Source organism: Amblyomma mixtum, chromosome 2 (genome assembly GCF_055824585.1).
Source record: "Amblyomma mixtum isolate Tamu chromosome 2, ASM5582458v1, whole genome shotgun sequence".
Taxonomy (NCBI): Eukaryota; Metazoa; Arthropoda; class Arachnida; order Ixodida; family Ixodidae; genus Amblyomma; species Amblyomma mixtum.
Window position 1 is genome coordinate 203,586,952 of NC_143013.1, and position 283,059 is coordinate 203,870,010.

General features: G+C 46.4%; 6 protein-coding genes across 7 annotated transcripts; 2 read left to right on the plus strand and 4 right to left on the minus strand.

Annotated features, from left to right (window-relative positions):
• Positions 1-20,807: 20,807 nt before the first annotated feature.
• On the minus strand, positions 20,808-24,103 carry LOC149362286 (glutathione S-transferase 4-like). The gene is made up of 5 exons (XM_089569687.1): positions 23,910-24,103; positions 22,420-22,478; positions 21,800-21,941; positions 21,278-21,448; positions 20,808-20,949 (listed from the first exon to the last, which is right to left on the minus strand). The coding sequence occupies exons 1-5, from the start codon at positions 24,048-24,050 to the stop codon at positions 20,812-20,814; spliced, it is 651 nt and encodes a 216-aa protein (XP_089425813.1). The 5' UTR covers positions 24,051-24,103; the 3' UTR covers positions 20,808-20,811.
• Positions 24,104-41,932: 17,829 nt separating this feature from the next.
• LOC149362287 (glutathione S-transferase 4-like) lies at positions 41,933-45,302 on the minus strand. The gene is made up of 5 exons (XM_089569686.1): positions 45,072-45,302; positions 43,656-43,714; positions 43,010-43,151; positions 42,481-42,651; positions 41,933-42,147 (listed from the first exon to the last, which is right to left on the minus strand). Exons 1-5 carry the CDS (start codon positions 45,210-45,212, stop codon positions 42,010-42,012), a joined length of 651 nt encoding a protein of 216 aa, XP_089425812.1. The 5' UTR covers positions 45,213-45,302; the 3' UTR covers positions 41,933-42,009.
• Positions 45,303-97,064: 51,762 nt separating this feature from the next.
• LOC149362288 (glutathione S-transferase 1-1-like) lies at positions 97,065-107,326 on the minus strand. Its single transcript, XM_089572975.1, has 5 exons — positions 107,084-107,326; positions 104,717-104,775; positions 104,050-104,191; positions 101,040-101,207; positions 97,065-97,321 (listed from the first exon to the last, which is right to left on the minus strand). The coding sequence occupies exons 1-5, from the start codon at positions 107,222-107,224 to the stop codon at positions 97,151-97,153; spliced, it is 681 nt and encodes a 226-aa protein (XP_089429101.1). The 5' UTR covers positions 107,225-107,326; the 3' UTR covers positions 97,065-97,150.
• A 12,938-nt stretch (positions 107,327-120,264) lies between these two features.
• On the plus strand, positions 120,265-242,502 carry LOC149362289 (uncharacterized). Of its 2 annotated transcripts, XM_089572976.1 has the most exons (3): positions 120,265-121,233; positions 131,131-131,284; positions 241,309-242,502. In XM_089572976.1, exons 1-3 carry the CDS (start codon positions 121,211-121,213, stop codon positions 242,494-242,496), a joined length of 1,365 nt encoding a protein of 454 aa, XP_089429102.1. In that variant the 5' UTR covers positions 120,265-121,210; the 3' UTR covers positions 242,497-242,502. The 2 variants fall into 2 exon arrangements, with proteins under 2 accessions (XP_089429102.1, XP_089429103.1); XM_089572977.1 differs by lacking the exons at positions 120,265-121,233; positions 131,131-131,284 and adding an exon at positions 213,377-213,892.
• On the minus strand, positions 157,540-158,963 carry LOC149362290 (protein GVQW3-like). Its single transcript, XM_089567478.1, has 2 exons — positions 158,411-158,963; positions 157,540-157,559 (listed from the first exon to the last, which is right to left on the minus strand). The coding sequence occupies exons 1-2, from the start codon at positions 158,961-158,963 to the stop codon at positions 157,540-157,542; spliced, it is 573 nt and encodes a 190-aa protein (XP_089423604.1).
• Positions 242,503-266,808: 24,306 nt separating the features above from the next.
• On the plus strand, positions 266,809-268,401 carry LOC149362291 (uncharacterized). Its single transcript, XM_089569688.1, has one exon. The coding sequence runs from the start codon at positions 266,809-266,811 to the stop codon at positions 268,399-268,401; it is 1,593 nt and encodes a 530-aa protein (XP_089425814.1).
• The last annotated feature ends 14,658 nt before the right edge of the window (positions 268,402-283,059 follow it).

The window sequence follows — 283,059 nt, forward strand, 5'->3', positions numbered from 1 at the left end:
CTTTTTGATGGGCAGGCCGGAGGGGAAGGGAACTGCGCTCTCTCCCGCCAGCATCGTTGACCGCGACCCCTGGCGTCTCCAGATAGCAGCCGGCCGGCCCGAACCCAGAAAGAAACAAGCACTGCATAGCTGACAACAATGAAGAAAAGGGGAAGGGGAAGGTGAGTGAAAAAACTGCTTGCAACGTGAAACACGAGACGCCCCAACCGCATGATTCATTGTTCGTGTAAAGCTGATCTTGGTGCATGACTTCGCTGGGTAGTAGCAAGCAATTTTCTAGAGCGGTCCACACGTGCACGTAGTCTAGCAGCCTTAGAATTTCCATATATTCATCCAAATTTAAAAACTGAAGTGTTATACCGTTCAAGTGCTGCAGCAGCATATGAAAAATTAGAGATCACTGTTCCTACTTACAGTGGGAGAATGCGGAAACATTGACGCCTCCTCGGCCCTCGTCGCCTCTCTTTGCCTCTTTTTATCATTCTCTGTTTGTTAGCTAACTAATTTGAATACTGAATTAGTGCTATTACCTGATGCACTAATTAAAGATCGATAGATTTACGGTGATCATATCTTCGTTTATCTCAACCATTTTTGTTTTTTTTTAAATTTGGCGCCCTGATTTATTTCCTGTCCACTTACTATACCCCCTTCCAGCCTATTGAACCATCCAATCATTTTCACACGAAAACAGCGCAAACTACACGAAGGACGCAGAGTGCACTACTGGAGGAGTAACACGAGCGTGCTGAGCAGGTGCAGTGACCAAATCATGCGGGACATAATTGAAGCCAAAAAAAATCGCAAGCCTAAAAGACCGCTGTGTCAGCACCCCATCGATAGCCCTTCTGGATAAGCAATTTGGTTTCCTTGCGACAGCTCATCATTCATGATTTCCTGCTCGTTTCTTGCTGCGATTGTCTGTTTCATGTCTTATCCTTCTTGTTGTTTTTGATGCCTTGTATATATTTACCGATGTGTCAGAGCAATAAAATATCAGTTGTTAGCTAGCGCCTGTGTCTCGTCTCCCCTTTCTGCGTCCTTTGTGTAGTTTGCGCTGGTTTCGTGTGATGGAAAACCAACTAGCTCGTGATGTGTTCTTCAATCATTTTCGCTGATAAATATCTAACTTATTAATCTATGTCACGGAAACTTTTTCTTCACTTTATTATGACTCACCAAATAGATTTGAATTCATTTCAAACTTTATTTTCACTCTGCCTATTTTCCGCTGTTTTTCCATCCATGGTTGTTTTACCATCTACTCACTTTATTGACGTCCGCGCTAGTTCGACGTTTTTCGACATTTTTGGCTCAAATTACTTAACTGATCATCCTATCAACATTATTTTTCTTTTCGTGTAGCATCCTCACATCATCCTCTTTTGGTTACAACACCTCGTTTGATGCTACCTCTTCTGATCATGTCACAACTGCTGCGGTCACGACCCCGCCGACATAGCCTAGAAATTATTAATAAGCAATACCTCCTCTTTGGTGTAGACGCTTCGCACTGTTCGCGCGGGGATTCACAGTAGCCAGGCTCTGAAACGGCGCCTCGGGGAAGCGGTCTTATGGCCGGCCGCATGGCTGTAATGGCTTTGCGGGGCACCGGTGGATGGGAGCGTAGTACGACCTCGAAGCGTCCAGCAAAAATCGTCGATATTGTGGAGTACCGGTCGAGTAGGTCCGGGCCGTCTCACCCTTAGCCCCGTTCTTGGTTTGTGGCCCGGTCAACCGGCCTTGAACACTCCCTCCTCAGTAGGAGAAGAGCAAGCTAGGGGAGGAAATAAGTGCATGGTTGGTTGGTTGGAAGCACAGATGGCTCCCCGCGGAGGTCTTAAGTCATGACGCTGAGGGCCGGGGCCGTCAGGCCGAAGACCTAAGCCTCAACTGGCTGGATCACAGCACACATACTTCCGGTGTCTGAAAAACCGCGAAAAGCACTCGATGGTAAGTAGCTGGCTGGTCGGAAACACGCCCTAGGGTCGTGGAGGGGCCCCAGGTAGCTGACCCCGTGTTAGGTTTTCCTGTCTCCGGCGGTCGGAGCCCGCTGCGTATGGTGGGTGGTCGGGCATCCCGTGAGTGGGGCCGCACCTTTGGGCAACCTCGACGCTCTCCCTGCCCTGGCCAGGAAGGCCAGAAATGGAGTCGAGACAATCGAAGGATCAGAGTAAAAACCTCGCTGTCCCCGTTCCCATCCACACTTCTTAACCCATTCCTGATATCCTTTTAAGCCATCCTTTTACACATCCTTCCCGCTACTTCCCAGGCCAGATCAGGGGAGTCTCCCCGGGCCGGCTCCCCCGGCTGTGGGTCACTACAGTAGCTTTTCCCTTTTCTTTTAGAGCGCAGCTCTTTGGCATCCGTTCCTGGGTTTCGCGTCGTCGTCGGCGTTGTCGTCGGCCTCGTAACCAGCTCCGACCCCCTTTCATCCCCCCAGCGCTAGTAGCGACCGACTGATACCGCTGGATGCCGCTGACGCCGCTAGAGAGTCAAAAAAATTAGGAGTCACTTTGGCGACTAAAGTGGTGCAAGGCGAAAGCCTGAGTACAGCATTCTGCCACGAATGTGGTTGTGAATGATGATTCAAGTGCTACCAGCGAATGACACGTCCATTGGCTGTCTGCGTGTGTTACTGACGTGTGGTTAACATGTTAAGCTTCGCCTGTAAGAGTGGAACGCGACAGCGTCTTGCAACGCTGCCAGGGAGTCCACAGAACGCCATCGCCAATTCGGCTGTACGCCTTGCTGGACGGTAAATTTATTTTTTGAGGAAAGGAAATGTATCTCTCTCGCATATCTGGGTGGACACCTGCACCTCGCCGTAAGGGAAAGGGGGAAGATGGGAGTGAACGAAGACGCCGTATTAGCTAGACGCGCCTTTGTTCATTCCAAACCATTCAGCTGGCATTACGGAGTGGCTAGCGTGCTCGTATCGCACTCCGGAGACCCTGGTTCGATTCCCCAACTCCACCAATTTCGTTCTCGGTTTTATTGATTTATGCGGTCTAACTAGGAAGGTTAATTAGGCTATTTCATATTTATATCGTTGTATTTTTATCCATCGTGTTCTGTCATTCACCTGTCAAATTTTGGAACTATCTAGGATGTTCGACACAACGTATATGAAACGAGCTACGTCGAACTGAGTGGGGAAGTGCGTGGTGGTGGAGCGAACGCGGCTTCGTACTTATCTGTTGTTTCAGCAGCGTCTCCTTCCGCGGACGCTGTTGTCGCTGCGACGCGCGTCTTTCTTTCTTTTCTTTTCTTTTCCTCTGTCTTCTGACCTCTTCATTCTCCTCTATCTTAATTAGGCTAATTGATTAATTAACCAATTAACTAAACTCAATCCCACTTAGTTGGAGCATCACTATACGATCCCTTTGATTGGTTGCATGGTTACTAGCCAAAGTACAATTGGCCCCATTTGAAATTCGCGCACTATGACGTCACGAGCATTTCGACCAATTGAAAAGCGTGACATTTTCTGTCGACAACTCCTGCTTACAACGATGAGGCATTAAAGGCTTCCGCCTTAATAACGTGACTGCATAGAACACCGTCGCCGCCATGCAGAAAGAGGAGGAAAGGGTCCCCCCCCTGTTCTTGTGTGGCGGATAGGGTGCTCTTCAATTGCCGACGCGCCGGTTATTTCACGTAGGCCCCGGCACGTCGACGAAACAGCAATTTCCTAACACTTATGCGGGAGAACATCCCGTTCCTCTCGCTCGTAACGCGTCCCACGGCTGTGACAACCTCGCGAGGCACTTGTATAGATCTCGTCTTTGAGAATCAAGCATTGGTGTACCAAGTCGAACATATATCAGTCTATTTCTCCGACCACAAAGCTTCCTTCATGACTGTCAAGAACTGTTAGTGGAGTCTTTGTTAAAGGAATACGTGTGAAAAATAAAAAAAAAAAATTCTGTGATAGCGCATACATGTATTGCTCGATTTCTTTACCTCAATCTATCGAAAAGGTGAAACAGCTTATTTGCTGCGCTCAAATTTCGCATTAGGAAGTAACGTAATCATCGGTATTTTTTATTTTTCACCTGCGGGTGGTGGAATTACCATTTGCCCCCGAGCCTATTCTTTTATTTTCTAATTGGGTAAGCCTGTTGTACGTACGTGGTGCAGGCAAGGGGCTTATTATTTTTATTTCCTTTTTACTCGCCCCAACCTAATCATTGTTCGGGCATGGTGAAACGCTAGACAATGAAACAATTTCTGTTAATTTTGCCCAAAAATCCTTGCTTACAATAACAACTAAAATTGTTATCTTGCCTTTTGTTATTCACCTTTTGTGACTATCAAGTGTGTGTGCATTAATTTTGAATATTGTGCTTTCTGTGAGTTTTTATTTTGTTGTTGTTCTATCGCTGCCTGGTTTGTAGGGAGGCTACGGGCTTCAGTCAAGTCGCTTGTTGTCAAGCGGCTTTTATCCGCAGTCTCCCCCATCACCGATGGAAATAAACAAGTTATTAATATTAATATTATTAAATATAAGAACCAATTGCTTTCAGGCGGCAAGTACAGCTCAGTAGATAACGCACCGGAGTGAAGGAATTCAGAATCCTTGCGATTATCTTGTCGGAGTTCTTGAAACATTGTTTCCTTAACGCCGGTGTCGAGGAAAAGATAGAGCGGAACGAACAAAATTTCAGAGCTGGGTAGTTTTTGTGCTCATCCAATTTGATATATCAACCAATCTTTGCGGTCTAGTCGTTTTAATTTTTCTATACAGATATATTAAAGAGTGAGAGGGTAAAAACAGCTCGAAATATTTCTATTCTCTTCTGGATTACATTCCTCTCTTGCAGCATACTCTGCCTTACTGGTGTCGCCGCAGCTGGACGACAGAACCATCTCGGGGCTCAAAGGCATTGCTATTATTGCATGTTGATGCGCAACCATAATAAATTGCGTTTCGTTTACTCCCGCTATAACGATATGTAAGGGTTACGCCGGAAATCATGGCTTCGAATCGAGTGGCTTTCTTTAAAAGAGTGACAAAGTAGCAATAAATTTGTGATTGTTTTGCGCAGACGGCGGAAATAAGTTAGCTTTTATAATCCGCTAAGGAAAAAGTAAAATGAACACTGCAATATGTGTCGCTTCTTTATATGGATTCCCTCAGCATCTCGATGCAATGAGCTCTGCAAACAAACCTGGGGTCCTGAGGGAAATAACACTTCAAATTAAACTGCCCTTTCGGTTCCTCTAATGAGGTTCACTTCTACAGTAATGGCGTTTAATCTTAACATTTTTCCAGAACAACTTATTACGCCCTGAAAAATTAACGAAAACATTGGCGCTCTACGACAAAGGTGACTATGATGCCATGAATAACGACCTCACGGAATTCTGTAACTCTCTCCTCTCAAACTTTTTAAATCGCTCTGTCGAAACTAACTGGTCTCTGTTCACTGATAAAATGCGCGAGCTCATCCACACCAACATCCCTACTAAGACAGTCACCACACGGTCATAATCGCCATGGTTCAACTGAAATTTAAAAAGGCTACTTAACAAAGAGAAAAGGCTCTTTCGTTCTGCAAAGCATTCCAATGACGCCCGCGAATGGGAAAAGTGTCATGCTGCCGAAAAGAACTTTCTTTCTCACGCAGCACAAGCCAAAAAAACCTTCTTTTCATCCACATTAACTAATATGCTTCAAAACAACCCCAGGCAATTTTGGAAGGCTATAAACCCAAACGAAACACCGCCATTATCGCTTTGCGACGAACACGGTTCACCTATTCCAGACACTGACACGGCTGAAGCATTAAATTATACATTTTCATCCAATTTTACCAACGATCCTGTAGGCGACATGCCTGACTATCCTTATTTTGATTACCCTCCTATGCTTGACATACGTTTCGACACTAACGGAATAATCGCGTTGATCGATTCCATGAACATAAGCTCATCTGCTGGTATAGATGAATTTAACACAAAAGTTCTCAAGAATACTAAAACCGTTGTAGCTGTTCTTCTTTGTCGTATCTTCCAGCAATCACTCGAGTCCGGTATTCTACCCCACGACTGGAAAGTGGGGAAAATCATCCCAGTGCACAAAAACGGCCCCGATCGTCTAGTAAGAGCTACCGTCCATCTCCCTCACTAGCATTCCCTCTAAATTAATGGAGCATGTAATTTACTCTCACATCATGACCTTCTTCTAGTCTGTCAACTTTTTTGACCCTTCTCAACACGAATTCCTGAAAAACCTATCCTGCTCTACCCAACCTGCACTCTTTACTCATGACATCAGTTCTAGTATGGACACGAACACACCCGTGGACGCTCTTTTCTTAGAGCTTGAAAAATCTTTCGACAAAGTTTCCCATCAACGCCTCTTATTTGACCTTTCGCGCCTCTACCTCCACCACTAATATGATTGGCTCCGTAATTTTTTGATTAACGCCAACAGTTAGTATGGGCTAATAATCTTGCATCTTCCATCTCCCCTGTTACCTCCGGCGTACCTCAAGGCACTTTTTTACGACTTCTACTGTTTTTAGTTTACATCAACGACCTCCCAAGCAATCTATCTTCCACCGTTTGTTTGTTCGCCGACGACCGCGTCGTCTACCGGAGCATCACTTGTAACAGAGACACTAACCATCTGCAGTGTGACATACAACTTGTGGAAGAGTGGTGCGCAAACTTCCTCATGTGTTTAAACGTTAATAAAACAACGCTAGTATCATTTCATCGTCGTCAATCGTATCCTACTCCGAATTACACCCTTCGCGGTTCCATGATATTACACGCATCTTCATACAAATATTTAGGTATTAGCCTAACACAGGACTTCTCTTGAACCACCCACATAATGAACATAACCAACGAGGCAACCGTGTTCCCGGTTATCTAAAGCGTAACTTGGGTTTGGCACCAGCTTCCGTAAAACTGTCCGCCTATTTAACTCTTGTCCGTCCTAAACTTGAATATTCATGCTCAGTCTGGGACCCCGAACAAATTAACCTAGCCAAATCCCTTCAGAGCGTCCAGAGCCGCGCGATAAGATTCGTATATTCTGATTACTCATATCATACGAGCGTAACAGCATTGAAAACAAAAGGTAACCTCCCCAGCCTTGAATCCCGTCGAAAAATAGCCAAACTCTGCCTTTTCCACAAGTTTTATCATTCGCATTTGAGTCAATCCGTTATGACCCCGGCATACCGCCTTTCACTACGCATCAGTCATCCGAAAGCTGTACATACACCTCGAGAATCTACTTCTGCGCACCTAAAATCATTCTTCGCCCAGACCGCAAGAGACTGGAACGACCTCCCCGCTAAAGCTTTCATCCATCCTGGCCTGGAATACTTCAAATCATTAATCACAGATTTTTTTTTCTATTATATGTGCCCACCCCTCATGCAATGCCCCTAGTGGGCCTTTGAGGTACTGATAAATAAATAAATAAGTAGTTTCAAATGATAATTATTACCCGCACCTTGTGCGGCACTGCACAAAGATGAAATTCAAACGTTTCGTTTTCATATCTGGAATAATGTCGCGATTGCCGAAATAAAACAGGTTATTTGATACGTCTCTTCGATACCTTTGCTGGTTTGGTTTGAGTTAAAAGTCCCCTCTACGGCTGCGCCAGTTGAAATCCCCACTCTGGATCTCGTTGTGGGAAATTGGGTTGATGATAACGATTATTAAAAGTGCTTGACGTCTTGCAGATTCGAATTGCTCAATCACATTGCAAGAGGACACTTCTGGAGAGGTTAGCTTTTTATAACAATTAAAAACACAAAGGAAGATACAAGCAAGGAGAAACGTATTTACACTTGACTGACTCGACGTGACGAAACCAGCTATCGGTCCTGCCGAAACAGCGGGTTTTTAACCCTCTGTCCCCGCCCTCGGTGGGGAGAATAACCAATCAGGTACCTTACAAACATCCACCCAATAACTTATTAGGGAAAGGAAAGCACCACTAGTCAACAATTTGGAAATGATAACACAACCAATAAATGATTGGGGAAAGAAGGTAGCTCATCGAGACACCGTAGACATATGTACACTTTCTACCACCCCGATTTCGGATAATTGTGCTTTCCTGCTGGGAGCTTCCCGAACACTCACTTTCCCAACGTCCGGTTGACCCATGTTCCAGGAAAGCCAATTCAACCCATCTGTTAAGCATCGTCGCTCCTCATGCCTGCAGCTAGTGTGCCAATATCCTGTTGACCGCGCTTCAAAAGCACGCCGCTGCAGACATGGTACAAGAGCCACGCATTGTGACGCGGGTCCGCCTCGCCGTAAACACGTGCACACAGGATGCGACCTAACGACTCCATCCATGAGGGGAGTTTGACCTCTCCCGTAATCCCCCGCCATCCGGCGCCCCCCGTATCCCGCTGGGTTGAGCTCACCCCTTCTGTGCGGTTGTGCAGAGGGCCCAAGAGAAAAAACGTAATGGGCATTCTACTAACGCGACCGGATGCGGCAAACAAAATACAGCACCGCGAACTTCACTCCTCCCAGCCAAGAATGTCACACGGACACTTGTTGTCAGTGGGACATTAAAGTTCAGCCAAGGTGTCCAACAACAAAAGTACATAAGCACGCACGCACACGTACGCCGGCTGTCCAGTCAGTACACCAGCACGCACACATGCTCGCACACAGGGGTTATTTCAACTCGCACACACAAGGCTGGAAACCAATCTGCACATTCCAGAATCCACGATGTCAGATCGGTGATCCAAACTGTCAGAAATAACTTCTAGCCGCCTACATCTCGAAACAACACTTGTTTCTTTTGAGCCTTGTCCAGAATACTGGACCCAACTTCCGAATTATCCGGGAAAACACCGGTTCTAAAGGCTGCCGCCGCTCTCGGATCAATAGAGCACACTTGCTCCTCGCGGGCCACGAAGATTGCTACTGCCCTCGCGTCTGCATTCTCCCCTTTGAGTTTCACTGTAGGGTCAGGCCTCTCATCGGCTACTTCGCATACAGTCTCGCAACGAGTTTCAGGTAGCGCTAGCTCTTCATACAGCTGCCCACCAGCGTTCGCTTCAAAGAAAATCGTGCCGTCAATCCTTCTTTTCTGACAACTACCTTCGCCAGCTTCATTCCTGACCTCTGGCAATGAAACATACTGTCTCTTCTCCACGCTGATACCCACAGGGACAGATGCATTATCCAAATCCTCCAGTTCCCAACCTGCCACGAAACCCATTGCAGCGATCTCAATTAGCTGACGATCTGCTGGAGAAACTTTTGCAGCTTCCGGATCTGCCTGAAGCTCTACCGGCGTCTCGGATTTGTCTCGAACAGGTTCGTGGGGAATTTCGAAATGCTCTTCAAAATCAGCTCTCTCTGTTTCGTCATGTAGCCGCTCTCTTTCTGACTGCTCTAACAGCGCGAGCGTTTCAGGTGTTATCAACTTGCCTGCACCTTCGGCTACATCTGCTGTCACTGCGCATATTGTGAGCACCGGCTGGCTAACTTCCTCATCTTTGAGAGCGTGTTTACCATCGCCTGCAAAGAGTGTTCCCGCTATTGGCGCCTGCCCTCCCGCTTCGTTGAGCGTTGCTGCTGCCTCGGAGTTAACGCCAACCTGCTCTGGCACAATCCTTAACCCTTGTTCACGAGCAATACATTCATGTGCCTCCCGGGTACGCTCTATCTCAGTTTGCTGCGACAGGCAGTGCTTCACAGGCGTGACTAACGCCTATATGCCCTCTGCCATCTCTCCTGGCACGGCACACACGGTTGGGCCCTGCTGACTAATCGCTGCAGCTTTCAGAGCTATAGCCATTGGCACACACGTCATTCTCACCGCGGGAACATCCTGTTTTTGCTTCGAGTTCGGACACTCAGTCATTAAATGCCCAAATTTCATGCAGTGAAAACATTGAACTGCAGGAAATAACACCTCCCTATCAGCTTTCGTTCCCTGTCCTACTTTCAACTGCATCTGTGCAAGCTTTGTCTTTTCTAGCGCAATTAGAAGTTTCAACTTCTCAATTTCAAGCAGCTGCTCTGCCTCCTACCTCGCTGGTTGCTCTCCTCTGCCACGGTAATCTCGTCGCCCTGAGTGACGACAGCGGGCTCCTCGATGCGGATGAGTTGAGCCCCGGCTCTCACTGCAGCTCGCTGACTTGAACCTTCCTGATGATGTCGCCTTGCAGCTTGAACTTTCACGATGCGACAGCCCGGTTCACTCAGCAGCTTGCTGACCTGCCTCGTTTGACTCGCTGGTCGCCTGGTTCTTGTCTTGAACCTCAACGTGGATGATTGGTTCCTTCCGCAGCTCACGGACTTGGCACCTCCCCGACACGTCGGTCGCCCGGCTCCTTCAGCGCCTCGCTGCCTTGAGCCTCCTACGTCCCGTTGACAATGACCAGCAGTCTCTGAAGCTTCCAACGTCGCTCTATGACGCTGACTCACGTTCCTCCTTTGGGACGTACCGCTCTGCAGCTTGTCTACCGACTTGATCTTCCGACCCTCCGTCAGATACCCCGAGCAGAAAGACGTAGCAAATACCGTCTCGACGGCGCCAGTTAAGAGCCCGCTCTACGGCTGCGCCAGTTGAAATCCCCACTCTGGATCTCGTTGAGGGAAATTGGGTTGATGATTAGGATTACTGAAGGATGCTTGACGTCTTGCATATTCGAAATGCTCAATCACAATGCAAGAGGACACTTCGGGAGAGGTTAACTTATTATAACAAAGAAAAGCTCAAAGGAAGATACAAGCAAGGAGAAAACATATTTACACTTGACTGCCTCGACATGACGAAACCAGCTATCGGTCTTGCCGAAACAGCGGGTTTCTAACCCTCTGTCCCCGCCCTCGGTGGGGAGAATAACGAATCAGGCACTGTACAAACATCCACCCAATAACTTATTGGGGAAAGGAAAGCACCACTAGTCAACAATTTGGAAATGATAACACAACCAATAAATGATTGGGGAAGCAAGGTAGCTCATCGCGACACCGTACACATATGTACACTTTCTACCACCCCGATTTCGGATAATTGTGCTTTCCTGCTGCGAGCTTCCCGAACACTCACTTTCCCAACGTCCGGTTGACCCAAGTTACAGGAAAGACAATTCAACGCATCTGTTAAGCATCGTCGCTCCTCAAGCCTGCAGCTAGCGTGGCAGTATCCTGTTGACCGCGCTAAAAGCACGCCGCTGCAGACATGGTACAAAAGCCACGCACTGTGACGCGGGTCCGCCTCGCCGTAAACACGTGCACACAGGATGCCATCTAACGACTCCGTCCATGAGGGGAGTTTGACCTCTCCCGTAATCCCCCACCATCCGGCGCGCCCCGTATCCCGCTGTTTTGAGCTCACCCCTCCTGTGCGGTTGTGCAGAGGGCCCAAGAGAAAAAAACGTAATGGCCATTCTACAAACGCGACCGGATGCGGCAAACAAAATACAGCACCGCGAACTTCACTGTTTGGTTTATGGGGTTTAACGTCCCAAAGCGACTGAGGCTATGAGAGACGCCGTAGTGAAGGTTTCCGAAATTTCGACCACCTGGGGTTCTTTAACGTGCACTGACATCGCACAGTACACGGGCCTCTATAATTTCGCCTCCATATAAATTCGACCGCAGCGGCCGGGATCGAACCCGCGTCTTTCGGGACAGCAGCCGAGCACTATAACCACTGAGCAACCGCGGCGGACAAAATGTCTTCAAATTGCCAAATTATCTTCTAAAATGCAACGTCAACTTGATTCTCATGGATTCTTCAAGCATAAGCAGTGATTGCTCATTCTTACAAAAATCATATGATATTTAAAATTTAATCTCTGATCCAACACGAACTACAGCTACTTCAGCAACTATAAATGATAACGTATTATGAGCAGTAAAGATATTATCATAGCGACTGCGCATGACTCCACTATAGCAGATCACTCACCAATTCTCTGCCTGCTGCGTATGAATCGGAATACTCCTACGCGAATGAGCGCTGCACCAAAGGGAAGCGTTATGAAATCCTGAAAACTGAAACATGCAATTTCGATCTCAACAACATTTACTTTATTCACGCTCGTGATTCTGCTATATTAAAGTTAAATTGTACATCGTGCACTACCCGCAGGTGCGAACAATCTTTGTGGCCATGGATGAACAAGTATACACTTGCAGCTCTTAAAGACGAAGATAAATGTTCATACAAGATGAAAGAAAATGTTTATTATTTAAAGCAGTTTAGATCATCCAGAAATTACTTAATAGCTTTAATTCGTGGAAGAAAGAATACAACACTTTGGCAGTAAAACACAGCAAAGGAGCCTCCCGTAAAATCTGGGAACGGCTAAACGCCGGAATCGAAAAACCAAGCAAACAGAACGTAGTACCTGAAGTGATGAACTTCAGCAAAGCTGATTGATCCAACCATTACTTTACAAACACTGGCTCGGAACTAGCTGGCAGTATCGCTGATCTACTGTGCTTAATTAATTGTCACGTGTTCATGAGGCTTTCTTACTGCGGGTCCCTGCTGATTCTCAGATCACAGCAGTCGTAAATACTCTCGCCTAAAGCAAGGCAACAAAGAATGATGGGTTAAGTGTGAGAGTACTGAAGGAAAAAGTTTGCCATCTTGCACCAGTCCTGACCGCAATTATGGATGATGCTATTTAGGATGGTATTTATCCGGATATTTTGAACATCGCTAAAGTGATCCCAGTTCACAAACACGGTGACTCTGATAACCGAAGCAGTTACCGTCCAGTTTTGTTTTCGAGTATCATTATTACAGTACTCTAAAAACTTAAAAAGGAATAAACCATACCTGAATCAATCTGGTTTAAGGAACAACAGGTCAACATCTACAGCTGTAATGACACTGTCTCAAGAGCTATGTACTTACATGCTTGCTAAATAACCAAATAGCTGTAGCTTTGTCCTTAAACTTATAGAAAGATTTTGACACTGTCGTTCAATCTTAGCGCGAAGTCTAGATCACTATGGCAGTAGAAATTCCTCTAGAGTTCTTTAGAGCTACGTTACAAGCAAAAGACAATATGTTAACCTGAAACACTAAAAATCACCTCAGTAGACTGTTTGTGCTCGACTTTCGCAAGGATCAGTTTTAAGCCCTGGACTGTGCTATCTTTTCGTTAATTGATTCTCTGTGTGTTTGACGTATTGGCAAACGGTGATGTACGCTGGTAACAATGCAATAATTTTTTTTCAGGGAACACTCAAACTGATATTCAGGCAGCGATAAACTAGTTATCTCACATCTCCGCACGACTTCAGGCAGGCTAACAATTGAACAATAAATGCTGCTAAAAGTAAGCTGGTTCTGTTTAGGCCAAGGCACAAACGTACCATTGGTACTCAGTTGCACAGTTGCATTGATAACTTTTTGATTGACCAAGTAGACACAAATAAATACGTCGGTGTAATATTAGACACCCATATTAACTAGCAGAAACATATTGAAACGTTGTGTTTCAAGCTTGCTTGAGCTTCTTATATCCTGCTCAGAACAGGACGGTTCCTGGACATATCTATGCTGAAGATCATTTATTGTTCTCTCTGTTAATGTCGCCTGCATAAGCTGCGAGTCCTGGGCTAGTACATATGGGTCCCATACAGAACCTATTATTTCTCCACAGAAAAGGCCTATGGGTATGTTACCCTTCTCCAGCAGGTTCCAGCTAGTCCAGCGCCCCTTGCTTCAACGGGTTACAGATACTTCCACTCCCTTTCCTTTACGAAATAAGAATCAAAACGGTAATAAATAAGAGCGTACATAATGATTACCAGATTTCAATTAATGTACTTTTGTTATCTAGCAGGAATGCCAGAAATGCAAGCAATATTACCTTTAATTACTCTGTTACCCGAAACACCTGTGGATAGCGCCTGATTCAATATCACAGGGCCAAATATAATGTACGGGGCCACTGGAAATCAAAAAGGGTAGCAATTTCTTTTATTTATTAAGCTGTTCAACTTTCTGAAAATTGAGGGTTATGTTCGCTGTCCCTCAAGGCGGAAAGCTGGGCTAGTTGATTTGACATAGTTAATTAAAAGACTAGCGCATAAAACTAGGACAAAGACAGAGAAGGAGACAGGACGAGCGCTAAACATCAACTAAAGGTTTACTACACCAAACATGTACTTAAAACACTTCAGTGGCACATGCGCACACTGCGTTACAAAAAACTAATCAAGAAGTGGCATGCACCGGTATGCACCATAAAACACGTGTGCAAGTTCGTTCCGTGCACTGCTGGCATTGTATACCGCATACCCCTCTCATGCGGTAGATGCTACGTGGGACAGTCTGGACGCTGCCTAAATGAACGGCTACAAGAGCATCGCACGCTGGTGGATTCATTGGCGGGGGGCAGCCATTTGGCTATCATTGTAAGCGGTGCGGGTGCGTGCCGGCGTTTGATGCCACGTGTGTGCTTGGTAGGGGAGGCACAAGGTTAGGTCGCGAGATTTGTGAGGCTTATCACATTATGAGGGAAGGTGACAAGTGTGTAAGCACGACGTCACTTGCCCTGACCAGGAAAGAAACCATGTATCTGCGAAACAGTTTGCCACTTCTTGATTAGTTTTTTGTAACGCAGTGTGCGCATGTGCCACTGAAGTGTTTTAAGTACATGTTTGGTGTAGTAAACCTTTAGTTGATGCTTAGCGCTCGTCCTGTCTCCTTCTCTGTCTTTGTCCTAGTTTTATGCGCTAGTCTTTTAATTAACTAACTTCGCTATCCCTTTATGTGTAGTGTTATTCGTTTTCGGGTTTTATATTTTTTCAAATTCGGGGGGTAAAAATCGGGCGTTATTTTTCGGCTTGATAATGGGGAGAAATCGAGTTTTTTGTAGAAAATCTCCGAAATTCGGGTTTTATCAGGGTAAATTTGCAAACTAATAATTTATTCCATTTGCTCTAACCGGTGGGTAACACTTAGGGCTATATTTTCGGCTGCTTTCAAGAAAGTATTGCAAAATTTGGCATTTCTTTGGTAATTAATTATTACTCGCAGTGAAATGCAACGGTCAGGTTGGAGAAAAGAAACATTTTATTCACGAGGGCTGGTCATCGACGTTCTACACGTCCTTATTAACATACATAATCATCTGCATGCGCAACATCTCGGTTTCCATCCGAGATGTTGCACTGGTTTCTGCAGGTATACCTTAGCTGAGAGAACGTTCGCTCAACGTCACAGCTGACATTAGCTAGGCACAACAATGACAACGTTGCATTTGCTAGCCTGGGGTAACGCACAGTTGCGTCGTTCCAATAGTCCATCACTTCAACACATTCATTTGTGGGGCTTGCTTCCAGCAAGTAGTGGTTAAACTCCTCGCGAAGCTAGCCTACATCGGCCATAACGGATATAGAGAGAGGTCAGTATTCATCAAACGACTGACTCAGCAGCCGCTTCTGGAACAGATCGAGTACGGCTCCCAGTTTCCACAATGTCAACTGGTTTTCTTCTTTGTCTGAGACTGGAGGCGCGACAATTCCGGGGGCACGATTGTTTGAGAAATCTGAAAAAATCGGGTTTTACCCGATATTTTAGGAACACGATCGGTGTGCAAAAATCGGGTAAAATTAGGTTTTACCCGAAAACGAACAACCCTATTTATGTGTCGTATGCTGAGGTTCCACCGCCATTGTTTTGTTTACTGAGGATGTGTAACTGAGTCATATGCGAATTTGTTGCTGAAATAACGAGCGTGTATCACGGGCCTCTGCTTGCTTCGGCTACTTGCCAAGCAGATTTGGCAAATGTTCCCGTACTCCACTTGAAATAAAGAAGAAATAACGAAAGAAAGAAAGGTAGAAAGAAGGAAGGAAGAAGGAAATGTAAAGAAAGAAAAAAAGAGAAGGAAGAGAGCAAGAAGAAAAGAAAGAAAGATAGAAAGAAGGAAAGATAGAAAGAGAGAAACAGAGGAAGAAAGGAAGAAATAAAGAAATATAAAACGAAGAAAGAAAGGAAGAAATAAAGAGAGAAAGGAAGAAAGAAACGAAGAAAGAAAGGAAGAAAAAGAAATAAAGGAAGATAGAAAGAAAAGAAGAAAGAAACGAAGAAAGAAAGGAAGAAAAAAAGAAATAAAGGAAGATAGAAAGAGAGGAAGAAAGAAGCGAAGAAAGAAAGGAAGAAAGAGAGAAATAAAGGAAGATAGAAACAGAGGAGGAATGAAGGAAGGAAAGAAAGAAAGAAGGAAAGAAAGAAAAAAGAAAGAAGGAAAGAAAGGAAGAAGGAAAGGAAGGAAGAATTAAAGAAAGAAAGAGTGAAAGAAAGAAAGGAAGAATTAAAGAAAGAAAGAGAGAAAGAAGGAAAGATAGAAAGAGAGAAACAGAGGAAGAAAGGAAGAAAAAGAAATAAAAAACGAAGAAAGAAAGGAAGAAATAAAGAAAGAAAGGAAGAAAGAAACGAAGAAAGAAAAAGAAATAAAGGAAGATAGAAAGAAAGGAAGAAAAAAGAAATAAAGGAAGATAGAAAGAGAGGAAGAAAGAAGCGAAGAAAGAAAGGAAGAAAAAAAGAAATAAAGGAAGATAGAAACAGAGGAGGAATGAAGGAAGGAAAGAAAGAAAGAAAAAAGAAAGAAGGAAAGGAAGGAAGGATTAAAGAAAGAAAGAGTGAAAGAAAGAAAGGACGAATTAAAGAAAGAAAGAGAGAAAGAAGGAAAGAAAGAAACAAAGAAAGAAGGAAACAAAGAAAGAAAGAAAAAAGAAAGAAAAAGAAAGAAGGAAAGAAGGAAAGAAAGGAAGAAAGAGAGAAAGAAAGAGAGAAAGAAAGGAAGAAAGAAAGGAAGAAAGAAAGAAAGAGAGGAAGAAAGAAAGAAAGAAGGAAAGAAAGTAAGAAAGAAAGAAAGAAGGAAAGAAAGAAAGAATGAAAGAAAGAAAGAAAGAAAGAAAGGAAGAAAGAAAGAGAGAAAGGTGGGGTGCGTCCTTTTCATGGCCTTGGCATTACAGATTCAGCCGTTTCAAAAAGTTGCCTCAAAATTTGCTCTCCTCAAGAATCTCCTATCGATAATATTTTGGGGGGACAATGTAATGCGTCAAACACCGGCACCGTGCGGCATTAATCCGATAAGGTCTGCCCAGATTATTGAAGTGGGGCTGGCAGCTGGCAGACCAAAATATACACACATAAGTGGATGTTTATATATTGAATAGCGATCGCTTATTTGTAATTTATTCCTTTATGGGCATGTCCAATTTTTGTACACTCCAAAAGTATCGTGGAAGGTTAAGGGTTAATTAAAGTGCTTTTTCCCTGGATGTACAAAAAGTTACAGCAGGGCGTTTACAACAACATTTTAAAAATTGGTGCATGTTCTCCTTACGAAATGTGCGCTGTATTGTTTCAGTAGTGGTAGTTTTTGTTATGTTCGCTCAATTCTTCAGTTTGAATATAACCTCTTAATCGAAGAAAGCGCAAGAACAAATTTCAAATTAGGGCTTGTCGAATGCTCTTGGAGTCCAAATTCGCGATTTGTGAGAAACGTTTCTGTGAGGGGCAATGTCCCCCAAGCAGATTAGACCGTCCTCCAAGGTGGGGCCTTGGAGGATCCAGAAAACTGTCCCAGACCTAGCACGTCTATAGAAAGAACAAAAATGAATTTACTTGTCTCCATCTGATGCTCATACGATTTCTTCCGAGCTGACAAGAGAGCAGCACTCGAAATTGCCCTTTTCACGGTCTTTGAATGGCTTGACGAAAAAGGAAGAAACTGTTTCTTCGCCCTAGGCTCGTACCTCCAACATAGGTGTCCGGGTTGGAATTTAAGGCGTAAGTCCAGGAATTGCAGCGAATCTTTGGCTGGAAGCTCGTAGGTGAATTTCAACTCTGGTCAGGTATGGCGAAAGGTCTCCAGTACGCTATCTTTGAGTCGTTCAAAGTCTCAAAGTCGCTCAAAGTTTTAGGCGGCAGATTGATAAGCTAAAAAATGCGGACTACCCCGTTTCGATGCTCAGCAGCGTAGCTGAAGGCTTGCTGCGGAAAGTAAAGAAAAGGTGGACCTCAAGAAGGCAATGAAAGGGAAAAGTAGCAGTGGTTCCGTACGTTCATGGATTGACCTACAACCTCATGAAGATTGGCAAGAGGCACGGGGTCCGGGTTGTTTCCTCTGCACCGAACAAGGCAAGTAGCATGTGTGCTCGAGTCAACCGGCAAAAGAAGCAGCAATGCCAGATCGCACACCGAACAAGATTCAGCGTGTTAAAGGTGTGGTTTATAATATCCCTCTGGCCTGTGGCAAACAAAATGTAGGGCAGATGGGAAGGTGCCTCAATGATAGGATAAGAGAACATGCATCATCGCTATCAGGTGCCCCAAGGAGCAATCTAGCCCTGCACTGCAGAGATTGTAAAGGAAACAAAAAAGGCAAAAAAGCGCGCAAGTGTGAGCCCAAGTTGCATGAAGTTCAAGTCATGGAAAGGTATGCAGACTAAGTAACACGTGAGATCCTTAAAGCATTGACGATACGGGAAACAGGACAGCAGTGCGTTAGTACACCATCAATCTCTCTATCAAGAAAAGATATTTCCTTCTTGAATGAACCCCACGGGAGATCAAAGCAAGATCATTTTGACAAGGAAACAAAAACCGCGGGTTTTCCAATAATATTTTAGTTGACAGTCCGCTTCGTCTACGTTCTGTGTGTTCCTTTCTGTGTCCGCGTTTTGTTATTTCGGCTGTTCCCACCAAGAAGTATGAACCAACTAGCTCAGCTTTCTACTCTTTTAACCTGCCTGTGCCCAGCACGGCGCCCACTCTCCGAGTCAGCAAGAGGCAGGCGGGAGACAGGACACAGCAGGCCCTTGGTTGCGCTGAACTGGGTGAAGACGGCTTCCCAAGACCTGGTCACCCCGGTTCAGAGAAACCGTTCAGCAGTGACCTCGCCTGTTCGTTGCCCGTGCTTGTCTCCTCGCGCCATCCGGGCCGCCCGTCGTGTCTCTCTTCTTTTTTTCATCTCTTACCCAAGCGAGCGTCAGGCCGCCGCTAGTGCTGCAGGGCGCTGGTGGCATCATAGTTTCACATTCCTTTTTCCTGCATACTCAGAAAGGGAGCAGAACTCCAGAAAAAAGCTCCGGGAACACTTAATTGCAATATGTGTCGAGAATACACAATGTTAACGCCTTTTTTGTCCGTCCACGTATTTCCTCTCCCATTGTTTGGTTGGTGTGAGGTCAGAATTCCGCCGCGTCTAGCAACCGCTCGCTCGCCCACGTAAGACAAGCGCTTGTCCTACGTCGTTCTTCAGCTGTCTGTGTGTGTTTTCGGCGCTACTGTTTACCTTCGTCGAAACGTTATGCTCGCTGAAGAGCAGTGTTCAAACCCGCAAGCCGGTCGAGACTGCGACGAGGACGAAAAGAATGTTCGCAGCTGTTGGAGAGGGCAGCATGACGAACCTTTTGCTTGCGCCGAAACCGAGGGCCTTCAAGGGCCCGAAGAAAGGACGCCATCCCGAAGTGGAATCAGCTGTAGCAGAATTCGTGAAATCGCGGAGGTCAGCGGCACTTCCAACGACCACAGGAGTTCTACAAGTGGCGAGAGAGCTGGCAAGGGAGCGACGCATTCTACGGGACCAGTGAAACGCGGGAGTTTACTCCGACAGGTAGCATCGAGCGTGCGTCGCTAGGAGTTTAACTTGCTTGGTTGCGCGCTTGTGCTGAAAGTTCAGAATTACCAGTGCTCCCGATGGCATAGAGGATTGTGCACTATACGAAGAGGAGAGTGACAATTAGGTCAGCGATGAGGAGTGAGCGGGAGCAGGTTAGTGGAAATTAAAGCCGGCTGCGCGCTGTCATTCTGGATTGCTTCTTCGGCCGTCTTACATTCGAGGAACGTTTTTCTCCATTTGGTCTTCAAGCTTCGGGTGACGGCTTAGAATCATGGCTGGCCTACATTCGAGCATATGCGGCGCATATCCGGACCAAGTGAAACACTGTGCAAAATACTACACAGGATTTTGATCGCCTTAATACAACATAAATTAGCACTAGAACGAGATCCTGGCTCTAGCGCCGATAAAAGAAGCTGTGCTTGTGTTTACAAACGCACGATCATGCTATATTTTCAACGCACATGAAAGTAATGCGGACAAGCATCGCCAGAAGTTCATTCGCCGCCGAGTTCAGAGTAGAAAAGTACAACACTTTGTCCCCTTTCCATGGCATACTGATGTGCAAAGCCTAAAGTTGGGCAAGTTCGATAACGGCCATGAACAAATAGCGCAAAAGGAACACGAGGGACAGAAAGGAAACGACGCGAACAAGCGTGTGCGTCGCCATTTTGTCATCATACCGAAGTGAACAGCGGAATTTTGACCCGATTGAGATAGAGGGGGGGGACCCACTCGCACAAATTTCTCGTTTTCGCCAGCAGTTCGAGACTGCCGAAAAGTGAAAGCTGCAATACCTTACAATCTGCAGCCGAGGTTTGTGGTATAAAATGCGCGACAGTCTTAATTATGCGACCATGATACTGCAATGATTGAAAGTCTCTAGCGCTTTGTGGGAATTGAACATCATTATCTCAGCCGGTTCGGTTCGTGTTCCAAGCGTTCGGTGGCAGAAGGAGGGAAACGAAGCGACAACCGGTGTATGAATCGGTGTCCGAGAGACCGCGGCATCATACAGGCAAGTCTACGGGTAATAGATACTGGCAGGAGAGTCGCATTCGCCGTGATGAGATCAAAAAAACCGCTTTCGGGTGAACAGCGAAGAGACGAGGTAAGTGGTAAAAGGATAAAAGGGTAGTTTATTATATATTTTTGGCTTGCAAGAGTTTGTCAGCTAAGGCATTCGTTGCCAGCTTCACTTCAGCTCAGCCCAGCGCTGCTGAAGGTGGGTGATGGCTGGCCTGTAGATCTCCTCGAAGTAGGCGAGCTCGGGCTTAACGCGCTCGTAGTAGCTGGCCAGCTTGGGGAATTTGGCAGTGTCAACGGAGCAGTTCTGAAAAAGAGTGTGAGGACGTGAGAACAAGGAACGAACGGCTTCCATTGAGGGTGTAGCATGGGATGGCGATGCAGTGATGTTCAACAGTTCAACACGCGTAAGTGGCGAAACGTAAGTGGAAAGAAACGCTTGAACCCGACATTTGAGGCAGGGCACGATCTAAGATTATATTAAGAGAACCTGAGAGAAGCGGGAGTGGCAGTCAGGAATTCCTGTGTACGCTACATTAGATATAGGAAAGAGGTGATAGCCAACATGCGGCATCAGAAGGAGGCAAACTCATTTTAATTACCAATGTGGCGGGGAGGGGGGACAAATTGCTTACCTCAAGAGCGATGGTCAGGTTGGAGATAAGGCAGAGGTCAGCGAGGGTGAGCTGGTCACCGAGGGCGAACTTGCCGGCACCGATGAGGTGCTCGAAGCCCTTGAGGACATTGTGCTCGAAGGTGCTAACCTCCTCCTCAGTTGGCTTGGTGTTCTCCCAAAAGCGGGGACGCTGCAGGAAGTATGAAAAAGAAAGAAGCGTTGAGAAGAAGTTCGGCTGATGCAGCAACGCAAGAATCAAGGAGCCCTTATGCGAGCAGTGACGAGTGGTGACTAAGAAAGTGCGGAAGTGTTGAAATGCGGTGCTGCTGCTGTCGCTGCTAGTGTCCGAGACGGATACGCCAGGAAGGGAAGTGAAAAAAAAATGACGAGCGTGTAGCACTCCTGAGGACAGTGCAAATGCAGACGGTAAAATAAGGAGGCACCGACCCAAGTAGTAGCTGGTGCAAAGAAAACTCGCGAGTGGGATTCAGGCGACAGAGGAGCATGAATAGAAGCGATAGAAATCGGCTGAGATACTCACGAAGAATAGGAGCTGCTGGGGCTGGATCGTGCTGGCCACAGCGGCGAGGATCTGGTCGATGCGAGCGCGCTCCTTGTAGCAAGCCGGGTAGAGGTCAGACTCGGGTGCGTACTTGCGGAGGAGGTAGTAGGCGATGGCGTTGCTGGAGCATAAGGAAAAGAGGACATGGCTGAAGCTAGAGCAGACCAGAGGGCGCACTATGCCTTTAGAAGCAGCTTGTGAAATACCGCGCACGGGAGAGGAAAGACCGGAGTGACGACCAGAGATTTGAAGGAGCAACGTGTGAGGAAGTCTAGAACAGAGCCGGAGGGGCGAAATTTGCATCTAGATCTGGCTGTGCGAAGAATTAGAAAGTCTGGCGATGCAGTGTGCCATGCATGGTACGCAGTGGTGGGATCAAGACGAGCCGGAGTCTGCCCTTACCCGTGCATGGAACGTGATGTGTACAGAGTATTTTGGACCGGTGGTGCACAAACACTTCCACAGGGAACCAGCATTCAGCTCGACTAACAGGTGCGCAAGGGAGCATAGAGATGGAGGGCATGCGGAAACGCTGCTCTCCAGCAGTGATCGGCAAGGGCAGTGCAAATTAGCGAACCGCGAGAGAAATTGACCCATACCTCTCGTAGACCACAAAGCCATCGTCGTCAAGGGTGGGCACCTTGTGGAAGGGGTTCAGCTGTAAATTAACGAAATGAAAGCGGTCAACAGAGAAAAAGAAAAAGCGAGAAAATAAATGCCAAGGCTGGCGGCGCAACAAGGGTAGTAATCTTTAAATGAGACGGAAGATCTGCCATTGACAATAAGAGCAAATGAAACCAAAGTGTCCTGCTGGTACACTGATTGCGAAAAGTTGGTCCTACATGACAGCCTTGTAAGAAACTGTCCGCAAAAAGCCACTTAAGAATGCGCTGTGGACCGGACGCCGTGGGTCGCAATACAGGAGGACGCGGCGCGAGGGACAAGAAACAAAGGCAGAGGACGGCAGGGAGTGGCCGTGGGTGGCAGGAAAATGGAAGGCTGGTGGAGACACGAAACAAGTACAAATGCTGGGAAAGTGCAAGCATGGGACGGAAAACTCCGGAAGGATGGAGCGGACTGACAAGTAAATATTGCTGAGGAACTGCATGCAGAGAATACGAAATGGCAAAGACGAGAAAAACTGGCAAGGCGTGAAGCGGAGAGAAAAAAAATGCAGGAACATGGCGGCGTAACCGTTAAGCATTGCACAGAGGGACAGGTGAAGAATGGCGGCGGAGCAAAGTGACTGAAAGCGTAAACAAGCAGCACAGCAAGCGATAGGTGCAAGACTGCACTGGAATGTGTGGGGAGGACAGAGGAACCCTATGGAATGAAGACAAGTACAGAAGAAGGGTACGAGTGCCAGTATGAGTGCACTAATGGTGGGGAAGGCGAAGTAACTGGCAGAGAATGAAGCAGCGTTGCCAGAGCACGCTTCGACACGAATCCCGACCATACAAGCGGGAGAACAGGAAAGGAAACAACTCAACCGGAGAAGAGCTAGTAGCGACCAGATGGCAGAACAGAGGAGACACGAAAGTGAAGAAAAAAAAAAAAGACAGCAGGAACGGAATGTATGTATAGCTTGCGAAAAAGCATGGAATGTGACGAGTGCACGAAGAGGAGCTGCCGCCAGGCTGCCATGCAAATTAAGCACAATAAACGACAAAATGCGAAACAGATGGATAGGCGGGTCGCATATGAACAGGTGGCTATATAGGGGACGCAAGAGACTGGGAAACCAACAGGAGTACAGATACCGGAAGCGAATGCTGATGACAGGATTGTGTAATATCCACCCGTGTGTCAAGGATTAACCACGAGCAAAAAAAGCGACGTGCTAGACGAAATCAGAGCTGAACGATACGGCACATTGCTAATCCACAACACGATTACCGCAGCATGTGCTGTAAAGCACGGCAGTGCTGAAACTTGCTACGGACCAAAAAGCGAATAAACCCGCGTTCATCCCTGGCACTACCTAAGGGTACATCGAACTTAAAACTGGGATAGTACCTAACATCTAGCTCTCTACGAAGGCATAAAAGAACCCAGAGTGCTGAAAATAAAGCACGCCACACCCACGCACCTTGAGGTAATCCTCGGCGAGGTGCTCCTTCTTGGCAAAGTCCAGGTCCTTCACGGTCAGCTCCACGCCCAGGTGCTTGGCGAGCGAGCGCACAAAGCCGCAGGGCGGGCTTCCGGGCAGATTGTACAGGGTGACGGGCATTGCGGCGGCAGTTGTGGAGCCGCGGAGCTTCTTCGACCAAGAACCGAGGATGGACGAACGCGACTGGGCAGCGATTCCTCCGGCGAGCGCCCTTTTTGATGGGCAGGCCGGACGGAGAGGGAACTGCGCTCTCTCCCGCCAGCATCCTTGACCGCGACCCCTGGCGTCTCTAGATAGCGTCCGGCCGGCCCGGACCCAGAAAGAAGCAAGCACTGCAAAGCTGACGACAATGAAGGAAAGGGGAAGGTAAGTGAAAAAATTACCGACGATTACGTTACTTCCTAATGCGAAATTTGAGCGCAGCAAATAAGCTGTTTCACCTTTTCGATAGATTGAGGCAAAGAAATCGAGCAACACATGTATGCGCTATCACAGAATTTTTTTTATTTTTCACACGTATTCGCAATTTCGGCTCGGGCGGTGCACATATACAGATCCGCCGCCACCGATCTGGCTCTCTGATTGCCACCGCACAGGGGTTGCATTGGAAGAGGAGCGAAGAAAGGAATTAAGTTCGAGCCGGCGCTTTGACAACCGGAGACTCGCAGGAAGAGGGGGGAGGTGGGCGGCGTGTACACCCAGCGGCAAACGATGGGGGCAGAAGCGCGCGCAGCAAGCGCACAACACGATAAAGGGAGGAGGGAAGAGATAGCAGCGACTGACTCATGCCGCTGACGCCGATAGCGCTGGGGGGATGAAAGGGGGGCGGAGCTGGTTACGAGGCCGACGACGACGCGAAACCCAGGAACGGACGCCAAAGAGCTGCGCTCTAAAAAGTGCTTGCAACGTGGAACACGAGACGCCCCCAACCGCATGATTCATTGTTCGTGTAAAGCCAATCTTGCTGCATGACTTCTCTGGGTAGATTAACAAACAATTTTCTAAAGCGGTGCGCACGTGCACGTAGTCTGGCAGCGTCAGAATTCTCAAGTATTCGTCCAAATTTAAGAACTGAAGTGTTATACCGTTTAAGTGCTGCAGCAGCATATGAAAAATTAGAGATCACTGTTCCGACCTGCAGTGAGAGGATGCGAAAGCATTGACGCCTCCTCGGCCCTCGTCGCCTCTCTTTGCCTCTTTTTATCATTCTCTTTTTGTTAGCTAACTAATATGACTACTGAATTAGTGCAATTACCAGATGCATTAATTAAAGATCGATTGATTTACAGCGATCATACCTTCGTTTATCTCAACCATTTTTGTTTTTCAAACTTGACGGTCTGGTCTATTTCCTGTCCACTTACTATATCCCCGTCCACCCTATAGAACCATCCAATCATTTTCACACGAGCATAGTGGTGTTCTGAGCCAGTTGGTAAAGCATATTTACGGAAGGCGTAGCGCCAAAAAAGACAGGGACGAGAGAGACACAAGACACAGGACCAGCGCTGGACCTCTGTCTGGTGTCTCTCTCATCCCTGTCTTTTTTCGTTCTACGCCTTCCTTAAACATTTTCCTACGAAAACAGCACAAACTACTCAAACGACGCAGAATGGGGAGAGAGACATATGCGCTGACTAACATCTGAAATTTTATTGCTCTGACACATCGGTAAATAAACACAAGGCATCGGTACAAGACATTTTTAAATATACACAAGGAGTGCACTCCTCACTGGAGTGACACGAGCGTGCTGAGCAGGTGCAGTGACCAAATCACGGGAGAGATAATTGAAGCCAAAAAAATCGCAAGCCTAAAAGACCGCTGTGTCAGCACCCCATCGATAGCCCTTCTGGATAAGCAATTTGGTTTCCTTGCGACAGCTCATGATTCATGATTCCCTGCTCGTTTCGTGCTGCGATTGTCTGGTTCATGTCTTATCCTTCTTGTTGTTTTTGATGCCTTGTGTATATTTACCGATGTGTCAGAGCAATAAAATTTCAGCTGTTAGTCCAGCGCCTGTGTCTCGTCTCCCCTTTCTGCGTCCTTTGTGTAGTTAGCGCTGTTTTCGTGTGATGAAAAACCAACTAGCTCGTGATGTGTTCTTCAATCATTTTCGCTGATCAATATTTAACTTATTAATCTCTGTCACTGAAACTTTTTCTTCACTTGATTATGACTCACCAAATAGATTTGAATTCACTTAAAACTTTATTTTCACTCTGCCTATTTTCCGCTGTTTTTCCATCCATGGTTGTTTTACCATCTACTCACTTTATTGACGTCCGCGCTAGGTCGACGTTTTTCGACATTTTTGGCTCAAATTAATTAACTGATCATCCTATCACATTATTTTTCTTTTCGGGCAGCATCCTCACATCATCCTCTTTTAATTACAACACCTCTTTTGATGCTACCTCTTCTCATTATGTCACAACTGCTGCGGACACGACCCCGCCGACATAGCCTAGAAATGATTTCGCATTAATAAGGAATACCTCCTCTTTGGTGTAGACGCTTCGCACTGATCAGAGCAAAAACCTCGCTGTCCTCGTTCCCATCCACACTTCCTAACCCATTCTTGATAACCTTTCAACCAATCCTCTTATACATCCTTCCCGCTACTTCCCAGGGCAGATCAGGGGAGTCTCCCCGGGCCGGCTCCCCCGGCTGTGGCTCACTAGAGTAGCTTTTCCCTTTTATTTTTTATTTTTCACCTACGGGAGGTAAAATTACCACTTGCCCACGGCCCTATTGTTTTATTTTCTAATTGGGTTAAGCCTGTTGTACGTACGTGGTGCAGGCCAGTGGCTTGTTATTTTTATTCCCTTTTAGGTCGCCCCAACCTAATCATTGTTCGGGCATGGTGAAACGCTAGAAAATGAAACAATTTCTGTTAATTTTGCCCAAAAATATAAGGACCAATTGCTTTGAGGCGGCAAGTTCAGCTCAGTAGATAACGCACCGGAGTGAAGGAATTCAGAATCCTTGCGATTATCTTGTCGGAGTTCTTGAAACATTGTTTCCTTAACGCCGGTGTCGAGTGCGGAACGAACAAAATTTCAGAGCTGGGTAGTTTTTGTGCTCAACCAGTTTTATATATCAACCAATCTTTGCGGTCTAGTCGTTTTAATTTTTCTATACAGATATATAAAAGAGTGAGAGGGTAAAAACTGCTCGAAATATTTCTATTTTCCACTGGATTCCATTCCTCCCTTACAGCGTACCCTGCCTCACTGGTGTCGACGCAGCGGGACGACAGAACCATCTTGGGGCTCAAAGGCACTGCTATTGTTGCATGTTGATCCGCAACCATAATAAATTGCGTTTCGTTTACTCCCGCTATAACGGTATGTAAGGGTTGCGCCGGAAAGCATGGCTTCGAATGGAGTGGCATTTATTAAAAGAGTGACAAAGTAGCAATAAATTTATGTGATTGTATTGCGCAGACGGGGGAAATTAAGTTAGCTTTTATAATCCGCTAAGGAAAAAGTAAAATGAACACTGCAATAAGTGTCGCTTCTTTATATGGATTCCCGCAGCATCTCGATCCAATGAGCTCTGCAAACAAACCTGGGGCCCTAAGGGAAATAACACTTCAAATTAAACTGCCCTTTCGGTTACTCTAATGAGGTTCACTTCGACAGTAATGGCGTTTAATCTTAACATTTTTTGAGAACAACTTATTACGCCTTGAAAAATTAACGAAAACATTGACGCTCTACGACAAAGGTGACTATGATGCCATGAATAACGACCTCACGGAATTCTGTAACTCTCTCCTCTCAAACTTTTCAAATCGCTCTGTCGAAACTAACTGGTCTTTGTTCACTGATAAAATGCGCGAGCTCATCCACATCTAAATCCCTACTAAAAGAGTCACCACACGGTCATCATCGCCATGGTTCAACGGAAACTTAAAAAGGCTGCTTAACAAAAAGAAAATTCTCTTTCGTTCTGGAAAGCATTCCAATGACACACGCGCATGGGTAAAAGTATCATGCTGCCGAAAAGAACTTTCTCACGCAGCACAAGCCAAAAAAACCTTCTTCTCATCCACATTACCTTATATGCTTCACAAGTACCCCAAGCAATTTTGGAAGGCTATAAACCCAAAATCAACCCCGTCAATATCGCTTTGCGACGAACACGGTTCACCTATTCCACACACTTACACGGCTGAAGCATTAAATTATACATTTTCATTCAATTTTACCCACGATCCTGTAGGCGACATGCCTCACTATCCTTATATTGATTACCCTCCTATGCCTGACATACGTTTCGACCCTAGCGGAATAATCGCGTTGATCGCCAGGAAACTAACCTCAACTGCTGGTGTAGATGAAATTAACAGAAAAGTTCTCAAGAATACTAAAAACGTTGTTGTTGTTCTTCTTTGTTGTTTCTTCCAGCAATCACTCGAGTCCGGTATTGTACCGCACGACTGGAAAGTGGGGAAAATCATCCCAGTGCACAAAAAAGGCCCCCCATCGTCTAGTAAGAACTACCGTCCCATCTCCCTCACTAGCGTTCCCTCTAAATTAATGCAGCAGGTAATTTACTCACACATCATGACCTTCGTGCAGTCTGTCAACTTTTTTGACCCTTCCAAACACGGATTCCTGAAAAACGTTTCCTGCTCTACCCAACTGGCGCTCATTACTCATGACATCAGTTCTAGTATGGACACGAACACACCCGTGGACGCTCTTTTCTTAGACTTTGAAAAAGCTTTCGACACAGTTTCCCACCAACGCCTCTTATTTAAACTTTTGCGCCTAAACCTACACCAACTAGTATATGATTGCCTCTGAAATTTTTTGACTAGCCGCCAAGAGTTTGTATGGGCTAACAATCATGCATCTTCCATCTCCCCTGCTACGTCCGGCTTACCTCAAGGCACGGTTTTAGGACCTCTACTATTTTTAATTTACATCAACCACCTCCGAAGTAATCTATCTTCCACCGTTCGTTTGTTCGCCGACACTGCGTCATCTACCGGAGCATCACTTCTAACAGAGACACTTACCATCTGCACTGCAACATAAAATTTGTGGAAGAGTGGTGCGCAAGCTGGCTAATGTGTTAAGACGTTCATGAAACAACGCTTGTATCATTTCATCGTCGTCAATCGTATCCTACTCCCAATTACACCCTTCGCAGTTCCATGATATCACGCGCATCTTCATATATATATTTAGGTACTAGCCTAACACAGGATTTTTCTTGGACCACCCACATAGTGAACACAACCAACGAAGCTAACCGTGTTCTTGGTTATCTAAAGCGTAACTTGCGTTTGGCACCTGCTTCCGTAAACCTGTCCGCTTATTTAACTGTTGTCCGTCCTAAACTTGATTATTCATGCTCAATCTGGGACCCCCAACCATTTTCCCTAGCCAAAACACTTGAGTACGTCCCGAGCCGCGCGATAACATTCGTATATTCTGATTACTCATATCATACGAGCGTAACAGCATTGAAAACAAAAGCTAACCTCCCCAGCCTTGAATCCCGTTAAAAAATAGCCAGACTCTGCCTTTTCCACAAGTTTTATCATTCGCATTTCAGTCAATCCGTTATCACCCCGGCATACCGCCTTTCACTTCGCATCAGTCATCTGAAAGCTGTTCATACACCTCGAGCATATACTTCTGCGCACCTCAAAGCATTCTTCGCCCAGACCGCAAGAGAATGGAACGACCTCCCCGCTGAAGCTTTCATCCATCCTGGCCTGGAATACTTCAAATCATTCATCACTGATTTTTTTTCAATGATATGTATCCCCACCCCTCATGTAATGCCCCTAGTGGGCCTTTGAGGTACTAATAAATAAATAAGTCATTTCAAATGATAACTATTACTCGCACTTTGTGCGGCACTGCACAAAAATGAAATTCAAACGTTCGGTTTTCATATCTCGAATAATTTCGATTGCCGCAATAAAAAAGGTTATATTGATACGTCTCTTCGATACCTGTTTTGGTTTGGTTTGGTTTATGGGGTTTAACGTCCCAAAGCGACTCCGGCTATGAGAGACGCCGTAGTGAAGGGTTCCGGAAATTTCGACCACCTGGGGTTCCTTAACGTGCACTGAATTGCATAGTACACGGGCCTCGAGAACTTCGCCTCCGTAGAAATTCGACCGCCGCGGCCGGGATCGAACCCGCGTCTTTCGCGTCAGCAGCCGAGCACCATAAGCACTGAGCCACCGCGGCGGGCAAAATGTCTTCAAATTGCAAATTAGCTTAAAAAATGCATCTTCAAATTGATTCTCATGGATTCTTCAAGCATGAGCAGTGATTACTCGTTCTTACAAAACTCATATGATATTTAAAATTTAATCTCTGATCCAACACGAAATACAGCCACTTCAGAAACTATGAATGATCACGTATTACGACCAGTACGGATATAATCGTAGCGACTGCGCATCACTCCACTATAGCAGATCACTCGCCAATTTTTTGCCTGCTGCGTATGAATCAGCATACTCCTACGCGAATGAGCGCTGCACCAAAGGCAAGCGTTATGAACCCTGAAAACTGAATCATGCAATTTCAATCTCAATAACGTTTATGATACCAATGTCCATACTGAACTTGAAAATTTTATTCAGGCTCGCGAATCTGCTCTATTAAATTTAAATTGTACATCGTGCACTACCCGCAGATGCGAACAACCTTTTTGCCCATGGATTAACAAGTATACACCTGAAGCTATTAGAGAGGAAGATAAGTGTTCCCAGAAATTGACACTTCAAAAGAAAACGTTTATTATATAAAGCAGTTTAAATCATCCAGAAATTACTTAATGGCTTTAATTCTTGGAATAAAGAAAGAATACAACACTTTGACAGTAAAAAATCGCAAAGGAGACTCCTGTAAAATGTGGGAACGACGAAATGCCGGAATCAGAAAACCAAGAAAACAGCACGTAGTACCTGAAGTGATGGACTTCAACACAGCTGATTGATCCAACAATTACTTTACAAACCCTGGCTTTGAAGTAACACGCAGTATCGCTGATTTACCGTGCTTAATTATCTGTCGACGTGTTCAAGTGGCTTTCTTACTGCGGGTCGCTGCTGAATCTCCGATCACAACAGTCGTAAATACTCTCGCCAAAAGCAAGGCCACAAAGAATGATGGGATAAGTGTGAGAGCACTGAAGGAAAAAGTTTGCCATCTTGCACCAATCCTGAAAGCAATTATGAATGATGCTATTTAGGGAGGTAATTATCCGGATATTTTTAACATCGCTAGAGTGATCTCAGCTCACAAACACGGTGAGTGTAATAACCGAAGCAGTTACCATTAAATTTCGTTTCTGAGCATCATTAACACAGTATTCTAAAAACTTGGTCCAGAGCAACTAAGAGACCACTTAAAAAAGGAATAAAACCATTACTGAATCAACCTGGTTTCAGGAACAACAGGTCAACATCTACAGTTGTAATGACACTGTCTCAAGAGCTATGTACTTACATGCTTGCTGAATAACGAAATAGCTGTTGCTTTGTCCCTAAACTCATAGAAAGATTGTGACACTGTTTCTCGTTAAATCTTAGCACGAAATCTAGAACACTGTGGCTATATAAATTACCCTAGAGTTCATTAGAGCTATGTTACAAACAAAAGACAATATGTTATCCTGAAACACTAAAAATCTCCTAAGTAGATTGTGCTCGACTTTCGCTAGGATCAGTTTTAGACCCTGTACTGTGCTATCTTTTCGTTAATGGATTCTCTCTCTGTTTGACGTATTTCCAAACGGTGATTTACACTGGTAACAATGCTATAATTTTTTTTTTTTCAGGGAACACTCACACTGATCTTCAGGCTGCGATAAACTAGTTATCTCACAACTCCGCATGACTTCAGGCAGGCGAAAAATTCAACAATAAATGCTGCTAAAAGTAAGCCCGTTCTGTTTAGGCCAAGGCAGAAACGTACTATTGGTACTCAGTTACACAGTTGCATTGATAACATTTTGTTTGGATAAGTAGACACAAATAAATACCTCGGTGTAACATTGGACACCCATATTAACTGAAAGAAACATATTGCAACGTTGTGTTTCAAGCTTGCTTCAGCTTCCTACATCCTGCTCAGAACAGGGCGGTTCCTGGACTTATCTATGCTGAAGATCATTTATTGTTTTCTCTTTCAATATCGCCTACATATGCTGCGAGTCCTGGGCTAGTACATACAGGTCCCATATAGATCCAATTATTTCTCTGCAGAAAAGAGCTGTGGGTATGTTACCCTTCTCCAGCAGGTACCAGCTAGTCCACCGTCCCTTTCTTCAACGGGTTACAGATACGAGGTCTGTTAGAAAAGTATCCGACTTTATTTTTTTTTGCGAACACCTGATGGATATGAAACAAGCGCGCTTACAGCAGCCAACCTTGAACCCTCGTGCGCATGCACGAATTTTTTCCCGCCTGCCGATAGCGTCAGTCGCTGGGAAGCAGCGTTTGAGTGAGGCAGTGCGCAGTGCTCTCGTCGGTTTTTTGTTGCAAGGAAAACGGCGGAGCGACAGGAGCAGCGCTACTTTTATTTATTTATTTATTTATACAGAATACCCCTAAAGGCCCTCGAGAGGGTATTACATAGGGGGGGGGGGGGGCACAGGCAATTGAACAGAATAAAAGAAAAACCACAAATATAAAACAAACAACAAAAGCACAAATAAGACACACTGGATGAAATAAGTAAGCAAAAGAATCAATCAAAAGCACAAATAAGACACTTTGCATGACATATAAGCAAGCAAAAGAATCAAAAGAATGGCAGCGCGGCAAAGAACGAAGATTACTGCATTATTAAAATTATACAAATAGAACACTAATACAATGAATCTTTTTAGTCACAAACCCTGCAAAAAAGGAAGCCATGAACAAATAAAATAACAATGTATGCGAAGAGTTAAGCAGTAGTTATTGAAGATATAAGTTTAAAATATTTATCAGGATCAGTGGTGGTTGCGATATGTGAAGGCAGAGTGTTCCAGTCAGATATTGTGCGTGGTAAGAATGAATGCGCATAGATAAATGTTCTGCACGTGAAACGTCTAACTTTAAAGGGATGATCGCGGCGGTCAAAAATCGAAGTAGGCAAAGAAAAAAAGTCGTTATGAAGTGATGGATGATGATAAAGTTTATGAAAAAGTGACAGTCGTGCAATTTTACGGCGGAGACATAAATCCTGGAGACCTGCGCGTTTCTTTAAGGCTGTGACGCTGGTGTTACGTGAATAATCGGAGTAAATAAAACGGACGGCGCGGTTCTGCAATGATTCAATGTTATTTATTAGGTAAGATTGGTAAGGGTCCCAAATAGCCGAGGCATATTCAATTTTAGGTCGAATTAGAGTGGTATAGGCATGAGCACGGAGGTGAGGAGGAGCATGCTTTAGGTTATGTTTTAGGAGACCTAATGACCGATTAGCAGATGCAAGCATAAGGTTAATATGGTGGTTCCATGCTAAGTCTGAATGAAGGTGAAGTCCTAAGTACTTATACGTGGTGACTAGCTCGAGTGAGGTATTATTTAAGGAGTATGCTGTTTGAATTCGAGACATTCGGTTAGTAAAAGACATCAATTTAGTTTTTGAATGATTAAGTTGCATAAGCCAGGTTGAGCACCATGCTGTTACTGAATCCAGGTCAGATTGAAGGGATTGGCAATCGGTGTTAGAATAAATTTTGCGATAAATTACACAATCATCAGCAAAAAGTCTGATATGGGAAGAAATGGAATCCGGTAAATCGTTGATAAATATTAGGAAAAGTAAGGGGCCAAGCACACTTCCTTGTGGGACGCCAGAGTGTACTTGGCTGAAAGACGAATTGTGGTTATTGACAGTTGTAAATTGAGACCTGGAAAAGAGAAAATCTTTAACCCATGCAATGACAAGAGGGTTAATATTAAGCAGTGCTAGTTTCATTAATAACCGGTTGTGTGGTACTCTGTCGAAAGCTTTAGAAAAATCAAGAAATATGGAGTCTACTTGAATGCCAGCATCAATCGATGAATGTATGTCTTGAATGAATCCGGCAAGTTGCGTTTCGCAAGAGTAGCCTTTGCGGAACCCATGTTGATATTTAAAGATAATGTTATGTTCTTCAAGATAGTTAATTACCTGCGAGTGAATTACGTGTTCAAGAAGTTTGCAAACAGTGCTAGTTAATGAAATGGGTCGGTAATTTAGTGGTGAGGAACGATCGCCAGACTTGAAAATTGGCACAACTTTAGCTAGGCGCCAGTCCTGCGGAATCACGCCTGATGATAGAGATTGTGAAAAAATAGCGGACAAGATGCGATGAATACCATCAGATGAATTTTTGAGTATTTTGTTATTAAAGCCAAGGTGATCTGATGCTGATGTTGTTTTAAGCTTCCCTAGTAAGGATAAGATACCGGTCTCACTGATAAATATTTCGGACATTGATGTATTAGAAGTGCTGACAGAAATAGGAGGTAGAGGGAGATCTTCACGGGTAAAAACGGATGTGAATGCGTTATTGAAAAGTTCGGCGCATTCGGCCACTGGAACACTGCTGCCTTCCGCGTTAGTAAGAGTAATGTCAGGATGATTAGCGGGGTTTATTATCTGCCAGAACTTCCGTGGATTGTTTGTTAGCATTGCCGGTAGATCGTGTGTGAAGAAGTGCCTACGTGCAGATATCAACTCAGACTGATATTCCTTATCACATAGTTTGTACCGTTGCCAAGATTCGGAGTGTCTGTTCTTGTCGGCTTGTCTGTAAAGGCGCTTTTTCTTGTTATTAAGGCGACGTAGATGCCTACTAAACCAAGGCGCTGTGTTAGTGCAAGGGATACTGATGACGGGTATGAATCTGTCAATGAGAGTAGCCAGTTTCACGCTGAACAGGTTCCAGTTCGTTTCCACGGAGCGTGACGAAAAATCGTGAAGAAAATGATCAGCAAAGACTGACAACTGAGCGTTTATTTCGCCGAAGTTTGCTCGGTTGTAGCACCTTATTTGTTTAGTACGAGTTACCTTTTTATGGGGCACAAAATTCAGGTTACCCGTGATTATGGAATGGTCGGAAAGGCCTTCTAAGAGCGCAATGTTGGAGCAAAGGTAAGGATCACTTGTCAAGATAAGATCGAGAATATTGGCTGTAGTGGCGGAACGACGCGTAGGTTCAGAAATAAGTTGTTGCAAAGAGAAATCGAGACAGGACTGGAGGAAAGCCTGAGCTTCGGGATCATTGGCAGGAGCTGTTAAAGACGACCAGTTAATAGCCGGAAAGTTAAAGTCACCAAGTAAAAGTAAGCTTGAATTCGGGAAACGACAAGTAAGATCGCTTAGTAAATTAGAAAACTGAATTGCGAATGAAGAATTCATGTCCGGAGGGCGGTAAATGACGCCAATGATGGCGACCGTGGGACCACAACTCAACCGAACCCATACCGATTCTATGTACGACGTGACCTCGATAGGCACAGCAGTGAGCACTTTATTGACAGCCAGAAGAACACCGCCACCTCTACGGCCCGTGCGGTCACAACGAAATATGTTGAATTCGGAGTCACAGGCGAAAATGACATCATCAGGAACCATGTCATTTAACCAAGTCTCGGTAAGCGCGATGACCGAGGAGCAGCATGAATCAATTAAAGAAGAAAGAGCTACGTTTTTAGAAAGAACACTCCTTATGTTAGTGTACAGAAAACTGACATCGTAATTGGAGCAACGCTGCGCGTTTGGCCGCCCGGGTGGTTTGCCAGCCACTTTACGAGAACTGGAAGGGATGCGTCAGGCAAGGGACACGCGCACTGCGCTACTGGTTTGATCATCCCAGAAATACGAGACACCATTGATAAGCAGTTTATCAAAAGACAAACGGACCTTGTCACCTTCTTTTTTTACTGATTTGGCATACTTCCACAGTTGGCTGCGTTTCTCACGAACCGTTTTCGAGTAATCTCGCGAAATGCTGAAATTGGTATTTTTGAGTTTATAGCCCTTACTCATAAGCGTTTCGACTTCTTTTTCGTTGAACAGCTTTGCAATGATGGGTCTCTTTTTTTCCTGAGAAAAACGGCCTATGCGGTGAGCACGGGCTAAGGAAGACAACGTGATACCAAGTTTGCTAGAACAGAATTCGTTCACAAGACGCTCAGAGTCTTCCCAAGTTTCAGACTCATCAGCGTCCTGAACACCATAAAAAAGAATGTTAGACCGGCGGGAACGATTTTCCAGGTCGTCAAGTTTTACTTGAATGTTGGATACATCGTGTGTACAACTCGTGGCAGATACTGTGGTAGGCACTGACTGTTTTTTAAGTTCAAGTTCCTGCACACGGGTAGCTAAAGACTGTAAGTCACTTTGAAGAACTGGAATAGACTCGATTTTAAGTTCAAGTTCATGCACACGATCGTTTAAAGTCTTCATTTCATTTTGCAAGCCAATATGAATTGTAAGAATCTTGTTAACACTTTCGAGAATATTCGTGTGGTTCATCTCAAGCCTTTGAACAGTTTCATATACCAGTTCGAGCTTTTCCTCTTGGCCCTTCGTCATAGGGCCTGGGTTTGTTTCAACGTCCCCACCCAGGACCAAAATGCGCCAAATTTTGCCTCAAATTTTGCCAGAAACTTGGCGATAGCCAAGTTGAAACCATTCGAAATGTTCAGACGGCTTTCGGTGATGATGCTATGAGCAGCACACAGATTAAGCAGTGGTGCAACTGGTTTAAAGACAGCCGCACATCCGTGGAGAGAGAGTCACGCTCCGGCCGGCCATCAACATGCCGAAATGACCAGGTAATTGCCGAAGTGAACGCTGTGGTGATGCGGGACTATTGTGTGACTATCCGAGAAATTGCGGGAGAGGTGTGCATCAGCAATTTTTCTGCACATTCCATTATCACCGAAGATTTGGCCATGGAGGGAGTGGCAGTGAAATTCGTGCCGAAGCTGCTGACGGTGGAGAAAAAGCAGCTTCGTGTTGAAGTCTCACAGGAGATGCTTGATTCCACAAACAGTTACCCTGACTTCACCGACGCCGTAATCACTAGTGACGAGTCTTGGGTGTACGGGTACGACCTGGAAAGCAAATCCCAGTCGTCACAGAGGACGCATTCCACGTCACCAAGACCAAAGAAGGCCCGCCAAGTGCGCAGCAATGTCAAAGTGATGCTGACTGCTTTTTTGACTCCCTCTGTGTGGCACACCACGAGTACGCACCCCACAGGGTCAAAGAATGACTAAATAGTACTACAGGTATGTCCTCCATCGCCTACGTGGTGCCATGCGGCGCAAGAGACCGGAATTGAGGTCAACAAGAAATTGGCGCATCCCTCGCGGCTTTGCTCCTGCACATTCCTCTCATTTGATTTAGACTTTTCTGGCGAAAAACCAGACTCCTGTAGTTCAACAGGCTCCTTACTCTCCTGATATGTCCCCCTACGACTTCTGGCTGTTTCCTAAAATGAAGAGGCCATTGAAAGGAGCGCCATTTCAGAAAAGAAAGGACATTATGGCTGCAACGACAGCAGAGCTAAATTCCATCCCGAAAAGGGCCTTTTCGGAATACTTCCAACAATGGCAGCACCGCTGGGAGATGTATATGGAGCCCCAAGGAGACTACTTTGAAGGTTATTAGGTTTCTAACGCTCCAGTTATGCCAGTTTTTTTTCTTCGGCCAAAGGTCGGCGACTTTTCTAACAGACCTCGTACTTCCACTTCCTTTGCTCTACGAAATAAGAATCGCAATGGTAAAAAATAAGAGCTTACATAATAATTACCCGATTTCAATTAATGTACTTTTGTCGCCTAGCAGCAATACCAGAAATGCAAGCAATATTAGCTTTAATTACCCTTTTACCCGAAACACCTGTGGATAGCGCCTAATTCAATATGGCAGGGCCAAAGTATAAAGTACGGTGCCACTCGAAATCAAAAAGGGCAATTGTTTTATTTATTAAGCTGTTCTACTTTCTAAAAATTGAGGGGTATGTTCACTAACCTTTTATATGTCGTATGCTGAGGTTCGACAGCCATTGTTTTCTTGACAGAGCATGTGTAACCGAGTCATGTGCGCATTTATTGCTGAAACAATAAGCGTGTATCACGGGCCTCAGTTTGTTTCGGCTACTTACCAAGCAGACATTGCAAATGTTGTACTCCAATTGAAATAAAGAAGAAAGAATGAAAGAAAGAAAGAAGGAAAGAAAGGAAGACAGAAAGAAGGAAAGAAGGAAAGAAAGGAAGAAGGAAAGAACGAAAGGAAGAAAGAAGGAAAGAAAAAAAGAAAGAAAGAAATAAAGAAAGAAAAAAAGAAAGGAAAAAAGAAAGAAAGAAAGAAAGGAAGAGAGAGAGAGAAAGAAAGGAAGGAAGGAAGGAAGGAAGGAAGGAAGGAAGGAAGGAAGGAAGGAAGGAAGGAAGGAAGGAAGGAAGGAAGGAAGGAAGGAAGGAAGGAAGGAAGGAAGGAAGGAAGGAAGGAAGGAAGGTGGGTGCGTCCTGTTCATGGCCTTGGCATTACAGATTAAGCCATTCCAAAAAGTTGCCTCAAAATTTGCACCCCTCAAGGATCTCCTATCGATAATATTTTAGGGGGACAATGTAGTGCGTCAAACACCTGCACCGCGCGGCATTAATCCCATAAGGTCTGCCCATATTATTAAACTGGGGCTGACAGCTGGCAGACCAAAAAATACACACATAAGTGAATGTTTATATATTGAATAGCGATCGCTTATTTGTAATTTATTTCTTTATTGGCATGCCCAATTTTTGCACGCTCCAAAAGTATCGTGGAAAATTAAGGGTTAATTGCATAAGATATATGCTTTCAGCAGTGAAAGTGCTTTTTCCTTGGCCGTACAAAAAGTTACAGCAGGGCGTTTCAACAACAATTTAAAAATTGGCGCATATTCTCCTTATGAAATAAACGCTGTATTGTTTCACTAGTGATAGTTTCTGTTGTGTTCACCCAATTCTTCAGTTTGAATATAACCTCTTAATCGAAGAAAACGCAAGAACAAATTTCAAATTCGGGCTTGTCGAATGCTCTTGGAGTCGGAGTCTGCGAGGGGCAATGTCCCCCAAGCAGATTCGAACGTCCTCCGAGGTGGGTCCCCGGAGGATGCAGAAAACTGTCCCAGACCGAGCACGTCTGTAGAAAGAAAATGATTTTACTTAAAATCAAACAGTCACTGCTGGGTAAAGAACTGTGCGGCCGGGGCTCCACGAGTGGTTCCGGCGGGAGAATCCGCTGGCTCAAGCACCACCGCAGGCCTGTTCTCGCAGCGGCCGGAAACCGGGCGCGGGGCACTCGCAGTAGTTGCCTCGATGACGCACCAAAGAGATGAGACGGCCGCCCAGGTCTGGCCACCCGGGCACGGACAGGGGGGCACTTTCTCACAGCAGCAGGTCCCAACCACGGGACAGCAGGCACGAACCATCTGCAGGGCCGGCAGCATCCCCGGGCGGGCAGCACCTGCCTGTCCCCAGCACGGCAGGAAGAGGCAGGCGGGAGACAGGACACAGCAGGCCCCTGGTGGCGCTGAACTGGGTGAAGACGGCTTCCCAACTCCTGTTCAGCCGGGTTCAGAGAAACCGTTCAGCAGTGACCTCGCCTGTTCGTTGCCCGTGCTTGTCTCCTCGCGCCATCCGGGCCGCGCGTCGTGTCTCTCTTCTTTTTTTTCTTCTCTTTCCCGAGCGAGCGTCAGGACGCCGCTAGTGCTGCAGGGCGCTGGTGGCATCACAGTTTAACATTCCTTTTTCCTGTACACTGAGAAAGTGAGAACAACTCCACACAAAAGCTCCTGGAACACTTAATTACATTATGTGTCGAGAACGCACAATGTTAACGCCTTTTCTGTCCGTACACGTATTTTTCTCCCATTGTTTGGTTGATGTGAGGTCAGAATTCCGCCACGTCTAGCAACCGCTCGCTCACCCGCACTGCTCGCCGTCATTACGTCACATTCATGAAGTCCTAATCTGGCGACCAATCAGCACTTTTTCTGGCACGCGCCGCAGGACGTTGCGCTTATTTCGCCCATTGGCCTCTTAATGGTACCGCATTAAGACTCAGGAACATTCGGTAGCTGAGACGTAACTACATCGCCGCATGCTCATTTCAAGCAGCCCGGCAACGAGCACAGCTAGGCTCAGCAAAGGTAAAAGAAGTGCTCATGAGGTATTGTAATCTCATAAGCTTTCTTTCAGAGTGCAAACCTTTTTAAATAACACTTTTAGTTGAAAAATAACTGCTCTGGAATACTTTTTTTCTATCTCATTACGCTTCCTTAGGAAACCGCGGAAACCTTGGACCCAAGTTGACGCTGTCAATATAGTGCCGCCATCAAGCGAAAAGTTATTCATTTATAAGAACTTCTATTTGGGCTTGATGGTTCATTCTACTCGAGAAAGGAAAACAGCAGCGCCGAAAACACACGCACAGCTGAAGAACGACGTAGGACAAGCGCTTGTCCTACCTCGTTCTTCAGCTGTGTGTCTTTCTCAGCGCTACTGCTCTCCTTTCTCAAAAAGTTATGCTCGCTGCAGAGTAGTATTCAAACCCGCAAGCCGGCCGAGACTTCGACGTGGACGAAAAGATTGTTCCCAGTTGTTGGAGGGGGCAGCATGACGAAGTTTTTGCTGCGCCGCAACGGAGGGCTTTCACGGGCCCGAAGAAAGGACGCCATCCCGAAGTCGAATCAGCCCTAGAAGAGTTCGTGAAATCGCGGAGGTCAGCGGTACTTCCAATGACCACAGGAGTGCTACAGGTGGCGAGAGAGCTGGCAAGGGAGCGACGCATTCTACGGGACCATTGAAACGCGCTGGTTCACTCCAACAGGTAGCATCAAGCGCGCGTCGCTAGGAGTTGTAACTAGCTTGGCTGCGCGCTTGTGCTGAAAGTTCAGAATTTCCAGTACTCCTGATGGCACACAGGATTGCGCATTTTACGAAGAGAGTGACAAGGAGGCCAGCGATGAGGAGTGAGCGGGAGCAGGTTCGTGGATATTAATTCCGGCTGCATGCTGTCGTTCTGGATTGTTTCTTCGGCTTTCTTACATTCGAATAAAGTTCTCTATTTGGTCTTCAAGTTTCGGGTGCAGGCTTAGAATCATGGCCGGCCTATATTCGAGCAGATGAGGCACATATCCGGACCAAGTGAAACACTGCAAAAGCTATATATGATTTTGATCGCAGTAACACAATATAAATTATCACTGGAAGGAGATCCTGGCTCTAGCGCCGATAAAAGAAGTTATGCTTGTGTTTATAAACGAAATATCATGCTATATTTTCAACGCACATGAAAGTAATGTGGAGAAGCATCGCCAGAAGTTTATTCGCCGCCGAGTTCAGAGTAGAAAAGTACAACACTTTGTCCCCTGTCTATGGCATGCTGATGTGCAAAGCCACAAGTTGGGCAAGTTCGATAACGGTCATGAAGAAATAGCGCAAAAGGAACACGAAAGACAAAGGAAACTACGCAGACAAGCGTCTGCGTCGCCATTTTGTCATCATACCGATGTGCACAGCGGAATTTTGACCCGATTAGTTCCCTGTTAAGAAGATAATCAACGTACTTCCACGGTGCGAACGTTCACAGCGGTATTATAAATATGCGCCATAAAAAAATGAAAGAGGGGTTCAAGAGTGCCGAAAAGCGAAAGCTGCAACACCCTTCAATCTGCAGCTGAGTAATGTGGTATAAAATGCTCGGTGGCCTTAATTATGGTACCACGATACTGCAATGATGGAAAGGCTCTAGCGCTTTGTGCCAATTGAGCACAATTATCTCAGCCCGATCGGTTCGTGTTCCAGGCGTTCTGCGGCAGAACGAGGGAAACAAAGCTCCAACCGGTGTAAGAATCGGTGTCCGAAAGGCCACAGCATCATACAGGCAAGCCTGCCGGTAATAGAAACTGCAGGATAATCGCATCCGCCATGATGAGATGAAAAAAAACGGCGTTGGGGTGAACAGTGAAGAGACGAGGTAAGTGGGAAAGGTGTAAAGAACGGCAGTTTATTGTATATTTTTGGCTCGCAAGAGTTTTTCAGCTAAGGCATTCGTTGCCAACTTCACTTCAGCTCAGCCCAGCGCTGCTGAAGGTGGGTGATGGCTGGCCTGTAGATCTCCTCGAAGTAGGCGAGCTCAGGCTTAACACGCTCGTAGTAGCTGGCCAGCTTGGGGAATTTCCCAGTGTCAACTGAGCCGTTCTGAAAAAGAGGGATCAAGTGAGAACAAGGAATGAACGGCTTCCACTGAGGGTGCAGCATGGGATGTCGATGCAGCGATGTTGAGTGGTTCTCCACGTGTAAGTGGTGTGAAGAAAGCGGAAAGAAAGGCTTGAACATGACGTTGAAAGCAGGGGACGATCTAAGATGACGGATTAAGAGAAGTTCAGAGAAGCGGGAGGGGCAGTGAGGAATTCCTGGGTACGCTACATTAGACATAGGAAAGTGATGATTGCCAACATGCGTCAGCAGAAGGAGGCAAACTGATTCTAATTAACAGTGTGGCGGCGGGGGGGGGGGGGACAAAATGCTTACCTCAAGAGCGATGGTCAGGTTGGAGATAAGGCTGAGGTCAGCGAGGGTGAGCTGGTCACCGATGGCGAACTTGCCGTCACCAATGAGGTGTTCGAAGCCCTTGAGGACAGTGTGCTCGAAGGTGCTCACCTCCTCCTCAGTTGGCTTGGTGTTCTCCCAAAAGCGGGGACGCTGCACGAATTACGAAGAAAAGGAAGCGGCGAAATGGAATGAGAAGGCTGATGCAGCAAGGCAAGGAGCAAGGAACCCTGATGCGATCAGTGACGAGTGCCGACTAACAGAAAGTGAGGAAGTGCTGAAATGCGGTGCTGTTGCTGCTGCCGTTGCGAGTGTTCGAGACCGGTAGGCCAAGAAGGCCGGTAAAAAAAAATGGACGAGATTGTAGCACTCGTGAAGACAGTGCGAATGCAGACTAAAATAAGGAGTCACTGACACCGCTATTAGCTGGTACGAATACAAGTCACGGGTGGGATGCAGGCGACAGAGGCCAGTATGAATAGAAGGGATGGAAATCGGCATAGATACTCACGAAGAAAACCAGCTGCTGGGGCTGGATCGTGCTGGCCACAGCGGCGAGGACCTGGTCGATGCGAGCGCGCTCCTTGTAGCAAGCCGGGTAGAGGTCAGACTCGGGTGCGTACTTGCGGAGGAGGTAGTAGGCGATGGCGTTGCTGGAGTATAAGAAAAAGAGGATATGGGTGAAGCTAGAGTGGTGCAGTTGGCGCACTATCGCGTTGAGAAGCAGTGTGGGAAATACCGCGCACGCGAGAAGACCGGAGTGACGACGAGAGATGGGAATCAGGGGCGAGTGCATAAGACTAGAGCTGGTGCTTCGCAGTGGAGGAGCAGAACGGTGGGTGGGGGGGGGGGGGGACGTGTTACTAGACCTGGCTGTGCGGAGAATAAGGAAGGCTGGCGGGGTAGTGTACCATACATGGTACGCACGGGTGGGATCAAGACGAGCCCTGGTCTTGTCTAACCCGTGCAGGTAGCGCAGTGTGTACGGAGGCTATTTTGGACCGGTCGGTCACAAAGACTAGGACAGGAAGTTTTAATCTGGGTTAACAGGTGTACAAGGGAGCATCGAGATGGAGGGCATGCGGAGACGCTGCGGTCCAGCAGTGATGGGCAAGGTGAGTGCAAAGCAGTGAAGCGCGAGAGCAATTGACACATACCTCTCGTAAACCACGAAGCCGTCATCGTCAAGGGTGGGCACCTTGTGGAATGGGTTCAGCTGTGAAAGGAACGAAATGAAAGCGGGCAACATAGAAAAAGAAAAATCACAAATATTTTATAAAACTGTAGGCACAAGTGCAGGAGTCTTTTGAATGAGACAGATTGTCCGCCATCTACAATAATAGGAAATGAAATCAGTGCCGTGGCGATACGCCGATTGCGAACAGTTGGACCTATATAAGAGCCTGGTAAGAAACCGTCCTGAGAACGCCACTGAAGAAAAATGCGCTGTGGACCGTACGCCATGGGTCGTAAAACAGGAGGACGGGGTGGGAGGGATAACAAACAAAGGTAGAGGATGGCAGGTAGTGGCTGGGGTGGTAGTAAAATGAAGGGCTTTTGAAGTGCAAGTATATGGCGGAAACTTGCGGAAGTAAGGAGGAGGCTGGCAAGGAACTGCAGGAGAACTGCTGTGCAAAATTTTGAAGGGGCGCAGAGGAGAAAACCTTGCAAGGAACGAAGGGGAGATGGAAAAGAAAGAAAATGAAAGGAATTCGGTGGTGTAACCGTAAAGTATTGCACGGACGGACTGGAGATGAACGGCTGTAGAGAAAATGGACAAAACGCGGTTCCAAACAGCACAGCAAGCGATAGGTGGAATACTGCAGTGGAACGTGTGGGGAGGAAAGAGGAACGCTATAGAATAAAGGCGAGTCGAGGAGAATTGTACGAGTGCCAGGAGGAGTGCACTGATGGGGAGCATTACGAAGGAGCCGGCGAAGAATGCAGCAGCGCTGCCAGGCTATGCTCCTACAGGAAAATGGACCTTATAAGCGGGAGAAGAGCAAAGGAAACAAGGCAGCAGGAGAAGAGCTGGTACCAACCAGATGTCAGAACAGAGGAGACAGCAAAGTGAAGAAAAACGATAGCAGTAACGGAGTGTTCATATAGCTTGCAAAAATCAAGAAATGCGACGAGCGCACGAAGAAGAGCTATCGCTAGGCAGCCATGTAAATTAAGCACAATTAACAGGTGGCTATATAGGGGACGGAAGACAAAAGACTGGGAAACCAGGAGTACATACACCGGAAGGGAGTGCTGAGGTAGGGTTTTGCAATATCCACCCATGAATCAAGCATTAACCACGGAAAAAAACGCGACGTGCTTGACAAAATAGGAGCTGAACGATGAGACGCATTGCTAACGCGTAACACAATTACCACAGCATGTGCTATGAAGCACAGGAGTGTGGAAAATTTCTACGCACCAAAAAGCGAATAAGGCCAAGCTCATCCCTGGCACTACCTAACGGTATATCGAACTTGAAACTGGAATAGTATCCCACATCTGGCTCTCTACGAAGGAATAAAAGAGTCCAGAGTGCTGACAATAAAGCACGCCACACCCACACACACCTTGAGGTAATCCTCGGCGAGGTGCTCCTTCTTGGCAAAGTCCAGGTCCTTGACGGTCAGCTCCACGCCCAGGTGCTTGGCGAGCGAGCGCACAAAGCCGCAGGGCGGGCTTCCGGGCAGGTTGTACAGGGTGACGGGCATGGCGGCGGCAGTTCTGGAGCGGCGGAGCGGTGGAGCTTCTTCGACCACGAACCGAGGACGGATGAGCGCGACTGAGCAGCGATTCCTCCGGCGAGCGCCCTTTTTGATGGGCAGGCCGGAGGGAGAGGGCACTGCGCTCTCGCCCGCCAGCATCGTTACCCGCGACCCCTGGCGTCTCTAGATAGCGTCCGGCCGGCCCGGACCCAGAAAGAAGCAAGCACTGCATAGCTGACAACAATGAAGAAAAGGGGGAGGGGAAGGTGAGTGAAAAAACTGCTTCCAACGTGAAACACGAGACGCCCCTAACCGCATGATTCATTGTTCGAGTATAGCTGATCTTGCTGCATGACTTCTCTGGGTAGATTAGCAAGCCATTTGCTAGAGCAGCGCCAACGTGCATGTAATCTAACAGCCGCTGAATTCTCATATGTGCATCGAAATTTAGGAACTGAAGCATTTCCGTTTGTTTAAGTGCTACAGCACCATACAATTACACCTGTTCAATTGAGAAAGACGTCCACACTGCTTTAGACGGTTTGCGCTGGTTAGACATGGTGAAACGCCTGAAAACGAGATATCTTCTGACAATTTTGTCTAAGGAAAGTAAGAACGCAGTGCTTTGAGGCGCCGAGCGCAGGTCGGTAGAGAAAGCGACGGAGCAAAGGGATTCAAAAGCCTTGCGATTATCTGGTGGGCGTCCTCGAAGCGTTGTTTCCTAGGCGCTTTGTCGAACAAAGGAATACTTGGCGGGAACCAAATTTCACAGCTGTGTAGTGTCTGTTCTCGACCGATCTGATGCAGTGGACTAGTCGTTTGATGCAGTTTTGTAGCAGTCGTAGTGACGAGCTAGTCGTTGGAATGTTTTGTGTACAGCGATATTAAAGGGTCAGAGGGCAAAACCGCTGGAAATTTTTGTAATCCACCATTGGATTTCATTCGTCTCCTGCACCGAACTTTGCCTCGCTGGCGTAGACGCAACGGAATAACCAATTAGCCTCGGAGCTTTCGGCCTTTGCTATTGTAGCGGCTGTGTACGCGACCCTAATAAAGTGCGTTCTGTTTCTTGCCGCAATGGCGACATATTATGGTTGTGAAGGAAACCAGGGCGTCCAATAGAAGGCGATTAATTAAAATGTTGAGCAAGTACCCATAACCTTATGTGGTTCTACACTTTGTTTTCTGCAAGCGGGTCAAATTACGCAATGGTGTGGCACTTTTAGGTTCAGTTCTTGAGGAATGCGCACTGCTATAATATGGTAAGTAGAACGTGGGCACTCATAGGTACTGAGGACGTTATTTCAAGAGTGTTTTCTCTTCGCTTGGTTCGTGATTCACACATTGTTTCCGGTCGTCTTCATGAACAAATTTCTTCTCATAAGTTCACTCACAGAATTTTTCGAAAGCCCGCCCAGAAAACACCCTGTGGGCAGATCAATAGCGTCGCCGATCCACGCCTACAAACAGGCCCAACCATGAGCCCCAAGATGACTCCGTCAAAAAAAAAGAGGTGGGCGGTGCTACATCATTCTTCATTTTCTTGCGCGTCACGTGTTAACCCTGGCAGTACGGAAAATTTTCACGAAAGTAAAACATGAACTTAATGTTAAAAAATTTTGCAGGAATTTCAAAGAGGAAATCGTGCATACCGACTACCATGAGCGGTTTCAAAGGAGATTAAAATGCGAGCGCAGGGTAAACACTATTCGTTTATTTGTTTTCATAAAACGCAATTTGTACTGGAAAATGTGCTAACGATAGAGCTCGGTCATTTGGCTTTTCCCCACGCTGTATCCACGTAACTTAGTTAATTTCATTTCCTACCGGCTGTATTTGCGAAGGGGAATTCCAAGATCTCTGCAGTTTTCGAGTGCAGTGAAATTTGGTTAATGGATTCGGTTAAGAATAAACAAGTGCACACTGAAATGTGCAAAGCTTCTTTCTATAAAGCGCCTTAGCAGCTTGATGCTATACGCTCTGCAAATGTACCTGAGCTGCCCTTTCCCTGACTGGGGCTCAAAACCCCGGCACTGATGTTTAGTGTTACCGTTTTCCAAAAGAAGAGTCTTAATTCAAAGGTAGGATAGTTTATTGATAAGTCCGCAATTCAGATGTTCTTAAATGCTTTCTTGAGAAACACTTTGCAATGCGCGCGTTGGAGCCGAAGTTTTTACTATTTGGCGTTCTTTTCTACGTAAAGAGCAGCCCAAAAAAATCACACGGCTGGCGGTCAAGATTCATGACGGCTGCACGCAAGTTTCACATCCAATGAAGATAGAATTACGCGGCGCCAATTAGTTTTTGCATCAGCGGGCACTGACTCCACTGCGTCTCTGTTTCAAAACGCGGCTAACACCAGTATTTCTGCATGCTGTACTTAGTATCACTGTGCGCACAGCTGAGGCCGTGATAAAATATGCCTCTTCCGAAAGTTTTTGTTCGCTGTAGATGCACCGTACGAATGAGCCGTCCGATGTCGCTATGCCAAGGTCAGTGACGTAGGTAGCGAGGACGAAGCTCCAATTCGGTCTAGAACCAGATGTCGACATCAGTGCAGCAACGGAGTCTCTCCGGCAAAATTAGGGAAGTGGAGAAATATAATGAAACAAATATTTGAGCATACATTTGGTTTTGGTTTATTTGGTTTCTTGGGGTTTAACGTCCCAAAGCGACTGAGGTTCTGAGTGAAGCCGTAGCGAAGGGCTCCGCAAATTTTGACCACCTGGGGTTCTTTAACGTGCACTGACATCGCACAGTACACCGGCCTCTAGAATTTCACCTTCATCGAAATTCAGTCGCCGCAGCCGGGATCGAACCCGCGTCTTTCGGGTCAGCAGCCGAGTGCCGTAACTACTGAGCCCCCACGGCGGGGCGTATACATTTGGGATCCGTACTCTAAAATACTATAGAAGTGGCTCATATTTGAGAACCGTTTATTCGAGTGCACTTCCTTGAAAGAACTAAGCTTTTCTAGTCGTCAAAGGCTGTTTTTTTTTTATTTCGATGCCACCTTCTTATAGCGACGGTTGTTATGCCGCTAGCTGGCAACCTTGGGAAACGTGTATATGTCTACTCTTCTAGTGACTTCGCTCGGTGCGGCTGCATGCCTTTCTTTGATCAGCGTTTATTTGAAGCGCTTCGTTACTTTTAGCCCTCGAGCGCTTTTCTCCGTCGCTACGTGTGCGCACTTTCTTTTTGCCATATCAGCCTTAGTTCCAGTCGTAGGTTTTCGCACTGCTGTCCTCGGAAGGACGAAGAACGCATAGCACGCAAAGAACTGATGCCGCGTCAGAAAATGGCAGAGATGTTGTGGGGAACTACAGACACTTTGCTACTATGCCGTGGTCAGAGTATGCATAAAGCATTCGGAAAGGTCTCTAATATTGCCTATATGGGAGGTGTCAGACATTACTTTCGGTGATCGCTAGATAGCTTGTACGAAAGAGCCTGCACCATGTGATTTGTATTCATTTCCCTGTATTTGCAATAGGGCTCAATGACCATGCCCTGCGATGACTGTATAGGGTGAAATAATTCAGGAAAATTATTTGTGCTCACGCTACACAGGTGTTTAGTCGACTGTGATTTCGGCAATTTTCAATGTACAAATCACTTATATCTCCCTAAATGTCGGGGAAAGCTTTAGAGAAATCTATAGTACGATCTCTTGGAAAGTCATCGATGTCCATGCGAAAGCTGCCTTGAAAATTTTCGCCTCGTATGCGAGAGGTGCGAGGTTATGTACCCACTGCCGCCGGTTATCCAGCGGCTGCCAATTGGTACAAGCTCTCCTTGCCCTGCTCCTCGGCTCCACTGGAATGACGGGATTTAAAAATGGGTCTTTGGAGCCCACCTTACGTAAAGGAAAATACACTGAGCCATGGTAAGCTTAAGCCAAAGCCTGCACCATGAAATTTCATAATTATAATCACGCTACCTGCCCTTTTGTAGGCCCTTCTTATTCTACACAGATAAAAAAGTGTGTTTTATCTCAGGTGTCATTGTCTGCCACCTTTGGCGAATGTAGGTGGTGCTTAGATGCCGTTTTTATTTTTTTGTGTTAGGCACAAAGCAATCTTTATCTACTCTAGTTGGTTCCTTGAAATCTTCTTGGCTGATCTCATGGACGGAGTGCCTGCTTGCACGTTTCCTATGATTGCAAGCGCACTACTTGTATTTGCTCATTCTCCCGCACGTTCTCTTGCGTCCTCTTCGTATGATCGCTTCGCTGTATGTTTCGTTTGGTCTCGTTAGCTTTTTAAAGTATCACTGAAAATGCTTGTTCGCGCATGTTGGAATAGGCGGACATAATTGGAATTTGATAGTAGCGCGCTATCTACGGTACTCTTACGCAATTATTCAGACGAGAAAATTAGCTTATCACACTCTGCACCTGTATATTTTAAGACGCGTCTTAGAAGCAACTTCAGCAACCCCTTGTTCCGGCACTATTCTAGGTCTTATTTGTGTGTTGGGGTTCTCAAGTAATAAATTAATGGCTTGCAAAGAAATCTGTATCGTTGGTTCCTTTTATGTGAGCACAAATTCAACAACACAATGATGTCACAGCTCATTCCTCTCGGGTGCCAGAAAATAGCGATTCAGGCCTCTAGAATTGTGCAGTCAATAGTATAGAATAAATACATTTAAACAGAACCTCAACGAAGATGTCTAAATAAAGCTTATTTATTTCTTGCGATGGTTAAGCAATGCAAGGAAACTCCGCGCGAAGAATACCCTACCTTAAATGTGGCAAAGTTGCACAATGGAAGGTAATCTGACCTCCTCTATGCTCCAGCCTTCGAGTGTACCATTCAGGAGTATCTCTTCGACACTTTTGTTGTATCAAGCCGCTTTGTTCGAAGTAGCCTTCCGAAAAAGGCGGCCTCCCAACCGTGCAGTTCTGCGGAAGCTCGGACAGCGTGATCCTACCGCGGAAAAAGAAGCATTACAAAGCATGCGCAACACGAGATCACTCAGTTCGTATTACGGCTCAGCGTTTACTACAGCCTGCCTCGTATACTGCCGACCTCGTTTAAACTGGCGAAAAAACGGCTCGGCGCCTGTCGTCCCATTCATTCGCTCGGGCTGGCACGATGCCCGCCCGCGTGGCCTCCACGTTACCGCTGTTGTGGCCGAGCTGCATCATGACCGCCGCCGCCAGCGGCCGCTCTGACCCCACCGCTTGTCCCGGTCGGCCGTAGGCGGGAGTTAATAGTTCAGTGCACTGCGGAACGTCCTGCGGGGGCCGAAAGTCTAGACCGTATTGTAAGTTTCTCCTCAGGCACATCGCAAGACAGGCTGCAGCGATCAGCATGACTTGCAGCAGGCAGAAGGTGTGATCGGAGCTTGCTATACGAAACAGTAGGAGCCCTGTTGTGGTGTAAATGTATGCACTTATTTATTGATTGTAATAAAAAGGGAGTTGGGAGGGAGCGGGAGAGGGCGGCTTTTTTGGCTCGTTCTCAGGGCCCACACCTTTGAATTGTGCGCGAACCACGGTCATAGCTGGTGTTTTGGAGGGGTGTTCGGAGCAGGACATAGGGCTGTTCTGATCAGTCTTCCCGTGATTGTGTCGCATATATTCTTGAAGGACAGAGTACTTCTGCTAACAGAATGCTAGAGAACAGAAGCCGCGGAATTCCACATTCTCTGTGTGGTCTTCAGTGCACGCAAGTTTCGGCCGGGCGGTGCGCACAGGCAGCAGAGGCAGACGCCTCAGACGGCTTTCGCGGTCAAGCCGTCTGGCACCCCAGGCGCCCGGCGGCCAGTCCTCTAGGGTTCCTTCTCCTTTGCCCACGCTCAATTGCGTGTGCCGTCGCCGAATAGCGGCCGCTTGAGTCAGCGGGGAAGAAAAGACGGCGCCCAAACAGGCAGGCACCGCTTCCTAGACGAGCCGCCGCCTCCTTGTCTGGCAGTGAAAGACCTTCCTTGAAGGGGTTTTCTTTGCGCCTGCGTGCGTATGTGTGCGTTTGTGCGGTGTGTTTCTTCTTTGCTTCGAAGGCGAGAGGCCTGCCCAGAGCATCAGCCATCCCCGCCGCGTTGCCCGTTTTCAAGGTATACGCTTCTCTGCCATTGTGCGTGGCTTTGGGCTCGCACTCTGGGACCAGTGCAATTCTTCATCGCATTGTTACGACTCGAAAAGGGCCGTGAATGTACGCTCCCGTCCGTCGCACGTTTCTCGCACCTTGCGATCTGCCTGCGTGCCAGGGAATTTCTTTTTCTGTACACAGCTGCCCGCCACATACATACATACCGTTGCTAATCTCACCAGTGCTGAGTAACGAGCTGTGGTAGTCTCGAGCGCTTAGCCGAACTGCGCCGCGCGCCTATTTTACGCACGGCGTGACCAGATAAACACCGCCGATGGGGACGTTGAAACCCTCCCTTTTGTCGTACCTTGAGAACATTACCGAATCCGCGCGACCCGCGGTTATACACGTTATTGCAGGCGACATCGAAAATCTCACAAGCGACGGCTTTTAGAAATAACGCATTCCTAATTCGGTATAGATACCAGTGAGCACTGCCATGAACGAAGAAGCTCTCGCCGAAAATGTCCCGCCCAAACCCCGGTTGCTACGCCTTACAAGTGGAACTCGATTCCTATATGAGCACGTTTCACTCGATATGAAAGCCATTGCCAGCTATTGCTAGTAGTGCAGGAGAGCAGATAACATGTAGTTACCTTCATGTAGGTAAGAGTTACCTACATGTTATCTACCACATGAGTAGTAGATAACATGTTGTAATATGATGTTTATCCCCAGTCTAAAGTACTTTCTGCGGCAGGCCGAAGGGCGGAACTCCGCCGACGTGCTAGGCCTGATAGTACGCCTGCCGTGAAAGCGATGTTTATTTGTTTATTGGTTTATTGTAATACCCACAGCGCCACAAGTGGCATTACAGTGGGAGGTAATAACACATCATACAAACGAAAAAAAGGTAACAAAGTGCAGCACATACAATGCAACCATGATGCAATATTAATACAGCCTAAAAAACAGCATTCACAGAGATGAAGAGAATAAATCACCTGACGTAATTAATACCACCTCTTCAGAGAGCCGGTTCCAATCTCTTATAGACCTAGGGAAGAAAGCATATTTGTACATCTCTGATTTACAGATAATTTCCTTAACGTTTAACCGATGGTCACGGCGTAGCGAAATATAGTTTGGTGAATGGATGTACAGGTCACGGCTTATGCCAGTATTGGAATAGTAAATACTATGAAAAAATTTTAACCTAAAACAATATCTACGTTTTTCAAGCGTCTTCCATCCCAGCGAGTTTTGTGCACGCGAAACGCTTAAGTTCCTGGTATAGTTGTTAAAGACATATCGGATACCCAAGTTTTGTACCCTCCCAAGTTTACCTATATCCGTTTTATGCCAAGGGTCCCATACAGCGCAGGCATATTCGAGAACCGGCATATTCGAGAGGAGTTGCAAGTTAGGTGCATTCGCCAAAGCAGCGAAAGCAGCTTCGGCGCGCCTATGTCGATCGCACGCTGTAGGGACGCGGGCCTCGCGCAGAAAGGTGCGGGCCGCGTTTTGTTCTCTCGCTATTGTACACGGACGACCGCCCACTGGAACAGCGGATGCAGCTCGTTGCGCGCGTCCCTGAATGACTGGCGGGTGCCGACGAAGCCCGGCGCCTGCCCGCTTCGCAAAGTGCAGGCATGCCTCCACTTCACGGATCGTTGCGGCATCGGTTTTCACGCTGTCCGCGCTTCGCTGCTTGTCGGTTCAGCACGAGATCGATGTTTGTAACAGCCACTTGAATTCCTCTCGGTGCGAACATCCGGAAACGGAAACGGCTCCAGCCGTTTTGACCTCATCTGAGGAGAGGGATAGACTACGGTGCACTTAGCTTACGTAACCCGGCTTGGAGCCATATCAGAGGCATTCTGAACCCTGTTCAGCTAAAAAAAATTCGGATTTTCGAAAAGGTTGCGGTGAATTTCATGACATATTGCGGCGCACTTTCTTCTGATGAAAATCACGCACATTTACAGCGAGCAGATATAAGTGACTTCAAAGCGGAATAACGAAGCTTGTGAGCCGAGGTTTCTCCAAACTTGTGAAGAGGCGTACTTTAGGAAGTGATGATGTTGGTGTATATTTGTTTCTTTGAAAATTGAAGATTTCAGCGAACTGGACGTCACACACAAAGAACAGGGGACACGCTCAACTCACAACGAATTTTTTTTTTTTAAGCGGTCATCATCAAACATGAAATGATCTTTAGTGCCAGTATTCATATCTTGCACAAGCACGCGCAGGCTCCTCATGGGAATCAATTAAGCTGCGGCCGACATGTGCAGGTACTGCAATGCAGTGGCAAATGTTTGTCTTTGATCTTTGTCACCTCGGTCACCCGTGCGAAGCGACAATTTGCGAGGAACCCTTGTTCGGCCAATAAAAATACCTCCACAGATCGGTTACTGGGATTTTGAAGCGACCCTGGTAGCTTTAAATTTACTAAAATCTTTGGAAGCACCAGAGGTCGTGCACACTACTTCTGGGTGCATACATCACGGCCTGGGTTGGGAGGCAACGTCGCAATACTATTTGTATGTTCACCCACACCCCGCAATATTCTGCACTGACTGTACTCTCAACACCCGTTAAAAAAAAAGAGGTGAAGGGGAGCGGGCGGACATGTTTGTCTTTGTATTAAATTGTGATAACATTCGTGGAAAACGCTTTTGTGATTCCCAATTAATTATACGTAGAAGCGTGCTCCCGTATTAGTTCATGCCGCAACGGCAAAAAGTAAAGGAAATGAGAAGATCTTCGCTATATATATCGTAACATTACTGCGCTCGAGTATAGCCTTTTAACGCTTCCAGATCTAGCACACCTCCTAGGCATTCGTGCGACGCCGCCACAGAAAAGGAAGCGATATGCTAAAACGTTAAGAAGGCTCCACAATGCAATTAGGAATCAAATGCCGCTTTTAGTGCCGCCGCAGTGACTCAGTTATGGAACTCGCCTGCGGGCCCGAAAGACGAGGGTTCGATCCCGGCCGCGGTGGTCGAATTTCGATGGAGGCGAAACTCTAGAGAGCCGTGCTCTGTGCAGTGTCAGTGCGCTTTAAAGAACCCCAGGTGGCCGAAATTTCCAGAGCCCCTCACTAGGCGTCCCTCATAGCCTGAGTCGCTTTGGGACGTTAAACCCTCAGAAACCACACCACTTTTAATCATTTGTGTCTCCTGTTTTCATGTTTGAACTGCCAACTTTCTAAACAAATAGCATTAAGTAGTATACCAAGCCATTTCTAGTTGATACTTCAACCTATCAGGCATTCCTACAAGATGACTAGACTTCGGGCGCAGCTACTGAGATTGATTTCTCAAGTAGCAAAGCCGAGCCACATGACACTCGGGTATCTCTACAACGCTATGTTTGCACGCCTCAACGAAAACTCTCTGGCCCTAGCCTCTTAGTTTTAGATTTGCGTAATAAAACAACATAATGCCGCTCACTAAGCAATATGGAAAGCGAGTTCACTATCGCTGCTGTAGTTTATTTATTTATTTTGTTTCAGAATTACTGCCAGCCTTCATAGAAGGCAGTAGGCAAGAGTGCGATGCGCATTTATCGTGTAAAAATACAAAGCAAAAGAGAATAATTAGCTTAACAAGGCAAATAAGCTAAGAAATCAAACATGATCATCCCGCTTGGGGGCCTGCGACCGTAAAAGGGGGTCGAAACACCTACTCATCAACACGCTGTTGGTACTGTAAAAGTGGCGACCAGGAGAAAGCAATATAGTGTGGTATTTCTCGGCCGTTCCGGAAACGAAAGCACTGTAATAGCTGAGTAACGGCCACCGCTCTGCCCACAGTATACTGCTGCCGCGGGTAGGTGCCACTTGGGTTCAATGTCAGGAACAAAGGAGAAACAATGTCAGCCTCTGGTGCGCGCGTGCGCGGCGTGGCGTCGTCAGCGGCGCTTTTTCCGTGCAACTCTCGGCCTCTACTCGAGAACAATAGGAACCTTGGCTACTCTGGGGGGGGGGGGGGGGGGGGGGCGTGTGGAGCACGCGCCGCTGCCTGGAGTGACACACGCCCACTATTGCGCGCCGCTTTCTTTAGTCCGCCCTCTGCGTACGCCGACCTCTCGGCCTATCTTCAGCGCCTCATTACACGCGCATCTCGGACGACATAGGGCGTTCAAGGGATGCTGAAGGGTTCCGTGGCTCCTGGCTTTATTACTGCGACCTGCATTGCACCCACAGCTATCTTAGTCTTGCAGAACCTGAACCACCTTAAATACTGCGCTGTGTGCTCGTCTGAGCTTTATCATTTGTCCACGACGGTGCATGACCCGTTCGTACTCTTTAAACTCCGGCCGCCGCGGTGGCTCAGTGGCTATGGTGCTCGGCTGCTGACCCAAAAGACGCGGGTTCGATCCCGGCCGCGACGGCTAGAATTTCTTTGGTGGAGAACTTCTTGGGGCCCGTGTACTGTGCGATGTCAGTGCACGTTAAAGAACCCCAGGTGGTCGAAATTTCCGGAGCCCTCCACTACGGTGTCTCTCATAGCCTTAGTCGCTTTGGGACGTTAAACCCCATAAACCAACCAACCAATCTTTAAACTCCTTAGCTAGGCCCGGCCAATAAAGTTTCTTTTGTGCGCTCTTTCTTCTTCTTCTTCTTTCTAAACTTTTTTTTGTCCGTCACAGCTACGTGAGGGTATTAAGCACTCCCTTAAGGTTTAACTTATTCTGATACCGCGTCATACCGTAGTGAATATTTTGCATAATTTGCCGCCGCTGTGTCTCAGTGGTTATGGCGCTCGGCTGCTGACCCGAAAGACGGGGGCTCGATCCCGGTCGCAGCAGTCGAATTTTGGTGGAGGCGAAATTCTAGAGGTCTGTGTACTGTGCGATGTTAGTGCACATAAAAAGCCCCGGGTGGTCGAAATTTCTGGAGCCCTTCACTACGGCGTCCCTCATAGCCGGAGACATTTTGGGACGTTAAAGCCCCCTAAACAGTAAACATAATTTTGCATAATTTAGAACAATATACACGAGCGTTGCTGGCCCGCCTGTTGCTCTGTCTTTCAGCGTAACTTTGTCAGTCGAAGAGTGATAATTGTCACACACTTCGCATACAAAATATTAATAGTCGTGCTCGGCCGGCGCCAATCTGATCCCTTTCGAATTAATTTCGGCTGTAAGTGCGCTGATGACAAGAGCCCAATACCAGAGAAACTACTTTGCGATACGTAAGCGATTACGACGCTGAGCGCATTGATAAAAGCGATCCACGACGGCGGTCGCTCGCTGTTCGAAGGCGACAGTCGTGTAGCGAGAGTTCACAGGGAGGGAGGACGCAGGGGAGATAATCCGGGGCATTGCCGTCGCGCGTGCAGGCGCCGGACGGAGGGGGCGGATGCTGGGTGTCTGGGTCGACGCGTTTATCGGCCAGTGCGGATGTCACTCGCACTCGGCCTCTGCTAGCTTGACATCGCTCGTGCAGCGGCCCAGGGGAGAAGGACGGGGAGAGCACATGCTGAGCGAAGCACACCTGTAGCTGAGTGGCAGTCAAAACCCTCACTAATAGGCACGTGCGGGCAAGTTAGGTTCGATGGGACTTGGCCACTGAAAAGTTCTTTAGAGCATATCTTCCCTCTTCTACTAACCACCGGATTTTGAAGGACTATAGCTGGCGCTACGTAACCTTTCCAGCATATATCAATAAACTTGTCGTTGCTCTATGCATCTGCTTTCACAACGTGCTTATTTTCTTTTCTTCAACCGCTGTGTTGAATGGGCGCAAAAGAAAATGCATTTTGGAAGTATCCAATGTGTTTTTGTTGCTCTTGTCACTGTTCCCGTTGGCTCTGTACATCAACTTTGTTGTTGATGTTGTTGATGATTAAATTTGTTGTTTGTTTTTGTATAGGAGGGCAGGCCTTAGTCAGGTGTTGTTTAACGCCTTTTGCCTACTCGTCCTTGGTTTACGTATGCATTGTAAACCAAAAATAAACCAATAAAAAAAACTCAGAGAGGCCTCAGAAAGACTGAGACGTCTAGCACATGCACAGAAACCAGAGGTTTTCCAGTAACGTGGCTCATGTCTGGAACCGTTTTCTTCATGTTGACCTTCTTTGGGCACCGCTCTGTTGGCCCCACTTTGACTCATAAAGAATATCCAAGGCAGCAAAAAAAAAAAAAATAAAAGCCGTAGAAGGTAACTTTTGGTTAGAGCTCTGTGTTGTGCTTCTATAGCATGCATCTCAACAGAGGGGTATTACAGTTAGTTTGTATGCAGTGACAGATGCTACAGTATAATATCATGACCCCAAAATATTATTGCTTCTAAATTCGCGTGGTGCTGTTCAGCTCCATCGCAAGACAGCGTTAGGAAATTAATTCTCTTCATGAGCATATTAGAAGAATGAAGACGCTTAGTTATATAGAATTCAGCGCAAAAAAACAGACAAGGGACAAAGTAAGGGACACAACAACGTTCACGAGCGCTAACTACCAACTGTTTATTCATGCTGAAGTACAGGGGATATGGGTTTATGGGGTTTGCTACATGTGCATTTTTTAAAGTACCTCATCCTAGCCTTTTTTTTCCTTTCTCTTATTAGCTTGTACCTGCCTTCTTAACTTGTTTACTTCTGTTTTCAACGGTTTGTATTCTTTGTTGTATATCTGTTGTTTTCATCGATGAATTCCCCCCTATGTAATGCCCGCATTGGGTCTTTAGGGTATTGAAATAAATAAATAAATATATAGGAAGGGAATGGAGAGCATGCGCGTACAGAGGAACAGATAATGCACATCCGTCAAGCAAACAAGTTAATCAAAAAATTCAGGGGGCACTTTGACTGTCTAAAGTGGGTAGAGGCGGAAGCGTTTTCCGCACCACCTTCGCTGTTTCTTTGACGCCACTAAGTACTAATTACTAAGTGATAGCAAATCACTAATTAATGCTTAATTACTGATTAATGCCTGACTACTAATTAACTGCTAATTAATGACGCTTAACCTTCGCTTTTAGGAGTGGAACGCGACAGCGCGTTGTAGCGCTGCCAGGGAGTCCAAGGAACGCCACCACCCGTTTCGGCGCGATGCCTTGGCCATTGAACGCAACGCTTTTTGAGGAAAGGAAATGGCGCAGTAATTCTCTGTCATCTCGGTGGACACCTGAACCGCTCCGTAGAGGAAGGGAGGTGGGAGTGAAAGAAGATAGATAAAGAGGAGCCGTAATGAAGGAAATGACAATTGTATTTGAGGAAAGGAAATTACGCAGTAACTGTCTCACATATCTCGGTGGACACCCGTCAAAATTCAGGGGGGCACTGTTTTGACCTAAAGTGTGGTCACTGATGTGTGGTTAAGATGTTAAGCTTCGCCCCTAAGAGTGGAACGCGACAGCGTCTTGCAACGCTGCCAAGGAGTCCATAGAACGCCATCGCCCATTCGGTTCTACGCCTCCCTCGTCGGTAAATTGGTTTTTGAGGAAAGGAAATGTACCTGTCTCTCATTTGTCGGCGGACACCTAAACCTCGCCGGAAGGGAATGGAGGAGGATGAGAGTGATTGAAGGCACCGTATTCACTAGACGCGCCTTTGTTCATTCCAAACCATTGAGCTGGCATGGCGGAGTGGATAGCATGCTCGTCTCTCACGCCGAAGACCGGCGTTCGATTCCTGAGCTCGACCAATTTCCTAATCGGTTTTATTTATTTATATGGCCTGACTAGTAAAGCTAATTAGGCTAAATGGGTAGTTAAGCAATTAACTAAGCTCACTCCCACTTACTTGGAGCATCACTATACGATCCCTTCAATTGGTTGCATGGTTACTAGCCAAAGTGCAATTGGCCCGGTTTGAAATTCGCGCACTGTGACGTCACGACCGTTTCCATCAATTGAAAAGCGTGACATTTTCTGTCGACAACTGCTGCTTACAACGATGAGACATTAAAGGCTTCCGCCTTAAAAAACGAATCTAAAAAAGCACATTCAGCTTAGTATATATGTACAGACGTGTCACTGAGACAACGTTCGGACAGCTTTCTGATATAATACGATTCTAAAACGAGCCTTGCCTTATCATTGCCGTTCTTGCCAAGAATCGTGGTCTTCTCTAATCCCGCCCTACATTAACTCGAAGCAAGGTGTCGCACAAGATTCACATTCATGTCGTTATTTTCTATGTTTTTGGCATACTCCCGTAGCCGGTCATTAATACAGAGGCCAGTTTGGCCAACGTATGAAGCCCCACATGACAGGGGGCTTATTGTTTATTCAGCATGAATAAACAGTTCTTAGTTAGCGCTCATGAACGTCTCTGTGTCCCTTACTTCGTCCCTTGTCTGTTTTTTTGCGCTGAATTCTATATAACATGCTCCACCAACTAGCCCGGCAGCTTGCTCTCCTGAAGACGCTTAGATGAATATTGTTGTTTCTGTTGGTTCACGCATCACACTGCGCACACAAAATGCGCGTTGAACCGGAGAAAACAAAAATGATTCGTTTTTCTGTTCACTTCGTGCTTTCAGGAGTAGTGGTTATCTGAGAATGGTAGGACATCCCGGTGCAATCATCCTTTGTGTAAACCGGTTGCTGGCCGGATCGAAGTAGTTGACGTGGTGAGCAATTAGTGTATAGCGTTTACCGCAGTAGTGGGAAGCACCCAAAGCCGCATGTGCCTCAGCGATCTTATCACGCTGGCCTTCGAAGTTGTCGAAGCTTGCCATTCTAGCATCTTGACGGAAACAATCGCGATTGCCGCGTTGATCCTTTCTTGCTTATCTTGATTATGAGTGCCTCCTCTTGCAGTTCTTGCAGTTAACTACAGGGGGGGATGGGACGCACCCAGAAAGAACAGCGTTTCTCTGCGGTGGTTGAGTTTCCGTTCGTAGTAATAGAGGATATCGCCACGCTTGAAACCATGATCAGGGCTGAAGAAATTACGGAATGCACTGAGATGGAGCTATCAAAACAGAGCGCCCAGTCACGCTCTGTAAATAAAGGCGTTTTCCCCGTCATCTAAACCGGTCCTCTTGGTGAATAATTACAAACCATTGAACGCGGGGAAGGGGGGGGGGGGGGGCCGCGTCTTTCCTGATTATGATCGTTATTACCGGACGTTTTTGTGCCCTTCGTGAGTAGATATTGCTGGCTTCCGCGGGTAGAAGCCAGCAGCTACTGTTCCCAGTTAAGTACTGATGCGATCAGTCACGACAAAGACGTTGTGCCTGCTGCGGCCAAGATAGTAATGAGCAGCCACATATTAAAAACCGAGCTTTTCGGCAAACGCAGGCCCGGTATTGTGTTCGTTGTTTTAATTCGGCCGACGCGATTCCCTCGGCCCCCTATTGTTATCTTTACTGAGCCTCTAAGCGGTCAGAAATCTTATGATGATCTCGAGCATTTATTTCGTTCCGTCGAAACTTCCTAAGGAGCACATGACCGGAACAAGCGTGTCTCCAAATGTCGGAACTTTGGGAGAGCAGAAAAAGAGCAATTTTGTAGTTTTGCTCCTGCACTGCATGTATTTTTTAACAGTATGCTTTAACAGTGTCACCGGTGGATTGTCCGCTATCTCGAATACAAGGTGGCCGAGCCCAAACTTCGACCTAGCTTACAGGAGTCTGTGTTATTACACTCAGGCATTTTTGTTCTGCGCTGCCCGTGGACAGCTCGATAATTTTACCTAGAAAAACAAGCCGCGGTGGCTAAGTGACAAAACAGTTCTACTGCCCACGGCGTCTCGCAATCAAATCCCAGCATCAGCGGCTGCATTACGAGGACAGAAAAATCCGAAAAAGCGCTTATATTGCACAGATGCCACTGTAGATTAAAGAACACTGCATGTTAGCATTTTAGCCGTGGCCCAACTGTACGGTGTCTCGAAGCCCTGGTGCAGCTTCACGGCTTTTTATTCCATAATAAACTTCCATTGTGTTCAGTTCCTTGGCATTTAGGTCTCCTCATTAGCTTACCCCACTACGGGGAATCTAACCGGTTCCTTGTCCTGGCTATCCTCCTTACCTTTCCCTCTACTGCTTCTCCTCCGGCCACTGTATTAAGTTCCAATTATTTAACAATTCAACTTGCGACTGTGTGACTCTACACGCTTCCAAAGCTAAAAACCTGCCGCTGTCTCCGAGTGCGGATTCTTATTCGGCCAGTTTCTGATTGCAGGCGTGCAAAAGATCTTCAGTGTTCCAGAAGAATCCATTTCAAGGCGATATGTCTTTGTACGAGAGAGAGACTTTAATGAATACAGGAGACGTCTGCCTGGTTCTTGGCCTAGCACGCTACTCCAAGTGGGGTAAAAGAAGAGAAGAACAAGAGGATGAAAAAGAGAGATAAAGAGAAAAAGAAAGGGTGAAAGATCACATCCAGCATACTAAACACTCACGCACCCACAAACACACGTGATTATCAAAGGGTGTACACAAAACCCGTGTCCCTAAGAAAAACTATTAAGCTTTTTGTCCTTCGCGCAGCCGAAGACGCATCACTCTAGGGTCCAAGGATATGCTCCAGGTGCACGGGACCTTCTTTACGGAGTCCTAAAGCACTTAACAGTGCTTTGCGATGGGTATTAAAGATTTGGGAGCGGCAGATCAAATGACGAAGATCCTTGCGCACATCACATGTCGGGCACAGAGGGCTACTTGATGCACCAATTTTATGAGGATAAAATTTCGTGAAATCAACGTCCGGGCGAATTCGGTGCACGCGATTGGCATCACATCTATCTAAACTGCATAACATGCGGAAGTCGCAAGTGGGGTCGATACGAAGAAAGGGTCTATATTGACGCTGCGGATCACGCCACAAAGAGCGTTCCGTCAGCCAGGATTTAATAGCCAGAAGTCTCGCGCCATCATTGCGAGAAAAGGGTACGGGTAGAAACAAGGAGCTGTCGCCATGCGGCAACCTCGGTGCACCGTCAGCGTCATTCTTGCCTTTGAGGCCGCAGTGAGCGGGTAACCACTGCAGCACAGTACGGTGACGTGGCTCACACGCTTCATTGTGTAATCTGTCCAAGTCATCGACGATCTGCTCCTGAAGGCTTCCTGTTGATTAGCGATTTTAGTGGAGCGCGAGAGTCACTGTAGATAGGCCACGCTGTTTGCAGTTGTTGCAGAATGTACGTTAATGCTGCTCGCAGAGCAGCCAACTTGGTAGCAATAGTCGAGGTGCGGTGACTGAGTGTCGCTGAAATTGTGATGCGCGTTGACAGAATCCAGACAGCAATTGCTGTTGGGATGGATATTGCAGAGCCATCAGTGTATATGTGGCGGTGCGTACTGTAGCAACCATAATGTGCTTCAGAGCAAAGTATTTAATTGCAGGATCGGGGTTGTTGTTTTTTCTTTTAATGCAAGGGACTGTTGTCCTGATCTGCCATGCTGCGTACCTCCCAGGTGGGGAGAAGGTTGTGATATGGCGCTGGTACTGTGATGGGAGCAGGTCAGAAACTTTCTCTATGCAACAGCCGCCTCAGTGGCTCAGTGGTTACGGTGCTCGGCTGCTGACTAGATAGACGCAGGTTCGATCCTGGCCGCGGATGTCAAATGTCGATGGAGGCGAAATTCTAGAGACCCGTGTAATATGCGATGTCAGCGCACGTTAAAGAACCCCAGGTGGTCGAAATTTCCGGAGCCCTTCACTGCGGCGTCCATGACAGCCTGAGTCGCTTTGGGTCGTTGAACCCCCTAGAGTACCCACTGTGTTCTAGAGTACCCACTGTGGAGGTGTTTCTGGGAAGGCCAAGGCAGATTCCTAAAGCTCTAGCCTGCATAGCTTCAAGGATTTTAATATTTGTTTGCGAGATATCCTGAAGAGCTGGGAGACTGTAGCGCAGAAGGCCTTCAGGGAGCGCTCCATAGAGGCGTAGTAATCAAGCTGAACTGCCTGTTCTGATGATGGAGAGCTTACGAAAGATAGAGCAGTAAATGCACAGCTTGATTTTCAGCTGTTGTACATGTGGGGCTCATGGCAGTGGCCTGTCAAATGTCATCCCTAGGAACTTATGGCATGTGCAGTATGGTATTGGCATGCTAGCAACTTTGAGTGCGTAACGGGAAAAATCGCGCCTGGAAAATGCGCTTCCTGGGCTTCTGTGTGGCGACATGACGAGGCCGCGATTACTTAAAGATGATTCGATGGAGCCTATTGGCCTCTGTATTCGGGCATGCACAATGCGCCTATTGCGTCCAGAACAGCATACACAGATGTCATCTATGTAGAGGGAGATTTTAACTGTAGGTGGCAAGCATTTTTCCAAGCCAACAAGTGAGGTTAGTTTGTACGAGTAGATAAGCAAACTACTGTGCATTAAGACGCCATGAAGGTCGATTAGAGTAGAGGGAATATGGAAGCAGTTTCCACAATCGTATGTGCTCGCAGTGCACACTCCCGTATCCGTATCGCCATATTCCAGGCATTGTAGAGCCCAAGGTTATTACACTTGTTTAGATGTAAATGCAGTACCTGTGATTTGATCTACTTAACCGATGTTAGGCATTTTGGATGGGAGACAAAACCGCAGATTTTTTTTCTTCAAGTTTCGTGCACGAAAATAAATAGATGGACACAGCGAAGCAGGATGCAGGAAATAAGAAACGAACCTAGGGAAGTAGCACACATTATTATCAGTATTTCGCATAACGTCATCATTCAGGCGTCTGCACGCATGTTTACCGAAGAGAACGTAGCGTACGATAGAGAATTATCGTGAATGTAGGTTCGGTTCCAACCTGACACTCATTTTAAACATGTTTAGCGAAGTTTTTACACAGGCACATCGTCAAGGCTGCCGTTGCAGTGCGTGACTCGGAATGCGTGACCCGGAGTCGAAAACGGAACTTCTTGCTTGAGCACTTTCACTCATATCGCTGAGAGTGTTTGGAAGGGCACTTTGTCCTTGTCATGAGCGTCAGTAAGTGGAATCCGCGACATATCTTCTCTCCAGTGGTCTCCGATTACGCTTGCCAAGCAATATGTGCCCGCGCCTTGTATCTTTGAATTCCATCATCTTATCCGGCTATCAGGCTCCTCTGCCGCCTTGAGTGGGTCCCCTGTCAGTTCGCATCTAACCTGCCACTCTAAGTCCACCGGTTTTCTGCCACAGAAAAAGTTGCACATCACTTTGTATTTTCCTGACTGCAGTATTGAAGTCTGCCAGATATGTGAAAAAGCGCCAAACACAAATGGAATAGAATCTGTCCTTACCATCAGTTAATATAACTCGGCATTGTGGCAGTATCTACTTAATCGAACAATCGCCTGCACAGCAGTAATATACAGACAAAAAATAGCGATGTTAATAGAATTATTTCGACAGCCCAAAAGCGCTGAGAAAAGCAGCGATCAAGCATGGGCAGTAACGCTACCAGCGAAAAAGCTTTTGATTTTAAAATACCTAACCTGTCTCTCTATAGACGGGACGTGTCGCATGTTGGCCTCAGAATTTTTGCTCGACGCTTACTGTTTTCTGCTATTTCTTACCACACTTCTCTCAGCAATCCATAAGCACGAGAAATAGCGATGATAGTAGAATTATTTCGACAGCCCAAAAGCGGTGAGAAAAGCAGCGATCAAGCATGGTCAGTAACGCTACCGGCGAAATAGCTTTTGATTTTAAAATACCTAACCTGTCTCTCTATAGACGGGAGGTGTCGCATGTTGGCCTCAGAATTTTTGCTCGACATTTACTGTTTTCTGCTATTTCTTACCTCATTTCTCTCAGCAATCCATAAGCACTGATGATAAATAAGCAAATACATGTGATACTGCGTATAATTACAGGCTGAAAAAAAGTGTGTTCACATTCATTCGGAAGCAGAGCCAAAAAGATTGCTGTTGAACTACGTGCTGCAGACGGACAAACTGCTCCGTACGTTCTGTTTGCAGCACAGGATTGAAGCAATTCCGGTATAACGTACTCAGTATAAAGCTCCAGAGCGTAAGCTCCTTCACTTTGTCACCACTTGTGGTTGCGGAAGTCAGTTTCATCACCAGTGTACGCAGCAGCGTGTCATAAATCTTACGAGAGCCACTTTCATTGGCTTTCGCAAATCATGCAATTAAGAGCGGCACGAATGCGTCCAGGTCAACGACCGGGACGAGCTGGAAGACGCTGGCGTTGTACGGACTTGTTCCGTTCATTAACTCATCGAGCTAGCCCTAAGAGAGACGGCTGCTGTTGTCTGAACATAATTGTCTTGTTGATGTTATATTTACCTCTCTTGGTCAATTCTTGCCTAGGAAAAACATACATTTTGACCTGATTTAATTACGTACAGACCCATAAAGCACACCTAAAACACGTCAACAACATCACTGCACACAACTGCTTCGCGCTTTCCAAAAACTCGCTTTGCACTCACATTCGTTAGTAATGTATTTCGATTTTCATGTCCCTGCTCTTCAAGGAGGTAAATTATATTATTTATCTACTTTATTGAGACTCGGGAATTGTCCGCTCAAACATCCCAAACAAATTTCTGTCCCCAATTTTCACATCCTGGAAAAAATCTGTGGTAGGTGGGGTGTGAAGTTTGCAATACGAAAGAACGCATCCTCCAGAGCACACGCATCCATGTACTTGATTCGTGTTTTCGTGGTGGTTGACAAACATTTTTCTGTACACACTAAGAATCTGTTCCGGATTACACAGCAAAAAAAAGCCACTGCTGTTCCCTTGTACAGGTAGAAGCAATATGAAAGGGCACACGGCAGATCTGCGCGCTTCGCGAAGCGCTGCCGCCGACAGCCGACAAGAATGGGTGGCACAAGGCGCATGAGTGGAAAGAGCAGCAAGCCATTCTTGCTTTGCACGCAATTTTACCGCCGATTCTCTCCGGCTGTAGGTGACAGCCCATCGCGAAGTGCTGCGGCCACGTGGTCCCGTGTTCCCTTTCACATTTCTCCTACCTGTACTTATTAGTGAAAAGTTGTGGTTTACTCCTCGATTTATTTGTATTGAAAAGGCTCTGAGTGTCTGCGTTTCTGTGCCGAAGCCTTAAATGTAGCGCTAACGGAGTGGGCATATAACGTAGCTCCAGTCCATCTCCAGCCATAGCCGCACTTCGCGGCGAACACTGTTCCGACTCTCATAAAAGCAAAAACACCAGCGGAAACACCGGATATAAATCAACGCGCGCAATACCCGCTGGTACGGCGCTGACCCCACTGACCCTGATTTTATACTTTCGTGTCTTGCCCAAGGCTTTGTGTGTGACAGTATGACTGCACGTTATTTATGTGCGTGGCGTTTGCACCGCTTCCTCAGCAAGCTTGTCGTGAAGTTTTTTGAATCACTGCTGCACTATCCTAAAATAAGCCTCGGGACATTCGCAATTCTTGCCCTCTATTTCAAGACACTTTTCGCTAGGACCAATTTTTCTAGGGGAATGAAATCAAGACCTTATTGAAAGTGAATCAGTCGACTCAAAGAAGTGAAATACAATTACTTTTGCGGAGAAGCAACCTCAAGTAATAGTTCCAAATTCATTGCTGCTAAGGGCAGCGTGAATTTATCTTCTTTAAAAGAGAGCGGAAAACAAAGCGATAATGCTGATGCTGTACAGGATTAAAAAAAGAAAGGCAAAACCGTTGACCACTGGACAGTACCAAACACGTCAACACTTTGAACAGTGAACAACTCACGATATCGAGTGTAATTGGCGACTGGAACGAGCCAAGGGGCTGTTTTCACCCTTATGCACGAACTGCGGCGCCGTTGGCGATGTCAGAAAAGTGCTTTGCGTCACACCTCCGTGAAAAACTTGAGCAAGGTTCGCTGTCACAGGGCGTTACTAGCGTCCTGTACATGAACGCTTCAGCAGCTGGAGCGTGAAGTAGCTCTGCTACTTAACACATTTCAGAACGCACTGGCTGTTTTCGGCAGGGGTAAAGGCAAGATATTTGTTTCTCTGTTCCGAAAAAAAATTACCGATTAATAACTCCGCAATGCTTTTTGACATCTCGTCGTCGTAGTGAGAAGTAACCTGGCGGTCTAGGAACCCCTCTCCCCCTCCCTTCCCGTCTATCTGTTCTGCCGTTGCAAATGTACTACTGACCAAGGCGCAGGTGCTAGCCCTACGCCTGTGGTGAAACTACTTTATCGGGAACAGATCTGAATTTTTTTTTTCAAAAAGATCACGCTGGCAGAGAGATCGTGTTTACACTAGCATTGGCCACGATTGCCATCACCGTCGTACGTGTGTCAACTTGTGCGCAACATCATAGAGAAAGCTCTCAGAATACTACAGTGGATTCAGCCCGGATTAGCAGGATACTGGGCGTTTACGAAGGTGAGTGACTGTGAGACAGCCATGCTTTGTATAGGTTCGAGCTCGTAGACTTAGCATCCAACGACGCGAGCACAGCAACTAAAAGCAGTCGACATGCAACGGAGCCAACATATGTCACGGGCTCGAACAGACGTGGACTGAAAATACGACGGGCTCGCATTATTTCATAAGTTGACCGATGATAAATGCGACGGGAATGTAATGTTCCACTACGGTTCAATTTCATAGCCCAGGCTACGTGTCTCAATTCTGTAATTCCACTGCCTGTCACGCTGCACTCTAAGTCTCTCGGTGGCATTCGGAGAAGCGAAGAAATGCATCAACCGGCATACTTTTATCATTTTTTTGTTTAAGAGGGCAACACCGGCAACAATTGGACACAGTAGCATAAGTGATGGCCACGATGATAGCGGGACGTCTTATTTAAAAGTGAGATTCTGAGACGCTATGTTGAGGAGCGGCAAGGTATTATTTTGAAATAACTGATTGTCCATTCTGCTGTTGCTATCACCTGCCCCTTCTGTAACATCAGTTCAAGCAATGTTATCCCTAGCGAACAAAAGTGTTAGCTTTCAACGGGTCCGATGCAATATCAGTGCCAATCAATTTTCTTATTGAACTCCACAAAGTAAATTAGTAAACATATAATCTCCCCTCTGCTCCTTGGTTGCGGTGGCTCTTGGGTTCCGTCATATACCATCGAGGCAAATGTAACAGACCCTCCTTTCTCCTCCAAGGTCTGACCCGTACCACTCTGCATTGGGGCCCCACCTGACAAAACACTTCTGGAGTCGAGACTGGTACTGTGGACCCGTTTGGACGCCAGATGTCTTTTGTCAGGTGGCGCCTCTAAGCAAAGTGGAACGGGTCGGAACTCGGAGGGGGGTCTATTGACTTTTGCCCCCGCTGGTATGTCATAACGAACCTCTCTCTTCTCTTCCCTTGCCTGCTAATTATTTATTTGTTGTACGTGTGCCAGTATGCATGCGCAGGTTTACCGCTTAAGAGTGTTTAAAAGTTATCTTTATTGGCTGATATTAACTGTGAAGTAGTCATGTGCTCCAAAACATATATCTTTTTTTTTAATTTCTGAAATCTGGTTGCGGCAATAACGAAACGCCCAAAATTCATAACTTTTTCCGGACAGTCTGTCTAAGGAAGCTTCACAGGGCTAATACATTTATAACCGTTCATGTTGCCATGGCATCGTATGCATTATTTCAAACCTTGGAAGTAACGTTGTAGTAGGCCGCCGCGGTGGCTCAGTGGTCATGGCACTCGGCTGCTGACCCGAAAGACGCGGGTTTGCTGTCGGCCACTTTGATTGAATTTTGATGGAGGAGCAATTCTAGAGGCCCGTGTACTGTGCGATGTCAGTGTACGTTGAAGAACCACAGGTGGCCGAAACTTCCAGAGCCTTTCACTACGGCGCTCCTCATAGCCTGCGCCGCTTTGTGACATTAAACCCCCCTGAAGCAAACCAATCTTGTAGTGGGCACTTCACAGAAATCCAGGAATGCGTAGTCATTAGCCAAGATAGATGAACTGAACTTAGGTGTGTTTGTGTTTACTATGCGATTTATGAATCGGCGTGGGTTCGTGTAGCGTGGGATGTACTCGTGTGTTTTGTGCGTGTGTGTTGTATTATGTTTTGTCTGTGTGTTTTTCGAATATTCTATGCTGCTTAATTTTGTTCTTCAACTTTCTTTCTCGCTGAAAACCCCGACTTCTATGAGAAATATCTATCAAGGAATGCGCAGAAAACAGGCAATCAAGCCTTTTCTAAACGCCGCTGTAAAATAAGCTCCAGCTTCCGGTGCAAAACGCGAAGTTGCCACAAGGACAGCAGCAAGAACGCTCAGGCTATCGTTGGCCGCAGTGTCTGTCTCGTCGCTGCAGCTGTCGCATGGCAGCGGGTATCAATATGTTTTCCAGCGGCTGCAGCTGCGGGCGGGCGTTCGCTGACTCCGCACGTGAAGTCTTCTACTGTGACAGATAGACGGCCGTGGTTTGAGGCCGCAATCGCCGATGTACGAGCGAAGGTCACTTTGCTTTCTATTCTTGCCCACATGGTGTAGCTAGTGCTTTCCAGAAGAAAAAAAAAGATAGCATGGGGGCAGGCGGTAGGCAACAGAAAGCAGAGGAAGATGGCGGAGGCATCTTTACCAACAGCAGAAAGAAAAATATTTTAATTCCATGGGCTCCGAGCAATTGGAACACCCAAGAAAAGCCAGTAGTTGATGTAGCACGCACGGTACATCAAAGGGCTATAAGGCGGCACGCACATGCGACGACGGCACACACGCTATCGCTTTAGCGCCTTTTCAGTCGAGAACATGCAACAACTCGCCTTAAGATCGAGTTAGTCCTTGGTTATAGGTATCTCAGTTGGCTACGAGCACTTTAGGCCGAGCTGACAGTTCGAGCTGTTTGCCCAGACTCTGCGCGGAAGGCTTTTACAACCATGCCAGAAACGGACAAAAGATCAAGCATATCCTGAGCACTGTGTACAGAAGATGTTCATGCCTGAGAAAATTTGAGGTTTTTCCGGACGCCAGTTTTACACTTTTACATATTCTGTGCGCTTCTATCAATTCGCGTGCGATCGTGTCTTTACTTTTGCAGATAACACTTGTTTCCAGGAGTTTTGCTCCACATGCCTTCTTTTTTTCCTTCTTCTTCTATGGAAAGAAGAAGAAGGAAAAAAGAAGGGATGTGGAGTGCATGTGTTAGCACCCCGTCGATCATGATATATAAAAAAGAATGTCAGTTTTTAGATATGGCATAGTATCTGCGGAATCACCTGTTCTTGTTTTGCTATATTCGAGTTTCTACGCACGTGCTTTCAACTGTGTTCCCCCCTATCTGTGTTTACACCCCCCCCCCCCCCCCCCCTTGTGGTTGATATATATGGGGCGGTTTGTGAAGACAGTAAAGTGTTGCAAGTTAGCGCCTGCCCAGTCGTTTTTCCTCCTTCTTTGTGTCGTCTTGTTGCGCTTTTATTCTTGCCAGTTATAGGCAGCCCTTGTCTAGTTATTGCACTTCTAATAGCGCGACTGAAGTTTAAAAAAAACTGTTTTCCTTGTTCCTTCGATATATTCCTTTAGTGCTCTTCTTACCTTCTATTCGACTAAAACTAGTTTTGTTATTTTTCCGCACGCGTTTATTTTCCAAAATTGTTTTTGGCGAGTTTGTGCATCATTTGTTTATTTTAACCCACTCCCCTTGGTAAATCGGTTAAAGGTACAATAAACGAATAAATAAATAATGCACTTCCCGGTTGCAGGACAGCCCACTGTTCCATGCCACTTGTGAAAATCTTGCGTAATTTTTGATGGCTCCTAACGAGGCATAGGACAGAGATTTCAATTGTCTGGTTGAACATTTTAAAAACAGTAATATTATGTTCGACGCCTTAGAGAAAAACTATATGTTACTTACAAGAGAACCAGTGACCAATGCGACGACTGCGTTATTTTCTCGCGCCCCGAGTCCGCGTGTTAACAAGGGTTAATATGCAGGATTTCTTCCTCTCTTTTTCCCGTGCAACGTTTCACAAGGCTTCATTCTCAGTGATTCTAAGCTCGAACTTTACGAGAAAGTAGGCGTTTGTCCAGCGCTACGTAAAGTGTAAAGACTCGCAAAGGAAGGAATCCAAATGAGAGGCCCAACAGTTAAATTCGATCAAGACAAAATGAACCCCGATGTCCGCAGCGCAGCTTTGCTTATTTATTTCAGATACCCTAGGAGCCTTTGCGGGCATTACTTAGAGGGATTCATCAAACAGGAACACTACAAATTCGAAATGAATACAAAGGGCTAAAAATAGGATAAATCAAACAAAGACACAAAGTATGCATTAATAAAAAGACGGATCGATGAGAATGCTATACCATTACTTGAGCTGAATTCAAGCCGAGCCAAACTGGGAACTTTGTTCAGAACACGTTTAAATTTTAAGGTAAACAAAGGCAATATCGACTCGCCACCACAGAGGCGAAATGTTTCTTTGGCCAAAAAAAAGTGCCTTTCTTGTGTACTTAAATAGTTCAATGAAAATTTCGCACATTCTCATTAATGCAGCAATTTATCAAACAGTACATGATTGGCACTGGTTTATTTCGTGCAATAGGAAGGCCAGTATAAGCCTTGTCTGACATTGCATTTTAAACTTTTATTTTCCGCAGTGCAACCCGAGGTGTTGCGCTCCGATTCAAATGTGCCTGCGAAAGGAATGCGTCACAAACATTTAGTTACGTCCCACGGTAAGGCACTTGCGCGTGGTCCGTTCGTTGTCAAATCTGAATAACAACGCGAAGAGGAGATAACTGTATTTTGCTCCTTCTATTGGGACGCTTAGTTTTTAGGTAGAGATGAGGAGAACGTTATCATAGTGAGTGCAGCTCTACGCTTTGCATATTGCTTTACGTTACGAAGGAAATAAAGTGTGCAGGGTGTTACTGTATTCAGAGCGAAGCGAATCGCTGACATCTTTAAGCCTAACAATTTGATGTAGTGAAATGGGATATCTATCAGGAATGTTACTGGGTTAAAAAGTTGAAACAAAAAGCCTTCGGCCTCGTTGTAATAAACACCATGATTGTTTCTACATTATTAAAGCACTCAACTCGCCCCAGAGAGTACAGTAATCTAGCAGATTTGGAGCCCGTTTGCAAGAGCCAGACCCAATTTTAAACCAATCCTCCCCAAAAGTGGCTCCGTTACAGTGTGTCATAGGTGAGAAGAAGTGGGAACGAAGATTAATTTTGTGCTCATTTTTATGTATTCTGGATTCAGAACTTACCTAAATCGCGGGTGTAGAAAAAGAAAAGGTACAAGTTGCTACAGGGCACATACGCTCGAGACGAGTGCGTCCTGATAGCGCGCAGACTCCCGGATATCCCGTACAGTTGCGTTTTTATCTTCAATTGAGAGTTTCTTTACACTGTAAAGATTTTTTTTTCCGTGAGATATATGTAGGGAGGTTGATTAAACCTTTCCCTTCATACTTTTTTTTTCTGCCGATGAGAGTTACAGGTCGTGCCGATGGCTCTAGTATTCTCATTTTCCAGGAGTCGCTGAGGCGAGGCCATGGCGAAATCGATCCAACGTCACGTATGATACCTTTTCGAGTCCGCTAGGAAAGAACCTTATGTGGCCTCTAGGAGCTCTGCACGACACCCTGTTGCTTTCTAATATCGGCATAGGATGTTTTATTTTTCTTAACGAGCACATAGCGATAACTCTTACTATTAATGCGAATGCTGTTCCTAAGATATTTGAGCCACTTGTCAGCGTCGCCCAATCTAGTCTTTTAATGTGATGTAATGCTAGACACGTCAAGCCACACATGGCGTTCTTTCGAGCGTGGCGGCACATTTTGAGTGAGATTATTTCGCAGGCCTAAAAAGTGCAGTCACGTGCCACAGTGGTCACACCGTGGCTCTTCGTGTTGCGAGAATTCTGTCTGGTACTGCTGTACCGCGAACCCTTGGTTACGCATCAAAAATATTCTTTTGCACACCGTGTCCAGGATAGGTTCCTCTGTTGGCAGGCGATTCATTTAATCTAATTTTTTCAGAAACTTCCCAATTTCTTTCAATTTTTATGGGAAGTCGTGTAATACGGCTGATTTGGATGAAATGAAGTTTACGGCAATTAGTGCGCACCGGGAAGGGTTGTATGGTTTTCGACTAACATAGGTTCGTGCAGGTCACAAACAAGCTTGCAGGTCGCAAACAAGACCCCTTTACATTCTGATGAACAGTTCAGCAATGTCGACCATTTCTTGCATCATACAGTAAATTGCTGATTCAGTGAGAATGCCACCTCCCACGTGTTATCACTCCGCACGCCAAAGCAACTCAAGTTTTGTTTGAATAGACAGGCGTGTGATGTTTGCTCGACTAAGACCTGCAGATAAAACGTATCGGTGGACAAACAAGTCTTTGTTGTCTGTGCAGCGGACAGAACCTCCTTTCTTCAACATACTAACTTGAAGTTGCTAGCAGCAGCCCTGTTCTTTTTTGTAATAGCGACGATTTAGAATTTTTGTAAAGCACAAAGCTACAAACAATCCCGGATGCCATGCTTTGAGCTATGTTTGGGCCGTTTGGGATATCTTGCGGTTGGAGCAGTGTCAATGTTGACTTGACAGCAATTAGATTGCTTTAGTGAAGAAAATTTGCCTTTGCTCTGAAACTTCTTAGCTCGCAGTTTTTGTTCAACTAGTTATCAGAGCCTGGCAAAAGGATCTCAAGTGGCACCAGCTGTGCCGCAGATAGACACTGGTAACCGATGTGAGTCGTTAAAATATCGTAGTTTCCTATCTGCATCTCTCTGCATGGCCTTAAGTAGATGAAAGATAATGGGATATGACGATACAATACGACACATTATTTTATGCAGAAATGTGTTTTATATATGAGTTCGCGCCTGTGTTTCACGCGGTAGACCCAGCGACACTTCATAACTAAGAGACCCAAACAGATGGACGCAGGCACATTGCGAAATCCTAAAATTAAGCGATTTTATTCTTAAATAGAAGCTGAAACGCTTTCTTTTAATTCGACAAAATACAAGGATTTTAATGCATGAAGCTTGTAGGTTAAGCATAACAAATTGTTTTCGACAAGAGTTTAAAGTGATCACGTAATCGGTGGTTAAACTAGCTACATTCTTCACGCTTCTTCTCAGAGCACCACAAGAATGCGGAGATACCTGACGATGACGCCTTTGTAACGTTTCAGATTTTCTCTGCCTTCGCCCATATTCTGCCGTGAGTCCTACAATGCCGCCGGACGCCGCTTCGCGGCATTTTCTTTTGATACCGTTTGCTTTGTTCCTTCGAGCAAAAGTTTCTGCGTTGGAAATCTGCCGCCGCACTAGATGATGTCACCGCCGGGCTGCCTGCTCGCCACTGTGCACTGCGGAGAAGCCTGAACGCGGCCGCAACCTTATTCAATGATTACATTCCCATTTTTAGCCGCCGCGGTGGCTCAGCGGCTATGGTGCTCGGCTGCTGACCCAAAAGACGCGGGTTCGATCCCGGCCGCGGCGGCTAGAATTTCTTTGGAGGAGAAATTCTAGAGGCCCGTGTACTGTGCGATGTCAGTGCACGTTAAAGAACCCCAGGTGGTCGAAATTTCCGGAGCCCTTCACTACGGCGTCTCTCATAGCCTTAGTCGCTTTGGGACGTTAAACCCCACAAAACCAAAACCAAACCATTCCCATTTTATGCGCAAGCAGAAAAAGGCTCGCCGAACATTACCTGAAACTTCATGCACTCGACCCCTTTAAGGTCGTTGAATTTTAAAGCCAATTCAGTCGCCCGTTAGGACTTAAGAATGGCGAAGTAACAATAAGGCGCTGTAGTGTTCGAAAAAAAAAAAACTGGTTCCGTAACACATTTTCAGGAAGAAAATAAAGTTTGGCACAATGTGTGGTCAACAACGAATTGGTGTTACGTGCTATGTTAGTTTTCGTAGAAATGCAGTTTTGTTTCTGTCGTCGAAAGTTATATTTCGCATCCAAATGGCACAAACGCAGTGACGCGGCATTTCCGCTGGCTGGGGGAGCAGGTAGAAGAATAGAAGTACAGCCTCATGACACGCGGTGAAAACACGGCCAAAATGTGCATTATGGGCAAAGTCATTGTCCGGTGTGTGCTGCAGACAACAGAGCGTTAGGCGCCAATGTGAGAGCGCTGATCTCAACATTGTCGTCACAGACAATCGCCAACACTTGAAAGGGAACAATTCTGCTGCAAAGTTGGACCACGATAATACATTCAGAAGAACAAAAGACTTGTGTGAATTCTTGTATTGTATCTTTGCGATGTGCGGGAGTAGGTGTTAAACATAGCTGCTACGCCCCACCTAAAGCCATTTTCACTTGAAGCTGCAATGCAAATATGCCTTCGACACTAAGTTACAACAATAAGAATTGTGCGCAGGTCACCGGACGGAGAAAGGAGCAGCGTTTATAATCGGAAAGCAAACTTTGCTCTCTCAGGTCGCTGGGTGTGGCGCTGACGAAAGCAGTGCAACGATCCCCAAAGCTGGATTTTTTTCTTCGCCTCCTAACCGCCACACATGCCTCGCTACATATGCCTCGCTACACATGCCTCGCTACGAGAACAGAGGGTCAGAAGTCCAGCTTTCTTGGACAACACTTTTCATTGTGAGAAAATCGTGGTATTTTTAAAGGCAATTGTATGCACATTTTGATTGGAATGCTATAATCATTCAATGCGTAGCAACATGTCGCTATTCAAGTTTTTCCTGCGCTCATGCCGAGTAGTTAAGACCGCAGTAGAACGCCAATGTGCTGCGTTCTTGTCAATAATTATTTCAACTTGGGAATATTGCAAAGAACTGTTATCAACATATTGTAATGGCCGCGAACATGTTGAAGCAATACGTGCTTACGAAAGAGAACAGCTATCTGGCGACTGCCTTCGGAAGCCATAGGATACCGAGACTCAGCAGATCTATGCCGACTTGCTCGAGTGGAGCGATGGCAGGAGCCACAGGATGCAGCAGACCAGCTGGAGCGGTCGCAGGGCATTTCTAGCGCTCACACTGCGTGCAACTGGCATCGCACCGTTCAGTCGTGCATCGCATTTTCGGCAAGTAAAACCTCTCTAGCGCACAGCGGAGGATACGAGCCGACCTCTAGCTCACATCGATAGGGTAGGACACACGATAGGATTTCTGATGTGTGGGGCGGAAAAATCCAGTGTTGCCGCTTTTACAGCACTGTACCATCGTACGCCATAGGCCACCGCGAGTTATACTGAATCATCGAGTCCGCCGTTTCATTGCGAATGTCGTGAAGGCGGTCCCTCATCTCTGCGCCGAAACTCTCACCAACATGATTTTGATGTATGTGGCCTCGAACCACAGGAAATGGAACACCGTGCTGCCTTTCACCCTCCACGCTTTCAGCACTGCGGCCTCTGCGCTACATTCAGGACACCATCTCGGCTTGGTGTATCGAGCACCTGTGGACAATAGTTTCGCAAGAGCACTATAAGGCACGGTGCGATGAGCGTCGTCCGCACATCACCTACATCCGGGCGATGTGGTCGGGCTCTTGGAGGCCGCTCAGGCAGCGCAGCCTTAAATAAGAAACAGTTGGTGCACTGCCATGGGCCTTACATCATTATTACTTGTATAAGTGGCGTGGTTTATGAGAATGCACAACACATCGCCATTGGCTGTCGTTCTACGAAAACCATATCACCGGGACGGTTGAAGTCCTGGAACTCTCGTGTGATTACAGAACTCACCACGTGGGCAAAGGATACTCACGAAGGAACTTCACGAAGGCGGTGAAGCTCTTTGCGTCGAAAGAGAAAGATTACCCCGGCTTTTTCGCTGGCCTGTCAATCGACTCCCAGCTGAGGCAGGATATCTGACACTGCGCCCGTCATGAAGTATCCTACTCGTAACAGTAATTAATAGGAATAGTCTAATCTTCCAACGCGCAGAAAAATTGTCATTTTAAAGTTTGTCCTGCTCCCACGCCGAGTATTTTAGACTACCTTAGAAAACTAGTGCAGTGTGTTTTTGACAATAACAAGCAAAAACCGGAAGCGCCCCGTAGCGTGATGATAAAATCTTAGGATGTTTAAAAAATTACAACTTCACATTAAAAAACAAAAATGCGCTTTACCACACTTTCTGGATGTGCTTGTGAGATTACACCTACGATAAGTGGCTTTAGTAGACCACAATGACGAAGTCGCATAATGATATTTTCCTTGCCTCGTAATGTTTTCCTGCGTTTTAAAGGCGAAATTATTAAGTGATGCACATTTTCCTTAACATTCGGCAATGTAATTAACCACACCGAGTTGTAAGCACGCATTTTACATTAATTCAGGATTACATCCGAGGCCCGAATCTTCGTCTCGGAATGTACACAAATTTTTCACACTTTGTCTACCAAAGTCAGACTACTCCAAAAAGAATTTTAGATCTCACTGTGGTTGGAGCTTACTGGCGCACTTTCGTTGACAGATCGGAAGTACATCTGACGCATTAAACAGCTCGGCGAATGTCACAACCTGAAAACTGAAACGCCCCAAGTGACACAAATGCAGTATGGACACGACATGAGCCACTATATAACGAATAAAGTTTCTTTGGTGTCGGAGATTTTTGTATTTGTTTATTTTATGTCACACCAAGCCCTCATTTGCCCTCTCTCGTCTGCAGGATACATAGTTAGCGACGTAGATGAAAGAAGGAAAACCACGGGTCCGAAAAGTTGAAAAGTGTTTGGGCGACGATTTCTCCCGGTGCAACGAACTTCAGGAAGAAGCGGCACGAGGACAAAGGTTCTGTCACGGTGAAGTGGAAACGATAACGTTCGCAAGCAGCATGTGGAAGTCAAGCAATGATAGACATCTTATGCAGCGGTGTCTCCAATATTAAGGCGAAAGCATTTGATGCATCATCGTTGTCGACAGCAGGTTGTCAGCACAGGTGTCACGCTTTTTCTACTAAGACCAGAAAAAAATTTTTATGCATGATAAGATTCGAACCACCACACTTCCGTTCCGCAGGCGAGCGTGCTAATGGCTACGCCACTTCCTGACAACGCATATTTAGTTCTCCTTTTCTAGGATGCTGGAGAGTGTTTGCAGAAAGGCGTCGAATCAGACGGATGCCTCTCAAACGCCCTCCAGTGTCTCCAGCGTTTAAGATTCACAAACAATTGTGTACTTAATTAACATCTTAACCACACATCAGTGACACCTGCTGCAACATCGCGCTAAAGGCTTTCGTCTCACTGCACTTTAGATCAACAAAGTGCCGCCCTCAATTTTTTTAGTACGGCCAAAATTCCCTACTAGCATGTGCGTTCAGCCGCCAAAGAAACTTAGGCGTACGACCACGTTTCGCTGGAAGATGCCGTGCTCTTTCTTCGCCGTCCTGGACGACGGAAAGAAAGAGAGGCATTATGAAATGACCGCCTATTGGTTCGTTTTTATTGGCAATACAATCAGTATGACAGCCAAACATAAAGGAGTATGCATGTATTCTGTCAGTGGGGCAGCCCAGGTATAACGTACATTATTCAAGAAATTTTGAATCAACTGTTCAATGCACCGCCGGTAAGGCCATGAGGTAATTTGGCCGCAACATGGTCTTTTGGTTTGTTTTTGTTTGTGGGGTTTAACCTCCCAAAGTGACTCAGCCTGTGAGGGACGCCGTGAGGCAGGGCTCCGGGTAATTTCGACCGCCTGGAGTTCCTTACTGTACACTGGCATCGGTAATGTAATTGTGACAGCCGCGGCCGGGAATGAAATCGTATCTTTGGGGTCAGCAGCTGAGCACCATGAACCCTCTGCCACCGCAGCGGCTAACATGGGATTCTAAAACAAGTGTGTTTGAAAAAAAAAAAAATTGGCAGTGGCTTAGCTGAGCTATGCCAGGATATTCAGGAGTGTGCATTCAGGAGCGTTTCGCTGTCGGCTAGCATATCTATATAGTCGCCGGAGAATTGAGACAGTTTTCATTGCGCCGCCGTGGTGAGGGGTGACGGACGCCGCTGTGGAGGGCTCCGGATAATTTCGACCACCAGTTGTTCTTTAACGTGCTCTGAAATCGCACAGCACACGGGTCTCTGGCATTTTGCCACCATCAAAATGTGACCGCCGCGGCCGGTACGAAACCCGCGCCCTTCGGGTGAGGAGCAGAGCACCACAACCACTGAGCCACCACGGAGGCAACAACATTGTGTGTGCGTGTGTGTGTGTCGTCTTTCTCGGGGTGTGTGTCTGCTTGCGCTAAAACGTTTTACGAGATACGTACGCGCGAACTCGCCTTAAAGGAAGTTTTAGCGGCATAGAGAGCTCAACCTTGTGAATTCTCATCTACGCAAATCGCAGTAAAAGCAGAAATTTTTCTTAACAATTATATTTATGTCCACAAGCCTCTTTAGATTAGGCTCTGTCTGTCAACCACTTTTGTTATAATAGGCTTTAACACGCAAGACATGTTTAAACCTGCGCGGTATTCCGCCCTTCGCTCGGCACGCGCACATAATGCCATTGTCCGGAGAGCCCAGGCCTGTTCACCTCCGGGAGACGCTGCGAAGTCGATAGCCAAAAACAGAATGCCTCTCCTTGCTCAAGAATGCCATTGTTTGCTGTCCAAAGTTCTAATGTGCCGAGTTTAACCACAGATAACGCGTTTATGACGTGGAGTGAGCATGAGGTGCAGTGGCCGTTTGAACCTTTGGAAACAAGCGCTGTTGAAGGGCGGCAGAAGAAGGACGACGTCCGTGTTGTTTCAGCATCCAGCTATTTCTAGTGCACAGTTATCTTAGGAGATATGGGCTTAACGCTCGGAAGAACGCTACTCACTTAAAAGCGCTACTGATGAAAGCGCTTGACAGCTCGCTGTGACATGCAGTGCTGCATTACGTTCTCAGAAGGCCAACGTTCGAATGTTTTTGCGATTCCTTCGCTGCGGTTTTCATCGAATGAATAGCCGCAGAATAAACAGTGTATTACGCGTTTTTCTTTTTTCAGCACAGAAACAGTTTTTATATATTGCTCGCCACGGATCACGTAATTCGCCCGCCGCTATGGCTGAGCTGGTTGGCGTTCGGCTGCTAATCCCATTGTGGATCCGATCCCGATCGCGCCGGCCGTATTTCGGTGGAGAAGAACGCAAGCACGCTTGTGCGCTGTTCGATGTCAGCACCCGTTTAAGAATCCCCGTGGACAAAGTTGATTCGGATCTCTCCACTGCGGCGTCCGTCATCGACTACGTGTTGCTTAGGGGTGCTGACACCCCTCTTCCTCTCTCCCACCACTGAGTGTAATTTTGGAACAGCACGCGAGTGATAGAAGCGACACTGTAAAAAAAACGATGCGTGCTGTGCCCGAATCGCCAGGGGTGCAAAGTCAAGGCCACGGGATGACCGCCTGTAATGTCTTTCCTTTTCCCTCGCTCTCCTTTGTAGTTTCGTTGTTTCGTTCTTTCAAGATGCAATACCAACTCGCCCGCTAGGCTATGTTGCTAGAATTTATTGTCAGTAAATTATATTTCCAGGCTAGCTCGCGCTGCGCACATAATTCTGAAAAAAGAGCAGTATCGAAGAGAAAGAGAAAACAATATGGCAGACACAAGCAACACTTTCCCGTGATTATTGGGTCAGTGAAACACGCATACTTATACCGTAAAGACACGAGCATGAAAACACCTGCGCCACTTATTTCTTCTTTTTTCTTCCGAGTTGCACTATCTACCCTTTATCAACACACCGACTTACCTTCTGCCTTAATGAAATCAAAGTGCGCTGCGTAAAAGTTTACCCAGCCTTCTCTTATGCGCATGTGTTTGTTTTTCTCTATAGTAGAAGTGATCTAGGACGAGCGTCGCTCTTTTGTTCTTCCTCCTGCTCAGAACATTTATGCGTCATGTCGAGCAGGTGGTATGCTATCGACAAGAAAATGCCACCGTGCCGCCCCCTTCCTACTCACGCTCAGATAGGGAACAAATCTGTAACATGTTAGTTATGCCCATGCACCAGATCAAATTTTATGGTTTGTTTTACGGAGGTTTATCGTCCCAAAGCGACTCAGGCTATGAGGGACGTCGTAGTGAAGGGCACGGGAAATTTCGGCCCCCTGAGGTTCTTTACATGCACTGACATTGCGCTGCACATGCGCCTCTAGAATTTTAAGCATAAGTATAAAACTTACTCTAACAAACCGAGACCTCCCTTTCAACGGTTAGAATCACATGAGCGATGGGGGGCTGCTCTCAGCCACTCCCTAATGAGCTGCAGCTTCGCGTCGTGGGCTGAGCCCTTAAGGCGCGTTCACACGTGGCCAAAAATGCGGCGAGCGAAGCGGATTCGGCCGCTGTTGACGCCGAACGAGGCGGAAAGCGGCGCGGCGGGGCCGATCGCTCCAGACCGATTTCCGCCGCGCGGCAAAAAACATGGCGGCGCCCTTGGAAGCCGGACCCAACGCTTGGGACTGAATTCTCCTTGTTGCTGCCTTTTCGGCGCGTTCACTGGCCATAAATGGGGCACCGGTCTTTCGCTTCGTCTCACCTCGCCTCTAAGAAAACGTATAAGTGATAAATTTGCTTTATTTTTTTTTTGTTCAGAGTGACAATTCTGCCGCTTCTAGGCTTAAGAGGAGAGTCTGTTTGTTGACAGTAATAGTTCCCGTTCTGACAACCAGATGGCGCCACTATAGGCTGAGGTTATTTTTGCGTCTGTGCTAGCATACGCTGAGCTAAAAGTGGAAATGTGCCTGCGTTTAGCGGTACGTAATCATGCATACTCTTATGATACATAGACAGCACAAATCTATGCTCTTTTCTCACTATATCTTCGTACGCCGCGAGCGGCGACGTGGTGTGCAAAAGCGAGAAACAGCAGCGGCGCGGCGGTTCCGCCTCGCCCGCGCGCCAACAGGTGAGAACAGGTCCTAGTTTTTGCGGCGAGCGAATCTGCTTCGCTCGCCGGAATTTTCGACAAGTGTCAACGCGTCTTTAAGGCCGCTGCAGACAAATAGTGCCCGGTCATCTCACGAGCGGGCCGACTGTCCGTCGCCGTCCTGCTCATAACTCTTCCCTTTTCCACCTTCACCGGATCCGCTGAAGGGATTCAAATAAAGTATTACCAACCTACAGCGTCGCGCCTCGCACCGACATGTGCTAGAATGTGCGTCCAAATGAGCGCCTTTATAGTCACTGTCCCCTAAATTTTTTGTGCGCGTCTTCGCGGGTCGTTCGAACATTGGATTGTTTGCTCCTTATGCAAGGCATACCTAGGCGCATCGTAGTACTTCACTACGTCCATCTCTATTTTTTTCTAGGGAAAGCGATTCTGATTTTTAGACAAGAAATGACCTTGTAATTCTGTCCAGCAGGGATTTCAAACGTAGCCGGCATGCCTCACTTCCTGAAATCGCTAACCGTTTCGAGAATATTTTACAAAGGAAACCTTGCTGCGAGGGTATAAGAGCACAGCCTCCATGCATCACGACGCAATAGCCCGCTTTACTAGCTTTCAACAGGCTAAGTCAAAAGGCGGCAATTTCTTGTTAGTACGCGGAAAGGACGCCGTAAAGATGACCCTCACGGAAAGTTAGTTTGAAGTACAAAAAGCGCTTTTTGCTTGGTAGCTCCTGCGTGAGAACAAAACCGCTTCCTTGGAAAGTAAAAGCCGCTAAAATCTGAAAATCGGCAGCTTAAAAAGAAGTGCCAAAATCAGAACTTAGAAACCGACCGACAAAGCGTGCGCGAGGTCCCTGTGTACCAAGGCTCAAAAGATATCGCTTAAAACGGGGGCTATGCGCGACACAATACAAATACCCTAGCGCTGGAAACAAAGCTGCTGCTGAAAGGGAATCAAATTGACGTTCCGATACCTTTCTAATAACCTTGAAAAATTTGTCTACTTATCGGCTCGTAGCGTTTCAGAGGACCATTTTCTCGTTTTCTCCAGTACAGGCTTGATGCGAAGTTCAGCAAGTGGCATTAAATAAAATGTCTTCTATACAAATGGAGTTTACGGACCTCATTTATTGGTTGGACTTTGGCTGCAGGGAACCATTCTCGCTTAGAATAGTCTACAAAGGGGTGTCAGTTTTGCAGGTGTTGCTAATGAAACCTAAAGTGAGTTCAAGTTAATTTTGAGAATATCATTTTCCAGCGTCAACAGTTGCTAGGCGTTACAGAATTAGATTACTTTTTATTAACTGTCACGTCACCTTTCTTAAAAAGAACGAAAGAAATTCTTCACTCAGTGTAGGGCCTTTCCTTTGTGAATACCTCTCTCTATAACCACCAAATATCCATCTTGATTTGACTGAAAGAGAGACAGATAATTCTCCTTGAAATAAAAAAAACAACGTGATAAACGATAGGATCCTGGCAGCACTTAATTCCTATTGCTGCTGATATTTGAACAGGATCGAGTCCTTCCGACAGAAAACGATCCTTGTTCAGTCCTTCCTCTTTCAGCCCGATGTTCGTGTTTCTAACGAGGAGCTCGTGGGCAGAAAAAAACTGCTCTATTGGCCTCATTTGGTCCTTTTCCTAGCACTTTAGCAGACTGTCAAGTACGGGTAGGATTTCTGACGACCACTCCATGTCTCCATCAGTAAGAGCTTCTCTGTTCGGCGACCCTCAGAAGATTGTTGAGAAAAATCCTCACTTGATTTCGTGAGCTGAGCAGCTAGCAGTTGCTAATTCCAGGGAACGAATTGCAGTTAGACACAAAAGCGGATTTGGCGCCACGAATAAGGTCTCGAAAGTTTGCTAAACCTTTTAGCTGACGCCAAGGGGTATTCACTACACCCAAACAAGCACTTACGTCGTCTGGGACTGTTTCTTTCCGTAGGCTGAAAGCATAGTGTCCTGCGTGGCACGCAGCATTCACATTGTGTTTTACGCCAAAAGCTTAACAATTGAAGAGGGAATAATGCCACAAAATACGTGCATGGGGTCATTATGGCACAGTGCAGCGGAATGCTCCAGCAATTTTTTCGAGAGAAGCTGGTGCTATATAAGTGCAGTTGATCGAAGTATTATAGGGGCGAACGTCTCCAGGAAATGTGAGCGGGAATAAAAGCGCATAGCTTTGTTACTAGCGGAAAGCTGGAGACTATACTTGCACTGTTGACTGACAAACTCATCCTCTCTAATGAATGCTGTCAAATAAGGTTATCCTTTAAAAGCATTATACTTATGCGCTTGGTAAAGACCTTTGTTCCCGATAGTACATCGGCGTTTCTGCCTTTTGCTGCCCTAGAAATTAGGCCATCACTGCCTAAAACGCGAAACCATCCTTAGCACCTGTACGTTGCAGTGGTTTAGATTCCACCGACACTGGAAGCATGCAAGCATAAGTGAGATAATTGTAGTGCATTCAAATTTACTTGGTTCTGCATTCACATAATTTGGTGATTTCGCAGATTTGTTTTTCTTCGTTTACATCAAGCAATGTCCACATGTTACCAAGATACACACCTCTGAAAATTACGCAATATTTCATTTCGGGCCCTCACTTTACGGAGAAGAACGCGTTGAAGTAAATCAACCGGATCGAGGGGTAGCCTTGCGTGCAAGATTGCTAGTTTATAGCTAACCTCGCAAACCTATTGCTTACTGTAGAGTGGTCCAGCTTACACAATTACCTTGCTTAATCGTCGATTTGCCTAATTCTCAAAGGCATGATCGTAATGAAATATGCAAATCCTATAATAGCCTACATCTCATCTCCGAACAAAACGCAGCGTCCAATGCCGTTTGCCGGTGACGTGAGTATTTAGGGGTTCCTTACCTACGTGCAGGTACTGCATCTTGCAGGGTTGGACGGAACGCTGCTTCTACATTGCCTATTTTCACTTTTGTACTTGAAATCATGGCAGCACACTGCGTGGCAGCGATTAAGACAAGGTAAAGCGTCTGCCTCGCATACAGTGGTCCCCTTGTTTCGTTCCCTCTGGCATTGCGTTTCTCTACCTCGTAAGAAGAAACTGAGTGTTAACAGAATTTAGAAACGAGGCCTGGGACGCTGTCTGATCCAGGCTAGCAAGGCTGAGGAGCAGAGAGGCCATGATATTCATGTTTCCGCGGCTGAAGAAAGGATTGCTGGGGCAACAATGATAGAGCACTCGTACGAAATAAAAAAAATTGAATGGCGAATACAGAGCTAGTAATGCGGGAAATCAGCGCTAGCTGCCCTGTGATAATCATTGCGCACAGTCAGATGCAGGCCGAGTGGTTCTCTGTCTCCTCTTTTCCCCCACCCCCTTCCCTCCCTCCTGCTCCCTTCCTCCGATCAAGCTTGACTGCTCGAATCTTGCCTTTGAAGCTTGAAGAATGATGAACATTTTTCTTTTTCTTTGAAGAATGCTACCGAATGAAGCTTGCTTTACCCGGAACCTTCGCTCTATTTGCTTTTCGAAATTTAGCGCAAGGCGCTAGGCACGGGCTATATACACTAAGTGGTTGGGTGAGCATACCTCCGTGCGGTGTCCACCCCATGGGGAGTGCCCGTGCGGAATGCCCATGTGGTGTGCCAGCCCTGCACCCTGACCCCTCGTTATGTGACGTCGCTCGCTGACAAGCACAAACAAATTTTGCTCGGGAACCATTGCCTAAACATCTAGCGCTGCTACAAATGTTGCTCCCCCCCCCCTACCGGGTGCAGTGTTTGGCCACCACAATTTTGAAGATCAGGCGGTGCAAGCTGCATTAAAATCCACCAATTAATCGGCTTACCTCGACCAGTGCCTGCTAAGCAAGTGACCTAGGTGTCTGCTAGTTCCTGTCGCGCAGTGGAGTGTGCTAGGATTCACTGGTTCCGAGCAGGGCTCCCTCCCAAACCTAGCCGGGCAACATGTTCCCCAATAGCCGTATCTAGTGAGGCGGCAATGGCTTCGCTGTTTGAAAAGCTACCGGCCATGAGGCTTAGTGTTGTTGCGGAGGTCAGATGATGCATATGCCCGTTAAAAGGCGGCCATGTATTCTGCTATAGCGGTCTCACAAAAGGTGAGAACTAGCTAAAGTGTTATTGTCAGGTGAGGATATAGGTGATAACATTGACGAATTATTTAGCGCTGACGAGACATTGCTACTCATCGTAATTAAATATAATAATTACAATCTTCAGACGTATGCAACGACAGCTTTTGACGATAACGAAATGATCGGAAAGTACGATGAAGACGTCGAATTGAAAATTATTGACTTGATAACTCTGTACACATTGCTGGCACAAGTTCAAAACAAAGGTAAGGAATAATAAAGTAGGCCTTTAGAATCAGTACATGAAGAAACTACATTGAATGATATCTTAGCTAAAATCAATATGAAGAAATGGGCAGAGGCAAGAGATGTAATGCGGAGAATTTATGCGATGGTTGCTTACTGTAAAGAAGCGGATCCCCAGAGAAAGTAAAATGAGCAGGGGGAGGAAAGGATGGAATGCGCAGGTTAGATTAGGAACTTCGGAGGGATAGATGGCAGCAGGATAGTGTTAAGAGAAGAAATTTCAAGCATAACTGAGCGCTCTCGGACTCTTAGTGTTGTGGTACTATCGAGCAGAAGTATTAAAGTTCGCCAAAACTTCGGTTTGGTCCAGTTGGTGCATTATATACTTATGGTGAACGATGAGCGCAAACACTAGAAAGAAGAGACAAGCGCAAGGAGAGGCACCTGATCTTGTGCTTGTTCCTCCTTCGGAAATTTTCTAGTCTTTGCGCTCATTGTTCTTCATTAGAAGTATAAAGGACCTATGTGCGTCATTCAGTAAGGTCATATACATGTGTTCACCGCAGTTACGCAAAACCACGGTGGACCCATGTTAGCGGTGAACCAAACCGCGGTGACGACGGGGCCGCCGCGGTGCTTCCTTGGTGCGCTCGGCTGCTGACCCGAAAGACGCGAGTTCGATCGCGGCGTTGGCGGTCGCATTTCGATTGAGGCGAAATGCTAGAGGCCCATGTAGTGCGCGATGTCAGTGCACGTTAAAGGACCCCAGGAGGTCGATATTTCCGGAGCCCTCCACTGCGGCGTCCCTCCTTGAGTCGCTTTGGGACGTTAAACACCCATACATCATAAACCGCGACCCGGAATTATCGCCAACCAAGCTTTGCAACCTTGGTTTGCATCGTTAACCGAGGAAATAGCTGCGTCCGTAAGCGGAGGGTGCAGTCCGAGTGCGAAAAGCACACGAGCTGTTCCGCTTCAATAAAGCATATAGTCATATTTCGTGATCTGAACCTGCCACTGCAGCTTTGCTCTGCCGATTACCGTGTCAGTGCATTTGTTGCACCCATGGTGCTTTTGACTGCTCTAACCGAGAGCGGCTGCAAGTTGTGTAGCAACGACAGTTGAACCAAACTAAACCCCTCGCGGTAACCACACTAAAGTTCAGCAACCATGGCAATCACGGTGAAAAGTTTACTGCTGTGGGTTGGCTGTATAAAGAGAAGTAGGAAGGGTAAGGAAAGGACTCTATTTAGGGTGACCGCTAGGGTCTCAAAAAGAGCCCTTCACCCGCTAGTGTCCATTGTGATCCGCCGAGACGTAATCAAACCGAGCACTCCAGGAAAAAGAGGGAATTCGAGGCAAAGAAGGGGAGTTATTAGTACGTGTGCAAGAATCATTTATCGGCCGTCATCATCCAGAGAATTTGGGTAATGAGCTATTGCACGCCATCAGAACCTCCAAAATATTGATTTGGTGGCGATAGTCTTAATTTGTGATTTGCGAAAAAAAAACGGATTTCTTCCTGAGTTATATAATGTCAGTATTTACCCTTGTGTGAGAAGGTAGTTGTACTGTTCGGTGAAAGAACTGAACTTTACCGGTGGCGGCGTGGATATGTAAAAACACCTCTTAATTGGGGCCTTTTAAGGTCTAAGCTGTTATTAGCGCTTTTCAGCTAAGGTGGCACCACGAAGGGGTTCTTTTACGTAGCGGCCGACCAGGAAAACTGGTTTTTGAGGAAAGGAAATGACACAATTGTACACTCGTCAAGCTGTCCAAGGGCAGCTTTCTTCTACGATTCCGCCATCTGTAGTGTTATACGGGAAATAAACTTTGAAACTTTGAAACAATACTGTCTCTCATATCTCGGTGGACACCAGAACAGCGCCCTAAGGGAAGTGAGGAAGTTGGGAGTGAAAGAGGAGAGGAATCAAGAGGTGCCGTAGTGGATGTCTCCGGAATAATTTCGACCGCCTGGGGATCTTTAACGTGCACTGACATCGCACAGCGCACGGGCGCCTTTCACGTACCGCCCCCATCAAAACGCGGCTGCCGCGGTAATGTTCGAACCCGGGTACTCCAGCTAAGTAGACGTGCGCCTTAACTACTGAGCCACTGCTGTGGGTCGGTGATCAGCGTTCGCAGTGCAAACAGCTACCCTTCGCGTAATGGTTGTGCCAAGCGAAAATCGAAAAGCAGTCGTATGTGTAGTATCCCCAGTGCATAAATCGTGCAGTGTGAGGTGAAATGAGACTGCATAGTTCTCATAAGTATAAAAAAAATTGCTGAGGCTCAGCTTGGCTAAGCCTGGAGAATGCGAAGCATATTAGTGGCTAGGCTTGGCAATACATGGCTTTCCTTGGTTGAATACTTGGTCATTTTAATACAACCACTAGAAGCCTTCGTCGTGGGGGAAGACAGCGGCATGGCTACAGCGGAACGCCGACTAACCCCGAGACACGCGTTGGGTGAGCGCCTGGATTACCACGGAAGCCGCGTCTGCCTGCCCGGTGGAGCGAGCGTTTCACCTACACCGAGTGTGAACGCGCGTTCGAAATGCGCGGGTGTGACGGCTAGGGGTCCCACGGCGACGGCGCGAGGTGGAGGCCGGCTCTCTCGTCCGATGTCACGTGGTGTGACGTCACGGTGTCACGTGGCGTGACGGCTAGGGGTCCCACGGCGACGGCGCGAGGTGCAGGCCGGCTCTCTCATCCGATGTCACGTGGTGTGACGTCACGGTGTCACGTGGGGGTCCCACGGCGACGGCGTGAGTGGTAGCTCTAGCAATATGCTTCGCATAAAAAACTGACAGCCCTTTGGGGTCTGCATCGAGGATCAAGTGGCTAATTCGTATGCAGTGATCGTATACTGTGACAACGTCTTCAAAGAAGATTTCCTCTAGCGTTGTCCCGGTGAGTTGGTCCCCATAGCGTGAATAGTTACGGCGTTCCTCGTCTGAAATTGTACGGAAAGATTTAATATTCGTTAAATTAAAAATCTGAACCCAGTGCTGCCAAGGCTGAAGGCCAGTAGCGTATCGCCACTAAAGATTTCCGTGCGCCCTCAAGTCATGCCGTCATTAATAATAAAACAAAATCAAGGCACAAGCCGACTGGAGACTTCCCAGGTATGTTTTTCAAAAGTGTGGTTTGAAGCACGGACTTTCCGTCACCTGACGTCGTCGTGAGGACCCAAGCAAGGTATTTCAAGCTGACCTCCCCCCTAACTGCTAGCCCGTCACCCTCCTTGTCTTAATCACAGCAAAGTTGTATCACCACCATGTGAAGAGTGGAAGATGGTGTGACTATGGTGCTCATGAAACATTTAATGTAGCGGACTCCTGGGCACATTAACCCCCTTGAGCAACGTATGCGACCAGAGCATAAATATCTATGTCCATGCACAGCGCAGTATCCTACTCGTAATAGAATAAGCCTAGAGAATTTCATGCCATATCCGGCGATATTGAAATGTACTGTACTGTCCGCATCTATAGCTAGTGCACAAAATGCAAAACTTCAGCTTTTAAGCAAGTGCAACTCTTGGATTTTTTACCAGAAATTATGGTTCTTGGAAGCTAGTTATTCACGCATGCTCCAAACTTGCAGCGCAAATAATGCAACAGAGCACCGAAAAGAGACGCATGGAAGTGTTTACTTTGTCCCCTCCCTTCCTCTGCGTTGTATGGTTTCAAGCGGTTAGTGGATCACATGGCTATCATTTAAAGGTGTCTCATCCTCCACGATGGACCTGTGCGTTTCTTAAACGAGCAACAGAATCGCTTCGACAAACAAAACAGGGCCGGGAGCAGAAGGATTACGCGCCCACTGCAGCGCCGCTCCCATCTCCGCTCCGCTCCCCATGACGACTAAAGCCCCTCAATGAAACAAAAGTAGCGAAAAGCTTTGAACTTTCCGACACTCCTCCTCTCCTGGCACGCCGCCGGAGAATCGAGCCTCCCATTGGCCGAGGCGCCGTAGTCACGTGCTAGCGCGCGCTTTTTGGCTCCGCAGCAGACGCCGGCGCCATTGCCGGGGCTGGGAGTCGCGCTTCATTTTCTTTCTGTGCAACAGTTTTGGCGGGAAGCGTTTTTTTTTTTTCATCATTGACGGCGTCTACGTGTTGCGGCGATGCCGAGCTTCTGTTGCGCTTATAGATGCAACAACCGAGGCTGCAGTGGCAAAAGATTTTTTGTAATTCCTTCCAGAAAAAGCAACGCGGCTCGCCGAAAGGTTTGGCAGCACAGGATCGGCCGGGCAAACTTCGATAATGTTGTGGACCGCGTCTTTGTGAGATAAGTGGTTGTTTTTCAGTTGTCAGTCGTGTTTTTTCGGATGATTTGGTGTGAAGCGCCAGCGGCTGCAGTCTTTCTTCGCACTAAATGCCGTTTGGCATGATTTTAAATAGACTCGTTCGCTAGCGGGTACGAAAGCCGAGCGGAAGTGCAGGTTTAATGTTTCTCGCATTGCGCGGCGTGTCGGCTTGGTTTCAGTCGGGCTCGTTCGCATGTTGTTTGAGCCCCGCCGTTTACGTTGCTCGCTATAGGCAGGTCTAGGCTTGATGTTGCGCGCATTGCTTGCCGTATTTGTGCTGCTGCAGCTGGACTCCTGGGCTCACGAACTCGATACTAAAGGGGCGGTACTCGCTCTTTGAGCCTACTCTGCTCATGCTGCTCGCGGTGCAGGTCTAGCTTTCATGTTGAACGCATCGCTAGACGTATTTGTTTTGTTACAGTTGCACTCCTTCGCTCACGAACTCGACACCAAATGTGTGGTACTTACTGTTGATGCTCCTGCTGCTTATGCTGCTTGCGACTGAGGTCTAGCTTTCATGTTGCGCGCATTGCTGAACGTATTTTTCAAGCAGGGTTCTAAACCGAAATCTGGCGTTAGTGTGCTTAGGCACATTAACGCACCTGTCGCATGAATACTCGATATCTGCGTGGATAATACTTAAGAATGCAAGCAAGGACCTCTGTAAAACATAGTTTCAGACATTTTGGGTTGAGGCCGTCGTCGCTGCCGCGAATTCCTGCGAAAATCACGCTGCGTGGAGCTATGTAACGTGGATAGGTGATGTCAAACGAATCACTAACGCAGGGGCGCGCGCAATGATCCAGATCATTTCCAAAGTTCGACATTGGAAAAACTCCTCATGGATTTTAATGCGGAGTGGTGACGTGTTAACACTTGTGCTTTCTTTTTTCAATTATGAAAGGTAACGCTCTATATTTTTTTTCGTGCCTTGTATCTCCCACGGCACAATCTCAATGCGGCCGAATCGGAGGCAGAAAATGCAACAAAAATCATGCGAGCGCGCGGTACGCTGTGCGCCAAAGCGCGAGCGACGAGAAAGCCACTCGTCGAGCGATGGTAGTCACTCTAGTGCCGCGAACTTACGCGAACTCGCTCGCGCGCGCCACTTCCAACGTGTACTCCGCAGTCAAAGCGATCGAAGAACAAGAAGTTTCTATAAAGCACTCCAACGTTGGTCTGGGCAGTTACTACAGTAACTGATTTTTCAATCTCTCATTTCATGATGTCGTCATTTTGACCGAAGCCAAGTCACAAAACGCAACACTAGTTCATTTGGGCGCGCGGTCTGCCGGGCGCCAAAAGGCGACGGTTGGGAGCGTCTGCTAGCTGCTCCCGGCCTAGGTGCCGCCACCGTCGGCGCCCGGGAGAAGCCGAGAGAAGGAGCGCCGGCATAGGAGGAGGAGAGAGGAGATGTCGCTACTTTTAGTTTATTTAGGGGCTTTAATGACGACGATTCCGTTGCGCCACCTATAGGCGCTGAGAAGTACGAATGACGCCTGCTACGAATCATGATTGACGCTCGCGCCATCTGCTTTCCTTGAGCGACGACCTTAAGTGCCGGGTTGCTTTCGGCGCCGATACGTGGCGACCACAATGCTTCGAAAAGTGGGGCATGCGGCGTTGTTTTGTCTGGTGCATCACTGACGTATTATTTCGCCTGGACATCACTTTCTTTTTATGATTAAAAAGCATGAGAATTGTATTTTTCTTTCCAGGAAAACTGTCGCTTAACGCCGGTTCTATTCCTTCACATGCACTGCCTAAATGATTTGCGATCAATTTTGTAAATTTGAATTTTAAAGGTTTTTATTTTACATGGTATGAGTTCCATTCCCCCCCGCCAGTGCCATCGTGCTACTAAAGAGAATGAAAAACCCGCATTTTATGCAGCTTCCTCGACCCTACCACTGTATGTATATGGACCCATCAGACCTCACCCTCACTCTTCTCATTAGCTTAATGGCCATATTGCCGCTCTAAAGCCAACAATTAGAACCAAGGAATGAAATGCGCCGTTCGAGAAAATCCTGTTTGTTGTAAGGCGCACTTATTTATCTCAGTGAAACCATCACGCATATATCACGCATGGTAGAGAACGAGCTGCACAGCCAGTTAGAGCATCAGGATATTTGATGGAGATAAGGGCAGGGGTTAACACACGGGGCCGTTGCACCGGGTGCCGACTATCCACGTGACACCACAGCCTGAAAGCAATCTACCTGAAGAGAACACATACACCCATTTGAACAGGAGTTTGTGTATTTGAGATTGCGCGTTGTGGGGTGAGTACTTACATAAGCAAGGAAAATGCCCCCCCCCCCCTTCCCCCCCCCCCCCCCCAAAAAAAAAAAAGAAAGGCACGGAAGAATGTCTTTGGGTAGTGGGCCCTTTCTTTTCCGTTTCTCCACCAGACTGCGATGTTTCTGCGTCGATAAGCGCCATTGTTTCAATGCGCCCGTCCTTGTGCTGTTTTCGTCCGTGTCCTTTCTTGCGCATTTCTCTTGGTTGAGAGTTTATGTATTCCTATTTCCCATGATGCTCGCTTATAATCGAACCTTTTTATATCTCGTAGCCCGAGAAGTCAGAAACATCATGTTAGGCCCGAGTTACATCTTAAAACTGTCTTTGCGAAAATATAATCTTGCCGCAAATCTTCAAGCGAACCACCTGCTCTCCGAGCTAACGATGTCTAGGAGATGGCTGTAGCTGTTACTGCTCATTGTACTGTATTGTAATGTATTCTTGTGTGGTGTGCGAGAACAAAAGGGAACGGTGATTCGCAACTAACCTGGGGAAACATGATCTTCGTGTTGTTGGCACTTATACCGCGCGTACAAGGCAATTGCAGAGCCAGAGCTAGTGGGGGGCACTTTTGGAAAGTTTAGCATGAAACCAGCAAAAAGTTATGTTACCTGAAAACTGGCGTGCAAGCGCAGTATGAGACGATACCCCAGGTGAAGAAAATAAAGGCGAACTACGCGAGATGTGATTAAGTGTAGGAATTGCTAGACGTGCTATAGTATGAGGTGTGAAGTTAAGGTTTCAGGTTGCCTCCAAAGTCTATTAAGTGCGAATGCCGGTCCTTTATCTTTCGCTACAACATCCCCAGCAGCCGAGCTAATCCGCCAAATATTGGAGAGGTAATCGTAAAACCGGTCCTACATAGGACCACAGTAAAGCCACCTATCTCCAATATTATGCCATTACCTGTGCTTGCTTGGGATGCTGGTATAACATCGAATTCGTATTTTCCTTTTTGTTTGTGGCATTTACGAGTTATGCTGTCAAAATGACAGCGCGAAACGATTTAGGAATTCCTTAGTAGAAGGTAGGAGTGATTTGGTACGGGTTTAATTGTTCATTGTATTTTTTATACTTGTGCATTTGTTTCATTGTGTCTATTGCTGGAGGCTAAAAGACTAAGGAAATTCTCACGCCTATGTCTTTCAGTTCCGAAGTTCAACGACAACATCTGCATTTTTTGGCGCACATTGAAGTAAATGCAGAATTTTTGCAATGTTTTGGAACAAAAAATATGAAGCGAAATATTTAACCACTGCAAATGTTTAAAGACATCAAACCAAGAACAACGGTTTTTATTAACTAAAGCACAGATTCCGCATGCTGCGCATTTTACTCAGTAGCTTAACACAGCACGTTACTACAGCTTGACGGCCTCTTCCTCACAGCAGTAAGTTCTAACTGTAAACTGCCGTATTCACCTACTGAACTGGCAGGTTATTATACAGATTCCTTAGATTATAAGCAGCTGCGTAATTTCCCTTCGCAAACCGGCTCTACTTCGCGACCACATCGCGAGGTTTAATGGTGGCGACATCTGTGAGCTCCAAGACAGCTTTTGTTTTTCAATGGAGCAGGAGGGACGTAAACGTGCGACTTCTTTTTCTCCATACGACCTAATTTGTTGGGACTCCTGCAGACTCTTAAGGATCAACGTCTTAACCTCACCAGCACGTATGAAAAGACAATGAATGAAACATAGTTTGTGCTGCTTAGTATATGTGCGTTTCGCTACAGGGAACGCGGCAAATCTGTCGGCGCGATGGTTCAGTGGTTATGGCGCTCGGCTGCTGATCCAAAAGACGAGGGTTCGATCCCGGCCGCAGCAGTGGCATTTTGATGGAGACCAAATTCTAGAGGCTCCTGTGCTGTGCGATGTCAATGCACGTTAGAGAACCACAGGTGGTCGAAATTTCCGAAGCCCTCCACTACAGCGTCCCTCATAGCCTTAGTCGCTTTCGGGCGTTCAACCCACTTAAAACTAAACGCGCCAAAATTAAAGGTGGCCTCCTGCGCCCACCTGGCTAAGCACTGCAGCACCGTCGCTTTGTGCGCTAACCTTCTCGAGCTCGATAATTTTATGTCGCCATATCCCGAACTGTGAAAGCATTAGTATAGCCATGAGCAGATATACTTGGTCAGGCATCCTTCATTAAGTACCTCCCTTTCTATAAAAAAAAAAAAAAACGAGCGTGGAAGACCGATAAGTGGAGCATTTGGGTACCTATATGCGTAAGTTCTGTAAGGAAGAATACTTTTTCTCTTATTTTCTCCGATTACGCTTTGCTTGTGCTTACCTAGCGTTTTATGGCGGTTGTTCATTTGATTTGAGCATTCCCTTTAACTATATAGTTGTGAGGCTTTTTGCCACAATTTAATAACACTGCTCTGAGCATAGTTGAAAAGACTCGGATCCTTAAATCTCCTCCAAGATTTTTCGTCCCATTTTTTTTATAGAAGTGGAGCTATCGGGAAACGAAACCTACCCAGAATTTAGTGGCTGAACACTTCGTATACCCTTCGCTCGCCTCTGGTGGTTCATAGCAGGCTTTATTTACATTTTCGTATAGAGGGAATGCAGTAGTCAAATTTACACCGAATGTTGCTTCTACTCGTATCTCTTTTACCTGCTTTCGACACCACGCAATTCTACAAACAGCGCATAAACAGAGTGCAGCTCAGTTGTACATCACGGAAGTGCATCTAATGGGACATTGCATTTTGATGAAATACATACTCCCTGGTTCACAGCTCAAAGCGAGTGATTGCCCCATGCTCGACAAGCAGTCATGTGCATGCGCTACCTCTGGGTAAAAGCGTACTTTACGTCGTTGCTCTCGATTTGCCTAAGAAGGAACGCGATTTTAGGTCGTGAAACAGCAGACCGGCGCAGTAGCGTTTCCTCCCGTAAATCACCAGCATCAAGCCAGCACTTCAGCTCCTGCGGTTTTGCCCTGCCCGAAGGGCAGGAATTCTGCAATGCGCCTACAAACTTGAAGAAAACAAAAAAAAAACACTTAGCAGTGTTTCCTTTGACATGTTAGAAAACGCAATGGGTGCTTGCTCATGCTTGCGCTTTTATTGCTCGTCACAGTCCGGTACGCGGTTATTAAGCTGGTGTACAAATCTTAGCCTACTTTCCTAAGCTGAGCCAGAGAGAGAGGAAGTCAGCTTTTATTAGCTTCGAGGGATTCCGCGGGAGGTTCGCCGAGGCTCTGGAAACCATTGTCGAAGACGGACCTCCAGGCTTCGCCGATCAGCTCTCAGCCTCACTGAAAAGGAATTTGAGTCGCCGGAAGTGCCACACCACGTGACGGCCCCGCCTGACCTACCACGTGTTGTACAACGTGACCGGATGTGTGGACGGAGCCAACGCGCTCTAAATTTGAATGCCCGATTAGGGGGGGGGGGGAGGGAAGTTATTCGAATTCTAATCAATACTTGACAATTATAGAAATGTCGAGAGTAAATGGAGATGCATTATGTGTGAATTGAGGCGAATTAATTATAAATTAAGGTTGGTTAATGTGAATATAATCTCATTTAAAAATGCATTGGGATGAACAAATTAGAGAATCAGTTGTGAATTAATGAAATAATTCTAAATGAAATGAATTAAATACATCAATGCTTTCACATTAATCCAATGCGGTTTCCATGGTGACCTCAAATGTTTTTCCTCCGTGGGCTGGGATCCGCAGAAAAATGTTGGGGGGCTGTGCATCGCATGATGTGCGCGGTCAACCGGCAGAGTTCCCCACTGAGGTACGCCCTGCAGGCCTGCTGCGAGTCGCTCATGAGTCATGATCCTAGTCGGTTGCTCGGTGTTCGACATCAAGCGCAACTGTGGCTTCTTGGGGGTCCACGTTGCTATTTCGGCTTTGGAGAGCGGCGCTGGCTACCTCATCCCCAGGTTGCTGGTGAAGGTAGTTACCGCAGCAGCGCTACCTGACTAGAGGCTCGCTTCAGTGTTAAGGATGCGTGTTTTGCAATTTATGACCGTATGGTGGATGGGCTTGGCTCAGGCCTTTCCTCGTGCTCCGTGGTTGCCAGGGTTCATACTGGTTGGAACTGCGAGGACATGGTACTCGCCGCGCCAGAACATTCGTCGTGCACCACATCTTCAATGGTTGTGATGTAAGAACTACAAGAGGAATAAGCTCCGTCTCCCGGTCATTCAACCAAAGCTTTATTAACACGAACACACTGCATCGCCATCATCGCCAAGGGTCACTGCGTAGTAGCGCAGCCGCTCACTTGGGGGGGCCGTGGGGCGGCTGGCCGCTCTTTGCACGCTGCACCATATCGCGGATCAGGCGCAGGGCTTCGGAGGCCACCTCTTCGTACTCGGGAAACGCAGCCTTGAAGCGGTTGTAGTATTCCTTCAGCTGGGGGAACTTGTCCAGACCCTCGTACTCGGAACCCTGCGTGCAGAGAACAGCGCAGAGTTTCCAATGACTCCAAATTCCTAATGGCTCATAAAGATCCGAAAGCGCTTATGGAAATCCAACAGCCCCGATCGTGTTTCTGCTCAAATATTTTTCGGCTAATCACACTTCACGATTCCCAAATGAGAAGAGAGGATTTTACGAGGTTTGCTTTTTTAAAGATTGCTTCACTGTGCATAGAGAAGGAACCTGCAGTCCTTAAGGTTTCAATGACTCCTGGCTAATTTCCTGTTGACTACCTCTAAGCAGAAAAGAGCAAGCAAAGTCGTATCGCTTAAAACTCAGCTCAGGCTCCACGCCTACTTATGGCGAGCGAGAAGATACTTATGGATGCTTCATCTGCTTCATATTTAATGCCAGAGGCCGTCATTGATTTCACGGAGTTTGAATTGGAAGCCTTTAATGTCTGCTTCAGTACGAGCGCTGTTTTAACATTGTTTTCAAAACTAATTTCTCTTAGGCTGTTACAGGGTAGGAATGCACCAGTACTGCATTCACCCACCAGTACTGACTCTCGTAAAGAATTCGTGGGCCAAGGTTAATCTATTGTACAATTTTTGGGGGAAGAAAGAGCCCCTATAAATTACGTACGCGATTCATACGCATGAATAGCCAGAGGCCATAAAGTTCTATCGGGCTAAGAGTTCACGACAGAGTATGATGAAAACTAATTGTGTACAGTTGACGGAAGTGCTGAAACCTGGCCATTCTCCGAGTAGCCTGTACGGGTAGCCGCGCATGTGAAAACGTCCTGTTAGAGGCTGAATTCTTTCAACAAAATGAGAGTATAAACCTAACTGGCATTATCTGAACGTGTTCCTCCTCTGTTTTCTTCTTACGAGGTGCTGCGGACCAGGATCCCAGGTTATGCATACGTATTCTGAAGCTGGCCGTGTAACCCATTTATATTCCTTCAGCTTGACGTCTGAGGGGGCATCTTTAGTTGTAAAAACCTGTTTTTTTGCGCCATAAATGTTTACCTGCGATCACTTGAGTACGAGGCATAAAAAAATGCGCGCACATTACCAGCCTTAAAACACTGCTTGCATTGCCAGCGAAACAAGGTTCATTTGCCATGTACAACTATAGGGCACTGTAAATACACCCAAGGAAACTGTCAGCTCTCAATTTTGAGTATGCCGCATCTGGTCAAAGACGAAGCCGACTGTGCTCAACAAATAATGCGATCATCATCATCTCATCATCCGCCCGAGTAAAACCCCCTGCGGGTCAAAGTCCTCCCCTATGTCTTTCCAATTAATACTGTCCTTTGCAAGCTGCTGCCACCGTATCCCCTCAAACTTCATAATCTCATTCGCCCACCTAACTTTCTGCCGCCCACTTCTATGCTTGGCTTCTCTTGGAATCCACTCCGTTGCCCTTAAGGACCAGCGGTCATCTTGAATGCGCATTACATGTCCTGCCCAAGCCCATTTCTTCTTGATTTCGGCTAGAATGCCACTAACCGGCGTCTGTTCCCTCACCCACTCTGTCCTCCTCCGGTCTGTTAACGCTCCGGTCTTAAAGTGCGATAGAAGGCTCATAATATGGATCGTGTGCCCGTTTTTGTTGCCGGCGCTTCTCGGTCGTTCCCTGGCAGCGTCAGAAATAGTAAACGGGCCGAGCTTTCACGCACCTCTGGTGCAGTATGCAGTGTCCCGCTTATGCTGCACAAAGACTCCTTTCAGCGTGAGTTCCTTTATAACTTACGAAGAGAGAGCGTGTCGTTACCTTGCTTTCGGGCATCGTCCAATTGTCCTCTGAAGCCGATTACAATGGGCGGCCGCGTATTCCGCTCCTAACAGCAATTGTGGCCTCAAGGAAAACTGAAGTAGCATTTGCTTCTGTTTGTGAACTAACAATTAGTCACTTATGGTTGAATTGTGCTAAAGAAAGCTCAAATTTTCTTATGGGCGTGAAGAGCTTGATTCTCGATATCACTGAATGGGGCTTGAATTGCGTTGCAGCATTTAGGTTATTGCTAATTGAGCTGGTTGAACTAATTATTTCACCTACGAGTTTCACACCTTTGCTCCGGACTTCTGCTTTCGCCAAAGTTTCAAAGCGAGTGTATATGCTGCGTTTCATGCACACAATAAGTAATCACGGACTCCCACTGCGATCAGCTTGGTTCGAGTGGGCTGGAGAACAAAATGACGCAAAACTGCTATTCTGGGCGAACAATAGAGGCAGTTTGTAAAACGCTAAATACAACGCGGAAGTGCTCTAAAATCACACTATTCATAGGGACCCTATTTAAGTGCACGCCCTCAAAGAATCAACAAGCTATTGTCAAAGCCGTGTCTTTCTAAAGGGAACGGTTAAGTCTGTCCACTTAGTCTCTGCTCTTTTGTTCAGAAACACTTCCCCATAAGACCAATGCACATTCTGAAGCGAGTAAGCTCGCACGAGGAAATAAAATTGATAAGTCAGCCGGCAGCCAAATACGACAACGCTCCGAGGGAGCGGTATGCTTCTCGCAAACAACATCGCCTTTCGATGGGCGCAGCGGGTGGCGCCGATTCTTCCGGGCAGCGACGGCACCGCGATGAGAAGTGAAAAGCGCGACACGCTGGCATCGGCCGCGCCGCAGGAATCTCTCGCTACTTTCCTGATTCCCAGCAGGATGGCGCTTATGTGTTCCCAAGCGAAGCTACCTTCTTTTCCACTTGCCTTCGAGTGAGCGCACCCAAAGGCCAACGAACCATTTTGTACGCTGAGCTATTAGAAAACAGCTTGCCTGCCGCGCGCTAAGGTTGTCCGTAGAAAGCACGGTCAATGTGCTCAGATGGGCGCCGAAGCTGTACGCTGTGCGCTTTAGAATTCTCGGCCCTGCGTAGACTAGAGGGCCATCCGCATTCTCACACTAGGTGCACTCGCTCACACTAGGTGCAACGCTGCAATTGCAATGCAGCGTGTGTGGCAGCGTCTCATGAAATTCGATGAGAAATTTATACACTTGGTTTCAGACCGCCGCCAGTTTGGTCACGCAATCTTGAACACCACTCCATCATGTAACGCTTTGCGCCTGCGACTGTCGTATTCATAACTGCCAGGCAAACTTCAAATTTTCGGGAAGCCCTTTGAGCGCGTTGCTGACATATAGGAAAGGGCATAAAAATTTTTTTTTGGCTAATAGGTACTGAGTGCTTCATGCTGAGAAGTCTCTTTTTTGATATCATCATTGGAGATGGTGTGCACGTAAGATCGATGTTTCTTTGCTTGCTCGATCGAAACAATGAATTTATGTTCACTAAACAGAAAACAGCTGCCCGGTGCGCCGGCATTTCTTTCCATGATTCATCCAAGTTTCAGCCAAAACCTGATAGCGTATATTGCTCGTTTGGTTGCGGCGAGAAAGATGTATCTACTTTTTATTTACCACTGGCGAGCGAGAACACGGGGACTATATCTTTCAAACAATTATGGTATGTGCGTGAATCTAAATGCTACGACAGGAATCCCTAAGAAAGATAATTTGGTGGTACCAAGCCTAACCTGAGGCAGCCTATGATAAGGCTAAGACGGGCAGACCATTGCAAAAAATAACTCGCAAATCTGGTACATATGCTAATTAAGAGGCAGCCACGATTATAAGGTAGCCACGATTATGAGGCAGCCCCGCTAATTATGAGGCAGCCACGGTTCTTTTTCTGGCTCTTGCACAGCGCAGGAAGCGTGGGGCCGCACACACCTCAATGGCGACTCCGAGTGATGAGGCCAGTCCGATGTCGGCCAGGGTCACGTGGTCGCAACACAGGAACTTCTTGTCGCCCAGGAGGGTGACGGCGGTGGCAAGGGCCTTATCGTATGCCTCCTTGAGGTCGGCGCTGGGTTCCTGGCCTTTGAACCACTTCGGCCTCTGCGTGGACGGAAAGAGCGCATTGAGGCAAAGCCAAACACGTACATGAGATAACATGCCCGTCCGGCCCCCGCCGCTGACACAGCCGTCTGTAGACAGCAACTACAAACACACCTTGTATGGATGTGTGGTGCTTTATCTCTAGCCAGCCCCCACACGCTGTCATTGTCCGATATCGAGTACACAAGTGTGCGCGTGGTTACGAAGGTCGCCTAATTCCTTGTTTCCTTTCCTGCTTGGCGGCATCGCTAAAAATGACCACGGAAGTTTTCGATAACGTGCCATCTTGTGAAAACAGTGTACGAAGGGCACTGTCTGCAAAGCACTCGAAGGAATATACTTAATATAGCAGTAGCACACATCCGCTCTAGCCGACTCCTTGCCAGTATGTGTACACTGGCCAGGATCGCAATTTCACTAGCATGAACCGCTTGGGGCGCACTCCTTGTATTATTCTGTCTTTACCTTGCTTGACTTTTAAGAAAAGCCGGCGAAAAGACGGCGTGAACAATATGCGTTTACGGAGCGGAAATTGCATATTCTCCGACACCTTTTGCTGTCACTCGGAGCGAAGAAGCAACAGCGCCTGTTACATCGCTACACTGCTACTCCTTCCATTCTGGCCCAGTGCTCCTCAAGCCACATATGGTCACGTAACCTCGTACGGCACGTCCTCAACACAGCCCTTCTGCTGGTCGACATGTCGTTTATACGGCTAAGGCTAACCTAAAAGAACTTTTTTTAGGACACCAGAAGAAAGCGAGAGTTTTTGGCCGTTCCGTAAGGACGCCACTGTTTAATGGCGACGACGTCGTTCTTGTGTTTACGCTAGCCTGCGCAATCCAATATCTAATGTGTGCTCGAGGTGCCACATAGATGGCCTTTAACCATGTCGCCTTGTTATGGCGTATTACGACAATAGGTTCACAAAGGTTCCCAAGCACGCCGATGTACTCTGCTAACAGAGAGCTTCGCAATGTATTATACTATATAGTAATCTATTATATTATTTAATTGCTTATTACTGTATAATATTCGTTGTAGCATTGCATCGTATTGTGTTCAACTGTAGTGTATTATGTTTTAGTTAGAATGCGCTTCCATTGGCCACTTAACTGAGCTGAGCTTGGGTGTAAGCTCTATAGTGCACGGGCCGTAACGCTGCAGTTTTCACTTATCTGCTACCAACGGATAGCATAAAAAAAAACGATTTAGAAAGTGAGCGCTTTCGCGCATACATTCAAACGCAACTCGAACGAGCACTCGAAGTGTCGAGCGACGAAACCAACTTTCGCGGAAAGTGCTTTCCCACCCTCAGAAGCACTCAACCTGCTTTTCCCGGAGAACAAAAAGCGTCCCTTCATGGCCCTGTTTCTAGACTTCTGGGTGGAGCGGAAGACAAGCAGAATATCTGGCCCACACCACAGTTGTGGTCACAGACGCGACAGGGAAGGGAGTACGACTTTATTTAAAGCACCTAGGGAAGAGCTATAGGCAAGAAATGAGCTATACATGTGAGAACAGAAAAACAATAGAAAGGTAGGGCCCGCTGTCTGGCCGCATGCTTTTCGCAGCTCTATATCGGGAAGCGAACGTGCAGACGCTTGCAGCGCGACAGTGGTTGGCGGAAACAAGCAAACGGACGTTTCTTACCTCTTTACTATGGCAGCAACGTGCCCCATTAAGTCGACAAGCACCGTTAAACGAGAAGAAAGCGGAAGTCATAGACTTGAGCAAGTGGCGGAGATACATCTTTATTTTTTCCCCCGATATTTAAACGATGTATTCACGCTTGCATTGATTCTCAGCATCCCTGTGCTCAAATGGAATAATTCTTTTCAACGCCAAAAGTAAACAAAACTAAAATAAGAGCTGTGAAACATAGCACAACTTATTCACATGGTTACCTCTGGCAACCGCACACGTGCATGTGAAGCAGTAAAATGCTCATATAGCCTTTATCTTCGATTTACTGGTGGCTAGTGATGTAATAATGAGGGCAACAAGCTACATGGAGAAACTAAGAGACAAATAATGAAAAGGCTACGTTGGACAGAATACTCTGGCTATGGGAGCTAAAGTCGCAACGACAGTTTAATACGTACCAGCCACAAGAAGCAAATACCAGCCGTTGAGAAAAACTTGCGGTGAATGCTAAAAAAAAGGGTTCGAACTGCATCCCTACGCGCCGACGTGGGAAAGTTTTTGCCTGGGTACCAACGACCGTAGGGTATAGGGTAACAGGTGGAGGACACGGTCATACTCTATGAATTAGATATGCTACGAATTTTTGCCATAATCATGCAACAGTTTGTTAAGGAGGGTGTCCTAATTAATTTAGATTAAAGAAATGCATTCTAGTGTATTCTTGGATAGGAACTAGCAGCTCAACGCTTTCAAAAGTGGCCTTCTTTGCAAGTAAGGTTCGATGGCCAACGTGAAAAAAAAATCTTAAAATTCAAAGAAAATTTCAACCTTTTATGATGCTTTTCTGTGCTGCCCAAGAGTAATTTTGATTCTAAGAATTACTAACTGGTGAAATAAACGATTTCGAACGTCGTTTATGAGTAACTTGGTATGAAATTGTAAAGTCACGATCAGGGTCAGTCCCTTTGATTGGCCGTATGAGAGGGATTTCCAGGAGTGTGATTGTCATTATCATCAGGCAACGCAAATTTTGCTGCCCTTCGTGCACGGCCTCATGCAAATGCTAAAAATTTTCATATGAAAAAATTGTAATTGTGGTTTCTACGGCACAGGTAAATTTCGCAGCAGTTGTCACTGGAGTTGAAAGTGCGAGGTTTCTTTATGCGAACATATCTGTTGCCAACGGTTCACTTACGAAGTAGGCCATCTGTGCGGGGAGGAAAGTGCCCGACTCGAAGAAGATGAGCCTGTTGATGGTGGCTCGCTTCTGCAAGTCCTTGGGGTACAGCTGGCTGTCTGGGGCGTACTTGTCCACGAAGTATTGTCCGATCGCTCGACTGCAAAGACGTTAACCATCGGCATTCAAATTAGAAATTACACTGAGTAGACAAGCAAGATTTGCCAGAAGGGCGTTCCGTGTCAAACAATTGTTAGCACGGTCTGTTTGGCCTATAAAAACCAACTGCGCACCCTCGCAGTAAAAAAGAAACAAGAAAAGCGACCACCATGAAATCTAGCGTTTAAGTATTGATAAGCCATGTGGGCCACAAGCTTTGCTTAAAGAGTTGTGCTTTCGCTATATAGCTCTAATGAAATTTATCACTGTTTTAAGCGACTGGTTTGCTTTACATTACATGAGTTGGTCACTGAGTGCCCCGACAATGACTTGCAAAGCAGATAATTTAACCTCCGGTTCCGGCACTATGAATGATATTATGCAAAAGGTGGTAACCTGAAGTAAAATATTTCTGATAAAACGCGGCGCCCGCAGTTTGACAAGTCAGTGAATTCAACAATCATTTCCAAGAAAGGCTAATCGCAAGAAGATAAAAAACTAAAATGAAAGAAAAACGATATCTCACCTCTCCCATAGAACAAAGCCATTGTCGTTGATAGTAGGAACTGTGTGCTGAGGGTTCAGCTGAAAGGGAACAAAGGATTGGAAGGATTTATTACTACGGGATGTAAGCCTCCGGGACGTAGAGAGGTAATAAAACGGGGGGTGCGCAGTATGTGCCTGAAAAAGGAATTTTCCACACACGTTCCGTGATTTTCGGGGGTAATGTTCAGCCGGTAAAACGCAAAAGATTGCATGGCAAGACGACAGCGCATGTTTCACTACACAGGAAAAGTTATTAAAGAGAATTCCGTCGATATTAATAACCGTAGTGAGTTTGCCTTTGAAAACAATTTTGAATCACGACCACCAACCTGATTGATGGTATGCCCTACAGGGATCTATGTGTTGTCCACGTTTTTTCCCACAAATATTATTGTCCTGTCTAGCGATGCAGGAATATGGTGTATCGCGAGATTATGTGCAGCACAGACGTCTCGGCTATAAAATCGGAAAGAGTTCGTACCATTGCTGCGAATCATGGCTGATGTGCCGAAATAGCAATTATTGCAAGGCTATGCACATCATATGTAGTTCTCTCAATGGTAGGTGTGAATTTGTGTGGAGATGTGTATTTCTGTGCACACGAAACAGCTCAGCCTACATGGAAGCAAAACATCGGCTATATATTTAACGCAAAGCGCACACAGAAGCAACTATGTCAGAAATTTCAATGCACCCAGTGCATATAAATGAACAATGCAGAACACATTAGTCTAAGGAGATTTAAAATATGCCTCGTATATATTGCATCCTCATTTTTTCGACGCTCGCGCCCCATCTCAAAATAATGCAGGTTAACATGGAACGCTTCGTTTCATTCAAGTGAAACCGCAAGAGAACGAAAAGGTAGAGGTAACGATATTAGGCGTTCTTCACTTAAGGTGTCGAAGAGGTACCATCTGCATCACCGGACAGCTAACGGGTACAAAATTGATATTCTTCAAAGATAGGGCCAGCATATGAAAAGGAATATTAAAGAGAAACCGAAAAAGCTTTTTCTGTGGGCTGAGCACTTAACTGTTGTCGCTTGTATAAGTTTCTTCGACGGTGTTCCTCTGCGTGCCTGATGCGCATGTGCTATATGGTTGCCTGGTTAGACGCCTTTTCAAGAAAAAGTTAATCCGACACTGTCCTGCGTACTTGTTCCCGTGCTTGTGTTTTCTCGCTCGTTTTACCATATCTGAGTACTACCAGTTAGCTAGCACGGTTACACTGTTGCCCACAGTAATGGTTTTGCAATTGAGGATAAGGAAAATGGAACGCCCCTGTTTCTGCACACGTCGCACCTTTTATTTTTTGTACAAGTCGGCGTGTCGGTTCTCAAGTTCATTCTACCAGGCAGTTTGACTCACATATTCGAGGCTGTTGGAAGTTGACTGCCTGTCGTCATTCCGCGCTTCAATAAAGCAACACATTTAGCCTCTCATGAGCGGCAACATACAGCAAGAAGCTGAGAAGTAGTATGAGAAGAACATACAGCATGGGCGAAATACACCAAGAAGGTGTCATAACTGCCGAAGACAGAACTTTGCGAATGATACTGCCTTTCAGAGTATCAGTACTGTCATTCGTGAAAAAAACTTTCTTGCAGGAAAACTAATGATCGAAAAAAATGGACCTTTGGAGTAATGTGCATTGAATTTCTTTTGACACGTTGCAACGACCTCGAGTTCATAAACATCTTCCCGAAATATTCCTGTGCTTACTTGTGGATTTCGGTGCCTGTCTAGGAGGATACGGCACTGCACATTGTTGAGAAACTGCATGCGAAAAAATAAATATTGACCTTTTCAAATACGCGTCCCTATTCGAAAACATTCTACCTAATGGCGCGCAGAACTGTAATGGTGTGTCTAAGGCTGGCAGCAGCTTCAGAAACGGTGAGCAAAAAAGCTCAAAAAGGCCGATTAGATATACACCATTCCTCGTTTTGAATACGCGTTTATTCCTTCACTCCACCCTAATAAGTTTAGAGCTAATTTTTCTGAAAAACTAGATAAATTAATTCGCCACCCAGTACAGGGAGCAGTACTGCAAAATGAAGCTCATTATGAACATTCAACCAGTGATCGCAGCCTAAACGCCACTGTAAAGCACCAATTGTCTCTTATAAATAGTGTTCTGGTCGAATATTACGTAGAGGAAGCTTCCAACTTCAAAGTGCAAGAAGCAGCAAAATTCGTTCTTTCGTGCCAACTGCTTCCTCTGCTTCGTATTTCCACTGCTACGGGTTGACTGGATTTCGATCATAAGCCAAAGAAATGGCATACAGCACTGCAGACAGCGCTGCTACCGCACTGTGCTCTGCAATGATGCAGAATCCGCTCACCTTGACGAATTCAGGGTTGAGCTGTTCCTTGGCCATGAGGTTGATGTTGTGCAGCTTGAGCTCGACGCCGACCTTCTTGGCCACGACCCTGACGAAGGTGCAGGGCGGGCTGCCGGTGGTGTTGTACAGTTCGACGGCCATCTTGGTTTGTTCCTCGTTCTCTGCCGCTCGTGCCTGGTCTTTCAATGTGCCGACCAGCCGCCGAGCCCAGCGCGCTTTATACGGGTCGCTTCCTTATCATCGGCGTTTCCTTTTCGTTTTCGTCTGCGTTTGAGATAAGCCGTGCCTGCACTTTGCACAGGTTGTTTTTTGCTGGCTGATAGCTGGAGACGCCCACCTATCCTGTGTGCCCCGGGTAAAGGAGCTCGGGTGAGCAATACTTCCGCCGCCCCGTAACGTACCCTATCTGTCTCCAATAGCGAACGGACCTGTTGAACGAATAACAAAGAAATCAGCGCATGGCGCGACAGTCACGAGCCCCGAGACTCACGTACGAGTAGTTTCTGGAATGTTCTTTCGGTGTGCCTGGACCTGTGTCAGCTTTCAATAGATAGCGTCGTTATGATAGTAAAGCGCCGAACTCGTCATGGCGCTCTTGTGATAAGGCTGGTTGGAGTGGCTTCTAGGAGCGCCAGTGTTATTATCTTTGCTTGCCGGACGTTGCATTGGCGTGGAAAAATTCCTTAACTGTCGTTTCAGAACCGTGCGCTCATGATTCCTCGAAACTAATGCTCTTCTTTTTTGGCAAGCGCTAGCAGTGGCCTCATATAAGGCACCGGCGGTAACTTTAGTGATCATGTCGCGTTTGTGCTAGGTTGTCCTAGCTTCAATAGCAGTTTTATGCACATGGCGTGAAACCATTCTTGAGTGCCAAGCTTCCACTATGATGTTATCGTTGAGGCAGAGCTTTATAATTAATGAATGCTCACGAATAGAAGAAAAGGAGCAGCCTCAAAGCATGCAAACACAGACGAAGAAAGGAGAAGACGCAAGCGCTGATATAAGAGATATGGCGACACTTGCATCAGCACTCCCTCATTATCACGCTTTGCAGCAGACATCGACTTTCTAGAAGCAGCTAACGCTTGACTTTTTATGTCTTGTTGCTTGCATGAGCTTGCTGTTTTCTTTCACGATTTTTCGTTCCCCTCCTGTTCACCTCTGTTCTTCGCCTTATTTAAGGTGTGCCTTCCATGAATAAATGTCAGTTCTTAGTCAGCGCTTGTGTCTTCTCCTTTCTTCGTCTTTGTTGGCATACTTTGGCGCTGCTCCTTATCTTCGATTCTAAATGCCCCAACTAGCCCAAAAAAAAAAAGCTTTATTGAATGCTTAGGAGCGCCTAAACTAATCGTTTTGGTTATGTTTTCTTCTGTGTTGCCGATGAATATCGAAATATGATTTTCCTTTTCTTGCATGGCTCAAGAAATGTACAATCGCGCTCAATATGAGTTGCAACGCGCGGTCATCGACCGGGGCTCGTTCCGTGGTGTGCCTCCTCCAAAGAGACGCTCGGAATTCTGGGAGAAACTTTTTCCTGAGCGGGGGTGCTGTTGTTTCCTGGAACAGCAGTTTCTCCCAGAATTCCGAGCGATGTTTGGAGGAGGCACACCACGGAACGAGCCCCGGTCGATGACCGCGCGTTGCAACTCATATTGAGCGCGATAGTACATACGGGAATCTACATTTTCATAAGAGAATTTGGAGAAAACCAAAAAAAATTGTCCTTTTTTCAAGCACAGCAGTCATGGTCCCACCTGAAAGCCTCGCTACGCCTTGTTCAAAGCTCCACGACACGTCCACACGAGTCACGTGACTGGTACAGGGCCCATTTTTGATAGAGGCCACCTCAAGGTCTATTTTGAGCAAATTTTCAGTAGCCAGCAGACAAGTGCCAAAATTTTGCGTTTGGGACATACTACGCCTTTGCTGACGGCATCGCCCTGAGTAAAATGAAGCCCTGAGTACAGCTGCAATGAAACCAGTATTCTAAACTAGGATGTGTACGCCTGGCATGTCAATTTCTACAGTTTGCTTGGAAGAAAAACAGATCTGCTTCCATGATATCCGTAGGAAGCATACATAAATTATTTCGTGCTCAAATATGCGCCCTCACTCGCTGTCATACCATATGAGACGTCTGGAGTAGCATGCCAGGCCTATAACCAGGCAGACTTCTCCATTATCTATTAAAGCGTCTTTCCTCCTCCATATGAGACGTGTCAGTAGTGCTCACCGTTTTCGCTGTGAAATGGCACGTGGGAGATTTCGTATAGGTATCTAGTGCTGAACCATGCATCACCTATCGTAGAGTAAGCGTACCTGGAAGGGGCAGAGGGTCAGCGAGCCCCCTTCGTACAGGAAAATCGCGACCGTGGCTTTCTGCATACGACCGTTCTTTTATCTCCTCCTGTCCGTCACTTGCAGGCACGGCGAAGGACGGCGATATCGTCTCTACGAATAGCAATACAACTGATATGAATACTTACGACATTTGGTTTCTTTTGCTCGCCAATATTGCAGCCATTATTTTCTGCTGCAGAGTGAAACTGCTCAGGGAGGGCCGTCTTCGTTAAAACATTAGTAGAAGGGCAACCGTGGTGGCTCTGTGGCTATGGCGCTCGGATGCTGGCCCGAAACACGCAGTTTCGATATCGGCTGCGGCGTCGAATTTCGATGCAGACGAAATTCGGGAGGCTTGTGTACGGTGCGATATCAGTGGACGTTAAAGAACTCCAAGTGATCGAAATTTCCGGTTGCGTTCACTACGGCGCCTCCCATAGCTTGAGTGAATCTGGGACGTTAAACCCCCCTAACCCACAAGGAGAAAAACCTTTGTAAAAGGGCCTACATAAGACGGCAGTTTTTTAGGCGCCCCAGGAATATTCAGAAGGGGTGCGTATTGCTGACTCGCCAACACAAAAGTCTGACCGCCGTTATAATAGAACTGAACCGTACAGCTCTGGGATAATCATGCCATTTTGTCAGGTGGTAATGTTTATGCAACCGTAGTTAAAATCAACCAGCTAATGGCTGATTCATGTCATATTAATGTTTACGAAAGCAGTAAAGACCGCGGCTGCAAGTAAACGTTTATACTTTTAAAATAATCTTCACTAAGTGGCACAACAATTATCGTGTTCTTTTTTCTCTTACAGCCATTGACGAATTTAGATAAACGTCAGTCGCCAGGATATGTCGAGGGAATTAGGTCCAGTATGTTTCTCGGCAAACCAAAAATTTTATACGGCCCATTATTCGAGCTTCTTACAAGTAATTAATTTTATGTGCAGCGCAGGCCAATGTCCTCTGAAGAAAGTCATTTCGTAGCTTTGGATAAATTCGCAAATAAAGAAAGAAAACGTCGATAGCCGGTTTCACTTGTATGGAGCAAGTTTTTCTCATTTCTTTATCGGCAATAGAAGTCAATTTAAATGTGAGCACTTATTTGTGGGGCACGTAACAAAAACAGTGTCTGCGATTATGACCTGTAAGTTGAGAGCGTATTTTTATTTTCTGCGAAAGGATGTGCTCACGTGTATAGGAGCAAGAGTAAGAAGTTATATCAAAGTGGTAATAAGTACTGCGAAAAGCATGAAGTTGCTAATAAGCATTGCAGAACAATAATGGTTACGCATTTAAAAAAAAAAGACATGACCAGCTCAAATGCGGTAGGCTAACACACATGGCTGAAATAGTTAGCACTTCATTATTAGTTAACACTGCTCGCTTTAGGCTGTACAACAATTGCCGAAATTTGCCCCGCCGCGCTGGCTCAGTGGTTACGGCGCTCGGCTGCTGACTCGAAATACGCGGGTTCGATCCCGGCCGCGGCGGCCAAATTTCGATGGTGGCGAAATTCTAGAGGCCCGTTTACTGTGCGGCGATGGCAGTGCACGTTAGAGAACTCCAGGTGGTCGAAATTTCCGGAGCCCTTCAGTACGGCGTCCCTCATAGCTTCAGTCGCTTTGGGACGTTAAACCCCAATAAACCAAACCAATTGCCCTATTTTGCGACATTGAGCTCGCTTCCTAATCTGATTTCACACACATTTTGAATTTTTCTGTAGTTTGGGTGTAGTATTTTGATTTCAGTTTGTTAACTAGAACTTCGTCGTCTTTTCTTTTCAGATGCTGCCTTCAGTGAAGCAATTCAAACGTTGCTCACCACTACTCATTCTTAATCGGTATGGATGATAGTCCTGCATGTTCCATCTGCGGGCATGACGAGACCATAACCCACATTCTTTGTGACTGCCCTGCCTACACCACCGAAAGGCAGTCTCTCAGCCGTGCGCTGGAGCGTCTAGATACACGCCCCTTCACGGAAATGAAGATTCTCGTCTACTGGCCGCGGCGGTCGTCGGCGGAGAAGGCCTGCAAGGCACTGCTCCTCTTCTTGAGAACTGGCCTGCACGATAGGCTGTGACTTTAACGAACAGTGACGTTTTATAGTGACTTCAATTTTCTGTTACTCTCCTTTCTCTTTCTTTTTTTTATCCCCTCACCCCCTTTCCCCCGTGTAGGGTAGCAAACCGATTATTCTTTCGGTTAACCTCCCTGCCTTTCCTCTTCTATATCCTCCTCCTCCTCCTCCTCCTCAAACGTTGCTGCACCTGCCTGTCGCTTAAGCCTCCTTCTTGGGCATGACCTTACATATTAGGTGCAAAAACCATGACAGAAGTTTATGAGTCCTCTATTCTTTGGCAATACACAACCGCCGTCGTACCAAGCAACATTCGTTTAGCTCTTTGTCTTGTCTGCCTAGGGTGTGTAGCGGTACTTTCCACTGCGAAGCGTTATCTCGGAAACGCCCGAACGCCGCCACACGTGACACATCTTTCGCGATAGCACAGACAAAACGGTCGATATAATAGAATCAACGGGGTGTTTGAACTCGAACAAGAGGCGTTTAATAGGTTGCACTTGTTCGGCTGTAATTTTTTAATTGAGCAATGCACTTAGACTTTTTCACAATCATATGGAGGTCTGCAATATCCCTTTCCGAAGAGCGCATCGAATTTTGATTTTACTCCCTATTAGTTGTAATGTGCCTCCTTTACCGGTGAATTTTGGAGCATGCGCTGGTAGGAGACCGAGGGTCGATTATTTGCCTCAAAGATGATGTAAGAGCTATAATCGGTTTCATACAACATGTGTAACACTATCGAAGCTAGCGCGTTACTCTTTTTCTCTCTTCACCCGCCGCGGTGGCTGAGTGGTTATGGTGCTCGGCTGCTGACCCGAAAGACGCGGGTTCGATCCCGGCCGCGGCGGTTGAATTTCTTTGGAGGAGAAATTCTAGAGGCCCGTCTACTGTGCGATGTCAGTGCACGTTAAAGAACCCCAGGTGGTCGAAATTTCCGGAGTCCTTCACTACGGCGTCTCTCATAGCCTCAGTCGCTTTGGGACGTTAAACCCCATAAACTAAACCAAACCATTTTTCTCTCTTCTTTCGCTCCAACCTTACGCCCTTCTCTTAAGGCGCTTTTGAGCTGTCCACAGTGCAGCGAGAGTGTTACTCCGCCCTTCCTTTCTTCAAAATCACTTTTCTTGCTTGCGCTATCCGCGATCAAAAAAGTTGTGCGTTCCTTGCAGTGAACTAAGAATACTAAACGCTTTTTATGCTGGCTTATTACATGGTACATTTGACATGAGGTTGATTGAATGCGATCTTATTGCGGACGACGCGCTTTCGCTTCTTCTTGCCTTTGACCATTCGGCTACAAAACGATCGAGAATTAATGGGCTTCCTTTCATTATTTCATGCGGACTATTTTCGTGCCTTTCACAAAGTTGCACCCGATGTATGAAACGGATTATAAATGGTATGCTCTTGGAGCCCGACGCATGCCCTCAAATTCTGAACAAGTACAGTTTTTCAACCTGGGGTTGTTTATCAGCCCAATTTTCTCGCACATCGTAAGATTGCACCATGACAATCATTATAACCGCACATCCCTTCTCGGGACGCTTGTAAGTTTCTGCTGTTTATTGCAAAAAAAAACGCACTTGATTTGTTTTCAATTTGATTCTTCACAACTCGGTGCGAGCGTAGGACACTCTTAAAAAGCAAGATTTTGCTACGCATCGCACGATTGGACTATACCCATCATTATGTTCACATCAGTATTTTACAATATTCCACAGCTGCCTCAAAGTTGCAAGTGAAGTCCAAGAAATCTTGACATGGGAACGATAAACACTGCAGTCATTGGATTTTGTTTGGATTATTTGATTCCTCAAGGCTCTCATGTTGAGATATTACATGATGTTCTATCGGCAGCCTCCCTTCCTCTTGAATTATGGTGTGCGCACAAGAGGGCACTGGTAGAAAGGGAAAGCGTCGTCGCTGTCGAAGACTATTCGCAAACTTAACGGTCGCCGGGTAAGACGGAAATGGTAACTCTTGTTTCGATGAAACGACTTTTCGATTTCTCAAACAAGGATAAGTTAAAGCAGAGCAAGAGAAGGTTTTTGAGCATCAGCTGCACTGTCTGTACTTGTAGAGTGGCGTCCTGTAACACTGGATACAGGTTACAGGACGCCACATACATACATAATACATACATAATTTACATACAGGTTAAACCTGTATGTAAATTGTGTCTTGTTGAACCCATCGATATCCTGAGCAAAATTAGCATTTTCTTTCACTTGACTGAACTTTGGCTAGCTATCGAATTTTTTTGTTCTCACTGAGAACTGTGTAACAATGAGCAATGCTTTTGTTTAGTTTGATTGCTGTTGCGTAACAATGCCATAACACTGTATAATTGTCTACTGTACCTGTCTTCTGTCTATGTACCTGTGGGAGTACCACGAATAAAGCAAGCAATGCGGAACCACGGCGTGGAGAAGCTTATGTTAACAAGCTGAAGAAAATGTTTGCAGTGGCTGCAAAGCGATCGATACCTTGTAATGGAAGAAGGGAAGACCAAAGCCAGTTAGATAGTGTCCCAGGCACAATGATGAAACGTACTGCGGTTTTAAGAAAGGTGCTGAAAGAGTAGGATTGGGAAGAAGGCCGGCAGGTGTTCGCTTAACGTGGCGGCTACAGGAAAGCAAGGCCCTTCAATCATGCATGATGGATTCCGCCCGGGTTTGAGTGCCTAAGATAGCGTCTTTTACCTGGTAGGCCACAATAAACATCAGACGGCTTTTAGCCTTTCGACCCTAGTCACTCTTTTTGACGTAGCGACAGCTATGAAACCGTCTCTCCGAGCTCAATACTAAGTTGTTTGCAATCCGCTGGTGTATGGGTCCATCTTCAATTTATTCATTCGTTCACCTGTGGTCGTAAGATTCGAGTGAGGTTAAGGACCACTTCCAGCACGGAATGGGTTGTTTCGTGAGGTGTGCCTCAGGGAAGTGCTTTTTCGCGCATGCTCTTCAACGCAGAAAATGCTGGTCTCTTCGCGCTCTTTTAGAAATATCCCAGGCAGCCCAACTTTTCTATATATGCAGACATTTGAAGTTCATTGACCAGCTACCAATACAACTGATTAGTATTTACATCTTGGCACGCAATATTTTCTGTGAGGGTTTACCTTTAAGGCGTGGGATTTTCTATATCAGTGGAAATGTGCGGCTTTGACCTGTTTACAGGTGTTGGTAGACGTTATGAGCGTTTGAAGGTAGACGTTGAAAGCTTGTGCATTCGTCCGTATAGTCAACTGCGCTTTCATAGCATCGTTATTGACTCCCATCTCCAGTGGCCACGAGCTGTTGGCTCGATTGTCTCATCTTTGTCTTCGCGCCACAGTGTGGTCCATAGAACCGCATGTGAACAATAGGGAAATCATGCTTCATCAGTGGTCACGCTCCATGAAGCCCTGGTGGCGATCCACATAGTGTAGCAACTACCTTTAATGTGGCAATCTATTTCTCTGTTTGAACATCTTGACACTTTGCACCAAAAAAGCCAAACGTCTTCTTGAGTCGCTATCTAAATCCCTCCGTCTTGCGGCTGCACAAAATCTGGCGTTGCGGCCGTTTTCCGGGTTTGCTTTGCGCTTAACACTCTTAGTGCCTTACGTCTTAGTGTAGGGAGACAGAGCAAGCGGTTAAACGCAGCATGGACATTTGAGAGTATCGGCTGTGCGTTATCATTCCTCGACTTCGCTGTAAGCAGAGCGGACTTCTGGCAGAAACCTGTTCGCTTCTACTCGAACATTTTGAAACATATTGTGCACACTATCTTCAAATATGCACTGTTGGTTCTATGGACCGGAGGAGGGGAGGGAGGAAGACATCTAAAAAAATTCAGGAGATGTCTGCCTGCTTGTTAGCAAAAAGTTAATGACGCTAGCGCAAAGACTTTTCATATTTCATCTTTGACTATTTCCTGATCTGTCTGCCTTACTGGAGTCACGTCCTCAACAACTGATGAAAGCATGATCACTGACGGGGCCTTAAGGTGGTTAAGGTTTTGACTGGCTCAACTTATTGTCATCCTTCAAAGTTTAGAGCGTGGATTCCCTTCCTAAGCCTTATCTCTTATCCCTCAGCTATTGGTGCATCATTTGCACAGCAGAGGCTACTGTATATGATTCCAATGCGTACACTCGCACGTAGGCGTCTTCGGCAAGGAGGGAACGGAGAACTTCGCCAATAAAGCGCTGTTTGTGAACACAGTAAACCAAATGTTGGCGGACACCACAAAATTTATGAATCGCTTGATCAACTAAGCTGGTAAAGTAAATTCTAATACTAAACATTTTTAGCTATTGCAGATAGCTGATGTTACGGGGTAGTTCCGCTTGGAATTGCAGAGAGCGGACACGGAAGACAGAGCTCTCAAACGACAGGCGCTTACTGCAGGCACCAGCCGACACTGCTCGACCGTCGTCTTCTTCAAAACTCACGAGCTTCGTCTTTGTCCTTCCTTATGCGCATATCAGTGCATGGCGGTTGCCTGGTCGTGTCCAAAGATGTGCACATGGCTGCTAGCTATATCAGTTTCTAGAATTTTGAAAACGCTATATTCTACTGTGCTGTGGCCCAACAAAATTTCAGCCGTTTCGCGCAAATCGAAAATCCCTATGCGCTTTGCGTGCCCGCCTAGTTTCGTCTTTGACGTGCCTCAGTTTTGAAATGCGGAGCAGCAGAGGTACTCCAAGTGCCACTCTACGGGCTGCTCGGATGACGTTCATGCTGCGGCACGCACCTGCTACAAAGAAAACACTTGTAGCTAGTTAATGTTGCGCGAGCCTCGAAGTTAGCAAACACATCGCTCGGCGTGTTCGCTTCGTCAACGTGCCAATACGGTGGGCTGCATTACTAACGCTACGAGGTCTATTATCACAGGATATAAGTTATTTAATGGCGGACAGCCTGGCACGGGCACTCCTGCCCGCACCACTGCGCAGTTCGTCGTCTTCTAGTCCGTCACACTGCTCGGGACCGCCAAGCGATCAGCACAACCGCGAACGAGAAGAAACGCAGTAGATGACGATGGGCCAGAAAAATGTGACAATAGAGAAGGAGTTGAAGGGCTTGCCGCCACGGTGGATGAGGCGATCGGATAATGAGCGCTGGCCCACGAAGCTTCTAGCCCACAGGTCACCTGGAGCCCTCGGCCGAGGCCGTGGACCCATCGAGCGGCACGGGAGGGGGTAAGAACTGTGTTTTTACTTTTATGCGGCTTGTTTCGTTGGTGAAGTTATAGGGTGTTGTAGCTGCAGCGTCGTCATTTCGTCGTGTCTTCTGGTCAGGGCGGGGGACTGAGCCTGTGCGAGCGGCAAGGTTGGTTCTACTCTGGTGGGCAAGGCACAACCCGGCGGTGCGGACCTGGTACACACGGCCGACGACCACGGCAGACGCAAGACGCCAAAACTCCGGAACCAGGATGGCGACGAAGGTACCCCGCACCTCACGCCAGATGTTACGTGGCGGCAAGCCGATGAATGAGACGAGATCACTGATGGTTAGATGATGATTTAATGGCGGATGGCCTGGCGCAAGAACTCCTGCCCGCGCCACCGCACAGTTCTTCGTCTTTTAGTCCGTCACAATATGTCCGTACGTACGTACCAGTCTCTACCCATCAGTCATGAGGATATCTCGGTGGTGACAACTGCCGCACCACTAGCCTGCCTGCTTCCGATGCTGCCGACTCCTCGGCGCTTGTACTATAGCGTCAGACACGCCGCCTCAGCCCTCAAAAGCATCGCACACTGTTTGGGGTTGAGGTCGTTAAGTGCAGACCGCAATTTTTTCGTGAACTTCGTTGTTGGGATCGGCAACTGGTTCTACCGTAACGCTGGCTCAAACTTAAACGATGCCACGGCAGAGACGCCTAATAGAATACGTCAAGTCCGGCTAGCGGTAGTTCTCATTTCTACTGCTGCCAGGCTGCACCGCTCGCTGCCAGTAATTATGGAATCCACGTCTATTTATTTATATCAAGAAACCCCCAAAGGCCCTCGCCAGGAGGGACTTTACATCACAGGGGGGGGGGGGTAAAACTTGAACTTAAAGATACAGCTAATGCTTTAGGTTGGGCTAATTGGTAGTCGGTATCACACATATTGACTAGCGAAATGCACACACACAGGTGGCTGCGAAAAATGGTGTCTCGGTGTTGCTGACAGCGCCCAACAAGCTGGGAAGACTGTGCCGAATTGTCAATGAAGGGAGGAGCAGCAACAGTGCTTGCACTAAGAAACACCGTACGAGACCTGTCAAGTGCCAAAAGGGTGTCGCCTACAACATCCCCTTGCCTTGCGGTCAGCGCTACCTGGGTCAGACAGGCCGTTGCCTGATTGAAAGACTACAGGAGCACCAGCTCAAGGTCTCTGCTGTTGCCACAGAAGGCCATTTGGCTGAACATTGTGCCCGGTGCCCATACAAGCCAGTATGCAAAGCAGCATGGGAAAAAAACGGTGGCTGTGGGTACGTCAAGTACAAGAGAAGGTAGAGAGATTCTGGAAGCATTTCACATAGCAAAGGCCGGTGACGAATGCGTGAGCGAACCATCTGTTGCCCTAACTAAACGGGAAAGGCGCTATTTGGCCAAGCATGTACCTCCGCCCAGCAGATGACTGTGGTTCTTTTGCCTTGCCGCAAGCCCAGGTTTTTATTTGCTTTTAGTAACCCTTTTGGGTTGTTATTGCACTACGCTTTTAAAGTTGGTTTTCTTACATTTTACTATGCTTTTAAAGTCATATTTAGGTCTCCTCAGAGGATCGCTTCCTTTTATGTTATTAGCTCTGCCTTTCGGCTCGTTCTTCTACATTTGTTTTTATGGGCCTTTTGCATGTTGGTTCCATTGGCGCAGGTGTTCGCACTTCTTACTTCATTTCACGAGGGTAGTTTTAGACTTCATGGTTTCACGGGTCATGTATTTTTTACACCGCCTTTTTCTATCTGTATGGTCTATCTTTCGCGGCTCCGGTCAGATCGTGTACCTTTTGCATAGCTTCTTTTCTTGTTAGACTTTGCTGGTTATCTTCGTTAACGGTTATCAGGTTTTCTTCGTGCCTGTGTGGTTGTGTTTTCCTGTTTTCGTGTAACAATATTTTTCTGTACTCGTGTATCAATAATTCTTTGTCATTTTACGTGTTTCCAACGGCTTGGTGGCACCAGCTGCGCAAGTACAAGTTGGCTGTATATACATATTACTCGTCTAGTAAAAATCTCAATTGCAAGTCTCAGTGTTCTGTCGCCTTCTCTTATCCGGTGTGTGTGAAGTTCGCTAGTCAATATGTTTGAAGATACAAGAAAGAGCATCTAACATAAGGAGCTGAAGAAAAAAATTCAGGGGGCACTTTGACTCTCTAAAGTGCGTAGAGGCGAAGGCGTTTTCCGCACCACTTTGACTGCCTCTGTGACACTGAGGACGTCACCAGTAGATAACGTCACACATAATATGACTTAATACTAAGTAATGGCAAATTACTAATTAATGGTTAATTACTGATTAATTAGTGAGTACTAATTCACTGCTAACTAATGACGCGTAAGCTTCGCCTTTAGGAGTGGAACGCGACAGCGTGTTGTAGCGCTGCCAGGGAGTCCACGGAACGCCACCACCCGTTCGGCGCGATGCCTAATCCTTTCAAAGCAACGCTTTGTGAGGAAAGGAATTGGGGCAGTAATTCTTTGTCATCTCGGTGAACACCGGAACCGCTGCGTACAGGAAGGGAGGAAGTGGGAGTGAAAGAAGAAAGAAGGGCCGTAATGTAGAAAATGAAAATTTTATTTGAGGAAAGGAAATTACGCAGCAACTGTCGCACATATCTCGGTGAACATCCGTCAGAAGCGTGAATCCTCTGCTGACAAGCTTTTCCTGACAGCCTTCTGTCAACAACGATGAGGCATTAAAGGCTTTCGCCTAAAAACAAAACAAGAAAAGCGAAATAGCTCAATAGTCGACGAGCATCAAAATGTGGCTGGACAACACAACGCAAAACATCAATTTTCGGTTATTGCTTCATCAGAGTCCCGAATTTGAATCAGAGCAACGGGAAAAAGTTTTTCAACTTTGAATCTCTTTTAAGTGCATCTTTTGTCGCCGGACAAGCGACAACAAAGCCACGAAATGACAAACTATTGTATTTTCTTAACAAACAAAAATTGATGGATCTTTCCTCAGTGTCCCTTTAAAGCGATTAACAGGCTTTCTGGTGTCCTCCAAAGCTGGTATTACTATGCCGCAGAAGCTGTACCGTTACTTAAAAAGCCTGTTTATAAAAATTTATTCCGGGCATCCCTGAAATACCTGCTGTCCCAAATGGCCTTACACGCGGACTTTGTATTCATTGGACAACTCCCTTTAGGGAACACATTTCTGCGTCTTATCACAAGCAGGTAGCTTTTCGGTGTCCGACCAGACCCGCCTATACAGCAGCGAAAGCGATCTGCAGAGAGGGCGTGGAGATATACAAACACAGAGGAAAGCCGACGCGTTTATGTTTGCTCCCACTCGAGTGCCGCAAACTATTTATCGCCCCCTGTAACGCTGCAGAATGAAGTGAGGCCACTCTGCAAGGGTTTGACACTAGTGGCAAAGTGTGACAATGGGTAGTCTGTGATTTGTTGAGAACACCGTAAGTGTGGTCAAGCAGTTGAATAAGAACAGGCAATCTTATTTCACCAACGAACGAATATAAAGCGCTGCTAACGTCAAGCGGCAGTTGTTTCCTCTTCGTGGTGGCGCCGGCGCATACCTCATGTAAGGGTTCGGTAGCGTTCGCGGGGGTCATCGGAACGCGGCTGGGGGTGCTCAAAGCGAAGCGTCTCCTTTCTTGGAACGCGGCCGCTCGCGAACGCGCCGGCAAGTATACGGGTGTCCCCCCACCCGCGGTACCGATTCGCACACGTGCTGGCACGGATGTGTATTTGTGTTTGTTTTTATTTTGTGGTAGAGAGAGTGCTCTACCTTACGGAAGCTGGAGGGCTGGCCATGCCCTGGATGGACCAATCATGTTAAGAGCGCAGCATGATTGGAAGCTACGGAATGTGGGCCGGGCCTTTAGGGCTTTAAAACTGGGCCCCGGAGCCGTAAGCGGGGTTCTGCGCTAAGGTCAGATGCAACGCATCTTCGGCAACGCCGAGAGGGGCCTCCCCTAGTGATTAGCCAGATCCGCCCTTTTTGTTGTTTGTCTTGTGCCGTTAATTTGTCTCAAGTGTCTTAACTTGTATCTATTGTACATATTTGTATATAAATCTCCAGTCATTGCCTTTTTCATCCCTGCAACTCTATTCATCGAGAGACCGTCTCTGGCGGGGCACCGCTGGTGCGAAGAGCTTCCGTCTTCGAGTTGAAACCAACCCGTCTCTGGCGGGGCACCGCTGGTGCAATAAGGAAGACGAAAGAACCTGTGTGGATCTTTACTGGCGCAGTCGACAGGATCCTGCGGCCATCGGAAGACGGCGCAGGAAGAAGACAAGGCAGGGAGAAAGGTGACGACAAGGCGACAGGTCAGCGTTCGTGAACGGACCTGCGGAGACACGGCGCCAAGGACGCAAGGACCACGGCAGTTGTCCAGCGACGCGGGACTGCGTCCGGTCAAGGAAGCAGCGCGTCGGGAACTCGACGATCACCGGCGGCGGACCAGCGGCGTGCGACAGCTCATCGCAGCGTCCGGGGAAAGTGGTGGTGGACCCCGACGCCAAGGAGCTGGCAATGCGGATCGACGCATCGAAACCGTGAGTTTCCTTGGTCGCATTGTTCACGTCCCTGTGTTCGAGCCGATAGGACATCTGAGGGGTACGGAAGGAGGTATGGAGAGCTATCCAAGCCTGCCCTCACTTGATGTGAAGTACCGAGTTGAATTAGCGAAGGCGCGTTTAGCGTACTTTCAGGCCGAACTTGCGAAAGTGAATAGAGGAAAGGCGCCGCTGTGCGAGGAGAAAGCACAGGATGTTAAGTGCGTCTTGGATGAATTAGAAGCAAAGCGCCAGCAGCTAGCGCTGGAGCTCGCTGAGCTCAAGGCGTCTAGAAGAGCCAGTCAATCAGCCACGGAGAACTGCTCCGAGTCCCGAGAGAAAAGGCCGCCTGTGCTGGAAGACAAAGACTTATGCTGCTCAAGCACAGGTGGAGGAAAGAGCAGTCAGGTCGCTGTAGGTAATCAGCCGATATGCGCGGACGCCTCTTTGTTGGGAAATGCCGCAGAGAGCGAAAACGAGATTTCTGAAGGAATCACAGCTTCGCCACCGCGGGCGGCTAGCAAAGAACAGAAGCAGCCCAATTCTGATGATCCAGGCCCAATTGAGACCAAGGTGTCCGATAACAAACAGGACAACGGTCAAATTCCTGCAGGCTCGGTGACGGAGGTTTTGACCTCCGACACGTCAAAAGAGCGAACGAAAAATAGCCAGGAAGAAGTAAAAAGAGAGCCAGCTTTCCGCGAAACTGGAATCTCTGGTGGAAAAAGTATCGGGATGGGACGCAGCGCCGTCCAGTGGTCGAACGCACCCGATGTGCGTCCGATCAGGTCATCTGATGACAGGGAAATGTGTGGCGACTTGCCACAAGACAAATTCAGGCCGAATGACTGTGAGGGGGCTCATGCAGCCCCAGAGTTAAACAATGCTACGGAGCCGGCAAGCTCCTATAAAGTAGGGAGCGGCAATTTAAATGTTTGCCCTTGCAGAAACAGTACGCACCGTGCTACAGCTCGCAACATCAAATGTAGCAAGACTGACCGTACTGATATATTTGGACGGCCCAGGGGCTATGCTCCTTGTGCAGCACGCGGTTCGTACCGGCGCGCCGGAGAGAGCGTGCCCTTAGGTGCGTTGTGTGGTCAGGGGTTTAGACCCATCGAGAACCGGGACGTGTTTGATCCTGGGGGGCACCAGCTGTTGAGTTCTTGCCCCGCTGTGGCACCAGCCTAATGAGCCGAGGGGCAGTTAGGCGTTAATTGTGTTGAGACGCGTAGTGGCTCGAACGCACACAAGGACGCTCGGTGCGACCAAGGAGGCTCACGTGGCCCGTATCAGTGCTACTGAACGCTCCAGTTGCGAGTGTCGGTGTGTGTGTGTCGAGCAGGACGCGGGTGTGCATGCTGGTGAACTGGGTGCAACGCACCAACTTGGACGCTGTGTTACGGCGCACGGCAGGCATGCCACCGTGTGAATTTGTGGAATTTGCTGATGTTGTGTGTGCATTTTGCATTTCATTTTTGGTTTTGTTGGTGCCAGCGCTGGTGTAGCTGCGGTATGTCACCCACAGGGTGGTTTTGTGACCCGTACCGATCCCTTCTCGTTATAATTCTAAAAGTGGCATTTGAGCCCTTTGTAGAATCTTGGGAAGGGCGTGTAAGGGTTCGGTAGCGTTCGCGGGGGTCATCGGAACGCGGCTGGGGGTGCTCAAAGCGAAGCGTCTCCTTTCTTGGAACGCGGCCGCTCGCGAACGCGCCGGCAAGTATACGGGTGTCCCCCCACCCGCGGTACCGATTCGCACACGTGCTGGCACGGATGTGTATTTGTGTTTGTTTTTATTTTGTGGTAGAGAGAGTGCTCTACCTTACGGAAGCTGGAGGGCTGGCCATGCCCTGGATGGACCAATCATGTTAAGAGCGCAGCATGATTGGAAGCTACGGAATGTGGGCCGGGCCTTTAGGGCTTTAAAACTGGGCCCCGGAGCCGTAAGCGGGGTTCTGCGCTAAGGTCAGATGCAACGCATCTTCGGCAACGCCGAGAGGGGCCTCCCCTAGTGATTAGCCAGATCCGCCCTTTTTGTTGTTTGTCTTGTGCCGTTAATTTGTCTCAAGTGTCTTAACTTGTATCTATTGTACATATTTGTATATAAATCTCCAGTCATTGCCTTTTTCATCCCTGCAACTCTATTCATCGAGAGACCGTCTCTGGCGGGGCACCGCTGGTGCGAAGAGCTTCCGTCTTCGAGTTGAAACCAACCCGTCTCTGGCGGGGCACCGCTGGTGCAATAAGGAAGACGAAAGAACCTGTGTGGATCTTTACTCCTCAGTAGCAAGTCTAAGGAGCGCAGAAATTTAGCGTATTCACCGCTTCTTAGGAATGGTCAGTGCTGGTGGCGGCTTACAGAACTAGCGCTAATAACGAAGTTAAGTGACGGCATTCTGCGCAGCATGGTCTCAGAGCGTGATGAGCAATATTACGAGAGAAATTGACCTTATAAGATCCGGTGTTCTGCACAAGAAACGTAGTGTCGCCCATTCCGTCATGATCTGCGTAACAAAGATTCCTCGTGTAAAGAAAGGGCTCTCTGTCAGGGGAGCGAGCGACTATGCTCTCCACGTTTAGTTTTTCTCTCGCACCCTGGGTACGAATTGTTTCTGAAATCAATCATTCGCAATGTCAAAAGAAGGCATACATTATTATTTTATATTTTAACGAATATCATTTTCTATTACAAAATACTCTTGCGTTCAAAATATCGATTTGAGCGCTACGCGGAGTAAGCGGCGTGTCCTGCACATATGAGCTGCTTCCATGCATTGTTTCTTAGAGCTAAGGTGTCAAAGCGCCTCCACCTTCCATTTTGCATATCTACATGTGCCAATTGAAGTGTTTTTTTTAAGGTACAATATTCCTTCTGTTAACGACTGCCTGCACACCGTAGTCACCCACTAATATTGCAGTTGCGGATGAAAATTTGGGCGTGTTATGCAAGGAAGTTCTTTCTGATATTTTATTCCTTCTCCTTCTCTGTTATCGAAAAGTGTTTAGAGGAATCTACAATCAGCCACAGAGCTCATCAACTACTGCGAAAAATAAGCTTATATAGCTTTGTTTCCAGCAAAATCGACACCACCCTTGAAACATCAAAGGTGCAGTGAACATAACGCTGGCATTTATCAGGGAATATTTCAAAGCTAGCCAGCTACTTTAAACTATTTTGGACTGCGTGCACACATGAGGTATTTGGCAGCAACACTAAACCTGTGCCCCGAAGGTATAGTTAGAGGAAAAGAACAGAAAAAATCTGACGGAACACTACAAACTGAGGACATCAGCTTTTCACGCACCAGAAATTCGGGCAACGACACAACTCTTGGAGAAAAGACATATTCATTACTTCTTAATATGTCGTTTGAGGTACGACACTTCTGTGCTTAACGAAAGTTCTAAGCACCAGTGCGATGCACTTACACGAAAGGCCGTCTCCAGAATTACGAGCACTAATATGACTTGTCCTCGAGTAGGAATGCGAAAGAAGAGCTTTGTCACTTAGGATAAAAGGTTAACTTTCTCTTTATGTTTCACGTACACGTTTACTTTGCTCCAAATTAGGTGAAATAATAATAATCACAATAATGTGGCGGCGTTTGCCGCATATAATGAAAGTCGCGTGTCGCCGCTTTGTCTGTCTGGTGTGCAACGCCAGATGCTTTCTCCTTTCATGAACAGCCGTGTAGTTCTGCCCTCATTGTGTTGTTACCCTATGGAATTCTTTCCTTAGGCAAGCACGCCTCAATTTCGAGTTTAAGTGCAGACCAGGAAAGCTGTTTATCGAAAGCCCCACAGTCAACAATCGGCAGTCAACAATGTCAACAGTGAGCAGAATGTGGTATACTATAAGAGAGTTAACCGTTGAGCTAGTTGGTTTTCAGATATATTTAGCGGGATTTTCAGCGCAACGAAGGCACGCACCAGAAAGGGGACAACACGGGCGCTCTTTTGTTCTCGTTCTTGTCTGTATGTCTTCGTTGCGCTGAAAATCCCGCTAAATATATCTGATAACCAACAAGATCAACAGTCAACTATCTTATAGTATACCACATTCTGCAGTATAGCACATTCTGCTGATCGTTGACATTGTATTTGCGTGTTCTTTTTTCTTTCTCCTGTCGCGCCATAGAATGATGCCAGGGTAAATATGTGAAAACAATAACATTAAGTATAATTTTCCGGGGTGACTTGGCAGTGGGGTTTCTGAAAACTACTCATCAAGCATGCGCCATTCTCCTCGGACACATAACTGACCGCGTTGTCCGTTTTTGTGTTATGAAAGATCGCAAGCATCTTCCATATACGAATTGCTGGTGCTAGTAGCACGGAATAAAACCAAACAGGCCTTTTATCTGAGTGCACAAATAGGCCCGTTGTTAATATCCGGTTCAAAAAGGCATCTTGCGAGCATTTGGAACTCTTGTAATGCAATCCGCATTGCTTCACGTAGCCTTAACTGTGCGAGATTTCGAGCAGATACGCCTGCACGAAATAGGAAGAGAAAAAATTCTGTATAATTTATTCAGAAATTCATGCGTTACAGCCAAGGAGGGGATTGGGGTATAGTATGAAAAAAGTACATCTTAATTCTCACAGCACACTTGTGTTTCAGTCCATTATCCAATTACTTCAACAAAGACGGAATTTGCATACGTGCCAGTTCTTGAGTGCGATATTCGCTAATTCTTGTCAATGGTCTACGCGCATGGAGGCAATGTGGGGTTCTTTGAGATAGGCGTCTTTGTTAATACGAATTTTATTGTGACAAGTTTTATAGAACAGTGGAAACTTTAATTTTCTTCAGCGGCAGAAAACTAGTTCCCATTTCAGTTGGTCTTTCAGAGCATCTACGCTCTTCTTCCTTTTGAATCATCCCAAAACAAAACTAGTGGCACGGTTTTAAATTTTTTTCTATGTGCTCAATAAGTTCGCTGTTGGAAGGGTTCCAAACCGCAGAACCATGCTTCATAACAGGTGTAACGCAGCTCACACAGACAGCTTTTCTAGTGACATGCAAACATCTCAAATTCTTTTCAATAAAATTCAGTTTCTTACTAGCTCTACGCACCAAGTCTCAACATGTGCGTTTCATGAACAATCAGAGGATAGCATTACGCCAAAATGTTTATATTCAGCTTCTTTTCGTATTAGATCATTAATAACCATGTACTGGGAATCAATAAGGTTTTTTCTTTTTGGTAAAAGGGACATGAACGCACTTTTTATCATTTAAATTCATCTTCCAAGTGAAACAACTGGTCTGAATTCTTGTTGTATCTGTTTGCAAGCATGAAACATCATAGCCAGGGAGGCTTTTTCGATACACAACACAATCCTCGGCAAATAACCGCAAAGTGAATGCAATGCCATTTAAGATATAATTTACATATACCAAAAGCAAGTCGTCCCAAAACCAAGCTTTGCGGTACGCCGAATATAACATTTATGTACCTGAAGCTTTTCCCCATTTACGAAACCCACACTCGCCGCTGAAACAAGTAGTTTTCTATCCATTTTAGTACAAAACAGTGCATGTTTGTTACCTGAAGCTTGTTAAAGAGGAGTGAGTATGACACAGTATCAAAACCTTTGCGAAAATCCCCCCAAAAAACGACGTTTGTATTCCCCTTCATCGAAACCTGATGCTAAGTGGTGAGAAAATTCCCCCAGCTGGATGGTGCAATACAGCCCCTTGCGGAACCCATGCTTTTCTCTAATTAAAATTTTACTCTCGGTAACTTGCTCAGGTTTTCAAGACAACACAGTGCAGTGATTGAGCAAGTTGATGTGTGCTCCTCGTAAGGTGTATCAGAGCCCCTTTAAGAGAGAAAACTGCGTCGTCGGCTACGGCATCCGCCATATCAATGCGCAACACCGATGCGCAACGCGTAGGCAGCACACTGGCGGTCACAACTGCATGTCGGCTTAGTGGCGAAAAAAGGCTTGAGCGTTGAGAAGATCAAGGAAACAAATAATTAAGTATCAGCAAAATAAAAAAAATATGAAGTGGACATTTCATAATTTTTATTTCCAATACTGTATCGGCATCTGTATTTATTAGGAGACCTCAGCATCTCCACATATTCGTACTGCAGCCACGGTGAAGTGTTGTCGTTGCTACCGCTGCTGTGCTTGTCTGCCGTAGTGTCGTTGTGTCCATCATGTCCTGCTTTCTCGGGCAAAAACATTGAAAATTTGAAAATGGTAAGGCACTATTACTGAAATATTGAAGGTCAATTATTCTGATAAGTAGCAAAATCTTTCTCTTGAAGATTTCAAAGATCAATCGCATCGAACAGTTGAGACTGCCAAAGAAAACCAATGGGAAACGCTTTTGATAACAAAAACTTGAATATAAAAAATACAAAACTGCCGTCCCATGGTCTGGGGACATATTGATTCTTATAGTGAAGTCTTACATTATGTGAAAAAGTTGCGTTCATGAAAAGTTTCCAGCTCAAAAATGGTTTTTGTCCAGGATTGCGGGGTATATATTTACAATACCACTGTGCTAACACTCCCCATTGGCCGCAGAAAGACAGCTTCCGTGGCGGGCGCGTCAAGGCCGTTCGGCCACTGGCTTTATGATTGATTATGTTAATACAAAACCGCGCCCACACCCGAGGCATAAGGAGACGAGTCAACATATGCTGCTTCTTAATCATGTCATCCACTTACCAGCTAGCCCCAACCACAGGCTGTGTAATGCTGCGCGGAATGCAAAACAAGGCTAGCGATATTCGTCTCGCTCTAGTTATGGCAGAATATTGCACGTATGTGGTGTCCTCCCCACATAAAACTGCTTTAGCTGGAATCTGAACTGCAGTGAAGGTGAATCTCTGAATTTACATTGCAATCGCCGTGTAATGCTAACAGCTTCTTAAATGAAGAAAATGATTTCACGTGGCTTTTACAGCGCACTTGAGGTTAGGCAGATCATGCACAACACCTGACTTAATTTTTTTCTATTTCGCGCTTTAACAGTCCAAAAAGCTGTTCTAAGCAGAAAAGATCTAGCTGTTCAATCAGCAAGATTTTTCACACAGTGTTCGAGAAGTGAGTAAAACTTATGAATCGAAATAAATACAATCGAAACAAAAAAAAATATTGAGGTTGACGTATGATGTGGTCGGAAAAAATCATCGTATCTTTGCCATCGACAATGATAGCAACGAGAATGATGACCTAAAACCAAACAGTGAAAAGAAAAACTGATGTGTAAACACGGACTAATCGGGAGAGGCACCTGCCACTAATGACAAAAGGTACTATCTTACTGACAAAAGACTTATTGAATAAAGTGAATACCTTGAGGCTGTCTTGGTGCCATTCCAAGCCGTCATTGCCACTACACTGAGCCACGGTTGCAAACCAATATTTCTGATTGCTAAATCATTCCACCCCAGTTTTTGGTTCTGCACATGGACAGATGATCAGGACGACAGAGCATTGCGATTCTTTTGAAAGAAGGCAAGTCTTACTTTGTTATGCCAGAGGTTCCTGGTGTTGAAGCTATGTGGTGCAAGGTGCAGTTCCAAGAATGGGCCGTACACGTGGGTGCCGTCTATAAACGTCTTAACTCTGAAGTAACTTACCTTGATTCTTTGGATGACTATGCTAAAGCGTATGTATGGAAGTAAAATTTTCGTGGCTGCTGACTGGAACCATACTGACGTAAACTGAAGATCTGTGCATCCGGGAAAAGCAGGCACTAATCGTTTTCTAGATTTCATATTTACCTTTAGCCATAGCTAGCTCATTTTCACACCTACACGCATTCAGGCAGCCTCAAGTTCTGTTTATGATATGGTTTTTTGTCACTGACAAATTCCAAACAACTGATACCAATGTAGAAGAATTTAGACGGTAGTCAGACCACATGTGTCTTGTGTGTTCTGCCACCACATGTGCTACTCTGAAGGACCCTGTGAAGTATATACTTGCTTTCATCAGGGCAGATTATGCTCTCATTGTCATGTACCCTATTCATGAGTATTAAGATTTCTGTAATTTGTGCTATTGAACAATCAAATATTGATATATGGCTACAGTATAGGACATATAACTCTTATAGTGCATTCGAAGTTTCATTACGAAAATAGCAGAAGCGACGAGACGACCAGTGCCAGTACCTGATATATTCAAAATCAATATGTGACAACCGTCTCCCAGGCGAGTGGTAAACCGCTAAAATTGTTCCTGTCCGTATGTCGGGTGTAGTTGTATTCCTAACAAATTACTGGCATATATCCTTAGCTTGGAGTTGTTGAAAAATGCTTGAGCATATTATCCTTGAGATTCATTACAGCACTTGCTGAAACTAATAATACTTTATCCAAACCAGCACAGCTTCCGAGGCAGATTATCCGCCGTTAGTCAGTTACTAGAAATAATTCATGACCGCGCAGAAGCTGTTAAAAACCAGTCTCAAAGTGATCTGCTCTATATAGATTTGTACAAACTTTTGTTCGGATCTCCGATGCTAATCTGATTTTCAAGTTTACCAATGTACTTGGAGATGGGCCGGTGACTTGCTGGAATAATTTGCTTGAGAAGAGAGTTTCTACACCTTAGTCATCCACCTTCCGATCATATGTGCCAGTAGTTTCCAGTGCGCCTAAGGGCACTCATCTGTCTCCGCTCCTTTTTTACTTTTGATGAATGGCGTTGCGAGAGACTCTTGACTCTTTGCAGGTTATTGCGTGTCTTGAGAAGTGAATAATACTCATCGCAACGGTAAACTTAAGACCACACTGAAAAAAGGTTGGGCAGTAGCGCAACGACTGGCTGATGTCAATCAATTTAGAAAAAAAATGGCTTCAATGTCTGTTACGAAGAAATAAAATTTAAACGTTCTTATATGCTTAAAAACCACCATTTCAAGTGCTACCGAGCATCATTATTTCGGTGTGATAGTTCTTGCATGACGGCCAGGATAGCGCATATGCAACAGATAACCAGCAAAGCAGTGTACAAGCTCTTTTTAATTCGAAATATTGTACTGCTGATTACCATCTCAACCCGATGTTCTCGCTGTTGGCTGCAAAAGTGGTCCCAAAAACGCAAGATGTTAGCGTGGTATCAAACAAAAATAAAATTTCTTCCCAAGATGCGGGTAATTTAACCCAGGACTTTCAGGGTACGAGCCGAACACGCAATTCATTGGCCACAAAACCACGCCGCTTGCTGGCGAACAAAGGTAAACCTAGCATATTCGTTGCCTTACGACTCTATGCTAGCGAGTAGGTGCTTGATTACAAATGAAGATAAGAAATTAACACTAAACGATAGAAAGAGAATAAAAATAATACTTCCGCATTCAAAACGCATAAGTTGTCTGAAGTTGCTCTCTGTAGTTTGTTTCTGAAGAGAGTGTTAAGGTATTGCACTTTTAAAGTTAAACATCTTGCATACGTAAAACCTTTCGGCCCATTTTGGAATAGGCAAATGTTCACCCTTGTCTCCACACACAAAAAGTAGCATTTTAACCCTCGAAATGATTTAACTGTGAGCAGTGTGGCTTCTTTATAACGGTTAGAAGGGCACCGATTCACACACTGAGCTTCTACATTGTGCAGGTCGTCATACTCTGGCTGGTCGAGAGAAACCACAGGATATGAAGTTATTCTAATACTTCGTAACTCTTTCAAGCTAAATTACCAGATTTTATAAACCTTAGACGCATTCTGCAAGTGCCCAAATAGGATAGAAGGATTTTCCCTGCACAAATAACTCCTTTTTGTTCGTTTTTCCTCAGCATGTACGCAAACGAAATGAACTGCATCTGTGTATTACTGCGCAGGCAACGTTTCATAAATTTGTTGATGGTGCAGAGAAAGTGTTCATTTACTTCGTGTTCATGATGTTTGATTACTCTATACATTCCAGGCTGCCACGATTTTGTTGCGGAAGCAACACAAGGCTAGGTGTGAGCGATTTCGTGGAGTTCCAGAGAGCCCCAACTGCGCATGCGCGAGGAGCTAGTGACGTCAAAGCAGCGCGGATCCAGCGCCAACTCCTCTGCTATGCGGGTGACTCAGAGGTGACGCCGCCGTTGCGATTGCCGCGCCATTGCTTTCGCAGTTCTACTCGGGATGGCCATTGGCCAAACATCAGCCAATTTTTTTGTTCTGGAGCAAAGCAATAACCAGAAAAAGAATTTTAAATAAATTTCAATGTGTTTTCATCAACTCCTGTAATAACCCTCCTAGGAATTGGCAGTATATTGAAAATAGAAGATAATAAAAAAATTTCGCAGTTTTCGCTTTGAGAGGGAGTGGAACAGATTATTCTATTTTTAAAGCAGTTGCACGCGAAATATGAGAATGTATTTTTTTTGTGTGAGAAAGCAAAACACGACCATTCGTATGGCGGTGAAAATTAATCCAAAACCCGCCAGTATGCCACTGTCACTCTTCCTTCTTTTATTTCCACCTTTATCCTTTCCCCGAAGGAGCTGCTCGTGTCCACAGAGAGGGAGACAGCTACTGCTCCTTTCTTATCATCGTAACACATCTATATATATGTATATTTGTCGAAGACGGTCTTTCATATAAATGATCTATGCGACTTGATTTGATTTGCGACAAGATCCTGCTACACGTGAACATATCGAAATCACCTACAGTACCCTAAAAACACCGATTGATACCAACCCCTAATATTATTGCGGTACAAAGTAGTACTAGCTAAAGTTAGCTCCATCGATTGCGCGCTGCAATTAACTGAGCTAGGATGTAATTTTTTGCCGTTCGTTCGTTCAGCGCGTTCTCATTCTGAACCAATCTGAGCCCTGCCGGATTTAAAGATTCGTGTCGAAAGGCGACAGATTCCGACGACTCTGTTTGCGAACCAGCAGACTGTTAGGAGCACCCGGCGGCCACTGTGTCGCCTTGTCTCGACAGGAAGCAGACGCGTGTGTTGCATGTTAGTTTCAACGGAGGGACTCGCGGTAAAGTATGTGTTCTTGAGGTCGGCAACGCCGGCGGCGAAGTTAGATCAGATCATCTGTACGATGACATAGAGATTGGGGCAAATAGATGCCGGCAAATAGCATAGCGAAACTTTTCTTTTTCCTTGGTTACACCCCCCCCCCCCTGCCGCCCGTTCTCTTCAGGCGAATAGCCTAGCAGGTGTTCGTGCGTGTGGTAAAATGTACCCTGGGGAAATACATAATTTCCGTGCACATTAGTTCTTGTCGTGGCTCAAAACTACTGAAGCACACTGCATTTTAAATTTTGCTCGCAGCAATGTTACGCGCAGCGGGATACGTGCATTTCTGAGTTTATCGGCTAATTGTTTTACTGTTCTATTTTTCGGTCTTGCGACAATGAATAAAAAGATTTAGACATTTTTATCTTGAAACCTTGATTGAATACGCGTCAACGTGCATGCTGGGGCACTCAAACAGGCCACTGCCGCAGTAGGCACAAGCTGCTCACTACATATTACCTACTGCGAACCGTCCTCCTCTCAGGCGCTCTTCTTCTTACATGTGCGCCGCTTAAACCGTGAGAAGAAATGTTCTAGACACAGCAGCTTTTTTGAACCTTGTCCTCTTCACTTACTTGTTATCGCTGTCATCGATTTCTGACTGAAACTTTCAATGCTTTTCAGCCATTTAAAATACTTCAGTTGTGGGTACATAACGAATCAGTTCATAAATGAACCATCAAACATAATCAATGCTCCGACAATAAAACTCCGGTCGAATATCAGTTTCAAGACATAAACGTCGCTCATAGTGGGCTCTTTATTTGAATGCATCGCCTCACTGCCATATCGAGGACCGCATGTTTTGGATGTCCTGCTCATCATCGTCATCATTCATTACACCATTGAAAACCGAAATTGCATTGCACAAGGGGAACGATTAAACCGCAGGGCAGTACATACAAATGTCATCCAACGTCGCACAGTTTTTAGCATGAAAATATAGGAGGTATGGTAAGAAACTAAACATGGAAAAATTAAAAAACATCGTTGAATTCACGGATTACAAGGGAAGAGAAAAACAAAAAATTATTACAAGCATCTGAGAATGTCACTAACCGCAAAATCACAAGTTGCATTGTATTGTACCTTTTCGGCTCATCCCACCCTTTATGTAATACCCCGCGGGGTGTCTTCAAGGTAATAAAATGAAATGAAATGAAATCAAGCTCTTGAGGACTAGTTAACGTAACTGAATCAATCAATTTGTTACAGAATCGAATATCATGCAACAAGTGACGGTCAGGAGGCGAACGAAGATGTGCGGATGAGCGGAAGAAAAACATTGCAAGAGTTACCTGTTCTAGCAAATACATTTCACAGGAGGAAAAAACTGGTGCTTTTGGTGAAGTGAGTGTAAAAATTAAATGCAAAAGAACAAAGTAATGATCAACAGTCCGCCAGGGAACAGAAGCTTAACATCGGTAGCAAGGTGCGCGAATTGCTAAGGGAATATGTTGACTTAGGGCAGGTAGTGAACGCTGGTCCACACCTTGACAGGGAAATAACTGGAATTATTAGAATGACATGGAGTGCCTATGAGAGGTTATTTGAGATCATGAATGGAAGATTACCAATATCCCTGAAGAGAAAATTATAAAGTGGCTGGACCTTACCGGTACTCACCTGTGGGGCAGAAAAGTGGCAGCTAACGAATAGGGTTCAGCTTAAGGACAACGAAGCGAGCAATGGGAAAAAAATTATACGTGTAACGTTAAGAGAACGGAAGTGGCGTAGTGGGTGAGAGAACCAAGGCGGGTTAATGACATCCTAGTTGAAATAAAGAAGAAATGTTCTTGGGCAGGGCCTGTGACGCAAAAGCAAGATAACCTATGGTCTTTAAGGGTAACGGAATGAATTGCAGGAGAAGGCAAGCTTAGCAGATGGCGGTAAAAAGTTAAGGTGATGGATCAGATTAAGAAATTTGCGGGGATACGGTGGCTACAGCTCACAAAGGAAAGGGTTAATTAGAGAGACATGAGAGAGGCCCTTGCCCTGCGGTGGGTGCAACCGGACAATGATGATGATTAGATTGTACAGTACTTTTGTAAAAAAAATGTTACATATCGAACAAAGTTTTAGGGGCACTATCACCATCAGCAGTGCTGAGCCGCCTCCGCTCGTGACATGCGCTTGCGCTGGCTACGTGGGGCCACGTGCGTAGTAAAATAAACACAGTTGATACCTGGTTTCCTGCCTGTTCGCTTCGTCCGCATAGCGCTCCGTTTAAATTGTAGGGAGCTAAGTCCCTGTCCTTCTACAGTTTGGTGAGCCCGGACGTGATGAACGCAGATAAGGCCGCCACGGTTGCCGCGCCTAGGCTTCAAGTCCCGGCTCATACACCGGCTGCGGATGACATTGCCAGCGTCCACGTTCAGCTGCTGTCATTTTGGAATCGGAATCATGCCGTTTGGTTCGCGCAAGTGGAGTCTGTGTTCGACCTCCGGCTCATCACTTCACAACGCGTGAAGTATCCCCACGTCGTGTCAACACTCTCTCCCGAGGTAATGGACGAGTTTGACGACGTTTTGAAGACGCCCGGCCCTTCCTCGCCGTATGATCACTTCAAGGCTACAGTCCTGGCCCGGAAGGCCATTTCGGAGCGCAGCCGCTTGCAGCACTTGCTCAGCACTGAGGACCTTCGCGACCGTCGACCATCTGAGCTCCTCTATTGCGTGCGACAGCTGCTCGGCAACCGCCCACAGGACGTCAACAGCCCGCTACTCCCCGAACTGTTCCTTCGAGCGCCTGCCTCAGAACCTCGTGGTCGTCCTGGATGCAACAGGTGATGCTAGCGTGGATGAGTTAGGGGGGTTGGCTGACCTTGTCTCGTTATACCCTCGCCCGCGTTTTGTGGCTGCAATCCCTTCCGCCGCGTCGTCCACTCCCGCCGACCGGCAGTCAAGCCTCGAGGCTACAATCGACTACCTCGCAAGCACCTTTGCCGCACTGCGAGCGTCGATTCCTTGTCGCTACCAGTGTTTCTCTCACCAACAGTTGCGCCATCATTCCAGTTCCAGTCATCGTTCGAGCCCAGCCCATGAAGGGCTCTCCTGGTACCACCGCAAGTTGGGCGCTGCTGACCGCCAGTGCCGGCAGCCTTGCCTCTGGTCAAGAAACGCTCCGGCAAGTCACTGATGGCGGCCAGTGACTCTGGCTCTACATCTAGCCGCCTACTATACGTCACCGACAGGATCTGGGGATGCCGCTTCCTCGTGGACACCGGTGCACAGGTTGGCGTCGTGGGTGCCTCCAGCCTCGATCGGCCCGCCACGAATTTGCTCGCCTCTAATTCGACCATATGCTGTTCTAGCAGTTGGTCTTCGGCGCTTCATTTGGCCGAAACGTGACCCCGGCGATGGACGACCTTGCGGCAACAATCGTGCACTCAATGCCCGCATTGTCCCGGATAGATATCCCCTCCCTGATATTCACGACTTTGCGGCCGACCTGCAACATAGTATGATCATATTTTCTAAGATTTACCTGGTGAAAACCTACCATCAGATGGTGAAGGCCTACGAGAGAGGTCGGCAGAGTGGCGTTAATTGGTCACATGCTGGCAGCGCTAGCATATTGCCACACTTATTTTAGAAATTCTACCGGCGCTCCCATGCGGTCTGTCTTCGTCCTTTGCCCCGCGCTGGACGTCGTCGTCTTCTGCTCCGCTCTAAGGTCGGTCGGCTGTGCTGCGCTCAGTGCACTTGCCAAGTACTGTTCTGCCAGTAAGAACGCTATACCGGCGTCCAGCGACATTTTGGTGGAGGTGCTGGGCATTGATCCATGTACGAAGTGATCCCAGGTACCTCCAGCACTCAGCCGCACCCTCTGGACACGACACCTGTCCATAAGACAAGCTACCGCTTGAGAGGCTTAGAGGTCCGGAATACAATCCTCTCACCGCGCCACCCCACACGATGAACTCCACGGCGGCCAGCCAGACCATCCAGCATTCTGTGAGTTCGGAACCGCTACTTCTCCATACGCCTCGTACATCCGCGTCATTTCATGGCGACAAGTTTGAGGATGTGGAGGACTGGTTGGACAGGTACGACAGGGTCACTGAATACAATGTGTGGTTTGAGGACCGCAAGCTTCCGAAAGTCTATTTTGCCCTCCAGGACGCCGCCAAGACGTGGTTTGAAAGCCATAAGTCCGCCATCCACACCTGGCGAGAGTTCCGGCGGTAGTTGCTGGATACGTTTAGCAGCAACGAACGGAAGGAGTGTGATGAACTGGCCCTGCAATCCAGAGCGCAGCAGCCAAACGAGAGCATTGCGATGTTCGTGGAGGAGATGACCCGGCTTTCAACCGCGCTGATTCTTCGATGTCGGAAGCCACGAAGGTGCGCCATCTGATGCGAGGAGAGAAAGAGCAGTTGTTCGTCGGGATCGTGAGCGATCCTCCGGCTACAGTCGCCGATTTTGCAAGGTAGCGACAGGCATGGAGCGCGCCCTGCAACAGCGGTTTGCAGATTACGGCCGCCCCGCAAACATCACTGCTGTGTAGCGCCACATGCCGAAGCCCGGGAACGTGAATGCCACCCTCCGTGAGCTCATCAGAAGTATCGTCCACGAAGAGCTGCAGAAGCTTCGCTCTGCTGAGCAGCCTCCTAGTGTCGCCGCCATTTCGGAGCTGTTCGTGACGAGATATGCCGTGCGGTGCGGCCCATTCCACATCCACAATCGCCAGCACACTATGTGATGACATACAGCGAGGCACTACACATCCCTGCGCCACCACTACTGGCGTTCTACTCTCCTGCCCCTACCGCACTGTCCCACCGATTCCCGTATACGACAGCGCTGCCAGACGACCACCTACCCGTCACGAAGGCAAAAATGTGGCGCAGCCGAGCAACAGGCCCCTGTGCTTTCACTGCGGCAAAGCAGGCCACATCCGTCGTAACTATCCGTCGTAACACATCCGCCGTAGCCCACGCTATGGTGAACGACCCCAAGACATCGACCAGTACCTGGCGGCCAACGTCCCGCCTGCGCCCACTGCCCGACGTCAGCCCAGGTCACCGCCGCCTCGACGGCTGTCCTCACCAACCCGCCAGTCCTATGTCCGGCAGTTCTCCAGCCCGCACTGGGAATACTGAGGACGGCGACCCGCGGGGGTAGGGCCGCCGTCACTAGACATAATGACGAACATCCTCCGCTCACCGACGTTAGCATGCGACCCGACCTCCGACCCCACGCCCCGACGATCTTTCGACGCACAGAGACGCCTTCGGTTGACTCTTCAGTTGGGCAACCCGAACGACCCCTAAGTCCGACGACCTTCGACGAACAGAGACGCCTCCGCTTGACGCCCCAACTCGACGACGAGAACGACCCCCTAGTCCGACCTCCTTCACACAGCGTTTTTCTGAAGGCGACAAGCTTCGGCTGAAACCCCGATCGACGTTGATGGCCGCCACATGACTGCTCTCGTAGATACCGGCGCCGATTTCTCCGTCATGAGTCGTGGTCTGGCGACTGTCGTGAGCAAAGTTCTGACACTTTGGCCTGGAGCGGGCATCCTGACAGCTGGAGGCCATCTGGTGACACCCCTTGGCGTCAGCACCGATACAATCGAGATTCATGGTGTAACCTTCACTGTCTGTTTCGCTGTGTTGGCTCAGTGCTCGAAGGACCTAATCCTCAGGATTGATTTTCTTCGGGAACACGATGCGATAATCAACCTCCAACTTGTCGTGACTTCCTCAACTCAGTGTGCCATCGCCGACAGGACAGAGCCTGACAGACCTGTTTTTCGTGTGCGTGACGGCAATGTTACGCTACCACAACGCTCCAGTTTGTTTATTACGGTGGAGTGCTCAAACCCACGCACGCGTCAGGGGATTGCGGAAGGTAACCTAGCGTTACTGTTGAGCCAACAAGTCTTCGTTGCGGGGGGTGTTATTTCCCTCCACGGGATGCGAACGCACCTTTTTGTTACCAACTTTAGTGCCGAATACTGCCACTTGCCGCAAGCAACAGCCATAGCCTATTTCTATGAAATTAATGAGTGAGTCGCCCACTGCGCGTTATCCCTGTTCAACGAAAGCCATGAAGTGATGTCTGACGCGCCCGTTATGGCTGATGTGAGCCCTGACGTAACCGCTGATCAGAAACAGCACCTCCACATGATCCTGGACTCTTTTCGTGACTGCTTTGCAACCAATTCTGAAGTCCGGCAAACATCGGTCGCTAAAAATCGCATTGTAGTTGATGAATGCGAGAGGCCTGTACAACACCACCCCTATCGAGTGTCTATGAAAAAACTGGAGGTGATTCGGAGGCAGGTTGAAGAAATGCTCCACGACGAGATTATCCAGCCGTCAAAAGCCCTTGTGATTCGCCCGTTGTGCTGGTCGCCGAGAGGAATGGCACTGTACGATTTTGCGTCGACTATCGTCACCTCAATAAGGTTACTAAAAAGGGCGTTTATCTATTGCCCCGAATTGATGACTCCTTCGACCGCCTACGTCATGCCCGGTACTTTTCCTGTCTTGACATGTTCTGACCCCTGAGGGCGTCAGCTCTAATCGCGACAAGATGCCCGCCGTAGCTGCGATGAGCGAGCTTTGCGCCGGTTTCTTGGCCTCTGCGAATATTTCAGCCGCTTCGTGCAAGACTACTCCGGGCTGGCTGAGCCTCTGACTCGTTTGACAAAAGATGATCAGCCTTTCACCTGGACACAGGAACAGCAGGACGCCTTCGACGAGCTCCAAAAACGCCTGCAAACAACGCCCATTCTTGCCCACTTTGACGAGGAGGCGGACACGAAACTTCACACCGATGCCAGCAACATTGGTCTCGGTGCAGTCCTCGTCCAGTGGCAAGATGGTGTTGAGCGCGTGATTGCTTACCGCAGCCGCACGCTCTCCCGGTCCGAGGCGAATTACTCAACCAGTGAAAAGGAGTGCCTAGCTCTTGTGTGAGCGATAACGAACATTCGACCCTACCGAGTGACCACCACTCACTGTGTTGGCTCGCGAACCTTAAAGACCCCTCGGGCCGGCTAGCTCGTTGGAGCCTTCGCTTGCTGGATTTGGATGTTACGATTGTCTATTTGTCGGGCAACAAACACAACGATGCAGACTGCTTGTCCCGTGCTCCTATCCCCTTTAGCTCTGATGACGTGGAAGATGACCCTGCATTTCTTGGCGCTCTGACCACATCCGCCCTCACTCAGCAACACGATGAGAACTGAACAGTAGAGGCTTATTCTGTACATTTAATGCGTCGTGAGAGAAGCACCAGCATAGTCAGGCTTTACTTAATTAGCTCCCAGTCACTAAAACTCGATCTCGGGAACATGAGCATGGGAGTTGCGTCTGAAGGTCAGCAGGCAGCATTTAGCCCCACCTATAGCATGTGAAGTGCCAGTGCTGTTCCAGGAACCAGCGTTTTTAAATGGCATGTCATAGGGCTTAGGGAGGTGTTGAATACGGAGGAGCCCTGGAGTTGAGAGGGTCGTTCAGGGCCGCAGGTTCGGGCTTTGAAGGACGATGGCGAACTCAATTTAGGAGGAAACTGTACAGAAGGTTTATTCACATATTTACAGTCGAAACGGGAGTGTTCTGATCACAAAAAAAAAACATCCCGTTAAATACGGTTCGCATTCCCCAGATCCCTGACTGGGGAATTTAGTCCGAAGAAAGCTGTCCAATCCGATGGGCAGTTGATGACGCTGGTGGAACCACCCACGGCACAGGCGGTGCCGGGCTCTCTCGCTCTCTCGCAGCTCGGGGGATGGGAAGGGGTAGATCAACAAACACTGATGCGTCGCCTTGATCACTGCGGCAAGTCCTCTGCTCGCTCCCTCCCAGCAGGTGAACGACCGTCCTCGTATTCCCCCGCCGGATGTCCTAAGCACGAGGCCTCTGTCGACGGACACAGCCGTCTTTCGATGAGCAGCAACAGCTTGATCTTGTGAGCACCGCTCCGGCGTTCGGCGACCCCTGGTAGACTCGGCCACTGGACGCCGCCGCAGTCGCCGCTGCTTCCGCCGGTGCTTAGCCTTCGCCGCGTCTTAGCTTAACGACGACCCACGTCTGGTAGTAATCTCTCCCAGACCCGCGTTCTTCGACCTTGACACCGAATCTTGCTCCCCGATGACACACGCCGGGAAGTAGTCTTTCCAGGCCCGTGTACTAGGACCTTAACAGAGGTTAGGATAAAAGATGAAGTACATAGTGTCGAGAGTTTGATGCGGGTGTCCTGATCAAAAAGGACCGAAAAATAAAGCTGGCTATGCGCAAGAATTCCACAGCATTATGGAGAAGGCAGCATGATCGTAATTAAGCTTAACGAGAGGTGTAAACAGCAGGTTGTAATAGGCTACACACGTACATTCTGTCATGATGCCACATAGCCTAAAGGTTCTATGACGACGTTGAATATGCAATAAGTACAATGAAAATGCTTTAAACTGTATTGATGGGTGAGTTCAACGCCAAAGTAGGCAAGAAGCAGTCAGGAGTCAAGCAGTGAAGGTCTATGACATAAGTATTCGAAATAACAGTACAATGTTATCCACCGAGTCCGCAGAGCGAAAAAGTTTACAGGTAATAAATACCTTTTTTCGTAAACGGGAGAACTAAGTGTAGAGATGCAAGAGTGCGAATGTTGAGACAAAAGATGAAATAGATTTCATAATTTGCATGCATCCACACATCATGCAGAATTTGGAGGTCCTCGGCAAAGGCAATAACAGTGACCATAGGAGGGTTACATTTGAAGAGAGAATAGAGTGAACTATTAAGGAAGAAGCCCATCAACGAGATGGCGGTAGGCGGGATCCATTATATCGTAGCATCGCAAACGAAACTAACGAAAACAAAAAAAGCGTAGAATGAAGTACTGGTTCTCTAAAATAATGGATCCCTACCAACTCGGCAAAATTTACACCTTTTGTAACGAACAAAGTAAAGAGATTCAGGGTCTCGCTGGATGACAAATATACTGATTTAATCTAGAACAAAGACCTTTGTGTTCAAGAGATAAGTGATAATTAGAGGCCGGATTTTTAGGCACTAAAAAGCACGTTTTAGGCGCCATAAATAGGCGGTTAAAATTGCATTTTAGGCACTTAACGGAGCAAAAAAAGGCACTAAAAACTTTATCAAAAGTGCACACAGTTCCGAACTTAAGCGCGCGATATCTGGCGTAAAATAAAACAAAAACGCAGCAAGAATGATTTGGGACCTTAAGCAAGGTGCGAACATTAAAAACCGTTTTTTTAAGGCTGTCGCGCACCTTTTCGTACAATACACATGCTTCAGCAGAGCAAAAGGGAAGGTTACCAACTCTTTTAATACATTTTGGTATACCTTAAAACAAACAATTCGCTTGTCGTGTACCAAAAAAGAAACAATGAACACCTTAAGGAGGCCATGTATATAGAAATTGATAAAAACATTGTCAATTCAAAGCATCTGACAAATGAGTTCAGCGTTCGCTCATACAGGAATTGAACTTATTTATTCCAGACATATATGACGCTTCAACATTAATAAATATGTTGTCATTTGTGGTGCCATCGGGTCAACTAGCACTTCAACAACCAAAGTCATCAACAAACTGCCACGATAAAATGGCAGAAAATAGGAAAAAGGTTGTTTCGATATTTTCGGCTGACGTGGTTGGTATTGTGTACACAGCCGGTGTAGGTGCAGTGTTTACCACAGCCAACTGACGAGGTCATCTAATGTTGCCACGTGTGTGTTCTACTCAAAACCGAAATGGATTCGAAAACAAACAGAATCTGAAAGCAAAGCCACAGCATATTTCAGGCCCCTTTTCTGTAAAATAGGGCATTTTTAGGCACCGACGTAGGAGATAGGCATTTATAGGCACTGACACCCAAAATAGGCATTTATAGGCACTATAAAAACAGTATTAAACATATTTTCAACACCTAATTCGTGCTCATATGTAAAAATGGTGCGCCTACGAAGCGTTGAAAAAACTAGGCATTTGCCTAAAATCCGGTCTCTAGTGATAATCTAACAAATATTACGGAGTGCGCAATAAGGGCACAGTGGAGGATAGCTAGAAAAGATACATGCAAGTAGTAAAGTTTCACAGGTTCTTTATCTTCCTCGCACCGGAGGTGCCCCGTCAGAGACGGTTTGTTCCAACTGGAAGACTGAAGCTTCTTTCTTCGCACCAGGGGTGCCCCGTCAGGGACGGTCGCTCGAAGAGTCGAGATGCAGGGATAAAAAAGGCAATAACTGAAGATTTATATACAAATATTTACAGAATATACAAGTTAGATACAACGGCAACAAGACAAACAACCAAAAGGTGGATCTGGCTAATACTAGGGGAGGCCCCTACTCGGCGTTGCCGAAGATGCGTAGCATCTCACCTTAGCGCAGAACCCCGCTTCCGGCTCCGGGGACCAGTTTTAAAGCCCTAAAGGCCCGGCCCACATTCCGTAGCACCCAATCATTCTACATTCTTCATATCATTGGCTAATCGTGAGCATGGTCAGCCCTCCAACTACCGTAGAGTAACACCCTTTCCAGAAAAGCAAACGCACGGTCGTGCCAGCATGTGCGGAGTAGAACGTTCTCTCCACCACAAAATAAAAATAAAAACAAACACAAATACACATTCGTGCCAGAACGTGCGCGAATCGGTTCCGCGGGGCGGGTGGACACCCGTACTTCCCGGCGCGTTCGCGAGCGGCCGCGTTCCAAGAAAGGAGACGCTCCGCTTTGAGTGCCCCCAGCCGCGTTCCAATGACCCCCGCGAACGCTACCGATCCCTTAGACAAGTTCTCTCAGGAGACAGATTACAAATGTGACTACGAGGTCTGTTAGAAAAGTATGCGACCTTTTCCCGAAGAAAAAAAAACTGGCATAACTGGAGCGTTGGAAACCTAATCACCTTCAAAGTAGTCTCCTTGGGACTCCACACACTTCTCCCAGTGGTGCTGACATTGCTGGAAGTATTCTGAAAAGGCCTCTTTCGGAATGGAGTTTAGCTCCGTTGTCGTTGCAGCCATAATGTCCTCTCCTGTCTTAAATCGGGCTACTTTCAATGTCCTCTTGATTTTGGGAAACAGCCAGAAGTCGTAGGGGGCCATATCAGGAGAGTAATGAGCCTGTTGAACTACGGGAGTCTGGATGTTCGCGAAAAAAGTCTGAATCAAGTGCTAGGAATGTGCAGGAGCATTGTCGTGATGGATGCGCCAATTGTTGACCTGAACTCCGGTCTCTTGCGCCGCACAGCACCACGTAGGCTACGGAGGACGTCCCTGTAATACTCTTTGGTCATTGTTTGACCTTGTGGGGTGCGTACTCGTGGTGTGCCACACAGAGGGAGTCAAAGAAAGCTGTCAGCATCACTTTGACATAGCTGCGCACTTGGTTGGCCTTCTTTGGTTATGGTGACATGGAATGCTTCCACTGTGACGACTGGGATTTGGTTTCCGGGTCGTACCCGTACACCCAAGACTCGTCACCAGTGGTTATGGTGTTGATGAAGTCGGGGTCACTGTTTGTGGAATCTAGCATGTCCCGTGAGACTTCAACACGAAGTTGCATTTGCTCCACCGTGAGCAGCTTCGGCACGAATTTCGCCGCAACTCTCTCCATGGCCAAATCTTCGGTGATAATGGAATGTGCAGAAGAATTGGTGATGTCCACCTCTTCCGTAATTACTCGGATAGTCACACGACGGTCCCGCATCACCATAGCGTTCACTTCGGCAATGACCTGTTCATTTCGGCATGTTGATGGCCGACCGGAGCGTGGCTCGCTCTCCACCGATGTTCGGCCGTCTTTAAACCAATTGTACCGCTGTTTAATTTTGTGTGCTGCTGATAGCATCTTCACCGAAAGCCGTACTGGATATTCCGAACGGTTTCCACTTGGCTGTCGTCCAGTTTCTAGTAAAATTTGCTGCAGTGGCGCTGCTCCTATCGCTCCGCCATTTTCCTTGGAATAAAAAACCGATGAGAGCATTGCGCACTGCCTCACTCAAACGCTGCGTCCCAGCGACTGACGCTATCGGCAGGCCGGAAAAAATTGGTGCATGCGCACGAAGGATCAAGGTCGGCTGGTGCAAGCGCGCTTGTTTAATATCCGTCAAGTGTTCGCAAAAAAAAAAATTAAGTCGGATACTTTTCTAACAGTCCTCGTAAAAATGCCAAAGGATGAATCATCCAACTCCACATACAGAGCATAGCTGAGAAGACAGTCAAAGGTAACCAGTAACGATAATTAGCTACATAGCACCGCAAGTGTGTGTCTCTTCCTTTCTTCGTCCATCGTCTGCCAGCGCTGCATATTTGAGTACGTTAGTTAACCAGAATTAGAAGGTGTAATATGGAGGAAATCGCGCATATTCTAAAGAGCAGGGTAGCTTAAAAGCTGTCAAGGAACTAGGAATAAGGGAAAATTAGATGTATCAATTAAGAGACAAGAATACACAATGCGATTAGGAATAAGATGGTTAAAGTAGCCTAGGAATGTTACGCAGATCTATATGCAGTGAAAATCTAAAGAAATTGTTTTTGGTGAAATAACCGATACAACGCATGAAAAACCAGGCCCGTTTGAAGATCCCCCCCCCCCCCCCCCCCCCGTGCAGCACTCGTCCCATTGATGTCCAATTAACCCTGCTTTGCGCCTGGCACGGCCGCCATATCCACGCTACCTTTTTCATCTGAACGGTTCACCTCACTCTTTGCTACGCCCCTTTACGTCTACCTTTTCTTCTAATCAGTCCACTTCATTCTCCTAATCTCTCATCGCTTACGAGTTAGCACTACATGCCCTGCTGAGGTCCCAGGCCGACTGATGGTTGTGAACTCTCCTCCTTAACTGTTAAGGACTACGCCAAATTATTCTCTATCCGGCACTACGAATACACCATGCAAGCTTGCAATGAAAAAAGAGATTGTCTGCCGCTCTAAACCTTTTCCCGCTTGTAAAAGGCGCCGTCTTTGCCTAAAGTAACCAAGCAACATGGCTTGCTTTTTAGCCGTATAGTGGAGACGGTACTACACCCTCCTTAAAGAATAAGAGCTATCCAAACGGGCACAAGGGTTCTTACACAGATTTGGAGCTTAAGTAGGGCCATAAGTGTTCCGCTACAAAGCTATAAGGAACAAACCTAGTTGCCTGGTTAATTTTGGCAAAAGTGGCACCTAATACAGAACGGCATGCCTGAGAAGAATTTTCGCACGCCGCAACATTTCAGGCCGAATAAAAGATAACGATGACGGTGAATCGTATTGTAGAGCGATATTGCACCCGTAGACACATAGATCATTTTCTGGAGTACATGGCACCCAAAAGTCTTGACCTGGCCTCCGCAAACTGATCAATGTTGCCTGCGTCCGTAGAGTCCCTCAAGAAACATGCGGAGCTCTTAACCAGACACTATTTCCACCTGCAATAGTTTGTTTCTAACGCTGCACGAAATCAGAGAAAAGAGCGCTCTCACGTGCAGTTTACAAGGGTCCGAAAGTGCCCAAATGCCTTGGTGTGCATGCTGAAAAATTGCAATGACGGAAAAAGTGCCACGTCTGTTCATTTTTGTCTATGCCATAAGCTTACTAACCTCATTTTCAAACAACACTAATAAGAGAAAATGACTTGCAGAGCTAACAATTTTAATATGAGAGTGTTCAGGCACTCGTTAGAAAAAAGCACTGCGTCGTCCCGGCGGTATTGTGTCGAGAAATCCACGTCACGCGTGGATGTCTGGAGCAAAAAATAATTTACAAGAGGACTTACAATGCGAATTGAAGGTCTGCGCATGTCTTCAACGACTTAGCGTTACAAATACCTAATTTTGGATTACAAAATTTTATAAATATCAGTCGTAATTCGAATATGTAACCCTTCGGTCACCAGCAAGGCACGCTGCCGGCTAGGCCACGTAGGCAAGTTGAATTGGCTGAGGTACACGTGGGGTGATGTGTGGGGGGTGTTGTCTTAATCTGGAACTGAGTAATTTGGTACTGAGTAGAGTTATCTAGACACGTGCTAATCATGAGTTACAATTAGAGTAGCATTTTGTGCGTAAACTGCGTGTTGAAAGACACGAATGCGGAAACTGTATTCTGCTTATTATAATAAATGTGTGAGTGTGAGCAATGAATAGTGACTGATTGAAGAGAAGCCACTGAAGGGAGCCCTAACACTTTCTCATTATGCACTCAAAGGTGGACTTTAAGTCTCGCCCTATTTTAATTTTTTCGAACTATTCATACGCCTTGCTGGGTTGCTAGTGCGATTAGGCGTATGTGTATGCCACAGCGCTTAAGAATGTCGGCTTGAGTGCGGAAAGATTCCACTTCGATTTGGCACTTTGGCGTTAGTGTTTGATTGTGTAATAAACTTAGGCCTTCATTCCGGATAGCTTAACTTGGCCTGCTCATTCACATGACGTTACAGTTCTTGACTGCTTTCTTTTTTAGTTTTAGAGGACTCGGACTAGCATGCAGTCTTGAAGCTCCTGCACTGTAATTTGTATTAGATTTGAATAATTTGACTAAGAAGGCATACACCAAGCGCCCTTTAGCAAGTATAATACGGCTTTATACACGCGACATGCACAACTGCTGGGCGCGCGCGGCACGCTCAGATGCTGTCACTCCGTCGGCAGTGGCGCCGTAGCTACATTCTCTATTTCGACAAAGGACCTAGCATGGACAGAAGTAGCGCGCAGAAGTTTTCCACTGTGTTTGCGGTGGCGAATGGACGTCTACACCCACACGCGGTCACCTCATTTGTACTCTGCGTGGCGTCGTAGTGTCGGGCGTCGGTGCTCTCGTGGTCTTTAGCGCGTATCAGGACAAGTCATCAGACTTCTGCGCGTTGCAGGTATGCGGCGACGTCAAGGCTATTCCGTTCGGTGACATCCGGCGGCATTGCTTGGAAGGTTGTCGGGGCCTTCTTTTCTTGTGCAGTCATTCACACAGCTGTCTATAACGCTCCAGCGGCGCACCGGAGTATGCACTTGCGTCATTTACGAGTCATGTAGGGCTACGAACCTGACTTTATTGTGTACGCACATTCCCATTAATTGTGTTTAACTCCTCATGTCTCAAAAAGCTTTATCGGGTCCGCCAGGCAGCGGCGATATTCATAAATGCACAAGAGAATGTGCCGCTAGGGCACTCTAGACAAGTGCGCACGATTGTATGACTTAGAATGGGGTTGACAAAGTCGTCTGCAGGACGGCGGTGCCGCGAGCGAAGAGTAAGTTGGGAAAAATGTCGTCCCATGACTTCTGCTCAGCGTCCACATACATGAAAACCTTGTCCTCTATGTTTTGATGAGACACTGTGCAACGCTTTTCTGCGTATATGCAGTTCGCCGGTGGCTTGAGTGGCTGCTGTTCACGATGGCTTCGGTAAGCTCGGTGGTAAACGCTGTTCCCCTACACGTGATGAGAACTTCTGTGGCACTGTGGCTGGAAGGAATCGGCTGGATGAAACATTTTTCGATTTCGCAGCAGCACTCAGCAAGCCTTCTCCTAAGTCGTTGCGAGTCAAGTAGTCGGTCTTCGTGGTGATCCATTTGTTAAATAATGTTGATGTTGAGGTAGAGAAGGGGCTTAATAGATCCATTTTTATCTGTTGAAACAGATTGTTCGTTAGCGGTGTGAGGTGCAATAGTCAGGCGGGCCTGCTCGATGACCCGTCAGACTGCTGACGCAAACACAAACGGCAAGTTTGGACGCAACGTTCGACATCGGCGGCTAACCACGGCAAGTAATACTTTTTTTGGATTCGGTGGCTGTGTGCTAGTGAACCTTACATTGGCAGCTGTCGGCTTTTTATGTGAAGCCTGAAGAATTGCCTCTCTAAGATTTGTAGGCACAACAAGAAGGACAGCCCTCTTGTCTGGTACAAAGTTGTTCTTCAGGAAGACGTGTTGTTGTTCAGGATATCATGGCGAGGAACTCCTTCTCGGTCGTCTAATAGCTAGCCTCGGCCTTTGACAGGGAGTGCCTACGCGAATATTAAGGCGAAAACATTTAATGTGTCATCGTTGTCGACAGAACGGCGTCAGTAGAAGCTTGTCAGCAGAGGTGTCACGCTTTTGACGGGTGTCCACGTAGATATGTAAGGCAGTTACTGCGTAGTTTCCTTTCCTCAAACACACGTTTCATTTTCTTCATTGCGGCCCCTCTTTCTCCTTTCATTCCCATTTCCTCACTTCCTCTACAAATGGATGACGGGTGTCCGCCTAGATATGTGAGACAGTTACTGCGTAATTTCCTTCCCTCACATACAATTTTTATTTTCTTCATTATGGCCCCTCTTTCTCTTTCTTCCTATTTCTTTTTTCACTCCCACTTCCTCCCTTCCTGTACGGTGCTGTTCAGGTGTCCACCGAGATGACAGAGAATTACTGCGATATTCCCTTTCCTCAAAAAGCGTCGTGTTCAAAGGGCAAGGCATCGCGCCGAACGGGCGGTGGTGGTCCGTGGACTCTCTGGCAGCGCTACAAAACGCTGTCGCGTTCCACTCCTAAAGGCGAAGCCTAAGCGTCATTAAGTAGCAGCTAATTAGTATTAGACATTAATAAGTAATAATTCATTAATTAGTAATTTTTAATTACTTATTAATTGGTCATTAATTATATGTTACGTCCTCTAGTGGTGATGTTACCAGTGCCAAACAGGCAGTAAAAATGGTTCAGAACACGCATTCGCCTCTACGCACTTGAGACAGTCAAAGTGCCCCTAAATTTTTTTTCCAGCCAATTGTTTTTCTGGTCGTGGTCGATGCCTAGCCTACGCAACTTGCGTCGGTATGAATTTAAGTCTCGTATTTTTTCCCAAAGTGCTCAAGCCGGAGGGAACAGTAAACGACCCCCAAGTCTCGTGAAAGCTTCCACTTTCGGCGCTTTCCATTTAAAAGGCAAGTCCACTTTTCTGGGCATGGTCAGAATCGCCGATGCGTGAAAAGTTCTTGAGAAATCGTCGGTAATATGCGCACAAACCTTGAAACCTGCGCACAGCTTTCTTGACGGTCGTTTGCGGAAACTGCACGATGGTGCTTGTTTTCTAATGGTTCGGGCATAAGCCCTCTGTGCTGCTGGTATGGCAGTGAAACAGTGCCTCTTGAAGGCGAAGCGTTCCTTTCAAGGCTGCAGGCTAAGTACGGAAGACTTCAATGTGTCCAGAATTGCTTTCAGCCTCTGTGCGTGTCCCTCAAAGTTCGTCGTAAAGACTACAATGTCTAAGTAAGCCAGACAATTGTTTCCCTTAAAGCCTGCTAACAAAGTACCCATGACTCACTAAAATATTCCAGGAACAGAGCAAAGTCCAAATGGCATGTCGTTAAACTCAAAAAGGCCTTAGGGCATTATGAATGCGCTCTCCTGTCGACCTCCTTGGTCTAGTCCGATCTTCTATTGGCTGCTATTGAGATCCATCTACGAAAAGCACACTGTGTTGCAAAATCAGTGCAGGGTGTTCTCGATTTATGCGCGAGGCAGCACATCTTTAATAGTTATGTTGATCAGGCAAGAGGTAATCATGCGGAACGCAAAGGGACCATCTTTCTTCACAAGAACAACAGATGACACCCATGGGCTCTTTCACGGCTGGATGACGTCGTCCGGCAGTATTTCTTCGATTTGATTCTTGATAGCTTAACATTCTGGTGCTAACGCTTGGTAGAGGCTTTGCAGGGCAGGTAATGCGTCTTCGTCGGTTACGATGCTGTGCTTGTTGACCGATGCCTGCCGGTACTTAGACAAAGAAGAAAAACAAACAGTCCCCTTAACGCCTTAGGAGGCCCTTAAACTTATCCTCCCTGTTCCTGGGCACCCCTGGAATAATACTGAAAGGAAACTCTCGCGCTCGGGCTACTGGCGTTGCCGATTGCGGGTCGGGCAAGATGAATACATTGCTCACCTCGACTGTTTCTTCCACGAACGTGGCAGCTGCAGTTTGGTAGAGGCGTCAATATCCTTCGTTGTAGTTGATAATTATCACCTTAGCTCCTTTATTCTCGAAAACGGTCGATGCCTCTTTTGATGCCGATATTGCGGTCTAGGCGAAATTGCGCCTTCCCTTGATAGCGCCTTCGATGTTCTTTGCATTGTTGACTCCAGCGGAGACCATAACGCTTGACCGTGGTCGGGCACCCACATTTGCTTCAAGTACATTCAGGTCAACGTAGTTCTGTAGTGCTGTCTTCGAAGCTGCCACTTCCTATGTTGAAAGCGTGATTGGCTTGGTTCAAAGGTCGATGATCACATGGTGTGCAGTCAGGATGTCCGTGCCCGCGATTTCTTCGCGGGAACACTGCTGCGGGCCACTGGGTAGCTCCGTATGTGGACTTGTTCTAGCCGTGCATCTTCCCGACGGACCTCTCGCGGTGCAGATTTGCGGGCCGTCGCAAGCGGTCGTCACTTTCATCAGCCCAGCTGCGAACGGTTCTCTGACGGCACGAAGGTCGGCTCCTGTGTCTATCAAGGCAGTAACCGTGCAGACGTCGATTGTACATATCATAAAGGTCGGTGCTTCGTGTATTTCCATCGCACGTTTGTCTAGGAGTGGGGCCACGACTTTGTCGGTTACTTTGACCGTGTATGGGGCTAGTCGCCGAGATATCTAGTGGAAGCGTGGTTGAGAGGATCGTAGTGGATGCTGTGTGGTGATGGTTCTTCGTCTTTGGGGATCTTTTCGTCGCAAACGAACCTCACCTCCAAAAGCACTTTTTCAGTTTCCAGTACCCAGCTAGGTGACATTCCTCGGGCAGCCATTGCTTACGTGTGGGTTGGGGATGCGAAGCAGGAAGGTGACGGAAACATCTACGATCGGCTGAGAGAGTAATGGGCGTGACGTTTAACTTCACTTGGTCGCTGTGCGGTTCACGGTAGAGGTGTGTCGCAGGAGAAACCGCATAGGCCCATGCGCATGTATTGGCAGGGTCGGAGTATGTGGCCGTCCCCACCGCAGTGAAAGGGAAACGGACGGTTGTAATGGGTCCGTCAAGTGTCCCTTCCTCGGGCTGAAGCGTCATCTGCAGCTGGGTCTGCGGGCTCTCGCGGGCGTCGTCTAGCACCACTGCCCCAGAACGCGAAGGCATGGGACGTCTCGACGGCACACAGGACTGCGTGCTACAGCGTGTAAGTCACGACCTGAGCTTCAATTCTGTAGCCTATAAGGGGGAGCGAAGAGCATGCTGGACTTCCTCATCGATTATGTTTGTAGGGGTTGTTACCTAAGGCCTTTGGACAGATGCTAGCAGGTGCCGCAGATCGCCCCAAAAAAATCTCGCGAATAACAACCCAAAAGCTTTCCCCAATTGCAGATATGTCGTCTGAGTGCCTTTACAACAGCCTCTTAAGTGGCCGCATACACCGGCGGGTAGGGTTCTCAAGGGTCCTCTCGACAGTGAGATATTCGACGAATTCGGCAGCAGTTTGTGATGGTCTCCTGGCCAGGCTTGCGAATAGCTGCTCTTTTACACCAAGAATCGCAGAGATGACCTTCTTTTATCGAATAATTTCACAGTTTGTGCGCTGAAAAAGGTGCTGCATCTCGTCGTAATATGCAATGAAGCTTTTATCTGAGTTCTGGATACGCATCTCAAGCATCAGTTTGGGTCTTTCCTTGCGGAAGACGTTATCTAATGTTTCCAAGTTATTTCTTATATACTTCTCAGGCTTGAGGGGAATTCTCGTTCTCGATCCATGTTCATGCTGCGCCATCAAGGGCAGGGATGTCATGCCGCTGTTTGAACAGGGCATCCCATTTGTTGAACGTTTCCACCCGATCCCCTGCTGCATAATTTCATCCCAGTCTTCGTGAGGTAAGCCGTGGAAAGTAGGCCACTTTCACGTCTGTTCGAGAAGGAGCGGCAATGATTTGGGTGGAAGCTACACCTTCGGAAGCACGGTGGGTTCTCAATGTAGCTCTTCGACCACATGTCACGTAACGGTGAGAGCGCCATGAGCAGTGAACCAGCAGACCGATGCGGCACTTAAAGAAATTTCTTATTTGGCTGATTTGTGGCCACAAACAAGCGAACAGCTCGGCGGCAGCGGTAATAACAAACGTGCTTGGATGTCGTTGGTAGCAGAAACCGGCGCTTTCGGCCACGCTCAATTTATAGGTGACAAAGAACTCCCGAGGTGAGCCGCGGCAAGCGCCAACACCAATTGTGAGCAATGTCGAACCAGTTATGAACAGTTACTGATATCCCAGATAAATTCGGGTTGTATTCTGCAGCAACCCATTTCCTTTCCAGTTTATTTGGTCCTCTTCGTTCAGTCGGCTTGCCCATTAATGCGGGGAACCACAGAAAACGTCACCGTGTTCTTGCCAAAAACGTGCTCACGATTCCGCTACTTGCAGAAACGTGTGTCAAGCCGACATCAGGCCAACCGGCTCCGACACCAACGGATGAGGGAGTACGATGACTTATATGACACACCTGACAATCTTTCTAGCCGCTAATCCAATCTCAGGAAAGAAGAACTGGTCGTCGTTTGTGCAAAGAATAAGATCAGCGAGGTCCGTGTGAGTCACCCCGACTGGATACGGTGACATGATGCTAGCTATTAGCGCCGTCGTATCCAAACCGGCTGTCGTTTTTCATTAACTGTGCGCTTTCCTATGCGCTGTTGTTTTTGTCACACTGACGTCACGCCCGAACGAAATGAAATATGAAATATATCTTACAGAATGTGGCCCCTAGTCGTTATTTCCAGTCTGAAACAAAGTCCGCGATTTTGAGCACGAACAAACAAAACTCAGAAAGCTTTGCGGCACTATACACTTCTCATACAATGGTCGTGTAATGGTATCAAACGCTTACATTTGAAAAAGATTGCTTTGTGTTACGCAGAAGACTCCAGCTTGCCGTGCAGATAGCTTCGATTGCACGCTCGAAGATTGCATCATCACTGTCTACGACCGTACCTGGCGTCGAAGATCAGTCTTCAAAGGGCACGGCTTATAGGTCGCCAGTGCTCCAGGACAGGTAAGAAGCAGGGCGAGTATACACAGAATTTGGTCCATTTTTACTTTATTTCGACAGTTCTTCTAATGTGCACTTTCCTGCATCCAGGAAATGCTTTCCTCGAATTTTGTACCATGCCTTTTAGACTTAGTTTTTTGGTCTATACCAGGTGACTTACTTCGCTGTCACCGACCACCGAATTTATAATTCCAGATGTGCTGTCCCCGATAAGCTCATCAATTACAACGGTCATTATGGAATCCCACAACACTAGGACACTTCATTGGGTACCTACGATCCCTAAGCATTGCTTTACTGCATCATTTTTGCCATAACGCTTTATTTATCACCTTGCGTGTGGAAGGAAACGTTGGAACGACACGAACTGAAAATATAAGCGCAGGGGGAGAAACGTGCGTTATTTTATCTTGCGTTTGCATCGCGCCGTGCAAGCCACGCCCCCGTTCGAGTACAGAGCCCGGTCCTTCAGGCGTCGCACTCTCCGGGTCGACCCGGGACATCATTAGTGTCCCCAGGTTATCGCCGCACGGCGCCCTGGGCAGCGTATGCAACTCGAGGCGTGTCCCTCGTCCCGGCACACCGTGGGACTTTAGCTGCCTCGCGAGGACCCGACGCACGCGAGCGATCTAGATTGCTCGACAGAGAGGAGGGCAGCGAGGCGGGTGGCACGCATAACACACCGTGTTTTATTCTGCCTCGAACGCGGGAGGCTCTCGTCCGTTCGGTTTTTTGGACGGCCTTGAGAGGCGCAGTGCACGCAACAGTCGTCTAACTTTCTGACCTCTCGGAGCGTACGCGACCCGGTCAAAGCTGTAACACACGAAGGTAGTACCAATGAACCTGAGCATTTGTTTTGCACCAACTTCCTTAAAATCAAATTTTGTCTCCACGTTCTTCCTGTAGCACGTTTAAGATTACGGTGGCTCGACGCCAGAGCTGGATGCAAACCAGCACTCCAGTAGGATCTGTTACTAGCAGGGGGCGACAGAAAGTTAGTTGCGTGGAATGTGATTAAGAAGTCTGCGAAGATGAGGTGGTCGCCGCTGGAACAACGAGTTGGTTAACTGGACAGATATGGTTGAGGCATTTGCCCTGTAGCTCGTGTCAGGAGCATGGTAATGATAAGTAGGATCTCATTATTGGCTGACCTACTATACTTTCTTGCAAAATGTATAACCTATCTCCATTAGATTTTCACAAAAGGCGAAAAAGAAGCACATATAATATACGTGAGGTGTGCAGCCCACAGACATGAGCATATTTGTCTGCAGGACACTCGATCTGTGTTAAGTACGGGAAAGAAGGAGACATTTTAAAGCGAGTAGTTGGTCTCGTAAATAATACTTGCGCTCCAGTGCAGCCGCATAGTGACTAGACGCGACAAAGACAAGAGCCTCATGCTCCAAACAGAAATCTTGGGTAAGATTTCCCTTTTTTGTTGCGCATTACGCGACATATGCGCAATAGAGAAGTGTGGTCACGTCCGTGTTTCATTCGAGCTGCGTCACGTATCGTGCATCCGAAATATCTTTAGTCAAATAATGTTCACCTGTGAAGTAGTACCGGAGACGCAAGCGCCCATAAGTTTTCAACACACACGCATGAGCACACAGTGGCCAGCTGGGAAACCGATGCATATGTCCGAGCGAATGCCGGGAAATAACCACGAATCTTTGGGCCACTCAAGGATGTAGTCACGACGATAGAGCAGATTATTTCGAATGCCGAAGTGGCGAGCTTGGCGTTGGAGAGCTCGAAAGGCAGAAAGGCGGGAACGACGGAGTAGAGTGCTAACGGACACCAGTGGCGTAGCCAGAAATATTTTTCACGGGGTGTTATACGCCGCCTGTTAAAAAAAAAGAAGAAAGAACCTGCGCCCAAACAATTAACATAGTCATGTTTCTCCTTGCATAAAGTCGAAGGGGTAGTTATTTCGCTCACTATATATATCTGCAAAATACGAGTTCATGCAGGACTCCGAGCACTCGATTCGTATCGAACACTTATTTTTTCACAATAAACACTCGAACGAGAAACCGCGGCTTTTGCAATATTTTATATACAACAACGCTGAAGCTTCTGATCTACAACGGTCAAAAACTGCGAACGAATGGCATTTATCGAAACTTCTATCCCATTCATATGAAACTGCGCCCGGCCACAAATTCGCTTTAAAAATAAAAACACTTTTTATTTTCGTGATAGTTTGTGATCATTTCAGGACAATGCAAAGGATTAAAAAGTAGGTGGTCGTGAAAAGGCATGCTTAATTGCGTGAACTGTGCCTATAAGTAAATGAAGTGCCATACGTCGTGCGATGGCGAAGAAGAAAGACTCTTTTGTGCAAGAACTTCCGCTTCCTATGATGGAGCCGCGTCAACGTCCTTACATCAATCTTCTAGAGAATAAACCGACGCTATTCTTATTTTTCATTTTTACATTTCAATATATTGATGTGGTGTGTAGATAGAATGGCCAAAAAAAAAAGGCAAAAACGAGGGGGGCCAGGGGGATATGCGGGAATTTCGCGGAGTGTTCTGACACCGACATCGACCCCCCCTCCTGGCTACGCCCTTGACGAAGTTAATACGTGGGTCTTCTCACTGTTTGGACGGCATGACCGAGATGTCAAGAGGCGACGAATCGTAAGCGGCGATGCATGGTTGAGGCGGGTCATTCGGAATAGGTGAACGGGAAAGCGCGTCAGCAACGGAATGCCAGCAGCCTGAGCGGTTAACGACATTAATGTCGTACAAGGGTGGTTGATGGAGCTAGTTGGTAATTCATGACAGCTAAAGCTGTAACACTGAGCAACTTTAAGCCAGGGATCAAGAAAAGACGGGACACCACAGGCTGACAGCGCTGTGCATCCCGTCTTTTCTTCTCCCTTGTCTTAAAGTTGCGCGGTGTTAGAGCTTTAGCTGTCATGAATTACCAACTAGGTCATTTCTTCATAATACTTTTCAGCCTTCTGTAGTCGGGGCAAAACGTGATGGAGCCGCCTTTTTTCTTACTGAGGATCAGTGGGAAGTCCAGGAACCTGAATGAGTCTTTGTGACACGCCTATGTGCGGTGCAACAGAGTAGAGCCGTCGGAGACGTTGTGCCCTCTAAAACTGTGTTAACAAACTCCTCTTATAGCTTTCCTGCTACACCTTACGTGGAAAACCTAGCTGGTGGTTAGCGTCATGGAGTGTACTGAAAGAGTACGCCAATGAAATCACGCCCCAAAATCTTCTGGCACCGCATTTATGAGCACTGCAGCTCTCACTAGTAGATAGCAACGTACTTTCACATTAATCTTGTGTCCATACTCGGCTCTTGCCTAATGAGTTAAATGACCGGACCAAATTAACGTTACCATTCACTACGCAGCAAGGACGCCAGTGCAGTGACGACTGTCGAGAAGAATTGAGCGCGCACATATTTTCAAGGCTCCCTTTAATGGTTGCTCTCATTCCCACTTAGGCTTAACGTGCGCTACTCTTCCGAAATAAAGCTTTTCTCAAGGTATTGCCAACAAACTGTCTTCCCACGAGAGCCAAGTGACCCACTTTGAGCGTGGCCGGTGAGTAGTGATTACGAGTGTCCTATAGTGGCTTAATTACGTGGAGGGTCTTTATTGATGGCGTGTTTACGACTCTCTTTCATCGCAGCGAGTGGTCGTATATTTCGTAGGAGTCCTGAACTCACAAACCATGGCAATACGAGAGGTTCTTATCGCTCCGTCTAGTCCCCGTCACTCACACGCCGGTGCGCGCGTAGAGCATCTTAACGGCGCGGTCTATTTCAGCTCAATGACGACCCAGTTTCATTTATGATTGGGCGGCCTTAGTTCCGCGAGGGCGCTGAGGACTCAATCGTCGCGTTCGAGGGAACGCTGCAACTATAATAAAACGTGATCAAAGGTGGCTTGCTGGCTCCAATTGTTGGCAGGGAAAGTTTCGTTAGTGGCATAGCATCAAAATTTGATCTTTGCGTGTTTAGATGGTAGGGGTATTAGCGGAATATTGTACGCGGAGCATTGTGAGCGAGAAGCAGAGCAGCTAGCATGCGTTCGATCATTTTAATGCAAGAGCATTAAACGCCGCATTGGCGAAAAACATCAGCCGTCGGTCATAAATCTCGCCCTGTTGGGTGGAGGAAAGTTTCTTCACCAGACGTGATAATTACCATTTGCTGGAATGAAGTGACGTCAAGAGAGCGGTTAATTCTTATTGGCTGAAGAGTCGAGACTTGATCAGATTGGAAATGATGTTACTCGCGTTAAAGGCATGAAGAGCTTCTGATGTGATTGTATTGCCAGCACATAATGTAATTAGGTGTCCCTGTGAATTTCTTAGGAGAATACCCTCAGGTCTGACAACCACAGACCGTAGTGAACACATTGTTACAGGAGCCTTTCTTTTTCTTAAGCATTTTCCTTCATTAAGGCCGAGCACAAGGCCAGAGGGATGCTTGTACGCTTTAAAACTGGTGGGCACCCGGCGGCTCTGGGAGTCGAACCCAGACCCTCCCGCATGCCAGGAGGGTGCTCTGACCACAAGGCCATCGCTGCGGTCTCTGACAGCGAATGACAAATAAAACATAATTTGAACATTTTCGTCCCCGTAGTGTGTCCCTAGTTTTTTTCGCGTGCACTGACGCAGCACATACGAGGTCTGTTAGAAAGTATGCGACCTTTGGCGGAAAAAAAATGGCAGAACTGGAGCGTTAGAAGCCTAATCACTTTCAAAGTAGTCGCTTTGGGACTCCACACACTTCTCCCAGCGGTGCTGCCATTTTTGGAAGCATTCCGAAGAGGCCTTCTTCGGAATGCAGTTTTGCTCAGCTGTCGTTACAGCCATAATGTCCTCTCTTGTCTGAAATCGCACTCCTTTCACTGTCCTCTTGAGTTTGGGAAACAGCAAGAAGTCGCAGGGGGCCATATCAGGAGAGTAAGGAACCTTTTGAACTACAGGAGTCCGGTGTTTCGCCAAAAAAGTCTGAATCAAGTGCGAGGAATGTGCTGGAGCATTGTCGTGATGGATGCGCCAATTTTTTGTTGACCCCAATTCCAGTCTCTTGCGCCGCACAACATAACGTAGTCGGCAGAGGACATCCCTGTAATACTCTTTGGGGACTGTTTGACCCTGCGGTGCGCACTCGTGGTGTACCACACCGCGGGAGCCAAAGAAAGCAGTCAGCATCACTTTCACGTTGCTGCGCACCTGGTCTTGGTGACGTGGAATGCTTCCCCTTTGACGACTGGGATTTGGTTTCCGGGTCGTACGCGTACACCCAAGACTTGTAACCAGTGATTATGGTGTTCATGAAGTTGAGGTTACTGTTTACGGAATCCAGCATGTCCTCTGAGTCTTCAACACAAAGTTGCTTTTGCTCCACGGTGAACAGCTTCGGCACGAACTTCACCGCAACTCTCTTTATGGCAAAATCATTGGTGACAATGGAATATGCTGAAAAAGTGCTGATGCCCACCACTTCCCCACTTTCTCGGATATTCACACGACGGTCTCGCATCACCACAGCGTTCACTTCGGCAATGACCTGGTCATTTCGGCATGTTGACGGCCGACCGGAGCGTGGCTCGCTCTCAACCGATGTGCGGACGTCTTTAAACTGGTTGTGCCGCTGCTTAATCTGTGTGTTGCTCATAGCATCGTCACCGAAAGCCGTCTGAATTTTCCGAATGGTTTCCACTTGACTGTCACCCAGTTTCTGGCAAAATTTGGTGCAGTAGCCCTGCTCCAGTCGCTCCGCCATTTTCCTTGCAATAAAGAACCGACGAGAGCACTGCGCACGACCTCACTAAAACGCTGCGTCCCAGCGACTGACGCTATCGGCAGGCGGGAAAAAATTCGCGCACGCGCGCGAAGGTTCATGGTCGGCTGATACAAGCGCGCCTGTTTCATATCCATGTGCTCGCAAAAAAAAAAAAATAAAGTGATACCTTTCTAACACACCGCCGCGGTGGCTCAGTGGTTACGGCGCTCGGCTGCTGGCCCGAAAGTCGCGGGTTCGATCCCGGCCGCGGCGGCTGAATTTCGATGAAGGCGAAATTCTCGAGGCCCGCGGGCTGTGCGATGTCAGTGCACGTTAAAGAACCCCAGGTGGTCGAAATTTCCGGAGCCCTTCACTACGGCGTCCCTCATAGCCTGAGTTGCTTCGGGACGATAAAACACAACAAACCAAACCAAACCAAACCAATACCTTTCTAACAGACCTCGTAGCATTAAGTGGTGTCGCGACCTTTTCTAAGTGCAAGTTTAGCCCGTATTTATCCGTAGGCACCCGGAACAGCCGTGAACCAAGTGCAAAACAATTGTTTGCGATTTCGCGAGCTCGAATTTTGAAGGTACTGCGTGAAATACCGAAGCAAACTGAACACATTTTACTTGCTATGATACGCTGCACACATTGCAAGAAAGAACGAGTATAAGCAGTCAGACAGATATGGCAATGTTGCTCCTTCGCGCTCAACGTCAGTGTTGTTGTTCGCGCTCACTTCGTCGTGACATGTACAGCGTGTGAACGCACGTCTTGATCAAATAACTGGGACAGGCTGTGACTCCTTTACACGCCAGCAGAGTTGTATAGGTTTATGCGCCACGAACGCAGTACCACGAAAGCTTGTCTATTGGTGTACTATAGGGGTGAAGTCTACAGGACACCTGAGCGGGAATTAAAGGCGATATCTCTCTTATTATTAAGTAGGTCACGGCCACACATGTGGAGGTTAAAGCCAGAATAATTCCCCCTAATGTGTGGTAGTCTAATCAAGTTGCCTTTGGCAGACATTGGTCCTATGCGCCTATATGAATTTTGCGTGCCTTGCAGACTTTTGGCGCTGATAGTACGTGGTACCGCGTTTGTTGCTTATTAGCTTTGCAAGCATAATGCGATAATCATTTACACAACCTTCGCGGCTTCCCCAAAATCACGCAGGCTACATCATGGCGCTTAATTCACGAAAAGTTTTCGTCTTTGACTCGTGCGCAACGTGGGTTATGCAAATCCTTAGGCGTTTGTGTGCAGTATAAGCATAAGAGCACGCAAAGCGAGTATGAGGCGCAAGTTGACCACTTACTGGTTTTGCAGAGAAAGGCAGCTGTTAATAGGTCTGTACAGCAGACCCGGGTTGTAAACCTATTTGCAGTGTGCGCGTGAACGCAGGCGGAGCACATGGCACCGGTTCATTTTTTTGTCTGCTCACAAACAAGTTAGGCAGAAAGAGCTGCGAAAGGGCTGCAAATAGCCGTGGAGCTGCAAGAAATTGTATGCGTTTGTCGTCTTTAGCGACGTGCGTCATCGGCGTGCCGATGTAAATAGAATTTACATTGATAGCTTGAAAGCCTGATAAACAAAAACAATTCTCTTTTCACGACCGCCACTTATAATAACCGTGGTCCACCTACAACACCGGTCATTAGGGCTGTTTAATACACAGGTTGTTTTATCGCTATGTCAGGTCGCCTTCATATGTTTGGCATAAAAGCTTTCACGGTTCAACTTAACAGTCTCCTGAGCATGCGCTGAATAGAAGTGTAAAAATCTGTTATGTGTGCATTAAAACGTCAGTTGAAGTCTAGCGTGCTGTCCCGTCGGTTCCTTTTGTCGCTGTCCTTGTGCTTTCCACGCTAGTTGCAATGTCGCAGTCACTAACAACTTAACACCAGCCAAGATTAACGAAATGAACAGACGCAATGCATATTTGCGCAATACCTACAGTTGCTACACCACTAAATGAAGTAAAAAAAAATGTCGCATGGTTCGAACATGTAGTTCTTAAGGACAATCAATGCCCTACTTTTAGGTGCCTGCCAAAGCTGAAGGTGCTCTTAGAATTAAATTATACCTTAAAGCGGGCATTATCAGGCTCTAGATTTAAAAAAATATGCTCATATAGGAAACAAGCAGAAGTGGCGCTAAACCGTCCACTGCACTCGATTCCGCTCATAATGCATAAACGCACAGCAAGGACACAAGGAAAACAGGCTTTCGCCTAAACGCGCGCCTCAGTCGTAAGTAAACGAAACCGTTTCAAGCGGAAGTGATTTGCAAGTGTCTGCTATGATATTGTAGAAATAGAATCGCTTTTTATTTTTTTATTTTCAACTGCGTCGCAAGACCCGTTCATTAATTATCTATCACGTGTAATGGTGCCAGTTGCGGTAGGACGAAATAGCACCGCCACGTTTTCTGGCAAAAGGAAACGCATTACTGCCGGTAGAAGGCGCAACGCGTTCGTTTCTATCTTTACACTCGCACGGGTACCGGCGCTAATCTCCGGTAGATAACAAGAACCCCTTCAAGGCGGAGGTGTACCTCCATCGCGCGAAACGTCCTTGCCCCTCCGTTTATACAGACAGCGCAGCTGAATCCAGAAAACGCGCCTCGATTCGAAGAGGCTCTCAGTTCGCTATCGTCGCCCAGGCAGCTCACAAAGCGGAACAGGGAGACTACGTGGAACGCGGAGCGGCCGACTATCGTGATGCCCCACATTGAGATGACGACGACGAGTACGACGTGGCGGCGAAGAAAGAGAAGGAGCGACCAAGTTTTTATCGCAACCCTTAGTTTTGTTACCCCACCCCCCTTCCCTGCTTCGATCTTCTCGTCGCTCCAAGAAGGAGGCCGGTTTCCGTAGTCCCATGCCGCGTCGAGCAAGACACCCGTCCTCCGAGCAACCTTCCCGGTAGCGATTGTCGTCAGGGGCGCTTTTGTCCCTGCTTCGTCGCGATTCCATCTGCGACGATCTCCTTGAATAACTATTTGACTCGCTTTTTTTTTCTCTCCGCTTGTTCGTTATTTCTTTAATCCCGGTAGGAATTTCGCGTGCCCTTCTATCTGTTTCTCAGTTTTTTCTTTTCCTTGAATGCTGAATGCCGATTATAGACGGATCCCCATCTCGTCCCCTGTTTTTCCTTGCCCGTAAAACCCAATGGCGCCGACGTACTCGCTTAGCTTGTCGTGAAGTGCAGACGTTGAGTCAGGAACCCGATGTAGCGTACGAGTGAACTACTTGCACTTCGAACCAAAAAAAAAAATGACCGCAGATATTTCCTTACTGAAGGCGAGGAAGACGTTGTGGCCTTTATCCACTCTAGTACTTCTTACGGCCACGGCCGTGCTCTAGAAATTGGAAGGTGCATATTTGCATCTGACTGCACGCTAGTATTTGGATTTTTTTCAGTGACAGTTGCATGGACGATATATGGAGAATTGTAAACGCCTCGTAACGTAAACGCCAACGTCCAATAATCTCCTGCTGGCCCAAATGAATCTGATCAGTGTGATCTCGACCACAAAGTGGCACACTGCAGAAGATGGTTGGTTGGTTTATGGGGTTTAACGCCCCAAAGCGACTAAGGCTATGAGAGACGCCGTAGTCGAGGGCTCCGGAAATTTTGGCCACCGAGGGTTCTTTAACGTGCACTGACATCGCACAGTACACGGACCTCTAGAATTTCTCCTCCAAAGAAATTCAACCGCCGCGGCCGGGATCGAACCCGCGTCTTTCGGGTCAGCAGCCGAGCACCGTAGCCACTGAGCCACCGCGGCGGCGTTATTGGAATTGTGCCATCTCTAGTCACCTCACCAAATCCGACCTGACAGCGGGCGCACTGCGACAGCAAGTGGTGAGGGTCCGAGGCCGTTATACATTTCCTGCCACGTCTTCAGCATCGGAACAGGCGAAGAAGTTCGCGAGATCATTAAAATTTTATTTCTGGAGTATGATGTAGGGCAGTGGAATACTTGTTTGCAGAACCTGAGATATGTAAAGGGAGGTGTCTGAAGTAATTAAAAAAAAAGATTTCAAGAAGTAGCTTAAAGCGAATCAATCTCAATCAATTTTCAATCTCGCGGAGCCTGAGAGCAAAATGTGGATGATGACGCCGCCCTGCGACTTATATTCAGAACGTGGCACAGCCTGTGACGGGCAAGATCGCCTGAAACAAAAGTGGGCCCACGCTTGATATCTACAGCAGCGAAGCGGACAGCCATATAGGAGCCCACCGAAGTAAGGTAACGCCGATTCCGGCGTTTCCGGAGACCTTGCTCCCAAACTGCTCTGACAACTTCGAGGGCGCGCTCTTCTGCGAGCCTGCAGACACATCACAAGTGCACTCCGCGTTTTCGCCCGCCGAGGGTGGGCCGCACCGACCGCCCGCCATCTGCCACGAGCAACAATGGCGCCCACTCGATGAGCGACGTACTGCCGTGCTCGGCGAGACGGATAGCCATTTGCTCTCCTCTCATTGTTGTGTTCTTTCTTCTTTTTTTTGTTGAATAACGCGTGGGTTGTGTGCTGCGCACTTTGCTCTTCCAAGCGCTCCTCTGCTTCTTGTTTTGACTAGAGCCTTTACTTCTTTGTACGGTGTTCTCGTATTGCTTTCTAACAGCCTTTCATCGACTGGCGCAGCCTTGACCAGCCGCCTTTCCTGTTTTCTTCGGTGGCCTCGAATATCGCGCATCTGGCGTTCCTCTCCTGCCGTCCTTGTGGCACGTGAACCAAGCGAGCAGCTAGCCAGGTTATACGCATAAGGCGCACAAAGGCGACCTGATATTTAAATGATACAATGTGTGTGTTTACCAAATGAAAGCCGGTAACACTACGCCGTCCTTCGTATGATACCAAAAGCGGGTTGTATAAGATTCGCTTCGCGAGGGCCTTCTGGCAACAGCTACGAAAGTCTCCTAGATTCAACGGCAGATGAAGCTTAAGTGTCTGCATTGCGTTCAAGCTCGAAGAGGGAGATGAGCATGCACTGACCTTTCAGGCGCCATTTATCATCTCAACTGAAAAAAATTTACTTTTCAACCTAAATAGCGTACTACACGGGCCTCAAGAAATCATGTTCCAACAGAAAACGTCAGTAATTCATTCTACAGACACATACAAATTTCTTACACTAAAAATAGTTGAAATGTAATATTAAAACGCCCTAATTCATAAAATCTACTCAGTAGGGATCGTTGAATAAATTTTTATTTCGAGACGCACATAACGAAAAGAATCCAGATATAAAATTAAAAATACTAAACTTTGACAAAATCTCTCAGCAGCTGTAAAAGTAGAAATAATAAAAGTTGAAAAATTCTGTCAGCAAGAAAATGGTGCAAGACCTAGCAGGGAGGTCACTGTTTTGAGAAATATTTTTTGCTGTATTTGCTAGTTGGCATGAACAACGGCCGTATTTTCCAGACGAGATAGACGCAATTCCCTTGAGACAAAGAAATTAGTGCTAGCTAAAGTACCTTATAAGAAAAAAAGCTATGAGTTCGTAATGAACAGCCAGCCGTAGATTTAACAAGAATGCTAGAGCGTGAGGCTTGGACTGACATTAGTGCCGACTAGCGGTGGCCGCTGGTTCCGATACCAGGCTGCACGGAGTGCTTGCGGCGGCTGATCATAGCTGGTGGTCTGCTGCCACCCTAAAATAGTCTCTGTTCTATCAGCCAGCGCTCAGCTGTGACAATGTCTGTGAGAGTCATGCGCTCGAACGTTCATGTTCAGTCTGCGACAGCTAGTATACAATTGTGTAGGAATCACTTGAAAGGGACAGCATGACTAGTGTTTTAAATGCGATAGGAAGAATACACCAGAATACGCCACAAAGACACACCAAATGCACACGGTTTTACTGTGATAATATTAGGAGTGTCATGAAGCGAAAACTGTCCGCGGCGGCATCGTCGTCTGTGTGAAGCTTTCATCTGCAAATTTATGAAGTTGATAGTAAGTGACATGTCAAGGTGAAATTCCAGACGTTTTGCAACCCGTGCGGGTTCCTTGTTTTCTGAGGTGGCAAAGGTTCTGTCCTGCTTCAAGTACCTAGTACGTGACGTAGTGAGCGTAAGTAGGTTGCCGGAAATTTTCCGTTGGTCCTATTGATAGTGTTAGTGGTTGCCTAAATTATAAATGACTGTTAGCAATCTTGATGATGCGTTTTCTCAAACATGGTGGTGGCGTTGTCTCATTTGATGTTTTCATTGTGTATTCCAGACTGTTAATCAGTTGCGTTCGCTGATTGTTCGCTGTCTCGCCGATGATAACATCGTTGTAGTGAGCGCATGGTATTTCTGTCTCCTGGGTATATGCTGTCGGGCAAGCGATCCATCATGTTTATCACTTCTTTCGAATCTTGGTGAACGAAATATTGGCTACACGCCAATTATAGTTTCAAAACACCCGCGCTAGTTCGTCCCTCACTCCTGGAACATAGTTGAACAGCCGCTTGTGTTTTTATTACATGCTTACCTCCCTTTGGGGCTCAAACAAGTTTCTGCGCTCGGGGCAAAATGGAAGCCTACTTGTACCGCCCTTGTTCTGGATTTCGATTCTAGCGATCCCATCACCCACAATTTTCATTCACTCTATTTGTTATAAATAATGCGCTCTTCAAGATAAAACCATGGCAGGTGGGTATACACACGATTTTACGATAACACAAAACGACAAAAGTTGTCAGTAACATCGCCCCTATGCACTGATGAACATGATGCTCAGAAGTAGCTAAAAAAATTTTGCCTTGCAGTTAGCCGCTAACGGCCATCATGGGCTTTTTTTTTTTGAGGGGGGGGGGGAGGGGGATTCGAATTTTTTTTTCCAATAAAATTTGTTACATTACGGTTCTAACATTTTATGAATTGGTGCATGTCCCAGACAGCGAATGCAAACTTTTAAGTCGCTCAAAAATGTCGTGTACGTTTTTAAATACTGTGCTCTCTGAGCTAACGTATTCCCTCATCATCATCAATCACTTTATTTCAGCTTTTCTTTACAAAAACTGAGGGCGGCAAGAAAAAAGCAGTCATTAAGACCCCTTGACAGGCCTCGCCACCCCTAGCAATCCACTAGCAATCCACTAGCAATATTCCGCTAGCAATCAATGAAAATTTTGTGATCGTTGTTTACTGCAAACTTCTTAGTAGTGGATATTAAAACGCAATGCCAATTGCCCACGGTTGACAAAAAATTTGAAACGTAAAACAAAAATATATTTTTGTTATTTTTAGAACACATTAGTAGAGGCATGTTAATCCGGAGTCGGCCATTCTTAAGGAGCCTACTCCACCGTTTCGGAGCGGAAGCTCTTCTGGAATTGTTTAGGGACTTGAGCAGGGACTTTGCCGCGGGAATAGTGGCATGAATGGCTCCCATTTATTTCGTGATTTAGTTTACGGGATCCGAGTCATGCTTCTAAAAGGGCTTTTTATTCTGAGGTGTTCTCTAACTTTACCGTCATTTCGTTTTTCAAATACCTAAATTGAAATCGTTACCTGAGTGCAGGAGAGATTTTGTCGCAGAGATTTTTGTGAAGAGCTGTTACCGAAACCTTACTGCAATACATAAGAGACGAGATTGGTAGCGGGCTAGCAACTGAGCTGCCTTACAATTTCCTGTGTAAATAAACTCCAGAAAGCAATATCGCCTTGTGGCACCTGCGTCCATTACGGCTTACGTGGCGATATGATATGAGTGACCATTTAAAATTGCGTTATCACTAAGAAGCCAACAGACACAGAAACCATAGAGTGCAAGCAAAAGCTTCTTTCTTTAGTGTTTGTGAATTGATCAATAGTAATTTATTGTGCATTACATCATTTAAAATGAAATAGCGATAAAATAGTCACACACTATCAATTGACCACTGAGCAACACCACAAGCAAAAAATGACATTCCCCTGTGCTCCATAGTATCAGTAAATATTGGCTTCCGTCATAAGTATATGTCATAACGAGCCCTTCATTTCTGTTCCCTTGTGTGCTCGTTGTCACATAACGTTAATTCTCACCCAAAAGCCACCGTCTCTAAAAACGCAAATATAAACTGGGCGGATAGTGAGAAAGGACAAACGTCTTGCAAAAAAAACATTGAATAAACACAATTATACATGAAACGAAGTCCTTTTAACATGAAATAATATTGAAGCATTTTTGTAAAAAAAGACAAACTTTTTTTCACTGTGGAATTCATTTTTTGCAGCACACCCCAAGAATGTTGTTGATTTTAGCACCACTCCGAGCCTCTCAAAAATACATTTTAGTGTATCGTGTATTTTACCGATACTCGATACTAAAAAAAAAAAACTACCCGAGGCAAATTTTGAGGGTGCTGTGAGTTTGACTTTGTGCCGCCGGCGCTCCTTCAGGCAGCAGCTCACTGACAAATGGAAAGAATCAGGAAGAGAAGGTGGCAATTCCGTTCGCTAGGTCAGTCTTCTTTCTTCCTGGGTTCGTTGTTTGGCAGATAGACGAGATGAATGTCGCGCTTTTCCACACTCAGTCACAGAACGGACGAGGAGGCAGCCTCATCGTTATTATAGGAATAACACCCCTTCGCCCTTATTTCTAGTCGCGGTGATTACCGTAAGAAATCGAAGGCTTTCAACTTGATAGTCAGGAGTTTACAGGACATTTGTTTTTTACTTTGTAAGCACAATAAATGTCACCCACTCTTTCACACGCGAAACAATGTTGTCATCAGCACCGGTTATCAGCTCACGCACTCTTTTCACTTAAAGAAGCAATGCTACACAACTTGTTCTCAAGGAGCGCTAGTGAAAGTTGAGTTCATTAACTACATCTCCACGAAGCAAGAATCGACGTGGATGTATGTTTCAACCTCATCCACTGAAAAAAGGCAACCTCATAATACTGTACACCACGGCAACGTGCAACTATGCTTCTGTTGAGAAGCTTTTGTCATTTGCTTCGCTAAAAGCGCGGCTGCATCGGGGGGCTCTTTCGAACTGGCGGTTTGAGGAAATGCTGTTACCACCGTTAAGCGAAAAAAAATGCAGATAGCATACAAGTGCAAGATCCGTTTTACCTAACAAAAACGTTTAGCATTTATGTTTTTCTTCTAGCCTTAAAGAAGAATGTATAACATCAAACGTGTGTTAAACATGGTGCTGAAAAAATATCTTTTCGGCTTTACCAAGCACACGGAGCTTGCACGTTTTAGCATAAAGAAAGGCAAAGGCGACTGGTAACTACTACTGTAACAATCAAAGAGCATAGAAGACAGCGTAAAGTTTATTCGTACGCAGTAAAGTGCTCAGATACCGGATGGCGTGAAGAACATTAGACTTAAAAAAGATTTTGCGGCGCTACTTATGGAAGTGACCGCTTCAACATCTCCATTACTGTGCTAAAGTTTTTACGAAAACACCGGAGCCAAAAGAAATTCTTGCGGCTAGATTGCTAAAACACTGAAAAGTACAGTGCGCTATATCCAATACAGTAAAAATTTCAGAAACCAATAACAATTTTTCAACCTTGCAAGTCATATGACCACCTTAATTAATATTGGTGATTTTGGTGATGTGTCCAAATGTGGACGATCCAGTACTGAGAATATCTATCGGAAACCAATTTTGTTTCGGTACCACGGATCGGTATCGGAAATAAAATTTTCGAGGTTAGCGGGTATCGGTATCGGAGATGCGTTTTCAAGTATAGTCCCCAGAAGTGGTTTAAACAAAACTATGGAAAGTGTCTATTGTCCTGGCAGGAAGCATAAAAGCGTATACCGGTCAAATCCAATTGGTTAGTAGCAATTGGATGACAAAAAGCTAAGATGCAGCGCGGCAGGTTCTAGATGATTGGATGCTACTCGGAAAAAAGTTTATTTTATTTATTATACATAAACTCAAGACCCGTAGTCACCACAGAAAGGAGTGGTGAAATTACTACAATATCTGCAGTAAAGAACAAATCAAAAATGAAACTATAGGACACTTTGAACTGCGATATTGAAATAAGTGTTGTCCCAAATGGAGGCTGTGGAATCGGAGAGGCGGTTCCATTCAGTGGCGATTTTTGGCAAAAATGACGAACTGTACAAAGTAGTGCTGCAGGATGTCACTTGAACTTTGTGTGGATGCTCGATGCCAGGTGAGGTGGAACTGGGTAGGGTGAAAAATTTTCTTTCGGGAAAGGATTAAGGTAGAATTAAAAAGAACGAAGGTAGATTAAGGTAGAAATGTGCCCCTGTTGAATGTTTTTGTGCTGAAGATTCACGTTATTTAATCAAGTTTAAAATATACAAAAACATACAGAGAACTTTAATTCGAGCGAGCAATGGCTCTTGGAGGTAGCATTCAAGCTACGGTTAATTAATGGAGTAAGCAAGAAACATGCGACTGGTAGATGGAACTTCCCAGTGCAAGGAAAGTTATGGTCTAATGCGCGCTATCCCTGGATTAACGCACTGTAGGAATGCACGCTCGCTCTGTCGTGTTCTATCAGTGTACAAAGCGAGCACTGGACAAGACTAAACGAATTTTTATGCACTTGTTTTTTAGGGTCAGTAGTCAGCACTAAAATAGCTGCAAAAGTGACAGGGAGCTTACGTCGTGTCTACTTGCACTGAATTCCTGTTCGGAGTGTTTCGGCGTAATAATTTATTTGTAATGTTAAAATTTTTTCCCAGTGGTCTCAAGTGTTTCAGGAGAGGCCCATGAAGGTTAGTAAAGGAACATCTAATGAGCAGCACAAGACCACCAAGCACACACACAAGAAACAGTCATACACGAAGAGAACGAACTAGCACACTACAAGCACGTGCGAACGTCGGCAAGTGCATGTACGAGGAAGGCCACAAACGCGTAATCGAAGGCTAAAGAAAACGCACAACTAAGAAAGGCAGTCTGTTCGTTTCGAAAGGATAAATAGCCGTTCTTTTTTATTTTGCTGAATTGAAGCATGGAATGTTAAACTCCTGGCACCTCACCTAAAAAAAGGCAAACCAAATGAGTTCCAATGCTACTTTCCTCACGGAGCCCTTGGCCTGCCGTCAACCGCAAGAGCGTTGGAGTGTGTCGTAAGAGCAGATGTCGGCACCGGAAAATCTGCTGGCGAAAGGCCTGCTCGTGTAGAGGTCGCTGTCAGAGCTTGGCCTCAGGTCTCTTGCTGCAGATGCGGAGGACGGCAACTGGAGCTTTTCAAAGCGGGCTGAGCGTCTGCCAAGCCCTGTTGACTAAGCCCCGGATGAGAAAACCCTGTAAAGTGCGGGGACGAGTGCATTCTTTCTCGCGGCGTTCGATCTGATCCGCTCCGCATCAGCGTACGTGGATTTTGTACGTGTTGCTTCGGCTTCGTCTTCTCTGGCGCAATTGCCTTTACATCATGTGGTCTTCTGCCATTCTTGTTTTTCCCCTATTTTTGCCAGCATCGCCTTTTTTGTCTTCTTGGGTGATCGAAAGTGACAATGTGTAGAAAATCTACCTCAGCTGTTCCTTTCTCTGTAGACGGAAATACCAAGCGGAATCATCAACAAGAACCGTGTAGAAGTGGCCGAGATCAGTAAAGAAAATCAAAGCGGCAGTGGCTGAATGGTTAGCCCATCAGCCTAGCACCGGAGAGGGGTGGGTTCGTATGAATATCAACCTCACTTTTACCCATTTTCTTCTGAGTATCTTACTGTCGTAAGTTTTCCAGTGGTGTGGGCACACGGACCGACACCGCAGGGGCAAAAATTTGCCGATAAGAGGGGCGGAAATACAGCAGTAATGCATTCTTGCATTTAACCAAGTTTTTATTTACAATTACATTTCCGCCGATTAGCTTTCGCCTAGTTGACACTTGGACAGTTGACTTGAGCTAACTCGTTATTGCTATCAGTGTCCAAGCATTGCTCAAAAGATCTGAAACTCAAGAGCGAAGATACAGAAAAAAACTACGCCTAGAAAATTTCAGATGCTCAACACTGCGACAGGCTGAAAATACTATTCAGCACTCCTTCCCGCACCACACGAATGAGCTTTAAAGGGGATGGTCGATATGTCTCCTACAGTTATACGCTCGTTTCCTATTTAGACGGCGAGGAAGGATGCGTGCCTCGAGCTAGTGCGGCTCATTTAATTGATTGGTTTCTTAGAAACTTACCAGGTGCTCCGAGCTCATGCTGCTGACGCGTAATAAGCAAAGGAAGCCTGGAATTTCTTCTGAGCATACCAAGCCACCTCAGTAGAGGCGCTGGGAAGCGTATCGAGGCTTTTTCTCTGTGATTACCGGAGTGCGCCAAGGCAGCGCTGCCGCCGTGTTTCGACACTGTGAGGCCTGGTGTGTCTCAACACAATGCCGACGGCACCGAGGCAGCCAGCGTTCCAAATTCAAACGCTCCCCGCGCTTTGCCATACCGCTCGCTCGGCTGTAATATGCGTATGTGGCAAGCAGTGAGGACGTGGTAGCGGGAACGCTGTGCACGTGTTTGCACCGGCAAAACGAGCGCGTCTTTTCGCACGCAAATTTCTTTAATTTTGTATTATTCTTTTTTTTTATTTTGCAAAGCAACATTCTTTGCTTTTACTAAGGTAGGTGCTACAATAAGGTCACCAGCACCCAGTTTCGGGCGCCTGCCGTGCCAGCCGATGCAGCACATTATCTGTCATCATACTTTGCTTTAATATGAGAATGCGCTGCAGTTGGGCATTGTGTCACGGTCACCGAGTGAGAGCGGTATTTGCCAATGCAATCTCTTGAGGTGCAAAAGACTTCACCTTAGTAATAAGTGCATGTGATGTTGTGTGCCTTCGCACTGTTTCTTCATTGAGCTTCAGTGCTCTTCCTTCTTTTTATACGTAATATTTTTCTAATGCAAAAGTCTGCCAAAACCTGTTTATCCGGAAAAACTTTCAGGTTGGCGTTGTTGGCACAGAAATGTGAGGAATTCGTCACTTCGAGCATTGCGAGCACTTCTACAGCGTTCGCCTAGAAATTCAATCATTGGATCGTGCGCAGACGACATTCGAATAAGAAAGCGATGCGCAGCTGAAGATTTTCGCAAAGATTGTTATGAGGCGTAATGTGTCAGACATGACGCTATTTGCCATCGGAGTGACGGACTCTCAGGCACTATCACTTCCTGTCTGGCATCTACGCAAGACAGAAAAAAGGACTTTTCAAAAAAAGGAGTTTTCGCGAAAGATTACTTGATGGAAATGTTCCGTAAAACTAAGCTGCGTACTGGGATGGAAGTAAATGCAGAAATCGAGGGATACGTTGTGCAGCACACCGAGCCCTATTTACAATTCGAGGTCAACGACAATTGTTGAGACGACTGAGGTCACTGCGCTAACGCCTTGCCATTTCAACTTGTAACGCGAAATTATGACACTTGGTAAGAGCCTTCGTACCTTAAAAAAATTGGCAGTGGCTTAGCTCAGCTATGCCAGGACATACGTAGCGAGAGATACAGGTTTAACTTGGTTACGCCTTGTCGTTTAGCATTGGTTTCTCCCCCAGCTTACGTGTAATTGTTTAGCTATGGTTTCTCCCCCCCCTCCCCTGTTACGTCTAATTGTGGCTATATTAAAGACGACGGACCTTCACGTCGTCCTCCATCGCCGCATCGCGTTTCAGCGAGGCCAGGGCACCCCTTCTCCGCGTCCCTATGCCGTCTCTTGTCCAGGCGCTCCTCTCTCTGCTCTGCGTTTCAGCCTTTCGCTGGGCCTTTCGCCGTTAGTTCTTCCCGTTCTCGGCGGCGAGCCCCCAGGACGCAACTTCGGGGTCAGACAAGTTGAGATTCTCCATTCTCCAGCGCCTTCTCCATGGCAAGCGGCTATACCCTGCGGTTGGATCACCCTGGATTTATACGGCAACGCAGCCTCTTTGCGCATGCACAGTAGTGCGCGCCGTGCATGCACACAGCTGGCGAGGCGGAGACGCGCGTAGTGCCGTAACTCGGCTCCTCGCGCATGTGCACAGCTGGCGAAGCGAAGCGGTCGGAGCGGCGGCGAGGCGCGCGCCGGCTGCGGGTTCTGGCGTCACTCGGCTCCTTGCGCATGTGCAGAACTGCACCTGTGGAAGGTACGCGAAACGGCGAAACTGTGGTCAATGTAGCTCTCGCTACAAAACTCGTGTAACGGGCGAAGTATCCTCTAGCAGGCCACAAAGTGTCGTTATAGACAGCAGAACTGCTGCGTTCACACGAACGGCGGTGGCGATGGTGGAGGGAAGCTCTTCTTATCTGAATTTTAATCTTTCACCTATCCAGTTGGTTAAACTCTACTACTTTAGAACAACTTCTTGCTGGGAAAGTTGGTGCATTGCTTTGAAGGAACCAAGTTGCGCTATAAAAAAGACAGCCACAGGACAGCGCTCTGTCTGTCTCCTTGGCTTTTTCCTGTGGCTGTCTTTTTTATAGCGCAACTTGGTTCCTTCAAAACTCGACTACCTTCCTTTCTAACGCTGCGCTTTTACCGCCGCCATTTCCACCGTGTTGTGCGCTGTGTTCTCTGCCGCGCGCCGTACTGTTGCTTGAGTGCCAGCAAGTACTTCTAGACGTGTGTTAATACTTGCTGGCTCACTGGTTATGGCAGCCACATGTTAGTTTTGAAATGTGCCCCTACCTGAAGACAGACGCCTCTTGAAGTGCAGCTGCCCGCCGCGGTGGCTCAGTGGTTACGGCGCTCGGCTGCCGACCCGAAAGACGTGGGTTCGATCCCGGCCGCGGCGGTCGAATTTCGATGGAGGCAAAATACTAGAGGCCCGCGTACTGTGCGATGTCACTGCACGTTAAGGAACCCCAGGTGGTCAAAATTTCCGCAGCCCTTCACTACGGCGTCCGTGATAGCCTGAGTCGCTTTAGGACGTTAAACCCCATAAACCCAACTAAACCAATCTTGAAGTGCAGCTAATGTGAGTACCACTGCTGCTACTTTCTTCTTAAACATTTAGCTCTAGCTTTTACCCCAAGATGTCCGACAGCGATAGTTGCCTTGTGGGCCACTAAACCTTTCCGGTCAATGGCATGTTTCTTGTATGCTCAGAGTACAGCTATGGATACCACTTTGGCTCCTGTTCGGGAGTTACAAAACCTGCGTTCAAAGGCTAGGATCAGGAGGAAAAAAAGATTTCTAAGTGTCAAACATGCATCATTTCGGCCGCTAATTCCGAGGGTGCCCAAAAACAGGACCAGGACGAAACATTGAGTTATGAAAAAGTGCTAGTCGAAGTAACACACGAGATGACAGAACTCTCAGATATTAAAATCAAGCTAGAGACACTCTTGAAGATGAAGGTCACATTTGATAAAATGGAGCAGTCCGTACAGCATCTATGAGATTGCTACGATGACGTGCACACAGAAATGAAAAAGCAGTCAAACATGACTGTTGGCCTTCAGAAAAGAGCCGAAAAATTTACTGTGACAATGTTATCCACGAAATCCAAATGTTACAACAAGTGAACGGCTTGGAACAGTAGAGCAGCAACCAGAACCTAGAAATTCATAGTGTGCCGTCAAGTGAGGATGAAAGTTTTACTCCACGAAGTTAATGAGCTGGCTATAGAAATGACTCTTGATGAACTGATCAAAGTTGATGTAGAAGGTCTGCATAGGTCAAAAAGGAGTGTTGTGGGGGATAGCGATTCCAAATCGTTCTTTCTGGACAACCTTAGAGCAGAAAATAAGAGGCTGCTGTGGGCTATGAAGGGACAACCAAAAGAAAAAGGATATCAAAAAGGGGTGGCATGTTGTTGCGCGCAAGAACTCAGGCGCACATTCTCTCCGCATTCAGTGCTATGGTGACCTCGATAACATAGTATGATTGTAGACGTCCTTTTCGAAGCGTTCCCTGTTTACTTTCCTTCCACACAATCATGGCAAACCTTTGTAACGACACGTATCACGACAGCTTGTCATTTAACTCTATCCTGCGCAGCCCTTCTTTCAACCCTAATTTCGCTGTGTCCATTTTCCTTGTGAATATTAGAAGCTTGAAAAAGAAACTGTTAAACAGAGAAACAGTTTTTAGATTCACTAGATCACAAGTTTGATCTGTTGCATTTAGGTAGACATGATTCGCAAGTGATGATGATTCGATTAACATCGATGGATCGCGGTCTGAAAGGTTTTACGAATCGTACCGAAGAGGTGGCGGAATTTCACTTTATGTAAAAAAAGAATCTTCATTATGATGTTATACCTCAAGTGTAATAAATAACCGTCCATGCTCGCTGATTATTAAATGTTGTTCGTCCATAATTTCTGCCGTTTATCGTCGGCCTTCTCGCAGCCTAGGTGACTTCATTCAATTAATCAGCAGTCTGCTAGAATATGCATATGTGTTATGTATGCCGATTGTCCTGATTTAATAAGTCCTCAAAAGCTGCTGTTCCTTCATGTCATTTCTTTCCACTGTGCGAACGTTATCCATTTACCAAGGCGAATAGCACTGTGAAGTGAATCGATAATTGGTTTATGTGTCACCAGTCATCCTTAAAACATTGTTTTTTCAGACATTCTGACATTTTATTTGAGTGATCGCTTGCCAATGTTTTTTTTTTCTCACGTGAACGCGAAGTAACTAGCGCGGACAGGATTTTCCTGTCTTTTAAATGAAAATTAATCCAAACACCATAGCTGTTTTTCAAAGAATACAAAGGAACCACGTTTATAAGGAGATATATAATAGCTTGTCTTACAACATCCTTTTGCACGCAAATAAATACTGCTACTATAAAGCCTTCTCCTTGGTTCTGCTCAGAAAGCACAGATAATCCAGGTAATCATGGGACACTAAACAAGGATGAAGGCAAGGGATAAGTTATACAACACGTTTATTCACTCGAGAGATGTTGGCAAATTATCGAAGTGTAAGAAAGCTCGAAACAACTTGAACTCTGACCTTAAAAGAGCCAAGATTCAGTTTTACAAACGAAAGTTCATTTACATGTCTAATGGTGTTCTGAAAATCTGGAACGAAGTAAGAAGCATTTGGGAAGCCCTAACAATACCATCCCTAGCACCCTAAAATTTAATGGTGATGAGTACTGCGATAGTTCTCCAGCCAAAAAATTTACTGACCGTTTATTGAATGCGAGTGCACTACCAAATTTTCGGGCGCTGGTCGAGGAGTAGAAAAACGCCAAGTATCGAGAACCGAAACTCGATTTTTCTGGACCCTTGTACGGAAATTGAAATTTTCTTCTTCCTCATGTCCTTAAAAACAAATACCACACCGGCTGGAGTAGATGACGTCCAAACCGTGCGATAAATGCTGTCGCCGACATAATATGAGCTCCATTGCACCATATTTCTAATGAGGCGTTAAGAGGTTATTTCCGTGGTGGCATAAAAATAGCCAAAGTAGTGGGTATACATACAGGAGGCCGATGTGATGACATAAGCAACTGACGACCCATTTCAGACTTGCCTGTGTTCGCAAAAGTTTTAGAGTATGTCCTAAAAACGCGATTTGTTATGTTCCTTGGAAAAAAGCCACTCTTCGCTGTGTGGATTTCATGCAAAAAAATCCAGTGAAATGGCATTACTGAATGTTAAAGAAAAATTGCTGAATAATTTCAGCATAAACTGTTTACTATTGAATTGTTTTTTGGACTTCATGAAGGCCCTGTATTCAGTTAAGCCTCATATCCTCTTCCAGAAAGCCCCATTTTATGGCATTCAAGGCGTAGCGCTCCGGCTGATCTGCAACTTTTTATCCTGAAGGTTCGAGTACACATGCCTTAATGATTCTCGTTTTCAGCTTAAGCGGACAGGGTAAGCAAAAATACAAAGCATTTCGATTTTTACTGTTGCTTCATTTTTGATAGTGCATACTTTCTGCATCTTTTCCAGCATTCCACTTGTTCCTGCACTGTATATTTCTCTTTAAACAATAGCTTTCAAAATGACGAAGCGAGTAGCCAGGCCACATTTTTTGTACAGGCAATGCCTTACGAGCCATTGTAAATAAGATTCCATGACGGCAACTGCGTGCTTCTTATTCTGAGTTGGAGAAAACATATTTGCGCCATTCATCACCATCAGATATTATAAAAATGCACCATGGTTCACAGATCGCCTTCGTCGTCTTAATAATAAGAAAAAACGCTTGTACCGCATAGCAGTCAAAACAGGTCTTCCATCATCATGGACAAAGTACAGGCATCGCGCTCACGAATATCAATCACTGCTTAAAACAACTCGTCATCATTTCTTCAGTCGCGACCTGTCCACCATGTTAACCAATAACTCTCATAGATTCTGGCGCGTCATCAATCCGAGTTCCCACCCCGAAATCGTACTAATTAATCCTGACGGTGATCCAGTAACTGAAACTGAGTGTGCACAGCTTCTTAACGACGCATTCGTTTCAGTGTTCACCCATGAAGACACCACTTCCTCGCCCATGTTACAGCCATCTTCCGTCACTTCCATGCCAGAAATTGTCATTAGTGAATCAGGCATTCTTGCCCTTTTGAATAACCTCAAAGTTACTACTAGCTCTGATCACCATGGATTTAATAACAAAATACTAAAGAATGCCTCACTAAACCTGTATCAAGTATTGACATCACTTTTTTGACAATCATTATCATCTGGTACAATTCCTGACGACTGGCATACAGCGAAAGTAATACCCATTTTCAAACCCGGAGACCGCACCATTCCACTTAACTATCGCCCTATCTCATTAACCAGCAACATTTGTAAACTTCTGGCACACATAATTCATACTCAAGTAATTAATTATCTAGAGGAGCACGATATCATTTTCAAATACCAGCACGGTTTTTGCAGGGGTTATTCATGCGACACACAACTCGCTGGATTTACTAACGACATATTTTCCGCAGTAGGCGCTGGCTTACAGGTTGACGCAGTATTTTTAGACTATTCTAAAACTTTTGATCGCGTTCCCCATCACAGGCTCCTAACCAAATTGACAAACTTAAATCTCCATCCCAACGTTATTTCATGGATAAAACAATTCCTCAATAACAGAAAATAATTCACCTCTGCCAACGGCTTTAACTCGTCTTCTGTCCCCGTTACATCTGGAGTCCCCCAGGGAAGTGTACTTGGCCCTCTGCTTTTTCTAATTTTTATTAACGATCTAGCCAAGTGTGTATCGTCTCAAATTAGGTTATTCGCGGATGATTGTCTAATATATCGAAATATTACTAATGAAACCGACAGCCATTCACTTCAAACTGATCTTGACGCTGTAACTGCTTGGTGTTCTTCCTGGCTGATGTCTCTAAATGCACCTAAAACAAAGTTAATGTCCTTTACTAACCGTTCCACTCGATTTCCTACAGCCTACTTCCTCAATAACGATAGAGTAGAACTTACAACAACTTACAAGTACCTAGGAGTTCACTTTCACTCTGACCTAACTTGGCATTACCATATTAACACAATCTTAGCATCAGCAAATCCCGCACTCGGCCTTCTTAGGCGTAATCTCAAACACGCGCCTTCACACTTAAAAAAACTTGCTTACATCACGCTAATCCGCCCTAAAGTTGAGTATGCTTCTGCCATATGGGACCCTCAACAAGCTTACATCATAAAACACCTTGAATCCCTGCAAAACCGTGCTGTTCGCTTCATCTTTTCAGGTCATCCACGCTTCACCAGTGTCACAGCATTAAAACAACGTGCCGAGTTGGAACCGCTACCGTGTCGACGCCATTTTGCTCCCCTGACCTTACTTCACAAAATGTATCACCATCCCACCCTCCACGACGACTTCTTTTTGCCACACCCTGCAGTCTTTCCTCGCCGCGACCACGATAACAAAATAAAACGCATCACATGCCGGTCATTGCTCTACGCGAAATGATTAATTCCTCGCACTATAATAGATTGGAATAACTTGCCATCACACATAGCTACTGAGGTTAACCTACAATCGCTTCAGCATTCGTTAAAACAAACCATGGAATAACAGATTTGGTATTTTTGTTGTATTATGTGCATTTACTGAGTATTTTATTCTGCTTTGTTTGTTGTGTTATTTGTGTATATTACTACTTTTAATTCATTATTACGTGTATTTTGTTTCAAGTGCCTGTGCAATATTTTTATGCTTGTATCGCCCTCCCCCTCTATGTAATACCCTCGCACGACGGCCCTTAGGGGTATTGTAAATAAATTAATAAATAAATATATAGCTTAGAGCTCTTATGCTCTATGCTGGCATTTTAGTCCTTCACTTGCATCATCTGAGAGAAAGCTTCACAAATTTCCACGTTAGTACCAGGGACACTAAAGATGTGCACAGTAGATGCTCTCATAGCATTCAACAGCGGTAAAATAGCAACAGCAAAGGTACTGGAGCCCTTTTGGCTATTCTGAAGCAGTAACAGTCTCTACCAGCTGGGAGAAGTTGACTGGTAACAAGTTTGCTCTGCTGGCTGAGCAGTATAGCAAGTAAAAAAAAAGAATCTAAGGAAACTAAACGACTGGTAGAAAAAGCCTAACATAAGCTGAATAATGACACCTGCCTATGAAATAAATTGGTCAGTAAATCTTGGCGAAAAATAAAAATAGGTAAAAAGTTACCTTTTACTTTGAACTCATTTATCGCGAAACGTGTTTTTTTTATTCGATGGTACCATTATCTTCAAAGCAATGCGAGGCAGAAGGCCAATACTTTGTCTGTGTTTTAAATGAACATGCGGTGACATACTGAACCAAAATTAGGCAATTCAAATGATCTCTTTTTATTTTATAGACATAAATAACGCCAAAAGCGGACTTAAATCAAGTCCACGAGAGAAAAATATCATAAAAAATTAATGCTTTAATTGTGTTACATAGTTCTAGTTCAGTGAAGAGAGGATATAACAACAATAAGAATCATATAAACAGGTAGCCCCTACCTCAATTAGTTGCTGAGAAAAGTACACCAAAACATGCCCTAAAATACGTGGGAAGGATAGGGCTTTTGTGAGACATTCCAGCGACTAAAAAGACACGGACGAAGGTAAAGGAGACAGGACGACCGACGTTCATCCTGCCTCGTCTACTTTCGTCGTCGTCTTTTTTAGCGGCTTTAATGTCTCACAATCGTACTAGCAACCAAGTAGCCCAGCTTTCTACGCTTAAATAATAGAACCCACCCTGTCCCCTTAGACACAATATACGGCGTTCCACAGGGCTCCATCTTAGGACCGTTGCTTTTTATTATTTATATGAATGATATTGTACATATTCTACTCATACTAGACATTACTATCTATGCTATAAACATCAGTTTTTTATCTCGGGTAGTAATCCGGGCTCTCTTGCATGCCGGGCTTATATGTGGTTGAACGAATTATTGCATTGGCTGTGCGCAGGTCAACTACAGCTAAATGTTAGCAAAACCAAATACGTCATTTTTAAACCTAGGAATAAATTGTTGACGCATTAAGCAATATTAAATTTAATGGGACTGCAATAGATAGGGTATGCTCGTTTAAGTTCTTGGGTGTTCACTTCGAGCAGCACTTGAGCTGGACGCCGCACATAAACAGGATACGCGCGAGTGCATCTCAATCCATTGGCATGATGAATAAAAATTGGCGTTTAATCCCTGCTTGGTTAAAGCGACAGTTGTACTTTGCCCTTATCCACTCTCAGCTTGAATACTCCTTACAAGTCTGGGGCTCTACCATTAAGACTAACACTGACATGCTGGTTATTCTCCAGAAACGAGCCATGCTCTGCACTGAAAACCTTGAATGACTGGATCACATGACCTCGGTGTTCAAAATGCACAGCGTGCGTGAAGTTAACCGGGTATACGAATGATCTTGCTACACATGTTAGAAATCGAACTACGGGAGATTCATCCATAATATCCGACTTGCTCTTGCTCAGTAATACACGGTACAACATGAGACACAGCTTCTACTACCTTGCCGCTGTGAGAACGAGTGATGGAACCCAAACAATGATGTACTTAATTCCAAACTTTCTGAAACCGACCTATCTTTCGTAGATATCATACAGCAATTTAGTCCGCCTGTTAGCTTAAAAAAAACCTCAAATATTTACATGCTGTCTATTCAAAGTCATGAGTATTTTCTGTATTCTGTCATGGATGAATGTATAAATGTTCAAAACGCGTTTGGTGTTGTTGATTTCGATTACCATTTGCACAACGATTTAATCCGTCACATGCACATGCCGGCCAGTGCATGAGTTACAAGGCCGTCGTCAGGCAGAGAGCATCTCTATTTAACCCTGTTATCCAAGACAAATTTTGTCTAAAAAAATGTTCGATATATGAATGAGCGAAATATATTAACTATATTCGTTAGCTTAATCATGTCAGCTTAATTACCTTGACGCGCAAACCATTCTTGTTCGGTGAGACCTTCAAGAGCGAACTTTTATGGTGATAACGGTGTCATGATGGCTTAATAAACCTGAGATTACCCCCCCCCCCCCCCCTTTTGATTTTGGCCTTTCCAGGGCTGATACGGGAAGTCAGCGTTATCGGCAATTGGACAGCTGTGGTGATGTGATCCTGGTACCTGTCTTATCAGAACAAGGAATTGGTACTTTCTAGAATTGGGTGAAGGTTGGAGGGGGGGGGGTACTGATAGAGGTGGTCGGTGGTTGTTCGGAATACAGGTCACGCTGTATGGGGCAGCACTTTAAGGTTAGGATACTTTCATGCATTTTACCAGGATAGACTGAGTTGTGTACGCTACTTCATACCAAATGCAAACATTAGGAGCGTACTGCATTTCACTTATATGGCTATTCGGCAAATAAAACGAATAGACAAACGACCGGCAAGCGGACTTCAGCGGATGTGTTTTAGGCTTAAACGGCGCGCACTGTAAACACATATTGTTACCGCGTGCTGTTGTTAAGTGCGTGTTAGAAAGAAATTGCTTAGTTCTTGAGTCTTCGTACGTGAAGTCCCGCTAGTGCTGAGAAACAATGAGCCTCTAGCATGTTCCGCTAAGAGGAAAAGTTTCATGGTCAGAGGCGGGCACTGATTAAGACTCCGTGCGTGAAATGACAACACCGTCGCCCTTTGGGCAGCAGTATATAGTGCCGTACACGTGCATCGCTACTCCGAAGACTGCCAACAAGCAGGAGAGTACCACACGTTTGGCGCTTAACCTGACCTCCGAGTGGTTGTCTTCGAGGAAAACGGAAGCCGCAGCAGTCTCGTCACGTTTACCATTCTAGGCGCGCGGCTTTCCTTGTAGTAGCGCGTCCCTTTTAGTGTGGCTCGTTACGAAACAAGATCGCGGAAGAAGCTCTGCGGGGCTTTCCGAGAACAATTGCTCGAGGGTCTAAAACAAGGCACGACTTGTTCGAGCCGGCAGAACTAAATTGTTCTTCCTAACGGTGCTTGAACAGCATCCGGTCACCCGCTGGTAAAGCGAAGATGTGCGCTGCAAATTAGTCTTAGAGGCAGCGTGCAGGAAAACTAGGTCTCTCGTGGGCAACGCCTGTCTTAACGTTTCGCGCAAAATGGCGCGCGCCAGAGTCGCACCATCTTTTCTCACAGGGCTTTAGTGTTCCGGCCTTGAGTCAAAGGCAGCTCCCTGGGTTTAGAGCCTAGCTGCGTGACCGGAAAGTCTAAACCAAGGTAACGGAGCGATTGCTTTTTCGTTTCACAATGTCACCTTCCGCGAAAGAAGAAACAGTCGCGCTGCCGGAGTAACGTGAGTGGAATACTTGAAAATGGGCGCGGTAGAACGCGTAAGTCAGGCACGACACCAATGCGTCGGATTTCCCGGTGCCGGAAGCTATCCATTCCAATCTCTTGTAAGGTATTGCATTAGACGCCCAAAAACCGCTTTCGCAAGTTTGACGATGCTCTCTGTACATAAGCGAATAGACAGGCAACCCTTGTACATTATGTACCCATCCCTGAGGCACAATAAAATTTTGATCCTTCCGGGCCGCATGTATCCCTATACGATGCACGGGACTGTTCCGGAATGAAATTAGCGGGGCTACGCGTTTTAATTTGGCCACCTTAGATTACAGGGCAAAGTTCCGTTCAGACAGGCGGCGAGGCTTCTATCTACCACAGCGCGTTGTACGGCCTGGACGCTCGAATCACACACCAGCATTTCTGCGCATCGTCCCCATCTATAAGCGGTCCCCGCGGCACAGGCCCAGCCGAATCGAGTTCATCGCGGGGCGACACGCTTTGTGGAATCATTATAAGAACACACGTCTTTTCCGCGGGCAATTCGGCGGGAACCCCCGCACAGGTAGGAACGCCAGGCCAGTAATTACGAGACGCATGTCTTCTTCGTCCCGCTACCACGCCTTTAGGCTGCTTAAAAGAAGGGCGGTCGTGGAGGCGGGGTTAAGCACTGCAAAACTTCCTCGTTGCCATAACTTAAAACTACAGAAAAGAAAAAAAAGGGCAATTCGCGCGTCCCAGAAGCATTTTTTCAGATTTCCTCCATGACGAGCTGACGGTACGCGCCACGCACGTGTGCCTGTATGCGCCCAGCTCCCGCCAACAGAACTCAAGCCCGCGTCGCGCTAGTGGCAATTGGGGCCACACTGTTTCGACTCCGTTGCTTTCCCTCCCTCTGTCGTCCCTTTCCCCTTTCTGTCTTTTAAGCCTTCCCGGTCTCGGTCTTTCCAGAGCGGCTCAGTAAGTGGGGTGCGGTGGTGAGCGGACCCGCGAGCGCTCTTGTACACTACGCTTACCGCCTCTTTGTGCGCGTGGCGTACGCCGCTGTACAACGGAGAGCGCCAGGGGCGTGCGCGGTGGCGGCAACGCTGGCGCGTGGTGGTGGCCGCCTTGTTAGGGGAAGCCGACCGCCAACTCTGCCACCGGTAATGGCGCTGTCGCGTCGAACAAAGGGCGGCGCTGGCTCGCCCGCCGGCTGCCGTTTAACCGGCCGACCTTCGTGCTGCGGCGCCGCTTTCCTTTCCTTCTTTTACTCCTCTCATTCCGTGTCTTCTTGTTCCGTCTTTTCCAAGCAAGCAAGGAGAGTGTGTTGTTTTCACTCCTTCTTTCTTTCCTTCCTTTTGGAAAAGAGAGCAGGGCGCGCAAAAAAACTCTGTGAGCTTAGGCTGGAAATTTCTTTGCTTTCCACCGAGCAGGAAGCTACGCCACTTTCATGAGTGCTCTAGTTCCCATTTAAAGGACTCATATGGACGCATCATATAAAATATTGTTGCCTTCGATGAGCCGTTGTGCATATTTCATGGTAGGGCGAACCTTTCATAGCCGCCGTCCTCCCGACTAGAAATCTTTGAGAGGCCGGAATATGATGGCGACCGGTGGGTTCTCTTTCTGAACACACCCAGTTTTTTTTTTGCTCTTAATGAAGGTTTTTCCTCTTTTCCTCCAACTGAGTGGGTGCATTATGAAGTGCCCTTGCAATAACGTGTCGAGAAAGCCTCACCGCTGCCACCTCTGCTCGAGGATATGTTCTTAATGCCTCAAGGTACAAAATTCAAACGGTGCTCATGTCAGATTTTGTCGCTGCTCTTAGGGAAGAAATCTCTATGTGCCTTTCGTCTTGCCGTATGAAAAACGATACAAAAATACGTATTTTGTCCTCCTTCCGTCAAGCAACGTGTTGCATAAACGTGCGGAATCATTTCCTGCCAAGTTACGTGGTTTCTAGCCTGATGAAGGCTCTCCTAAAAAAGGCGCTAAAAACCACGGCATTTTATTTGCATTTGGTGATGTACTAGATCAGAATGCATCCCCGCTCCTTTTCAAAGTAAAACCTTCCGCCGTTCATCTCACGAGGAAAACTATAGGTGAATTTCCAAAGGCTTTTAATGTAGGTTCGCCATATTACGCTCTGTTGGTGCTTTCGGAATAACTGTGGTGTAACGTCTAACTCCAGTTTTCGAGCAGTACTTGTTGAACCCTACCTGTTGCAGTCAATTTACGTTATAGAAGATCTATGGACTTCAGCCTGTTATGAAAGCTGAAAGTGGATACCACCCTGCAGTGTGCAGTTTTCAGTAAACATGCCTTCTGTTCTCTCTTGGTACTTAATTTTGTGCTCACAGATCCAATTCATGAAAAGGGTTAACAAAATCTGACAGAACAAGCCACGTGCCGTATAGCATGACATGTCATGTACGGAATGCGAGCGACGAGCTCATGACCAAATAAGAACGACTCAGCCACACAGCGTAAACGTGTCACGTTCTTTTGCACTTACACTACGTCTAACCTGCAGCCGGCTCTTTGGATGCATTACCTTCGCAGTCACGAACTGAAACGGCACAGGAGAAACTTGGCACGTTAGTCGCATGCATTGGATGCGAGCGTGTGCGTTTCATCTATCGCTCCCGCTTTGCGTGGATTGTTCTTCGGAGCCGGAACGCGGAAGGACGGCCTCTCTCTCTTTTTCCCCTCGCAGCTTGAGGACGGTGACGCCTTGCGCTGTCTTCCTCGCCAATATACGCTATCTGAGCCCTTAGTGGCTGCCGGGAGGGCTGGCACGTAACGGATAACACAACGGGTCGTCGTCGCCTTCAAGGCAGAGAGAGGTGAAAGAAAATAAATACGCCAAGAGCGGAGATTGAGAGATAAGTCCGCATGCGCCATCCACGCCACTTTAATGCTGCGTGCCGACCAGACTTGGCGGGGAGACCGGAGCAGTGGGGTAGCGGCGAATCGAAAAAGCAATGAACAAAACGCCAAGGTGGAGCACGAAGAAGTTGGGGCCTGCGTCTGCTTCCCCGTCTCGTAGGATCACGGTGCTCCGCGTGCGCCGGCCCGCATCGTTAAGTCCTGCTCTTCTTTTTTCCGCGTGAAAGTTCACTTTCCCTGGCGCAGCGTTTTTATGGGCCTTCGGCACGCAGTCGTGGAGCGTCCGCACGTGGGAATGCGGTTGGCCGCGGGCGAGACGAAGGCACTAAATGCGGACCACGTCCATCGAACGGGGGGTGCCGTGTGCGGGTCGCCGTACCTGCGGTTGCCGTGGGCTGAGGCCTGTGCGTACACCAGCTCGAAAGCCAATGCACCATTGGTGTGCGGCAAATTTCGTGTTAGTACTTTCAGGCTTCAACGCTCGAATGCACACCAGAAGCGTGGCAGATGACCAGATGTTTTTCACCTGGCTTTTTTTGCAAACGCTTGAGGCGTCGGACGCAAACACTCTTAAGCTTGCCCTGAATGTCAGGCAAAATGGGTTCGTGTATCATACAGCATTAAGGACATGAAACAGGAGGAATAAATAAAGCTTCAACAGATAGGTTTCCGGCGCTTGCTCCTTCAATATCCAGGCTGGTGTTTAGACGTGCAGTGCTGATATGGGTATTTATACCAGACATTCGCCAGCGCGCTATCTTTTGTGCAGCGCATGCGCAACGGTACAGAGTACCAAGTGCCGGTTTCGTCACAGGGCTTGTCGTAAAGCGGTAGCAGCAGCGAATTTTTCCGCAAAACATTTCAGACATGTAACCTACATGATAATGCACACGCCGAGGGAAATGGTAAATTATTAGCGCGCGGGTAATTGTTGGTTAAGAAACGAAAATGATTCCGAAAAAATTAATATTAAGTGTTTTAACGGCGATATCGGTTTCAAGGCATCTCAGATTGCAACACACCCTAAGGTGGAAATGATAACTGGTTTGCGTTGTGGTAATCTTTTGTTTCAAAAGCAGCGAGGAAAGTCTGTCACGAGAAAGGGAATCCGAACCGTTGTCTTATGCGTTTAAAAACATGACGCTACTCCTTCACACCACAGCAGCCTATTTTTCTTTTTAGTAAACATGTATTTACTGCTGTAAAATATTGTTCTATGTACACCCGCATTTTCAACGTTATGGAAGGCAATGTGGGCGAAAAACTTAATATCATTGCCGTCATTTCAGACTCCCTGCATTAGGTAAAGCAGCCTTATTGAGATTCTAAACATTAGGCATATCACCATTAAGTCCCAAGCTATACGCCTATGATGAAAGCAAAGTAAATTTTTTCGACATAGTTGCCTGCCTTAAGCTTTTGGCGGCGAATGTGTTTGAATTATTTGCAATTTCTTTAAGAAGCAAGTGTGAGAGTAAGGTGAAAAGAAGACGCATCCAAGCAGCAAAGCTCTAGAAACTATTCACTTAATTGTCAACAAAGTGTTTAAGAAGCAACGTCTCATCTATCTCAAAGCAAGGCACGTCAACACAACGTGGAACTGCAATGGAGGCAAGACGGAACACAGCACGAAGAGGCAGTCGCACTCCAATTTAAAGTCAGTCTCGGAATACACTTCCCTCTGAAGACCAATTATTCGGCACAAATGAGGTTTTGTTGAAACAACATATTAACCACGCTGGTCCACCTTGTTACTTTTCTGTAAGTTGTGCAGTAAAATAAGAAAGATGTGCTGCATTAACACATCGCAGAGCGGTACGGCACAGTACCGTACGAACGGTAAAACTAATTGGCTGTTTCAGTATCTACTGTACGACATTCTAGAACAGTAACACATGCTCACAATTGTTGAATAAAAGCTTAATTGTCTCTGTAACATCACAGAGGAGGCACATCATTGAAGGTGCGGAAATGAAGTTTTTTAGCTCTTGTAATAGCTTATAGATTAATGACTTTGTACTTGGGGACCGAGGCATTTTAGGTGCCTTTTAAGTGCGTGATGTCCAGGAATGCCAAAGTTTACACAGCAGTGCAATGACGGAACGAACAGCATAGAAATCAAATCTTTGTAAACGCTTCCATGAGACTGAAAAGAAACACTGAGCCGAAAAACTAAAGAGTGAAAAAAATACCCAGAAAGTCTGGATCAGCAAATTTTTGAGGGGTAAGTTGTTTATGAGCGCATTTTGTAACATCGTAAGGCTGCACCGAAACAATCAATATACCCAGCGACATTCCTCAGGGCGATTTTTGTATTCTACTATTAATTGTAACAACGCACCCCATTCGTTTTCAGTGGCAGTCTTAACAACTCAGTGCGAAAACAGGACAAACTTCAGAAGCGTGATTCGAGCTCCTATGCATTAGAAGATTGCACTTCTCCGATCGGCCTATTCATTGTAGTATCTTAAAATATTCCGCAGCTGCGTCACAATCAAAATTGATGTCCAAGAAAGCTGGAGTTGCGAACCGCCTGATGCACCTCATGCATTCACGCCCATGAGCTAGGAGGATCACAAATTACAGAAGACATAAGAAGAGTTGGCGAACCATTGGCTAAATTTACTTGCAAGACCACACGAACAATGGTGCGTAAGTTGTCCCGGAAAAAAAGAGCGTGGAACAATCCGTCGCACATAAAGACGTCTTAATCAAAGGCCATCAGCGCTGACAGGGCGGAAAGCGATATCACGTCTCATATGTTCAAAGCACGAATCCCGCACAGAAGATGTGAACAGCTTTTGAACCCAGTGTATATAAAGTCGAGCACAATTAATATTTTGGAGTACATAAAAAATTTAAGTGGCCAGAAATAAGATACAAGCAGTCTCACTGCCGAATAGCGGCAGATCATATTGGAGAAAATCTGAGCATAGCGCTTTAGAGTTGGAAAGATTCTTTCCAGAAATAGGCCCTGTGTTTATGGGCATTCAATGCGACACCAAGGTACTTGAGTGGATTGAGCACTGATGTAGCGCCAGCATAATCAGCAGACGTATGCCGGGAGACCTCTCTTGTATTCATTAAAATCTTTCCTCCTCCCATACAACAAAGCACAGGCGGCAATTTCTAGAACTATTGGTCACTTCGTGTATGCTTAAACCCCCGCACAGGTGAATGCGAAATCATTTGAATAAGCTAATACCTTGAGCTTGTTTCCTAGAAAATAAGAAAAACCTGAACAGCCCTACTATTCAGAACACTCATACACACACAGCTGTCCAAAGTAAAGAGTTAGGAATAGCAGAGACAACTCGCAACCTGGTTTCACAGAGGGCAGAATGCAGACTACCTGTAAAAGAAAAACATTTACGATCAAAAGTGTGGACCAGTTATTGGAACTAAGACGTCTTCCATTGGAAACAACCGATCCTGATGTTGCCGTGCAGTAAAGGAGTAGAATTAAATTAATGACGGACTCGATTAAACACCTTTGCAAGCTCCTTAATGGCAGGTCAAAAGTTGTGGGGAATCCCCTAAGGTGGAGTAGATTTGTAATAAGGGAGTAATCACTCATTGACATCCACCCGAGCGCAGCCATAGGGCTACAAAAGAAAGATATACAGCTTTCGCAGAAACTTCATAGTTAAAGAAAAATTCGTCCTGGTCCGGGGTTCGAACCCTGGACCACCGCTTCACCGCAGCAGTCGCTCTACCAATTGAGCTAACCGGGACGGCAAGCTTATGGTAGGGCGAGAGCGAATTGATCAATAACTCGAAGTGGGAACTGTGTTGATCAAAATGGCCTTAATGGCACACTCGATCAAACACCTCTGCAAGCTATTTCATGGCACTCTCGATCAAACACCGCTGCCAGCCCCATTGCGGCATCGCTGATTGCTCCTGAGAGAGTCACAACTGTACTGAAAAACCGCGCACAGCATAGAGTTCTGAATGTATGGATCGGCCCTTCAAGCCACACGCCTAGTGAAGTGCAGTCAATGCACACATTGCACATAGTACACTCCACCCGATTAGATATAACTTAAAAAAAATCTTATAATCTACATTGAAAGCCTAATAGGCCCATAGCCACCCTCATATCACAATTTTTTTTTCACTCTCGCCTTTTGGAGCGAAACTCTACGGCTTTTCGTAAATTGCTTTGACAGAACGCCAATATGAATACTGGGGATGAAAAATTGCTCTAGAACTGGGAGTAAGAAATTAAATGCGTTCTAAAATTCACCCGAGGGGCTCCCAGGTCCAAGAGTTTTAGAAAGTAGCAGTTGATTAATGACGTCATCCAATCCTACTTAGGTTAAAAGGCCATTTTTTGCCGTACACTCATTTCCTGAAAGGGGCGTTACGGGGACATCAACCGTGCAACGCGGAGACAATGGGGAATTGTTCGACGTGCTTTCATAGAGAGATTTGCAGTACTTTCCAAACTCCGAAATAATTTCGTTCGTACTTGTGATTAGGGCCCCACAACAATAGAGTTTCGAGATTCGCTTGGCAGCCATGTGTTCATGCTCATCAAGAGAAATTTTCATAGTCGGTTGCTCAGACTACAATGCCCGATTAGTCCGCGACCGGGCACGGTCAGCCTGATAGCATTCCTCGTCTAATGTTTCAAGGTGGAATTTCACCGTAACAATTTTTTCTTTTCAAGAGCGAGTAGCCTGGCATTCAGGCTGGCTAAGGTTCTGATGGCTCTTGAAAAACTGCTTCTGCTCCGGTTTTTTCGTTGACCATATCGAACCGATTTCGACTTCTATTCGACGAACATTGATGCTTAAACACAGAACACCAAAATAATGGACTACGCGTGGATATGAAATTTGCCAAACCTGCCCTCATTCACGCTTTGAAGTACTCTTCACTTCTCAGCGAAGCATTAAGCTTCCAAAATTTCCACTCCTACTGATATTGTGCCTGGCAAATAATGAAATGCCATTATGATGGCAAAACACCAGCTGCGGTAAGTGTTGTGTAGCTCTTTAAGATATAACATTCAACCACTGTGTGACAAGTAGATGTCATTACCAGTGATTCGTGTGCTTAACCTAACTGAAGCCATATCAGAAAATGGTACTTTGAAGATCTAATCTAATTATTGTAAACATGTGCGTATATACGAATAATCAATTTCGAGACCCAACCAAATTTCTAAAGGGTGCCTACTATTACTACGAAAGAAAAACTTTTACAATGTAAGGCATGCATTTTGAAGATATATTATTGTAAACAAAGTTTATAGAGCGAACCTGAAGTGAAAGACGTATTTGGTTCAAACACTATGATTAATGTTTAGCTTATTTAACACGTTTACTCAAGGGATACAAAATTTCGCGAAATCTACAATGATGCACTTCTGTCTACTATTAATCATTGACTAAAATGGCTTCAGAAGATATGAAGTTTCCGGAAGATTTATGCTGTGGTCGTCAGAAAGTTCCATATATCTGTTGCGAGAAGACCTAATGTATGACACCTTTGTTTCGTATTTTTTTCTCTTTAACAAAATCTTATGACATGAAGTTGTCTTTAGATTGCTTCGCATACATTGTGAGCTTCTGTGATACGCGAAGGAGTACAGTATATCAACGAAATCCGTTGTGTTAGTTACGGCAGCTCAGGATACTCTGCTTGTAATAATCGACAATGTAAAGCAGCGATATAATATGCAGCGTTCGGAGGAGCGCCGCAAAACCTTGAATCAAGATTCCAAAGGCCGCATGCGCGTTTGGACTGTTTTTCGAAATTTCGCCTTTTTTTTGGCTGACTCATTGCTCGTTCAATCCATTCAGTGTTGTGTGCCACATTCGCTGCGTTTGGTCGCCCTTATTTCGAGTTCCTGTTTTCGCTTTCCTGTTCACCTGATTCTTCTTTCGTAATCCTCTTGTTTGCCGGGTTCGGACATAATTGAGGCAGTAATCATTGTGTTTACGTGTAGTTACAAAATGTGGGCCAGCGGTTTTTATTCTTTTTTTTTATTGTAGAGAAAGATTGCACCTGTCCTAGTTAAACCTTTCTTTTAGTATATTTTTTAACTCTGGTTCCCCGCAGGGGCATATGCAGCGAGAAGATGTCGGTGAGTTGCGTCACCACGGGTTCCCGAATATCCGCAGGGACATCTGCGCAGGGTAATAATGGTGAACAAGGCTTCTCCACGGATTTCAGCACCCGCGCTGAGCCAAGCGTGGATCAGTCGTGTCCGGGGAAAAGCGGATCCTGATTGTTGAGCCGATGCCGAGCGTTTGGACCTTTAAGGCTATTCGGCGGAGGCAACACACCACTTTGGCCCCGGGTTCCCGTAGACGGCGCCTGCGGCCTTGCTCGGCCGGGGGAAATCGGCAGTTGCTTTTCCTGTCCTCCCCTCCATCTTTCACTTTCCTATCTCCTTTCTCACGACTCTCCTGTCTCCTTCTCCTTTGTTTTTCCTTTTCTGCCTGGCGAAGAGGGTTAACTTTGTGTGACCAACTACCCTGAGTTGCGTCATATTTGGTTATATTTGGGGTGTACAGCTGGCAAGGTCGGAACTGGCAAGGCATCAAGTTCCTGTCTCGACCCCTTTTAGGGCTTCACGGTGGGCGACTGGCACCACGACCGAATAACGTGCACATTTCATGGCTCTACCACATTCCAAACATGATCGCAGTCTAAAAAGAGTGCAGAACGATGCACCAGATTTTTTTCCGAAAAAAAAGCAACATTCTCAAAGTTTCATGTGATCCATAGTGAAAGCGAAGAAAAATAAGCTAGAATAATACCTTTATTCCTGGTGTCGAAGTTCTTAACAGGTGCCTTGGTGTCAAAATGGCCAGCGGTGACTTTCTCCTTCAACTGCGCGACAGCGTCCAGTCCCCACAAGTCTCAAACATTGCGTCTTAGGGGACATCCCTGTCTCCGTGACCCCCTAGCGATCTTTCAACATAGCAGAGCTGTAATCTCAGAAACTAACTTTATCCATATAACCGAAACCGGAATGCTTGAAGGGCTCACCGACCAAAATGTAATATACGTTCACAGGAACAAAATCCGCATGGATAACAAATAAATAGGTACTGAACACATGACCCTCCCGTCTAACACCAGCACCTCAAACTATCGAGGTTTGATACCCATAAAGTTAGCGTCGGACGCTACATACCCAATTGCCGCAAATGTTAAAATTGTCAGAGGTTTAGCCACGGCTCACAGAGGGTCCGCGACGCAAAACTTGCGCAAAATGCGTAGCGAAGAATCACCCCTCTGAGGAATATGATCCTGCGCCACGCTGCGCAAACTGCAACGGAAATCACGCTGCATACTACAGGGCATGGGCGTACGCGAATCAGCAGAAAGAAATTATTGCACGCAAATTAAAGAACACATTCTCCTCCTCCGCAAAATCCAACATTACTGATGTGCGCGGGGCGGTGCAGCGCACAGCACTTCGGCATCTGCCGAGGCCCCTTTCACCGAGCCTATGGCAAATTCATTCACGCCTTAGGCAGGGACAGCGAAAGCTGCGCATGCATCCTTCAAAAAGGGAATGCATGTTCATGGGTCGGCCTCCCGCAGGACTTCCCCACGCCGAGGGAGACCCGAAACCCACTCACCCGCCTCTTCTGCGCGATCCTCCTGCACCTCTAGCGAGGTGATGGATGCAACTCCCAGTCCGCCCGCTTTGCAGTGGTGGAACTGCTGCCTTGAGCGAAAAAAAGACAGAGCCCTGATAACAGGCGCAATCGAGAAGTAAGTCCTTCATTCCCCCCCAAAAACTTGAACATGACTTTTTTGGTTCAATAGAACAGTAGAGAAAAACAAACTCCACAACATTATATAACACAAGAACTTCTTGCACCCGAGGAAAAAAGTACAATACTTTCATAGCTTTTTATACAAATGGTTCATAAGCAGATATCTCTGTCGGAACCGCAGTGGCACAAGGGAATTGGAATGAAATAGACTTCCGCATTGTGCTTCCATCTGCACTGCCGAATGCTACGCCATCTTTGCAGCCGTACAAAAATAGTAAACGAGTATCTCTCATACAGCATTATATACTGATACCCGGTAGGTGCACTTACAGCCCTTCACTCTAGACATGCAATCACTACGCTACTCGGTGAGATTATACAAAACATAACAGCTATAGTTCAACTACAAAACATAAAACTCTAGTGGGTAACAAGCCATGTCGGAATTAAAGGCAAGGAGAGCGTAGACTTGTGCGCTGCTCAAGCTCGTTGCAAGCAAATGAAGTAAACATAACTCTTAAGGATTGCATGCACTTGGTACACTGTAAATTAAAGAAAAATGGCAGTTAGCTTGGAATAACGAAGTGAACAACGAACTACACTTGATAATGTCAGTTTTAGGTGAATGGAAGTCTTGCACAAACTAGGAACGTTTCAAGCAAGTAATTCTCTGCTGTCGGCTTCGTATAGGACACACACACCTTGCTCATAACCTCATATTTAGAAAACAAGAAAAACCCCTTCGTGAAAAATGTGGAGATGAATTAACAGTAAATGACATTTTATACTCACGCACGAAACTTCAACAACTAAGGAAAAAAATTTACGCAGTTTTACAATGACCACATTCTTTTACACGCAATGTTAATCTTTGGGGATGATGCACACGTTGACACGTTATGTGTGTTTAGGTTTTTTAGAGAACCACGTTTCCTCGACGGACTAAATTTTTTACCCACTGCTTCGCTTCGTTTTCGATGCACCTCAGCCGCCTCCTCTTTCTTGACAAGGCGGCTGAGGTTTTTATTTGATTGGTTGGAAGACTAAACATCCCTTCGCAGCCAGGGAGGACTACTGAGGCTACCTGACCTTCTTTAAAGCTTTTACTATTAGCCATTTGTAAAATTTCTGTCCTCTGTCCTCACTAGGAAATACAAACCAAAGTTAGGGGCCCTACATCGCCGATGATTTTAATATTTCTATATACCTCTGCACAAAACGATTTCCCCGTACCTTCAGATTGGCGCATAATGGCTTTAGTTGCCTACGTGCCATTAAACCCAAAACAACAGTGCACAACAGTTCTGAGGATCACGCCATTGTAGTTCTGCTGGTGCTGGCTTGTCATCATATTTTATTCGCGTTTATTTTTAACGGTGCAGAAGACAGCTATAATTAAGGACAGATGCAGGAAGCGGGGCAACAGCAAGATGAATATTCTCCGAAATGTGCGCTATAGCCTAGAACGTCGTGGTTACAGGGCACAGACAGCTATGTTAAACATCGATCCGGAAAGTGTGATTAAGAAACAGTGCACGATTTCGAGAAAGGCTGCCACCATCTGCTTGAAACACACATAACTAAACAAAATAATGTTTATTGATAAGTAGATTACAAACTGAGGCTACAGTGCACAACAAGGAGGCACTTGCAGCTTGAGATTGATTGTGAAGCGCGTGCCGAATGTCAAGCTTCACTTTTTTGACATGGTGCACGTGTAAGCTTTCAATGTACGGTAAGGCTGTAATATGCGGCAGTGCTGTAATATGTGATCAAGCATAATTTATCTGTCTAATGAAGGTTAACGCCACTTGAGAACAATTCAATGTATCCATCAGCCGCGTGTCTCGGGTCGCCTCCCATATATGCCGGATAGAGCTGCTGGCATTCTAGAAGAATTTCTAGGAGAAAGTTCTCGCTCGATTTCTCTTTGTCGGCCTGCTCAAGGAATTTAGCGTGTATGTGCTTATAATTAGCATCAGATGCCTTTATTCTACCGTTCATATAAGAAAACCGCCGCCTTTTGGAACCGACACGCGCATTTCAAGAGCGAAGCCCCCAGATATGCATGTCGGCCAAATTGTAAAGACCATACCGACGTTGGTGTTTCTTTCGTGCCTATTTTAGCTTCCACTTTCTACGATGCAAAGCCTGGAACGTTTAACATTGTTTTTTTTTCCTCTTCTGCAACCTTGTAGCACACACTCCCTTTCGAACGCTTTTCAATGCCAGCGCGTGTCCATCTTGCTTTTTCATTCTGTCTGACAAAGCAACGAGAAGTTAAATTTTAAGCGAACATGCGGGAAGAAAAAACGCCATCGTTCCAGAAACCCCCATAAGAAGACAACGACCGGCGTGCCGTTGGTAGACCCCACACGGAGGGTGCAGCGGCGCACAATGCCTTTAGCGTACACTGCGGAGAAAGGCATTGAGAAGCTAGATGCTCCTAGGCCACGACTTTCATTTTACCATCGCCCGCCGCGGTTGCTCTGTGACCGTGGTGTTGGGTTTCGGCGTGCAAGTTTGCAGGCGTTCGACCCGGTGGTGGCAGCCACAACTTGATCTGGAGTAACTGTAAAAACAGTAATGCTGTGCTGTGTCATTTGGTGCTCCACAAATTTTCAACTTGGTAGAAATATAGCTGAAGCCCTCCACTGTACTTATTTCGTCGAACTTACGGCAGGACTTTCCAATATACAAGAAGTACTGGACGCCTGCAACGAAAATGAAAGGCATCTCAGTAGTTTACGATGCAGTAACGAATGCAATACTAGATGTTTACAATTCTGAAAAATGGGCGCTACCTTGAATGCAAAATGTTGGCGCTCCAAATACACTCTGACAGAAGAACGTGGCCTTGAGACAGCACACTGATAAGTCTACTGGAGACGAGCGCTACTCCTGTACTCGCCTTCTGGGTGTTCACTCTAAAAGCTGCCTTCTTCATCTATACAGTACGTCAGACCAACTGGCCTTTAAATATGATTAGTTAACGTTCAGCTCTGAATACAACCCATTAATGAGCCTGTTGTCAACCGGCGTCCAGCAGCTTGAAATATTGATACAGCTCAGAAGTGGACGAAGAACCAATATTAAGCAGCAACAACAAATATTTGTCACTATTACCACAACCCGGCGTTTTTCATAGAGTTTAGTGAGGTTGGTGCTTTGATAAAAAAAATATTGCTTGAGGCAATCCCTCACATGAAGTAAAAGCTTATTCTAAATTAAGTTGTATAACAAAGCTATACAATGGTTATGTCTGGAAGTAATTATATCCTTAGCAGTGGTTCAACGCGGGTCTAGATGTTGACCAAACAACGTTGGCATGAACTGAACAACGTTAATAGCACATTCTGTATTTGTGATAATGGCGATGAATTTTAGTGGCACAAACGCAACTTTGGCTAGACAAGGTGTTCCCGACAACACAAGGCGGGGCCAGAGACCCATTTTTAACACGACAGCGTTAAGGACCCCGCGTTGGAGAAAAGCCGGTGTTCTCGTCGGCGTCGGAGGCATTGGCCGTGAGCGGAATATCCCGGAAGCATTAATAAAGGAAACCGAATTGGAAATTGGTCGAGTTCGTAGAATCGAACACGGGGCTACGGACTGCGAGACGAGCACACTAACCACTCCTCCACGCAAGCTCGATGGATTGGAATGAACAAAGGTGCGTCTATTGAATAGGCTGTTGTCTTAGAAGGATGCTTTAGAGACATATACATACTGCGGAGTACGCTGCTAATTATGAGCATGGAAATTGCAGAAGTCGCAGTTAAGCGAGTAGTAAACAACGTTTCCGCTACTTTTTCAATTATCTGACTGGTAAAATGCCGACATCTAGGCCAGGGTAAGGCATGTATCGATTTGAAACTGGTGGCTACTTGGTGGCAGTTGGGAACGAAACCCGTATTTCTCTCATACGAGGAGATCTTTTATTGGGACTAGCCAGTTATGGGATTTCGATATTCTATTTTTTTCGGTTAACTTCAAACATGGTCTCACTCAGGCGACCGTATATTTGACCATATGCGAAAGCATTTCTGATTTTCTTTTCAAAAAGTCCTGTGTACCTTGGAATTTAAGAGATATTGACATTTAAATTTTGAAATCCCAAAATGTCAGTGTTTTCAACTTACTCGAAGTTTTCACTTGAAAGAATGGGTCCCTACGTTGAGTCTGTTTATTAATTGCTCGCTTAAGTACATTAATTGATTATAATTTTATACTAATTTCACGCAGGGAGAGTAAAGCCAGGTAATTGTTTTGTTCCTGAATATAAGGCAGACGATTTCCTTTAGGTGATGCCTAGTTGGACCACTTAGAGTTGACTTTAACGAAAGAAAAAGCATTCTAAAACATAAAACTTATCTTGATCGCCCCAACCTCAACACACCCGCGGAGCGCGAATGAGCCTGGAGCCTCGGCAGAGAAAAAATCACATATGGCACTTACGTGTGACTATGATGTACAGCCGACGAAATCTTTAGCTAGCGTGCGCGACGGTCGCTTTTTCCGCGCTCCTGCGCTCCGCGCTCAATATTAAGCCCGGGCTTAGTGTGCCTGTGTTTTGATTTAATATCTTCGCAAGTTTTCTCCGCTTTAAACGTCAATAGAACAAAAAATGGCGACGTCATGATCGCCAGTTAAACATTTGGGCGTCTCTACTATGATGCAATTATCACACGAAGTCGTTTCTCAAATTACCAATAGAATTGCTTTGAGCCGATCGCGGTAGTCAAAGCTCCATTTATTAGCCCAGGCGCGTCACGCGGAATTACAAACTGGGAGAGCCTCAATACGCGCCGACTGCAGCGTGCCGCTGGAGGAAATCGTAAGCGTACGACCTAGAGTGTGGCACGTGTTCTCTCGGCCGCGGTTGATCCTCTTCTAGCCTTCCATTTAAACCATCCTGGGTGTCCGTTTCACCAGCACGGACGCACTCGTGAGAAGTCGCGGCCGCCACACTAGAAGACGTGCATGCGCACGCGGCCAAAGTGCTTCCCGCTTCCTCGTGCGTTACACCGGAGCGGTCGAACAAAGGAACTCACAGGCTCGACGGTCGTGGGAACAACAAGCACAAGACGACCGCAAGCATCGGCCCCCCTTACGCGTTATGCGGGGCGTTGAACGCGCCACCCGCATGGAAGCAAGCAGAAGAGGCTGTGCCGATTGGAAATTGTAACACCAGTGATAAAGAGGCCGGTGGCACTCTTCCCCTTCATCACACTCTCATTCTCTCACTCTATTTTCCTTCGGCCTGATCTTCAGGTTTTACACCCTTCTGCATCGTGCGCCGGCGACTTCTGTCGATACGCAACGAATGCGGCTGTCAAAAGCATGCGCGCGGAGAAAGGATAACGAGTCGCGGGTCTCTTTTCCGCTCATTTGTCTCTGGGGACACCTGTCTCCGTTCCGTTTTTAGCCCCGCCAACCGGAAGCCGAGGAGTTTTAACGGATATGCCTTTGGGCGCAGGAAGTTCGCGGCGCTAATAAATTCAGCGCACTTTCGCGTCACGTATTTATCGGGCATTGATAAAAGCGAGGAAATGAAGGGAACGTAATGTTGTTTGAAAGTTCCGTTTCCGTCGGCAACTGCAACGAGTTTGGAAACTAAATGAGGCCGCAATCAAACGCATATTTTGTCTGGGTAATAATCAAGATGGCTTATTTGAGGAAACGTATAAATAGCCTTGGTGTCCACTGAAACGTAGACAGATGTCAGACACAGCTCTTTTTTCAAATTGTGATAGATACAGATACGTGTAAGTGGATTTTACGGAAGACACGGTTGCAATGCTCCGACCAGTGCAAGTAAAAATGTTTATTATTGAGGTCTTGTTTTGCCACCGTATGCATGGTTTGAATCATCATCATCAACAGCAGCAGCCTGACTACGCCGCTCCTTAACTGATGGAAGTAATTGAAACAAACTGTTAGTGCTCAACCATTTGAAATGCGTGTGTAGTTTTGATAAAGGCATTAATCATGTTATTACCCTTTTTATTACTATAGTTAGTAGTAGTGGTAATGTAGCACCGGTACAGCGGTAGTAGTAGTAGGAGTTATAGTGCGACATTGGTAGTGACAGTAGCAGAAGCAGTAGTAGTAGAAACGGTAGTGGTAGTATTGGCTGAAGGGCAAACCAAAGGATACGGCATAAAGAACTAGACAATGATCGATATGAACGAACACGTTGAACACAAGCCCAAACTTTGGCAGGCCTGCACAGGGACTGACACTAAAATTCGTTCCAATGCGTCACAGTGCTTTAAATGTGGCTATTATACATGAGGTGAATCGCGCGGCTTAAGTTTCGTGCGGACAACACCAAGCAACTCAGTGCGCTCAAAGACATTATGGGCATTATCATAATTTTATTATCTCCAAATAGGTTGCTTTGCACTACATGGGACGAGGGAACTAAGCAATGCGCATATAAAAAAGGATGTTATCGCAAGACATTCAATACTAGCCTTAAATGTCAGTAGGCATGTAATAAAAACAGGCATAGTTAACAGTAGACAATATTTAGGATTTCTTCTCAGGGAAATTCAGCGCAACTGTTCTGGCGTTTAGAAAAAAATACAGTGGAAAGATAAAAAGGAGAGATACACTTCGATAATACGATATTACCTTTAAGAGCGCTTTGTAATGCCTGGTTTGTTTGCTGTTGCACACCTAGTTCGACAGTTGAATTGAAAGATTTTTGACTATATACTCACTAGAGCGATTACCATGACGGAATTAAGCCAAAAGTCACCGAAATTAAAGAGCATAGAGGATGGTTATTTTTTTAATATGTAGTGTTCATCAGTCGGAGATTAATAAGGTAATTTTGTGAAATAAAATGCGTATGAAGGAAAAGAAAAAACAACCACATGCCGCCGGTGGGATCCGACTCTATGACCTCCCAATTTCGCGTCCGACGGTCTACCAAGTAAGCTACGCGGCGCATGATAGCCACAGTTGCTAATGCGCCATAAAACCTCATATAACTAACTGAGTAAGCTACGGCGACTGCTGTCCAACCTTTTGCTTTCGGGGTATTTGTGTCTGCATGTAGCCTCACGTTGACAGTGTTCACCAGCGCCACACTGGTCCATAGCGGTGGACGTAGTACGTCCTGTATTAGCGCGAGTGTGACGTGGAACGTCATCGAACGGTGAGAGTGAAAACTGCGACAGCCCTCTTATGATTGCCATGACATCAGAACTGAGGCCCTTGTTAGTTATTGAGCACACAACCAAGCCAACAAACACCGAAACCAAGGAGCATAGGCAATGTTTTTTAATAATTTGTGGTGTTCATGAATGCGAGAATAAGAGTAAATATTTTAAAGATAGTGCATTAGAAAGCAGAAAAAAAGAGAACCACATGAAGCCAGTGGGACCCGAACCAACAACCTCCGAATTTCGCGTCCGATGCTCTACCAACTGAGCAACGGTGACGCCGGTCAAATGTGCTTTCGGGGGTGTAAATGTGCAGCGTAACCGAACCATGATTGCGTTCAATAGCGCCACCCTCGTCCATAGCAACCGAAATAGTACGTCCTGTATTACCGCGATTAATGCACTTGGATTTTAGTTATCGAATAGCGTCATGCATTGTGTAGACAAACAGATGTCATAAATGAACACCAACCTGATACAGTACTTGTTTTGCTCGGCGTATCACAGGGAAGCGTAAGGAAACATGTTTGTTTAAGATCTATATAAATGATAGTAAAATATTAAAGTAACCAATATATATATGCTGCATTGCGATAAGTACATGTTACTGGCATCTTACTAGCATGTTACTAGCAACGACATTGATGATCCTAGTTAATATTATAGCATAAAATTATAGGATTTGAGGCGCAGAAATAGCCTTCTGATGAATTCCAATAATGGAGTAGTGGAAATGTTTGAAACAATATCGAAAAATATTGCAATACCCGGATCTATCTAAAATAGGGCAGCTCCTAAGAACATTACTTTCTGTCTTATGGCACTGTGTGCTATTTCTCAGAAAAAGCGCGATATGCGGTGCCCATGAGTACAACTGGGAGATTTTCTTAACGGTAAACAGAGCTGTGGACTCTATGAAAACTTTGCTTGTTTCGAGTACAATCTGCTGTTCTCGCCGACTTATCTTTATATATATCCTATACCTCGCCAACGTTTCTCGCAAATCACGCTCAAGCGACGAAGTTTTTTTGTCGTAGAAGGCAGCAAAAAATTTCCCTAAACATAACTTAACCAATATAACATACTGTCGCAATATAGACGAATTTTGTTATCCTCATGTTATCCTCATCAAAATAGTTATCCTTGTGTGCATAAGTGTCCTGAGCAACCTCCAGCACTGCTCTAGTGGGGATTCTACAGCATCACGCAATCATCTCGAATGGTCTAATATCTTGGGGACTCCCGCAAGGTGGAGTAAATTTGAATGCCGATGAGTAACTTGCTGAAATGAAAATGAAAAGAAGCCGAGCACCAGGCCAGGTGAAAACTTTCACACATTGCATCAGGGGTGGGTGCCCGTCCTTTCATACCTCCGCATTACTCCCTGCGAAAAACAAACCCTATAAGAGATCAGCAGATATCAGACTCCTTCAACTTGCGATGATGAATGCGTTAAATATGTAGCTGCGTCCACACTTAGATGCATTATGTGTATTTCACCTAGTTGAGCCTGAATTTAGCGCATTGCGTGTCAGAAGGAAATGTCCAAATGTGAAACAGTACCCATGGCATCTTCAGCACACCTGCATTTCCGTTTTTTTCTTGTTAAGTATGGCTACAAATATCCTGATCCTGTGCTATGTTTGTACTGAAACTCACATTTTGTCTGGGTGTGAGGAAGTCGACAGTGAAAATCTAATAAATAACTAATGTAGGTGAGGTGACACGCTTTTTGCCTATTTGGTCGAGAAAAAAGAAAGGAAAAGCCTCTCCCCAGGATTGAAATTTGCAAACGCCATCTCTCTTAAAATGGTTTCTGAGCAGATGACATCTAATAACTTGAACAGCATTCTTAAACCGCAAGGAGTCTGTTCAACATATTGCTTGTTTTGATAGGGATTGAGTTAAGGTATGTCGCCACCTTTGAAAAATCGTTTTTTTTGTGAAAATGACAATTTTTCTTTTTTAAATTTCGTGAATCCCCAAACATTCAAAAATCTTTTCCAGCAAGAATAATGTTCGTATCTTATTTCGTTCAAAAGATATAGCCAACTTTCGAACAGGTGGTGAACAGTTCTGAAACCGACACTGATGTGGTTTGGTAACAGAAAATGATAACTCAGCTTTAATCAGTGGCATATATTGAAAATTTTCTGTTTTATTTTAGTCTGATATGTAAAAGATTATTCAAAGGGAATTTGTAATGCTTCCTTTTTTTAAACATTGCTTTAAATTTCCGCAAGGGGGATGCAAGACGCTACAAGTATGGCTACAAGCGTTTACTTTGCGCGCACTTGACGCTATCGCTTTGAATGCTACCATATTCGTCCTTCAATGATGGCAGCAGAAGTACAGCAGATATTTTGAGGGAAGCAGGCATCGAATCTGGCCACCACACTCTCGTAGCATGTTGCACCAGTGACCATTACCGTGTGATGAAGGCCCAGCGTCAATCAACGGGCGAGGCAAAACATCTCGGCAAGAAAAGACCGGCAGCAACAAATGCAAAAAGAGAGCTCGTGTCAGCTAAGGAGGGCCCTAGCTATGAACCTGGAGGATTTTAAGTTTCTAGGGCATGATGACGTGTTTCTACAAGGATTGAAAAACTTTATTCTTGTTTTTCTCAAAACTTTATTTCTCGTACTTTCGTGTTGCACAAACAATGATAACTTCCAAATGAATACATATTTTTCAATGAAACTTTGCACGCTTGTTCCTTTGTTACTACCCTGTGCAATGAACTATGATAAATGAAATCGAATGGAGAGTTTTGATATAATCATGTTTTATGTCAAAGAAGGTAGGCAAAAATGACACATTTTTTTGTTCTCTTTAGCATTTTTGCTATAACTTTTTTCTAAACTATCGGATGGCAAAGATCCTAGTTGGTTGCACAGTATGGTTAGTTGGCTAACTCTGTGCCGAAAAGTTTACAATTCCTTCTCTTCATTCACTAGTTATGAGTGTTTGCATAACAGCCATGTTTGGGCAATTTTTTGCGAATAATTGCCAGCATGGCTTTTTTCACTCTTATTTGCTTTTGAATGTCATATAAAGTGGTGCTTTATAAGGTAAATGTGAAATAAAAATTTAGTGGTCAAAATTTAAAAAAATTTTGAAAAAGGTGGCCTCACACCTTAACGCTTTCGTGTCTCGCTTAGTTGCATTCATCTGTTCATTTTCAGCACTATTGTTTATTAAGCAAAGATTCGAGTTTTTTGCAAGACTTCCCCACTTAGACAGGAAAAATATTAAGGTCTACAGTATATCTTTAAAGAGTGACAACGAAACAAGTCTTGCATCTCGGACAAAGCTTACTTGAAGGAAAGAAGCTGGCCAACAATTATTCCGCCTAGACTAAACCAGTCCTCCACGTCCCGCTGCCTGTCTGGAATATGAGCAGGCCGATTGCACTCACACCGCTTTGTTATTCCTCAGCAATGGTCCATAAGGCATAAAGAGCCTGAACCGAGTCACGGCTCAGCTCTGGAGAGCACTCGTTATCACCGTGACGGCCTCTGTCGGCAAGCCACGTGCGCAACCTCCCTCCGCCGACGCAATCGCCGCCGTTTGGGCGTTCGCGAATACTTTCAATGCTCCCATTGTTTTTCGGGTGGCAATGAAAAACAATATAGCCATTGTTCTTCTCCAAAAGAAAAAGCAAGCACGGCTGGAATTCTGCTGTCCTCTCAGTGAAGTGATGCTTCGAAACATGGGGGCGGTGCTTTCTGCCATCTACCATTGTTATCAGGCGCGCAAGCGCGCTATAGACGGCGTCCAGCACCACGAGATCGGCAAGCGTGGACGCCATGTTTCGGTAGTGCATTAGCCAGGACTGGGGAGATCGGTGGAACTAAAAATAGAAACGCGCGATGTTGTCTTCGCCTTACCGAGAACAAAGAGTTTGGAACGCAAGTATCGTGCGCTACTCAGGGTGGGCCTTTAAATGTCGACGCCAGCGGCAACGCCCTCTTTCACTCGAATCTTATCGGGACAGCACGCGGGCGGAAAAAAAAGGAAACTGTGGCTGCGACGGTATCGGTCGTCCTGGGGCTATTATTGGACTAGTCAGCGCTGTCGTTTGAAGAACGATAACCACGAGTATTACCGCGCGTTCAATTAATTCGTTGCCGCAATGAGGCGGCGGCGGCACGAGCCCAGTGCGGCCCGACACTACCATTAGACTAACCAGTGTGTCTTGCTCCGAACAAGGAACAAGCTTATTACGAAGCGCTTGCGTTACGACGCGTTCGTTGCCGCCAAAAAGAGGAAGTACAAACAAGCGTAGCCCAGTTCTATTCTTAGGCTGACCAGTATTGACATCACAAAGGGCTCAAAGGCGTGTACGTTCGACTGAAGAACAAGAACGGCGGCTATTGTGCTCGACTAATTCCAATGCGCAAAAAATCGGTGAAGACCGCAAAACCAGATTTGGTAGCCGGCCGCTGTGCACGAACTGACTGAGCGGAAGAATGCCACATTGGTTTCCTGCTCTAGCTTGAAACTCAATTTCTTTTTTTAAGAAAAGCATAGCACTAGCACAACTGTACTTCACATCTTGACACTGGCGCCCTCAAGCCCGGAAAACACAGGCATACTGAGCTCGGGCTCTGAGTTTAGTGTAGTGCCAATCTAGTAACAGGTTTTCTGCGTCCAAGCTTTTTTATGAGGGATGGAGATTGAGGTCTTTTAGGCTGCAGCATCAAAATTATTTATTATAAATTCCGCATCCAATTCACATACCGGAGAAATGAAACACGTTGCGTGAATAGTCTGTGAGAGCTGCTACTGACCTCTGAAGTGACATCAATCACATGCTTTAGAAATAGCGAAAAGTACTTGGTGCCAGTGATTAGTTTCTAAATAAAAAATAAGCGAACCCAAACATATGAACCAAAATGCGAATGTGCATTCAGGTAAGTAATTGACTTCCAGAAATCCCTTTCCGGGAGGAAAGTGCTTCTGCCATACTCGCATTCCAACTCTTACCACAATGCAGCTAAGGTAGAGAAAGTCGGGAGTAACGTTGTCTCTGCAAGGGAGGTACGTACGGAATAGAAAATTTTGAACAAAACACACCAGGTCCCTCGCGTGGAATCTGACCGCTCAAAACTCGGTAGGGAGACGGCAACGTTCTCTTTGTTACAGCGCTAGAATGTATTGTTCTGCGTTTAAATAGATACAATTGCTGCACTTCGAATCCTGCGCCTTTCAGTGTACGTATTTGGAGAACTCTAGTGGCTTGACTCGCCAGTAACTCGGAGACCGCTTCAGCGTAAGGGCTTGCTCAGCTAGACATTCGTTCGGAAGCAAGCTGATGGCATATGTTATATGATTTCCCTTAATCAACGGAAACCATTGTCTTTCTGTTTTTTTCAACCAGACGTGCCGACTTATGCAGGCTGGTTACCCTCTCACACTCTTGTCATCGGTGTCCGAGGCCATGTTGACAATAGAAGAACCACGTCAAAGGGACAGGGATAAGACGATCGCCGTGATTCCTTACTTACATGGTATTTCACATTCCCTGAGAAAAATCGGGAAAAAAGTAGGAATAGATGCAGTATTTTAAACCCCAGATTGTCTGTCAAGCCTGTGCAAGCGTGTAAATCAGAAGGGTCGCAGATACGTTGGCTGAACCAAGAATCATCGCGATCGGCTTGTTTCCCGTGCTCAAGGCGTAGTCTACTCAATTCCCTTGTCTTCTAGTTATGCTTACGTAGGACAAACCGGCAGATACCTTAACAAAAGATTGTCAGAGCACAAATACAATGCAAGCACACGAATCTAAGGCGGTCTGGGCGTTCGGTTTGGTTTATGGGGTTTAACGTCCCAAAGCGACTAAGGCTATGAGAGACGCCGTAGTGGAGGGCTCCGGAAATTTCGACCACCTGGGGTTCTTTAACGTGCACTGACATCGCACAGTACACGGGCCTCGAATTTCTCCTCCAAAGAAATTCAGCCGCCGCGGCCGGGATCGAACCCGCGTCTTTCGGGCTAGCAGCCGAGCACCATAGCCACTGAGCCACCGCAGCGGCTCATCTGGGCGTTCATTGCCGCGATTGTAAATGCACTCCTTATTAGAGGGACACGAGCGTTCTGAGCAGGTGCAGTGACGAAATCACGCGAGAGATAACCGAAGCCAAAAAAAATCGCAAGCCTAAAAGACCGCTGTGTCAGCACCCCATCCGTGGCCCTTCTGGATAAGGAATTTCGTTTCCTTGCGACAGTTTCATGTCTTATCCTTCTTGTTGTTTTTGATGCCTTCAGTATATTTATCGATGTGTCAGAACAATAAAATTTCAGTTGTTAGTCAAGGCCTGTGTCTTGACTCTCTTTTCTGAGTCCTTTGTGAAGTTTGCGCTGTTTTCGTGTGCTTTCTGTTCAGTTATTCAAGCCATATTAAGTAATGGTGCTAACGGACACGTCGCGCACTCCATAGTGGCGCTACATTGTGAAATATTTGTACAGACGCTTCTCGCCTATTTACGAGAATGTAACAGAAGATATTCGCTTCGGCCGATACGCTGGTTTCTGCAAAGCGCATTCAGACTCCTAATCGACAGATCAGACTCCTGGAGAGCATAAAATACGTTCACTGTTTCACAGAAAGTGTAATACCTAGCACATAGCCTCTCTTCGAATTTGGGTACATAGGAATTTGATGCCGCCGCCGACAGCCTTTCATTGAGAACGTTTGCTCTGGTTCTTCACCAGGGGTAGGAAACTCAATTCAGCTTTTGTTTTGAATTCTACAGTGCACCTGGTGACCGGAAGAGAAGTAATGCTTAAAACCGAATTATCTGAGGCATCAAGAAACGAAAGTGCTCGCTTTGCGCCCCCAGCTGCTCAAATCGCACTCGAGGAGTATGTTTTTTTAAAGGCGATAATTGTCGGGTTGGCGTCTCACACACACAAAAAAATCTGGCTTCTCTGTCAGGAAATTTCCTTATTGGGGTACAGATGTCACGTCGCCTTGTGACCTCGTCACAAACTCCCCACCGTGGCATGTTGTGACCTGCCCGCTGCATTGTGAGCAAAATACCAGCCGTGGCGGGTGGCAGTTAAATTAATGACTGGTCGAGAGAGGTGACGTGGCTTTGCGACGTCACCGTGGCACTTGGCAACCTGCCCACCCGGTTGTGAGCTAATTGCCCCCCGTGGCACCTGGAAGTTAAATTACTTCAAAGAAATTCAATGAAACTGCCACCTGCCCGCCATGGCGCTGCGCATGAACCTTACGGGAGCTCAGGGAGAGATACCCGCGTCTGGTAAGCTCCACTCGTGGCTGTGTTTGAAACAGCCACCTGCCGGGGCAGTGGCGTATGCTTAACCGCTACACCACTCCGCCAGTAGTGGTGTGAGGACTCCCTGCATTCTATGAATGCGTTTGATAAAGTCGTGACGTCATCAACACTGCACGACCACTTTGGGCCAATCTTAGGGCACCGCCAAATTTAAAAATCTCAAGAACTTCCAAAATTTGGAAGCAGGCCGACATCTCAAAGCTTTTAAGGAAGCCCGAAAGTTGGGAAGTAGGCGCACCAAGAAAAAGGATTAATATGGATTATTGGGGATTAGTGGGTAGATTAAGCTTTATGGGATTGTCCAATTTCTTTAATACTATATGATAATCTAAAGGGAGGTCTAGAACATTTTAGAAGGTGGTTGCTCATGCATAGTAAACCGGTCCGAACCAATGATTTGGCTGGGAAATCGCACGAACATTAGACTTGCATTGTAGACACCATAGCAGGAAACCTATATGGTTGCCTGTTATCGTTGCGCTGTATACCATTATAATGACAATGCTACGACGCTCCAGCGAGCTTTCTTCCGGCTGCTAACGGAAGAATTGGAGCTGACGTCTGGATTGGTTGGACAATGTTAAAATAAGAACTTTCCTACCTCTGTCGTCACTTCCTTCCTGGCGCTCAAGTATCTGTGAGCAGAAGCATTGGTGGGAAAATTGCACGAGGGAAGCTGGGTGCATTACACAAGTAATGGAATAGACTCATTCTCCAAACCTCAGAGCAAGGGAGTTGGAAGTTTTACTAAACGCAGATGCAGGAATAAGCACAATGTTTAATCCCTAAGATCGGTTTATATGTGGCAAGAAGCCTGCCCTTATAAAAATGGTCTATAGACAGTCTATAGACTTCTTATTGACTATATTGACTTCCTATAGATATTGATTTTTGTCTATTCGTATTTATAGACTGTCTATAGATAAAAGTCTACTAAAAGTTTGCGGCTATATATCTATAGATTGTCTATTGACTGTCTATGACATTTGTATTGCCTATAGAGTGCTCTTTGAGATTTGTCTATAGACAGTCTAGAGACTTTACAGACAGAAGTCTATAGACACTCTATATACTGTCTAAAACTGTTTTTGTAAGGCTGGTGTAACAAGATAAACAGCTTCCGGAGAAATTGTTAAGTTGGATGTCCGCGCTTGTTGGTAGTTCATGTTCGAGGAAACAGCGCAGAAAATATGCATACGAAGAAATTAACAGGTCGATACGAGTGCTGTTCCGTCTTCTTCATTCTTAGTTCGTGACCATCCTGCGCGGTCCATCGATTATGGAGTAAGTTAACGCTACCGACTTACGCTTTCCGTGCGCCTTCCGATCTTTAGAATGATAGCGGCATCTCAAACAAAAAAAAGTTGCAAAAGACGTCCAGCACGAAAAATACAGTTCATTTGGTTTCTCTTTGCCGTTTTAAAGCGATTGCTTTGCATGACAACTCCTCCTCTATGGATGGCGTTGGAATGACCAACCTAGAGACAAAATTCTCAGGCTTCTTCGTTCGCTGTCGAATAAGCATACTGTGTACATTGGACGTTCATGACTATATCCCACATTCTTTGTGACTGCCCTCCCTACAGCGCCGAGAGGCAGTCTCTCAGGCGGGCGCTGCAGCTTCTGGATCCACGCCCACTGACGGAAATGAAGATTTTCGGCCACTGGCCGTGGCGATCGCCGGCGTTGAAGGCTTCCAAGGCACTGCTCCACTTATTGCGAACTTCTAGCCAGCATGATAGGCTGTGACTTAACGAACGCGGACTTTCCATGTGACTTCAAATTTCTCTTACTCTCCTTTCACTTTCATTTTTTATCCCCTCACTCCCTTCCCCTCGTGTAGGGTAGCAAACCGATTATTCTTCCAGTTAACCTCCCTGCCTTTCCTCTTATTCCTCCCCCTCCCTCGACGTCGAGATTACGCTTTCGAAATAGACTCTTGTTTGTTCTTGGAGTTCACTGCTGAGATAATAATGCAGCAGATAACGGGGACGGTGACGACGTGGATTTTAGTAAGTGTTTTCTTGAGCGCCTCCCCTGAGGTACATCCTCTTCAACAGTACTATACATTGATTCCGGTTTGAGATTGTTCCATTTGCTTTATTTCGCTCGTTCTGATTGGCTGGGGTGACGCCACGAACCTGCCTTCACTGGGCTCGAAGCGAGGACAGTGCAAACATGGGGCTCCCATCGCTTGTACAATGAAAACGAGGGATACCAACAAAATAAATGGAATCAAACCGGAATCGCTATACGATTCCAGCCAGTGTGGGCCTCACTTATATGGCGCTTGCAGTGAGCGTTCTGGTGCGGAGAAATCGTTGATGATGGATTAGACTAAAATTTCTGGTAGGTGTTTCGACTCCATCGACCCTTTACGATCCCGACCGCTTAACTTTTCTCCTTTCCGTTGCAATGGAATCCATCGCTTTTGGTGGCGCCTCCAGTCCTTCTCTGTCCAATATTAACAAAGGCATCAGTCTGCCGACTCCATGGGAGCATCTCGCCATACTGCATCGACTCAACCCATCAGGAACCAGTATGCCAATGCTCATTTTTTGTGTTACCAGCTAGGTTCGGGTCTTGACTTCAACACCGAAGATGCTGTGCCGCTTTCCACCAAATAAAATTGTACGGAATTGTAAATATTGTGACAATGAAGCACCTTGTTTATTTACAATTCCGAAACTAAAGGCACTCATCTGTCGGCAGTCTTGAACTACGCAACTAGCCATAAAAAGATATGTCGTTCCGGAAAACAAAGCACGAAACCAGAGGCTCCTAGCACTTTTTCACTATTTGTTAGCGCCCTCCGAGCGCTCGCTTTCTTTACAAAAGAATGATATAACTCCTGCCACCAACTGAACCATAAATTCCTATTTCAGTTAAATTTTTGTTTAATAATCAGGAACTTCTTATGTTTATAAGCTTTTAACTATGCTAAACTTTGAAGTCTTGAATTTATAGAAGGTGCCTAGAAAGCTGCGAAGTTTTTTTTTGTGATGGCGACCGTATACAAAAAAAAATATTGGTCTTCAGAGAGCATGAGAGTCATGTCTTTCTCTTCGCGCAAAAAAGAAAAGTCGTTCATTACGTGCTTCCGCTCTGCTTCGCTTTCTTTTTTTTTCAGAAATGTCTGAATATTGGTGTAGAAAAAGGATAATGAAGCACAAGGGTTACCACTTTTTCTTGTTAGGATTCATTTAAGGCACTTGGAGGATTTCGTATACTTGAGAGGAATTGTACACTCGCAGCTAAACCTGCTCGTAGTTAAATGAGTGCCGCCAGCAGTCAGCACATATCCTGTGATGATGCAAGCTACTCATCGTAGAAGCAGTATTAGGTCAGTACTAACGCCTGTGCTTGTCTTTTTCTATCTGCTATGAAATGCTTGTTCGGGTTTAAATTTGCGAGATTAAGCCGAATGTTACGACATCAGGAGTGCTACTGGGACTTGAAACGTTCTGCGGCTTCATATTTATTTCCTTAGAATCAAGTATTCTGAAGTGTTATTTGACTCAGGCACGTAATATTTTGAATTGGCATTCATGCTTAAGACATAACGTGCCAGCAAAATGATGATGATGATGATGATGGATTTTTATGGCGCAAGGGCAGATGTTCCTAAAGAGCGCCATGGCAAAACGTTTTTTCGTTTCACTCAAGGTGGGGACAAGGACCCATTTCCTCCAGCATTTCACACTAAAGAAGCCGAGAATCAGGCAGAGGAAAGTTTGTTCCCACTGTATCCCCGGTGGGTACCCGACGGCACTGGGGATCGAACTTCGCACCTCCCGCATGCGAGGTGGGTGCTCTAACGACTAGACCACCACTGCGAACTAAAGCAACATGCACTTTACAGTCGGCAGTAAGAAAGGTTTTATGAAGTAGTGTCAAAGTGGCTGTTGGAGGCGTAGTGGGAGCTTCTTTAAGCCCGGAAATTTAGTTTGAGGGATGACATGTTGAAATTTAGATTTTGTGACAAGTTAATGGATTTAGTCGCGTGGTTGTAATGCATTTTAAATGTGTTGGCGGAATAGCTTACACAGTGGAACTCTTTTTTTTTTCAATTTCTTCTTTACATTTACCTGAATGGAAACAGTAACGGAAATGGCCTTTTGTCCCTTATTTGTGATTATGTAGTCGAAGTGCTTTCACGTTCTCGGAATAAGGGCCGTCACTTGCAGTTCCAGAGAAAACACCACGAGCTCTGTTTACGAGGCAGGCGCTAGAAGCCGCTATTTCGTGCATGACAATAATCGCCGAAATTGTGGCCTGCATAGAAACTAACGCGCTTAGACCACTTCCGCGACAGGTTGCTAACCTAGAACAGTCCGCACATGTGACGCAGGATTGAAAAATGTGCTTTGTGCTCTATTTCCACAATCTACCAGCACCAACTTCGATCGAGCACACATATGACACAGGGACGTCCGCTCATGTGGGAAGCGCAGCGCGTAAAGCGGCTCATACGTCTGACGCCGATGCCCCTCCGGCGACACTGTCTCGCACGCGGTATGCCGCGATGGACAGGATCAAACAGCGCTTGTCCACCAAGCGCGCGGGGGGCTCTCCGTGCTGTCTCTGCGAACCGGAATCCGCTCACCACAGCGTTCTTGGCTGCATGACCGACGCCCGGATGACATACACCGACGCACGCGGGACAAGCGGAAAGGGAGAGGACATCGCCGGCTTTTTCGCGGCGACGCCGACGACGAACGCCCCAGAGCGAGAGAGGCGGCAGCGATCGCGGGCAAGCACGCAAAGCGTGCCAGGCCTGAGAAGACGTGCACGCACGCCGACATACACAAAGCGGAGGGGAAAAGGAGAAAGCGCTCGGTGCTAGGGAGATGCGGGGAGAGGAAGATGTTCCAGAGAGGCAGACCGCCACGCACGACTCCCCTGTCCTCGACAGGAGAGCCCGCTGGACAATAAGCAAAGTGCGCGCGACGGTGACCGGCGGAGCTGACAGTGGGACGAAAGCGACGGAGGCTAACGGAAGAGGGTAGCGGCGGGACAGGCAAGCCGTGTTCTTCTTGCAGACTGGACATCCGGTGGCGCACGAGCAAATTTCTCGGCTATTCGGCGACGCCGAAGAAACGTGGGGCGGTTGCAGAGGCGCGAGAGGAAGAGTGCAAGCAGTGGCGAGAGCGACGGACTACGCGCTCGCGCTTGCCCGGGAGCAGGTCGGCTAGCAGCGGCGGCGAAGGGACAGATCAGACCCTCTCGGAGGTGGCACGCTGGTGGAATCTATCGCTGCCCCACATCGCGCTGCGCCCGCCGGTAACGTTCACTCTCCGTCGGAGAGCCCGCTGGGCCGATCGTCGCTGCCGTCCTTCTCCTCGCTCTCCTCCCGAAATCGAAAAAGAAGTAACGGGTAGGCGAGAGTGTAGCGCCAGGAGAACTGGTTCTATTTTTCCAGCAATTTCCTTTTCTCTTTTTGTTCCCTTTACCCTCTCTTGTCGCGCAGGCGTGCGTGCGCTTACTCTCAAGAGGTGTGCGTGCACCACAGAGAGGAGCGTGAACGGGTAAGAGTGGGCTGTTGCGGCGCTCTCTTGTTTTGTGCCACTCGGCCTCTGCGGCCAGAAGACGCGTGCGACGGAATCCAGCGGAGAAGAGAGCGACTGAGTGAGAAGAAGAAGGCTGGGCGAGAAGAAGGCCCTGCGAGCGTGCCTCGCATGCCGAAGAAGACGTGCTTTCCCCGGAACGTCCTAGCTTCGGCAGCCTCGAGGGCTCCAGTACCGGTAATTGGCGCCGGACCGTTCGGACCGTTGCGTTGCTGCTAGGCCGTTGTTTCCCTCCGTTAGCGAGAAGAGGTGGTCCGCCGCCGCTACCCGCTTCGTATCATTTGTGCGCGCGTGCGTCGTGGTGGTGGTCTCTTGACGGTGTGGTTTCGGTGGTCGTCCCCACTGCTGTGAAACTCGGCGTCGTCGAGAAGTCGTTCGACAGCGCGCACCGCCGCGGCTTTCCCGGAGGAGCGGGAGTCCGGGCTGGGCGCTTGCAGTGGAAGGCGGTGGGTGCCTCACGCGACAAGATGCGCCGAGGGGTGCCCGGCTTACACGTCCTCAAACACCGAAGTCCGTGGAAATCTGTGGTGACGACGACGTCGCGCCGAGGCGACGTTGCTGCCTGCCGGCGCTGACCGCAGCCGACGCGCAATGATCGTCTTGTGTGCGGTAAGGCACCGTGCTTATATTTAATGTGGTGTCACTTGAAACTAATGCTCTGTAGCACCTCTGCAGTGACATGTCTTTTAGGAGTACAAACTGCGTTTCTGCTCTCACACTTCTTCGATTATGAGGACGTTTTCTTGAGATTGTTAGATAAGAATTAATTTGATGTAAGAAATTTGCTGCACTAATTTCAAGTTATGCACGAATTCCACCATTCAAAACAACATTTGTTTGAAGTTTTCCCAATGTGATTTAAGTTTCTGACGGTAGTCGAGTTAGATTACATCCACCATCCACCCACTCTGCGGCCACATTGACTAAAGGAGGAATTTTAGAATCGAGATACATTAACTTCAAAAAAAAATTAAAAACATGTGCAGTAGAGATTCGACAGGATACATGCTAGTCGTCTGTCTCATGGATTTGAACGTTCTTTCACAGCTATGCACATGCGCATACCGTCGGCATGTCTACTTCGTCACGACAAAAAAAAAAGAGTTATTTGCAGTTCCAGGCTAGTTTGCTGCCAACCTGCGTCCATGTATTGTGTGCCGTTGATATTGACTTCGCGTCGCGAAATTCTTCACCGCTACGTGACACCAAGAGAGTAAAGGAAAGAGCGTATTAACCTTGGACTTGAATAAACAAGCAAAGCGTCGGTATTCCTAATTGAGTAGCGGACCGCGTGCTTTCTTCTATACAGCACTGTCCTTGTCATGCCTGCCAGCTGGTTTCAGCAGTGTGCTTACGGCAGTAGCGTTACGTGATGTTATGTCAGCCGCACTGTTGCCAACTGGAAAGGCAGGAGCCTAGTAGGCGGAGCATGTTTCCTTGTTAAATATTAGTTGTGCTATGGGTGACATGATTTGGATCCGAGCCAAGAGACACACCATTAGCACTGGAAGTCATATTATTGCTCACGGAGGCATCTGGACAATTCTATGGATCTGAATTCGTGAATAGTGTTACCACCTTTCTGTGCATGATCGTGTATTTCTTAATCCCTGTTGTCGTGAGTGTAATCATGTGATACAATATTATTTGCGTGCCACATATATTGTTTCCCGGCAGGCTTAATTTGATAACGAGGAAATAATAAAACCACGCTGATTTCTCACCAACACTTCACTCCATCTCATGTTTCAAATTAAGGTTGTGATGCAAAAAATGAAACATTTTCTTTAAAGCAACCGATTTAAGTTAACCTGCCGTATTGAGCGCGTCTACGAGACTAAATCTATATGTATCGTGCACAAAATTCTTTCAGTGCATTTTATAATCCATGTAGTGTTTATGCAAAATCTGATGTAGTCATAGTAGTGCATGGAGAGCTGGAGCTATATGCTGAGGTGTTTAGTGTTTGCACAGAGTGACAATAATAAATCAGGAACCGTTTACTTATCACACAAGTTCATACGTGCGCACACACTGACTTCATTTTGTGGTACGCTCATATGTGCTCTTACAGCGTGCAGTAAGCCACAGTAAGGTCCGTGTAGTGTCAGGTACAGACATCCTTACTTTATAGAGTTAGTTTCTCACAGCGTGCTGCAAATGCTTTTTCCTGCTTTATAGGCATCTAATCCTCTTAAGCAATAGCTGCCAAAACTGGGTTCGAAAATAAAATGCTTCTTCACGCTAAGCAGAACTCCGTAATCTGCTATTGGGAACTAGGTTGTCCGTCTGAAATGTCGCTCTAAAGGGGTGTAATAAAGTAATTTGTTCAACCTGAGAGGGAGCCAAAAAGGTTCGAGATCTGAAAGGAATGGTCGTGAATATATGTAGTACATGAAAGGAGTATTTGCCACCCTGCGTGCCACATGTCCGGAAACAGCACCCTAACAAGATCGCTGAATAACAGAGCAGAAAAAATAGGATACGTGAACTAGAAGTCAATGATAGCTTGTAAATCCTTCTTCTAATCTTCTTCAATTCAATCTTCTTTCAGATCCAACACAGTTCTTCTTCTTCTTCTTTTTCACCTCTTTATAATGGCACATACCCACATGGGGGGATTGGCCAAGGTGTAGTGGTACAGTTGTTGTATTAACTTCATCTTTTACTTTTGTAATATGATAACCTCATCACTTCGCATCTTTTTCATTTCCCAAGCCTGTTTGTGAACCTTTTATAAGGTTACAAAAAAAAAGCAGCAGGATTTTTTTCTTGTTCTGTCCCCCGATGGACTCCCTCGCTGAAATGCAAGTGTCGTCTGGTTTACCTTAAGAGTCCCAGGGCGGTGAATCATCGATTTCTATTTCTTCTGGCTGTGAGAACATTAAGGTAACCTATATGGACGACGCGTACTACTGTGTTCACTTACAACTATGGAGTCCAGGTTTCGCAATAACCGCACATAAAATTGTTTAGCTAGTTACTGCTTCTGACGGGATGCTAAGTTTTCTCTCTACAATTAATTAACTGTACGGTTTGCCTTTTTCAGTGCAAATGCGGGATTGTAAATTTCCTTAAACCCGCTGGCAAAACAAAGAGAAGGTGTAGATCTTGTCTATGCTCGTTTCAGTTCCTGTACGTCCACAAATATGTACATAATCGGTTGCGCATACCATTGGCTTCATGTGCACACGTGCGTATGTTAAAGTACTTTGTTAGAAGAGATCCACATAGTATAATTCACATTGAACACTAAGTCCAGGATATCTGCCTTGCAAGTGTGACTGATTGCGATGACTACCGCGTATACGAATTTATTCGCGTACTACATCGTACTTACCCCGTATAGGCAAAGAGGGCGCACCACATAAGCAAGCAAAGTGACCCAGGAGAAGAAAAAAAAGCGTGCGTCTAGAGAGAATTAACGAACCATTAAAAAATGCGAAATAAGAAAGCTCGTTGAAAAGGGAGAATTTAAAAAAAAAAAACGAAGTGCTTGCTGGATGTTGGAGGTGGGGAGTTCGCCTCCGTTTGAGTGCTCCGAAGTGTCCCGGTAGACACCCTACTTAGCAAAAGCGAGCGTGTCCACGCTCGACAAACGGCAGGGCGGTTTGGAAAATTGATCATCGCCATTTCCGCGGGCAGAAAACGCCCTTGTGTCTCAGCGGCCTTGAGGTGACCCGGTGGCGACCGGGAGCACCAGTCTTTAGAAAGAGACGGCTGCGTGTTGAAATGCGTCTTGCGCGCAGTCTCGCCTCCAACTTGCGTTTTACGGACCGCATCGTTTGCTGCGTAGGTGGTAAAGCGTACTGAAACGTATAGGAGTGGTTACGCTTGCTTGGCTGCGGAAGTCGACAGCCAGGAAATTGGGTCCCGCCACTGGCCGTTCTCTCTGTACAGGGCCCACAACAGGGCGCATGTCGCCTTCGTTTGGCTTGACTGAAAAAAAAAACTAGGTTTATTGGCTGCGTATTGGAAATGTAGCTTCTTATGAAATGCATTTTAGAAGACTGGCCATAAACATTTTACGATTTGCATTTACATTTTACATATACATTTAACGTGACTGCGTGCAGCGCCACGTACAATTTTTATTTTTTTATTTTTGAAGGAAAATCTCGTAGTGACTGCCAGAATACAGAGGAGAGCTCCGACTATGGTAGGCTGTAAATGAAAAAAAAAAGCAAGAGGCGGGGGGGGGAGGGGGGGGGGGCTTATTCGTAGCTAGTGCAAACACACTGCGCGGCTTACTGCCAGAGCTTCGCGAACGTGCTCCGTGCTTCAAGTTTGGCTGCATTCCACGTACCGCAATATATAGCCTCCGCCAAGACGCCGTCGCAGTGCTGAAAAACAGGGTTGCGCAACTTTCTTGTGCTCCGAGTATGGCTGCATAGTATCAGGCTGCGGGTAATAGGAACGTGCAAAAAGCGAGCTCTTTTCTTGCTTTCGCCGCTAATCCCAACATGTTCGTGTGACACCATTCTGTTTCGTGTTCGGTGAACCGGGCCACGTACATCTGTATGCCTTCGGCGTGGTTAGCATAGACGGTCCACATCGATACAGCGGCCACACCGCGGTGAGCCAGCGTGGGTAGAGACTAGATTTAGGCACTGGAGAGCGTCGAGAGAGGTCATGGCCCCCCTCTTCCTTGCAGCCGGCCAGACTGCCGAACACTGTAAAGGAAACGACTGCGTTGCCCGGGCGCGCAGAAGTGCTGTTTTCATACCCCAGTTCGTTGCCCTTGAACCTGATTACGTGCAGCGGCTCGAGTATTTTAAACCGCGATGTGGACCACGAAGTTTAAAGGCAAACCGGAGAGGCAAAATGAAAACATGGAAAGAAGATGCCACTGCTGAGAAAATGAACGCAGAGTTGATTAGCACTGCCAAACAAAGGTCAACGTGCCTGTGAACTGAAAATAAGCTGCGCTAGTATTTATTCCGGCCTCAACTAAGATAATTTTGTTGTGCTGTTTGTGTTTAATTTAACGCGCAATATACGTCAATCCATGCGAACATCGCTGGCTGCTCCTTTGGCGTTCTGCTGCATGTTCACCGAACAGCTCTTTGACAAAAAAGTTCCATGAACTGCGTAGAAGATTCCTCAGCAATAATGAAATAAGGTGTAAAATTTATATCCACTTTTAAACGCTGCAAATTATAGAGAATTTTATACTCTGCCAATCAGACAACACAGTAGCTTGTTATAACGCTGTATTTTGTGACAAAGTTATCAAAATCATTTATTATCCTGCACCATTGAACTTGAGCCACTAAGGCGCACTCACGTAGTTGAAGGTGGCCCTCCTCGCATGTTTCGTGTTGACTAGCTATCTCGCAATATTTTTTAAACAACATTGAAAATAAATCGTCCGCTATATTAGGCCGTGTTTTCTATACGTGATCCTAGCGCCATTAAACCTCTTTGCTTAATAGTTACATGCCAGGAAACATGTTTTGGCAAAGATGAATAATTTTGGGGGCCTTTCCCTATTTTGCGCACTGTCAACGGCCGCCGGGCACTCTGTATTTGTGTACCGGGCGTTGCGCCTAAGATGTTCTGAATTTTTTTTTTAATTGTGCTCGTGAGCTAGACGAGCTCTTTGGTCGGCATAACATTCTCAGCGGTGTAGCGCATGAGAACAGCGAAGACGTGCTAACTAGTAGGCTAGCTGCTTAACTAACTTTGTATACCTTACTTTTCAACTATTGCTTATAGTCAACTTACCTATAGAGAGGTGTATAGCCCACCGTATTTAATACCCACGTCAGTTTTTAATATTTCGAAAACGCAGCTACCCTCGGAAATGTGGCCCAGCATATTTTGGCTATTTTGACGAGTTGCGTACAGAGGAGGGGTTGCTTTGCATTCAAACTGTTTTAAAGCGCATGTATTTTGGCGCGATGCTGGAAAAATCGCTGACCTACAGCGCAGAGGGTAACTGGATTTTCGAAGTTTTAAAAACTGATATGGATGTTTCTTACGGTGGATTACGCGCATATTAAAAAATAGAGGCAAATAGTAATAGTTAAGTTGTAATCTGTTTAATATTATTTAACCAGACTACTATTACCACCTCTTAGGTCTATGCTGATGTACTACACGACTGACGATGCTATACCGAAAAAGCGCTCTTCTAGCACAAAAAGCCTATTTTTCATAATTTCAGAACATCATAGGTGCAACACTCGTAATGTGCAGCCGTGAAAAGGTTCTCCGAAATATTTTTTTTTTGAAGTGCACAGGGCTCAAAAGCTTCTCATTCACACTGAGGCTGCTTTCCCTTCTCCCGACTGGGCCACATAGAACACCCGGGGGAGGAAAAACTGTGACGTCATCGCCTTCAGTAAAAAGAACTGTATGCAACGGAAGGAGAGCCGAAAGACGGTAGAATAAACCACACTCCTTCTCATTCTAGTTAGCAATTACCTTTTCTTCGATGACAAGTGGTGTGTGGGTAAACTTTAAATAAGCAATGAATAATTCCTATATTGGTAAAAGCGAATAAAAACTGCATAGCACTTAAGTTAAAGCTCTTTAAATTTCATCGTACATAAACGACATTTCTTACTTTGAAGATCTGACGTGATGATGTTTGTTAAGCTTGCAAGCATCTCACCGAGAATTATCGTTTGTTTATAAATAAATAAATAACTAAATAAATTGCGGGTGTAACACAATTAATGGCGGCGACCATATATAAGCGCACATACCGCACATAAGCGACCGGTCATGGAAAATTTCCCGCAGGTGCAAGTATCTCGCGGAGTATTCCTGTAATGCGGTCGTTGAACTTACCGCCACGCTTTCCCAGCAGGCTTTTCGAGTGGCAAATGCGCGGCACCACCCTGAAGATGATAAGGAAAATGCCTTGGCATTGTGCTTAGTATTACAGCGCAGCGCCAGCACAACATTTCTCCACTCCTGAAATTGCTGCCCGATTAAGATTGCGATAGGCGCTGCGGAACGCATCCAGCCTTCCAGCGAATCGCACATGCCTTGGTGATGACGTGTAAACGCCCACGTGTATACCTAATGGGTGCGGGTCAATGAAGAGCAATAGAGCCTGTCTCTTTACGGGGAAAGCCAACAGTGTTAGCAGTCAGCGCAGCGCGCAATCCACGCGCAGCATATAAATCCCGCCGCTCTGGTTCTCCCTGGAACGTGTGCAGGGTTCGGTTACGCAGCTACCGATACGCGAGACCTGCATTGCAAGCGAGAGGTCGATGCGGGGACTGGTTGTTTTCCTTTTCGGGCAGCGAGGGACTGATGTTTTAATTTTTTTTTTAATTCCTTAGACAGTGCTGCTCCTCGGCCACAAGATAGGAATAGTTCCAACGAGAGCTGCTTTAAACTGAAAAGAACGGCCCTCATTTTGTTGCTTTCTTAAGACTACAGTTCCGAAAGATATTGTTTTAAATAATGCGAATGTATCACCTTTAATTACAGGGTCGGTACCCTTATATATTTATGCTCCTTGCCAGAGGAGCAAGCGAACTTTAAAATTAACTGTGATGGCGGATTATGTGATGAAGTCTCTTGACAAGTGGTCAAGATATGCAGCTCGGGCGAAAATACTTCAAAACACGTCTCTAACTTTATATCTTATGAGAAATGAAAAACAGAGAGCTGAATCAGAAAACTGTACATTTGAAATACCAATAATGCGAAAAGGAGGAACAGACCGCTGAATGAGCGGTAAAGTGATGTGAGGGGCAATCCAAGGATTTGTACTGTCTGCCGTACGTTCTGTGGTCAAGTGTTCGTGTTTTAGACATAAATCCAGCAGATGACTTCGCAGCGTACTAAGTGGTAGTCTATCTTTATTGTGTTCTTAATACACGATATGACGCAAGGCTTCTGTTCGTATAACGCACTCCAATTACTCAGGCAAACCTCAGGCGTAGTCAAGAGACCCGTTCCAAGACCAAAGAAACCTGTCGCATATAGTCGGTGGCGCCGCTGCAAAGAAGCAAAGCAAGTACGCTAATGGTGCGGTATTAACTCAAGCAGATCGATTCTCGTCTAATACTTTAGCACGTGTAGCTCTCAACGCGGGTCTATGGAAGACGCGCCGATGACAATGATCGTGAGGCAACAGTACCACCGCAGCGCGCAGCAGGATGACAGGCTTAAAAGAAAACCTCTGTGGCTTTATACTATTACAATGGAAAGAAAGGTGAACGGAGCGGAGCCTTGGTGCTGCGCTGTTCGCATTTCTTTTAAACACGCTTTAACTTCGGTGGTAGCGAAAATACTTAAAACCCAAGTAAAAGCGCAATCAAAAGAAATTCGAACAGCAGAGAGCGTAGGCACCGCGCTGTTCGCGTTTCTTTCCATCGTGATAGTGCATCTGTATACGGCGGCTGGACAGCCCCAAGTTTGTCAAATCTTCAAATTCCGACTACACTTGTTTTAAGTGATCTGAATAAAACAAATATAATGAATGAGACTGAACAACAGCGCGCTCGCGCGCCATATTACCACACGGAGTATGTTAGGAAAGTTTGAGTTGAAATTAAAGCGCAACCAGACAGGAACGTAGAAGGAATAAACAGTTGCTGCGGTGTTTCTCCCTCCACGTCCCTGTCTTCTTTCGCTGTTTTTCAGGATTCAAGTTTGCTAAGAAAATTGCGGCACTGAAGTTTCTTCACGTTGCACACATCTGAAATCGAGTGATGCGTTTTGCTTGATTGTGGCATCTGTCATTCCTCTTAGATGAATACTCGCGCTTTATGAGCCGACCGAACATTTTCTCTTGCAGCTGCTCTTTAAAACGGCGACAGTACTGGTGAATTTTGCCATAACGCGTTGCCTGGCACCAATAGGGCAATAGGCAATGAAATGCAGACTCCGCCTGTCTTGTTCAAACTTCCTGTTTGGCGACTCACCGTCGGGCAGTGCTTCATCGCAATTGCTGAATGCTGCTCTAGTTTCTTTCATAGTATGGTTATTAGGCTAAAACTTAACGCGTTCGCTGATTAAGAACTTAGTGTCGCGGCGCTCGGCCCGCCTCAGCAGCCCGCTGAATGGAGCCGCTGTCCTGCCTGCAATGAATGCACCGGACTCTGCCACAACAAAGATAAGAGACAAATTGAAAAAGGGCTGAACAAAACAAATACTTACTACCGCCAGGTCAGCAGCCCCCTTACACATACGGAACGGCGTGGCAAGTCACGCGGCGAGATAGTGTAGCATGGCTATGGTTCACACTTGTTTTTTCTTTTTAAAGTTACTTAATGTTTCTACACCCCATCGGCTTGTGCTCAGACAGAAAGAAGCAATTGGGCAGCGGAAAATTTTTTACTTGAATTGAAAACAGTTTCCTCTGAACGAAATAAGCATTTTGTTCTAGCAGGTTGTTTCCTTTTTGTTTTGCGGAAAAAAGTAGCACAGTGCCCATGCACAAACGCACATGCACCAGGCCATGAAACTGTTTTTTCGCTGGCATAGCAGCGGACGATGACCAGAGCGGGCTTGTTTAAATCAGCTTGACAGCTTTGCTCGACAAGCAGAGGTTCTTTTCTGGTTTGCCCATACTTAGCGTTTTGTTGTTTGGAGAACTCAGTTCGATCATTAAGCTCTCTCTGTAACCAAACGCCTTTGTGTCATCACAAAGTTTGATTTAACTGAAGAAATTCGGGCCTATTGTACCCGGCGCCTCTAGATTGTCTGAAACACAAATCAAAGGAGCAACTTTTTTGAGGGGTGCAGTTATTCATTCGAACGGAATCTAAACTTAGATAAAACCTCCAATTCTTTGCCAATGATTTAGAAAGGAAGCATTAATGGCGTGAACGCCGCAAAAAAAAAAAACACAACATAAACTAGGAAGGTTGGCATTTTTCCGGGCGCTGAAACTGGCTTTTATTCCGCCGTGTGTTTTCCTGACGTTATCAGCAGAAGACCAAAGAGGAAGCATAGCTGGAAGAAACTATGACTAAACGAAATGTCGCTAAGTAGGCGATCGCGGGACGTAAGCACCATTCGAGATCAGGAAAATGGGTGGAGTTTAAAGCGTCTCTGGCATGCACCGGCTTTCCCCTGCAGGGAATCTGCTGCAGGCAGACTTCGCTCTATCAGCTGGGTACTCCCCTGCAACGTATCCTGTTTTGTACGAAAGTTTGTCTACAAACGAGCCCGTGAAAACCCACCGCCAAAAATTTCGTTCTCTTTTATTCCTCATGAGTAACGCCTCTAGTATGATTACTGATATCAGCCGCGTCCCAAACCTTCATAGAAACCGTCTGTCCAGTTTTCCATACAAAGGTGCCAAGATGTTTCTTAAGGCTCGGGCCTTGCTGTCAGTGAAAGAAGCCTTTATTATGCGGAAAAAGAAAAAAAAGGGGACGGGGGGAATCACCACCCTTCGTAAATTAAATCAAAAAGAGTATGTGGTTCATTAATGGGAACAAATTTGCAACCAGGCAGCGAAAAATTTTCAACTTCTAACTTTCCGCCTTATTTCTTCATTTTTTCAATGCAGGCGAAATTCTAGAGGCGCGTGTACTGTGCGATGTAGGTGCACTTTAAAGAACGCCAGGCGGTCGAAATTTCCGGAGCCCTCCACTACGGCGTCCCTCATAGCCTGAGTCGCTTTGGGACGTTAAACCCCATGAACCAAACCAACTATTTCTTCATTTTGAAAATGCCTAAAAGTACGAGAAAAGTACACTGCGGACGACACAGCGTTTGTCGCTTTGCCGCTGAATAAACCGTTTTCTTAGACGGTTTATGTTCTCTATATTTCATCGTATATTTTGCTGCGTTTCCTTTACCTTATGCTCATAGCTTAAAGCTTGCACCTTTGCATTTTCTCCTCTTTCTTCTCGTTTTCTTCAATGGTGTTCATGGTTTTAAGTATCCTTTCACCCTAACCAATTCTCTTTTTCTGGGTTATTTCTATTTTGTTAACCTGGTTTCATGTTTGGCATCGATATGTTCCTTCAATTCATGCTAGCGCTCATGGCGAAAATGCTTCCGATGGGAATGGGCGAAAAGAGCTCATGGTGCGCTCATATTCGCTGACACTTGTTTACAATCATTAGTCTAGTGCACCGCCGCGCTGGCTCAGTAGTCACGGCGCTCGGCTGCTGACCTGAACGACACGGGTTCGATCCCGGAGGCAGTAAAATTTTGTTGAAAACGAAATTTTAGACACCCGTGTACTGTGCGGTGTCAGTGCACGTCAAAAAACCCCAGATGGACGAAACTTCCAGAGTCCCTCACTACAGCCTCCCTCATAGCCTGAGTCGCTTTGGGACGTTAAACCCCAATAATCCATTAGTCTTGTAAGCGGTTTTATGCAAACCCACATACATGAGCAGTAAGGACTGTGCAGCAGGAACGGCGCATTCGCTGTCGGGCCATTCGCTGGCGCACAACATTCATAAAATGATCTAAAAGGCAACTGAAGAGGTTCGACCACTTGGGGATCTTTAACGTGCACTGATATCGCACAGCACACGGGCCTCTAGAATTTTGCCTTCATCGAAATTCTGCTGCCGCTGCTGCGACCGAACAAGCGTCTTTCGGTTCAGCAGCCAGGTGCCGTAACCACTGAGCCACCGCGGCGGGGCCGAAGAGGTTCTAAAATTCGACCGGCTTCAAGGCGTTGAATTTGGGAAACGTCACCGTCCGTGACGTTATCAAAGACCTTCACCGCATCTCCCTGATTTTAATTGTAGGTTGCGTCACCTATTTAAATTATAGCGCAAAAAAGGGACATACTTTATCTGAATGGTTCATAAATTCCAGTCCTGGAAATTCTCAAAAAGCGATTCACCTCTCCTTTAACGATCCATTTGCGTATAAACCCAACGGCACAATTTCGGCTGATTTGTTCGCGAATTTTGTTTTTCAGCAATACTTTGATTTGAGCTACTTGGTTGTAGCATGACATGTTTCGTTATTTTGTGCAACTTTACCTTTGCTGAAAATACCATTTTTTTTTTGCAGGCAATGTATAATAACACCAGTCATGCAACTATTCGTCTTCATTGCGCGCAATGCAGTGAGTCCACTTATAGATCCTGTCTGCCCATAAGCTCACCCATTATTTACACAGAAGAGTTAACTTATTCTCTTGCAACTGTCTAAAGCAGCGTAAGCGGGAAAGTGTGCATACTCTGAGCGTTTTCCATGAACCACTCTTACTGTGCCATGCTTCGGGTTCGGCGACCCGCAGGCGATTGCCTTCCATTTACTGTGTCCATGACGAAAGCTATCAAACGGCCTTTACCTCCGGCGTGCGTAGCGCATACTGCGCCTGCGTTCTGCTACTTGAGTTTGCCAAAGACACTGTTGTGCGATAACGTTACTGGAGACCGGTTTGGTGGCTGGAATGCAATTTGCTTCCCAATTAGAACCGCACCTAGATAACTCTTGACCCCCTTGTAGGCTGCGCGCTCCGCCATCCGAGGCAGACATGCTAGAGAAACAAATAAAAGAAAGCATTATATAGATATAAAAAAAACCTACGAAGGCTACGAAGAAAAGGTTTGTCATTTTCGCAACACGTACCGAATATATTTGAGGACATTTGCCTTCTCTGTAGTGTTTTACACTCTGTATATATGTTTTAGCAAGCAGTCGCGGTGGCTCAATGGTTATGGCACCCGGTTGCTGACGCGAAAGACGCGGGTTCATTCCCAGCCGCGGCGGTCGCATTTCAATGGCGGCCAAATGCTAGAGACCCGTGTTCGGTACGATGTCCGTGCACGTTAAAGTATCCCAGATGGTCGAAATTTCCGGAGCTCTTCACCACAGCGTCCCTCATAGCTTGAGCTGCCCCATAAACCAAACCATATGTTTTAGCTTTACGGACCACCACGTTTTGCGCGCGTGTTGGAAAAGGTCTGTGCGGTAAAAAATGTCGGACCACAATATTCGTTAAGCGGCACCGCGTTTCTGCGTGTTACTTTATCCGGCACTCAGCGCTGAACCGAAGACAAATGTAGCCGTACTAGATGCAAATTACGCCTTCCCCCAGGTGGGGCAGGGCGCTAAGGCAAGCCACGTGGTAACAATGGCGCCTGCCTAATAAGCAGGAACGATCTTGACTTCGGGGCACGCTCTGAAAGCGATATGCTTGGAATCGACGTTATACCGACGCATTTGCTTCCGTTCTTGACGCGCTATCTTAACAAGCAAATAGGCGTTGCGGCCTTGGCGGCACAGCGCGTCAGGCTCATTTTATTAGAGCGCTATGCTCTAGCAGCTTTGCTATATGACTTGTGCAGCGAGAAAATAAGGGGGTGTCTTATCTTTTCATAGTAAGGGTCCTATAATTGCTCCTTCTATTAACCTGCATGGTTCGGGAAAGCTATCGATTGTTCATGCTCCCCAACGATTAAGTTCTTTCTTCCGAACGTCTGAAGCCAGATTTCAATTCTGAGTGCTCTACAACTTCATCCGGTTTTGCGGGGAACACAGTTCAGAATGAAACAGATTGAGCTGCAAAAATTTGATACACATTTGTAAACACTTAAATTTCATATTGGGCAACCTTTATCATCTAATTTTATATAATACATTCTTTTCATTTTCTAGCGGGCATGTACTTAAAGGCTACCTTTGCATGAAAATTAAAAAAAAGTAGAGTAACATCCGTCTGTTGTCAGGGAGCAAGATTCACAAGTACGAAGTCTGAAGTGTGTTTTTTCGTGTCCAAGGACACAATCTGGCTTTTCTGAAAAAAAAAGGCCGTTGATTGCTATGAACTTTTTCTCACAACAATTTTTCAGCTGCCAGCAGGCACGATAATACTTTACGAGCGAATAACGCCTTCCTCTTCCTGGCCAAAACTACAAGGATACTCGAGCTGAGGAGTCCGCTTTCACCTAGTCGTCTACTTCGGATTTATTATTTCATAGAGCCCCCAAAAAATGGGTCGAGCCAGATTTTGATATCTGGTAGTCCATGTGAAGTACAATTGTTCGCGACCATGAAGCCTTTTCCAAAATTAATCGGGACACTCCGATAGAAGTTGTATGAAACGCTTCGCCTTGGTTTCTGGCCCACATTTTAATTCTCCGAAGACCCCGAACTTCATTCAAACAATAGGACAATACCCGCACAAAATTAGAGACAGAAAGGTACGAAACGGAAAATAGGGTGCAAACACCATTTGAGCCCGGTAGGTCATCCTTCAAAGCCCTACAACAGCAGCAGGCGGGTACATCTGTCGAGCGCACTTTAGTCCGCCTATTTTCCACAAAGGCTGAATGCAGCTGTCGTCCTGCCGTTGCATATAACTTGGAATTCCTAGGACGCGAACATGATGAAAGTGATTTAGATGTCGGCATTTGTTTCGAGAACGGAACTGGTAATTTTTCAATCTCTGATCAGCCCTCGTCTGATCTCCCCTTGCGGGCCTTTCAGGTACAAATAACTAAATAAATGAAATATTTCAAGCGTTGAAGCATGGTTATGGCATCACCAGGTTTCTTAGCCTGCGGTTCCTACTCGGTGATTGCGATCACTTTCGATTAGTACCCATTAACGGCATCTCATTAATTACTTTGGGCTGGTTTCCGTGGCGCAAAATCGCGAAAGGCACCATAAACAAAGTAGATGCGTGATCATAACCGCTTTGCTCAAAACAAGTTTAGCACGGCTTTAGCATGATTAAATCTTTATTTCAAATGCTGAATACCCTAATTTTAAGTCAGCTGCTCTCATTAGCTAATTCATCGACGTTCGTGGTCGACGATTTTGAGCAGCGCTAGACAGGCAGATAACAAAGCGTTATGATGCAATAAAGTACAACGAGAGCTGCTCTTTAACTGTTCTTATGATGACACGATGAACGACTACTTCTTGCCACATGTCTTTATAAAAAGTGCATTTGCTCGGCATGTTCGCAAGGTGTAACTGCTGCAGGCCTGAGTATTGTCATTGGTTGGCTGCATATCTTCACGTACTGTAATTACGCCTCCCGTTGGTATACAAGATATACAACACCTTTCAGAATGTGGCTGCCAAGGTTGCCTTGGCCATGCCTATTGAAGGCTGTCAGGGTGGGGCGGTCTTGGGCAACGCGTGCTGCGTTCTTGATGTTTGCTGGCGTGTTCTGTTCGCAGTCGCCTTTCATAGTGATCCTGTTTTTTGTTATGCGCCCAACAAATAGGTTGGGGGTCAGTTCTAGTCAATTTGCTCTTAGAAGAATGCAGGACTGGCGTGCATATCGTCTACCCTCGCCTTCGCACAAACTTCGGCAACCTGACCTACTTAGCGAGCTCATGTGTTCAAAATAACGCGTTACGTTTGCGTGTTTGATTTCGGCTGTGCAAGTACTTAGTTTTGTTTTTGACAGTCAGCAAAGCTTCTGATTGAAGCGGTGCTTATCAAGGGAAGAGGAAGAAGCACAGATAAAAATAAAACGAATGCAACATTTCAGACATTCTTAAACAAAACAGTGTTCCATTAAAGGAATGAAATTATCGATTGGTTTAGACTACACCTGAGTATGGCGGCTGGCACGGGAAGAACCCACAGGGCAGCTGCTGCAGAAGATGAAGGTCGGGATGAGGGCAGAGGAATGCGCAATCTGACGGTGGTTCCAAGGCAGAATGCAGGCCTACATGGCTAAGCCAAAGATGTAACATATTTCACAGACTCTTGCGCTAAGCCATAAAGGCTAGCTCTGCAAAATTTTTTACTGTTGTTGAAAGCTGTCAGTATGCTCGTTTGTACACGGCTGGCTATATTTCGTTCAGTAACTGCTCCAGAGTTAATTAGATGTATTTGCCATATGTATACTGAATACTTTATTGTTCCTGTTTGGTCGCCGCCACAATCTAAAGCTGTTTCTTCGCGAGAAATGTAGGCAGCGATTTCTAAAATCTTTAGCAGATTCGTGAATCGTGTTTCGGCTTAACACTTGTTTCCGCACTGCCCGTATCACATTCGTTCACATGGCTTGTTACGCTGCTCTTAGTTCCATGGGCAACGTAATGAATCTTAGCTTCCAGGACAATGCACGAGGCATACATGGAGGGCCGTAACACATAAACACACACATTAAAAACAAATCACCGTAGGGCAAAGTGTAATCTGGACATCTTCCTGAATGTTGACGTCACGTCTGGTCTCTGTTTGTCTGAACGCTTAACATTGTGTACATCGGCAATATAATAAGCCGTCATACTTACAGAACTGGTAATTTTTCGCGTGCTATCGAACAGCCTCGCCGGGAACACCTGCCAGGAAATTTCGTGACAGATGTCGATCTGATTCAGATCACGGTAGCAACTGCGCTACAAAAATCCGGAGGGTTATGTTGAATCTCAATCGGGAGCCTTTCTACCGCGCATAACGAAAGTAGCAGCCAGAACGGGAGGTGACCACCGCCCAGAGTATGAATGCATTGGCAGGCATACTTGTTTGCGTTTTTCACTGTGATGCGATCAAAACTAATAAGGAGAGATTGACGCGAAAAAAAATTAAAATTTCACGGCCCAAGTCTTCCCCGCAGTAAAAAATTCAAGTTTTGTACTCCACGCTGCATTGGTATTTTAATGAATTATTCATGCACAGGTCACGCACAACTATTCAATGAAATGCTTTCACGGGTACGTCGCGGGGCCGTGCAAAATATTTTCGGTCATCAATTACAGGTCACTGACCGTGCCTTCTCTATCAGAGTACTGCGTTCCGAGCGTCAGCACTTACTCCTGGTAGACAATGTGCCTTACTTGCCCGTGCATTGCCAAGGCTTTCTGCATTATCAATGCGTGAAGACGTGAAGAAGAAAGCGCTTGTGTTCTCGACGCCTTCACCTCGCGCCCTCCACTCCTCCTCACCACCTCCTGCTATTCCTTCGTCGCGTACGCGCGCAGCTGCCGCGTCCGATTAAGGCGACGCGGCGTTCGTCGGTGGAGAAAATGCGGTCAGTGGCCCGCTTCAAAAGAACTGCGTTATAAAATCGAGGACAGGGCGCACAAACACAGCCAGGGCAACCCACGTCCTTGTCACCGTCGGCTGACTGCGCATTGTTCGCCGCGGGGCCAAGCCGCATCGAGAGCACGGCGTCGAGGGAGAGGAGAATGGAAGCCAAAAAGAAGAGCGCAGGAAAATAGCCCCCAACAGAAAGGGTGCTCACAACCGAGGAAATGCCTTCACAGTTCGGAAAGCGCGCCTATCGAAAGTAAACTTCATTTCAGCGCAACGGTATCACGGAGAAGAAAATAAAGGAGAGCTATTACGAGGGAGTCATGAGCACAGCCGCTACCGCTCTGATTGCTTTTCCATTCTCCGTGTCGACACGTAGCTCCAAGCGCCTCCCCTCGCCTGCCATTCCATACGTGTAAGGGGCCGTGAGACTGGGTGCCAAGAAAGTGGTAAATACGAGGCTGATACGTTCGCGGACCTCCGTCTGTTGGGCATTCGAGGCGTGGTGCCATTTTTGCCGTGTCGGAGTCGAGCTCGGGGTGGGCGGACAACAATGAGGTTGTGTGGCGCGTGCGTTTCATTCGACAGCTCCTATTGTTTCGGGCGTCATACACTTGGTTCGTTTGGTTAGGCGGGGTGGCTTGTCTAGCAGCATATATAGACAATGTGCCTTGAGTGACAGCAGTGAAAGAAGCTGTTGAAACGTGCTGTCAATGGCACTGTGGAGTTCTAGGCGTCAGTGTGGGAAACGACGGTTTGTAGTGGTGCTGTTCGGTTGGTTTCTGTTTTTATTTCTTGATGACTTTTTGAACATGTTAATGGGTGCTCGTCCTCCGCAGGTTATCCTGTCTATAGGAGAAAGAAGTTTTATCCAATAAGCTTCTATTAGGCCTGTCCTTTGTGCTGCGGTGTTTAGAGTGCCGCAGTACTTGCCGTTCATAAGTTGAATGCTGATAACATTGTTTAGCGTGGTACAGTTTTTGTCAAAAGTAACCAGGCTCCATGGTTTCCTTCTCGTTCGTATAACAGAGCACTCACGACTTCTCTAAAGATCAAAAAGTTCTTTGAAGGTGAGGACAGGGGTTCTTCTTACCATACAGAGATTTAGAGCTCGAGGGCTGGCATAATAGCTTTAGTATACGACTGCGAAGAAAAATGTGCAGCCTGGTTACTTTTGACAAAGGCTGTATGCTTCGTAATAGGAAAGATACCTGAGCGAGCTCGTAGATGTTTAAGAGCGGGAACATAAGTGCACGGCGTTGACGTAAATTCATAAAACAGCTGGGTCCGCGGCATAGAAGAGATAAGTAGTGTTTTAGTGTCTATTAGCCCTGATGTTTCTATTTAAACTGTTTCTAAGCCGGTCTTTGCGGCTTTGCACTTGCCTGCTGTAATTTAGAGCTGCGTTGCAAACCGGCAGTTTACTACATTCATTACATTACTACTAGTTCGGCCGTTTATTGCATTCATCAACACCCACTCAAGTGCACTTCCCTTATGTGTTTCCTAGTTTTTCTTCAATAAAGATAAGCATATGTTGACTCACGCTGCTCAGGCTCATAACTCTATGGGAGCAGTATCAGGCTCTATGACCTCACTTTCAAAGGGCCTCCTTGTGGCCGTACTTCTGAATCGCACTTTTGCTCGATTTCGTTCTTGTGGGGCTAATTCTTCGGAAGTTTTAGACGCTTCCTTTCCAATATTTTTCTTGAATGACAATATAAGCGCAGCTTTGCCCCCGAATGTTCTGAATAACTTCGAAAGAGAGGCCGCAATGAATGCAGAAGTGTTCATACAGCTTCCAGCTTTTCCTTTCCGGAGGCTTCCGAGGCCAAAAAAACTTTTTTTTTTTTCAATACGAAATCTCGATCGCCAAATATATGACGCAACGCTCTGCACCGCAGCCAGTGCATGGCCTACTCGGTGTATTCTGCGGAGAAGACTTCCAGCGCACAGCAGGTATGAATAAGCAGCCTTAGAGATGCTTAGCGCTGGAACAGAAGTGGAATAGAAGGAATAGAAGTGGCGGGCACTAATAACTGCATCACAATATTGATCAGCCCAGGAGCAATTACGGGCGTTGTATTCAGCGCAGCCTGACCTGGCTCTGGAGACCAAGCATGGCGAACCAAATGTCTTCCGTGGGCCTCTGATGGCATCAACTAGGCCTGAGTGGGTGGCAACTTCGGATTTGTGAGCCACACTCAGAGTACCGCTTCAGAAAGATTAGCTTCCAGTTTTTGCGTCGTAGTTGTTGGTCGGATGAAGCGTCTGAAATGAAAAAGAATGAATCGAAAGGACAGGCCGAGCCACATGAGAAGCTGAAAAAAAAAACAAGAAAAGGCTGAAACACCTGCAAAACTTCGCGCTGTGTGCACCAGTGTGATTTGTTTTTTCTTCCAGCCGTAAATTATATGCCCGTCTTAAATACCAGAATAACAAAATAACGCTGCCACTGTCGGTTTGATCCGGAAAACGACTAACTCAGGTGAATTTGAAATTCAGAACACGATACTGGTACTTTGTGGTGGAAATGTTTGCAACCCTGATCCTACCAAAAAAGAAAATGCATGCGAAAACAATAAAAAGTCTAAGACGAGAACTCGGTGTTCTTCAAGCAGTAGTTGGTGTTAATGACAACTCCTCTATGGTGTCTGTGCCTGAAAAGCTCTGTTGCCTTAGTAATAGCAATTTTAAGCGAACTTTACAACAGTTAAAAAAATTAAAGAACCTCGCAACAAGGAACAAAGACGTGTAGCCGCGATGTTCTAGCTTGTATGTTTTTCGCACCCACATGCATCACCCGCTCAGCTCTCGACTGTGTGGTTCCTGACAAATATACACTGCAGATGAATTTTGTAAATCTGAGAGCATTTTGCCTCATAAAGAAAAGTCTTCTTGAAAACTTGCATCAGAGGCACCAAAGTGTCAACAATGCGCTACCACTGCGACCGTTCTGGATTATTTTTTGGAGTTGTGTTTTAAACAAAGAATTACCCAGAAAATTGTTTCGTGGAGGGATTATCACAGAAAGATGAATTGAAATTCGAAAAATTTTACGAGGTAGTGATTCCGCGGTTTTTCGAATTCATCCGCAAACACGAACGTGCAACGGCGAACGATAACAAAGGTATGTATTTCTCGCAAGTTTATGTTTGTTTACGCACTGATAATTTACTGTTTAATGTCACGTCCCTGATTATTGTAGCCAATTTTATTACCTCTTTCCGGAAAGTTTTTTTTGCCTCTCCGTTCAAGGTTGCTTGCTATATCTGTAGATGATAAATAGAAGGTTTCTGTGCAGCCCGTAGAAAGTTCTTTTAGTGCCTGAATGCACTTTTCAAGCGCTAAAATAAAAACAAAAAAAAACATATTTTTCACAGCTGTGCCTTTTTACTCTCAGGTGCATGGTTTTTAGTGCCTAAGGAGTCAGTCAATAGATATTTTGTACAAGTCATTAAACCTAGTCCATCGCTTTTTCTTTATTCTGTTGTAAGCAGCTGCTGCTCTTATAACAGTCACCACTTTCAACAAGCCGCTACAAAGCTATTTACTGCTTTGCTTAGTTTCAGGGCTACTGAGCAGCTCTCATCTCAATATTAGTTTCTGCCCATCCCTTACTTTAAAGCAGGCGACAAATGTTACAAACTTCATAAAGCCGAAGTTCTCGCTACGTTATTGCCAAAACAAAAAAATAACTGCTAACATGCCAACGCGGTATTATTTTTCTAATCCATGATGCTTATTACTGCTCTACAAGACCTAAACCCGTAACAAAGAGGTGAACAAAAGAGAGCTGATATTGTATGCCTTGCGTCTTCCTGCATCGCCTTTTCTTCAGCTCTTTTATCGCCTCTTCATGAATCTTTGCATCATTAATGGGTGCCATTGTGTATGTCTCTTGTTCATTGTTATGCATGGAATTTACATTCATTGCATCTGTGTAGCTTTTCGTTGTTTTAAGGCAGAGCGCATCCGTAACGGATTCAGTGAAACTTACTTTCCGCTGTCAGTGTTCTCCGTGACTCAAAACAAGTAAAAGTGGGTCATAAGAGTGGCTAGACTGTAGCCTTTGGTCGCTAGCAAAAAATTGCCTCATGTAGAGATTTTCTTCGCACTAAGAAAGAGTAAACCAACAGCTTCTTGATGCATTCTACTAATCTCGTTGAATAAAATATGCAGTCTTGATGCTACCGCCTTCAAAATGCAATTTTAATCGTCGCATTCAGGCCGGCTTTACCTTGTCCTACTTTCCTGGCAGCGTCTGGCGCAAACTCTGCGAATTTTTTGCATTTATTGTCGTGCTGTAATAATAAAGAATTCCCGCAGAACTCTCCTTCCATGGCAGGCTATAAGTTTACGCGTCCAATTAGCCCTGAATGTTTTGACGGTTACGTGAGAGTCTGCGCTGGCCTTCACCGATTACGACGTGACCCACACCTATCAAAGCAGTGCTGCTTCTCGTCGACGTCTCGTCTCGTACTCACGCGCTGCGTGCGCGCGCATTCCTGAGCGCGAATATTCATTAACCAGGACCCGTTCGATGGATGGGTTGCACAAGAGTTCAGTGGTCACATTTTTTGCCGCCACTGGCTTTCTCCGATTTCTTTCCCTTATTATGCTTGCTCTTTCTTTTCATTATTCTCTCTTCTCTCTATAAAAGATGCTTTTATTCGCCTTCTCCTGAATTCCGCAATTTGTGACAATGATTGCTTCCATTCTTCTCCCTGAGTGTAAACATTTACTGCACGCTAGAAATGACGCCAACTACCAGATCCTAACTCCTAATTTACACAAGGGGTTTGCTGTCTCCATGCTCGTACATTTCCTATCTTAATTATCCAAGCACTTTTAAGTTTAATTGCGACAAAATAAGGTGAGAAACTACGTAAGGCGTTTGGTCAAAAATTGTTAGACTGGACATACCAAGCAGTATGATAAATAATGCGTTTATCTCGTTGCGTTGCAGAATTTCCTCACATTAATCTGACACTCAAGCATATACCGCAGGCATGGCGCCACGCAATCATGAGACTAATTCCTAAAACTTCCCGCTCGTTAGAAAGAGTCATGAATGGCTTCAGCCTCGGCATCGAACACTGTGCCATGACAGCCGAAGTCACTGTACATAGAGAGTTTTTATGTAGAAGCTCGTTAAAGAACCCAACCATTGATCAGCAGGCAGCATGGCCCTGGCCTCCAAATTGGTGTGCATTGACGTATGCGCTTAGTTTGTTTTGTTCCCGTGAAATTCTCAAATGCTCACACTTCATAATCGGGTTTTTGCTATGTATAGACTATTAAGTGTTTCCCTAGCACGCATCGCCCAGCTACATATTCCAAGTGCTTTAGTAGAACCTCTGGTGGCGAAACCCGTCCACATTTGATGCTAAAGGCAGCGCGGCATTCATACTGCACTGCCAGAAGAAAAGAAAAAAAACAAGCTGCTCTCAAAATGGTTTATTAGATCAAATCGTTCGATCAAATACATATATAAATATTTTGTGCACGAGCAGATGTTCTGCCTTGACCGCTCTGCCTTCAGATGAATTACTTATGGTACAATCTTTTCCTGGGTACGGGTTTTGTCTGAACGCGCTGCGTCCAAATTTGCGCACCTTTGTTGCATTCCACAAGCAAGCCAACTTCAAGCCGCGTCTTTCTGTTTAGACCTGAAACAAAAAAAAAAACACAGCACTGCCAAAAGATTCAGTGGTTCTCGTCAAGGAAGCAAACCAATTCTATGACACGACGGAGACATAATGGTGCGTACGCGCCTCCCTAACGTCTAATGTTTTACCGCGAGCGGATGACTACCGAAACGAACAGTTTTGACGCCAGAACCCTGTATATTCCAGCTGCCCATCGCGCTTGTGCTCAGAACTAGCTCACAGATCAGGCGCGCATTTAGTCTCTATGCCCTCGTTTTGGTTCTCAGTCTTTTATCATCTTGTAAAGGAATTAGACATGATCGATATTATCTCTATTTTTGAACTTACTGGCGCCGCTATCAACTCACCTAGCTGAAAAAACGAGGAGTGGTCAAATCATGAACAATTTTCCGCTTTAGTGGGTGCGTTGCACAGCCCTGAGGCTGTTTGTTTCCTAAATTCTACATCCCTTCTCGGTTCTTCTATATACCGCCTGCAGCCTCCATCGTCAGAGCCTGTTGTGATCTGGGACACGAGTTGGCGCGTGCTTTGCTTGCTCCCATTACGTGGCACTTTTTTCTTTGTCGCTCACTGGCGGGTAATAAATGCACACCGGCAATGGTGGCTCTACAGCTGCGCCACCCACATGTCGCGCTAATGCAGTATTTTTTTCTTCTGTCCTTGCTTTGCAGCAAGCGGCGGGTGGCGCCGTTTTAGACTCGCTTCGAGCGATATAAGGGATGCCGAGAGACACGCTCTGTCCGAGCGTCGCGTTCGTAAATGGGCCTGATTTGCATCGACGCGCCAAATGAGGCGAACGAAGCGGTGCGGGGCGACAGCAAATCGTTCATCGTTTCCTGTATGCGCTGTTGTCCGCACGGTGTAACAGTGCGCGCCGTTTTCGCTCGCCTAAGGGGACCTGCGAATCAGTGCTACATTATGAGAGGAGGAGAGAGCGTGGCGTGTACCTGTGAGCTCTTCACGATGTCGCAGAGCTCTATTCTTAAAACATTACAGTGATTTTTTTTTGCTCGGTAGGTGCGGCAAATGGCACACACTGAACCAGATACGAGTTCTGAAGAGAAGCTCACGCAGTGGCTAAACATTTAAAGCGGAAGATATTCTTTTACGTGGGAGCTTTTTTCGAAAGACAGAATTCTTTACTGTTGCACTGATCTCTGTCCTATCGAAAAAAGCAGCACTTTTAAGCGCGGAATTTTGGTTCAAGAGGGTATCTGTAAAGGAAGACTACTACTATAAGTACCACTTAAAGTACGGCCATTGACAACAAGGTATGGGGCCTTATTCTACATGATAATAAACAACGCCGAGATGTTATTGCGAAAATAGTTACCGCGCGTCAGCGCAAATGTGGTAGCTAAACAGGCTCTCTACATATCTTCTGATCTGCACGAAGCGTGGCACCAATTTGTAGAGTGCCGCACATGGTTACTGTTGTGTATATAGCAAACGGTTCGTGCCGCCGGACATCTCGCTCCCCAGACGACAAGGCATTTCCACCGAAGGGGTTTAATCCTTTGAGCCCGCGATTCCTTCATTGATATGGGTTGCCACGGGGTGTTAGCGAAAGAAGAGGCATCATGTTTGCATTTCCTGCTTGCTATTAAGTAATCGAGGTCGAATAGGGACCGCTGTCAAACCGGGAGCTGCACGACATCGACCGGCAGCAAAGCAATTTATCACCGCTTGTATAGGGGTGCCTATACATGTTTCTTCCAGGAGGCAAGCCTGTGTAACTTCCGTCTCGTGTTTTTTTTTTGCTCTATTTTACGCATGTAGATCAGACGCTAGATTACCAAACACATATTATTGTCTCTTAAAAGCTCAAATGATCATCCCACCGGAAATGACAGGAGTGATCCTGCAGTTCTCCAAATGCAGGAAGTTATGCTTGTTATCCCTAACTAAATGCCGCAAATGACAGGTGGCACGCGTTCGGTGATTTAGACCAACACACAAGAGGAAGCGCAATCAAAACAGATGCGCTGCACCGACGTGCATGCTCTTGATATCGGATGCAAGGGAAGTAAAATAAAATTTTTTATGAGGTTTCAACGTTCCAAAGCGACTCAGGCTATGAGGGACGCCATAGTGAAGGGCTCCAGAAATTTCGACCACCTGGGGTTTTAGCGTGCACTGACGTCGCACAGCACACGGGCCTCTAGAATTTCTCCTCCATCGAAGTAAAATACAAAATGGAAGAAAGGACACGAAATGTTCTTTCTATCAAATCAAAAGCATCTGCCCACGGTGGAGGCCACTTTGTCGCCTCTTTCCTGAATTGAGTCCCTATACGTTTCGACGTTATTATCGCTAAGAAGTGCCACGTATAACTAGTATTAAAGAACACTCCGTTATGCGGCTGTCAGCACTGGAAGTTGCAGACACTTCTTATTGTATGACGATGTGTGCACCATTTGCAGTGTTCAGTGCACATGAAGTAAGCAGAGTGCTCAAAAGTTCGAAAGGAGGAGCCGATTGAAAATGAGCACTTCTACACTACGCCGTAGCCCGAGTTCAGAAAAATGACTCCTCTGTTCGAGCTTCTTAAAAGCATAAAATTAGAGCCACTGAACTGCGCTGCAGTCGGAACAACTGTAATGACAAGGAACGCCAGTATGCGAACATCATCGGTTACGGCGGTGGTATTTCTTGCGTTCGTTTCACTGCGTGGGGCAAAGAGGATCTAAGCACGAATTGCTTGAGAACTTTTCAGAGAATTTAACGTTTTACCACGGACCCAAAATTTTCCGCTGCCGAAAGATTTTACTGAAGCGAGAAGTCGTTATCGGTTCCGTTACAATAAGACAAATTGCTGACCAGCCTAAACCAAAATCTTACTACATATGGCCTGTGTTTTTACACTGTGCTAGAAAGCCCACGGTATAAACAAAAGCCATCCATTTCATGTTTTCAACAGGAATGTAAGAGACGGCACGTAGAAATAAACATTTTAAATATCGCAAAGTGAAATAAGGTCGCCCTTTTTTCTCACCGCAGTTGACGCATATTTGAGAGTTCTAGCTGGGAGCATATGCCCTCTGCGACGGACGCAAAGAGCGTTTCGTACAATATATAGCTTTTGGGGAAAGAAAGAAGAGGACACTAAAAACCTGAACCAGCGCTTGTAAACTACTATCCAACTTTTCAGAAAAAGGGTTTAAACCTGTTTTAACCTATACAGGAGTCTGTAAATGCAGTTGCATTGCACCAGCGGGCCTCGCCCCCCGTGCACGACTAGCGCACCATGGTGCTGGAGATCGCTACCGGTCTCGCAGTAGTGGGTGCGCAAGCTTGGAAAAAAGGAAATTGTGTTTAGGTTTTGGGTTAACGAAACCCGCAGTACCTGTCTCTCTTCTCTGTGGACACATCGACCACGCCGTGAGGAAAGGAATGACGGAGGGAGTGAAAGAAGGAAGAGGCGCCGTTGTGGATGTCTGCCTACAAATTGTGACCACGTGGAGATCTTTTACGTGCACTGACATTGCGCAGTTCTCGGGCATCTTGAATTTCGCAACAAAGTTACCCGCTAACGGAACCTGAAAGGAAGTAGCATTGGCATTATAAAATAGGTGCTGTATGCTATTGTTCAACATATTTTTGGCAATAAAACACACAAAAAGAGCCATTCCTCCTACAAGGCAACAATTTTTTTTCAGTGCTAGAAGCTACTCCTTCATGTGTCTGTAATAAAGCCAATTTCAGTATAAAGTGACAGCGGAAGCGGTTAACAGAAGAAGTGAGTGCGCGAAGCGATTACTCCTCAGAATGCAACGTACTATGAATACAACACGAAAGGGCTGTAAGTTTGATTTTTCTAAACAGAATATACGTTTTCCTTGATTTAGAAGCAGCCCGTAAACCAGAGAGTAGAGCGAGAAAAAGAAACGAGTTTAAGTACGATGCATGGATGCATTCCAGCCCCGAATGCAGGAAAATTTATGCTACGTTTAGGCCAGAACTAGGGCTGTTCTCACGAGGCCGTATTTCTCGTACGCGGTGCTGGTTCATGCACTGGTTAAATGAATCAGTAGGCATACAAGGAAGGATTTATGCTCCAACAGAAAGTAAAATTAAAGCACAATAAAATAACTCCTCAGCGCCAGTGCGAATATGCAGAATCCCGCTAAGTTTACTACTCTGTAACTGCACTAGTCGCACTTATAATAACGGCACCAAGCTTTTCTTTTCCAATTACGCGTACAGCATTCGTAGACTGGCGTCCTTGAGTGGGGATAGAAGAGAGTTCTGACCTGCCACCGGCGTAGCCGTACACATATACGTTCATGTCACACACAAATTGTACATTTCTGAAGTGTGTGGAACGCGGCTCCCATGAGTTCCCATCTTTCTCACTTCAACACCTAACATGCCCACCGCTGCGTCAATGAACAACCTACTACTCTTGTTGCCAAAAGTTGCAACTTGCGTGGTTTGTAGCGCTTTAAAAACCGACGGCTACTGACCTTGGGTGGCGTTGCCAGGTGCTCGAGGGTCAACAACCAGGCAGCGAGTGGGCTTCGTGGCATATTTCAGATTTCCCGCAGGAGCGCCACCACACCTGGGATTTCATGGCTAAAGCGGGCACGAAAGAGAATCTGGGAAAGGTGCTTTTTTTTTGTCGGACAGTCGGTCATTTATTCAACAAAACACATAAAGCATACATCAAAAACTGTTGGGCCCATAGCCATGGCTAGTTTGGGCCCATCGACTTCCGGCTTTGACTCTGTTTTCCGGCACACCTTTAAGGCAATCCGTCAACGATTTTCGAGGTTTTTGAACACTTTTACTTCAATGGTGGAGCAATTAATTCCTCACACAATTAGAATATTATATTATTACGTGCTCACAATATAAGCACCATATCTAGCATTAAAGCTGTCCGTGTTGATTCCGTTCAACTTGGCCTCGTAGGGTAAGCTAGGCGTAAAGCTGTTAATATTTAGTATCTCAGCAATTTACGACAGGATATGCTAGCCTGCTAAAGCACAGAAAACGGGATAGTGTTAGCCAGCTGCCAGTTAAGACCGGGAGTTATTGAACAATTACATGTCTTAAAAAACAGCAGCTTTATCCACAAGCCATCCGCACTAAGGAAAGAGGAAATTAGATTCTTGATAGCATTCGAGAATGACCTAAGGATTTCTCGCCAGCCTGTCTCTTCATTAACGTCTTTTCTTCATTATTTTTACGTTGCACCCATTACGCACCCTTTTATTTGTCTATGAAATTGTTTGTCGTAACATAAAATTCAATCAACTGCGAAACGCCACTGATCTTGTCTTGATCTTCCCGCGGAGTTTTGCGCGTAAATCGCTTAAATTATACTTAGCTTATACTTAGCTGTATAAGTTAGCATATACAAACTGCCGTGCTGTCATTGCTTCCACGATACTTCTTTCTGTTGCATCCGTAACCTTGTTCTTGGCACTCACGAATCCTCTCTTTCCGTCTGCGCAGGTGCTGCTGCTTGCGGCGCCGCTGCCTACGGGCCTAGCCCCGACAGGCTCCAAGTCTCCCGGCGTACTCTGGTACGGCTACAGCGTCCGAACGGGAGCCTCGGATATTCGAGTGGATGATGTGGCCCAGGTGGCGCCGCCCAACAGCCGGACCACGCGCTACACGAGTGCCATCGCCCACGGTGGAGCCCTGTCCCGGGTGGAAGTCGCTCTCGGCACGCCGCAGGGCAGCGTCGTCTACTACGATGACAGCCCGCCCGCTCACGTGTCCGCAGGGCTGTTCAACCCGAGCCTCCGCAGCGCACCCCCGCTACCCGCCCTAGTCGACTTCCCTCAGGGCTACGTGCAGCCGTATGGTGCGGACGGCCCTCCTGTACCGACTCAACGCTTCATCGGCCAAGTGGACCACTCTCGAGAGCCGCTTCCGGTCTCTAGTCTTGGGCCCAGGGTGGCAGCTCGTGCCCTTCCCGCAAACCCAGTCGTTTCGCCTGGTATAGTGAGCGTACAGGAGCAGCAGCCGCCACTTACAGCTGTTGTGAGGACGCGGCCTGTACTCCAGTCACTGCCACCATCATTTGAACCTGGGCCACCGCTGCCAGTCGTGGTCGCTCAACAGTCGTTGCCAAAGCGGCCTTATGTCACCAACAACAAGGCTGCTGTCATCTCACTGGTCATCCAACCTCGGCCACATCCGGCACTTGGCGCCGATGATCTGTCGTCTCAGGAAGCAGACGCCGCTGGATTGGTGTCCCCCAACGGACCGAAACCACTTGAACCAGCCGTGCTCTCACCGGCCGCTGTCGTACACAGGACAGGACCTCCTGTCAGTGTGGTGTCCAAGCCAGTGGACCCGGATGAACTTGGATCCAGCAGTGCTTTACCAGCGATTGATATTCCGGAAACTGCATCAGTTACAGAAGAAGAAGAGCCAGAACTATACGACGGCGACAAGCAGCAGTCGTTGTCTACTGTAGCATCAGTCGGGCTGCAAACTTCGCAAAGTCAGGATACTACATCCGTGGTAAAGAACCACGTCAAGACCCCTCTCGTATTGAACGACGGGAGGGGTCAGTATGATTTTCGTGGCTACAAACAGTTCACAGGCCACCCCGGCGCCAGCGACATCGCCGAGGCGCCGGAAGATTCGCGTACGAGTAAAAAGCATCGCCACAACTTCCGGGTATCCTAGCGGCGCGACTGCAGACGAAAACCAGCAGCAGCAAAGTGGACCGCGCCGTCGCTCGCAGCGACCGTTGCTCACCAAGAGGATTACAGTGTACAGGACACGTCGGCCTGCACGAGACGGTGTGCCTATTGACAAGGACTACGAAGAAGACAACGACGAAAATTTGCCTGAATCGACCACGACCAGATCACCGTCTAAAATTCAGCCTTCGAAGCAATCACTACGCCCGAAAGAATTGACGTCATCCGAAGACAAGAGAACTAACACAACAACAGTGACCCAAAAGGACCAGTGGGGGCCTACAAAGAATGAAGAGGTAAAGCTGGATCCGGTAGAATCATTTGACGAGGAATATGACCATGATTTTGAACCTGACTCGGGAGGACCTGCTGCTGCCAACGCCTCTCTCAAAGCCATCATAAAAGAGAGCTCACATTACAATTCCTTTATTCCGGACAGCCAAAGTCAGCCTCCTCAAACAGTTCAGGCCGGCATTCTTCACGTAACAGAAAGCCCCTCTACCACTCCACTACCCACGGGAACAGATGCGACTGAAGACTGGAGTGAAGACGATTACGATGAGGAAGAAGACGCCACTACAAAGTCGTCAGTAAACGACCCTGAAAGCGCTCAGGAAAACAATGGAGAGAATGAAGAACGGCAGAAAACTAGAATCTTGAGCATAGGTCTTGGCCAGCCCGCACCTACGCATGTGAATAATGAAGCCAGAGTTCACAAGCCATTCGCATCTGCGAGAAACGGAACTGCCACACCGTCACGCCGAGTTCAGCCCACACGAGTATTGAACATTTATCTAAACTCAATTGTGAAACCAGATGCCGAAAACGATGCCAGCAGCGAACCTGCGACCACTCCGGCGCCGACTGAAGCTCCTGAGGAGACCGGACTGAAAAGGAAAATCTTGCTGGGACCAGCTGACCTCGTTTTACGTCCACAGTTTCATTCTTCCATAGAGGATACCAGAAATCTACTTTCGGTGCTTACTAAAAGCCAGAAAGTCCGTAGCAAAAGCAGCCAATTTCCTCGAGCTTTGTCCAACTCTGAGCGCCCATCAACGAGAGCGATACCTGATCGAAGCAGCAGCGAAGACGAAAAGTCAGAGAACGAGGGGGCTGAAGCTATCCGCACAGAAGCAGTGCTGCTTCCAACAAAACAGCGAGCACCTTCAAAAACGAAGCTCACGTCTACTTCTGAACACACTGTCATAAAAAGCCCGAATCTTGTTACAGCATCACCAGAAAAATCCGTCGAAGATCTATTATTGAGCTCAAGTTTCCCCCCATCCACATTCCAAACTCTTTCTACGGTCCGCGTCTCAAAAGAAAATGATGCAACTTCTTCGGGAACGCAAACTTCATTTATTTCTTCCTCGTTTGGGAACGAACCGAGCTTATCTTCAAGTCTAGCGAGTGCTACTGATGTTCCCACGGCAAAGTTGCGAACCATTGCAACAGGTTTGCCTGATACATCAGTACGCCTCGAAGCGACAAGCACTCCAAAGTTGGCGAAACTTGCGACCACCCGTAACGTTGACAATGACGAGGGATTTCCCACGTGCCAAAATACATGCTTCTGGTCAATCGTACTTCGCACCAAATCGACCACTCCGCTTTTAAACACCGCTACAACTTCATTTGGAGCCAATTCACTCGATGAAACCGCGCCGCCTGTGTCACCAAGCGCCAAGATTAGCGCGAGCAGGTCGCTACATACCAGTTTGTTAAACCAAGACACTGCGAAATTAGAAAGTAACGCACCTAAAGGCAAGAGAAAGGCAAAAACCCAAAGCGGCGGTCGTCGGTCGACGGACGGCCGCGCCCCGAAACTTCAGTCCCCGCTCACCGAATCTAGAAATAGTACCGAAGACTTCAAATCGTTTTTGAATGATGAGGGCAAACTTGAAAGTAGTGACGATCTAAGTGTGGACGAGACCGAGACCAATTCTACCACAGCGTCTTTGCCGCAGGCACGCAGTATTTCTCGCAGGGGAAAGATTACACCGACGAAGGCTTCCGCCAGCTACAGCAAAGAACGCTTGTCATCGGATGTGAGGGAGATTTTAGGCACGGATTTCTCGCTCTTCGGCATACCCACACCATCGCCTTCGCCCTTGCAGAGTTCAATGGTTGTTCTCAAAGCATCTCGCTCACCAGAGGACGTAAGCAACACTCGGTCACCTACACCGTTGTTGCTTTCCGGCCTCTCTCCTCCGCCGACATTGCTGACGTCTAGAACGCGTAAAAACCCTCACGTTACTCTGCGAGGCAAAATACTCGTACTGGCTAAATCCGCCGGCTCGTCGCAGACAAGCACAACTGCTAAGCAGACTCGGTCCGGAGGAACAGAGAAGACAGAGTCAAAATATTCATCGCCCATCTTCTCGCGCCCCGCACCTTCACGTGTGCAAAGTGTCACTGTTAGCAAGACTAAAAGAGGGAACAGTACTCTTAACGGATACGCCTCAGACTGGACGGTTGTTAGGAGGCGTCCCAAGAATGGAAACAGCACTTCCAGACAGCCGAGTATGCCAACTCAAGCGACGCCTACTTCATCTGTATACGCAACTCAAGTTCAGGGTATGCAAACAACACCACTTCTGCCACTTAATGGTTCACTTCAATCAGACGGCATGCAAAGTATCAGCAGAAAGGTAAAAAGCCACAATTCCGGTTCCTCAAGTAGGCATAAGCAACGCACGTCGACAAGAAAAACCACGCAGCAATCAAGAAATACAAAGCCTCCGACGAAGCTTCTCACATCATCTCGTTCACCGAATGTTAGCACAAGTTACATCACACCCACTCGACAACTATCCGTTGCATCATCAAAAGGTCCGCCTTCACTGCTGTCGACGTATACAGTGTACCCCAGCCCTTCGAAGGCCTCATCCACAACGCAGAGTACCGTTTCTTCTAAAGATGCTGGGAAAAATTCTCGAAGCAGATCACCCTCTTTAACGAAGTCGTCAGTAGGCCCCTCGGGTGCTGTGACAGGCTCGTCTAACGCATCCTGGAAACCGCTCTTCGTTAGCGTTTCTTATGTCACTTCCAGACCTCTTTCCTTCTCTCGCAGCGATCTTGTCTCTCCTTACCACACTCCTTCTGGAAGAGCGAGTAAGGTGGCGCCAACGTCTACGACTCCCCCGGGAAGCTCTGCGACCAGACTGGCGAAACACGGTAAATCTTTGGACGCCAATGGCGATCACGTCTACGTTGAAGATGAAGATGCCTACCTCGTGGACCGAGACCATTCGTTGCAGCCTCCGGGCAACCACACCGCTGGAGACTCAGAAGTCGCCGGAAACCACCTGCCCGAATCAGGCGACCGCTCGGCGAAGTCGCGCACCGGCAGCGCAGCGCCGAAAGGCGATGACGAAGACCCCGGATCGCGTGAACAGAAAGTGGCGCTTTCGCCGCCAGCTGTCGCCTTGCATCCGAACGGAAGCCACAACTCGGACGTGTCCGATGACGAGCTGTCCGTGGAAGGGCCCTCGGCGCCGGACCCTACGAACGAGGCGACCGGGCCGGAGTTCAGCCGCCCCATGCCCCTGTGGCCATTCCTGGCACCCCTGCTGCTTCTGCTCCTGCTGCCGCCTGCCGTCTGGTGCCTGCTGCGACCCGAAAAGCTTCCGCCGCCACCAATGCCCCCGCCACCCCCAATGCCACCCACATTCCGAAGCTGGGGACGCCCCACCTACTGAAGGACCCGGCGGCTGGCTATTACTACTGCTAGAAGGGGACGACGCGATTCTTTAGACTACATAACACTGCGTGCAGAATGATAAAAGTTCGCGAATATCGCCTGTGCAGTGTAGGCATTGTGCAATAAATCTACGTCAAGGTGTTCGTGTATAAAAAGTACACCTTTAAACAGTTGCTGTCACGACTAGTTATTGAGCCGAATCCAGATTCTTGGCAGATTGTTGTGATAATGCGTAGATTTAAGTGGATTCAGGAATCGCATTAGGAATCTGGGTTAATTTCTAGATCTGAAAAAACTGTGCTTTTTCGTGTGAACGACGATGGCAGACAACCATCCCATAAAAAATCGAAAGAAATAGAAAAAGAATGGGTGCGCATTTCAGCGACGCGAAGACTCGCAAACTCAGGAAATTAATCTTATGTGTATGTGCATTGTGAAGTTACCTGGTTACGAACATTCACGGGCTATCGCAGACTTTTAAGGCCTCTATGAGTAGCCATAAAAAAATAAACTGCGTGAGCAAGCTATGTGCATCTTAGACAAGTAGGCACTGTTTCCATGCAATCGATTTTAATTCCGCGGAATCCAGGGAACAGAGGTGGTATGCCTCTAAAAAACTGTTGGCCTCAGCAGCAGTGGCGTTAGCAGCGTCAAACTTTGCGAAGATTAAAGAGCATGTCGAAATTTTGAGTGTTTCTGTCGCACTGTCATCGCATATCATATTGCTCACTGTTGTGCGAACCACAGCTTTCCCTTTTTCCCCTCGCAACTGTAAAGTAAATATACGAGAAGGGAAATACTGACTGCTGTCAGAAAAAAATAATTGTCTCAGGTGCTCAGATGACGTTATACCGAAAAACAAGAGAGGCTGAATGGTAGATGCTTTCATTTACCGTGAGCAACTGCATGCGTACAGAAAACTGCTCTGGCATTCGCAGGCACTGGGCAGAATGTAAAGGAGCGATCAGGTTATGACGGTTCTTACACACCCCTCCCCTGGTTCCAATTCGTAATACGGGCAAGCTGGTACTTCATAACGATGTGAGCTTTCGCTCAAACTTTTCTTCTTGGCTTCCCATTACCCTAAATATCCTATTACTGGATTAATCACTCTTTGCAGCATATTATCGAAAGGTGTTTCCTCCTTCCATGATATATCATCTCATTGCTAGTCACAGAAAGGCATCACTTGGATTTCTTCACATAGGATGCAACTGACTCCACAGAGCCATTTAACACGACTTCTGTCGATGAGTTGTGGGCTTGAGTACAGACAAATCGTCGCACATGAAGTTTTATTCCGCGCATGCTGAAATGAAAAAATAGTGGCCACCACCGTCCCACATAATGCTCAGCAAAGTGGCCGACGCAGGTATAATCTAGGTAAGTTACATGAGAAATGAACAGTGAGTTTCAATTTCCGCATTCGTAGAGCGGCAGCTAGTTTGAATTTTTAGTATGTAATTTTACAATACTAGCTGGTTGTTTTGGTTCTGAGTTGTCCTGATTTTCAAGGAAAGGCGTGATTTGAACTGTCTCTCCGTTAGCGGACTAGATATTAAGGTTCGAGTGTAAGATTGAAAACTTTTGCTCTTTTTTTCAATTTTTTCAATTTCCTTTCTAATGAATGCTAAAATTTTTACATAATTCTCCGAAGAATGGCGAATAGAATGGCATTCAGACTCGTTCTGAGTTAACATAAGTGTAACCAAGAATTCTTCTGCAAGCCATTGGAGCTCGATAACAATTCCGTCACATTTTAACAACTTTTAAATGTGTAAATATGTATTTTTCTTTTTTTAGCCAACATTTAATATATTAAAGCGCCCTGTTTCATTAAGTTGAAGTGCATCGCGTATGTCATTTATTCTCAGCTGTCGGTCGTCGTTGTTGACATGTACATGATTATTCTTCTTCGTGAACCTCGACGTCAGAGCGGTCACGGCAGATAGCTTCTATGCCATGCAGAGTTTACCTAGGTACTGCGGTCGCAATTGTATTGAAAGGTTCATTCGCTCTGGTATACACAGCGTTGTGCGTTCTCTTCGTTACTGCATTTGATGATGCTGATTTTGGGACTAATACGCTGACCGTACCGCTTGTCTGAAACTTTGAATTTTTGTGTGTGTGCCTCCGCTTTGTGGTGGCTCACGTTGCCTACGTTTTGCAGCTCAAAGTACTAAAAGAGTTTATACTTCGTTGATCTTGAGTTTCAGTTTTATTTTCTTGTTGTTGCAATGTGGCCTTCCTCCGCACGACCAATGTCATTCGCAGGCTGCGCCCTGTGCACCGACCATTTATTGTAGAATGTTGTTTATCAGCTGTACATAGAAGCTTCTTGAATGTTTGCGACAAAACGATTATTCGAATAAATGTGTTCAAGAAAAACTCCCGTGATGTTTTCTGACGTGTCACTTAACGATCCGTAACTCCACATGCTCGGAGTCACATCTCGCCAAAAATGAGATGTGATGGCACGAACGAGCTTGCGAGCGAATTCCTTTATCACGCAAAAAAAAAAAGAAGAAAACACGAAGCGTGAATGTATTGTAGCTCTGGCAAATAGTTTAACAAGCCTGCCGTTGCAGCGGTGTTCCGCGAAGCGATAAGATAAAAATAATATGAGAAAGTTAAATTTTTTTGTGAATGTGTGTATGCCCTGGCTTTCACTCTCTTCTCAAAGTTTAATTGTGCCACGCAAACTGAGTGGGTAAGTATATGAGGCACAAGGTTATTCCCGCTCCAACGGCGGCAAGGCGGAGCCTTACGAAGCCCAAGTACTTGTTTCAAACCCCTTCAAAGGCGAAAAGTAAGCCACGGCGCAAAACAGTACGCCCAGCGGACCGCGGTGTACGCGACAACTCGAATGCGGATGCATCAACGAAATTGCAATGTGTGTTGTTGTTGTATTCTGCCTCAATCTCGGCAGTTGCTGTCCCGCGGACTCTCCAGTGCACGCAACTCGTCGAAATAGCCAAAATTTGTGTTAGACCAGAGCGCCGATGGTAAGCGCGTTTTCTCAATTGTAAAAACTAATATGGGTATTACTTACAGTAGGCTACAGCCTCTCAGTAGTCAAGGAGCCTAACAGTAATAGGTAAAAAGGTCACTATTCAGTTTTAGTTAATCAGCCTGCTATTTACTACATCTTGGCTGTAATCTGATGTACTACACCGCTGACAATACTATGCCGCAAAAAGCGCTATTCTAACTCAAAAAGCCTATTTATAAAAAATGTTTAAAGTCTTAGGTGAAACACCCTGTATATGCTGTAGCATGCCCACAAAATACAATAGACGCGCCCCATAAATGCGTTGTTTTTGTGTTTTGTGTGCATGCGCGATTTTGCCTATAACGGCCTATAACGGCATCTTGCGTGTTTGTCCTCTCGTACTATACAATGTCGTCAAAGGAGAGATTGAGCTTCGAGAATAAATATTTATATATTGTTAGCGTAATATACTCCCAGCGGTGGATTATCCCACTCTCCAGCGCCGACCGCGGTACCATCTTTTTGTTTAATGCTGTGCTGCCGCTACCTCCGCTTGTAGTGTCTTGAGAAGGACGTAGTTTTTTTCACTGAGAAGAACGCATCCGATCACGACTGGTTCGGGCAGGATCTATTCCCACCAGCATATTTCCTACTGGCAACTACCTCCAGTGTTGGAATAATTAATGTACATTTTGTTTTTGGTGAAATAATGGTTTATTGGTCCCAAAAAAGTATACACAAGATCATAAAAGTACAGACAAGGGTCCCAAAGTCCAAGACTGTACCGGGACCCTCGATAAATCAATAATACAAGAGCTGATTACTGCATAGTTAGCGGAAATTATAAAATAAAGAAAATATAAAATATAAAATCAATACTTCACAACAAAGATAGAATAAAAATCACAATAACGCAGGTAATGTACATAAAAAGGGAATAACACATCAGCATTCATGCAAAAATACCTTCAGCTTATTTTTGAATGCAGGCAAGGAAATGGATGTTTTTAGAATGGGTGGCAATGTGTTCCAAAATGAAATTGCTTGAAAAGATGACGTCGGTTTACCATTTGAATTCATTTCTGTCGGCACCGTACAATGTTTAGATTTAAATTTCAAGTAGTGCAGAGCCATAAAAACTTGGCACATTTTCTGCGCATTGTAATACGTAGGCTGGCTGATCAGGTGCTGTTTACTTGAGATTTTATTTCGTAGGGCGGAAGGAGTATTTTATCCCCAGAGGGCTGTCATGCGTGAAAATGGATCCGTTCCCGTTAAAGTGAGTGCTCGACAAAGGAGCTCGTTAAAGTGAACTCCTTTCGCAAACAAGTTTTGACAGACGGCATTTCAAGTAGAGCGAAGAGAAGAATGCACGCCTAATGCGATGTTCCGGAAGGGGTGGAAGTTTTCCAGGTAGCAGCAACGCCCCACCAATAAAATTGCAAGCCGGATCTCAAACACCAAGTAGGGAAGTGGCGAGAGCGAATTTCAACTTTGCAGCTGCTCATACATGCGTGACGTGATAAGTCAATATTTTTCTTCGAACATGCAAAAAAGGAAGAAGAGTCTTCAGTCGGAGCAGTCTTTATAGTTGGCCACTGAATTCTCAAATAGTTCTATTTTTATGGCCTTGTTATAGGCGATAAAGAAATTTAATCTTTCCTCGCATATGAAAACTATGGACATTTCTACACCAAGGACGGGTTCACAGCTTGGGAGGTACTTGACACGCAAAGATGGCTGCCGCCACCATAAAATCAATGGAGAAGCGATCCACGTAATACAGCAGCTGCAGACGTTTTCGCACTCTCCTTACTTGGACTGTTCACATCTTCACGATAATGGCTGTAATTTTTATTTACATCCTTCTTTACGCAAATATACAATGAGCTTGTGGCAGTGTTGACCGAGAGAATTTTTTGTGTGTCACACTTTCATACAAAAAGAGAAAAGATACTCCGATAATATAGGGTGATGGACCAGGGCTGTTCAGCACAGAAAAACTAAGAGGCTCTCCTCCCCTCAACCCCCCCCCCCCCCCCCTAACCCTTCACCTGGCCCAGTTCTTGGAGTCAATAAAGTTGTTTCCTCCTCCGCCTCCAGAAACCTTTGAAGTGTGGTAGGTGGTACTACGAGAGTAAAGCTATTAGAAAAGCAGTCCTACGAATAATTCCATAAATGTTGAAAGAAAAAACTAGTAATGCCCCGCCGCGGTGGCTCAGTGGTTACGGCGCTCGGCTGCTAACCCGAAAGACGCGTGTTCGATCCCGGCCGCGGCGGCTGAATTTCTTGAAGGCGAAATTCTAGAGGCCCGTGTGCTGTGCGATGTCAATGCACGTTAAAGAACCCCAGGTGGTCGAAATTTCCGGAGCCGTTCACTACGGCGTCTCTCATAGCCTCAGTCGCTTTGGGACGTTAAACCCCAACAAAGCAAAACAAAAAACTAGTAATGGCGCAAGAAACGGGGACACAGAAAGCACACAAAAGACAGGACTAACGCCAACTTGCAACGGGGGTTTATTGGACCAAGCCTGCCTTTTGTGCCACAAATAAGCCGTATCAACAAATGCATCAACGTTGTACATATCAAGAGGCAATTCATGCGAACACTGGCAACAAAGTATCTCTGATCACTACAGAATCCACCCTAAACAGAGCTTGGGATGCCAACTTCATTTTTGGACAGCAGAAACAATAACAACAACAACCAAGGCAAAAGAAAAAAAAACAAGGCACTGGGGCATGACAAGTCTACACTAACAAAATATAAAACGCGTGGTGAAGGTTAAAAAGAGCAAGAATCGAACGCCTATGTGATAAAACCGTGTGAAAAATGAAGTCTGAAGATACAGCGCCTGAGTCGAGTGATAAAAACTGAATATCATTCCTGAAGAACAGTCGAACACCCTGGTAACCGATGACCCTTTCCTTGTACGCATTTCATCGGACATTATAAAGCATTTAGAGACTTTGCCCGCCAACAAGTAGACCGCGTTCTCCATTGACATAGAACTGTGATATTCGGTTCCTCACCAAGGACTGTTAAGAACGGTCAGGGATAAAACCCTGTCCACAGGAGAAGTTCGCTTCCAAAATGCCGGAAGAATAAACACTGACAATTTCATTACGCTATTAGAATTCTACTTGAAATCCCCCGCCGTTTCCTACGAGGGAAAGTTATACGTCCAGGAGAAAGAAATCTGCATCGGCTCTTCTGTTGCACCCGTCCTTTGCGACATCTTTCTTTCAGTGGTAGGAGCGCACATGCGCAGAAATATCAGTGATCCTCATGTAGTTTCCGTACACAGGTATGTCGACGATTTCTTGGACATTCTGAAGGACATTCCGAAACAGGATTTAGACGCTGCCGTCACGAGGACTGTGTCCGTTTTCTCAAGCCACAGCCAGGGTCTCACGTTTACCAAGGAGGTCCCTACGGACGGCCAACTCCAGTTTTCGGATATCAAGTTAATGTTTCCGGAAAAAAGGTCTTTGCTGGCTCTACAACCCGCGTTCTAAGAAAACCTTGCTACCATTTGACAGCGCTCAATCAAAGTATGTGAAACGCGCGATTGTTTCTAACTTCATGCAATCTGCCTTAAACAAATCTTGCCCCCACATGTTGTCAACAAGCTTTCGCACTCAAGTTTAAAGGCTAAAACAGGCAGGTTATCCGCCTTGTCTAATTTCGGCGGTTTGCGAAATGCTTTTGCAGAAACTTAAGCAACTCACTCGCATCAGGGAGCCCGTATCGCATTCATCAGTATCAATAATACCGTATATTCACAAGGTGTCGCATAACATTAAGAAAATAGCGAGCAGACACAATGTTCAAGTTGTATTCTCCGCACCTTGTAAGCTATCAAGATTTGTGCCATGACCAACCGAGAAAAGCGGCCGGCTTGCACCATACAACACCAAAAAAAGTTCACGCAATACAGGACACAAGTGGTTTATGAGATACCGCTTAGCTGTGGCCTCGTTTACATCGGGCAAACAGGTCGTTGTTTTAATGAGCGTGCAAGTGAACATTGCCAAAACTTGCGCAACAACGAAAGGAGCTTCCTAGTTGACCACTGCAAAAGCTGTTCTAATTGCCGTCCCAAATTCGAGAAAAATATATTTTTGAAGAGTGGAAAAGATAGAACTGAGAGAGAGGTTGTTGCGGCATATTTCATCGAGGAAGCTGGAAACAAATGCGTTAGCCGGCCTTCCATAATTCTTAGCAGCGCCGAGACGACTTTTCTAGAAGGTGTTTTGTGGATAGCAGGTTTCCCTTGGTTTTGTGCTCTTATTTAGTCCTTTCTTTTGGTGTTTTGCAATTTTTAGATTCTTTGACGCTGAGACGACTGTTCTTCAGGAATGATCTTCAGTTTTTATCACTTGACGCCAGGCGCTGTATCTTCAGACTTCATCCCGCCTTATTGTTATGGTTGGTCATGTTTTTTCCGGGTTATTGTTGGTCATCAATTTTTCATTTTTAACGCGGTTTTATCACATAGTCGCTCGATTCTTGCTCTTTTTCGCCTTCAGCGCGCGTTTCAGTTTGTTAGTGTAGGCTTGTCCTGCCCCAGTGCCTTCGTTTCTTTTTTTTGCGTTGGTTGATGTTGTTATTGTTTCTGCTGGCCAGAAAAGATGTTGGCTTCCCAAGCTCTGTTTAGATTAGATTCTGTAGAGATCACCGATACTTTGTTGCCAGTGTTCGCATGAATTGCCGTTCGATATTTACAACGTTAATGCATTTGTTGATATGGCTTGGTTGTAGTACAAAAGGCAGGCTTGGTGCAATAAACCCATGTTGCAAGTAATGGCGTCAGTCCTGTCTTTTGTGTCCCTTCTGTGCCCCCGTTTCTTGCGCTATTACCAGTTTTTTCTTAAAGATTAAGCTTTACAGATATTTTAAATTAGGCACAATGTAGGTCTTGAAAACCACCTCTCCTTATAGGTTACTCACCCAGTGGGACATAGATTTAGATTGTAAATGTCACCGAGAGGCACTTAATTGAAAAAAGTGCATTCATTAAATTTTTAGCCAGTGCGGCTATCAATCTTTACAGTGGAAACACCGAGGGGGTCGCATTTTTAGAGTACTCCATTTCGTAAACCCTTTTAGAGCATGCCTGTTGTGAGATACCCCTAATGTTTCCGCTGATTTCGCATAATGACACATGTAAAGCAGTTGTAGTCGACGCTGAACTCCTGCCTAGTGCGACGCAGCTGGTGCGCTGGGCTTTTCTTCGAATTCGATAGCCTAAAGGGAAATAGCTATCAGCTTCAGCGGACGCTCGGCGCCGTTGCCAACTCTGCTTCGCTGAACATTTCGTCGCGAATATCTCGGAACAGGCGCATGATACGGTAACTCTGCAAAATGGAATTCTGTGGGAATATGACTGCATCTAAGAGTCCAATATAAAGAGCCCCACTTACTGGTGTCATTAAAAAGTTTATTGATCAATTTTAGTCAATTGAGATGCATGGTGGTGACAATATCGTCCCACTTTATATCTTTGTCGCTGCATAACTTACGCGCACAAGTGGATTTCACGCACCACACAGTGCCTAAATTTAAGAGATCAGTAAAGCTTAATTTTCAGTACCCTGTACAAAACACAATTTGGAGCTAGCCATGGAATGGTTAAGCAGTAACCTGATAAGAGTTAACGACGAAAAGATGAAACTACTATAATTTCACACTTATTCAAAACTAATTCCATTTTACGTCCTAATTTTTATGCCCAAATTAAATTGTGGGCAACGAAAATGCTTTCTTATTATGCCTTCGTCGACGGTAAATACCTGGGAGAATTCTTGGACTCAGATGTGCCTTGGAATATAAATTTCCCTTTCGTGTCTTCTCAGCTCCGGTATGTGGCATGTTCGCTGCATTCTTTTAAGACCCTTTACCCATTATAGGTAGGTAAGCAAATTATGGAAGCTTTAGTTTACAGTTGGAACAAGGATAACTATGTATTGAAATGCGCCTCTAAATATGCAATGCACTCTACGTCAGATGATTAAGAGAGCAGAACTTTTTATTGTGTAAATATGCACGACTTTGTCCACCTCTTCAATAAAACTGTTGTATTGAAAAAATTCTGGACAAAACATTTTTCCAGATAATAAGCTTCCTTAACTTAGTTCCCGCGATCGCTTTATATTGCCCAGGTTGTGCCCTGATATGACCAGTTCTGAAGGAAAGACCTGAAGAAATATTTTACTTTTTCACTAAAAGCAAAATCATGTTATGTTTTTTAGAATTGGGCTGTTAATTTAGGATTCGGTTTTATGGTATATGTTGGTTGTTTAGGTGTGGCATTTTTTTTTTTATTTTATAACTTTTGCAGTTTGTTTTGCTAACAGTATCTGCCAGACGTGGCACCTTCTGCCAAGTACTGCCACTGAAGCCTCTTGACTCTTCGGTAAGCCGCACTGCTTTGTATTTGTAAAGAAAATAAACATTATTATTACTACCTGCCGCTCTGGGTCACGTCCATCTCGGTAGCATTAGTATTAACAGAATATTTGCATTGTAGTTCGGTGCTAGGTTGAGGGGACTGCTGGTTACAGGCTGACCTTGGCTTGCTATTACTGCCGGCAATTGCTCCGCCATGGCTGACTTGCAGTTATTGCACGGCACTGTATTCTTCGCGTGCTTTCATGAGCACAATAGAAGAACTCTGCCCACAGTGGGCGTAGCAGCTTTGATGGCCGTAGTCGAATGGTGAAAGATAGCTTAAAAGCTAGGCCTTATAAAAATGGTCTATAGACAGTCTAAAGACTTCTTATAGACTCTACTGCCTTCTGTATTTTTTCTAAATTCATAGTTTATAGGATGTCATTAGACGAAAACTACTTAAAGTGTATGGCCATATATCTAGATTCTCTATAGGCTGTCTACAGGATTTGTATTGCCTACAGCCTATTCATTTTAATTTCCCTGTAGAAAGTACATACACTTTATAGACAGAAGTCTGTGGCCAGTCTATAGACTCTGTAAAGAAATGTTTGTGAGGGTAGGTTACGTAACAGCACCTTCGATTTTTTTTATGATTGTACAACAGCAGCGCTCCACAGCTGCAACCAGCATCGGGCATCAGCAACGTTTAGTAAACCGAGAATCGGCGGGAAACTGTGCTCGAGCAGATATCTCCCGCCTATACCTTGCTCTCGTTTTCACATCTTGTTCACTGTGCAATACACAAAGGGCCGGCGAAAAAAGAGCGTCCGATAGCGCCCGCCCGCCTACGATGGCCGTGAGCTGCCACTCAAAAGGAGTAACGAGAGAACCGCTCAGGTTGATCTTGGGCCGGCCCTGTTTCTTCTGCTGGCGGCCTGTTGCGATCCAAGGCGCGTTGCACGCAAAACGCACGTGATGCTAGCAAGGCCTAGGAGCCACATGGGGGTTTCTGTCGTCTCTCCCGCTGTCTGGCCACACCTTCTATTCTCACCGTCCAAACAATGCTTGCAGCCTACAAAATGCGTGTCTAGCCCTGATACATATGACTGCGCACCCACTTTACAAGGATACGGTTACCATGGCGTGTCCAAATGGGAGGCACGCTACACGCAGCTTTTATTCGTCTCTCGAACAAACGCTTCAACCAGAAAGCTCTCATGCAAGGCTACAGGAATCAAGTTTCTCCTGAATGTTGCGGAACGTTTTTCACGTAATAATCGATTTTATCCTACGGTAAAATGTTGACACCAAATGCATGAGGCCAACTTCACGTGAATAAAAATAAAATTGAGCTTGTATAAAAATTGAGCAGGTGTAAACACAGTAATTTCTAATAAAATGCTGACTGCGCCTCAATTTTCAAGTAGGGAGCCCCTCCTCTCTTATGAAAAATTTTAGGTGGAGTGCGGTATGCTGGCTCTTCGGTATACAATCTGCTAGAAGGAACAGGGCTAGTAGGGATTTGACTGACGTCGTAGAGCTTGGCTCCGGGTCCAGAAGAAAATTACTTAGCGGCAATGACTATTTCAGCACTACACAGTCGAATTTTCTTTGAGGAGCGTAGGCGGACTTGGATTTGTCTTTAACACTTAAACATGCTATGTACACCACTGTGTATCAAGTGAACTTGCAGCTTTTTCTTCAAGCGGGCAACGCCTAGCACAGATTTCTTTGTTTCAGATAAATATTCAATCCTTGATATCGCAAATAAGGTGTCTTTTTATGTCACGGAGAGAACGCTCTAAATAAATTTCTCGAAACACTGAGTGAGGTAGAACGTCATCCGCCATTTCTGTAACGTATTTTGCCACTAATAGTAGCATCTGATTCCGCAGATCTAAAGCATAATGTACACCTTTGAAATAGAAAGCACTTACACGATCACGAGGACGTTTACAAGGTAACTCACAGCAGTCATGTGTTTCCATTTGCATCAATTAGGACACTTCTTTGGAAATTTTGCCCATACCTGAAAAGAACTAAACGGTAGTGCTATGTGCTGAAAAACTATCAAACTGTCTTTCTTATGGCCTGAATACTCTATGCAGTCGAAAAAATATCAATTTCTGACGGAAATAAAAAAATCATCTCATAGGGTTAATAAGAAAGTGTAAAAAATCGTGTGAGTAGGCAGAGTATTGAAGAAGCGTAGCTTGTTGGGCCAGTTAGTGCATAGTAAGTAGAAAACCAGCGCAAAAGACACGTTCACAAGCAGGAGAAGTGCACAGGAGAACGCTGGACAACACAGAGTTGTCCGGTGTACTTCTCCTGTTCGTGAACGCGTCCTTTCTGCTGTTTTTCCACTTGCTGAGTAGGCAGAGATTTTTTATCAAGGTAAACGTTAGGTTTTTATGGTGTGGAATATCAGATATCCCACAATATTGGCGGGCATGAGCAGCCGACGTACACAGTCGGACTGATAGCAGTGGTGCCAAAGCCCATATGAGGGAAGTTTCCCTGTCAAACTGCTCAGCCTGCGCTCACAAGCACCGTCCGTTCGTTCTGCAAGTACACTACGCGATGTCCAGAATGAAGACCAAGTACCCAACGAAGGTATCCTTGGGTGCGTGTGTACTACGACCAACTGCTTTTGGACTCCTGTTAAAAAAAAAAAAATGATCGTGCATAGGCTCTTTGTGTACATGTTGATAGCGCTGACGAGCATTAGAGTCAAGACTGCGTTGCAATACCGAGTCCACTGACTAGCCGGAGAGGATTTTGTAGTCGCGGGGCATTTAATGCAAAGGGGGGTATGGCAATTAATACCCTACAGGTATTCAATGGCGCCATGGAATTGCGCTTGGGGCGCCTACAAATAACTTCCTTTTCTTCTGTTTACTATATGAATGTCGTCAGAGTGAGCACAAATCGAACTTACTGTCACCATGTCACATTCTCGTTGACTTTCATGTACACCCACAGTTCAGCCACCCACCCCTGTTTAGGGAAGCATACAAAATTAGATAGGCAGTTACTCGTATATAATGCCTCTGAATAAGTCTCATGCATATGCACAATGACCAGAAGATACACGCATGCACTTTCACATAAGGCAAATTGCTTGTAGAGTGCTCAGTCACATCCACAACTAAACAGCGTCATTGGCATGCCATCGTATGCCCACTTTCATGGTGTGTTAAGGCGTGTTAAGATCGACGTCAACAAGTCTCGCCCGGTGGCCGCCAGCACGCCTGTTTCTACTGTATAGATATGGCTGCGAGCAACTTCAGCGTGATTACTTTCGGGCTTGCCGCCATGGACCGCACGCACGGAGAGGACCCAGGTGACAGCTGACTTCAATTACGGAGTTTGCCCGGTCGGAGCACAGGACCAAAACGAAGGGGCTGAGTTTAAGCAAAACCAGGCCCCCTTTCCGAAGTGCCTGCACGTGTAGAATGCCGCCGCCGTCGCCTCGGGGAGACGAACGTTATCTTCCCCATTTTCCGTGACCGTGCCAGGGAACAAAGCGTCTCGTTTCCTGTTGCTCTTAGGCGTGCCAAGCACCGCGACAAGCTGGCGGGAATCATCTCCGACCCTCGCGAACGTCTCCAGGCACGAGGAACCACTTTCGGCCTTTTCGTGACCTCGCGTCCGGTCTCGAGCGGCGGGTGACATTTGATGATCAACAGGTGTCGGTGACCCGCAGAAACCTTCGGCTGGCCGGGGGCCATCACCTACCACAGTCGACGCTACCTCGACGACGACCTTCTTTCCCTCAGACTCAACATGTGACGTTGGCGTGGCCCTAAGTGCAGTGGTGTGTTTGTGCACACAAGTTTGTGTTGTTTGTGATCTGGGCCCCTCCCACCCCGGCGTGGGCGTCCTCAACCTAGGGAATTTGGGGAACGAGAAGGCTATAAATGTCGAGAACGAATGCGGCAGAGCAGCCTCACTTCGCCTCACTAGAGCCTCACTTGACTCACTTCAGTCTCTTATGCTTGTAAAAAGATGTAAATAAACCCTCTTGTAATCTTCCTCCCATCACTTAACTCTTTGACTTGGCGGCACTCCTGTCCTGGTGGTGGTGGGAACGGGTTCGAAGCTTGACCGCGGTTCCGTCAAGCGAGCAGCAGCAGCAGCGAGCTAGCAAGCGACCCCGAACCGACCCATCTTCGCCAACAACTGGTGGCAGCGCCAACAGGCGACATACTGATTTTGACACTCTCACTCAAGTAAGACATATGTACTCACACCGTCGAGCGCTCATGCTTTCTTGAAAGCCAACGCCACTTAAAACAATTCACTCTTATTCATATTCTGTTACCACCAGTGACGCCAGCACCTCGACGCATTCACGATCGTGTCCACTCACGTCGATTATGAATTTCCTAGATATACGTTGTGATAACAAATTTTTCCGTTACGTCCGCCACTGCAAACATAGCGTCAGAATCACCATATTGCTAATGGCAACAGCAGAACACAGGCGCTGCATTATAAGCCAACTACTCATGAATAGAGATTTATTCACTTCAAAAGGCACCTAGCTGAGCTACATATACCACTATCTCGCTAGGTATCTTTGAAGTGAACTGGTATACCACCAGTTTCATTTCCAACAGAGCACAGAATTGTGGAAAAACACATATACAAAAGAGAATTGTGCGCCTGCATAGTGAATTTTCTTTTTTCGAATAAAAGGCTCGGTACATGAAATATTTTTTACTCGAATTTAATTGTTTCCAATTTCTCCAGCATGAAGATTGCAAACTTGTTTGTTTCTGAAGCGATGTACAAAAAAATAAAAGTCGCGCTATTAATAAAACGTAGTGCTTTGTCAACCACGAATTACGTCGAAACTGATTCAGAGACCGCTGTAGTGAACGCAGAAAATACTCACACCTATCGCAATGGCCTGTCACATAGTTCGCACTGTTTCTGAATATCAGCCCTTTTGACACTGCAGTGTAGCATAACCGATTTGCAGCCTTTGTTCAGATTACGAAAATCGGTTCTAGCGCTCTAGTATAACTCGCCTCCCATTCTCTCTAATGCACTAGTTACATTGATGGAACTCAAAGGCCATAGATAACGAGTATCGCTGTTATTTACTGTTAGCGTTCGCTTATGCGAAACAGCGTCATTAACTCCGCTGCAAATCACCATGACAGATTTAGCCCCTCGCAAAATAGGGTGCCCATTTTCTTCCCAGATTATAATTTCTCTACTGAGCACAGAACAAGCGGGGATTACGCTTCAAATCAGTTACGTCTGTCAAGTTGTCAGAGACTGGCTCTGTATTGTTGAACACCGAATAAACGCCGCTGGCTACCCTCGCTCAGTGCGCTTGCATAGAATAGCAAACAGACAAGACTGTTTTCTTTTCTTGGGCCACCTTCTCGTACTTACGTCAGGCGTGGCGAAGTGTACCCTGAGCTCACATTATCGCATTTCTTCCTTCATGCTTGAATGTCCAGAGAAAAACCCCAGCGGTCTGACAGGCGCTAAAATGTCCACGTCAGGCTCCGGCACGCAACTCGCGGGAGACGCAAGATGACTGGAGTCGAACCGGGCCCTGGCGGCTCGGACGTTGCGCAAGCCGTAACACACTGGAGGACAGAAGCGTGATGCCGTGATGAAGGGTTTGCCCTTACAGTTGTGGACTTTTGCTTCGCTGCAGCCGGAGCGGGCCTCGCCGATCAAAATGGGCTGTGCGTTCGCGTCAGTCGTGTGTCCGCGTGTGGCATGCGGGGCCTGTCATTGCGCTGTTGGCTACGCTATTCGCTCCTGTTGAGCCCTTTGCGGATCAGTGGCCACCCTGACAATGATGGACAGGTACGTGGAGATTGCTTCTGTTCTTGGCTGAGCGATTTATTTGAAAGGCTTAAAGGGCGTAAGCTTCACGATAACTGACAGTCACTGACGTCGGGGACGAGGAAGAGTGCAGTGTGCTACTGGACACAAATACCAACTCGAGAAAGTTTCATTTCCTGCTTTTCAGGAAGGAATATTGCGCGATCTGGTTCGCATCTCTCCCTTGGTGTCACTGGGAGACTGGAGGTATATACGGCCGTATGGGTGTGGCAGTGCGTAATACGGGTCACGTCCTCTGAAGAAAACACAACCTGCAAGCATTCCGTACCAGCATGGCGTGTCGCACAGGTCGATGTATATAGAAGCGAGGTAGAGGTGCGGTCATAAGTAAACGGGACACGTCATTCCGTTATAATCGCAAGCACGCCGTTCTTATTGGAAATGAAGCAAGATTATTTGCTCGTGAGAAAGAGCACTAGCGTGGACGACCAGTCTGCACAACACCACAATTGCCAATTGCAATTAGGGAAATGATGAAAAATGTTGGAAAAAACATCTCACCCCGTTCACTTTCGTCCGCACCTGTAGGATACGCAGGGGTGCTCACTCCACAACGCAATGTTAAAAGTATGTGCGCTAAGAACGAGGCTGGAAAATGGCACCGCTAAAGCAGAGAAACGATGTATGGTCTTGCATGCCATAATATTCATCATCATCATCATCATCAGCCTGACTACGCCTACTGCAGGGCAAAGGCTGAAAAATAAAAGTTATCTCTCTCTCTCCCCAAATAACCCTGTCCTTCGCTAGTTGCGACCACCGTATTCCCGCAAATTTCCTAATCTCATCCGCCAACTTAACTTTCTGCCGCCCTCTGCTACGCTTGGCTTCTCTTGCAATCCACACCATTACCCTTAAGGACCAGCGGTTATCTTGCCTTCGCATTACATGCCCTGCCCAAGCCAACTTCTTCCTCTTGATTTCGACTAGGATGTCATTAACGCGCGTTTTTTCTCTCACCCACTCCGCCCGCCTCCGATCTCTTAACGTTACACCTATCATTTTTCTTTCCATAGCTCGCTGCGTTGTCCTTAACTTAAGCTGAACCCTCTTTGTTAGCCTCCACGCCTCTGCCCCATAAGTGAGTACCGGTAAGATACACCTGTTGTATACTGTTCTCTTGAGGGACATTGGTAAACTGCCATTCATGATCTGAGGCAACCTGCCATATGCGCTCCACCCCGCTCTTATTCTTCTAGTTATTTCCCTCTCATGATCCGGATCAGCTGTCACCACCTGCCCTAAATAGACATATTCTCTTACCGCTTCCAGCACCTGGCCATCAACTGCGAACTGCTGTTCCCTTGCTAGGCTGTTCAACATTACTTTGGCTTTCTGCATGTTAATTTTTAGCCCCACCGTTCTGCTTTCCCTTTCTAACTCATTGATCGCGCTATGCAGTTCATGTCCTGAGTGACTTAGCAAGGCAATGTCATCACCTAATCACAGATTACTTAAGAATTCTCCTTTAACTCTTATCCCCAACACTTCCCATTGCACTTCACTTCGTGCTAAATGCATGCTATTTTGAATATTCCTTTATCTTGCGGACATAATACTTTGAACAAACACGAAGGTGCAGCAACATGCAGTTAAAGAAGCTCACAAATTCTTTCCATAGATCGTTGTGATCTAATCTTCTACTATGCTGCTAAGATTGCTAAAAAAGCGCGACTGCTTGCCGAATGTCAGAACTGGTGTGACTGCAGAGCAATAAGCTCCGCAAACAAATCGTCAAGGCACCCCTCACTGCCAATTCTCAGGACGCATGTCTCACGTACCTTCGCTTCCTTTAGAGGGAAAATAGACGGCCTTCCTTCTTTGCCTTCATTCAGTTTCCTTATCTCTAGCCTGGTTATGCGCTAATTCTTTCACTTACAAAATATAATGCATTTTGAAAAAAATTGCCGAAGAATACGTTATTTCCTAATGCGAAATTTGACCGCAGCTCATCAGCTGTTTCAGGTTTTCGATAGATTGAGGCAAAGAATGCGAGCCAGACATGTATGTACAATTACAGAGAGCTTTTTTATTTTTCAGACATATTCTTTCTTCAAGAATCGCTCCACTAAGAGTAAAGTTACACTTGAGAGAGATTACAATACAAAAGAATTATTGCACTTAAAATGCACTTCCACAAGAGAAAGAGGCAAACAAGCAAAACACAATTTGTTCACTGAAGCTTAAACGGCGGCTCGGGCGGTTAACGCCCTTCTTATATTGGCTCGCTCCACGTCTGTCTGTTCTTCGCGCCAAGGCAGGCGTGCAATACACACAGTGTCGGCTGTGCAGTCGCCTTCTCGCGCTGGGCGCGCGTCCTTATCGGTCAAAGGCCGGGAGTGGCTTCGAGGAGTGTCTAGAACTTTCGGTCGTGGCACCGCCGTCGTCGCGCGAGTGATGAGGTGGGGAGCATCTCTTAGCGCAAGCAAGGCTACGCCCTCTCCGTCAACATCGCGTAGAAACGACTCGGATGGTCTAGAACAATCGACGGCAATCCTTCTGCGCGCCGCTTAGGCGAGCGGTGGGAGAGGTGGCAGCCACACACAGAAGGCCAGTCGCTCTCCAGAATTTCCTTCTACCCCGTTTTACGACTCGCGCCGGCGAGAGCCGTCCGCGCGGCGCTGTTTTGAAGCGAAAAGCTTCTCTAGGCTAGTCAACACCGGGTCTGGCGGGCGCCGTGATCAATTTTAGCCACATCTGCGTGTGCGCGAGTTCGCCGCGTCACGTTACGTCACTGGAGAGGCGCACGTGGTCGGCGGAGCCGCCGCAGAGAGCTGCTCCGCCGGTCGACCTTCACCATCGTTCGCGCGCTCTGCGCGTGTTTACCGAGTATGCATCGGCGCGCGCTCGGCTTCCTCGTATGACGCTCACCGAAGGTTTTCGCTGATATCCAGGCTTAACCCAAGCTAAGCCATAGCCATTTTTTTTGTTTCTTGCTAAGGAGGGGAGGAGGTTGCGCTTTTACCCTCTCCTGGTTACAACGGACAATGGCGACGCCGCGAAACACAGAAACGGGCGCCTGAGAGCTGCGCTCTAAAATCCCATTCGCTAATCAGCGCCGATGTTGACTTTCTTTGCACGTTATTTTGCGCATACTGCTGGAAACTGACGCTGAAAGTGCATGTCTTTTGGCGAAACGAAGGTCTGCAGGTTATTCGAGGGCGCCTATGAGATGGACTGCCGCATGCGACTTGTCCGAAGCCCAAGAAACACCAGCATGAATGGCGGCTGCGATACCTAAGCAGATCTGAAGACCTCTAGCATATTTAAGTTCCATCCGCTGCCACGGTAGCTCAGCGGTTATCGTCCTCGACTGCTGACCCGCAAAGCATGGGCTCGATCCCGGCCGCGGCTCTTGCATATCAATGGAGGCTAAACGGTGGAGGCACGTCCGTGTGCTCTTCTATGTCAGTGCGCGTTAAAGAACTCTAGGTGGTCGAACTTAATGGGAGCCCTCCACTACGGCGTCTCATAGATTGAGTCGCTTTGGTACATACTTAGACTCCAGAAGCGAAACTATTTATGTTCTTTCCAGCTCGAAGATTTTTTGCGCTTACTCTAAAACTTTCCTTCATGCGCGATAATCAAACATTACGAAAAGTGCTGTTGAGCGGTGAGAGCAAAAATCAGGCCGAATTAGTTACCACAGCGGCTGACGATTTTAGGGATATTTCGTGGGGGCCCATAGGCAATGGCATGAAAGCAAACGCAAGACCTTTGCTTTGAGGTGGTCGAACACACAGGTAAAAAAAGCGGAACTGCCACTGAAAAGGCACTGATGTGAATTGCACAATTTAACGCCGTGCACGCACAAGCTACGGATTAAAAGATATAAGCTAAAATTTTCCGGTAAGTTTTGGTTTTGAGCAGACCGTTGAAGCTGCTATTGATATTAATTCTACGCAAAGGACAGCGGCTTTGCAAGAGCTCCTTCTTTCATGGCTGTGAAGATGATATGCTTTCATAGCGCAAGAACTCCTCAGGCCAAAGAGCGCTGGGCACATTGTCAAGCCGCTCTCCGCAAGACTAATGAAAAAGGACATATTAACGGATCGATGCAAAGGTAATCTAAGTTAGCATGCAGATCTTGTTTAATAGGCGTCACTGATGCACGAAATGAATCTGAAAAAGGCATTTACAACTATCCGCCGTGATGGCTCAGTGGTTAGGGCGCTCGTCTACTGAGCCGGAGCACTCGGGTTTGAACACGACCGCGGCGGTTGAGTTTCGGTGGAGGCGAAACGCAGAAGGCATCCCTGTACTGTGCGATGTCCGCGCAAGTTAAGATCTCCAGGCGGTCGAAATCATTCCGGAGCTGTCCACTACGGCACCTCTTTCTCTCTTTCTTCTTTCACTCCTACCTTTATCTCTTCCCTTACGGAGTTGTTCAGGTGTCCATCGAGATGTGTGAGACAGTTACTGCGGCATTTGGTTTTTAAAAAACCAATTTACATTTACAGCTACCATGAAAGTACGAGCACAATTCCAAATTCATCATTCTGGCGGTATGCGCATGAAAAAAAAAAACAGAAATGGCTAATGTTGTTTTGTTTCGTCCAGATGATCTTCCGGTCCGCAAAAGCGGTGAGGCCCAGGATCCATGCCATAGTTAGACATCCACTCGATGCTAAAGATAGCCTGAGCGCGTAACGATGAGATATGCCGAGGCAAAAATTTGGCAGCGCCTTAGCTATGGTTAAGCTTAGATATACCAGCGAAAAGGTTCAGTTACGCTTGGTTTGACGTCATGGCTGTCGCAGTTCGCGCACAATGCACTGGGAGCACCACGATAATGGTGGAGGCGTTCGGCCGTCCACACACTGCCAGTACGGAGGCGGAGGAGGAGAAGCGCATGTCGTGAATATGGGATTCAGAATTTCGCGGTCTAATTCTGAATCCCATATTCACTACATGCGCGTCTCCTCCTCCGTCTCCGTACAGGCAGTGTGTGGACGGCCGAACGCCTCCACCATTATCGTGGTGCTCCCAGTGCATTGTGCGCGAACTGCGACAGCCATGACGTCAAACCAAGCGTAACTGAACCTTTTCGCTGGTATATCCAAGCTTTACCACAGCTAAGGCCCTTAATGACAAGGTAGTACTCGCCCTCGATTTGAAGGGGGCTTTCGATAATGTAACACACGACATCATTTTGACGCACCTCTCCCAAACCAACTGTGGACACAACACGTTTCAGTACATTAGACAATTTCTCTCCGTCCGGCAATCGTATATCCGGATACAAGATGAAGAGCACGGCCCCTACCAATTAGGTACGAGAGGTACCCCACAGGGCGCGGTCCTCTCACCCCTACTATTTAATTTGGCAATGAAGAAACTTCCAGCCCAGCTGGAAAGTGTTGAAGCCATACAGCACGTGCTCTATGCCGACGACATCACCATCTGGGCTAAACACGGATCGGTTGGAGACATTGAAGCCAACCTGCAGCAAGCGGCGGAGATTGCGGACGCTTACGCCCGCCGCTGCGGCCTCGAATGCTCCCCGGCCAAATCGGAATTTGTGCACATTCGACCCTCGCCGAAGTGCACTACCAAAATCGAACTGTTCCTAGCGAGCGGACCCATCCCAGAACACGCTGAGATCAGAGTACTGGGTCTCTTTATCAATGAACACCGCCGTGTCGACACAACACTGGCCAAATTGCGCAAGGTGGGGGACCAGGTGGGCCGCATGATCCGCCGGGTTTCCAATAACCGCGGGGGGTTACGGTCCAAAGATACCTTGCGGCTGGCGCACGCATTCGTAACCAGTCGAGTCTTGTACTCGACTCCTTACCTCCACCTTCGCAAATGTGACGAGGAAGCCCTTGAGGTGGTTCTCCATAAGATTTACAAGTGTGCTCTCGACCTGCCAGTCACCACGTCCAACCAGCGCCCCCTGGGTCTGGGGATGGTCAACACCTTCGTGGAGCTCCGAGAAGCACACTTGACAAACCACTACACAAGGCTCTCAAAGACGCCGCCGAGTCGCCGCCTGCTTGCCCGACTTCACATCCAACATCCAACACTGACGGAAGAGCGCGTGGGCATTCCCGAAATCTGGAGATACGCCCTGCACGCACGCCCTCTTCCGGCCAACATGACACGAGACGACCATAGTGGCCGGCGCCTCGCGCGGGCGGGAGCCTTGGCAGGCTACTATGGAAACAAACGCGGAGTATTTTACGCGGACGCCACCGGCCCACACCATGGGGGTTGGTACACGGCCGCAGTCGTCCACCAAAATACCGCAGTGAACAGCCTTACGTTCAAAGCACAAGACATTACTCGCGCGGAAGAGGTGGCAATCGCGCTCGCCGCCGCCGATCAGGACTCGCGAGTCATCATTACCGACTCAAGAGGGGCCTGCAGGAACATCGAAAGGGGCTTTATTCCCTATTTGGCATACCGAATACTTCAGAATAGCAATTACCTCGGGGCTCCCACGTCCCGCACAGTAGTATGGACTCCCTCGCCCACAGGCCTCGAGGGCAACGAAGCGGCCGACGCCGCTGCCCGCGCGCTCACTCTCCGATCATCACCCTTGTCTCCCCCCAATGCGGACTCCGACCCCAATCCGGCTTTTACCTTCAAGGAAACCATCGAATATTACCAATTCGGCCATGCAATCTTTCCTAAGCCCTGCAAGGGCCTCACGAAGGCGGAGGAACGCTTACTCCTTCGCATTTATACTAAAACACTGCTGTCCCGGCAGTCATCAACCATTTCGCACCGTAGGGAAAAGTCTTCGGACCTTTACCACATGGTGTGGGAATGCGAATCAACCCCGCACCTTCCCCCTATCCCCAACCCTACCCGGGAGGACTGGGAGGCGGCCCTGCTCGGCTGCTCTGACCTGCCGAGCCAAAAGGCCCTGGTCGGGCGCGCCCAAGCAGCAGCTACAGCCAATGGGCTCCTGTAATGAGCAGCCCACCCAGTTTGGAAGGGGCGGCCCCTTAAGGACCGCTCCACTCGCTCCCTGTACATATATTATATATAAAGTTTTTCAGTCAGTCAGTAGTGGATATGATCCTGTCTTAGAAGGTTGCTTTAGAGACATATACTTTGGTGTTCATTCCTTTTGGGTGTACACCAAGATATGAGAGACAGGCATTTCCTTTCCTTAAAACCATATTTCATTTCATTTTAATTAAGGCCCTTACGGCGCGGTTCGGGTGTCCACCGAGATAGCAGAGAGACAGGCGTGGTTTCCATTCCTTAAAACCAATTTTCTTTTCATTTTCCTTCCCTTACGGCGGGGATCGGGTGACCCCCGAATTATAAGAATTTCCTGGCGCTCTGTTTCCCTTTTATTTATGTTTTATTTGTGATATTTTCATTTTTAATTTCGTTTTTTTTTTTATTTTCGTTTCTGTGCTTATTTTTATTCTTTGTCTATTACGGAGTCGGCGGCCGCCTGCGCTGCGCGTGACTTCACTCGGTTGCGCGCATGCGCAGAATATAGCATTTGCAGCATACCCGGCATACGCGAAGCTCGGCTCCGACCCTCGTAGTGAAGCTTTTCGCTTCAAAACATACATAAAAATGAATTGAGAGAAGCCAACAGCCACAGAAACCAAGGGGCACAGGGGATTTTTAATTTATTTGTTTATTTTGTGGTGTTCATCAATTTAAATTACCGAATATGTTATCGCTTAAAGCTAATTGATTAGAAAAGCAGAAGAAAAAACAACCACATGCCGCCGGTGGGATCCGAACCCACGACCTCCGAATTACGCGTCCGGTGCTCTACCGCTGAGCTACGGCGACGGCTGTCATTCCTTATGCTTTCGGGGGTATTTATGTTTACAAATAACCTAACCTTGGAAGTGTTCACCAGCGCCACCTACGTTCTTAAGCGGTGGACCACAAAATAAACAAATAAATTAAAAATCCCCTGTGCCCCTTGGTTTCTGTGGCTGTTGGCTTCTCTCATATATTTAACGAGCCCGTCATTCCCCTTTCGTCGTCTGCTTAATTGCTTAACGAGGGCCTCGGTTCTGGCAGCCTTGATGCCTTAGGAAGCATAACAGGGTTCTCACACAGCCTCCACCCTCGCCGTTCGATGACGTTCTACGTCACATCAGCGGTAACTCAGGACGTGCTACGTCCGCCGCTTAAGAACGTAGGTGGCGCTGCAAAGCATTAAGCAAATATTGTGTCCAAAGCATAGGAGAAAACAGCGGAAGATGCCGTGAAAGCTGCAGGTGCCACTTTGCACTTCACATAACTGAATGCTTCAAGATTATGCACGAGCCAGGAAAATTTTACTTGCCCTGGGTATGGTATTGTCTTGAGAGCTGAATAAAATAATAATTTCTCGCGTACAACATTTTCACCGCCATTTATTATTTGGTTAAAAAGAAAAGGGTGAGCTAAGTAATGGCAAAATACATTATAGATTAGCAGATTCGCAAGTTGGGCTAACTGTCAAGTACACTAGACATGGCAAACGATGAGAAAAACTTTTTTTTTCTTTTTGTCTTTTTGCGTGCCTCAGTTTCTCAGTTTGCTAAGATGATGATAACGTAATGGCATAAGGAAACAATTCTCTAAGCCGAAGCGGTGGCTCACTGGTTATGGTGCTCGGCACCTAACCCAAATACGCGGTTTGATCCCGGCCGCGGCGGCCGCGTTGCAGTGGAGGTGAAATGCTGCAGGCCCGTGTACTGTGCGGTGTCTGTGCACGTGAACGAACACAAGGTGGTAGAAATTATCCTGAACTCTCGTCTGCGGCCCCTTTCATAGCCACAGTGGCTTTGGAAGGTGAAGCCCCATAAGAACCCAAACCAAACAGAAGCAATTCTCTTTTCCTTCGTGACTCCCTATAGTTATTGATGATGCTTGAAACAAACTCGTTGCCATTTTGCTCTATATTCTTGTGCGTGTCTACAACCTATCAGGACTGTACACACGTGGTGCCATTTTTCTTTTTCTGCTAGACTAATCACACTAATTACACAATGCATGTCCTACACATTTCGTCAAAAGAAAATGGTGGGGGGGGGGGAGGCTCAAAGTAGGGAGAATCACCGCAGTCTTTGCATAGAAAACAGTATATACGGGCGGATGCCACCTCTTCACACCCCCTTTCCCCCTTAAATGTGGACTTGTTCCAAATTATTTATTTCAAGGCAGTTAATAATAACCCGGGAGTAGTAGTAGTAGTGAAAACATTTATTTTTTTTTTTTCAAAAGGAAGAGTTAGGGAGTAGGGGGATGGGGATAGATAGATGTGGAGCTTCATAGATAGATGTGGAACATTCTTAGTTTTGATGCAGTCTTCCCTGCAGTAATAACTAGCACAGGCAGGAGGTGGAAGCAAATATCAGCGCAACATGACCAACATAAAAGCTACCAGCATGGAGTTGCCGTTCTAATTTTTTATTGCGAGGTGATATTTTTGCTAGTTTGACAAGTCCAGACGTCCTTCAGATCACGTAGGAACTGGCGGTGCGCCTCCCTGTGAGCAAGGAGGCACTTACCTAAAGGCAGTGCTCTTTGAAACGCATAGGTGGCGCTAACAATCCATAGACGATCCAGTCTTGGTGAATGCATGATGGGTGATGCAAAACTATCGGCAAATTGACTATCGATAGTATCAAAAGTTTTTTGAAAGTAGTCATAGTGCAAAACACATTCGATAGTGTCACCGTAGTTTCCTAACGTTTTCTATATCGGACTATATTCACTAACTGTTAAATTAACTTTTATGGTGGGTTCTCATAACCAAGCTTCTAACTTCAATGTTACCGTGCTGGATTTATTAAAGCCACAGTGGAGCAGGCGGAGAGCTAACTAGTTTGAAAATTGCTCGCCTTGTGACGTAATATGGATGCCCTCGTTCCCCTAAGCAACAAGGAGTGCCTCGTCATGTGATCCTGTTCCATTATGGCACGTGCCGTGCTTTGTGCGCCGTACTGTCACGAGTATTTTCAGGTGTGCAAGTGCGCTCGTGGGCGCTTCAGAATTCCTAATTATGAAAGGAATATGAATTCGTTCTCCAAATCAAGAGACAGGTAAGCAGCTGGCACTCGTTCATTTTCAGGAGAGGAAATAACGATCGTTTAAGCTTTAATAACATCTGCCTTTATAACGCGAGAAATAAAAACGCGCTATGGGCACACTTAACTACATTACGTGCGGAGAATACGACAAAATTATAATGAGCGAATTTTAGAACCACCTCAACATCTCGTTTTTCAAGTTCTTTCTGGGGATCTTGAACGCGCATTGACATCGCAAAGCACACGGGCGTGTTTTGCGCTTCACCTCCGTCGAAACGCTGCCGCCGCGGTGGGTTTCGATCCCGGGTACTCCGGCCATTCGCGAACTTTATGCGAGACAACAACTTCCGATCTTTTTTTCTATGAAGGGGCTTCTGCTCACGTTGGTAGAGATGGACAGATCTGATTTTGTCTCAAAACATGCGCGCCCAGCGTGCATCTGCGGCCGCTGGTAAGCCCCAAGGACGGCGCTGGTCGTTGTTGCCATCACAACCACAGGACTGTCGCAATACTTTGAATGCATTAATAAGTGGGTCTCCCCAATGAATCCACGCTGGTGCGAGGTTTTACAGCCTTTGCAACCAGGACCACGATCGAGTGCTTCCAGTACAGTGGTATATCTCCCTCTGACCTATTACATTCAAAACGGCATCAATACCGTCTTTAAGGCTCCTCAAGGTTTCGTGTGGAACACTATTATGTCCGACCGCTGCTCTTTCACTCACTTCTTCAGTTGCATTCAACACCTTCAATGTGGTAAACATTGAAGTTATTCCCATCTTTTCTACCATGTCTTTTGTCGACGGTGGCGCCCTTCGGCCCAAGATTTAAAGAAAAAAGCACAGCTGCCTATTTGGAAAATCCTTGTGGTGTGAGCTGAAGGGCAGGCAGGACACTTATAGCATGATCTTCGATCTATCACCCTTTTACATGACACTAAATGTCGACCACAGCGCCCTGTCGTTCTTTCTGGGGTCCAAACTACGGCAGAATCTAACCTTAACTTATGGACCAGGTGCTTCTCAACCAAGTCGGTTGAGCGCTGTCTCACGTTGCACGTTCTCAGGATGGTGGGAGATCTGTACCTCTTCCTGCTTTTGACCTGCCGATAGTTGCAGAAGGTGAAGATATTCGTCCAGTGTTGTACTGATGGAATGATCCATGAGAACCACTTCTAATGCAGATGAAAGCGTACCTGCGCTTACAGTGTGGTTTCGAGTATCTCGCCGAACACTATCAAAGTTTGTTAAGGAGACTCTTCTGTGGATTTTCTTCATTTGTGCCCTTTTGAAACGGTGTATATGGGGTCCCGATACACCGCGACCCTTACACCATTTCAAATCTGGTGTAAGGGTGTTGCAGGCAACATGGCAACCTAAGCTTTATTTACTGGTGTGAACTCCATTTTTGTAAAATGGGTGTAAATATGAACACCTTCTTTGGAGAGATGGCCGTAACCTCAAACCGTGTGCGGTGCGCTAAAGTCCGCGCCTGTTAGTACGGATGTTCCGGGATACTAAAGAATAATTTGTTTAACCGAGCCAAGATTCATTAGCCAGTTTATGTGCCGAGCCTAAACTGATACTACGTCCAAAAAATACTCGGTGCTAAGCTTTTATATTTCGCCATGGAAACAGATGGGCGTCGCTGTACGGTTAGGAGGAACCGGAGTAGTGACCCAGCACTTCAAACCCTTTCCTCCCGATATGACATTTATCTCCTAGCCATTGTGATTAACAGAATGCTACAAAGATTTGGATTGTATTGGATTGTAAAACTAACGACAAGAAAACGTTTTAACGAGCCACCGGTAATACGTGTAAAGTCCCAAATCCTTCGGATGGCTTTCTTGTCGGGCAGGACACGGAAATAGTGCGATAGCAGCTAATTTCCCCTGGTCTGGATGCAATCTATCTTTGCTGACATGGCCTAGGAACAACAGTTTCTTATAGGCGAAGGGGAACGTTTCTTGATTCGGTATAGCTCTAAACGACTGGATTGCTTTCAGTAATAACTGTAGCCTGTTTTAGTTTATGGGGTTTAACATCCTGAAGCGGCTCAGGATATCGGGGACGCTGTAGTGGAGGTCTCCGGATAATTTCGACCACCTGAGGTTCATTAACGTTTTGACATTTTTCGAAGCGCTAAAACAACATGGACGCAGAGAGAACAGACAGGGACGAGCGCTTGCATCCATGTTGTTTTAGCGCTTCGAAAAATGTCAAAACTGCACCAACTAGCCCGATCCCCTACCCTTCTTTAACGTGCACTGAGATCGCACAGTAGAAAGGGCACTATCATTTTGCCATCATCGAAATACTACCACTGCGGCCGGGATCGAACCCGCATGTTTTGGGTCAGCGGCCGAGCACCATAACCCCTGATTCGTCGCGGCGGATCTGTAGCCTGGTAGGTGGTCTTTGAAGCTTGACGCGAAGACCACTACGTCATATAAGTAAGCGAGGCAGGTTTGCCACTTCAAGCTTGCTAACACCGTGCCCATGGCCTTCTTAAAGGATGCAGGAGCAGAGCAAAGTCGAAACGGCACCACCTTGAACTCACGAGGTCATGAGTTTCGTTGGCGAGAAGTACTCGAAGTTTCAGAATCGGTCCATCGTGTCGTAGGGGCGTGGTAGTGTGTACATGTCTTTCTAAGTTATCATATTCCAACGGCGGTAATCCACGCAACAAATAAACGTGCCATCTATCTGTTCCGCGAGAGCAACAGTTGATGCCGACTGGCTCATTGCTGGTTGGATAAAGTCGCCCCACTGCGTTTCTGTTATAGCTCTTAGTACTTGTGCTGATACTCTGCAGGGGATTCAACGGATAGGTTGCCGGTTATAGTCAAAGAAGGTGTGCTGATTGTTGACCGGTGTCTGCAGAAGCTTAGATGACGGATAAAGACAGCCTCTGTGATGCCGTGGAATTCCCTATCACTCATCTTGCCAGTGCTTGGGCTGCGCTGAGTTGCTTTCGGAAATGGGCTCATGTGCTTTGGCTACCAGAGTCGCCGATGATCAGTCGTGAAAGCACGAACGCATTGCTCACATCGGAAATTTCGTCCAGGACCTCGGTCTTCAGGTGTAAATATTCTCCACTGGAGTTTGTAACCCGTCCCTCACCTCTCCCATTCTGGAAATGGGCTATGCTGCTTGCGATGTCAATTCCGTGAGCAACTGTGTGCTCCCCTCGAAGAAGCCTTCGAAGTTGTTTATATTATCCACTCATAGGGACGTTGACGCACAAGCTAAACCAGATGTGAAGTACTCGTAACGGCAGCCCGGCAAGCAGTACCTTTATTGGGCTCACTTGCGCCCACAAAGAACAGAAGAAATCTACGACGGCGATACCAGCGAGCGTTCTCGACTGTCGTTCTCGGCTGTCCCTGCTCCTCTCGGCCGAGCTGACAAGCAACCTTCAAAATAAAGTTGTAAATAGAACTTACAACTAGCATCAACTATATAGAAGCAGCTGCGCATAAGTGCCATCGTTCGAGATAAGCCTGGTGGCATCTCTGGCATCTCAAGTCACAAAACAACGGGATAAAACAAATTGCCGTCGGAGTTGAGCATGAACAAAGATTGATTTATTTATTCAATAAACCTCTAAAGGCCCTCAATCAACGGGATTAAATAGGGGGGAGACTGACACACAAGAACGCAAGACAAGAATGAGCAAGCGCCAAGGCGCAATACATAAAGCACAAATAAAGAACGAAACAAACAAAACCCTGTAATATACATTGTAATTTACACGAAAAAAGAACAGAAAGTGCATTAGAGGCTTAACATAACCGCAAGAACAAAACAAAATAACAAAACAGCTTAATGAAGCATGCGGAACAATCAATTAGTAAAGCTCAACAGACATTAGGGTTAGAAGGTCCTGAAACTTGTTAAGGTTCCATTCTGAAGCGATATGTGATGATAGATTATTCCAGTCGACTATAGTACGAGCGTGATAGGTTGCGACGATGTCATAACGTATTTAGTTCGGCGCGAGCCTTTAGTGTGGTGACGCTAGTATGACGAGAATAATCCGAAAAGATTAATCTAACGGCACGGTTTTGAAAAGATTCCAAGTCATCTATAAGGTATGCTTGGTCCGTGTCCCAGATGGCCGACGCATATTCGATTTTAGGCCGTATTAAGGTAACGTATGCTAGTTTTTTTTAGGTGAAAAGGCGCTTGTTTAAGGTTACGTCTTAGAGGACCAAGAGAGCGGATAGCAGCTGCAGCAATTTGGCTAGTAGTAGTATAAAACATTATTCCGAAAAATGGGACGGAGTTTAGGGCTTGGGGTCTTGAACAGCAGGTGGTATTCCTAGGTACAAGATCCCATTGGTTCTTGCTACCTCCTCGGCCCGCTCAACCAGCGCAAGCTGATCTTGCGGGTCGGAGCTGGACAGAAGCTCTTCCGACTGCTCGAATGACGGGTTTGTAACTTTGGGCTCTATCGGGCTCGCCCGACAGCCCCATGTGGAATGGTAGAGGGTGGCTATCTCTCCGCACCACACGCATTCTGGAGTGTATTGCGTAGGCCAAGTCTTACTGTATATGTAGTGACTTGGGTATGAGTTTGTTTGTAGCCGTCTCCATGTAGTTGTCTGATGTCTTGTGAGTGTCTTGTGGGGAAGCGGATATTTACGGCGTCCTAACTTCCAAAACATGGTGAGCTCTCTCTAGCTGTTCGTAGTAGTGTTGGTTTCCCCCTTGTCGTCGCTCGCTCGGTTTGTGTAACCTCGAACTATCGCGTCGCTAAGATGGTAATTCTATGTTAAATTAGACTGAACGTGTAGTCCCAAATACTTGTAGAAAGTAGAAAGTTCAACCGGGTTATTAAGGAGAGTGTAAGATGTCGGGACGCGGCAAGACTTGCGAGTGAAAGAGACAAGTTTAGTTTTAGAGGAATTAAGGGTCATTAACCAAGAAGAACACCAGTTACTAATGGAATCTAAATCAGTTTGCAAAGATTGGCGCTCAGAGTCATTAAAGAAATTATTGTATATAACATAATCATCAGCGAATAATCTGATTTTGGATAATACACAGGTGGGTAAGTCATTTATAAAGATTAGAAAAAGTAAAGCTCCCAAAGCACTTCCTTGGGGAACACCAGACGAAACAGAGGAGGAGGACGAAAGATGATTATTGACAGAAATGAACTGAGATCGACATGAAAGAAAAGCCTTAACCCTGGAAATAACATCGGAATGAATGTTCAAGTGGGTTAGTTTGAGCAAAAGTCTTTTATGGGGGACCCGGTCGAATGATTTAGAGAAGTCCCGGCGTAGAGAAGTAGAGAAGGTTCCCGGCAATGTTGCCATCACTAGTATCAGCGATTTGAAAAGATTGACACGAAGTGAGGAAACGTTTGTAAGAACCTGTTCCTTGCATACATGCGTCCATACTGGCATTTATAGTAAGGGAGTAATTACTCACTGACATCCACCAATACTGGCATTTACATTGGCCCTTGTCTAGTTCGCGCTGATTCACTCCGTTATGCGAGTGCGCTGCTTTTATGCCCTTTTCTCCTTCAACCTGCTTATTAATAGCCAAGATTGCGAACTTTTCTTACCCCATTGCCTTTAAAGTTTGCGATGATTGCTGTAATTACGGCTGTATTTAGGCCTTGGTTGCCTGCGACTAAAGCAAATGCGCTAGCCAAACACACGGCTCCAGCTTAAGAAAGAGAGAACATCTGCGCTATTCTAGGTTAAGGCTGGATATTAAAACACGCATTTTTTTCAGGGAAGCTGTCGCCAATTGAGTAATTTCGCACTTCGTGCGTCAGCAATATTGCGGACGAAAATGGCTGCAAATAGACCGAACTCAAATTGCTACCCAGAAACAGTGGTTTTTCACAATTAATCAATGAACTCTACATTCGGATTGTTTCGGCTTTCCGCATGCCTCCCACTTGTTGCAAGACCTCTAGTAGGGTGCTCTGACATGTACAGTCGGGGACAAAAGTCTCCAGACCACGTGCTCCTCAAACGAAGCTTATAGCTCTACTATCAGACAGCGGCTGGAGACCACACTTGTGGAGATGAAAGAACAAAAATTTCACTTTTACCTCCACAAGTGTGGTCTCCAGCCGTCGACTAATAGCAGAGCTATTGGCTTCGTTAGAGGGACACGTGGTCCGGAGACTTTTGTCCCTGACTGTACATCACGCCCGGAACCGACGCCACATGCTTTTATTTGTGCGCATATACCTCGCGTATACGGGTGATCTTGACCGCGAAATGCGGTCAGCAGCGTAGTGCTGTTTCCAGACATGGCCAGTCGCTGTGATCTACAACATGGCGGCAAGTAGATGGCGATGTGCTTTAGAAATGGACGCTTAACAGCCTCCTCCAGGCCTAGTGCATGGCTTGGCAGCAGAGTGCGCAGCGGCTACGAAAGCTTCCGGCACCTTGCTGCTGCTACACGTTTGCCGTGTCCCATAATTCAAAGGCGGGGTTTCTCAAACATACACTAGCAGACAGCACAGGCTGGGAGTATGGCACAAAGTACGTGCAGTGGCGATCGTATTTACACAGTTCACGATAGATATGTCCTAATGGCAACTTTATTCTGGAAGTAATACAAGGACTGCACATGAGCAAACGTTAAAGAAATGAGCAGGTGGTTAAATTTACATAGTCACAGTATTTGCAGGCAGTAGCAAAGTGACAGCGACGAAGCTCATGCCGATGCGGTAAATAGAAATGCAGGGCCTCATCCATTGAAATATATAGGGTGCGAAGCCTGGCAACACGAAAGCACCAGTGAACGTCGTCACGCTGCCGAGATACGCTCACCGCAGCGGAGGACATACTTCTTGAAACTTGAAAGTCGAGAAAGAATTATAAATCGTACTCAGGCAAACGTACCTGCCGGAAATCAAAGAAGAAAGAAGCATGTTTGCTACAGGATACAAAAATTGTTTATAAAATGAGTGCCCGAACAAAATGGAGCGGAAGAGCGGCATTTGCAAGACTGTAAAGATTGCAGCACCCGGATCGGAGTAGAGCCACATATTGAAGTGTCTTTGGCTCGCTACATGGCCCTTGCGAGATTTCACTCTAGACACCGCCGTACACACGCTGTCTGTTGTTTGGTGGGCTCGCCGTGAAACATCGCACTAAAGGCGACGAAAACTAACTCATCACGGGCCGAGCTTCCATCACATGCTTGCATTCAGGGCCGCTCAGGATTCATTTTTTGAGGCTCGGCGGCGACAGGGGCTGCCTGATGACCACATTCCACTTTTTTCGCGTCCCTCTCGCCCTGTCCCTCGAGCAGGATGCTCTCCAGGGTTAGACCACAGGTGTTCGGCAGCAAGCAGACAGCGGTGACGCCACCGGCGAACGTGAAGACGGCGAAGACCCAGGCGAGCGCTGTTAGCGAAAGTGCGTTATCCTCGAACGCAGAGCACAGGCTGATCACGGCCAGCCCCGAGGCCCAGTAGAAGGCGCACACGCTGCCGAAGTCGAATCCGTATCCGCGCAGCGGGGCCAACTCGACCGCCAGCACCCAGGTCGCTGGGCCGAGGCCCGCAGAGAAGGCTGCGCTGAAGAATGCCTGCAGGCGTACGTACGCATATATACTCAACGCGTAAGAAATTACACAGGGTGACTTTTTTAGGATTTACAGATTTTTATTTTAAAAAATTAAGTGAGAAACGTAGTGCGGTCTGGGCAGGCGGATTGTACACCAAGGTGTGTATTATGTATTCGTTAGAGCTGAATAAATGCGCTATTAATGTATCTAATAAAATTTTTTTTGCAGATTTTAAGGGGCAAGGTTGTCGACCACAACTGAAGGTCGTCGATATAGAAGCTCAGCCCTGTTTTTAAACTTTCTTATTCGGTGGTGAGGTTGCAAATGTCAAATATCGAAAATATTTTTTTTTAAATCTCGTTGAGTTGGCTTTCCGCATTTCTATATTTAAAATGTAGTGTCGACGCGTGCTGTACAGATGCCGAAAGGAATGTGAAATCTGCTACATAATTAAAGAAATAAAAATGGCGCTGTATTTGAAGCACCACAAATGCGAGCTACGACATTCTTAAACATGAAATGAGGGAAAGCCACGTGGACGAGTTCTCAAATGCGCATCAATGCGATAGCGTTAAGAAGCTCGTGCCCCAGAAAATCCGGCGTTGCCATCGGCGTCTATGAATGTGAGCGAAAAATCCACGAAAAGTCGCAAGAGAAGGAACCTAAGAGGCACGTCCGTCACCTAGGTCACGCAATCTTGTATCATCAGAACCTGCTCACTGGATTGTGACCAAACTGTCCATCGTGGTAGATGGCAGTTAAATTAATGACCGGCCGTGAGAGATCGCTCGGGAAGACCAACCTGGTCGCTCCCAGCGGTCGCAGCACCTGTCATCGCAAGGAGTGCCGCATCACTTAACTGCTGCACCACTGCGCTAGGATCGGTATGACGACGCCCAGGGGTCTATGAATGTTACGTAGAGAAAGACGAATTGTGCATATATGCGCATTACCTCCGTAAGCTCTCGCCTCATACCCTTGAGGCGGAACTTAAGTGTACCCTGGAATTTCTAGACCTTCGTTAATTCGAACAACATCACTGATCAAGAAAATACAAAGACGGAGCTCACCTTCTATGTTTACGACTTCAGTTTGGCTCTATAACCTTGCCCTTTAAAGTCTAAAAGAATGAATTGGATAAGCGAATTGTAGGTAATTAATAACCTATTTACTGAGCTCTATTACATACATAATGTCCGCCTTGCTGTACAGTACACCTCCACAGACCTCATTGTTCTAAAATAAAAATCTTTAATAATATAAATAAAATGATATATTCAATAAATCATACAATTTTCTTACCAATCAAAATTTGTAAAATTAAAATCTTTAAATTGTTTAAAATATAAGCCTGTTTATCTTATAGTGAGTTCCACTGGCGGATTCAGTGCGGTGCGGTTGGTACGTACGTGCTATGCCAGAGGAATATATGAGGTGATGACGAGCCGCTGACGTCGTAAGCATCGGCAATTTTTTCCGCTCACCCGGGATCGTTTCTTCTATCATGGAACGGCGTGTGCCAGCGCCACCTCCTTGATGGAAGAAACCGAGCAATATATGCGGCACTTGCTCTTTCAGCTACAAAGTGCGGCTAAAGAACACCTGAAGAACATTCGTTGGTGAAATGAGCCGGAATGGCGCGCCACTCAAGACTACTTTGCAGAGCAACCTTGCCTCTTTATTAATCCTCCACCTCCCCTGCCAACGATCCATATCTTCCATGGCACCGAGAAGTGTACCTTATTCTGGCACTGTGATTAGTGAGAAGTTGTGCGGTGTTTCCAAAAGAGCGAATGAGAAAACGGCTGCTTCTGTAATGTTCCTCTTTTGTTCTCAGGTGCGTGTGAGACTCAATATATTGACTCGTTTTTTGGCGCTAACTTCTCCGTGAATATAAATTTTACCCAACCAAAATCGAGGTGTGCTGTACTGGCTCTGTTTTGGAATTAATGCACTGCGTAAAGGACGGTTTATAACCGCACCTGAATGTATATGTGACTCATGACGCTGAACACGACGCAGAAGCGAAGTTTGAAGTTACGCGAACTTAATAAATTCGAAAGTGTGCAGAGACTGAGCTGAGAACGCATTTTTTTCCGATTCAAATGTAGCGCTGGTGAGGCTGCGAATACGACTGGGGCTTGCAATACGCTAGATACGGAATGAGTGTTATCTCTTTAATACTGGCACGTGCCGCTGTGGCCGCGACCTTCCGGTCTCTGCATCCTCTCCTTGCACTAACTACGCATTTCAAATGCTATATCGCAATAAAGAAGAAATTACTCATTGACGTCCAACCAAGCGCAGCCATTCCCCTAAATATTTGATCAACAAGTGCTATATCGTCTTTTACCACGGCTGTTAAAGCCTCATGATAATAGCATCGATGTGACTTCTTGTCCCGTTTGGTGTTTGCATAAGCATTTGTGCGATATTTTAACATGACCTACGTTGTTGCTTCATTTGTTTTCCTTTGTAATATGGTGGCTGCTTTCGAGGCAAGGTGAGATTATTACATCATATTTCTCTTGCATGTTAGCCTCTTTTAATTTTAGAATTATGCCTCATTTTTCTAGACAGCGCATATATCGGAAATGGTTCTATTATCCATTTTGTTTCGCATGTCTAAGCTGTCTATTTCCTTGCTTTTGTGCTTTATGCTTTCTTTGAGCCCTGACACAAGAGCACATCTGTTTGCTCGCTTAAGTTTAGGTCAACTATATGTTTTTTTATGCATGCTTACGTTGTCGGCAGTCCTGTGTCTGCCGCACCTGCTATGAGATAGGGTTTCAGGACCATCAACCTGCTATAAGCAACTTTTTCCTAAAATACTCCATACATTGCATATTTAGGAATATAGAGGGAATTCATTACAATTCAGTGTTTATGAGCTTACCTGAGCCACGAGAAGAAGGGAATTAGGAAGTGTAGGAAAAAGAAAAGAACCTGAACTGTAGGCGCTACACGAGTAAGCAGGAGTGCTTTTTGTTCCATGAACTTGTTTTTAAATCTTTTGATATAGGTTTTTTATTCTGTACTGAAAAAGTAGAGAACTTAGTGATTTACGGTTTCCATCAATTTTTGAATGATTTGCAACCGCAACGTATCTTTTTCCTGAGGAATTTCCCTTTGACCTCATTAATACCACGCTCACAACTGCTCGGCTATGTATATGAGAATGCTTGGAGGACATCTAATTACTATTACCTATTAAAGTACTAGAGCATAATAATCTCGTTGTGAGCTGCAGTGCACAACACAGACACCTGCCACCCGAGGCAGGTGGTAGGTCGCGGCTGACTTCCGTGTTCCAAACCTTGCAGGTGAGAGGGTTCTTCACGTGGCAGCCACCTATGTCTCGCTCTCTCTCTCTCTCCCCTTGAAAAGAGGGATATTTCTCATGCTCTATTTTTTCCAGCTGCCATTCTTGGCAGGTGGCAGTTAGGAGCTGGCTCCTCCGTGTATCAAACCTGGGAGATCACGCTGTCATTCCTGTGTTCCACTACATTCCGGTCTCTCCAACCCCTTCAACCTGCCCAGTATGGCAGGTCGCAGATGGCTCGCCCATATACAAGCCCTGACAGGTGTCAAATATGTGACATCGGCGGCTTTTCGTCTCAACGCGGCTTCTATGCTATCTAATAATATTCATCTGAAATAAGTGACTGAAATAATATATACAAGAATGCCAATATGGACGGAAGCAAGAGGCCATGGTGCTGCTATCGCCAGTTGGGAGTATATCCTTTAAGAATACATACAAACAAAAGCGCTCAAAGGCACCTATGAGGTTGTGCCTTCACTAACAAAAGCTTCATAATTTCCAGAGCAGAATATGCATGTTTGAACTTAACTGCGAAGTGAATTTATATTTAAAAACGCTCCATTATGTGCGTACTACAGTGGCGCATTACCGAGCTCGAGCGTGCCCAACATCTACACTTCCAAATTATCGCCTTTCACAGTGTACGTGTGTACATGTCCTCTGGGTAAAGGTTGGTGGGTGCTTGTACGGCGAAA

Bases quoted from the DNA above. Each gene is read 5' to 3' on its own strand.
- LOC149362289 (XM_089572976.1), top strand. From the start codon at position 121,211: ATGCGGATCGACGCATCGAAACC. The intron at 121,234-131,130 runs GTGAGTTTCCTT...TATACATTCCAG, and splicing joins CGGATCGACGCATCGAAACC to GCTGCCACGATTTTGTTGCG. The intron at 131,285-241,308 runs GTGACGCCGCCG...CCGTCTGCGCAG, and splicing joins GCTATGCGGGTGACTCAGAG to GTGCTGCTGCTTGCGGCGCC.
- LOC149362290 (XM_089567478.1), bottom strand. From the start codon at position 158,963: ATGGCGGAGCGACTGGAGCAGGGCTACTGCACCAAATTTTGCCAGAAA. The intron at 157,560-158,410 runs GTGCGCAGCAAC...TGTGGTTGTCAG, and splicing joins TTCCACGTCACCAAGACCAG to ACCTGAGGGTATTCTCCTAA.
- LOC149362287 (XM_089569686.1), bottom strand. From the start codon at position 45,212: ATGCCCGTCACCCTGTACAACCTGCCCGGAAGCCCGCCCTGCGGCTTT. The intron at 42,652-43,009 runs GTGAGTATCTAT...TAATTCGTGCAG, and splicing joins CCCAGCAGCTGGTTTTCTTC to CGTCCCCGCTTTTGGGAGAA. The intron at 42,148-42,480 runs GTAAGCATTTTG...CCTCTTTTTCAG, and splicing joins ACCTGACCATCGCTCTTGAG to AACGGCTCAGTTGACACTGG.
- LOC149362291 (XM_089569688.1), top strand. From the start codon at position 266,809: ATGAAGAAACTTCCAGCCCAGCTGGAAAGTGTTGAAGCCATACAGCAC.
- LOC149362288 (XM_089572975.1), bottom strand. From the start codon at position 107,224: ATGGCCGTCGAACTGTACAACACCACCGGCAGCCCGCCCTGCACCTTC. The intron at 104,776-107,083 runs GTGAGCGGATTC...GTTCCCTTTCAG, and splicing joins TCAACCCTGAATTCGTCAAG to CTGAACCCTCAGCACACAGT. The intron at 101,208-104,049 runs GTAAGTGAACCG...CCGTCCACGCAG, and splicing joins CCGCACAGATGGCCTACTTC to AGGCCGAAGTGGTTCAAAGG.
- LOC149362286 (XM_089569687.1), bottom strand. From the start codon at position 24,050: ATGCCCGTCACCCTGTACAATCTGCCCGGAAGCCCGCCCTGCGGCTTT. The intron at 21,942-22,419 runs GTATGGGTCAAT...CTTATGCTCCAG, and splicing joins GGCTTTGTGGTCTACGAGAG to CAACGCCATCGCCTACTACC. The intron at 21,449-21,799 runs GTGAGTATCTCA...TACTTCCTGCAG, and splicing joins CCCAGCAGCTCCTATTCTTC to CGTCCCCGCTTTTGGGAGAA.